Below are 272,203 nucleotides of genomic sequence, written 5' to 3'. Positions count from 1 at the left end.
ATGAGCTTTGCTGGAAGAGTTTTTCCGCGCGGCCGTGTAGTCCTCTCGGACAAGATTTTTTGCTCAAGTCCCAGTTTCCTCCCTTTTCCAAAAATTGTTCGAAGTTTTTCCTTTTTTTCGCGATAGAAATCGAAAAAAAAAACTTTGAAGCTGCAATTGCACTTTGTTTGTCACAAGTCTGTGTTGCTACTGGCCGATTTTTTTTCGAATTAGAGCCAAAAGATTTTAAATTTTCTCTCAATTTTTTTTTTGCCCGACTTTTTTTTTCAAAATTCTCAACATTACGTCTTCTGGATCAAAAAAACTGAATTGCAAGCTAAATTTGAAGACAAAAGGGGGGAAACCCGTAAAACGACAGCTGCTCGCTTTCCTCACCACCACCTCAGTTGAACCTGGATAAAGGGGAACGCGCAGACCGTCCGATCTGGCAAGTTAAGCACGGTTTTTTGTTTTATACAGTACTCGCGTGGAGAATCGCGACAATTCCAGTTCTCAGTTCAGTCGAATCTTGGCTGATCGGGGTACTAAACGAACTAAAACAACAGTAGGCTGCTAGCATATCGGCAACTTCTCCGTACTTGATTTTTTTTGAAAAAGAATAAGAAAATAAGGCAGTAGATTGGTTGGAAATAGAGTGGTTACAAAGAAAATGCTATTGTGTGTCGACCGTTTTATTTCGATGGACCATCTGGTCTCTAATGAGTCAAAAAACCGTGTTTGTCTTGTGTGTCCTCTTCTCTGCCACGTCGTCACCCTTCCACTCTCACCACCTTTTCTACTGCCATCACAGTAGACGTAGACCTATTGGGAATATTGTTTGTCTCGTTACGAGAGTACACACAGGTCTAAGTGCTCATTGATTTTCTTGAATCTCTTTATTGGCAGAATACATATTGTTATGCTCTCTCTCTCATTTAATCCATTCCCTGGCAGAATTTCTCCCAGATTCTAATATTTGCACTTTTCAGAATGCCTCTGAAATTCCTCAACTTCCCATATTTAGTCCAAGAAAAGATTATGGAAAACATGGAGTTTTCCGAGATTTTTCTAGCGTCACTCTGCTCGAAACGGATGAAACAATCTGTAATTCGTGCAAGAGTGGCAATTCCAAAAACGTGGTTTGTTGTAAAAGAAGACTCACGTCTTGTTGGAATCAAACCGGATACCAGTTACCCAGCGAAAATGCTCATTAAAATGGTGGAGAAGCCAAAAATCAAGAAAAGAAAAATGATCAATGTGAAAATTGGAGAGGGTTGTGAAGTGTCGGCAAAGTAAGTTCAAATCCGTTACGTTTTTAAGAAATTTTCATTGTTGTAAATTCCACACGGATGCAACTGTGCTCCACTAGACTCGGCGGTAAAATTGAACTAGAATATTCTCCATTCGCTGCGTCAGCGTGAACTTTCGATACGCAGCTCAATCGATCAATTTGCGAGCCGTTTTATGTCAGTTTTCCCGCATATTTGGTGAGTTTCACAATTGGCGCGATTTTACTTTTAGGAGAGAATGTCTCACTAGGGCGAGAAGAGGCCCGGATAATTGACGCCAAAATTCAAATTTGCTCGAATTTTTGAAGTTTTTTCGCAAAAAAGTCAAATTTTCGACTATGATTCAGAATTAGAAGAATAGGACCGGCCCGGTTTTGACAAGTGTGACAAATAGGGTTTCGATTTGTTGTAAGCGATATTTTAGACGGACGGCACCTCCAACTTACCCAAGGGATTACTGTGCAAATTCTTACTGTAGCTTAAAGGCGCATAGTGATAAAGCTGCCATACAGTATACAATAATTACTCAATCAGCCGTTTTCTACCGAATTGAAGTTTTGGTGTTTTATAACGATTAAATTTTCGAAATTCCCCCTAAACTAAAGTTTATTCTCCGAAAACTTAAATTTTCGGTGAGAACATTTTTATCGTGTTATGAGCACAGGTCGCGCTGACGCATTAAAAATAGATTTTGGAGTGAGAAGACGCCGTGTAGACACACAAATGTGTTCACCGCTTTATAAGCTAAAACAAACTGTTTTTCAGAATCCGAGCAAAATACTCCAATTACGATGAGCACTATTGTCTATTAGAAGTACTTCAAATTGATAAAACATTGACTCAGGCTCTACATGATCATGTCAAAAGTATATTCAAATCAACACAATCTTTTGATCTACAAATGGCGGCAGCCAAGATATCTGACGATTTACCGATATTTGAAAACGTGAAAGATATCTTCATACCTGGAGCTACATCTGTGTTAGAAGTAGAAGTTTTGGAGAGATTCCTGGAGAAATATCCAAAATTACACAGTTTAAATTTGCAACCGATAATAGATGGCCTCTTAACAGACACCTCTAAAATCTTTGAGAATGAACGGGTTTATAGCAGAAATCCCGGACAAATTGGAAAGAATCTTTTGTTGAATTTCAGTGGCAAAAGTCTCGAACTATCAAATGTAATAATTAGTGAGACTGATATCGTTGACATTATCAGAAAATGGGTTACAAACGAGGGATATCAAGATTTGGAGACACTTATTCTAAGAATGGCAAGTGCCATTATCAATACGAATCGTGTTTTTGATGCTCTGCCAGAAACAGAAATGTTCAATCCAGCTATCCGATCACCGAACTTTTATTATGACAACAAGTAAGTTGAGTTGGCTGAGTGCCGAGGGTTTTTACGTTTATTTGCCATATCTTTGAGTATAAACCGCGCATGTTTGTTGTGGACCTTACTCCTTGCTGTGCATGGGTTATTGAAGCTGGGTATAATTTTACTTTAAAAATTTTTACTATAATAATTAATTCTCGAATATTGCTAAAAATCGGGTGAAATTTCATTAAAATACCGTAAAAGCTGTATTATAACGGCATGCCGTTATATTTTCCAACTGACATTCCAGAGAAGTTTAGGGGTTTTTGAGACTCTTTAAAGTTCACTGAATAACGTATCTGATTGTTATTCTAAATGCTATACGCTGATTTTAATCAGAATCATGGCAAATTTCCAGGAGAATGCTCGTGGTGAATTTTGAGCACGTATGGGGTGCCGTTATAATACAGGTACAGTTTTATTACATGCCCCTACTCCTTTTTTTAACTTGATTCTTTATTATGAGTTCAAGTAATGCAAATTCTACATCCATTTAATCCTCATCATTTTTTCAGAATTATCCACACTGCTAGTTTCAATATCGAACTCGATGCTAATAGTGTCTGCCGTGATGTTATTAGACCAATTGACGGAAAGAGAGCTTCAATTCGTATTGAGTGTCATCAATTGGCATTTGTCGTTTGGAATTAATCACTGGCGTATTTTTATTTTCCATTTTTCCTCTATATTTGCACAAATGGGTCTATTCACAAGGTAGAACATTTAAAAACTAGGAAAATTAGTTTTTTTTGCTCTGTTGGTACCGTGTAAATAGACCCATAAAAAATATGATTTTTCAAGAAACGACACCACAGTAATCTTTTTTAATGTGTCACTAAATATAATAATCCTTTATGCATCCTTTAAACTGAAATAATAAATTCTTTGGCTGTGTGCCCATGAAAAGAAAGCACTGTAATTGAAGCACGCAGTTATTATCAGCACACCTGTAATAAAATCACTTTTTTTTATGAGTTGGTTTATTCAGATTTATGTAAATATTATAGACAGTAAATTAGGGACTGTCAAATAGGGGAAAGGAGAAATGGCGATAATGGGAAAAAAGGACAGGACGGGGCCGCTTTTATAGTAGGGACTGAAGGAAGGAAGTTGTCAGCTTGATCACGACGGTTTCTTCTTCAGCACGGATCCTGATTCCACATTCGGTTAATGGGAGACGGTTGTTTGCCAGAATCCTTTTCAGATCCTAATGCACACATGAGCAACGGAAAGCAGATCCCTTAGTGATGCATCTGCAGAGTTGTTCGTCGAAGATACAGTTGAAATCTTGAGCAGGCGAGGAATTGAAGTTCTCCGATGAGTCATCTCGTCGGCGCTCACGCCCATATTCGGCATGGTCATCAGAGTGCTTTGATCTATTTTTTGATAAATGTGACAGCATGCATTGAGGTGGATGGCGTGGGGAATCCAGTTATAACGATTGATATGTTGGTTTCCGGCATCTTGCAGGGAATTCCATGTTCCATGCGATGGCTAGAACGTTCTCCATTGAAGTTGACAGTGATATCTACACTCGTTGTCCATGCTATGCAAGTGAATAGCTCAAGCTTTGTCCGAGAATCGTCGACCTGAAATTGTTTAATTGTGCAGAACAGTGCTTTTCAAATTACTTACCTCAAATAATCTTCAAATTATGCAAAATGCAATACAAGAATTTCAAAAAAATCATTTAATAGTTATTTCGACGACCATACCGGTAGGTTGTCTAAATTGTTTGATGGTAAAGAGAAAACTGAGAAGGGACGGAACGGGGGCCGCTTTTATACTAGGGACGGTAGGAGGGGTGCTAGAGAGATAGTGGGGAAAAGGAGGAGACTTAGGGAAAGCTGAAAACAATCGAGCGGAATGGTGGTTGGTCGCTCAGACCACGAGGTGCCTGAGTCATCTATTCTTCTGCCACACTTGCTGGAATGACTTCTGTTTCCATCGGGAAAAACGCCTTTCATTGGCAATCCGTTTGGTTTTTCTATTCTTAGCCGGAGCTGAACCAGGTTTGACTTCCATAATACGACAAGCTTGTTCCAGCGAAACGTACTCAATCAGGACAATGTCTCCAGCATTTGATTTCCGCGATTTGTTACGTTTTTGTTGATGGTCGAACTAATACCTTTCCTGGAAACTATCAGTGATTGACGAGCTGCGACTCCACTGATCAATAAGCTTTTGACAAAAGCGGTGACAATTAAGACGAGTTGAATCCGTTGCAAAGCGAAGAATACCATCAAAGATCTAAGTTCTTGGGGACTTGATTTGGTATAATATTATGGTAACAATTCAGTGATTCTGTAGAAGAATAAAAGAGTCTGCGGGTTTTTTCTATGAGTGATTTATTCAGAGCTTAAATATTATAGACAAGAATAGTGGGGACTGTCGAGTTGGGGGATCTATGGGGGAAAGAGCAATGAAGGAGCAAAAGGGAAAAAGGGAGCGAAGTAGAGAGAGAAGACAAAATATTGTTGATCAGGAGAAAAACCGAGAAAAAAGACACTTTCAATGTCGAATGACTTGAATTCCTTTGGAAAGATCAACGGACACGTCTCTTGAAGTCTCCAATTTGAGTTCTGATTTCACCACTCATAGCGCCTAGGTCACCATGTAAGAATAGAAAGAGAAAGTTTGCGGGTTCTTATGAGTGGTTTATTTAAAACTTTATAGACAGAAAATAAGGGGACGAGGGGACTGTCGAGTTGGGGGGAACTCAGAGGGGAAAGGTGATGACGGGGCAACAAAAGGGGAAAAGGGAGAGAAATAGAGGGAGAAGGCAAATATTATTATAATGATGGACGATCGAGGGTCCGACTTCCTCGTACTCTTCTCGGGTTATCCATTGAGAATCGAAGGACGTCAGCGAGGAGAAGATCGATCCTCCGCACCAAACTGAGTACTTTCTCTCAGCCGCCGCGATAATTTTCACCTTCGTTGAAGTTGGAGCGATTGGGGATACCTTTTTGGTTTTGGATTTTCTTGAACATTGTGGCATCTTAGTCCGAGAGACACCAGAATCGTCGATCTGAAATTGTTTAACTTTGCAAACAGATCTGCATTGCTGTTCAAATGACTTACCTCAAAAACCTTCCAATTTACATAAAATCCAATACTAGAATTCAAATAAAATCATTTAATAGTTGTGTCGACGACCATACCGGCAGGTTGTCTAAAATGTTTGATGGTAAGGAGAAAACTGAGGAGAAGGGAAGGCATGGGGCCGCTTTTATACTAGGGACGGTAGGAGGGGTGCTAGAGAGATAGTGGAGAAAAGGAGGAGACTTATGGAAAGCTGAAAACAATCTAGGAGAATGGTGTTTGATCGCTTAGACCACGAGGTGTCTGAGTCATCTAAACAATGGAATGCTATTTAGAAGGAACAGGGAAAAATGATAATGTGAGAAAAATATGTACAGATTGTGGGACATTGAACTCTGATGTGTTTGTTGGTACAATTGCAGAAGAGAATAACTTGCATATACTACTTGTCAATTTGGAATTCCATGTAAAATAGCTTGAAAAGGGATAGTAAATTGTGAATAAATATTTTTTTTGGTTAAGCAGGCGCGTCGCGGTTTGCGTCGCGGTTCGCCTTGTGATCTCAAATATCAGAAAGCGGATATCAATAGAGCGCATTTGATACGTGACCCTCCCCCAATAATTTGATCTACTGACCCCGCCCATTTTCTTTTTTTGCCCGAAAAGTTGATTTCCGAATTAAAAATTTCAGTTTTCAAAATAAATTAATTCTAAAGAAAAATTCCATCAAGAGAAAAAGCAACGAAATTAAAAAGAGGAAATGGAATTGTCAACGAAGGGAATCTCAATGAAAGTTCCAAATGAAACAGCAAAAGATGTCGTGATACGAGAAGTGTTACCTGGAGGGGCGGGGCCTCCACCACCCGGAGGATCAAAAGAGACGCCGACGCCACCACCCATCGCCACACCGCCACAAGAGGAAATCAAACCGAAAGAGATTATTGATCTACCACCGACGGTTCAAATGCCTTTGGAGATCAAATCTTGCAAATTCTACCACGGAATCATTCCACGTGTCGACGCCGAGATGACGCTGCGTTTCGTCGGAGACTATCTGCTGAGACGGACGGAACCAAAGGAGGGAATCGGTGGACAGTATCTGGTGATCTCAGTGAAAAGAGAAGGCGGATATGTGCATGTTCCGTTGAGTCAGGAGAAAGAGGGCGGGAAACAATTCTATTTTATGACCACCGTCAAGGAGAACACGGTTTTGGATTTGATTGATGCGCATTTGTAAGTTCTTTTTGTTGGAACTCGCAGTGAATTACTCGCAGCGTACAACTCGCAGCGCATCCTCTACGGAGTGTTACTCGCAACTGACATAATGAAATTGCTAGTTTTTACAGTAGCGACTGCTCACTGCTGCGAATTTTTGACGCTGCGAGTGTTGCTAGTTTGCAGTTTTCAGAAGCGATATGTATTTGACGCTGCGAGTTTTTGAAGATGCTAGTTTCTGAATCTGCTCATCCTCGCAGTAGGACGCTATGAGAACTTGACGTCGTGAGTTTTTGACGCTGCGAGTTGTGAGCTATGAGTTGCGAGTATTTGAGGCTGCGATTTTTGACGTTGCGAGTTTTGACCGCTGTGAGTTGTCACAGTTGCGAGTTTTTAATCTAGCTTGAGTTTCAAGTCGCGTATTTTTGACTCTGCGAGTTTTTGAGCGTGGAGTTGAACTTTCGTATTTTCTGACGCTGCGAGTTTTTCACCCTACGAGATGCGTAACTCCAGCCCCATTTCCAGAGCCCGTGGCCAACCAATCTCTACCACATGGAACGCCTATCTCCGTAAACCCGTCAACCGATCCACGTGGATTATCGCCCATGAAGATGTCATACTATACAAGAAAATTGGCTCAGGAGCGTTCGGTGAAGTATTTCTGGCGCGGATGGTGGACCCAACAAGTGAATACGTGTTGGATTGTGCAGTGAAAAAGTTGAAGTTGGAAGCAACAATGGAGGCGAAATTACGGTTTATGAAGGAGGCGAGAATGATGAGAAAGACGTATAAACACAAGCATGTCGTCATGATTTTCGGAATCGCCACGTTGAATAGCCCACTGTTGATATTGATGGAATTGTGTCCGAGTGAGTTTCAGTGGCGCCGACACCAAGAACCTCTATGCCCTCGCGTGCTCAATCTGGCTTCGTGGCCTAGTGGATAGCGTTCGCTGTCTCCACGCGCAGTATCCCTGGTTCGAGTTTTGCCCCGACCGCTCATTTTTTGTTTTTTTTTGTAATTTATGAATTTTTAAAATTTTCTTGTTCCAGACGGCTCCCTTATCTCCCATCTCCGGAAAAACAAGGGAAGAGTGACCATCCTCGAGAAGTTGAGATTCTCAGCAGAAGCATCTAGTGGACTCGCTTATCTTGAGAAAATGAATTGCATTCATCGAGATGTGGCGGCCAGGAATTGTTTGTTGTCTTCGAAAAATGTGAGTTCTTGTGGAATAGCTCCGCCCCTTTTTTGCAAGTTTGCCGCACATGTCTATATTTTTAATAAAATTTCGAATTGCAGGAAATCAAAATATCGGATTTCGGACTGGCTGATCATAAGGGAATGGCGATTGATCACTCGTTAGATAAGCTCCCGATCAAATGGTTGGCTCCGGAAACGATGCAAGACAAGATTTATTCGTTGAAATCGGATATTTGGGCATTTGGTAAGGATTCACAACTCGTAGTGTCAAAAATTCGTTGCGGTAGAGACTCGCAGCGTTAAAAACTCGCAGCTACGAAAACTCGCAACGCAGACGCAACGCAAAAACACGCAGCTGTGGAAGTTTGAAATTGTAAATACTCGCAACTGTGAAGACTCTCATTGGCGAAAACTTGTCGCAGCGTCAAAAACTCGTAGGTTTGAAATTTTGCAGCTGAAATCTCGCAGCGAAAAACTCGCAGCTGGCACACTTCACAGCTTACAACTCACAGCCTCAAAAACACACAACAGCGATATCTCGGACTTAAGGAAACTTGCAGCAATAAAACCTTACCGCTGTAAAAACTCGCAGCAATGAAAAATCCCAGCTGTAAAAACCGCAGCGTCGAAAACTCGCAACAGCGAAAACTCGCAACGTCAATGTTTCCAGGAATCATGATATGGGAAATCTACTCAGACGGCGAGGAACCCTACCCAGGTCTCAGCAATGTACAGACCCGTGCGAAGATCGTTGTCCACGACTACCGTATGAAATTTCCCGAGGAAACACCGGTTGAAGTAGTGCAAGTGATTGACACGTGTTGGAACAAGAATCCGGATAAACGACTGACAATGGGAGCACACGCAATGGCAATGCAACAAATTTATGAGACGAAAATTCCATTATTGATTAATCAAATGATGACGGCTCCACAGAATCCAGTGGCTGGAACAAATGGATCGATTCCGCCGGAGCAAGTTGCAAACTCTCCGCAACCGGAGCCCCAGGAGCCGTCGGCGTTCTTGCGGTGAAAATCAAATTTTGGAATTGAAAATGAATTTGTTATTGCTTGATTTTTTGTTAATTTGTTTCCAGAAAAAAAGTTTATTCACAATTTACTATCCCTTTTCAACTCAGAATCCGGCACCACCACTACAGTATCCCTCTCATAATCGGGAAGACTCGGTGGTGTTCCCAAAACTTTTTTGAAAAATTTGAAATTATTCTCCCAAACTGTTTCTTGCGATTTGCCATGGAGCGTACATTCTCCACCGAATCCAAGGGAGAGACGGTCAAATTTGTTGTAGGTATGACTTGAGTGAGGGTAGTACGGCACGTAGATCAAATGACCGCCGGGCACGAAATCGATCTGTAATTCGGCAAGCGCGCTCAATTGAAAAAGTTCGATGGAGCACAATTGCTCACCTCCACGTGGTGTCCAGAGTTTATAAGTTGTCGGCGGACGTTTGAGCCATTCACTACTCCATCGAGAATCCAATCGTCAAGGGTGCTCTGAAAATTTCTATTTTATCAATTTTCACTGCTTGCGTCGCGGTTTTACTGATGCGTAGCGGTTTCACTGGTGCGTCGCGGTTTTACTGGTGCGTTGCGGTTCCCTCGAAACTTACAATAATCCGAAACGAAATATTCTTCGAAATATGATTCCATTTGATGCTAGTTTCCGGTTTCAACTTTTCGAAAGCAGCCGTAAAACTTGGACTCTGTTTGATCACTCCATTGAAATTAATCGATAATTTATGATCAAAGTACTCGCATTCCATCAGTTTCCCATTCTCTTTCAAAAGAGCTGTCGGTTTATAAAACGATTCAGGTCCATTCATTGAGCAAACTGCTGAGAGTTCCGGATGTTTTGTAGAGAGAAAATTGACAATTGTTCCGCCGAGAGACATTCCATATAATCCGATTTTGTCGGAGCAGTACGGAAGAGATTGGATGAAATTGATGTGCTTCTGAAAATGTAAATTTTTGAGAGTGTTCAGCGGTCTAACTTTTCTCAATTTACATTTAAATTGTAGATAAAACCTAGAACTTTATTTTCGTAGTTGACAACTTTTTGATATCTATCCACGCTTTCGAGATATGCGCCTTTAAAAATAGCCCTCCGAAAGAAGCGGGAGAGAGTGTGCAATACGAGGAGTGCGTCTAGCTTCTCTGCGTCTCTCCCCTCTCTCGCCTCTTCAGGCTGCAAACTTTGAAGCTTCATATCTCAAGAACGTGAATAGCTATCAAAAAGTTTTCAACTTTAAAAATATAGAGCTAGATTTGATCTACAGGCTCATATACTTTTTGAAAAGCTTGATCCACGTGGTTGCCTGGGACGAAGTGTCAAAGTAGCCTATTCTTCACACATTTCGCACACGTTCTATTTCAGGCAGTTTTCATTCGCCGCTGCACCGAACTAATAAAATATTGACCGGTACAGTAACCTCACACAGTCATTTTCAGTCCATATGAATTTAAATTATTGTCCCGCGAAACCGGAAGTCGTGAAGCGCGTTTGCACACGACTTGGCAGGCTGCCAATTGAGTCGCCACTCCGCCAAAACCGCTTTCTTGCTACTTTCGATTGAACTTCGCACAAAAAAGGGCATCATACAAATTTTGGATAATTTTTTTTTGAATTTTGCGAAAATTTTACTGGAGCGCAGATGCTTCATATGGCATTCCATGACTCTAAACTTAATGACCTGCAAATCCGTCAGCCGCCCTAAATTCTCAAAACTAATACCAGCGCTAAAATCAGCTCGTTGAGAGCTTTCAGAAAAGTATAATCATGACCAGGTTTCGGCGACCTTGGGTCCCGCCACGAAAACCACCATATTTTTAGGTTACTGTAGTTTTCGTGGCGGGACCCAATGTCGCCGGAACCTAGCCATGATTATACTTTTCTGAAAGCTCTCGATGAGCTGATTCTAATGAAATCAATGGTTTTCGGTTCCTAGGTCGCCTGAAAGATTTTTTCTCCCTGCACCACAACTAACCGAAAAAATGCTAACATCCGCGTCTCGACACCGTTTCGGAAGATCCTTATAATCGAAGAATGCCAGCGTGTACACCAGGAATCCCTCCAACGAATAAACCGCTGCGACTCCATTCGATATTTTTCCATTTGCTCCAGGAATGTCGATAATACACGGGAACGGACCGTCGCCAGGTGGTTTGAAAATAGTCCCATATAGACCGTCTTGTGAAACTTCGATTTTAGTGACAAGAGGGTGAAACCAATGTTTTTTGAGATTGATTTCATCGAGAACTTTCTCAGAATCGGATATTAGTCTGAAAGTGGGTGTGGCTTGAATTCCCAATATGAAAAGACAGTTCATGAAAATCCATCAACTAGTCTCAAAACTCAAAACTAATACCAGCACTAGAATCAGCTCGTCGAGAGCTTTCAGAAAAGTATTATCATGGCTAGGTTCTGACAACATTGGGTCTCACCACGAAAACAACAGTATACCAAACATTGGGTTACTGTAGTTTTCGTGGCGGGACCCATTGTCGCCGAAACCTAGCCATGATTATACTTTTCTGAAAGCTCTTGACGAGCTGATTCTAATGGAACCAATGGTTTTGGGTTCCTAGGTCAAACCTCAAAGTATAAAACGATGGTTTAGCCGAGTCATTTCTCAAAGAGCCGCCAAATCTTAGTTCTTGAGATGCTTGAAGTGAAATGAAGAGTCCCATTGGGTCAACATCTGAAAACCCGAAGTACAGTAACCCTACAGTAATGGTACAGTACCATGATAAGTTCCACGTATCGGTTTGTCTTTCGATAAATCGATTTTTCCAAATTCATCAGATCGAATGACACAATATGAATGGAAATGGCCTTGGTGGTAGTGTAATCTGAATTTGTAACTAGAAAGTAATGATTTTTTTCTTAAAAAACTCACTTCAAATAAAACTTGTAACATCGGAAAGGGACCAGGCCTGTACCAGTGATTTTTAGTTTTTCAGTAAGTAAACTATCAACTTTGTCAACATGCAACATACTTAGTTTTGCAAAACGAATTCTTATCAGTGTCAAAGAATCAAGAAAACCTGTTTGTTTCTTCATTTGCAATGATAGCGTTGTAGTCAATGTACTTTTATTGTGCAAAACTTTATTACCAGCGGAGCACATTTACTACTTATTTTCGCCTCGCTCTTTCGAGGAGGCTCCAAAAATTGAATATAATACTCAGAGTTTGCTCCTTTGCACGGAAATCTTTAGTAAAAGGCGAAAGATTTTCACGGTCAAATGCAGAGGAACCAGAGTTGTCGACAACGAGAAGAGGAGGGAGGTCATTCACCGCTGCAGCCGACATCTCGCGGGTTCCGCCGCCCGCTATGTTTTGTGTGCGGTGGGCGGAGTCTGGAGAGGGAGGCGGCCGGATTTTTGTGAATGCATAGTTTGACCGCTTATTTCATCTAGTGAAAGATAGTTTTCAAAGAAAAGTTTTTATACAAAATGTAGCAAATTTCAAGGGCAATCTTTTGGTATGAATTTTAAAAAGCTGAGTTAAGGAGCCATTGAGATATTTTGTCTGAAAGCACTGATTCTTGAAGTGTCAATAACTCACCGAGTTCTGAACCGATTTTCAGTATTTTACTTACCAGAAATAGCCCATGAAATTCTCTACAAAACTACAATTTGTGGCTGACTTTTATGTCATAAGAATTTATTTTTCAATGGGAAAATTTATATTTACAATTTATGTACAAAGGTATTGAAATTGTTAGTGTTTTAAAATTAATTTATTAATGTTGACTGAATCCGCCCATTACCACTTTTCCAAAACGAGCACTCCATAATTCAACGAATCCACTCGAATCGAGCATCTTGGTCTTTCTTGGTACTCTTCCAACAACGCGTTTTTTATCTTCGCCACGTTGTTGGTAGAGTGGAGGCCCCGACCGGTTTCGAAGCGGAATTCTGGAAAAAAAAGACATGGTAAAGAAATCAAAAAATGTTTGGTGTCGGGGGGAATCGAACCAGCGATTGGTAGAACCATAGGCATCTATTTTACCAGTTGAGCTAAATAGGCGAAGAAGCGGCGGATGGGTTCAGGATGTATAAGAAGGCTCGTTTGGCGCAGCTGGGAAAGCTGACAACTATGGTTCAGAGGGTCGCTGGTTCGATTCCCGCAGCCTTCAAATCTTTTTTGTTTTTTTTTTGAAAAATGTTGTTCTTTAACCCCAAACTCACTTCCTGTCTTCCCTGCAACGATCGACTCCACATACCGTTGAGCTCCCAACTTGCTCATTCCATGCAGATCGTAATAGTCTTGTCTATTACTTTGCTCATTCCACCGGATAACTTTCCGGTCGATTTTGGAAAGTTTCCTGCGGAATGCCCTGCCGGAGATGGTGTTTGCCTTGTTCTGTAAAAAAACGGATTGAAAAAAGTTTAAGACGAAAAAAGAAACATACATAAAGCTGGCTGATTTCCAGCATGTGCTGTTTCATAAGCTTGGCTGAAAAGCACTTTTGTCGGAATTGGGACATTAGGACGGTAAGCAGTAGAATAGGGTGAAATGAGTGAAGACACCCTTTACACCAGACGCTGACGCGTATTCCCACGTCATAATGTACTTCCGTTTGATGTCCTGACATCTTCTTCACATTTCCACACTTCCACTGCCGCTGGGATGAATAAAATGTGATTGATCGTCAAATGTCCCAAGATTCCTATTTCCAAAACCACTTAATGGCCTTCGAATCTGTCAGCTGACCTCAAAACTCAAAACTACAATCAGAATCAGAATCAGCTCGTCGAGAGCTTTCAGAAAAGCATAATCATGGCAAGGTTCCGGCGACATTGGGTTCCGCCACGAAAACTACCTTTTTTGGGTTACTGTAGTTTTCGTGGTGAGACCTAACGTGTTGCAAACCTAGCCATGATTATACTTTTCTGAACGCTCTCGACGAGCTGATTCTAATGAAATCATTGGTTTTGAATTCCTAGGCCATCTGATGAATTTCTAGGCCAGGAACTGTTTTTGCCAATTTTCAAGCGTTTTCTCACGACGTATCCGTCAGAGGCTTAACCATCCTCACATTTCCACACTTCAATTGTCACTGGGAGCAATAAAATGTGATGAATCGACAAATGTTCCAAGTTTCCCATTCCCAAATTGAAACCACAGTTCGTAAAATTGTTTCTAAAACCAAGTAATGATCCGCAAATCCGTCAGCTGGCCTCAAAAATCAAAACTAATACCAGCACTAGAACCAGATCGTCGAGAGCTTTCAGAGACCCAACGTGTGGCGAACCTAGCCATGATTTTACTTTTCTGAAAGCTCTCGTCGAATTAATTCTGACCATCAGGGAGAACGCGGTATTGTATTTGATTGGTGTGTTCATTTGTGAGTTTTTTTTGGCAGGTAGGATGAATTCGCAGTGAATTAACAGAATTTCACAGAACCAACTAATATTTGTTGTAGTAGAACGGGGAGCGCAGTAAGTTTTTGAAACATTTTCGAAACTAAATAGTTATCATGTGTTCCATTTTCAACGTACCTGGAAGATACAATGTTGCTGGTGGTTCCAACGGAACACTTCAACTAATAGTTATAATTGCAATTCCCTTCTAAAGTGTAATGTATTATTCTAAATTTATCTTTCTATTATTCTGAAGATTTCAAAAACTGAACTTTTTAACCACAACCGCTGTGAAAAAAAAAGTTTCGACAAGGATTTTCAAAAAAAATTTCGCGGGCTGAAACACGCAAGCGCAGGAAGTTATGGGCGGAGCTCAAACTGCAAGCGGCGCGGTTCTTAATTTGGAAAAAACGACTGGAATTAGAACCGTGCCGCTTATTTAAGCTTGTGTGTTTCACCCCGCGAATTTTTTTGAAAATCCTTGTCGAAACTTTTTTTCACAGTACTACTTGGCAATACTGGTCAACTTTTCGCTATTTATTATGTGAAAACCCTCGTTAGACGACGCGGATTCGTAGTTTTTGTTATTTGAAGTATCATTCTTATATATAAAAGACAATTGGGCGTTGTCTGAGGCGCTGTCCGCAACGGTTTTGGGAAGAGGAGAGAAACTTAGCCAGGAGGCAAAACCGAACTGGCGTGCTTTGGAAAACGACCGCCGCTTTAAACCACTCGGCCATGCGGGCACATTCGAAAGTCAATGACCACGTGAATGAAGAGAGACCAGCCGGCTCAACCGCCGAAGGCGGGGGAGACAGGCTGGTTTTAAATATTAAATTGAGTATTTTTTAATTTCAGACCTATACTACGGTATTCACGGTGTTTGCGTATTTGCTTACCGTACTCAATTGCTCACTCCTAAAAAAAAATGTTTAAATGTATTTTTTCAAAGCATTTAGTCCGATTTTACGTCAACTTGTTGTTTTTTTCAGCTAAATATCTTTACTTTCAAATTGTTTTTTCACATTTCCAGGTCAAACTCTCTCAAAATGTCTTCCAAATCGAAAAAATTTGTTCTAAAGCACACATTTGAGCATGTATCGAGTATAATCGAGAAGAAGCCAGTGTTCAGTGAAGAAGAAGAGCATTTCAATGTTCCCTGGTATGTGAAGCATGTAAAGAACAGGCCATACGCGACGGGCACGGTGATTTCCTTCAAAAATTCGTAGAAAAATGAGTTTTTTTTTGGAGTAAACGAAGCGTATTTGCCCTGAATTGCTTGATTTGAGGGATTTTAACTCTCTCGATGTTAAGTTTCCTATTTTCAGGCGCGTCTACATAGCTCGTAGCGACGGAAATCTCTCGTTTTATCTGGACTGCCAAAAATCGCTCAAAATGGGAAACTGGTCCGTTAAAACCCAAATTCAACTGAAAATCGTGTCTGGAAATAATCGATTTGTGAGTGCTGAGAACACATTTGGCAACACTAACCCGCAAAGTCTGTTAACTTCTTATGGATGGGCTGATTTTATGAATTGGGAGACAATGATGTCGGAGTGTGTTATTGATGACACATTAGAAGTCGAAGCGCATGTTTTGATCAAAAAAATGACTGGATTTTACGGAGAAAATTTGATTCATTTCAATGATGAAGCGTTATCCGATGTTATGATTGCTATCGGTGAAACGAAGTTTTATTTATCGAAACAGGTAAGATTTTCTAAAAATGTTTGTTTATTATAAAAATGTTTGTTTTTTTCAGTTCCTGGCCGCGCAATCCTCATACTTCAAGGATCTCTTCCTTGAGAAACAAAAGAAAGCCAGTAACTTTGCATTCTCATGCATCGATTCGGATGATTTTCAGAAACTTCTCGAACTTCTTCACGGACACCCCGTTATCAATGGTATCTATTCAACCATTCGCCAATTATTCTCAGTTTTCAGAGAAAACCGTCGAAGGAATCGTTCTTCTCGCGAAGCACCTCGATTTTCCGTTAGCCAAACGACAATGCCTGGAGTTTCTTCTGGAAAAATCAAACAAGTCGCTGAAAAAGAAAATGCAAATGGCGGAAAAATATGAACTGGAAACGTTGGCGTTTTCATGCGAGGAATCGATCAATGTACCGGACGAGAGCATTCCTGCGAAGAAGCCGAAGCTGGATAATGTTGAAAATGTGACCGGTAAGCAGTGTGTTCTTTTGAACTAATGAACATTTCTGGTAGTGACTTTAAAGTGGGACTGCGGTATTCCAAAATTCGAGATTTTTTATATGAATCGACTCATAATTTTGTCGAAAAGAGAAAAGTCTCTTGGAGTCAGGTCCGAAAATTAGTCTAAAGCGAGTTATGAGGCCACAAAGTGTCAAGAAAGGGCCACTCGCGTGGAATTTTTTCATCATATTAGCAGCCTACCACTCTTACAATTGCGCTCCGCCGCAAACGAGAGAGTATCGGCGAGAGACGCAGAGTTTTTTCCCGCGCCGACTCAGATTTTCCCAGTTTTTGACCTAGTTTCGTTACTTTTTATAGCATTTTTTGTAAATTGTATGAAAGGTAACGAAAATAGGGTAAAAAACTGTAAAAATCTGTCTTGGCGCGAGAAAAAACTCATCGTCTCTCGCTGATACTCTCTCGTTTGCGGTGGAGCGCAGTTGTAATAAAAATAGTCGGCTAATATTTCAACGTAAAATTCTCTCGCCGTGCAATTTTACGTAGGAAAAAAGACTTTTATCTTTTCTACAAAATTTTGAATCGATTCATATCAAAAAATTTCGAATTTTGGAATACCGCAGTCCTCCTTTAAAGCAAAATGTGTTTTAAATGAGGTCTTCTAATCTCGTTTCAGTCAACTTGCCGCCTCCATCTCCAAAAATTATTAACGAAGTGATGGAATACAAAAGTAATTCCGCACTCATCGACACTTCTTCGACTCTTCTTGATGAAAGTTCCAATAAAGGATTGAATTGGTGAGAAAGAAATTTCGCTTCTTTTGCTACAACAGCAGCCGCCCTGGCGATTTTTCGGGCTTAAGAATGGGTTATTTTAACAGAAAAAACCAGACTTGTCACGGCCGGGCCGGGCCGAAATCAAAAAATTCTCGGCCAGGCCCGTTTTGAAACATTTTTTGAAAAATGTTTGAATTTTTGAACTTTTTCTGGAAGTTTTTTCAAATTTTTTTGAAAAATTTATAGTTACTATAAATTTTCGAAAAATTTGCCGGGCCGGCCCGATTTTTGACAAGTCTGGAAAAGGTCCGGAAGTTCAGTACTGACAAAAATTCAAAAATTTTCCGTTTTTTTTTTCGAAAAAACCTAAAGAAGGTTTTTTGCATGTTTTAAAGGTTTTTGATTAATATGCTTGAGAAAAAATATGGAAAATTTTCAGAATTTTTTTTGCAAAAAAAAATTGTAGTGAAAAAAGTTCAAATTCGGGCCGGGCCGGGCCGTGACGAAAATTTCCAAGGCCCGGCCCGGCTGAAAAATTTGAACTGAAAATTTGAATTTTTCCCAAAAATGTCGAATTTTTGACTATACTTCAGAATTCAATCAAAAGATAGTTATGCGTCAAAAAATTGAAATTTTTAATGTAAAATTTCAAAAAATTTGGTAAAAAATAGGTACCTTTTTTTGAAGCCGGGCCTTGAAAATTCTCTACCGGTCCGATAAATTGAGTAAATATCGGTTTTCAGCGTCTGGAATGGATATATGATCGGCCAAAAAGGACCTATCAGTTTGACATGGAATTTCGATTGGAAAGAATTGAAATCTCAAGGAATTGATGGATTATCAGGAGAAATTCAGTTGAAATCGACTAATAACTCATTCGTTCCTTTCTCGATCTCAGTTGATTTGACGGAATCCACTCAGATGATTGAGCACGTGATTGGAAATGCAGCGAACGATATTCGTGTCGCGTTCGAATATCATTTCATTCCTATATATAACTCATATCAAGATGTTGCCGAGACTTCAACTACAGTGATCATAGAAGAAAGCAGGTATGTGTCCGGGTGGCGTTGAGCGCCTCGCATTTTTCAAAAATTTGAAAATGCGAAGAGAGAGAGAGAGTGTGTGAATTGGAGAGACGCAGACATCATCTCTCCAATTCACACGCTCTCTCTCTCGTCGCATTTTCGCACACTTTGAATTTTTACAGCGCCCAAAGCGCCTCCATACGCACATCCCTGGAAGAAAGTAATCCAGAACTTGAAATCTTCCTCCCATCGAAGAAAAATGACACTGTTTTAGTGGTTGATGCCAAGTTGCTTTATGTCAATAAATCTGTAAGAGAAATTTGTTTTTAAGCATGTCGATTAATTATTTTTTCCAGTTCCTTTCGTACCATTCGGATTATTTCGATGAATTATTCTCATCTGATGTTCATAAAGACAAGGGAAGTGAGAATCAAGACCAATATTCCATTGATGACGTCAAATATGAGGATTTCGAATTACTCATCAGAGCTATTCACATGAATACTGGTTTTCCGGATGGTTAGTACCTAATTCCAGCTGCATACTTGCAAAATATCGGCCCGGCCCGGTCGGCCCGGAGTCAAAAAATGAGCACAATTTTTTCACAAAATTTTTCGAAAATTTTTGAAATTTTCATCAACAATAGTCAAAAATCCTATGTACACTTGAGTTTTATCGATATGTAAAAACATAGTCGAAAATTCGACTTTTTTGCGAAAAAATCAAAAAAATTCAAATTTTCAAAATTTTGTACTGTGACCCGGCCCGGCCCGTTGCAAGTATGCCCAGCTGTTATATGATATAACTTATATCCGCCAGAGCGAGCAAATAGGTTTTTTTTTCAGAAAATCGTATTCCGAAACTTCTGGAAATGGCATCCCACTTCAAGGTGTCATCTGTCATCGGTCAAGTTGAGCATCATCTTCTCAACAACTCGAAATTTGATATCATCACAATGATATGGATGGCTGATAAATATCGAATGCAACGTCTTTTGGACAAGTCTATCAGTCTGGTGGATTCCAAAAAGAAAGCTGAAGACGTTAAGAGTTCTCCAGAATTTCCCAAATTGTCCAGTGATACAAAAGGAAGACTTTTCGAGAGACTCGTCCTTCTTCTCTAGTTTCTCTAACGTTTTATCTACTATTAACCTTGTTAAACCATGTTTTTTCTTGTTGTTTTTTGTTGTCTTTTGTTACAACTGCATTGTTATAAAATTTCAGCAGTTGTTCCCTTCTTCTCGTTTGTTTAATGGTTGTTTTGAAATGTTTTGGGATACTGTAGTTTTCGCGTTTAGTCTTGAGTTTTGAGGCCAGATGACGGATATGCGGGTCATTAAGTGATTTTGGAAATATTTTTACGAACTGTGCTTTCAATTTGGGAATGGGAATCTTGGGACAATTATGAAAAGCCGTCGATTGTTTCCAATACTCAAAACTAATATTCTGATTAGAATCAGCTGGTCGAGAGCTTCCAAAAAAGTATAATCATGGCTAGGTTCCGGCGACATTGGGTCTCGCCACGAAAACTGCCATATTTTTGGGTTACTGTAGTTTTCGTGGTGAGACCCAAAGTTATTGCAACCCTATCATGATTATACTTTTCTGAAAGCTCTCAACGAGCTGATTCTATTGGACTTATTGGTTTTGAGTTTCTAGGCGACCTGACGAATTTTTAGGCCATGTGCTGTTTTTTTCAAACTTTTCCCACTTCGGCATACAGTAACCACAAGCATTTATTCGAGAGAAAGAGAAATGGAAGAGAACGATTGAAGGAACATGTAATACAATAAGAAACAGAGGATTCTACTACAGTTTCAGAGTGTTCTGGACACGGAATAGGTTGTTGAGCTCATCGACCAATGCCTCGTGACGATAACTGACACGAATATCCGGTACATTTGTACGGTGAATGTCGTTTCCGAGAACTCCTTCCTCTTTGTAGTGAGGACCGAGCCAGTGGATTTTTACCTGGAAGAAAAAGTGGATTTTTAATTTGAAACAAAAAGTTTAAAGTTAGCGATAGGGCGTGGTTGCATAGTAGTGAGTATCAGTAGAGCGCACTTACTGCTAAATGTCTGCAGGTTAGATAAACTCTCCTCGTTTTGTGTGCTCTCTAGTCGTTCTTTTTGGTAGTTACAGTTTCATGGCTGATTTAACCCGGTAGAAAAATGAGTTTTGGCAAAAAATTTCATACAAAATGTAGCAAATTTTAAGGGCTATTTTTTGGTGTGAAATTCAAACTTTGTGGCAAAAAATGAATTGAGATATTTAGTATGAAAGTCAAGGCACTCGAAAATTGGCTAAAGATGTTTCAATCAATAATATCTTCCTGAGATCTGAACCGATTTTTAAGATTTTTATACCAATAGATAGCTCTTAAAATTTTCTATAATTTACATATTTCCATATTTTGAACATTTTGACCGTAAGATATTAGGGTCTAAAAGTCAAGGCACTCAAAACTTGGCAAGAAACTTTTAGAACAGTAGTATCTCTACGGCTTATGAACAGATTTTCATGATTTTTATACCAAAAAATAGCTCTTGAAATTTGCTACAATTTGTTTGTAAAATATTTTTGAAACCCGGGAAACGTTTAGCTAAAAACAGGATTATACTGGTAATGCCTGATAGAGAGAGGGAGAGAAGCAGAGCGATAGACAGCGGGATGTAAGCGCGCTCCATTTCAAAAGAATGCTCTCATCTGTTAGAAAAATTTCTACCGCTCGGCCCAGTTGTTACAACTGCGTTCCACCGGAATACCTTTGAAAAATGTCTCTTTTTCTCTGAATCTCTCAATTCCTCACACTATTTTCTTCGGTTTCAGTAGAGCGCGGTTGTAAGAAGCGTGCCTAGTGTTAGGAGACGCAGGCATCCTCATGGAGAGGGTAGAGTTATCCGTAGAGCGCACTTACCTTATCCTCGAAACCACTCTGCATGACACTATTCCTCGCGAGCTCACACATATCACACGAAGACAACTTCCAGACTTGTGCAGCAATCGAGTACTCCTCCATCAACGCCTCTTTCGTATAATGGAATTGAAGAGGGTCGTCAGTGGACAACGAGACATTCAGTCCCTTCTGAAGATATTCTGGGAGGGGATTCCGTTGATAACTGATGAATAACGAGTTGTTCGACAGTGGTGACATTGCAATCCCAATCTGTGTCAAGTAGTAGAGATACTGTAGCACTGGGACTTTTCGGAGCAGAATTCCATGCGAGATACTCTCACTCGTCAAGTAACCAGTCAGCAGATGTGAGACGTGTCCGGCTTCTCCACAATGAGGACGGAGAGCGAACGTGTTGAGTCCACGGGCACGACGGAAGGCATTCAGGGTGCAGATGTTGGCGTACATGTAGAAGAGATAGTAGTTGTATGGAGGGTTCTCCAGGTCACAGTATTGGGGAGGGCACGGCGTGCTACGGTCGAACTGAAATTTGCCAGCTTTTTGATATGATATAAAGCACGGTTAGTGCTTAATTTTTGCAGTTGACAACTTTTTGATAGCTACTGTAGTTTTTGAGATATACGCGTTTGAAGTTAGCCGCCACAGAAATGGCGAGAGAGCGTGCGAAACGAGGAGGGGGTCTAGCTTCTCTGCGTCTCCCCCTCTCTCTCTCGAGCCGTTCTCCTAGCTGCAATCTTTAAAGGTGCATAGCTCAAAGGCGTGAAGAGCAATCAAAAAACGGTCAGCTAAAATATATTTGATCTATACAATGAATATAAATTCGAAACAGTTAAACCCCCAATAAGACTTATGTTCGAGCGTCTATATCTCCAAAACTATAACAGATATCGAAAAATTGTCTACTACAAAAATAATTGGAATGACATTTTACGTATTTTTGTAGTTAAAAACTTTTAAATTACTCAACTATCTAGGGAGATACGTGCTGTCCAAGTTATTGCTTCTATTTGCGCTCTTCCACTAGCTCACTCCTAGCTTGTAGTCATTAAAGGCACATATCTCAAAAACTATAACAGTTATCAAAACGTTATCAACTACAAAAATAATTAGCATACAATTTACTACATTTCACCAGTTGACAACTTTTTAATTCATCATCCCATTAAGGAAATACGCGCTCTTTCAGTTCTTACTTTTTCAGCACACCGTCTTTCAAGGATTTCTTGTTCCAGTGTTTCAGTTTTTCAATATGTTATAAAACAAGTCTCGTACTACATTTTTGTAGTTGCCAACTTTTTGATAGCTATTCTAGATTTTGAGATATGGGCCTTTAAATATAGACACTAGAGTGGCGGACGGTGGAGAGACGCAGAGAAGCGAGACACCCTCCTAGTTTCGCACGCTCTCTCGCTGGCTAACTTTGACCGGCTGTATCTCAAAAGTGTGAAGTGCTATCAAAAAGTTGTCAACTACAAAAATGTAGAGCTAGATTTGATCTACCCAGTAGCGTTCCTAGTCAGTGTAAATAAATGACGAAATCAGTTTAAACTGATAGTCATTTATACTATTCACGTCAACTAGTCGAAAGGAAATGATTATCGATATAGTCATAATCATTTTAGAAATGACGAAAACGATAGTCGATTCAGCTGTTTCGTCAAAACTTTTAAAAAGTAGTCGAAATAGTACAAACGTAAATAGCCGAAACGTGAGTATTCAGAGCAGAAAAAAGGAAGAATGTCAGAAAATTTTTAAAATGAAAACTAATTTTCTCAGTCATTTACGTCGTTTTAATAGTTGTTTTTGTATCGGAATTAATCATTTACGTCGTTTCGATAGTTGTTTTTTCATTTCCGATAGTCAAATTACACTCTGTTTTTCAAATTATGATATTTTGATTATCATTTTACGTCATTAATCGCGTGACGAAAAATGACTAACTAATGATTAGGAACTCTACTACCCAGTGAATGTAAATTTGGAGCAGTGGAAATAGTGAATTGTCTTGTTACGAGTCCCCGCCAAACTCACATGAACAAACTCGTGCTTGCTCTCATCATCAACCGAGTCAATTCCAGAAACTTGTTGAAGGAAAAGGTGAAGTTCCGGATGACTGGAAGGGTCATTGGTGACTTCGAATAACGGGGTGAACAGGTTATCGAGCATGTCATCGAAATTTTTGACCATATTTTTCGAGCGGTAGACGTCGCTGGAGAATGTTCATTTGTTAATGTGAAGTGTATCTTCAGAGTCGCTACGCAGCATGCGCATCGCATTTCTTAATAAGATAGTCATAGACTCCGTATCGTTTGAGTCGCTACGCAGCATGGCCTAGAAATCCAAAAGTGGTGGAAACCTAGGCCATCAACTTGAAACCGTCATAACTAGATCTAAACTCAAAGTTTTCACCATTCTAATCTGCAAGTTGATGAAACGCACCTTGCAGACTATTCGATGGCCTAGAAATCCAAATTTTGAAAAAGTTAGGCCACCAGCTTCAAACCTTCATAACTCCCTTGAAACCTAACATTTCGAAAAATTAAAAACACCATCAAAATCCTCAGAAAATGCTTTTCGCATCGCATTTGTTCATAAGTTAGTCATAGACTCCGTATCGTTTGAGTCGCTACGCAGTCAAATGTTCACGCGATGCATTTTTGATGGCTAGAGACTCCGTATCATCAGAGTCGCTACGCAGTCAAATGTGCGCGCAAGGCATCATTGATAGATAGTGACTCCGTATCATCAGAGTCACTACGCATATACTCCGTAACGTTTGAGTCGCTACGCAGAGTCTCCGTATCGTTCGAATCGCTACGCAGTTAAATATGCACGCAATGCAATTTTTTTTGGCTAAAAACCCCGTATCGTTCGAGTCGCTACGCAGCCAAATGTGCGTGCAATGCATCGTTGATGGCAGGAGACTCTGCATCACCTGAGTCGCTACGCAGCATCACCCCTAAACTCACTAAAGTCTCGGAATCTGAATCAACCATCTCGCATTCGGGCTCCAAACATCATGCGTCAACGCCCACTTCGCCAAGTTATCCCATTCCTTCTTGCTCCGTCCGTAGATCGAGAGTCGCGGCTCAGCGTGTTGATACTTGGAGTCCTCCAAGTCACTCAACACCTCTTTCAACACTTCAGCGAAGTACTTGCCGCCAACAAAATTGTCGGTTTTGATGAAGATCTCTCGAAGATTCGACTCGCCAACCGGATTATATTTCGTATTGAATTTATCGAACCGATGGAAAGTGTTCCTGTCAGCATGCACATCCAACACATCCACTGACAAGTCATACGAATCGATGCCCATTCTCTTGAAGACCTCTTTCATCGTCACTTTCTCTCCGGCAATCTCCAAAACCACCGAATCCGCCTCCTTCTTGATCTTCTTCTTGATGAATCGAAGCAAGTGCTTCTGATTCATCGAAGAGGCCGCGTGAATGTGAGTGTCCACTTTTCGGATGTTGTAGAAATCACGATGGGAGACACCTTTCTGCTCGTGGAGCTCACGCAGCTCATTAAGGAGGACATGGAGTTGGAACTTGTTCTCAAGGTAGGACAGACGGCGGAAGCAGAAGGATTTTCTGGAAAATGAAAAATGAGCGAAGTTTGAGAACCCGTCCTGATCTCTAATGATGATCAGGATTTTCAAATTTATATTCATTTTGTAGATCAAATCTAATTCTCCATTTTTGCAGATGACAACTTTTTGATAGCTCTTCTAGATTTTGAGATACGCGTCTTTAAAGATAGCCTATTTCAGCAGCGTGAGAGAAGGAAGGGGAGGAGGCGCAGAGAAGCGAGACGCCCTCCTCGCTTCGCACACTCTCTCGTCCATCTCGAGGTGCCCATCTTCAAGTCGCATATCTCAAAAACTAGAACATTTATCAAAAAGTGATCAACTACAAAAATGTAGATCAAAACGTGGGCTACAACATATCAAAAGTTCAGATAAATAAAATAAAATTGGAGAGTGTTATATGCTTTTAAAGTTGAGTGTGTTTTGTGTTGTCATATCTCGGTAGCCTTCGATCTTTTGTTGAATTTTATATAGAAATTGCATTTTTCAGTGTGAAAAATGTATGTAAGCAAATTTTCAAAGACGTCCAGCAACAGAAAAGTCATGAAAAGAAAATCGAAATTTCCAATTTTTAGTGGAAAAACGCTTTACTTCGAAGAAGACGCATAACACCAACAAAAATAGTCCATTCAAATTAAATTTTTGATATGTTATAGATCAAATCTAGATCTCCATTTTTGTAGTTGACAACTTTTTCATAGCTCTTTACGCTTTTGAGATATGCGCCTTTAAAGATTGGCGATTCACAGCCAAGAGAGCAGGCGAGGAGAGAGACGCAGAGAAGCTAGACACTCTCCTCGTTTCGCACATACTCTCGCCTCCCAGCTTTGACCGCTCGTATCTCGAAAGCGTGAAGAGCTATCAAACAATTGTTAACTACAAAAATGTAGAGCTAGATTTGATCTACACAATGAATATAAATTCGAAGCAGTGCCAACTCACAACGGTCCATCAACAATCATCGACGTCAACTTCTCGGTATCATTCAAAAACTCTTCTTTCGTCACCGCAATCTTCTGAAATTGTTCATCAATCGTTCCGTCTTCATTCAGAATTTCTGTGACTCCTCGGTGGCGTCTCAACTTGTAATACTTCTCATATTTGGGGAGGGGCGTGTTCTTTCCCCAGTGATCTTTCGGAGGGTCCGGTGGGTTGAACGACGTTTTGCCTGGAATCAGAGAGAGATTGGTAGATCATGACTCGCGTCGCGTGCCGCGTCGCGGCTTCCCTACCCGTATCCGTATTCTTCACGCGGTGCTTCGGAAGGTTGTTCGGATAGTATCCGCTCAAAAACTTTCGCGTCGTTGATGGAAACTGATTTCCAATCCGTTCCATGTATTTTGATCTCAAATGGAGTGCCTCTATCAGATGACCCGATGCCGTTTTCAAGTCTTCCAGTGGGACACCCGACAACTCCTCTCCAGTTATAGCCATTCGTTGGTACGTCACGTTGAGAGCATCTCTGTCAAGGAGTACTGTACTTGGAGAAAAGGGGCGTGGCTTACCGGAAGGTGTGGAGATCCGCAAAGTTGGGGGATTTGCATTTCATGTCAGGTTCGGTTGAAATGGCATCTGGCAAGGAACAGGTGGATAGGGATCCGTCGCTTTGGGGGGTCTCGTGGTTGATTCTGAAAATTGGGACGGAATGAGTGGAAGTGTGGCGAAATACGCTGCGCAGGCATAAAAATACGCTGCGCAGACATCGAAGCTCGCAGCGAATGACGCAGGTGCGTGACGCCACAAGATTTCAACACGTGACGAGCAGTCGCCGAGACATAGTATGCGGTTGGAAAACGTAACGCACTGGTGAACAACGAGACAAAGTTCACGGGTGCATGACGCATGTGCGCGACGCAGGTGCATGACGCCGAGTTAGACAGGCAAGCGCTGCAGCGTTGAACACACTTCAAAAAAGCACCTAACACGCTAGACACTGGTGATCAATGGAAAGAAAACGCCGCAGCGTAATGAAGACATCAAACATTACGCATGGTCAGAAAACACAGGTGCGTCACACAGTTTTGGATACAAGACGCACGGATCAAAGCTCGCAGCGCATGACGCAGGTGCGCGACGTGGCGGTAGTCACACTGGACAAAGTCGAAGTAAGCGACGCACACGTCAGCAGATATCAGATATTCGATTCACGACGTGAAAACGTGACGCAGCTCCAACTCGCAGCGAGCTTGCCTCCCGGGGGGATAAATTTAAAACTGAGCAATGATTTCTCTCTGAAATTACTTAATTACTTATTCCGTTAATTACTTATACACATTTAAAATTGAGAACGAATATATTTTCGAAACTACATACATCTGACAACTCGTTTAAAAACCCGAATTTCAAAGATTAGGGTATCTTTGAAAGATTTCTTCTTTTTCAAAATTTCTTTCTCTTTTCTTCTATTTCAACATTTCGTGTCCTTGTGTTTACTGAGTCACTTGACTAACCCTGTGCCTCGTACTCTCTCTCTCCCCAAAAGAGACCTTGCCTGACTCTTTTTCGTCAGTCTTGCCTTCTAGCTGTCCTACCGGAATGGGCAGCGCAAAATATTGTATATATTTGATTTTTATTGAATACTACTATTTCTAGTTTTTATTATTCGACCACCTACCAGTATGGCGGTCCCTATTTGATTTTTATTGAATTCTCGATGTATTCCAAGGATAAGGAGGATAAAGGTATGTTTCAACATTTGAAACTAGGAATAGTAGTTACCTAAGCATGTCCTTTGCATGAATCAGCTCAACTCAACAATTCTTTTTTCAGAATTCCACAATCGTTTTTTGCAGCGACCAAGATCTTCAATATCACACTGCAAACCTGCCGAACCGCTCCTGGACAGCCGTATTGGAATCTCAGCAATGGAGACATGTACTTCTACCGCCTCAAATGGTTCGGTTATTATGGAAAAGTTGACAAGGAGTTTGAAAAGTTGTTCACACGAGTGCATCTATCTTGAGGAGAAAGTTATGGAAGACCACTAGAAGACAAACGATCCGACGAAACTCAAGCAACAGTGGCATTCCACTCACCAACCCGCCGCCAGCCTCTCCAAATGGAGACTCAGAGGTCCCAGAGGCGGTTCAATTCGAGGAAGTGGAAGCTGAAAACGGACAAGAGGAAGATCCGGCGCCACGGGCTTCCTCACCTCGAGCCTCATCACCACGCGAGTCAACTCCTCGTGCTTCATCGCCTCTAACTTCATCGTCCCAAGCTCCACCGGATCGTCTCCAATCACACGTGGAAGCCGTGGTGGACAAGACCACTTACAAGATGCGGAGACTGGAAAGGAATCCAATGAAGACCACTGTCACGTGTGTCTTCTACAAAGACCATCATTATTCGGATCTATGCCCAAGGGTTCCAGAGACGGAGGACAGAAGGACAATCGCAATGAAGAAGAACCGATGTTTCCAATGCCTGCTCGACGACAAGAAAGGACACCCATGCAAGGAGAAACCATGTCACTGCTGCCACAGAATTGGACACCAGAGTGCTCTGTGCCTAAGAGCAATCAACAAGTGGATGGACAACCGCAAACGCCGACCGGAGGACAAAACGGCTGATAACTATCACCGTCGTCAAAAATAAGTTCATGGTTCCCTTGCCCCCCCCCCCATTCATTATCTAAAGGCGGGAGTGTGCTCGATCTGAGCACCTTCCTTTCATCTCAATCCTTCTCTATTCTTCTAATAGAATTCTTTCAATATATTTCTTCCTTCCCCTCCTACACAATTCATGACTGTAAAGTCTCTCCCATCATATTTCTGTCTCTCCCATAGTATTTCTACACCCAGACTGTATAATCCCTCTTCTCTCTCACCAGGGACCGTTCCGCCCCCTTCTTTCCTCATTCTCAAGCTTCTCGAGCGACCGGACGGTCGACTCTCTTTCTCTGTCACATTTTTCTCTTTTCTTTCCTTTTCTCTTTATAATCTCTTGTTACTATTAATTTTGGTTTAATTACCCGAGTTTGAGATAAAATCGTTTGCGTTATATCCTGGCTTGGTACCACACTACATCTTCTCTCTCCCATCGTTCACTCCGGATTCGGACCTACCCTGCAATTCGGACAATTCGTGACAATCTCTGTCACTTCTCCCCATCTCCAGCTAAACCAGCCCATTGGCTTAGCACCCATCTTCATCACCAGCTGAAAACAGTTGACACTGTCTTCAACACACACCTCCATCTCACAGTCCGTCACAGTTCATAGCCCATTGCCCCGTGCACACCATCGCACTTTCGTCACACTTGTGGCAGACGAATTTTGAGCTGTCGGTTTTGTAGAAGAAGGCTCAGCATTTGTGATAGCGATCACTGCACTGAGAGCTTCCAATAAGGTTGTCCACGAGCGATTCGGCAGGTTGCATCCAATGAGCATGGCCAGTTTGCAATGTGGTAAGGAAGCTCTTAAAGTTTCAGATTTTTTCAACTTGAAAGTTAAAAAATGTTGTTGAAACATACCTTTATGCTCCTTATCCTTGGAATACATTTAGAATTCAATAAAAATCAAAATAAACAGGGACCGCTATACTGGTAGGTGGTCGAATAATTGAAAAATAAATATTAGTATTCAATAAAAATCAAATATATACAATATTTTTGGCGCTGCCCATTCCGGTAGGACAGCTAGAAGGCAAGACTGACGGAAAAGAGTCAAGCAAGGTCCTTGAGGTAGAGAGATTATGAGAGACACAGAGTTAGTCATTTCACAGTAAACACAAGGACACGCCATGTTGAAATAGATGAAAGAAAGAGAGGAGAAAGAAATTGTGAAAAATAAGAAGTATATATCAATGACGCGCGCGCGCAAGAGATACCGTAATCTCTGAAATTTGGGTCTCGACACGATTTTTCAGATATAGTTTCGAAAATATATTCGCTTTTAATATTAAATGTATAAGTAATTAACGGAATAAGTAATTAAGCAATTTCAGAGAAACCATTGCTCAGTCTTAAATTAATCCTCCGGGGAGGCTAGCTCCCTGCGAGTTAGAGGCGTGAGTTGCGTACTTGAAGTTTTTGGGGTCAGTTTTGATGCGTGAGTCACGATTTTTCGCGTAGCATGTTTGACGCTGCGTTGCGTTTTCAAGCCGCGAGTAGAATATCTGGTATCTGCTGAGCGTGTGCGTCGCGCACCTACGTCATCATATTATGCCACTGCGTCGGACGTGCATTTATGGAGTGTATTCAACGCTTGCGCTCGGCTTCATGCACCTGCGTCATGCACCCGTGAGCTTTGTCTCGTTGTTCAGCACTGCGTTACGTTTTCCAACCGCTCACTGTGTCTCGGTGACAGCTCGGCGTCACGCACCCAGATCTGGTGACTAACGATGCGTCACGCACTTAAGTCACGCACCTGCGTCATGCAATCGCTGCGAGTTTTCCCCTGCGTCACGTTCTCGACCTCACCTATGCTTCGGCGCCATTTTCTCCGAATTCTGCGGTGACCAAAAGTCGTCTCCAACGACTGAAGTGGATCCCTTGTTGGCCAATCCCATATCCACATGAGCCACCGTTGTCATCCGTCTATCCTTCTTCTTCTGCTGATCTTTCGTTGTCTTCTTCTTTTCCGGAGACCTCTCTTTAGCCGTCGACGTCGTGGAGCTGACTGTAGATTTATTATTGCTATTGTGGCTCTTCGATGGGCTAGGAGCATGGCGGTTTCTGTCTCTGAAAAATCGAATTTGAAGGCTGGCGTGCCATCGACGCGCTAGCTCACTTCTGCTTCTTCGCCTCATAATAACCATTCGGCGGTTCGCTGTCTTCTGGTGACTTCTGTTTCTTCACTTTTCGTTTTGGACTTGGAGAATCTGCTTGACATGTGTCCACCTTCTCTCTGAAACAAATTGTTCGATAGGGCGCACTTGCAACACAACTTACTTCGAATTATTCAAATCGTTGCCGAGATTCGGCACCGGAGCGAACGAACTCGATATTCCTTGAATCGAGAAGTCCACCTCGGTCATGTTGAACGAGCGAGCCTTCATCGCTTGATTCGGTCCGACGATTGTGTCAGTGGAGCGAATTTTCGAAAGGTTTACATTGAAAAGTGGGGAGCCTTCGGATGGCGAGTGGAAGTTCGATGGTTGGATGTTTGGAGGGTTCTGGTTCTGAAAATTTGGAAAATAAAGGTGAACTTTGGAAGCTTATTGCGGCTTTGGGGATTGTGTGAGCGGGTTTAATTTATATTGGATGTGTAGATCAAACCTAGATCTACATTTTTGTAGTTTACCATTTTTTGATAGCCATTCACTCTTTTGAGCTACGCGCCTCTAAAGATTGCAACCTGAAGAGCGGAACAAGAGAGGAAGGGGGAGAGACGCAGAGAAGCGAGACGCCCTCCTCGTTTCGCACACTCTCTCGCCTCCTGACTTTGAAGCCCCATATCTCAAAAGTGTGAATAGCTATCAAAAAGTTGTCAACTACAAAACTGAAGATCAAGAGTTGATCTACAAGATGAATATAAATTTGGATTATGCGGACAAAGTAGGGTAGAGTTATAAACTCTCAAAGTTGTCCACTTTTCAAGTAAAAAAGAAAAATGAACGTTAATGGAAAATCGGTTATACTTGACTTTAAAATTCTGAGTCTCAAAAACTCCATGTTTGCTATGAAACCATTAGAATCATACGAAAACAAAACTACTTGGAAACTTCAAAAGTCTGTCACGTCATCAAAAATTATCCCACATTCTCCAAATTTTGGTATGTTATAAATCAAATTTAGCTAATCATTTTTGCAGTTGAGAACTTTTTGATAGCTATTCATGCTTTCGAGATATAAAGGGTCAAAGTTCGCCGCCAGAGAAAGGGCGAGAGAGCATGCGAAACGAGGAGGGCGTCTAGTTTCTCTGCGTCTCTCCAGTCTCTTTCCGCGCGCACTCTGGAAGTAGGCTCTCTTCAAAGACGCGTATCTCAAAAGCGTGAATAGCTATCATAGAGTAGTCAACTACAAAAATGGAGATCTAGAGTTGATCTACACAACCATTATAAACATGTCCCTATAAAACAAGATTTTCGTGAGTTACGAGCTCTCAAAGTTGAGTGTCGGTAAAGCACGCATGCATAAACATCATCTAACAATTACTTTTCCATGAAACGGAGCGCTGTCGTTTGCAACAAAATTGACTCTTACCACATCGGTGGTAGCTTGAATTATCTCTTCACTGAGTACCGGATGTGTTGGTTTTTGAGAAGACGGAACTGGTTGTTCACGTTGCTGAAAATGCTGAAATTTTAAGGGAGAATGGTTATGAGTGTTACCTGTTTTTTCTTCAGCGTCGAGTGTTTCGATCCCATTTCTATACTTTTCTGTTTTTTAAACTGAATTTTCTAGTTTATTGAAGAAATGGCAACGTTTTTCTTACGCAGAGGTCAGGTTAGATGTCACACGTGGGAAATTTCTAATCATTTTTACAATTGCGCTCTACTGATAAGGGTTACTGTAGTGATTGACAAAGTGCCAATACTCAACTGTTCGATTCGTTGCGTCGTCATGTGACCCATTTTTGTCAATTTTTGACTTTCGCGGTTGTTTTTGGGGAATAATTAGAATTTCTGTTGATTTGAGTCCAATAGGGCGCGGTTGCTGAGAGGTGTCTTCACAAGATTTGATTTTTTTGTTGCGTGTGCGTCGCGGTTTATGTTGAAAGGTACGACAAATCAACGTAAAATTTAAATTTGGAACTTAGCCAAGTATTTTATTGGCACCGTGGTGCGACGGAGCGCATTTCCACGACCTTGCGCCTCCATATGGAGCTCATACCTTTTGAGCAATCGTGCTCTGTCGGACACACAATCCCTGAAAATTTGGGCGCGAAATTCAAAAATGCAGCTTTCATAACTTCAATAAAGTGTACTGTCTTAGTTCTATTTCAGCTAGAGGCCTCTACTATGAAGCCGCTTATCTCAACACCTAAAAGAGCTATCAAAATCTTATCAAGCAGCTAAAATATCAGTTACAACTTTCATCCGGGGGAATATAACTCAACCTAAAAAACAAGAAAAGTCACCTGGTCTAAAGAGATTTTTCAGCAAAAAAATAGTCAAATTACAGGGAAACGAACAAAAATACCAGTAAAAACCGAAAAAGAAAGAATCTACCAACAAAAAAACAATAAATTAATTATTTCCTCTTGCTCAACGAGTCATAAACCGCCAACGCCTGTGACACCATACTTCCAGGATCACTCAAATTCGCCGGGAGAACGACAGTATTGGATTCCTTTGCCAAATTTCCGAACGCACCGACATACTGCTCAGCGACAGTCAATCCAGCTGCATTGTGTCCTCCGTCTTTCTCGAGAGCCGTCGCGATTCGTTCGATTGCTTTGGCACGGGATTCCGCTTTCAGAAGAATTGCTTCCGCTTCTCCTTTCGCCACGTTGATTCGTTCCATTTGGATGGCTTCGGAGGCAAGGACAGCCGATCGTTTGTCTCCTTCAGCTCTGAAAAATTTCAATTGTGTTGAAAAACGTTTTTCTGCGTTTCAAAAAATCGGGAGTTATAATAGCTCGGCACAGCTTTTACAACTGCGCTCTACCGAAATCCCGTTGAAAAATGTCTCTTTTCCGCTGAGTCTCTCAATTTATCACACTATTTTCTTCAGTTTCGGTAGAGCGCGGATTACTATAATTTGTAGTGTAAAAAATTCGTAATTCAGACTTTTTCTCGATTGAAACCGACAATCTGGCGCGCCTTCGTCGCGAAAGTAAGAAAAATTGTGTTTTTTGAACGATTGGAGGGCCCATAATCCAAGGGTACATCGAAAAAGGGTACATCTATGAAAAATTTGATCATAGGGTACATTTAATCGAAGGGTACAGTGAATCTTAGGGTACATCTAGGACCTATGATCATGGGGTACATCCATAGGGTTATCATAGGGTACATCGAGTCAGAATTTTCATGAAATTTCAGAAGTCTCACAGTTTTCATCAAATTTTGGAAAAAAAACTTTAAATACTTAGTTCGAAGAACATATTACTGATCTTTTGAGAAGGGTGATATACATATAAATTACTCTAATAACCATTTGCAAGATGATCATGTTGGAGTTTCTATAATTGATTCGAGCATTGTCTTAATTGCTAAATCTTATTGTGTCATCCCTCTGAGAACAGCAGTAATATGTTCCTCGAACTAAGTGTGTAAAGTTTTTTTTTCAAAATTTGATGAAAACTCTGAGACTTCTGAAATTTTATGAAAATTCTGACTCGATGTACCTTATGATAACCCTATGGATGTACCCCATGATCATAGCTCCTCGATGTACCCTAAGATTCACTGTACCCTTCGATTAAATGTACCCTATGATCACGATGTACCCTTTTTCGATGTACCCTTGGATTATGGGCCCGATTGGAGTGCTTTGGATGTCAATTTCGGAAAGAAAGAAGTTTTCGCGGCAAAGGCGCGCCAGATAGTTCGAAAATTTGTGAAAAATGAAGACTTCCGCTTTATTCAGCTCCGAAAAATTCCATTTTTGAACAAAACTCAAAAAAAATTCGCGTCGAAGGTGCGCCAGTGACTTCGAAAAATTCCATTTTTATGGAAATCAAACAATTTTCGCGCCGAAGGTGCGCCAGTAACTCTGAAAAATGACAAATTTTCGCGTCCAAGGCGCCCCAGACTGCTGCTTTTAAGGTTTTCAGCGAAAAAATCCTGAAAATTTCAGTGTTTTACCTATTGATCGCTGCTTCACGAACTCCTTCGGACTCCAAAATGGCGGCTCTCTTCTTTCTCTCGGCCTCCACCTGCATTTGCATTGCCTCTTGAATCTTCGCCGGCATATGCATATCCCTAATTTCGTATCGCATACACTGAATTCCCCACGGCGCCGATGCCTTGTTGATGGCGTAGACGATGTTGACGTTGAGTTGTTCTCTCTCTTTGAATACTGTATCCAAATTGATCTTTCCCACTTCACTTCTCATCGTTGTTTGTGCCAGTTGGGTGACGGCGAACTCCGGGTCGTCCACTCCGTAGGACGCCTAGAAATTGGTCGGTTTTTTGTTGGTTTTTTAGAAGATTTTCCTTATAAAAAAACTTAAAATCACGGGGTTTTCACCGTTTTTATGCGTTGAAATGGATTGAAAATGTAAATTTTCCATTTTTTTCGTGTATTAGCTCGGTACAGTTCTTACAACTGCGCTCTACCGAAATCGAAGAAAATAGTGTGCAAAATTGAGAGACTCAGAGAAAAAGAGACATTTTTTAAGGGGATTTCGGTAGAGCGCAGTTGTAAGACGCGTGTCGTGCTAATAGTCTACGGTTTTTTGGGTTTTCGCAAAGATTTTGCTTTGAAAAAACTTAAAATCGTGGGTTTTTTCACCGTTTTGTAGCAGTTTTGTTAGAATCTACTCTTTTTGAGAAAACGATTCAAAAAACTATATAATAATGTTGAAAATAGTCGAAAAAGTCTAATTTTGACCTAAAAATTCACAAAATCGACTTATATTTCGCGGTTTTGACAAAAATTAGGAAAAAATCGGTTCAAAACTTGTCAGAATCGAGAAAATTACGGTTTCTGACCGATTTTCCGTTCCTAGTTGAAAAAATCACCGTTTCTAGCTGATTGAGAGCAAAAGAAAGGCAGAAACTTTCAATTTCTGGCTGTTTTTTGAAAAAATTCGAAAAAATGAGATTTTTGCCTGATTTTCTTCAAAAATTTCAGAAAATTCACAAGAAATTCATCAAAAACTCTAATAGACACTCCCATCCGTTTTTGCTAATTCTAGCTTGAGAAATCTTAAGAAAACCGCGAAAATTCCGAAAAAATCGTTGATTTTTTGAAAAAAAAGTGAGTTTTTTTTTTTAGAAAATCGCCTGCATTTAGAGTAGTTCTCACGATTTTAAGTTCAAAAAATCTATTATTCCCAATATTTTCCGTTGAAAATTCGAAAAATTGAGTAAAAACCGATTTTTCTTCATATTAAGCTGTAAAACTGGATTTTTCTTCTTCTTTTTCTCTATTTTTTGATCTACATGCCTTGTACGGATCAAAGACACGCAAATAGAGAACTCCATCAAGACGGAGTTGCACATTATCGATTGTGATAGCTCCTTGCTCCGGAATCTCAATTGCGATTTCTCGAAGATTCTGCACGAATTTGATCTTGTCTATGACCGGAAGCAAGAAGTTTAGGCCCTGCAAATTCCAATTTTAATGCAAATTTTCAGAAAAAAATTGAGATTTTTCGAAAAATTCCCATACCGGCTCCAAAATTTTGAAGAATTTTCCCATTCTCTCAACAACCCAAGCTTCCTGTTGCGGCACAAAATTAATGATAGTGTTGTGAGCAGCATGGGCTTGACGGGATGATGTAACTGCCAGCGGAAGTGTTGGATTTCTAGAAAAATTGTTTTTTTTAAATTTAATTTTTTGAAAAATCGATTTATTACCTCAACAAAGCAGTAGAATTCAAAAGAAATCGATTGCTCAGAGCCATTTTCTGCAAAATCATGATGTAAAAGTGTTTGTTGGAGGGACGTTAAAATGAGATGGGTGGCGCTTGCGCAACAAAAATTTCATCATGGCCGTGGCCGAGGTGGCGGATCAAAATTCTAGGCCACCGAAATTCCACGACGTCTTTTTGCCCGAAGAACGTCTTCTGAATTCAATGAATTCTGAAGAAATCCTTTAAAATTTTAAGCTTTGGTGTCGATTTACGAGCCGATAAACTAGTAACCGGCGGGATATCGGAGTGTCGTACTGGGAGAAAACTGTAATTTTATTAATTTTTAACCTTTATTTTAATCTGATTTTGCGGAATTTTGTAGTTTGAAATCAATTCATTTCTAGTTTTTCGTCTTAGAATTTGGTAAGCAAATTGTTAGTCATAATTTTTCCATTTTTAGACAAAAAAGTGCATTTTTTGACTGAAAAATGGAAAAAGAATCGAACAAAAGACAGCTCTTTTGTTATTTTGTTTCTTTTTTTCATTGTTTTGTATACATAAAACAAACGATTTCCCCGTTTTCTTCTGATAAAAATCTTATTTTCCCTTTTTTTCGTTCAAAAAATGAAAAAAAATTCAATTTTTTTCAATTTCAGTTCTCCAAAAATGGTGGACAGCCTACTGAGTACAGACATCTATGAGAGCTTCAACTTGTACTCACATCCCGAGAAATTCTTTTTGGAACCCACGGATTTGGGTGGTGGCGCCGCGTCGAAGCATTATTTGGAAATCGATCGGCATACGAATGTGATGCGGATTGTTGGTGGGTTTTGAAGAGATTTTTGAGTCTAAAATTCAGCTTTTCATCAAGACATTATCGAAAAACGCCGAAAATATCACAAATTCCAGGTTTTAGTGAAAAAATCAGTAAAATATGAGTTTTCAGACATTCGAACCAAATTGTGGACCTCAAAATGAGGAAAATAATAAAGATTTTGGAGAGTTTTCAGTGTTAATTGCTTCTTTACATTCAAAAAAGCTCGTCTGACGCTAAAAATACATTTTTCGCTCAGAATTGAACCGAAAAGCCAAGAAAACAGGTTTTTCGTGAAAATTTCGAAGTTTCGTAGTCTAAAAAAGCGTAGTCGAACAATTTTGAATACAAATTTGAGAAAAATTTTCATGTTCACTTAAAACTGCACCTAATGCGCTTAAATTGCTTGTTTCACTTCAAAAATTTGTATTTTTCTAGCAGAAATAGATGCTGTGTTGTTGAAAATACAACATTTTACCCAAAATTTACCCCAAAATTGTACTTTTTCACACAAAAAACCCTCAAAACCGACTTCTACTTTCAACCGAAAAATTATGTCGATTTTCAATCATATTTTCATATTTCATGAATTTGGAGAAAATGTCAGAAAAATATAGGTTCAAAACTGAATTGAGAAAATTACGATTTTTGACCGATTTTCATGAAAATTTCCGTTTTTAGCTGATTGTGAGCAAAAACTGTTGAAAATACTGATTTTCTGAAAGTTTGACCATAAAATTGTAATTTCTAATAAAACATACACTCCACAGAGAAAACGAACCAAAAATCGCAGTTTTTAGCTCAAAACTTCCTGAAAAACGGTTCCGGCTCGTAAACAACCAAAGCCGTTAAAAAAACCCTCTGAATTTACGGTTTTCAGCCTGAAAATGCTTTTTAACACGACATGCGTCTTACAACCGCGCTCTACCGAAACCGATGAAAATTGTGTGCGAAATTGAGAGATTCGGAGAAAAAAGACATTTTTCAAGTGCTTTTCGGTGGAGCGAAGTTGAAAGAACAGTGCCGAGCTATTAGCTATTTCCGACTCAAGGAAAACCACTGAATTTACTATTTTCAGCCTAAAATTGGTCATATTTTCCAAAGAATTCATTTCCAGATTCCCGAAAACAACGTGTCCCAATCGCCGACACCGATATCAAATTCATCTACGGAATCCTTGGAACCATTAAACTAGTCTCCGGTTACGCCCTAATCGTGATCACAAAAGCCTCATTTATCGGTCAAATCAGTAATCAAAACATCTGGACAATCCAGGATACGGAGATCATTCCATATAAGAAGACGACACTTCATTTGACTGAAAAACAGATAAGATACAATCGAATGTTCACTGATATGCTGACTCATGTCCTATCGATCGGCGGATTCTATTACTCGACGACACTCGACATTTCTAGAACTTTCCAATGGCTTCAGGAGAACGCTGTGCCGCTTTTTAAGACTCGTAGCATGATAGATAGAGCCAGTGAGAGATTTGTGTGGAATGGACATTTGTTGTCTCAAATAAGACAGGTTCCTGGGGCGGAGAGATACACACTTCCAGTGATTCATGGATTTATTGGACAGAATCGAGTGAATGTTAATGGAAAAGAGATCAAGTTGACGATTATTTCAAGACGCAGCATTTTTAGGTACGGGGGGAGATTGAGAATTCTGAAAAAGGTTTCCGATTTTAGGTATTAGCGCGGCAGAAAAATAAAGTTTTACAGCTTAATATGAAGAAAAATCGGTTTTTACTCAATTTTTCGAATTTTTATCGAAAATTATTAGAAATAATAGGTTTTTTGAACTTAAAATCGTGAAAACTGCTCTAAATACAGGTGGATTTCCAAGAAAAAACTCACACTTTAAAGTGTCTAAATTCTAAAATTCACACGATTTTTCGCAATTTTCAAGGTTTTCTCAAGTTTTCTCAAGCTAGAATTAGCAAAAATGGACGGGAGTGTCTATTAGAGTTTTTGATGAATTCCTTGTGAATTTTCTGAAATTTTTGAAGAAAATCAGGCAAAAATCTCAATTTTTTTCGAATTGTTTTCCAAAACCAGCCAGAAATTGATAATTTCTGCCTTTCCTCTCACAATCAGCTAGAAACGAAATTTTTCAATTAGAAACGGAAATCTGTCGAAAATCGTAAATTTCTCGATTTTGACCAGTTTTGAACCGATTTATATTAGCACAGCACACTTCTTACAACCGCGCTCTACCGAAATCGAATGAAATTGTGTGCGAAATTGAGAGACGCATAGAAAAGAGACATTTTTCAAGGTGGAGCGCAGTTGTAAAAACAGTGCCGTGCTAATATGACGTTTCAAAATTCGTTTGATAATTTTTTTTTAAGTTTTTGAGAATCTGCGAACAGTTTCAGAATTTTATCTATAAAATACTGGAACCGATGTCTAACTGTAATCCAAAAATTAAAAGAAAAAGAGAAAATTCGCTGTATCAAGCAATTATTCAAGCCTACAGATTTTAAAATTTTTTATATTTTTTGAGTGGTACTTCGAACTTCAGACTTTTGGTATTCAGAAGTGCAGTTTTCGTTGAAAACCGTCGTTTTCATTGGTTTTCAGCGAGTTTTTGGTTTTAAATATTCTAAATCTGTTCTGAAAATCTATTTTTCTTGTAGAAACTTTAAAAAATTCGGGGAAAACTGAACATTTTCGATATCAAGTTAGAAGATTACATAAAAATCTCGTTTTTTGAGCGATCTTAATTTTAAAAAAACTGGAAAAAACTGGAAAAATAGTCCATTTGTTAAAGTTTCGTACCAAAAAAATTGTAACTTTAAAGTTTCGTACCAAAAAAATTGTAACTTCGAAAAAAAAAAACGCATTTTTATTATAAAATGAGCTAGAAAATTAATTTTTTTAATGAAACGAATTTTGAAAATTCCATATCTCAACCCAATCTTTTACTATCTAGAAGCTGGAAACTGATTCAGAATCCTCACGTCTTCAACTTCTACTGCCTACAATCGGTCTTCAATTATCCGAAATTTAATTTTTCAGAGCCGGTGTCCGTTTCTACAAACGAGGAGTCGACGTCGAGGGGCACGCAGCGAATTTCGTGGAAACCGAGCAGATTGTCGAGTACGATTCACCCGAGAAACACGTCACCTCATTCGTTCAAATCCGTGGATCCATTCCACTTCTATGGGCTCAAAAACCGAATCTCCGTTGGCAACCGATGCCAACTCTGAAGCCGACCGACGATCAGTTGGCCGCTTTTGTGAAAACTTTCAGTTGGCACAAACAGCATTACGGTGGAAAGCATGTCATTGTGAATCTGGTGAATCAGAAGGGAAGAGAGAAGAAGGTCGGAGGAGAGTTGGAGAGAATCGCCAGACAGGCCAATATCGATTTTGTGAGGTTAGTTGGAATGAAAATATGAGCCTACAGTAACCTCCCCTAGAGATCCTGGATAGGGTTACGGTAGGAAAAAATATTTTGGAAATTTCAGTGATTTTTAACCAAAAATTGATGGCAATTATAATTTTTGGGTATTTTGCAGCCGGAAAAACTGATTTTTTTAACCAAAAACCGGGTTTTTGACCGGAAATTCAATTTTTCCCTCACTTTTTGCTCCAAATTTGAGATTTTTCTCCAAAAAATCAATTTTTCGACCAAAAACTAGGTTTTTATTGAAAAATTTCATTCTCGGCTATAAAAATCAGTTTTCCAGCCAAAAGTTCAATTTTTTTCGAAGTTTTTGTCACGAAAAAGTCAAGGAAATTCTGAAAAATCAGCCAAAACGCTCACATTTTGGATGAAAAATTTAAAAATTTGGAAAAAATTTGTAATTGGTTCATTTTTTTGAAGCCGGCCGTTCGGGCCTTGACAAGTACGAATTTTTTTTAAAAAATTTTTATCGAAAATGTGAGAATTTTTTTATCATTTTCTAGAATTTCTTCTAATTCTGAATAATTGTCGAAAAATTGACTTTTTCGCAAAAAAAATCAAAAAATTCGCAAAAATTTGAGTTTTGAAGCCAATTGCCCGGGTCTTGAGAAGTATGGAAAACAAGAGTCTGGCGCGCCTTTGGCTCGAAAAGCATTTTTTGCACTAGACTCAGGTTTTTGATTCTCTGGCGCACCTTCGGCGCGAAAACTCGAAAACTACGTTTCCACAGAAATTGACATCTAAAGCACTCCAGTCATTCAAAAAAACGCAATTTTCTTGAACTTTCGCGACGAAGGCGCTCGAAATTGTCGGATTCTCGCCTTTATAAATATGAAAATCCATAAATTTTCGCTAAAAATTGCTGAAAATCATCCCAATTCCAGATACCACCAATTCGACTTCCACAAAGAATGTCACGCGATGCAATGGCACCGTATCGACCTGCTCCGTGAGCAACTGAGTCAAGAGATCTCTCATTTCGGATACTTTTATCTCTCGCCTTCCAGCATTGAGACAAGTCGATTCCAACGTGGATTCTTCCGAACGAACTGTATGGATTGTCTCGATAGAACCAATGTGGTTCAGTCGATGTTGGCGAGAGAGTCTTTGACGGAGCAATTGAGAATGTTGGGCATACTGTATCAGGATCAGAAAGTACAGGATGTTCCCTTGTTGGAGGGACTTTTTAAGCATAGTGAGTGGATTTTGAAGGGAAAATGACGATTTTGAGCATTTTATCTCTGAAAAAGTTGAAAAATCTAGGCTGAAAATGCCTGAAAATGCAATTTTTATAGCTTTCATCGAATTTTCTGCGGTTTTCAGCAATTTTTAAGCATAGTGAGTGGATTTTGAGCATTTTATAATCCAAAAAGGTGAAAATTTTTGATTAAATCGAAAAAAAATGGCTGAAACTGACTGAAAATTCAGTTTTTTATAGCTTTTGATACTATTTTTTGGACAATTTTAGCTGTTTTCAGCTAAACATTTTCGATTGAAATTATCTTTATTTTCCAGCGATTTCCGTACATTTTCAACCATTTTCTTCAAATTCCTGCCGTTCTGACTGAATTTCACAAGTTTCAATCATAATTTTGACCACTCGAAGCACTTTTTCTTGAAAATTTGTGAAATCTATGAAAATGCCTGAAAATGTAGCGATTTTCATGTTTTTTTTTCAGTTTGAGACTCTTTTTTGGACAGTTTCAACTGTTTTCAGCAATTTTTTCATCTTTTTCAGAAGTTTCAGTCAACATTTTCGAACTTTTCCGTATATTTCAGTTTTTTTCTTTTTTTCAGTGGAATTTTGATAAAATTTTATCAATTTTTGACCAAATTCATGATTTTGGCAAAATTGCGAAAAAAATATCAAAAAATCTTACTATTTTTTTCTGATTTACAAAAATCCCCGAATTTCCCGAGTCTGAAACTTGATTGAAATTGCCTGTAAATCGCTCCTTGAAAATACGCGCTTGAGGCGCCCCAGACTCAAAAATCGCATAAAAATAGGCTTAAAAACAACTCAAACTAAATAAATTGAAAAACGCGTCCAAGGCGCCCCAGCCTGTGCCAAAAGTCAAATTCTGGCTATTTAACCGTAAGAGGTTTTCTAGGACTATCTGAAAATGGCTGAAAATACATTTTTGAAACAAAAAATTGACCGTTTTCATATGAAAGTTCATCTGTTATCGAATTTTTTTTGTTATTTTCAAAATTTACAACAAAAAAATTTCAGCGGTTTTTGGTGATTTTCAGGCATTTTCTATCGGAATTCTCCGCATTTTCAGCGATTTCTGTACATTTTACACATTTTTCCTCAATGTCTTGCTGTCTTGATTGAGTTTTTTCGAAAATCCACAAAAAAATGTGTTAAATAAACGTAAAAAATGCAAAAATTCCATAATTTTTTGATTTTTCGTCATTATCTAGCGTTTCTCACAAAACTACTCATAAATTCGGTGAAAATCTTTCTGAAAATTGTGGAAAATGCTTCTTTTTTTGATGAAAAATTGGTAATTTTCATATGAAATCGCATATATTAGCACGACACGCTTCTCACAACCGCGCTCTATCGAAACCGAAGAAAATTGTGTGCGAAATTGAGAGACGCAGAGAAAAAGAGACATTTTTCAAGGGCATTTCGGTGGAGCGAAGTTGTAAGAACTGTGCAGAGCTAATATTTCTCCTAATTTTCCAATATTTTTGTTAATTTTCCAAAAATTTCCAGTGTGGGCCGACAACGGTGATGAATGCAGTCGTCAATACGCGGGCACTGGCGCCCTGAAAGCCGACTTCACTCGACTCGGCAAACGAACATATCTCGGAGCGATGAACGACGGCGTGAACGCAGTCTCCCGATACGTTCGCAACAATTTCGGCGACGGATATCGTCAGGACGCCATCGATCTATTCCTCGGAAACTTCCTCGTCGACTCGTCCGATCTGCCGAATTCTCTGGAAACTTCGATTTTGTCGACTGATCAGAACGGACTGGCGCTGATTGCCGCGTTATTCGCAATGTCGATGACTATTTTGTGTCTTTTGGTTGCAGGTGAGCCTAGTTTTCTGCGAGTTTCCCGAAAATCTGTAATTGCAGACAACGCCACGGCCACCGTCTTCTGGCTGATCATCTTCTTCGTCTGTATGATGTTCATCTTCTTGAATGGCGAGGAGTTTGTGAACACTCCAAAGCTGAAACTCGATTAATTTTTGTCCTATTCCATTGTATTTATTTCCGTCGCCGCCGCCTACTGTAGAAAAGAGAGAGAACTATTTATTGCATCACTAACCCTACCGCCCCCGCTACTATACAAAAGATTTATTTATTATTGAAAATAACTATTTCTCAAGTAAAAAACATAAAATTATAGTATTTGGCACTGTAACACAGTCAAATTGCTTAGCATTTTTGTTTTTTTTGGCGATGCTTGGTGTGAAAACAAAATTTTGAGACCCATTTTCGGCGGGAGAGGGGAACGGAGAGAACGGAGAAGAAAGATGGGTAAGATGCGGGAAATCGGAAGTGATGTGGGGGGAATCATGGGGAATGGTTGACAGAAGTTTTACATCGGGAGGATGGGAAAGAGAGGAGTATAAAACGAGATACATAATTACGCATTGACTTTTTTGATGTCGTATGAAGAAGACACTGGTGGCACCGGATCTTTCGTCACATTCGGCTCCATGACATCCAGTATACTGTCGAGACCGAGCAAGCATCCTTCGTCGGCGCCAGAGTATGCGAGATCCTGGAATAGGGGAAAAATAGAATTTAATTCTCAAAAAACCAATTTTTACCTCGAAGAAACCAGAAAAAGTGGAATGCGCAAAATCGATTATGCAAACTTTGACAGCGTCATCGTTGGAGGAATCAGCGGCTTCGGCGTCGAAAGCGATGAGAATCGATGCGGAGAAAAATCTATATCCTTCGAATTCGGCGAGAAGGGAGCGGAGTTTCGAGAGTCTGAAACAGAAAAATAGCTAGGATGGGGTTTTCAGGTCATATCCCTTTTTTTCCTTTTTTCTACACTTTTTCATAGTTTTTCTAGTTTTCCGTCATCATTTTGCCAGTTAACACCAAAAAGCTTAAAGACGCATTGAATTTGGATATCTCGACGCGGGCATAATCCTTTTGATGTTCACAGCCGAATTGATGACGGAAAACTGTAGAAAACGGGAAAAATGGTAGAAAAATGTGAGAAAGAAAAACACGTTAAAAATACATTTTTACATGACCTGAATAATCCCATAAATCTCTAAAATTAAAGGAGAAAAACAAGAAAAACACACTTCTGCCTGATTCTGGCGGCCCTGGATCTTCCACAACATTTGATAAATCTCTTGACGTATCCTCTGAATCCAGCTGCGTCGATTCTTCGTCCCTCCTGCTTCTCGACATACGTATAACTCTTCGTTTCAGCCTCATACAGTTGCATTCCGACGACTCGAACACCCAATGTCGCCGACGTAGAATGTCTGCACTTCATCAACTGTCTGTGTCTTTTCGATTCACTCGCATCGTCTCCATGCTGTCGTGTCCCAATTTTCAGATCGAGAACGCACGGACGTGTGTAGTGAGCGACGACGTTTTCAAGGAGCAGAAAAGGAGTTGGCTCCGGCTCTTTGAGCATTCTCTCCACTACTTTACACTGACATTCGGCCGCCCATCGATTCCATTGTTTCTCGGTATCCACGGTGACACGACCGTCGGCGGTTTGTCGGAAGCCGGTGGATGATCGCTCATGTTTACTTGATGACTTCTTCTTGTGACATTCGAGTTTTTCGAGTGTTTCGACGACGATTTGACCGGTTGCCGGGTTGACGGACGCTCGCACATCGACTTCTTCTGGAAAAGTGGATTTTTAGATGGGAATCGGGTGTTGGGAGGCAAAAAAAGAGAAACGGATTGAAAAGTGTGATTCCAGACTGAAATTTTCGAGAAATTCATACTTGTCAAACCCAAGCCCGGCCCGAAGGCTCGCGCGAAAGCTAAAATTTCATATTTTTTGAAATTTGTAAACCTTTTTCGCGAAAAAGTCGAATTTTCGATTATCTTATTACATTTCGATGAAACTCAAGCGTACATAGGATTTTTGACTGTTTTTGACAAAAATTTGGAAAACTTGGGCAAAATTTTTGACTCCGGGCCGATATTTTGCAAGTCCGGTGTCTTTCCAGACTGAAAATTCCAAAAAATTCCACAAAATCACTGGAGAAACACTGAAAAATCTCTTGAAAAGTTTGAATTCACGCCTCGTGGGTCCCACCACGATTAGCCGTTTCCAGCGCTCGGGTTACGGTTTCCCCATGCGCCTTTAAATTCCACGTGGCAAGAATCAGTTGAAAGTGGATTTTTAGAGGGGAATCGGGTGTTGGGAGGTCAAAAGAAGAGAAGTGACTTGAATATAGATGAAAAGAAGTGTTTCCAGACCGAAAATATAAAAAATTCCACAAATTCACTGGAGAAACACTGAGAAACCTCTTGAAAAGTTTGAATTCACGTCTCGTGGGTCACGCCACGATTTGCCGTTTAGAGCGCTCGGGTTACGGTTTCCCCATGCGCCTTTAAATTCCACGTGGCAATTCTGACACGAAAAATCATTTGAAAACACCAAAAAATGCTTCAAAAATTGCCATTTTTTCTCCAGAATCTCCAATTCTAGTCTTGGTGTAAAACTCACTGCAAAACGCCGGCGAAAAGTACTTCAACTCCGTGTTCATCACTTTGTAAAATGCCATTTCTCGCAGATTCGATGGTTTTGCGACGTGTCCATTACATGATAGTATTCCAAAATGTCCTCCTACCTGGAATTTTAATAATTTATTTTAAAAACTTTGAAAACTCAGAGAAATAAACTCACTTGATGACGAAAAGCGGTTAATTCCATGATAAATTGCGGCTAAATGAGATCGGTTGAATGAGGTGTTTTCAGAAGATTCTGGAAAAAACAAAAAAAGATAATTTGAGACGAGGGACGGAAAAGGAGAAAAATAACGAGCGACGGAGAAGCAAAAAAATAGAAAAAAAAAGAAGACAACGACGGAAATGATGTCTGCGTCTCTCCGCTTCACGAGCTATTTCCATTTTGCTCTTTCTCGGGAAGAAGGAAGGCGTGGCGGACAATTTTCACATTAATATTAAGCAGAAAAACATGGATGTTTTTTGAGCTTATCACGTAGTAAAAGGGATTCCCTAGACTGAAAATGGGCATCTGAATTCAAGAATTCAAGAAAAACCCGACATATAATTTACACTGACGTTGAAAAATTCGTGTTTTCGGTGGATGGCGCGTATGACGTAGGTTATATTTAATCAAGTGCGTTATATTTTTCAAAAATTATAAAAAACGGGAAGGAGGAGTCTTGGATTGTGACAGAAATAGAAATTTCGGATATGAGAAATGAGGGAAAAGTCTGAAAATTTAGATTATGGAATTCAAAATAAGGAAAAAGTCAAAGTTCGGGATTTTTTTGGTATAAAGAGATAAAATGTCTAAAATGGGAAAATTGATGGATTTTCAGATAGAAAAGCAAGTTTCTTTGAATGCCAAAACTAGCAAAAAATTTATGAAATAAAACGGATTTTGAGTTGGAAAAAAGTAGAATTTCGGTCATTTTATTCGAGCAATGAGACTAAAAATGAGAGTTTCGGTTGACAAAATCAGTAAAAATGACACAAAAAATGATTTTTGTTTCGAAAAATCTAAAATGTTCAACTTTTTCGTACAAAAGAAAATTTTGGTTTTTTTTTTCGTGTGAAAAATCAAATATTCCGGAGAAAAAGAGATTTTCGAACTTTTTAAACCAGAAAAAGTTCGATTTTTTTCTAAAAACAGGATTTTTCGCTTGAAAAAGCAAAAAATTTCTTACAGGTTTTCCAAATGAAATTTAACTGATTTTTCAAATATTTCCACAGAAAAATTCAATTTTTGCACATATTTTTCAAGTTTCAAGGCATTTTTAGTCGAAAAAAATCAAAAAACCTTATTTTTTAAATGAAAATTTCAATTTCTTTAATCTTTGATATTCGCTCGACACAGTTCTTACAACTCCACCGAAATCCGCTTGAAAAATGTCCCTTTTTCTCTGAGTCTCTCGATTTCGCACACAATTTTCTTCGGTTTCGGTAGAGCGAGGTCGTAAGACGCGTCTCGTTCTAATAAATGAGAGTTTCAATTGACAAAACCGGCAAAAAGTGCACAAAACTGCTTTTTGTTCCAAAAATCGAACATTTTCTAACTTTTCGTACAAAAAACATAAGAAAATGTTATTTTTAGTCCAAAAAATTCGAAAAACCTCATTTTTTAAATGAAAACTTCAATTTCTTTCGAAAATCTTTGAAGAAAAGTTGACTCCACTCTAGTCCTCTCTCCCCTCTTCCCTCTGATCTCTGGTTCAGTGTGTGTTATGAAACAAAACTGGCAAAATGAGGCTTATGGGGTCAGAAGCCACACAAAAACGCGAAAAAAAGAAGAATTCTTCTTCGAAGAATACCCCAGAGAGAACACCTGATGACATCGAAAATGGGAGGAAATGACTAATCGTCTGCCATCAAAAAAAAACAAATGTCTGCGTGTCGCACCTCTAATTCTAATTCTTCGCCCATAAAAAATTTCGGGGCGTTCGCCACATCTCTTTGTTAATCCTATTTTTGTCTGCAAAAGGAAAGAATGAAAAGCTCGAAAGATTGACAGATTGCGCAGTGTGCCTAGTTGTTGTGTCTGTGTCGGCGGGCGCGGAGCGGAAAAAGATTCTCTGTTTTTTATTTTTCAGAGAGAAAAGAAGGAAGCACAAACATAGCAAATAGAAGACGTCGATGTGAAAAAATGAAAAAAAAAAGTTGGGAAAATGAGAAAAAAAGAGGTCGAAATTCGATAAGGAAGTGCGTTCCAAGGGCACACTTGTACCCGCTACTCGTGATGCAAAGGATTTTTCGAAAAAATTTCGTGTTTGCTTGCACTTTTTGAGTAAGATGAAGTGTAGGAAATTTTAGAATTTCAAAGAAAAACGCTGATTCATGAAATGAGTGAATTGTACTCAAAAATGTGAACAATTCGAGAGGGAATAACAAAATTTGGGTTACAGACAGACAGTGGTCACATGGTAAGTGACCTTAAGGGTTGATTGTCACGTGACTGAAATAACAGAGATCAGACCATTTGGAGGTTTGGTCTTGACACGAAATCTACAGTAGGCTGATAGTGAGTTCAAAGGCGCAGAGATGAGATGGTCTCGTACGGAAAAGTGGATCATAGTGTGGATTTACGGTAGAGTAGCGTAAATCTACATTACTGTATTTCATGACACTATTAGCACGACACGCGTCTTACAACCGCGCTCTATCGAAACCCAAGAAAATTGTGTGCGAAATTGAGAGATTTCAGAGAAAAACTGACATTTTTCAAGGGGGTTCCGGTGGAGCGCAGTTATAAAAACTGTGCCGAGCTAATACGACCAAATTTAATGAAATTCTCGGGCACAGACACGCAAGACAGAAACTTCGAGAATCTTCTGATTTCAACTTTGAAGTTCGAATTTGCTCTTGGCTTACGGTAGACAATTTTTGGGTTCTACGGTATCTTTTTACTCCTTTTCTGACTAATCACTCCAATTTCACATTAATTAGGTAGATCAAACCCAGATCTCCATTTCTGTAGTTGACAACTTTTTGATAGCTCTTCTAGTTTTTGAGATATGTTGCTTCATAGTCGCGTATCTCAAAACCTAGAAGAGCTATCAAAAAGTTGTCAACTACAAAAATGAACATCTAGGTTTGATCTACTCAGCCAATGCAAAATTGGAGTGATTGATCAGAAAAAAGCAAAAGTATTCCGTACTGCCCAGAAATGGTCTACCGTAAACCGACAGCATCTTCAAAAGTCACATATCTCAAAACCTAGAACAGCTATCAAAAAGTTATCAACTGCAAAAATGAAGATCTAGGTTTGATCTACCCGTCCAATGTAAAATTGAACTGATTGTGCAGCAAATGACGCACTTCTCCGCTCCAGAAGATTCTCCTGAGAAGAAAGTTCAACTGAACTCTAGATAAACGACGACTTGCTACAGAATTTCTGCACAAAGCCAGTGCCTCCCCCTATAAAAAAAACCAATGATCCTATTTAGTCCAACTAGAAACCAAAAGTTGTAAATCGGTTTACGACACGACGAAAACCAGTTCCCAATGGACTCCCGGTGAACCTTTTTTTTCAATCAAAAAGTGACGGGGAAGATCTTCGAAAATCGGTGGGGGAATTGGGTTTGGAACGAGTAAATGTGAACCTAGTGGATGGAGGGGACAACTGACACGAGGGGCTTGATAGGTTGGATCACTGAGAGGGGCAGGCAAGCGATGAAAAATGAAAAATGAGAGCAGGGCGGAAAATTTGGAGAGGGAGGATGTGTGATCTCTCGTAGTTGTGCTGGTTCTAGATGGATCAGGTGAGAATTTTGGAGCTTTTGAAAAAATCACTCCAGTTTTAAAAGGGGCGGAGCTGAGACCTTTTTAGGAGGGAGAGACTGTCACGTGACATAAATAACAGAGATCAGACCATTTGGAGGTTTGGTCTTGACACGAAATCTACAGTAGGCTGACAATGAGTTCAAAGGCGCAGAGATGGTCTCGTACGGAAAAGGATCCGGATCTTGGTGTGGATTTACGAGGGGAGTAGCGTAAATCTACATTAGCTACCTCTACAGGGCATTATGGCCGAGTTTTAGCGGAACCTCGGCCACGGACGTTAGTAAGAAAGAAACTTCGAGACTTTCAGGAATTTTGTTTTTCGATAACTATGCGATACGGCATTGTTTACCCTCTAAAATACTCTAGACTGATATTTCCACTAATTGTCACCTCGGGGGATACATGTCGTCAAGGAAACGAAAAGAAAGAATTTCGAATCTTCGAGAATAGCAAGCTTGAGGTATTGAAGGGGTTGAAAAGATGGGGAGTCAGGAATTTCGGAATTGTGAAATCCGGATTCAGATGAATCAGGACATAATTCAGAATTCATAATTCAAGACTCAGAATTCAAGACTCAGAATTCAGAATTCATAATTCATAATTCAAGATTCAGGATTCAGGATTCAGGATTCAGAATTGAAGATTCAAGATTTGAAATTCAGGATTCAGGATTCAGAATTCAGGATTCAGGCCTCAGGATTCAGGACTAAGGATTCAGGATTCAGAATTCAGAATTCAAGATTCAGGATTCAGGATTCAGGATTCAGGATTCAGGATTCAGAATTCAGGATTCAGAATCCATAATTCAAGATTCAGGATTCAGGATTCAGAATTCAGGATTCAAGATTTAAGAATTCAAGATTCAGAATTCATAATTCAAGATTCAGAATTCAAGATTCAGGATTCAAGATTTGAAATTCAGGATTCAGGATTCAGAATTAAAGATTCAAGATTTGAAATTCAGAATTCAGGATTCAGAATTCAAAACTCAGAAATTCAAAATTTGAAATTCAGGATTTAGATGGATCAGGTTTTTTTCTGGTAAATTCTGGAATTCTGATTCAGAATTATATGATTCTTTCGTTTTCTAGAGAATCCCATACTTGGAACTTTAAAATTCCAGTTTTTTTGAAAGTGAAAAAAAATCTGGAACTCCAAATGTCAGAATTTCCGGAATCAGCAATTTCAAGGTCTGTTGCACGGTCAATAAAGATTTCCAAATATTTCCAGAATATCCTTCCGTTAGAGTTGAGATGGCAATTCTAGCTCAGTATAAGGAAATTTCAGATGCCTAGATATTGGAAAAAGCAGACACGATAGATTTCAAGTATTCAAGAATTCGAGAATCTAAAATTTCAACATTCCAGATTTTTGATATTAGCACGGAACGTTTCTTACAATCGCGCTCTACCGAACCCAAATAAAATTGCGTGCGAAATTGAGAGACCCAGAGAAAAAGAGTCATTTTTCAAGGGCAGTTCGGTGGAGCGCAGTTGTAAGAACTGTGCCGAGGTAATAGCTTTCAAGATTTCAAGAATTCGAGAATCTAAAATTTCGAGATTCCAGAATTCGAATAAATTTCCTTCTTGGAAACCTCCAGAAACAAAAAATGTGGAAATTTGAGAATTTGAGATTTTCTAGGAAATCCAAAATCCAACATTCTAGAAATTTCACAACTTTTCCAAAAAGTCGACAACAAAACTTCTCTCTAACTAGCCATTGAGTGTAACTTTTCTTCCAATTACTAGAAGAAACCAAGCGAAACAAAGCGTCTAGTGTAACCGAGTGTGTTCACAATCTTGGCGGGAAGCCAACGGGAAGGAAGGAGGAATCATAACCGAGGAGGAATATGAATTCGGGGAGAGATAGCGAGTGTCTTGAGACTCAGAGACTCGCCACAGCTATGAGAGACGACGACGGAGTGCGCGATAGTGTCACTCCGTTAAGCAAGAGAGAGAGAGTGTTTCGATTGGAAGAGAGAGAGCTCGAGCTCCGGCTCCTCGGAGAGCACTGAGCAAGAAAGAGTGTGCTTCTTCTCCCACAGAGAAAGAGCAGGCCCCCAAATATTCTATTATTGCCTCCTCCTCCTCTCTCTCTCTCCATCTCTTTTCTCCTACACAAGCGGTTTTTTCGCTTCTGACTGCTTCTGCTTCTTGTGCTACACTACAAACAAAATCTTCTGAGTTTTAATTTGTATTCTTTTAGAAGACTACAACACGTGTCTTTTGTAGTTTTGATCTTCTTTGGATCGGCGTCCGATGGCCGCCGTTCGATCCGGCCTCGTCGACATATTCGTGCAGGGACAATGGCATCGAGTGTTGGCAACACTCGATCCGACTGCGATCACACTGCAGGTAAGGTTTTTTTTAAAAGATAAATTTGACTGAAATTTTAAGTCTGAAAACTAGGTTCCGATGTTGCAAATCGGTCAGTTTCTGTTCGAAAACTGAAATCTTTAGGATTCGGAATCTGTCTGGAATCACCAGAAATGAGAGGCTTTTAGTGTGAAAAAGCACAATCATCCAGATCCGGATTCTCAAAAATTATATTAGCTCGGCCCAGTTCTTACAACTGTGCTCCACCGGAATACCCTTGAAAAATGTCTCATTTTCTTTGAGTCTCTCAATTTCACACATCTTCCGTTTCGGTAGAGCGCGGTTGTAAGAAGCGTGCCGTGCTAAAATTTTTACAAAAATTCATTGAAATTAACTAGTCAATTTGGAGTTACGGTACGTGACCTATATCATTGGAAAGCTGAAAAAACGGCTGATTCCAAATATATATTCAGTTTTTGCCCAGAACTTTGACCTCGTTTTTCTCGAATACCAGACCTCGTAGGCTAAAACTAATTATATATTTGGAATCAGCGTGATTTCAGCTTTCCAATGATATTGGTCACGTCTCACAACTCCAAAGTAACCATCCCAACTAACAAGATTGAAAGATGTTTTGCTTCAAAACCGTCAATTTTTTTACAATTTCATCTTCAAATTTCTAGATTTACCAGATCTTAACTTTCTTCATTACTGTAACTCCTCAAAAATGGTTCTCCATACCAAAAGTGTCATAATAGCTCGGCACATTTCTTACAACTGCGCTCCACCGAAATTCCCTTGAAAAATGTCCCTTTTTCTCTGACTCTCTTAATTTCGCACACAATTTTCTTCAAGTTCGGTAGAGCGCGGTTGTAAAAAGCGTGCCGTGTTAATAACTCGGCTCATTTCGTCGCTATCCAATGATTTCCACTAGATTCAGAGTCCTCATTTCTCTGGCTTCTGAATTCTTCCGATTAAAAAAAACCTACAGTACCCACACAAAAAAGTGTTGATCTATAAACTTTCTGATGTCACCCTTCTTTACGCCATTCTCACATCTTCAAGACGCCCCCATCTAGTGAGAAGAAAGCTCATATTTCATCTTTCACCCACTTTTCTCATTTTTCTATCGAAGAGCCAAGCTAATGAGAAAGAATGAGATGAAGCCACTCTAGACAAGGGAAACAGAAAACGAATGGATGATTTTGTAGTATTAATCTCATGAGGGCTGAAATTCCAAAATATAAGAGATTCCCTTCACCTATTAGCTCGTCACAATTCTTACAACTGCGCTCCATCGAAACCCCCTTGAAAAAATGCATATTTTTCTCTGAGTCTCTCGATTTCGCACACAATTTTCACGCGGTTTCGGTAGAGCGCGGTTGGAAGAAGCGTGTCGTGCTAATAACATGTGCTGTACTCTATTACTTTCCTATCTATGGCATCTCTACTATGACAAGTCAAGTGACACATATTCCGAAGAGAAACGGCGACTCATCAAAAACGAATTCGTCAGTGACATTTTCGAGAAATTTCCGTCTCTCTCTCAATTTCATTTATTCTCGAAATCGGGTCCACAGAGTGATTTATGCGAATGCACACATAAAACCCATGTGGACATAAGTAATGGGTTTAGGTCTAGGGATCAGAGGCCGTGAATCCGGAATCCAATTCAAAAAAATAATAATTTCAGACGATGGAGCAGAATGAGGTGGAAGCGGAGAAGCGGACGGTTCGAGTCGTCAAGTACGATGGAAATGGATTGGGCATTTCGATTAAAGGAGGCAGAGATAACAACATGCCAATTGTAATTAGGTAAGGCCCACTTATAAGGGATACCCTGATACGGGTTTTATGGGTCTAGTGGGGGGATAAGGTGTCGTCATCTTACGTCAGGAAGATCATTGCTATTTAAAGGGATTGTAGAAAGTCGCCGTAGAGCGCACTTCCAGAAACTGAACGACGTTGGTATTAGCACGCACGCTTCTTACAACCGCGCTCTACCGAAACCGAAGAAAATTGTGTGCGAAATTGAGAGACTCAGACAAAAAGAGACATTTTTCAAGGGCATTTCGCTGGAGCGCAGTTATAAGAACTGTTCCGAGCTAATAAGCAAAAATTGTTTTTAAAAAAAGAAGAGATTTTCAGAAAATCAGCATTTTTTCAATTTAAAATTTGTGAAAACGCGAAGATTTTGATGACGAAGGGCATTTTTGAGGTTACTGTAGGTGCTAATCCAGGAATTCCTGGCTTCTGCAGATCTGGAAATGAACATTTTTGAAAAATATCAATTTTTCAGTTTAAAAAACTATTTTTTCACGAATTTAGTTGAAAGTACGTTTACTATTTCAAATTCCTGGAAATCTGGATTCATAATTTACCAAATTTCCTATCTTCGGCGTCCTTTTTTGCCAGGAAACCCGATTTTCGCCCGAAAAACTGAATTCTTCACCAAAAAAATGCGAATAATTTTCAGAAAATCTGGGAAAACTTCGAAATTTATTTGATTCTGGGACGAGAATTAGAGCCGAAATCGAAAAACTCGGGAATTCTGCTATAAATTGCGATTTAAATACGAAGAAATTCGTGAAAAACTGAGAAAAATACCGAATTTTCTCTTTTTTCCAGCAAAATCTTCAAAGGAATGGCAGCGGATCAAACCGGCGAGCTCTTCCTCGATGACGTCATCATTTCAGTCAACGGCGAGAGTCTTCTAGACGCGTCTCACGAGGAAGCAGTTCGCGCGTTGAAACGAGCCGGTCGAGTTGTCGACTTGCAAGTTCAATATCGACGAGAAGACATGATGCACAGAGAGAATATAGTGGAGAACGTGGAATGGGATGACGATATTCGGGAGAGAGTTCGGACGATCGGGTTGAAGCTTGCATACGTGGCAAGAGCTGGGATAGATGCAGACGCCGAGGGAAGGATATTAGAGATGCGGAGTCCGTCAGGCCGATATTCTCTAGCTATGCGATGTTCCAGCAGTGAGGAAGCTGACGGCTGGTTCGAAGCCCTGCACGCCTGTACGACCTGTCTGCTAACTCAGGCACTGGCCCAAGTCAATATAATGCTTGGAAACAATCCACAAGTCAGACATATGGGTTGGGTTGCTGAGCAAGTGTCAGAAAACGGGATTTCCATGTGGAAACCCAAATTCATGACACTTACAAACAGCGAGATCCTATTCTATGAAGCCGTGCCACAACTGAAAGCCGAGTGGGCGGAGCCTCGGCTAGTGCGGCCGCTGGTAGCCACAAGAGTAGTTCAGACGAGCTCGCGAAGTGCTCCAGTCATCAAAGGTCTCACAGATGTGATCTCATTCCGAATGCGTACCGGAACACAACAGGGCGTTCGGACGCACACAATTCGCGTCGAGACTCATGCCGAGTTGGCGAGATGGGTACGAGCGATAGTGATTGGAGGGTACGAGGCGTGTCTTGCCACGTCACAAGTCTCCGCTCCATGTCTATGGAGAGGAGAGTCGTGTGAGCTTATAGTGAACCTAGATAATGGAATCTCATTGTTATCGTCAGCGGGGGAGGTGAGAGGATTTGAAACAGAGAGAAAATTACAATTTAAAAAAATTCAGGTACTGTGGCAACACTCGTTTGAAACGATACGTGCCACTGGTGACGACGGCGGTCGCTTTTTGTGGGTCGATTTTGGGCCACCACATGGTGAACAGGTAATTATTATTCTTTCTTTTTTCTTAAATGATGGATGATAAGAGAAATCAACAACAAAAGAGCAACAATTAACAAAAAAATGTTTCAAGGAATTGGATCTGCTGAATTCGGCGAAACCAGTCGTATTCATTCTACATTCATTTCTCGCCACCAAAGTGTATCGACTGGGATTGTACGCGTGAAGAAAGAAGGTTAGTTCATCGGCGCTCCATAGGCATCCGGCATTCGCTCGATTGAGAATCGGTGATTGACGATGTACATGATGGGGACTCCCGGGATTTTGCGAATGCGACGTTTGAGGTCACGATCGCAAGTGGCCACGATGTAGCATTTGTGCTGAAACGAAACTATTAGCTCGGCACAGTTCTCACAACTGCGCCCCGCCGCAAACGAGAGAGTATCGGCGAGAGATACAGATTCTCACAGTTTTTGACCTATTTTCGCTGTTTTTTTATTGTATTTCTTGTAAATTGTTATGAAATATAGCGAAAATAGGTCAAAAACTGTGAAAGTTAAATACTCTCTCGTTTGCAGTGGGGCGCAGTTGTAATTTCAAATTTTCAGATTCTACATACAAATATTTGTTCAAAATTGCCAAAAACCGCCAAAAAAGACTGCAGCAATACATCACTCATTCCGTTTTTCCCTCCTGCCTCTATAGATTTTTATGCATTTCCCCCCCCCTTTTTTTTTGTTAGATTCTATTGCCAAATAAAGATATTTTTATTTCTATAAAACAAACCTGTGTAACTCTCTGCACCAAACAGTCATCAGCATACGTTCCCTTGTGCTCACACTTCAGTCGTTGCACACGTGGATCTTTCAGCACTTTCAGCGCGATTTTGAACTTGCGGACTTTCTCCAACTCGGCGAGCACACAGTCGGTCGCGTAGACGATGGTTTTAGCGTACAGACAATCCATCAGCCCTTGGAACATGTCGATTCGATTTTTGACGGCGAAATTCACGAAATTCGTATCGACGATGACGTGGAATGGTGGGCCGAGCTGTGTGTTGTACTTCATGAACATTGCCGACGAGATTTTTGGGCTGAAAATCGATAAAATAGAGTGAAAATAAGTGAAATCGGAGGAAAACTCACGCATGAACCAATTTGAGTGCTTGCTCATCTTCTTTCGGTGTTCGAATCACTCGTTGTTCCTCTTTTCTGTAAATTATCGATAATTAATTAATTAATCGATAAAAATCAGATTTTCAAGGCTTACATTCTGTTATCTGTCTTCTTGACAAGCTTGTTGACGGCGCTCTTTCTGGCGTTCGACTTTAAGCGTTTACCCATGTTCTGGAAGAAAACATTGAATTTTATGGGGAAAATTTGAATTTTGTAAGGAAAAAGATGAAGGAGCGGAATAAAACACGATTTTCTACGCTATTTAGCAGAAAGTCTACGTTTTTTGCCTTGACATTCGTGAGAAACAAGCAGTTTTTCTTGAGGAAGAGGATAAAATGCAGAAGAACCGAAAAACCCTGAAATATCATAAATTCGATCACTTTTTCTAGGTTTTTTCTGTTCCCCACATAATTCAGCTGCAAATCTTCATTTTTCGATAGCAAAATTGACAAAAATTAACAAAAATTACGAAAAATAACCAATTTTCCCATTGAAAAACACAAAAATTCGTCTTAACGAAGTCCGCAACATTGCGTAATATCGAGGACTTGGTGTTCGCAACCAAAGATGCATTTTAATTGCCGCGCAAACCACGCGATTCAATTGAAGTGCATATTTAAATTTTAAGATTTTAATTCTAGGATTCGTCTGGAATTTTGAAATAATTTTTGTTAAAATTCTCAATTTTTTGTGATCTCTGCGTATTTTTCTATGTAGAAAACATTCGAAACTCGAATTTTTGTTCGGGAAATTGCTCGGGAAAGCCAGTTCCATAATTTTAAATTTTTTTTTGGGAACTCAGGTTTTTTAAATGTTCTAACATCTTTTTCCACTTTTTTCTCTATTATAATTTCAAATTTTTCGCTATATTCATTAAAAATAAGTTTTAGACTGTCAAGTATGACAAAAGAAAATGAGAAAAAGCCAAAGGAAAAACCGAACACTCGTAAAATTGCATTTCGAAATGAGGCGATCAATGCGTTGATGGATCTCGACGACGTCGCATTAGTCACATTTCAAAAAGCGATGGAAGTAGCGAAACTAGACTGCAAAAAGTGTGTTCTCCACGACACATCTCACAATCCAAAGTAATTTTTTTTTTAAATTTTAATTTAAGCAAAATTTCTCTAATCCGCCGCCAAGAGATTCCAGAACCCACAACTGTCGTGACAACCCGTTCTGTATCAGTCGTTTGGGATTGGAGAAATTCGAAAAGTTGATTGCACTGGAGCAGGAAACGAAAGAAGAGGCGAAAAAAGATCAGAAGCGGCGAGATTTGAACGAGCAGCCGGCTGGACTTGTGAATGGCGGAAATTTCTGTTATGTTAACAGTTTTCTGCAAGTCTGGTTTAATGTTCCAGAGTTTCGGCAGCTAGTTTACGATTTTCGGCCTTCAGATGCCTTCGAGCCGTGAGTTCCGAGTTTCAACTCACCGCTCTTGCAACTGCGCTCCACCGCAAAAACTGCGAAAATCTGTGTCGGCGCGAGAAAAAACTCTGCGTCTCTCTCGCCGATGCTCTCTCGTTTGCGGTGGAGCGCAGTTGCAAGAGCGGTGGGATTCTTACAACCGCGCTCTACCGAAACCGAAGAAATTTCCGTGCGAAATTGAGAGACTTAGAGAAAAAGAGACATTTCTAAATGGGATTTCGGTGGAGCGCAGTTGTATGAACTGTAGAAATTCTGAAAATTAAAAAAATTTTACTTTCAGACCTCCAGCGCCACGAATGGACGTTCAAGCGACTATGATGGCTCTTCAAGACATTTTCTACACTCTTCAGACTACTCCTTTCGTAATTTTCACTTAATTTTTTTCAAATTTAGCAATTTCTTAACCAATTTTTTTAGAACGACGCCGATAAAACCGCCGGGCTCGGAAAACTCCTCCGCCTCAACTCGGAGCAGCAAGACTCCCAGGAGTTCGGTCTGAAATTCTTCAACGCTCTGGAACGGTGTCTTCCAGACCATCCTAACGGGCAGGACACTCTAAACCGGCTGAAAGATTTGTTCACCGGGGAGATTTGCACCCGGATTGTGTGTAAATGTGGGCAAAGATCCGAGAGGGAGGAGACGGCGATCTCGTTGTCATTGAATATTGAGGGTCATTCCACGTTGTTGGACGCGTTGGATTCCTATTTTGGAGAGGAACAGTACGTGCGATTTATTGATTGACTTTTCATTAATAATAGCCGACACAATTTTCAAAGTTTTTAAAAATCTATTTTCGCTATTTTTCATTATAAATTACAAAAAACTTTGGAAAATAGCGAAAATTGGTCAAAAACTGTGAAAATCTGTGTTGGCGCGAGAAAAAAACTGCGTCTTCGGTCCGACACTCTCTCGTTTGCGGTGGGGCGAAGTTGTAAGAGGGGTGCGCTACTAATAACGGAATTCTGAGTAGAAAATCGTGAAAACTGTGAAAATGGGCATTTTTATATGCCAAAAACACGTTTTTTGAGAGATTTTTATACAAAATTGACGATTTTTGACCTAAAATCAGCTTCTGGCCACTTGCAGTCGGTCTATTCCTCACAGTTTTAGATTTTGAGCCATGAAAACTGGTCCAGACTGGGAATCGTGGTTTTCGTGATATTTTCAATGTTTTTGAGATGAAATCTGTTGATTTGTTGATTTTCAGCCAAAAAACTGTAATCTAGCGTTTCAAAAAAAATGTTGTTGAAATTGCTGAAAGCAGTTTTTCTCGTAGAAGTAGCGGTTTTTGCCATTTTCTGAACCTTTACTATTGTTGCTTATACGGCTAGTTCTACAGAGAACAATTTCTTATAGTCCCCTTTATCAAACTTACAAAAAATGTTCTTTATCTGAAAAAGTTATCTGAAAAAGTCAAGTTATCCCGGAAAAAACGGGAAAATTGAGGCTGTGGAGCTCATGGCCGATTTTATTGAAAATCAATGTTTTTTTTTCAATTTCAGCTTGGACGATTACAAATGCCAACGATGCAGCAAAACGGGGAGCACATCGAAACAATCGGACTACGTAAAACTCCCTCCTGTCATTGTGATTCAACTAAATCGATACAAGTACACAGCGAAAGGACGGCAGAAGCTGAAGACTCCGATGGCTTATCCGAGAGAAATTCCAGCGAGAGCTTTCCAGAGAACTGATTTAAAGAATGCGCCGCCCGCGGAATTTTACGATTTGTTCGCTGTGACGATTCATGAGGGTAGCAATGCTGAGTGTGGCCATTATTATGATTTGATCAAAAGTCCGCTGAATCAGAAGTGGTATCGATATAATGATGAGGTATTGTGGGAGTTTGGGATGGTTTTAAGAGGGAAAACTAAGTTTTCGTGTTAAAATTTTCATTTTTTGCTCTGAAATGTCTGAAATTCGTAAAAAAAAATTGGAATTTTCAACTCCAAATCACTTAAAATTGATTGCGGAACGATTGGAAATCGAAATTCACCGAAATGGGCTAAAAATTTTGAACTTTTTGAGAAAATTTTGAGATTTTACGTCAAAATGTGCATTATTGCTCTAAAATCACTAAAAATCAGGTCTTTCAAACCGAAATGTCAAAAAATTGTGATATTCGAATCGGGGGTTTTTCTTTTGTGATTTGAAGCTCTGGAAGATTCGATGGAAATTTGAAGTTTTTACGAGAAAAATGGGATTTTCACGAAACTTTAAAAGATTTGAGGACAAAATGATGGTTTTATCAGGAAAAATTAAGTTTTCGTGTTGAAATTTGCAATTTTTGCTGTGAAATGGCTCAAAATTTTCATTTTTCATCGGCGAATTGGGTTGGGGCTGAAAATCTGGAAGAATCTATGCAAATTTGAAGATTTTAACGAGAAAAATGGGATTTTCACCTCCAAATCATTCTAAATTTACATACATTTTGATTTTCCGACACCAAGAGTGAAAAAGTTTATTAAAAACGCTCGAAATTTGATGAAATTTGTGTTAATTGGACTGAAAATTCTGAACTTTTTGTGAAAATTTAGAAACTCTACTTCAGAATGTGCAATTTCGGTCTCAAAAAGCACATTTTTTCGTAAAATTGAGCAAAACATTCCTAATTTTTGTTCGGGAGATTCCCAACTCTAATCTGGAAGATTCGATGGAAATTTGAAGTTTTTTACGAGAAAAATGGGATTTTCACCATCACCTCCAAAGGGACGTTTCAAAATAGAAATCTACCGAAATTTTTATTTTCCGACTCGAAAAGTGCTCTAAAAGTGCTCTTTGGATGAAATTTGTGTTAATCGGGCTGAAAATTAATTTTGAACTTTTAGAGGTTCAAATGTTCATTTTTGGTCTCAAAAGACACATTTTTCGTAAAATTGAGATAAACATTCTTAATTTCTTACGGAAGAAATCACCTTTTCCAGACCGTCGAATCCATCGCAAAACCACCTGGAACCGACAAGCCAACGACTGGAAAAGTGGAGAAATCGCGTCGAAAAGACAAAGAAAAATATCCAACTGACCAGAAAGCGTGTTATGGTCTCCTCTATCGTCGTCGTGACGCGATTCTCCCACTTCCACACCCTATTCTACCTTCCGAGGAGCTCATCAAGGACTCGAAACATGCGATTGAGGAGCTTTTCGAGGGTTTAACCAAGAAAAAGATTGAGAAAAGCGAGAAAAGGTTGTATGATTTGGAGCGGAGGATTAACAAACTGAAAACTTCGAATACAAAACTGGAAACTCATATTGATAAGTATGAAAAACCGAATGAAATCGCCTTTTTGCCGATTTCATTGCTGACTGACGTGCTTGCGATGGAGTATGAAGTGGCGAAGGGCGAGAAGAAGAAGAAGAAAAAGGAGAAATCGGAGAAGGAGGAGGAGAAGAAGACGACGACTACGGAGGATGAGGATCTCGCGGCGGCGATTGCGGCTTCTGAAGCAGATCAGATGAAACATTTGAATTCAGAAGAAGGTCCGTCGACGTCAGCTTCTGGAGTTGGAGCTGTAGAAGATGGGCAAGACGAAGAGCGTGCTGAAACTGAGACGCCAGAAGCCACGAACACCGACGCTTCTATGGAAGAAATAATCGATAATTCTGAAGGCACCCCTACAAAAGAGATAGATATATTAGCGATTGCAATGGAGGAATCGGCACTTCCCACTGTCGACGTGGCACAGGAACCGGAGCACAAAAAACGGACGCGTCAGAAGAATGGAGATGTGAAATATGTTTTCACGAATACACGGTCCCCCAGGAAATCCGCCGGGAATCAGAATCAGACGCCTCTGACGAGCCCACAGAAGCAACCGGTCTCCACGAGAGTCGCCGCGCTTCTAAGTTCTCATGAAATGTCTGTTTGTGGTCATGGGAAGATGTCGATCGATCCGATTCTCTATGGAGATGTCAAAGCGGTGTCGAGAGCGCCGGCGATGACGTTGCTCAGAGAATACGATTTCAGGGTGAAGGTTGTGTATGATAATGGGGAGAAGGTGTACCCGCAGGCGGATAAGGAGAGAGACCTTTTTGTGTTCACAGCGTAAGTATCGAAAGGTGGAAATTCTGGAGTTATTTTTCTATTTTTGAAGTGAACGTTCGGTTTGAAAACTCTAAATCTCTCGGATTTTCTAATTTTTTCTCAATTTTTCTAAAAAATTCTTGCGAAAATACAAGCTTTTAATGTTGATCGCATGCTTTCCCATTTCTAATGTCAGATTTTTCACGATTTTTTTTTCCATTTTTAGCTGGAAAATCACATTTTCAAGTTCAAGATTTTCGCTGAAAATACGTTTTTTGTGTTCACAGCGTAAGTTTGGATTGAAATTTTAGAGGTTTTAGAGTGAATTTTGAAGTGAAAAATCAGTTTTCCATTAGTAAATTCAAGCTTTTTCTAGCTTTTTGTAGAGAAAATTAGGTGTAAAAACCCTTTTTTAATCTGAAAATCATAATTTTATTCAGGAAAATTTGTGTTTTTGCAAAAAATCTCGGATTTTATCTTTTTTCCCCGATTTTTCTTTTAAAAAAAGCTCTTGCAAAAATCCACGATTTTCTAAATTTTTAGCAGAAAATTCACATTTATCAGATATTTTCAAGTTTTTCTCTGAAAATTACAATTTACACAACACAAAAATACTTTTTGGGAAGGCCCGAAGGCATAGCTTCAAAAATGAAACAATTTTTTGCATTTTTCGATTTTTCATCGAAAATGTGAACATTTTTGACGAAAATTTGAATTCTTCGCAAAAAAAATTCAAAAATTTTGGATTTTGACTGATTTCTTATTCGAATTCATCAATTTTCCCCCATTTTCAGCGAAGACATTTGCATGGAATGTATCCTCGAAATGCGAGAAGAGGGTATCTTCAGCAATCAACTCGAGGAGGACGACAAGATGGTTCGGCGGATTCTGAAGGAGGAACGACAACGATGCTCCGTCAAAAATCCATCGGAACGCCCGGAAGGTCATGTCTACGTGGCGAAATTTGCACTGTCGAATTTCAAGAAATCAGCGATCACAAATCGAGAAAATAAGTTGGCCAAGTTGCATACAAAGAAGGGAACGCTGAGTTTCGATCCAGTCTCCGTGCAGAAAACTGATGCAAACTACCCATCGTTATCGGGTTTGAAGCGTCCACGAGGTCGTCCGTTTGTAAGGAAATCAGAAGTTCCTGAAAAAATGCAAAAACTCGATGAGGAAGGTATGACGGAGTCTGTCATGGAGGAAGACGAGGAGAATTCTATGAATCTGTCGTTGGATCATCAGAATCCAACACGCCCTGTGGACACAATCGATCCGGAAATCTTGAAACCCGTTGAGAATATCGAATTCAACTCGGAACTTCGTTGTGCTCACGGCGGCATCAATTTCAGTCAATTCAGACATTCCGTCTCGCCGGAAGAGTGGTCACGACTGAAAGGTTACTTTGACGAGTGCTACGAAGTCTCATGCTCTCAGCCAGTGTGTGCAGAGTGTCGTCAAATGGAGGTGGACGCTCAGAATGGGACGGATAATATGCGGGTTTTGGTGAAAGAGATGCGGAAACGAATCAACGACACGTTGAAGGCTGTGGAGGCACGCGCCGAGGCGAAGAGTGAGGAAACGGATGTGAAATTTGGGATCTGCAGTGTTTTCATTGAAAAGTTGAAAAAGTTGACGAATCGACAATCGACGAGTCCACCGTCGATCTGTCAGGAATGTCTGATTTGTCAGCATCAGCAGCCGTTTAAGGGATTTCTTACGGAGGTTGGTTGAGAAAAGTCTGCGTCTCTCGCTCTCTCTCTTTTCAATAAATTATCGGATTTTTAACGGATTTGGGGGCATAAAGCAATGATATTTAAAAAAAAATTAACCTGTTGGAAAATGGTGAGATTTACAGTTCTTACAACTGCGCTCCACCGAAATCGCCTTGAGAAATGTCTCTTTTTCTCTGCGTATCTCAATTTCGCACACAATTTTCTTCGGTTTCGGTAGAGCGCGGTTGTAATACGCGTTCCGTGCTAATAGTAAAGCAAACGTCTGGAAATGGTTTTGGGCTTCGTGTACTCCTCGTGGACAAATTGGCGCCAAAGTTCTTTTTCTTTTTTTTCGAATTTTTGAATTTTTATGCAAAAACGTCAAATTTCCGGCTATCATTCATAATTAGAAGAAATTCTGAAGAATCATTATAAATTGTCACTTTTTCGAGGAAAAATTTCCAAAATTGAAAAAAAAATTGAAAAAAAATTTTGGCGCAATTAAACATGAAAAATCAAGAAAAAACCACAAAACTTGACCAAAAATTCGATTTTCCGCTTAGTCCACGAGGAGAGCACGAAGGAATTCTTCAGCTATTTTTGAAGAAAAAAGTGTTTTTGATTGAAATTCAGAATCCTCGCTTAACCGAGAAAACGAGAAAAAAAATTGCTCAAAAATCGATTGAAAATTCGAAAACTCGACAAAATTTCATGATTTTGACTGTTTTTTTCTTTCAGAAAACTAGTTTCTAGTATGATTTTCTCATTAGAAACGCATTTTTACACGGAAAAATAGAAAAAAGATCAAAAATCGAGCTATTTTTGAAGAAAAAAGTGTTTAACCGGGAAAACGAAAAAAAAATGCTCAAAAATAATTTTCAGGACAACCAAAAAGATGCGCACGTCATCGGTCTGACTGAAGACGAGTGGCACACGATCCTCGCCGAAATCCGGAATCTCGAAGAGGCCGGCGACGAGCACGCGATTCTCGTCGATCCCAAACCGATACACATCGAAAACGGCAACATTTTGGACATGTGTGCGCAGTGTTTCGAGCAGCACATAAAGTTCACCGAGGAGCGGAAGTACCTGTTCGATAATGAGAATATCTATGTGAAACTGGTGAATTTGAGTGATGAGGAGGATGTGACGAAGGCGAACGGGAAGTCGCGGAGGGGGCGTGCGAAGAATGTGTACGCGATTAAGATGTCGTCGTCGAATACGTTAATGGAGTTGAAGGTTCAATTATACGACAAGACGCATCAACTACCGAATGATCAGATGCTCTATCGGACTCTTGGTGGCGAGCAGTTTGATAAGAGTATCAATCAGAAGACGTTGTTTGATTTGAGACTTTCGCCAAATAATAATGACAATGTATGTCTAAATTTTACAAAATTTCATTAGGAGACCACTCCTTTTACAACCGCGCCCCACCGCAAACGAGAGAGTATCGGTGAGAGAGACGCAGAGTTTTTAGAGTTTTTTCTGGCGCCGAGATTTACAGATTTTCAGTTTTTGACATATTTTCGCTATTTTTCATGATAATTTACCGAAAAAATTATGGAAAACAGCGAGAATAGGTCAAAACTGTGAAAATCCGTGTCGGCGCGAGAAAAAAAAACTCTGCGATACTCTCTCGTTTGCCGCGGGGCGCGGTTGTAATAAGAGTGCTCGGCTGATAATTAAAATAGAAAACTAAATACCATATTTTCAGCCTCTTATCCTCATTGCTCAACAATTTTCCCCATCTTCACAAACCGATGAAACTGGTGATCGTGCTCCGGAACGCGGCTTCGTCGACACCGCTCTTGCTCATTAATTCCTTAAATTTGCGCCATTCTAGCCGTTTTTAACAATTTTTGTTCTTCTTACCCTGGTTATTCCCACTTTATTATTTTTGTATTCTTTGGATCTCTCAAACCTGACAAATTATCCGTTAACTTATCTATTCTTCCTGGTTTTACTCAGAAGACAAGAATTACATCGGAGAGGTGTAAATCTGAAATTATTTATTTTGTGAATGTCGCCCCTTATTGTTGCTTCTACATTTCGCGAGTATTTCGTGTTGCTAATTTTATTCATATGGAAATGGAAAAAATGAAAAAGTAAGGGAAGATCTTGTAAAATTTCAATCATCGGAGCTCTCTCCTTGCTCCTCAAGATCCGACATCGCTTGATAGTATCCAGTATGATATCCACTCATATACCAGCTCATCAGCATACTACTCAACGCCTCCTGCTTATCGGCAGGCGCCATTGCTAGAATATTCGGAGGGATGGGCGGCGCCATCTTTGGGATTGGTGTGGAGGAGTTAGTGCCTGGAATGTACTAATTTGGGGGTGAAATTATTAGCCGAGCATTTTTATAACAACCGCGCTCCACCGCAAACGAAAGAGTATCGGTGAGAGACGCAGAGTTTTTTCTCGCACCGACACAGATTTTCACAGTTTTTGACCTATTTTCGCTGTTTTTTCAAAAGTTTCTTTGTAAATTTTTATGGAAAACAGCGAAAATAGGTCAAAAACGGTGAAAATCTGTGTCGGCGCGAGAAAAAAGGAAAAAAACGCTGCGTCTCTCGCCGATATTCTCTCGTTTGCGATAGGGCGCAGTTGTAAGAGGAGTTGTCTTCTAATACCTTGCTCGTTTTTCACTTTTTTCCCAACTTTCTGCTGTTTCTTCTCCGACGCGACAGCCTCTGCGATCGCCTCCTCGTTCAGCCACAAATCCTTCATATGGGCGGTCGTCTGGTTTCCATAATACAAAAATGTCACTTGAACTTCGTGATCATCTTTCCCACCGATCGAATCGATCGTCGCCGCGTAGTAGCTCGTCTCGCCGTTCTCCTCGAATGGCGCCATACAGTTTCCGCCGACTTTCCACTGAAAAATTGCAATTTTTTATAATAAATTTTGATGAATTTCAGGGCAAAACCACTCACTAAATACGTTTTTCCATCTTCTCCTGTGTATTTCTTCTCCTTCACTCCACTAACTTGCTGCTGAAATTCAAAAAATCTTAATTTTTAAAAGTTTTTCGCCGAATTTCCCTACATGAACCTCCTGAATTGATTGCTCGTACATTCTGATGAGATCTGTATCGTCCCAGACGTCCTCCACTTCCATTCCGCTCTGAAATTCGATTTTTTATCTCTGAAAATCTTTAAAACATCACAACTTACATCTGCTGACCACACGTTTGTCATAATTGAAGGCTAAAAAATAGTTATTTTCGAAAGACGCTAAAGTGGAGATTGTGTGCGCCAAAATTGCGGAAAGCGGGCGCCCGACTTGCAAATCTAGGCTCCGCCCCCTTGCGCGTTGCAATGCAAACCGCAGAAGAAATATGATTGAATGAGAATCAAAAAGGAAAGGAAAATAATCAAAACTCGAGTAATTTGTGTAGTAAAGGTTATTTTATTTATGTTATTTACAGTAAAAGACAGCAATAAGATGAAATATAGTGAATTGAGATGGAGCGCCGCGAAAAAGTTATAATTTCATTTAGAAGAGTCTAAACTTGAAAGAAGGAATATCTTATTGTCGATTACAAGTTCTTGATTGGGTCATTCTCCTTCTTAATGGAGTAGGCGAGGTAGGCGTAGAAGGCCGTCCAGAGAGCGAATGGGACGAGGAGGAAGCCGGCTTTCTTGTCAATCTGCATTAAATTTTTATAAGATTTTCAGATTTATCGCAACAATACCTTGTAGAAAGCGTAAGCGGCTCCAGTGGCCGTCAAACTAACAACAGTCGTGTTCTTCCACAAGCATCCGAGCTCCTTCTTCTTCACAATTGGAATCGTGGCGACAGCCAAGGCCACACTAGTTCCATATAGCCCGAGAGCCAACTTCGTGTCATTGTAATCGAAGCCACCGCCATTTTTATAGACGAGATAGGAAGCGTATCCGAGTGGGGAAAGCGTGAGCAGGTCTATGGCGGAGTAGACGCGAACATCCTTCGGCGCCCAGTTTGGCTTCTTCAATGCGCTCCACCAATCAGCGACTTGTTGATCTTTGGCGAACGCGACGAATGCTGCGACAGCGGCTCCGGCTGGAATCAGCGAGGAGATAACCGAGTTACGGGTGTCCTGGAAAATCATATTTTTTTTTGAAAAATAAGTGAAAAATCTCACTTGGGTGGTCCAGAATGGCATTGTTTCGTAGGCTGCGAGCTGGCAGTGCTGCTTGTCAACAAACTCTGTAAGCAGGGAAAATCAGTGGTCGAATGGAAAGAGCAAGACAAAAACGAAATGCACACAAAAAGTTTTTCGCGTTATCTCTCGGAATCCACGCAACACAAAAAGAACAGTTGCGACTTGCATCATTCAGTTTATTTTTCTGAATGAGACAGTTGATAAAAAAAGTGACAAAAGAGGAGACAAAAAATTCTTGGTGGTTGATGATTCCCACCGCGCTGCCGCCAAATCGTTGGAATAGAGAGGCGACGAGGAAAATAACAACAAAATGGAGGGCGAGAAATAGTGTGCGAGACGAGGAGAGTGAGCAGAGTAAAGGACATGGGCGAGACGCGGCCACACGAGTAAACATGCTGTTGTGGATCGATTTTGGGACACGGAGGCCAGGCGGGAGAGGGCACCGCGTTTGAAGAATTGGTGGAACTTTGAATCAATAAAAAGTTTTAAAAATCCTGAAACCTGAAGTAACTAAACTAGCCGATCGCATATATTGACAGCTGTTCGATGGTCGCATGTTGAGGCGGCTGACGGTCAGGTGCGGGCGGTCACAACAAGAAGGGATCATAGGGTAAAGTGAGGTTAAAATGAGTGAAAAGAAACACAACTTTATTCGAAAAGACACATGCAGAAACCTTGAAATGCTTCGCGAGCATCTGAGTGTGGAAGTTGGCTCCAATTGCGTTCGAATTCGCCACGATGCGTTGAATTTGACATTTTTTGAGTAGTAAAAAGCCAGTGAGATAGAATTTGTAGAAAAATGAAAGAGAGAGTGAAAAATAAAAACTAAAAGAAGCTTTCTGTAAACAAGAGAAAGGGATGATGATAGAAAAATAGAAGAAAACAGCTGTAATGAACAAAATGAACAAAATAAAACCTGATATTCAGACAAGTTTCGATAAAAATAGAAAAAGGGACCGTATAAAACTATAAAACCAATAAACTTTTATATTATTAATAACACAAAAAAACAAATACGACCAACAACATTGTACATACAAAAAAGCTGACGTTGGGGGCGGCGGCGAAAAATAAAGTATCACAGGATTAATCACTAAAAACAAAGTACATGTAGGGAGAGGAGAGGACAGGATATGATAGGGGAATGGAACAGATGAGAGCATTCACACGAAAACGCAATTTTCAAAAAGAAAAAGAGGGTGCTAAATATAGAAAAAACGGGGGAAAAGGGAAATCATTGTACTAGAATAATACTACATGAAAGAGGAAAGTGAAAGAGGCTATTCAGTGACGGCGGGGGCAATCTTTCGTGGTGTCAACGCCAGCATCACCTTCGGTTGATCGCGGAAACTGCTTCTGTGGTACTGTCTTCCGCCTCGCTTCTCCGGAGTCGTCGAAGGACTCTCGGTGGTCATCGGCGACACCGGGCTGTTCACTCCCGAGTCGTTGACCGAGGAGCCGCCCGCCTTCTCCTGATATGCCGACATCAGCGACATCACCGCGTTGCGAGCTCCTCGGCATTGCTCCTTGTTTTGTGCCATGATCTCGACGGACGTCATCCCAAAGTGCGAATACACTTCGGTGTGTACGGTGATGACGCAGTTGAATTGGCCTTCGATTTGCTTCTTCATCGCCGCACGATTTCCGAGAATCTTGCCGACTTCTGCGGTTGGAATCTGGAAGAAAACGATAAAATATGAAGGTTTTATTCCAGAAAAAGGGCTCTGGGACAATTCCCAACGCGACATTTCGCAACGAGACATTTCGCAACCGGACGTTTCGCAGCCATCGGCTCCACAGTCTCAATTTTCCCGTTTTTTCAGTGATAATATCAATTTTGACGCTTGAAAGTTGATGTAATTCTCAGTTTCCTACATTTTTTGAGCCGGAAAACCGCGTTTCTGTGTCAAAAAAGTCCCGGTTGAGTGAATTTCCGACGAGGAAATCGAATTTTTGACTGTGCGAGTGAGAAAATGGGAATTTTGGGTAATTTTTGGTAATTTTCAGCGAAATTTCAAGTAGAAAAACAGGTTTTTTAACTGGAAATCCGCTTTTTCAGCGTAAAATCCACTTTTGAGCTCAAAAACTACTTTCTCTAACAATAAATTTGACTTTTCTAACCATAAATTATCTGAAAAAGTCAAGTTATCACTGAAAACGGAAAAATTGAGGCTGTGGAACGCATAGCAGCGAAAAATCCGGTTGCGGAACGTCCTGCTGCGAAATGTATCGTTGTGAATAGTCCCGAAGCTAGCCAGAAAAAGTACCCAATGCTTGATTTTCTCCACATTATTGGTCTTCGGTGGTGGCTCGACGACAGGCTGCAGTTGCGGTGGAGGAACCGAGAAGTCAGATGGGAAAAGCAGATGGTTGTCGAATGGCAGGAGAGAACCATCGCGCGCTGGAGCAGATGCAGGTGTCGATGTCAGAATCGCGTTTGGCTCAGAAATCTGGAAAAAATACATTTGAATAAAGTCTTGAATTTCTACCAACCGAGAAGATGTTGTTGAGGAACGGCGGGTGACAGACAGCTGGCAGTTGTGGAGGCGGTACTTCAGGATTGAACGAGTTCTGTGGCATTTCGATAGCATTCGAGTTGTAGCCCATTCTCGCAGTTCGCCGCGTGATGGGTATTTCGATTTCCAGAAGCCCGAAGTGCTCCGTCAGACACTCTATCATCACCTCTCTCGCCGTATTGACAGATTGCTCGGTGCCGAACATTGTGACCTTCCCAGTGAAATGATCGATCTGAATATCACGATAACTAGCGCGGTTTCATACTAACAACTCTCACAATCATATCGTTGCATCGAGACCGTCTCTTGATATCAGAAGAGAAGAAAAAGACGACGGCGCAGTAGGCGCGTGGAAGGATTGTGTGACAAGTATGGGTGCAGGACGCGTTCAGCGCCGCTTCTCGAATCATCCTACAAAACAAAATCAATTTTTCTTCCCTTCACAACCGATAATTTACAATTGAATATCCCGCTTTTGCCACACATCGCGCAGAATGTTCTCGATTTGGCTTAAGTCGGCTTGCATTCCCGGAATGGAACTTTTCACAGAGAGAAAGTCGTTGATCACTGATATGATGCATTGGAATTGTGACTCGAGCGCAGCCACCAGAGCGCTGCCTTGTGGTTCTGAAATTAATTATGTGATGGGGAATTTAGAAATCAGAGTGGTTTTGATACCTGACATGAAGGCTTTCAACTTTTGGGGTATATACACTTCTTGTGGAGCCGAAGAGAGTAGTGTGGCCTCATCCATTTCCTGGAAAATTAATTTTTGCGGCGAAAAATGAAAAATTCACAAAAACACAATTTTTAAAGATTTTTCAGCTTAAAAAGCAACTCGAAGCCGAAAAATACGATTATAAAGCTTTTGCCTTCTGATTTTCAGATTTTCATTCCATTTTTGACAACGAAAACACAATTTATTTCAGAAAAATGTGATGATTTCAGAAAAATCGCGAACAAATTGAATACGCGGCTCATTTGAAAATTGGCTTTCTAGGCCACGGCCGAAATTAACGGAGCGTCGTACTGATAAGAAAGGGGCGGGATTTTGAAATTTGATTATTTTGCAATTTTTTTTCGAATTTTCTCTGAAATTTTTTGAGTTTTCAGCGTTTTTCCCTTATAAACAATGAAATCCTCAAATTTTTATTTTTAGAAAATGCTCTCAGCGAAGGAGAAAGAAGACTTGAAAGAGCAAGCTCGCCTCCTCGAAGAATGGAACAAACGCATGCCACTTCCAATTCAATCGAAAGTTTTCATTTCAAAAGATCTACCATTCGAGCCAGAAGATGATTTCTTCGCATACAATCAAATGCAGTATTCGGAAAGACGAAAAATGATAGCGAAAAACCTGAAAATCGTGACAAGAGACGACAATTCAGCTCATTTAAAGGCCCATCGACTGGTCAAAACCAGTGTGAAAAGAGATTCACAGCTGGCGAAAAATTGGAAATTTCGACTAGTAGATGACCCGGATAGTATTGCGAAGATGTTCCGAGTCTTGGGACAAAGATCGATGATTAGTCAGAACAGAGAGAAAGAGCTGAACAATGATAAAGATCAAGATGAGACTGTTCCAGAGTGAATAATCGATTATTTTTGACAAAAAAGAACTGCAAGAAACGTGAAACCGATTTTTTCACGTTTTAATTCAATTATTTTACTTTTTGCACTGAAAATCCAGTTTTTTGAAGTTTTCAGACGTTGCAATGGATGAAAAAGTGTCCCATTCATCAGAATTGTGTAAAATTAAATTCTCTATCGAATGAGCCAAAAAACGTGAATTTTGGAAACAGATTTTCAGAAAAATGTGTATAACTTTTTTGGCAGAAGACTGTTTCTAACACAAATTGCACATAATTTACTTGAGGAGGCTCTGAAACTGTTTAAATTTTCAGAAAGATATATATTTGCTGAAATTGCTGAAAATCTCATATTTCTGAAAATCGGTTTTTCTGTATCGAAATAGTCAATTTCTAACCAAAATTCACGTTTTTTGGCTCATTCGATAGAGAATTGAATTTTACACAATTCTGATGGACCCTTTTTTCTTTCATTGCGACGTCTGAAAACCTCAAAATACTGCATTTTCAGTGCAAAAACTGAAAAAAATCGGCTTCACGATTCTCGCAGTTCTTCTTCGCAGTGTGGGAAACCGTGCATTTTCCATTATTTCCTCGTTTTCAGAAACATATTGGACTACCTTCCCACCTACCGCTCACCGGAAAAAAGAATCCTGCTAATGAAAAATCTAACATTTAATAAAAGGAATCCGATTCCAGTTTACTGCGATTTGCCGTTCGACTTGAAAAATCTTGAAAATATTCATATTCCGAATGCGCTTGTCTTCGATTACACGGATATTAATTTTATTAATCAATTTACCGAACCCAATCTTACGAGAGCTCTGGATATGTCGAAAGAGGGCGATAATACTGTGATTTTTCATGTTATAATTATAATTAAATTATTGATTTTTTTCAGATCAAATGCACATGCCATGACGAAGGTGGCGAGACTGTTCCATGTTACGATAATGTGTCCTGTAATTGCTATCGGGTCAATCAAGTGATGCGAAGTTTTCAAGAGAAACGAAATAATTGCTCCTATACTGAATTTGTAATATATTTTTCATTTTAATTCCCTGAAAATCCCCCGTGAAAACGATAGAGAAATTGAATTTTGAACTGGAAATTCCAGAATTTTTTTTTGATCGGCGCTCGGAAAATTCTCACCGTATTTCGACGTTTTTTTCCGTAAAATTTTTGAAATTTAAATAGTGAAAAAATCTTGAGTTTTTTTTCTGAAAAATCATCAATATTCGAAGTTTTAAGTCTAGAAATTGGAATTTTTCACTCAAAATTTCGGAAATTGAAGTAGAACTGGAGAAAATCCTCAAATTGTCATTTTTCGGCTAGAAAATTATATATTTTCCAAGTCAAAAAACCCCATAGAATGAAGAAATTCTCATTTTTGGTGAAAATATCTAAAATGTTATGTTTTCGATCAAAAAATTTAATTTATTCAAACCAAAAGCTCGTTTTTGCTGAAAAAATCGGAAAAGAATTCCTCGATTGTCACTGGTTTTTGTTATTTTCTGTCACGAACTTTGATTTTTCTTCAAAAACCACACGAAATATTATTAGCATGGCACACTTGTTACAACCGCGCTCTATCGAAACCGAAGAAAATTGTGTGCGAAAATGAGAGATTCAGAGAAAAGGAGACATTTTAATAGCTCGACACAGTTCTAACAACTGCGCTCCACCGAAATTCCCTTGAAACATGTCTCTTTTTTTTTGAGTCTCTCGATTTCACACACAATTTTCGTGGGTTTCGGTAGAGCGCGATAGTAAGAAGCGTGCCGTTCTAACATTGGTCCAATTTTTCTTTAATTTTCCCAGTTTTCTCCCTTGAAATCCTTCTTTCCTCTATTTTTTCCTCAATTCCCCATTTTCAGTCGTCCTTCAAACCGATTCTCTTCACCGGAACACACAGTCACTTCTATCGCCACGTTGGCTTCGCGTGCTCAGAGTTGTGCGGCTGCAAGGGAAACTGCACGAACAACGCGTTGCTCCTCCCGAATAAACGACTCTTTCCAATAGAAGTTTTCCGAAATAACGAAATCCTCGGCTTCGGTGTCCGAACGTTGAGTATGATTCCAGCCGGCACTCCCGTCATGGAATTCACCGGGGAGATTGTCGGCGACCAACTGACCCCCGGCGCTCATTGGGACAACGGGGATTACGCGTATCAGATCAGTTATCGAGACGACGAACAGCTGAGAAATCTCATCAAAAAATTGAATTTCAAACCCGAATACGAGAAACTTATTGTGAAATTGTCACAGAAAAAGTACTATATCGACCCGAAAGTTCAGGGAAACGTGGGACGCATGGCTTGCCACAGTTGTGCGTCCAATTTGGAGTGGGTTAGAGTGTTTCAGAAGAGTTTGTCGCCGGCGCACGTTCATTTGGTGATGGTATCGATGGTGAATATCACCGCGGGCACACCGGTAAGCGCGCTCTATTGATAATTTTCCATACTTGTCAAGTCCCGGGGGCTTGGCGCCAAAGTTCAAATTTAGAATTTTTTGAAAATAGTTGATATTTTTTCCGAAAAAGTTAAATTTTCGACGGCACGTTTCTTACAACCGCGCTCTACCGAAACCGAAGAAAATTGCGTGTGAAATTGAGAGACGCAGAGAAAAGAGACATTTTTCAAGGGCATTTCGGTGAAGCGCAGTTATGAGCAGTTGTAAGAACTGAAAATCCCAAAACTTTCGCTAAAAATTGCGGAAAATCCTATACTTTTCAATGTCCGGCCCGGGTAAATACTTGGCGCCAAATTTCAAATTTTTTCGAACTAAAAAAAAATTTTCCCGAAAAAATCAAATTTTTGACTATGATTCGAAATTAGAAGGAGTTCTGAAAAATCATCAAAAATGTTCACATTTTCGATGAAAAATTGGAGAAAATTCAAGAAAATTGGTTCATTTATTGAAACCGGACCTTGACAGTTATGGATAATTTTCAAATTTTCAATTCCAGCTAACCATCGACTACGGTGCCACGTATACCAAGCAACGATTCGACAGTGCTTGCATGTGCGGCTCGTTCGCTTGTTTGAATGGACCGGACGCTGCCACGTATTCCAAGGCGATGACTCTAAAAGTGCGGTAGAGCGCAGTTGCCTCAAATTCATTTTTTGAATTTAATTTTAGTTATCAATGTGCCACAAGACACTCTACGACGCCCAAATCAAGGAATGGCGCCAAGTGATCAAACCGGCGCCCATCGAAAGCAACAACGAGGCCAACAACGAGAACAATTTGCCGGAAATCGTCGAAATAACAGAAAAATCCTAACAATTTTAATATTATTTTGTTTTTTTTCTAATTTTCAATTTGTTTCCCATTTCCCCTAACTTCTTATTAAACTACTATACGAACCCAACCCCATTACGAACTTTTTTTGCACATTACTCGAATATTGAAATTGAAAATGAATATATATTCGTTTTTCGTCTGAAAAAGCTGAAAAAAGGTGTCAAACGACTTTTAATCAAGTCCGCTTTCCCGTCTAACGGAGAGCAACGAATCGGCGGGCAGAGGACCGCCCCCTTATCCGGGAGGCTCCGCCCATAATGACTACCAAATTAGGAAGGGGGACTCCCGGCGATGACCACCTCCTTCAATCTGGCAGGGAAATGGATTTTTTTATTCATTTAGATTTTTAAGAATTTCAGTTTGAAAATTCGATTTTAAATTTTTTCAATTGAAATTTTAAAATTCTGAAAAACCGTGATTTTTTGTTTTGGTTTTTCAATTTCTTTCTTGAAAAATTTAACGAACCAGCAAATGCGCTCTACATGGTTGTTATGGTATTTCGGTAGAGCGCGTTTGTTGGATTTTGGTAGCTGTTATAGAGAAAAATCGGGGTTTTTCGAGTTTTTTTGTGGAAATTAGCTGAGAAATGATAGAATTTTGTTTGAAAATCCTGTTTTTATTCGTAAAACTGAGGAAAATTCAAAATTTTCTGATTTTTCACTATATTTTACCTACTTTTTACGAAAAAACATAGAAAAACCCTTATTTTCACGTCAAGGCTGCAACAAACGCGCTCTACCGAAACTCTAAAATAATTGTGTGAGAAAATGAGAGACGCAGACGACAAGCTGGGTTTCGGTAGAGCGCGTCTCAATTTTTTTGGTACCTCGTACTTCAACTGCGCTCTATCGAACCGTTTCGAATAATTGGAGTGGAGCGCATTTGCAACCTGTTCACACCTCCTATACGCACATTTTTCAGTTATCAACCAATCAATAATCTTGTCTAATTAACCTCACGGATGTACGCCAGCAAACGACGTCAGCGAAATTTCAAACGGTAGGTCAAATCTTCTTGAGATTTTTCATCATCACGTTCTCCTTATCCACGCATTCAAACAACTACCGTAATCCGTGTCCCCCCACCACTTGGTCTCCCGAAATTCATTGAAAATTCAATGCGTTTGAAGAGGAGGGAATCTGTCGAAAAAAGATATATATTTGGGGGGCTTCTTGTTGTGTCTATTTTGATGGAGTTGGTAAAAGAAGAGAGCGGGAATCTGGTACATGGTTTTCATGGTGAAAAAAAAATAAATTACTAAAAACAAAAAAGTTAGGAGGTGGAAGGAATCGAACCCCCGACCTCTCGGGCACCGGCTCTCTGTGTTACCGGTTGCGCCACCTGGGCACGAAACAGAAGTAAGTCGTCGGAGCCGTGATAAAGGTGGTGCGTGCTCGCCGCGTGTAAATTCAAAACTACCGTAATCTTGGTTTCGAAAATAGTAAATTTTTGTCATAGAATACTTCTGGAAGTGTCAAATAACACTTTTATTGTGAAATTTGTTTTCGGGAGTCGCAGAAATATGAAGAAATTACGTTGGAAACGGTTGACTAGAAATTGGTGACCTAGTTTTCCAAATTTTGCAGTTTTAGGCCACGTACGATTTCTAGCTTAATAATCTTAAATTAGTGAATTCAACTATTTCAAAATTGAGGGCTTATAAACTAGGGCTTTGTTGGGGGACTTTGGAAAAAAAAATATAATTTTCCAATTCTTCTAAAAAATGTAGAATTTTGACGACCTGCCACGGGTTTAGAAACTGCACAAATTTTTTGAATTTATATTGGTTATAGAGCCAAAATCTTCATCTACAATTTTGTAGTTGACAACTATTTTGAGCAACGTCTCCCTAAAGAGTTATGAGCCGTTGAACCTACCTTGCATTTAGCTTTATTTTAACAATGGGGGTACTTTAACCGCTTTTAACTTCTGAGGGAAGGCTTGTACAAAAACGTATTCAATTACAAAAATATAGATTTAAACATTTTAAATATTTTTGTAATTGACAACTTTTTGCTAACTTTTTTTTTTAATTTTTGAGATACAGCTTGAAGGAAATACGGGTGTTCATTGATAAAGGGCACTTCGAGTTTCACGTGATTGACTTTAAAGGCGCATATCTCAAAAGCGTAAATAGCTACCAAAAAGTTGTCAACTACAAAAATGCAGGTCTAGACTTGTACTATAACAAAATCAAGAAACCAGAAAGCAGAAATAACGATTAGCGCTGTAACGGGGGCCTCCAAGTTGACCAACTTCATCTGAAGACTAGAGGAAGCGTCTATCTAGAAATGGAAGGGAATAACCGATTTTTAGTCAATTATTTAAAAAATGAGACATATTTTTTGTATAAAATGCTAAAAACAAGTAAAATTTTTAATAAACTTCATTTTTTGAGGGAACCGGGCGTTAAGAGGTCTAGTGCTAGCTATAAGCCAAGCCAGTTGTCCGAATCTTCAGCTTCAGGGCTTCATAACTTTTTAGGAAAGTGTCGCACAAAAAAGCTATCAACTACAAAAATGTAGTCCTTGCCTTGTTCCATAACATATTTTAAAATCAAGTCTGTGATGCAACTGGTTTAGGCGTGACATGACTTTAAACTTAGAAGCTCACAGCGCGCTACTGTGGTAGCACTCTACTTCACATGCTAATATCTCAAAATCTAAAGTAACTGTCAAAAAGTAGTCAACTACAAAAAATAGTAAAAGACTTGGTGAACATTTTTGTAGTTGACAACTTTTTAGTACAACATCTCCTTCGAAAGTTATGACATAGGCAATCAGAAAGCTGGGAAAAGGCGCGGGTAAACCCAAACTAGAAAATATTTTCGGCACCAGGGTAACGGATATTTAAGCGTCCTAGACCATGGAAACCCAAAAACTTAACGAAAATAGACAAAAGACGAGAACCTTGGACACGATCATGGCATCCAGACTGACATCTTCTGCCTTCCCAACGCCTTCTTCTATCCGCTTCCATCACGATGTTCGTGCCATGCGCTCAGATGTGCGTGTGACACGGAAACTGTGCGTGAGGTAGAGACTCTCTCTCTTCTTCATCATGCTCAATTCAGAAGACACTGTCTGTGTGTCATCGAATCATCAACTCTCTCTCTCCGTTTTCCATCGACTCGCCATATCGTGACAATGAAAGACTTCTTCTTCTTTGGGGCGGATGATGACTTCGACACGCAAAACTACCAAAACGCACGCCAGTTTATAGAAAAGAAACCCAATTTTTTTATTCTAACTCTCATTTGTTGGCGCCTTTTTTGAGCAATTTTTGTTACATAGGTTTCACTTTTTGCATGGCGCCTCGGAGAATCTGGTGTAGTTTGAGAGCCCGTCACGGCTCCGTGTGTCTTCCCACATAATTGATTTTTTGGTATGTTATAGAAAAAATCTTGATCTCTACTTTTGTAGTTGACAACTTTTTTGTAAGACATCACACTAGAGAGTTATGGCCCTTGCAACTCCTCTAGTGTATTTGGTTCCCAAGGTTCCCAAGGAGTCTACCTCCACGAGGCCGTATCTCTACAGGGAAACGTTGCACAAAAAAGTGGTTAACTGTAAAAATGTTAAGCAAGTTTTGATCTACATTTCTGTAGTTGATCTTTTTTTTGTAAAACCAAATCCTTGGGAGATGAAAAGCAATGAAGTTTACCTAGGTCGTCGCTCATAGCTAAATGCAATGAAACTTCAACAAACTATAGCTCTTCAGGGAGACGCCGTACAAAAAAGTTGTTAATTATAAAAATGTAGATCAAGATTCGGGCTATACAACCAATATACATTTTATTAAATTTGTGTGATTTCTAAAACCGTGGCCGGCTGTTGAACTTCCTCATTTTTCAGAAGAATTGGAAAATTGAATGTTTCTTCCAAAGACCGTAAGCCCCCAGTTTGCCATAGTTGTTAATTCACCAATGGAAGGTTAAAAAGTTGAACGACCTAAAACTTCAAAATTTGGAAAACTAGGCCACCAATTTCCAGTTCACCCTTTTAAGCTTTGTAACATGATTTCTTCATATTTCTTCTTGGAACAAATTTCACAATAAAAGTGTTATTTGACACTTCCAGAAGTGTTCTATGACAAAAATGTCCTATTTTCGAAACCAAGGTTACGATAGTTTTGACTTTACCAGCGGCGAGTACACTCCATCGGCTTCCACCTTTATCGCGGCCCCGACGACATAATCTTGATTTGTGCCAAAGTGGCGCAACCGGTAGCACAGAGAACCGGCGCCAGAAGGGTCGGGGGTTCGATTCCTTCTACCTATAAACTTTTTTTGTTTTCAGTAATTTCCTTTTTTTTTACCATGTAAACCATGTCCTCAATCATCTGTTGCTCATCGCTCTTCCTCCTTCCTCCACCATATGGTGCACAATTACCGGGGGAAGGCGATAAACATACAAAATTGTTGCGTGAAGAAGATCCTCAGCAAAACCATACGAATCGAGAATTAATTGCTCCTCCTCCTCCTCCTCATCTTTTCACCAGAATTTTTGAGTGTTTTGCATGTCAGAATAGCCTGGAGAGAGGAGAGCCAGGTGTGCGATTAGGAGAGTCATCCAGAGAGAGAAGGGGACCCGGGGGGACGACTAATGATATGTGTTTACGTGGGAGACACCTGGAGATGTTGGATGAAGAAAAAAAGATAGTAATTATTATGTTTCAGGGTTCGAGATCCGCCAAAACAGTTGACCAACACAAATCCTTCGAAGCGGCATAGGGAGAGGTAAGGGGTACTGAAACTGAAGGACTTTCGAGAAACCGTCACGGCTAAACGAATTGTGTCAGATACTTCATTTTAACATATCTTATAGAACAAACCCAGGGCTACATTTTTGCAGTTGACAACTTTTTTGGAAAACGCATCCCTGAAGAGATATAGAGCGTTGGCCGTGGTTTCCTAGGAATTTCCATTTTTTAGATTTTCAAACTCAGTAAGCTACAACATTTTTGGAAATTGTTGTAATAACAAGTTGTAAATCACAATAATGTTTATCAAGTCTTGATCTACAATTTTGTAGTTGACAACTTTTTGATAGCTCTTTTAGTTTTTGAGATATAAACTGGTTAAATAAGGATATGTCACTTACGGGAGCTCCTAAGTTTAAAGTTTGGTCACGGCTAAACGAGTTCCATCAATTACTTGATTTTTAGACATCTTGTAGAAAAAGACAAGGGCTACATTTTTGTAGTTGACAACTTTTTCATAGCTCTTTTAGTTTTTGAGATATAAACAGGTTAAATAAGGATATGTCACTTACGGGAGCTCCTAAGTTTAAAGTCATGTCACGGCTAAACGAGTTGCATCAATTACTTGATTTTTAAACATCTTGTAGAAAAAGACAAGGGCTACATTTTTGTAGTTGACAACTTTTTCATAGCTCCGCCCACTTTTGAGATATGCGTCTAGAAAGATGGGCGCCGCAGAGCTGGAAGGAGGAGAGACGCAGAGAACCTAGACTCTGACCGCTCCTATCTCGAAAGCGTGAAGAGCTATCAAAAAGTTGTCAACTACAAAAATAAAAATCCAGGTTTGATCTACCATCTGAGCTCGTGACATGTGCTCAACGGTGGAAAGTTTTCACTAAATCTTGCTATTTTCGAAAAAAAATTCCAGACTAAATGGTGAACTCGAGACCGTTGCCATGCTTCTCCCATACGACGGGTCTACCATCAGCCGTCTCGACAAGCTCTCCGTTCTTCGGCTCGCCGTCAGTTTCCTTCAATGCAAAGCTCACTTTCAAGGTATCCCCCGCGTCACAATAGATTGCCTGATTATGTCACAAAGAATCACCGTGTACCGTATCCTTAGAAGTCTCCCCTTACGCAATATTGACAGTCTTCATCGCGGGGGTGAGAAAGGTGCCAATTACACAAGCTGTCACATTCCATGCCTAAACACTTGATGATCGTATCCTTGACATTCTCTGCGTCTCCTCGTTTTGTATAGTGTCTAGGCATGTTTATATAGAGGTGTATCTTGACATCTTCTTGATACTTGATATGTTCAATATGGTCATTAGATTATGAGTGGGGAGTTCGAAAGAGTAAATTTACGGGGAGAGGGGACAACTTATCATAACCCTGGCGACCACTACTTCATGGTGGACGCGTGGCGCAGGCAGCAACGTTTTGGGCCGGCGCCCAAAGAGTCGCTGGTTCGACTCCCACCCGCATCGAAACCTTTTTTGCAAGTTTTCCTTTGACCCAAATCTGTTCAAAACCATCAAAACGAATCGTTTAGTATACTATGTCATCCCATCCCCATATATTATTCACGTCGTTCTTTTTGGGGCCGCGGCGTCTGCCAACAGATGCAACAAGCGCTGAGAGACAACTAAGAAAATGGAGTGCGCGTCAGAGAAGGAATACGGTAGCGTGCCAGTAGACGGCGGCAATTAGATGAAGATGCTCTGCTTGCGTCGTATGTATGTTATGTCTCTCAAGTGATAAATTGGACATCTCTCGATTGAATGCGTGATGATGGGGGGAAGGAGGGGACCAATAGATGAAGTAGTGGTCTTGGAGAGATGCTAAGAAAGTGAAAAGTGAGGGGTTTGAAAGAAAAGTGTGTCGAAACTCTATGAAAAAGTAATGTATTCTGGAAATGAAGGTATAAAGTATACTCAGAAAAGAATGCAAATATGAATAACGGGGAGAAGGAATTGAACCCCGGTCGAATTTTTGGTGGACAGACTTGTTACCGGTTGCGCTACAGGGTGTGAAGAAAGGACGCCGCATTTGGAGCTGTGATAAAGCTTCTCGCCACCGCCGCCGCTTCCACTACCGATCCTACAATAGTAGCTCAGTTGGTAACACTTATGACTAGGAATCTCACATCCAGGGTTCAAACCCTCGACCCCCCAAACCGTTTTTGTTTTCTTTTTAAAGTACATTGACAACACTCAGTACCCCTAGAACTCTCTGGAACTGTTTCAGCCTGTCTCCACAACTCGCAATTCCTATCCGCTGGATTCCCGATGTCAACGCACTCCTATTCCTACCAACCACACCCTCCAATGCCGTTCTCTAACAAGGTTCCAACGATCTACGATCCCCGTATCGGTACTCCAATGCTCGATCCAGAAGAAGCGAATTTCGAGGAGATCGCGCTGAAATCTTTGGGAGGCTTTCTTTTGGTTCTGAATGACAATGGAGAAATCTATTATGCATCTGAAAATGTTGAAGGATATTTGGGATTTCATCAATCGGATATTCTACATCAACCGGTTTATGACTTGATTCATTCCGAGGATCGAGATGATATAAGACAGCAGTTGGATTCTAATTTTCATATTCCGACGTCGACGTCTTCAACCTCATTTGATATTTTTTCACCGCGTACGTTGGTCAAAAACACACCAAAAAGATAAATACCATTTAATTCCAGAAAACTCCAAATACCTCGACCGTAATGTCAACGCTAGATTCCGATGCTTGTTGGATAACACTTGCGGGTTCTTGGTAGATTTTATACAAAAAAAACATTTTAGTAGATCAAATTATCCGGATTTTCAGCGAATCGACATGCGTGGAAAACTAATGTCTCTCCATGGCCTTCCGTCGTCTTATGTGATGGGGAGAACCGCGTCGGGTCCGGTTTTAGGGATGGTTTGTGTTTGCACGTGAGTTTTTTTTTGAAAATGTGATCTCTCACAGTAGAGCGCGTTCCAGGCCGTTCGTTCCACCATCAACATCAGATTTAGCTTCAGAAGACATGATTCTGAAGACGAAGCACCAGTTGGATGGGGCACTGGTTTCAATGGATCAGAAGTAGGTGGTTATTCAGGAAAATGTTTCTGACAAAGAGCGAATTTCTGCAGTGAGCTTACCGTAATACCGGAAAAAAGATAGATTTTGAGAATCTGTCACGGTTTCGAATGCTGCCCCTTTTTGATTTGGTTATAGAGCACAGATAAGACTATATTTTTGTAGTTGAAAGTTTTTTTGAATACAGAACCGTCTTGAGAATATATGAGATGTTCAGCGATAGTTTTCCCAGAAATGACCAGTTTTTCATTTATTTTGTACTTCAATGCATCTTATCTTCCCTAGCATACATTGGAAAAGTAGTTGTTCACTACAAAAATATTTAACAGATTTTGATCTTTCTTTTCATAGTTGATAACTTTTTGATAGCTCTGCATGCTTTTGAGTTACTCTATTTTGAGTTGTGGAATAGTAACCGTCAACTTTGCATTCTCTACAATTTTTCACCAGTTTTTCAAAACTGGCAATATTTTCATGTGTCACATCCCTAATTTCAGTCTAGTCTCGAGTTAACAACTTTTTAAGAGACTCCCTTATAGCGCGGAGATATACCTCCGTGTTCATCCCCCTCTAACTGTCTAGAGGAAAGCCGTACCAAAACTGGACAAACGCAAAAATGACGATGGGACTAAAACATACACTTGGAACCGGACCAAGACGGGCCTCCGCGTAACTTACTTAAAATTTAATAATATGAGCTGAAAAATATATACCAAAATGTAGATCTCAGCAAAATCGATGTATGTGGCCTACTACGGATAGTCGTTAACATGTCGCAGGCCGGGAAAAGGTGAAAAAAAAACGCAAAAATTAAAAAGCCGTTCTGCCCGGCTCGCGGGACATTACCGGTCCGCCACCCGGCCTAAGTCACGATCGATATCTACATTTTGGTATATTTTTCAGCTCATAATGTTGAGTTTTCAGCGAGTTACGGCTTGTGTCGGCCAGGTTTGCAAGTATGATACAACTTATCTGAAAATCAGATCATGGAGCCGATGGACTAAACTGAACAATTTAATTGACAGTTTGTCCAAACTCCTTATCTTATTTTAGTTGGTCACCGATCAGTGTTCAATTCTTCGTCGCAAAAACCCATCCCCCATTTCCAGAGTCTACGAAATGTTAGAAATCGACGAGTCCGACCTCCCAATGAATCTCTATAATCTAGTCCACGTGGAAGATGCCGTTTGTATGGCAGAAGCACACAAAGAAGCCATCAAAAACGGGTCATCCGGTCTTCTAGTCTACCGTCTAGTCAGCCTAAAATCTCAACGGACGTATTTCGTTCAAAGTTCGTGTCGACTGTTCTACAAGAATAGTAAGCCGGAGTCTATCGGGTTGACACATCGATTGTTGAAGTGAGTTTTTTTTTGAAGTCCGGTGGAGCGCGGTTTTCATAGTTGAAAATATTTTAGCGAAGTGGAGGGAACAATGCTTCTGGAAAAGAGGAGCTCACTGAAAGCCAAGCTATTGTCATTTGACGACTCCTTCCTTCAATCACCCAGAAACTTGCAATCCACTGCAGCACTACCACTCCCACCAGCGTTGAAAGAGGATCAGGAGGGGTAGGCCAAATTTTTTGAAATGAAAATGCGCTCTAATGATAATGAAAGATTAACCGAGCTTCATAGTTCAGCGAGACCTCCGGGGTTTTCCGCAACACCTCAAACATCTATTTATTTGCCGACAAAGCATACTGTAGCTGTTATAACATTCTTTTTTCTCTAATTACTTGACTAATTGTACATAAAGCTGAGCAACTATGGGCCGCCTTTGTTTGTGTATGTGTATACAACAGTAGTAGTTATCGCCGCTTTTTTCTGCAAAAGCGGACACAAATAAGTACAAATAAATGTCATCTGACCGAGGTGTGACTAGTGGAAAACTAGAAAATATAATTTAATAATAAACACTAAAAATTATCAGATAAAAAACGAAAAATGATTTTTCTAAAGTTTACTACTGTAGAAGCCTAAATTGTGCAAACACCGCCACGTCAAAATGCAGACTTTAAAAAACTTTTCTTCAGTTTTTCTCGAGTTTTCTGCAAATTTTCAAAAGTTCAAGCATTTTTGAATACGTTTTTGTTTTATTCGTTCTTTTTGAATTTTTAATAATTTTTCATTGGAAATGGTCGAATTTCAGGCTCCGCGACAATTCGCAACTACGACATTTCGCAACTGCGACAATTCGCAACTCACGTAGGTTTCGCAACTGCGACACTTCGCAACTGCGACATTTCGCAACTAGTCATTTCGCAACTGCGACGTTTCGCAACTACGACATTTCGCAACCACGACGTTTCGCAACCACTGGGCATTTGCATATTTGGGTCAGCTAAAAATGTTGAGTGTACCAAAGTGCTTGGGAACATATTTGAAAATAATTAAATAGAAGAAAAAGTTATCTGACCCACTTTTAGACAAAACTAGGTTAAACTATTGCTAGTTTAATGGTTGCGAAACGTCGTGGTTGCGAAATGTCCTAGTTGCGAAACGTCGCAGTTGCGAAATAACTAGTTGCGAAATGTCGCAGTTGCGAAGTGTCGCAGTTGCGAAACCTACGTTAGTTGCGGAATGTCGCAGTTGCGAAATGTCGCAGTTGTGAATTGTCGCGGAGCCGAATTTCAACGAAAATCAGGAGAAATCGCTCATGAATAATTTTGGTAATCGCAAAACGCCGGACTATGTAAGAAGTGTCGAGAAGCTTTTGCCCAAACAATTTCCTGAACGTTTCGCTAATTTAACACCGATTTTTCTTACTAAGTACTCGAAATTTTTAACTGAATTCACCGAAAATCGCATTCACCTGAATGCATTTGGACTGGGCTAGTATTTCGATAATGTTTAACATAAAACTAATCTCTCCATGAGGTAATTACTCGAGTTGACTTCTTTCCACAAAAATCGGTTCCAACAATTCAAAAAAGAAAGCAAAAACAAACACGATTCATTCGAACTAGAGTTCCATTTTCTTCAGTTTTTTTACCGAGCTCTATTATCGGAATAAAAAAGTTCCGACATTTTTTACCGACGCGAAAGGTTCGCGCCACTGATCTACGGAAACGCCCGTTCATCATTAACACTTTTTTGAAACTTGTCCTCAAACTTCCATAGTAAAAATGAAATTTCAAGGAAAATAGATCAAATTTGATGAAAATGTGGTATTTTTAAACAAACTTTTACCCGCAAAATCAATGAAACCGTGCCCTGATCTTGCAGAAGAAATGTTAATGATGAGTGGGCGTTTCCTTAGATCAGTGGCGCGAACCTTGCGCGTCGGTAAAAAATGTCGGAACTTTTTTATTCCGATAATTAAAGCGAATAACCCCGTTCAACGTCAATAAAACTTTTCAGCCAAAATCTAAATACGCAAAAACTTTGTCTTACCGTAAGAAACATTCTCAGTCTGCTGCCGGAGGGTGCGTCTAATTTATTGGAGATTTCGCGGAATGGTCTCGTAGTTGAAAAAGTTCAAATGCCGCATTTTCGAACTTTGCAGGTCTGAAAAAAACTGCATGTTTTCCGCTTCGAGACCATATCGAACAAACCAGATGCGTCTTTAACACCCTCCGGCAGCAGACCGTGAATTAATGATTTTCTGTCGAGCTCTGAGCGGAGCTTTTTAAACAAGCTCTCCAATTGTTTTGTGTTCTCAGGCTACTGAACGTTTAGTTTGACATTATCCTGATAACTTTAGAAGAGTACCGTTCAATAACAGACAATCCAAGAAACTTTTTTTTGACAGACCTGCAAAATACCATTTTTTTTGCCCGGAGCCAAAAAATGTGCACGATTTTTACACAAAACGTTTCGAAATTTTTTAAAAATTTTCATCAAAAATAGTCAAAAATGCTATGTAAACTTGTATTTTATCGAAATGTAAAAACATAGTCGAAAAATCGACTATGTTTTCTGAGACCATGCCCGTTGCAAGTCTGAATTTTGTGCCCAACTCAGAACATTCTATTTTCCAGACTGGAACCATCCACCTCAACTACTCTTTTCCCAACTATTTCTATCCCTCCAACACCTACAAAACCATCTCGTCGACGAAAAGAAACCGCAGAAATGGTCCCTGTCCCAGCGACAATTCAACCCGCAATCCAGCCACCAAATGCTCCTCATTTCGAAATGCAAATGTTCGATCCGTCATGGAATAATGGAGTCTCATGGTCTCATGATTTATATCATCAGTATCCACCTACCTATCCACCTCCACCAGTGGCTCCGATTGTCGGGTATCCAGAAGTTCCGATTCCAAATATTGATTATACGGCGGTGTGGCAGCAGAATGGTAAACGAATTGATGCGGAAGAAATCTTAAAATGTCTGAAACATTTCAGATCTCCACATGCAAATGTCAGCCTTGCCACATAGTTTTGTACAGGATGTTCAGAAGGTGAGAGTTCGGAAGATCAGAAAAACAATTTGCAGGTTTCAGATTCTTGAATTATCTGTTAGTGCTGGATATACTCTTTTGAGTCTGTAATTATATTTATATATTTGTACTGTGTATCTGGAAAGCTACTTAGTTGTCTATGGTTATGTTTTTATTTATTTTCAACGCACAATATTTGTGGAATTTTAACATGTATATTACTAAAACGGTAAGTTTCATTAGATAATGCACACGGGGTCTGGGAGTGAGTACTAAAATCAACCGCGCTCCGCTGAAATCAGTGAAAATTTTAGGGCGAAATTCAAAATAAATGTTTTATTTATAAATTTTAATAATTTTTTGTAGAATTGATCTCAAAAAGACATGCAACAGTCAAAAAACTGTCCAAAATGCGGGAAAACCGACACAAATCGGTACCAAAAAGTGGTCGATTTAGCTGTGTATCAAAATGCCACAGCGAAACAGCGAAATTTAATAAAACTATACAGAACTTTCAAAAAAATTTCATTCAACTGATCCCGCGTTATCGCTTTTGGGGTTATAGCCTACCAAACGTTTTTTTTGTTTTTCAATATTCTTCATGCTCTCATCTTCCTTTATTTTCAGATAGTCCCCCACCAACCAATGAATCACTTCATCGACTACTCAATCCCTACGACACACCATCACCTTCACCACCACCTCCACCATCCATTAAAACAAGAGAATTTCCATTTAATCTCAGAAGTCACCAATCTTCTGGGCACCTGAATCAAATAGAGTAATAAAGAGTGTGTTTACAACCCCTTAATCGAGATAATCGTCTGACTGTTTCGAAACATGTGTCTTTTTGGGTGGTAGATAGTAGAAGGTAGTCGGAATGTTTTATGACTCTCTGTCTTACTGTATTAGGAAGCGATTTATGTTGCGAAGGTTGTCCGGATTTGGTTAAGACGGTTGGGAAATAGTGTGTCATTGACTAAAGTTTTCAAATAGGAAGATTGGTCAGCTAGTGCGCTCTAGTGGACTTAGTACTTGACATTTATTGTAAGAGCGCTCCAGTTAGGCTTCATAATAGACACTGTCGTTTTTAAAAGGGGGACTGCGCTATTCAAGTTCAAAATTTCCTATAACTTTGACACAACTTTCTTGAATCAAATTTCCGGACCTACCTTCAAGAGAACTTTATCGTCAACCCCTAAATCTGCGTCGATTCATGTAAACATTTTTAAATTCGAATAGCGCAGTCCCCCTTTAATGTTTTTAAGAGCATCAAGTTGAGCAACTGATGTTAGATACGTCATGACTACGCTGTTAGCGTCACTAACCGTAACCGAAAGAGTTCGCAAAAACAGACGCAAAAACAGACAAGTCAACATTTATTCCCCATTCAAAATCATCATTAACAATAAACCTTACACCCAGCTTCCCTCAAATCAACCATATTTGGGTACATCTTTGAATACGATGAATCAAGATCCACGGCTTCTACCAAGGCTACACAAGCCTTCCCAGCTGATCCAAGATTTCCGCATCCGATTTTCAGTAATTTTTGAACTGTAGCCCAATCAGTTGGAATACTGATAGCCGGGGAGCAGAACTTGCAGAATGGATTAGAAGAAGCAAAAGTTGTCTGGAAATAAAATTGCGAAGGAGTCGTTGAGTTTGTAGAATCTTACCAAGACTACAAAAGTGAGAAGAGTAAAAATCTGAAAGACTTTCATGGTTCCGGATGATATGATCTAGTGCAGACAAAAGAGTTTTTAACAGTTTTCAAAACCACCACAGATATTCATGGGAAAGGAGTTCGGTTCCCATCTTTGATCAGGAAAAAGCAATGGGAAGCCGAAGAAGCATTGGGAACTGACGCGTCAAGCGAAGTTATTGACAGTACTTTCTAAAAGGGTACCCAGGCTGAAATATTAGGTTGGCAAGAAAGTTTTTGACCATAACTCAAGTCATTCCTACTCGGACAGAAAACATGCCCGATAGCATACGTAGTGACTATATTGGTACACAACAATCTGCTGTTTATTGGGTACGTTCCGGATATCCTCCTGCCAAAACTCCGGTTGTTTCATGCTAAAATAAGCTTGGACCCATTTCTCGACTTGACTTCAAGTTTCGAATTCCTGTCCAGCTGTAGCACGCTGTATTACCCCGAATATATGATATTTTGTTAGAGGAAGGTTACAGCTGTAATTTGTGTAAGCAAAACGTATTTTGCAAAAGTAGGTGAGAATGTACGTCGTCGATTATGTAACATGCGGATGCGCAACATCATGGAGGCGGTGGAGTTTCTGACCGCGTGAAACTGAGGACTTGCGTAGAGCTTTAATTTTTTGCACAGTGAAAAAGCAGTAGTGTAAGATTATGGTTTTGCACTTGTCTAGAAGATTCCAGTTATATACGTTGTGTAGGGAGGGCATGACTTTCATTTGGAATCGTTCTCGTTCGACGATGTCTGCTGGCGTTCTATCAACGCCAAGTCACTTGACTTTTCTGTAATAATTACTGTCCAAGACCACCGCCCTGTTAAAACTAAGAAACGGTTCAATCAATTAAAATTTGGAGGAGAAGAGAGGAATTGAAGTCGTAGGACTACCCTTCGCTAAAAGTTAAAATCGACTAAAAGATGTCGAACACATGTCTCAATTTTTATTCTTGCCAACACGTTTCAAAAAGTTTTTAACTGTGGTAGTAAACAGTGTGAACTGTCATTGATAATTCACAAAAATACTTGGATGGATACTCTTCCTCTATAACTCACAGCATGTACAAATCCTGTTCATATGGTCTTTTAGTACGTGATACTTTGATCATTAAAAATGACATTTCTCAACGTTGTGATCTAAATTACTTTTAGTGTGTCGATAGAAGATTTCACCCTTGCTAAGTTCTCCTATCGGTTGAGCTATTATAGTAATTTTAATATAACATGTAATGGGAAATCGAAAATATTGCTGTAAGAATTGTTGGTCAAGAAAGAAAATAGGCAGGGCTCTCCCAGAAGGGAAGCGTCGGAGGGAAATGCTGTATACTATCAGAATTCCATAGAGTTTATCTAACATAGACCATGCATAGTTGGTTTTGATTCTCGTCATTTGTCTGACAGCATTCAAAACAAATCATGGTCAAAAACTTTCTTGCCAACCTAATAATTCTGAAATCTTTAAAAAAAAAGTAATGTCGTTTGTTATTAAGTCCGAAGAATAAGTTTTACAAGAGTTTTAAGTTAGAGAGAAAGTTTCACAATAAAATAAATATGGTTTGTGAAAACATTACACATTGTTATGACAGCGGCTAACAGAGAGCTATTGCGCTCTACCGCAATAACGTTATGCTCCCTTGAACTGGGCTCACAGATTCCCGAAGAGAGGCTCACTTATTGTCAGTTTTGGAAAATCTTTGTGGGTTTTCATTGAGAATACCAATTTATCCAAATTTCAGACAAGAAAATCAATTGGGATCTTTTAGACTAGTAGAAATTTACTAAACCCGTTCATCCTCGACCATGACAGATTTTTTTTCCGAAAATTCCTCTAACAGAGCTTTTTTAAACCATAAAAATTTTTAGTTTTACTAGGAAACTGTTCATTGCAAATGTGGACCGTATATAGAACTGCTTGATATATAACTGGTTCGAATTATAACTGCTCCCGGATAAGAACCGGTACAAGCCAGAAGCGTCAAACCTAGATCTAACAACTTTGATATAAGATTTGGTTATTTTTTTATCGGTTTAAATCAATTTGGGCGCAATTGTGATTAACTGTAATTTCCGTTAGTGAGACTCCTTAAAATCTGTAGTTTTAAACTGTTGGATTCAAAACTTGTTTTTTTTAAATTGAGTTTTCAAATGTTATAAACGATTTATTCCAAAATATTGAGGTTAGATGTGGTATTCAAAATACAAAAATTCTGTTTAGTACTGTATTACTCTGGAATTATAGTTAATTCGTGTTCTCCATCTACTTCTGCGGTTGGTGATGCTTGTCACGAAGCGACTCCGTCCAGTTTTTTGTCAGTTCCTCTTGCTGAAAATATTTTTTTTTAAATACAAAAAAGGATGCATTTTTGTTTCCGAAAATTCCCACACCGTTCTTTTTCCTCCTTTTATGGGCGCTACATTATGCATAATTCAATTTTTTTGTTTCTCCCCCGCCTATGTAAACACTATAAATTCACGGGTGGCTTCTCGAGATTTTCAGATTTTCATATTTTTCGTAGAACTACAACTATGAGATTCTCGATTCTTCTCCTCCTCTTTATTTTCAATTTTCTGGTGAGTTTTTGGGCAGGATTCCTAGGCCACTTAAAACAATTTCAGACCCCCGCCCTCGCTGATACCAAAACGATCTGCCTTGTCTGCAATGGAATAATCAATATTCCAAGTACTGATAGTGAGGCTCAAATCGCGTTCAAGTTCGCCTGTGACTCTATTGAGAACTCGTTCTTGGCAGGAGCATGCAGGACATTGGCGTCAGTTATCCATAAGAGTTACACGTGGGGAATCTTCAAATGGGTCATTCAAGGACTCAAATGGCCCACTTGTGCGTTGTTGTGCTAACTTACTTGGTCTTGTGGTGTTTTTAAATAAAGTGAATCGATTTTTAATTGTTCTAAAAAAGGCCACGTGGCTCAGTCAAGGGTTAGTGCGCTCTACTGATAAATTGCGACTATACGCTATCACAGCATCGTGTGGCATTATGTCTAGAAGTGTGAAGGAAAACTTGGCTCACTGCCAAATAGGCATTTTAACAGATCTGAAAAAAGACGGCCACGTGGCTTAGCTACGGCCTGCCGAGCTTGTGCGCTCCATTAATAAGCACGACAGTTAGAGTTACGTGACAAGCTATCAATGTTATAAATTTACAGTCTGCTGCCGAAGGGTGTTAAAGACGCATTTGCTTTATTGGGAATTTCACGGAATAGTCACGTAGTTGAAAAAGTTCAATTATTTCTAAAATAACACGTGGGTCAGTCACGAGATACGCGGAAGTTTTTGTAGAAAACGCGACGCGCCCACACAGAGTCCCTAACCGGGCTACCCTGACACGCCAGCGTAAATAATGGCGCGAAATTCCAAATCGATTTTCAAGTAGGAAAACTGACACACAACGGCTTTAAAAGTGGGCGCCACGATGACGCAGCGATTTGAAAACTCAAATTTGTTAGTGAATTGCGGCCGATTCTTAGAATTCCTCCAGGTCCCGATTATTGGTATATTTTCCATTTTCTCAACGAATTATAAGGCAACGAATACCAATTTTTCTAGAAATCGTTTTCTTATGAATATCCTCAACATATTTAGTCCCTCATAAGTATATACTGCACCATAATAAATATCTCAATCTAGTGTGTATACTAAACCCAATACAATGAAGATTAGCTCCACAGGTGTCACACTTTCTCGCTACCAAAACACATCGATCACCGATTACATCTCCATGTGTCTATTAGGAAGAGGGCGATGAACTTTATGAGGGTATTTTAGAGATTACCATCTGGGGAGAGATTCTATCTTGGTGTTTGTAGAAAAAAACCAATAAAAAAAGATGGTGGTGATGAGCTTTGAAATTAGTTGTAAAGCGCGCTCTAATGAACTTTTTACAAAACTTAAATTATTGATTTTTGTCCTGCACAAATGAGATGCTGGGAAGTAAAATTTTCTTATCCGGAAGTCGTAAGTGAAAAAACCCGGAATTCGGAATTACCAACAACACTGCTGCACAATACCATTTTTAATTGAACGCGATGCGCCTTTAAACATGACCGACAGAATTTAGCTTTTTTACGCGGAGATTGGCAGTAGAGCGCACATACACAAAAGTTTTATAGCTAGAATTTTCAATATCTGGCTAAATGTGACGCGTGGCAGTCGCGTCGCGTGTGTTCAATTCTCAAAATATAATGAGTGATTCTCGGTGTTTGGAAACTTTGAGTCTCAACTTGAATTTTAAGCTCCGCCCCCTAAACAAAACGGAAATAGTCAAGTACAAGTACTTGTAAAAACAGTTTGAGAAGTCTATGTGTCCCGGTTCCTGTTTTGGGGGCGGAACTTAAAGTTTGTAGAAAGAAAAAAGTTAAGTCCCACAGCAGTGGGAGGCGTAATGTCCGCAATGAAAAATTTGAATTTTTCATCTTTTTTGGCACCGTGCCAACCGTTGTGCAACGGAGCGCCTTTCCGCGACGCACTGCGGTGGGTCTGGCGCTGAAAAAGTGTCCCGGCTTCTGTTTTAGGGGCGGAGTCTAAAGTTTATATAAAAATTTAAGTACCCAAACACCGAGTATTCTCGTCTCGCATGTAATCCCTGATAAAGATTCAAAATTTCATTGTTATCAATAGAGCACGCTTGCCCTCCTCTTACCTGTCTATCATTAGTCTTCGGCATTCCACCTCCCCTCTTTCTAAACTTTCCGTGTTCATCCACATCCTCATATCCCTCGATATAAGTGTCTGAAAGTCAGAAACTATTTTTTTACGTCGGATTAAAAATTCTTACCATTATTCCATGGCGGACGGTTGTCGATTGTCGAGCGAGTTGGAGGCGCCTTCCTGCTTCGAGACCTTTTTCGCTCTTTTTCAGATTCTCCTTTGTTCATGTCCTGTAGAAAATATAGGTAAATGAAACACCAGATATTGAAAAAAAAACTTACATAACGATCAACGTGCGACATTTTCCGTATAGTAGTCGAAAGAAGAAACCTTTTTTTCTAAAAACGGGAAAAGTGAATGGCTATGGCGATTCGTCAGTCGGGAGGAGGATACGATGTTTCCATAGTGACCATTCACTTTTCGGACACGAGCACTCTTCAAGTTGTATAGTCATGAATTATGAAAGATGTGCATCTTTCGAGAGAAAAGAGAACATCAAGGAGCGGGGAGAGTGGTCATAACCTTTGAGTCTAGAAACAATTGATATTTTTCAAAAACAAGAAGTTTGGCAGAAAGTTTGTTTGGAATTGGGTGCAAAATATTAATATTACCCATCCGCCGGTGGCTGACCGGTCGCCCAATGTTCGGCCCGAGGACACGGAGTGGGTCTCACTTTAGCCAATAAAAAGTGTTTTACTACGGCAGGGTCGCAACGGGACCCACTCCACGTCCCCGGGCCGAACTTGGAGCGAGCGGTCAGCCACCGGCGGATGGGTAATAGAGGGTGACATACTTTGTACAAAAATAGTTGATATGACAGAACAATAAGTAAAACTGGCATGTAGGCTCAGTTTTTACAGTTTCAGATATCGAAATTTTTGAGACAAAAAATATAGGACTTTTCTAAAATTTTATTTTTTTAAATAAACTTAAGATGTTGATGTGTCATGTGAACATAGTGTGGTAAAAAGGTATAACCTACTTCTTTTATCACAGTTTTTCTCAAAATTTTAGAAATAGCGGACTAGTTTGGTATTCTGGGTCAAAAAAAAACTACACTAACGTTATTCATTGCAATCCAAAAATAACAGATCGAAAAATAGGATCAAAAAAATTTTACAGTACTACCATAACCTAGGTTACTGATGACCTCTGGTATCTATTTTTATGAAAATCTCGCCCTAACTGTAAGGCACACGTTGCTCGAGTCTTACAGAGAACGCGTTATATGTTGCCTTTTTTCAGTTGAAAATGGTCAACTTTGAGAGCGTGTTATGGTAAAACTTACGATCCCACAAAGTAAGTTTTTTATGGATCATGCAGATCCAAAGTAGAACTTTATTTTTGTAGTTGACAACTTTTTTGTACGGACATTCCCTAGAGAGTTATGGTCATTTTAAAGGGGGACTGAAGTATTCCAAAAATCGAGATTTTTTTATATGAATCGACTCAGAATTTTATAGAAAAGAGAAAAGTCTCTTGGAGCCAGGTCTGAAAATCAGTCTGAAGCGAGTTATGAGGCCTCAAAGTGTCAAAAAAGGGTCTCTCGCATGGAATTTTTTCATTATATTTCAACGTAAAATTCTCTCGCCGTGCAGAGGAAAAATGTGAAAATTGAGAGAATATTGCCGTGAACTCTTTTATATCAACTTTCCCTCATGTTCAATTGAGGAAGTGCCTCCATGATTATGAAGTTATTGGTTGGAATTGACCTTGATAACTCAACAGAACGACTGTGACGTAGGAAAACAACAATTTTTATGAAAAAAAAAGAAAAAAAAAACTAATGATAACATTCAGGGATTAGACTGTGCATACATCTCTCTTTCTGCTTCAGCTCTTGCATCTAGTTCAGATTGTTCAGTGTCCGTTATCTGAACGTATTCCGACGCGACTTTCTCCTTTGCCATTTGAAGAATGGTGAATCTCCACTCATTCTTTGGCGCAGTTTTTCGTGATCTCCAAACAATTGACTTTTTGGTCTTACAAAAGTAAGACACTTTTGCTTGCAGGTCTAACTGACGAGTTTACCAGCTGATAATATCTCTTCTCGGAAAGGAACGGAACCTCTAAGACTTTGCAGAACGCATCGATTTTCTGAAACCTGACTCATTGTGATTCTTTCAAGCAATATTTTATCCTGAAACCGTTCCCCGTGGTCATAACTGCAACACAGGCTCGCAAGTTCAGTTCCTCTTGTTTTGGCCCCGTTTTTCCCGGAATATCTAAACACGGAGATGAACACCAGTTCCAAGTATGATCGCACTTTGAACACTTGAGGTTGACCTGCAATTTCTGGATTTTTGATTTCGAAATGCCTTTTTTACATGAACTGCCAATCCTTTTTTTGTCACTTCAGATTTTGCAAATGTATCCACTTGGTTTTTCAAACATGACCAGCATTTAGAAATACTTGGTAGCAAATGGTTCCAACTGCATAAGAGGTTTTGAAATGTGGAATTTTCATCTGTTATTTCGGCTGTTCCAAATTCAACATCTTCTAGAGTGAAATCCTCATCTTCAGAGTCATTCGAACTCTCCTCATTATCAGAATCCGAAATTTCCATATCCTCACAAGGTACTCTGTGCTGCGGAGTACCATTCTATGATATGATTGTTTATAATTACTAAAGAAATTTTCTGGAATACCTTGTATGGTGCAATCTTTTTTCACACTTTTCAATCACCTTTCAATTTTCACACCTCTCAATTTTCACATTTTTCCTCTGCACGGCGAGAGAATTTTACGTTGAAATATAATGAAAAAATTCCATGCGAGAGACCCTTTTTTGACACTTTGAGGCCTCATAACTCGCTTCAGACTGATTTTCGGACCTGGCTTCAAGAGACTTTTCTCTTTTCTATAAAATTCTGAGTCGATTCATATAAAAAAATCTCGATTTTTGGAATACTTCAGTCCCCCTTTAAAGGGACACCTTAAAGATCGCACTACTTTGCACTGAAATTGGTCGTTATGAGAGAGAAATTACTTCGACGATATGTAACTTCCTAGGGAGCGTCCGTACAAAAAAGTTGTCAACTACAAAAATGAAGCTCTACTTGTGTTCTGTTGGAACCCATAAAAAGTTTTTTATGGGACAGTTAGTTTTACTATGACACACTCTCAAAGTTGGGCATTTTCAATTGAAAAAGGGAAAGTATCATAGTTGTCACCGGGCCGGCCCGGGCCTTGGGCGGGCCCCCGAGATAACTCGCTTCAAAATGGCAATTAGGAGCCGATCAACCTGTCAAATTGTAGGTCTCGGTGAGCTCTACTCGCGTCTATTTTCATTTTCACTATGAGTTTAGTGAGAGCCGCTACACAATCTATTTAGTGGCCGTGTCTTGATTCAAGGCCCGGACACTTAACAGATTTTACACTAAACTCACAGTAAAAATGAAAATAGACTCGAGTAGAGCTCACCGAGACCTACAATTCGACAGGTTGATCTTCCTAATTGCCATTTTGAAGCGAGTTATCTCAAGGTCTCAAGGCCCGGGCCGGCCCGGTGACAACTATGCAAAATATGATGTCCTTTTGGCCGGTACTGGTGATCAGATTTTCTTTAGAATATCCAACAGGTTTCCTATTTTTTCAGAATCCCTCTATCCAACTATTTTCAACATCCATTTCAATTTCTTCCCAAAAACATTAGCCTCGATGCCTAATCGCCAACAAACCAAACTCTTTCAATCAGTTCTCATTTAATTTAACACATTTTCTCTTCTTCTTCTTCTTCTTCTGAAACCGGAAGCCCTTCGTGTGAAGGCGTCAAGAAACGTGTAGAGAAGCAGTGTTTGTTTAGGAGAAGAGTCTCATTTTCAATTAGGCGTTTACATGGGTTAGACGAGAAGAAGAAGCAGAAGATTGTGCATGTATTTCCCCCCTTGTTTTCGAAAAAAAGACAGATATTGTGGTGTAATGAATGAAGATTCGTTGTCCGTCGTCGTGTTTTTTTGTTGCTTTTCGCCTACGTTTAGATTTCACAATTTGACAAGAACAGAGAATAGCTCTGTGTGTGTGTTGAGTGGAACAAAAAATTGAAATGCGTTCTCAAAATAAATATGCCTAATTTTGGTGCTGACCCGAATCAGAATCGCGCCTAAAATAGAACCGCCCGAATCAGAACTGTCCGTTTCAAAACTGCCCAAATTATTACCTAAGTCGAACGGGTTATACGGCCATGAAGAATGCCGACACTTGCAGTTTTTAGTTGAAAATGGTCAACCTTTTGAGTGTGAGACGGCCTCCCTGATAGTATCACAATATTGATTCTTTATGGAGTGTATAGATGAAAAGCAGAGCTTCATTTTTGTAGTTGACAACTTTTTTGTACGGGCACATCCTAAGAAGTTACAGGCAGTCAATGTAAACAGCTCCCAAAAATCTCATTTTGAAGCACTGAAAAAGGGCAAACATTGCGTAAAATTACTTTGACGATAGATAACTTCTTAGGATGTGTCCGTACAAAAAAGTTGTCAACTACAAAAATAAAGCTCTACTTGTGTTCTGTATAATCCATAAACTATAAATATTGTGAAACTATCATTGAGGCTTTGCCACACTCACAAAGTTGACCACTCCTGATTCTCAGTATACAGAATACAAAAAACCCCTGCCACCAAATAAATGCAGTTGTCTTGTATCTTGTTTTCTCACACTTTTACAACCCCCCCCCCCCATTTCCCTCATTACAAAAACTAATATTGTCTCAAATCCCCTCCCGTCAATCGTGCAACTATTTGACACTCTGAGGACTCATAAGGATTATCGTAATTACAGTTGAGAACACGCATGAGACAGGTGTCACGTTGTACCGTAACAAATCTAACAGGCATACATCACGTATTTGTGTGTAGAGGGTCGTGAACTTGTACTCGGTTGTCAGAGGGGATATGGGCTCTGGGAAGAAGTAATAATAAGTGATTTTATCTATTTCGACCATCCTTATTTTAGCAAAACAAAGAACTGTATGTATGAATTGATGATCTGTAACTTCACAGTGCGGTCTCGTACAAAAAATTGCTAAAAATAAAGTTGTTCATAGTAATCAGGCTTGTTCTCCGGAAAATTCGGATAATTTCGGAAAATGACAAAAACGACATTCGGGCCTGAAATCAAGGAATATAATTGAAATATCAATGATATTATCGAGAGTAAGTAAGAAAAACAACATATTAATTGTCAGGCCCGCTATTCTGATAGTCAAAACGCATCAACCGATTGTTTTTTTCAGTACCTCAAAAAATCAAATTTTCGGAAATAGTCGGAAAATTTTCCATTAAAAGTCGGAAAATCGGAAAAATCGGAAATTCCGATTTCCGGTTTTGAACAAGCCTGATAGTAATCGAAACTGATAGTTTTTAGAGTAAAAAAGTGCGTTATTCTGTTCAAAAGATCTAAATTTTTAAACTAACTTATTCAACTCAAGTTCCATATTGAAAGTTTCGTAGATGTAAGAGATGTAAATAAGCGTTTCTCAATGAACAGGTACGTCCAGCTTTACATGTACTTGAAGTGTCCTCTTTCAAACTACTCAAGAATTTTGCCCTTGATACTTTCAAGTCCGTAAATTCCGAATCTGATATAAATCTCTGCTGATTCCTTCTGTGAGCCGAGTTAAAGTACTGTGCAAAATGATGTGAACTTTGGCCTTTTTCAGTTGAAATTGTCCAACTTTGAGAGTGTGTCATAGTAATTCTGATCGTCCAACCAAGTATCATTTAGATCAAAGTAGAACTCCATTTTTGTAGTCGACAACTTTTTGTACAGGCAATCCCTTGAGAGTTATGGTCATTTTAAGACGACAGCTCTAAAATGACACTATTTTTCACTGAAATTGGTCGATTGACGATACGTAACTTGCTAGGGATTGTCCCAACAAAAAAGTTGTCAACTACAAAAATGAAGCTCTACTTTTTATCTGTATGATTCAATAAAAACCTACTAGGTTTGGCAATGAGAATTACCGTAACCCACTCTAAAAGTGGGACAATTTCATCTGAAAATGGCCAAAGTTCGTATCTTTTTGCCCAGTACTGTATGACGTCGAATGGTTGTGAGTTCATTACTCTTGCAGTGTAAAATTTTATATACTTTGTATTGCATTTATTGTGACATTATATATCTGGTCACAGTTATTTCAGAATCTGAATCCACGGACGCGAAAGTAAAAGGGGCCAAATTCTTGAGTCGTTTGACAGGGAAGATTTTGAGGACTTTCATTGTTAGAGGCCTAAAATTTTCTGCACGAACATTCTAGTCGTTACCCAGGTTTTACCTGAATTGACATTTTCAGCAAACTCAGAATTCCCCGACCTTTTCCACGGTACATTCCCACGTTCTCTGAATCCAATTCAGCATTTTCCAGTTCTCATATTCCCACTCCCTCTGCCAATTATACGCGTTCAAATATTAAAACTTTTTCATTTTTCTAAATTGTATCTGTTTGCAAAAAGAAAACTGTGAAATGAGATGAGAGAGAAAAAAGAGAGATTTCAAAGCAATAGAAACAGAAAATGCAATTCTAAAGTACTTCCAATTATTGGCGGGAAAAGAGAAAAGTGAACGACCGTTCTTCAGAAGAAATAAGCTCAAAAACTAGATGAATCCTGTGAAAATTGGAAAGGAAAAATGGGGGGAAAAAGAACGTCATGGAAATTTATAAAACTTTGAGACGGAAAAGAAAAAGAGCCTAATAAACTACAGTAACCGAATGGAATTCTGATGGGATAAGAGGGAGCGACAATACTGTACATCTTATGAGAGAGTGAAGAACGAGAGAGACCAAAATAAATCAAGAAAAAAAGAAAAAAAAATGAAATACGAAGACCCGTCTACATATCATAATTAAACGTCCATCAGCAAACCGGAGTCTCTACTCTTGGTGGGATCGAGGAGAAGACGTTGGTGAGGAGACTGGTGATGGTGTCGATTCCGCTTGGGAGTTCAGACCTGGAAATGACAAAAATTTAGAATTTAAGATGGAGAAAATAGTGATTTTTTGAGTTTTGATTAGAGCAACTACAGTGACCAAAAGCGTCAGTGACACTGACAAAAGGAAAATCGGATCATTTCGAAAATGTTCGATTTCTGACTACTACAGTAACCCTAATAGCCGTGTGAGCGCACTATCCTATAGCATACTCTGTGAAAATGCCTTTAGTTCGAAAATTCCGTATTTTTCGAAACTCATAGTACCGCGTATCCCTGACACTGACCATGTTGGTCACTGACACTGACAATAATGTAAATCGAAAAATTTCGAAAAATTTCACTTTTTCCGAATTATGGGATATTTCCAAATCAATAGAGCGCACTAGCCTAAAGGTTTTCCAGCATACTCTGTGAAACTGCTTTTTTCTCCATTTTTCGAAATTCACAGTACCGCGCATCCCTGACACTGACCATATGGGTCACTGACACTGACCATAATGAAAATCAAAAATTTTCGAAAATGTTCATTTTTCGGAAATATTGGATATTTCCAATTTAATAGAGCGCACTAGCTTCCAAATTTTCAAAATTTCTAAAATTTCTTGCCCGTACCATATTTCATAACTAGGCACCATGTTCCGCGCGTGTTCTTCGTCTCCGAGTTTCCCATCAACTATACGAACGGATCAAATCGCCCATATATCATTGTGTGGAAGAAGGAGCTGGCGCCCCTCATTTGAAAGGAGTCAAAACCAAAAAAAGAACATGAAGGCACACTAATCCGTGGGGTCAATGACTTTAAGCCCCCAACCGACGCGCTTCTCGAAGACGACGTTTCGAACAAAGTTATTACATTGGTTCACTTTTTTGTTTGAACTAGAAGAGGTTTTCAGTTGCAAATACACAGATGCAACTTTGCCCTTTTCGCGGGGCGAATTATGATGGAATGAAGCGTTTTCGAATCAATCGGATAACAACTTTGAGAAAAATTAAGCGGATTACGTTTACATGTACAAGCGCGCACGGTGTTCAGCGGGCTGTCAATCACTTTGGTGATAAGGGAGAGACAAGACATTTCGTTCGATACAGGGTATTAATGTACCTGCTCACCTTCACCTGCTCACCTGCTTCGTTGGGCGGAGTCGATTGGGGTGCCAGTAGCGAGATTTGTTGGGTTTGGGCGGCTTGTTGGGCGAATATTTGGGCGAACATGAATGGGTTCATTCTCGCAATCATTTCCATTTGTTTCTTCATCATAGCCGAGTGGAATAGCAGACTTCCGGTTGATACGTCCTCGTCTGATGATGGCGGGGAGTGCTGAAAAAATTTTTGTGACGTGGCGAGCAATTTGGTGGAAGGCGCACTTTTATCACCACCCTGGCGTCACTCCACAATTTGACGCCGCGTGGCGCAGGCGGTAACGCGGTGGTCCCTGCGCAAGCAATGCTGGTTCGACTCTCGCTATTTTACAAACCTTTTTTGCTTTTTTTGCAAAACTCTATTTTATCACTCTTATTGTACTTCATATGTATAAAAGTTGTATGTGTGTTTGTTGTTAAACGCGAGGTCCTGTGTCGGCTTCACCTCAAAAGTTTGCTCTCTGTCTGCCTGTGAATGATTCATACTAGTTTAACATCTCTATAAAATATGTGCACTACATGGGGAGGAAGAAGAATAAGGTTTATTTGCTCCCCTCTCACTAAACATATAGTTTTTAAGTCCATTTCGTAAAAGTTTTAGAAACTCGTAAAATCTATACAATTCTGGGTCTCAATGCATACCTTCTTCGATGAATCGTCATCTGAAGTCGTCACGTCTTCAATCGACCACATTTTGGGTTTCCGTTTCGGCGAGTCCAAATCATTTGTGGGCATTGGAGAGATCGGCTCCTTCTTTGGTGTCGTCAAGTCATCTGAACCTCCAGATTCTCCTGAAGGCGTTGGGGAGGCTAGATGGGGTTTCCCAAAGAGGGATTCCCCTTTTCTTTCAGAATTAATTGAGGTGGAGCTCGATGGGCGGTTCATGTCATCGTCAAAGTCGTCGTCATCGTCGTCGCATCCGTCGCCTCGTCGATTCTGTGGTGACCACGTCATCTTGTTCTCCTTCTTCAGACGTCGGCGAGCATTCGCGAACCATGTCGAGACCTAGAATTTATTTTTTGGAAAATTTTTTCAAAAAAATTTTTTTCGTCAAATTTGACATCAAAAGACAGCAAATTTTTCGCTAATTCTAATGGTAGTATTTTTGTGCTCTGAAACTTTCAAATAAGGATTTCCGAGTCATTTGAAGCTACCGGTGCGGCCCCCAACTAAAAAATATTTTTAATTCGAAAATCGAAAATCAAAAAATGCTTCGCGACATCAACATTTTGCGGCATAAAACTAATACCGTTAGAATCAGAAAAAAATTCCGCATTTTTTGAAATAGGTCTCAAGAAATTTGGACGAAATTTTGAAATTTTCGAAATTCGAAACTTTTGCTTTTTTTTTTTTGGCGAATTTAGCCGATTTTAAGCGCTTTCAAGCAGTTTTATATAAATTTCGGCCTAATTACCTCTAATTAACGCTCAGGCATTAACTCTAATTAACGCTCAGGCATTTCCGTAAGGCATGCGCAGACCCCAAATTCAAAAAATTCAAAACTTTTTGGCGCCAAGGTTGTTGGTTTTTAGGCAATACTAGTAATTCTTTGGTTTGAAACACACATTTCTCGTATTGTCTCTCTTGAAACACATTAATTAAGCGGGGTGTGAGTATATACGAGAGGTGTCATCATTGTCGCTTATCTACCAACGACATCTTTTCCCTTTTTTTGTCGTGTCTCTGGTCAAAATTGGAAAGAATGTTACAATAACACTGCGGGAGAGAATTCGAAAGTGATGAATCAATTTGAGAATGGATAATAGAATGAGCAAATATTGGGGAGTACTGTAGTAGGCTATAGAGCATACCTGTGTCAGTGTCATCCCGGTTGTCACTGCCAACATCAACTTGTCATTTTTCGACGGATACGGATTCTTGCGATGCGTGTGAAGCCAATCTTTGAGTGGTGCCGTCGCTTCGCGTGTCGCATTTCTCTTCTTCATTCCATCCATTGCGTACGGATGATACAGTCGATGAGGGTCTCCGAACATGAACGGTATCGGTCCGGGACCGCCGGCACCCATCAACATTTCTGGCTTAAAATCAGCGGGAAGACCCGGTGTGAACATGGGAACTCCGGGAAATACTAGGTTGGGTTGTTGAGCGGCGGCGGCTTGAGCCTGGAGGAATTGAGTCATGGTGTTTGGATGGATCTGGAATTGACCGAGAAGATTTGGTGGGAGCATTCCGCGTAGAACGTCGGATGAGGGAGCAGCTGGTGTCGCGACTTCTTCCGACTTTTCCATTTTTATCTGGAAGAAATTAGGATGAGATTTTAGGGTGACCAGACAAAACTTAAGGAAACGGACAAAAAACTCCAAAGAAAAAAGGAAAACATGGAGTTACTAGGAATGTTAGGAAGATCAAGACGTGAGGATTCGGTTTCTAGGAAAACGTTGAAAAAAGATACTGAATTCTCAATTTTTTAACTACAAAACTTATACGTCTGGAAAGCTGAAAACCTAAGGATTCAGAATCTGTTCTCAAAAATTTTACAGGATCAAAACTCACCGAGTTACAACGTTTTGAAGACTCCGCTTACTTCAAAGCTTTGTAACTTGGCTCAATTTTGTCCGATATAAAAAATATAAACAGATTTTGAATCCTCATGATTTCAGCTTTCTTACCATACAAAAATCTTTCTAAAAAACACTCACAAAAGAGAAAACACGGTAGATCAAAGAAAGACAAAAAAGTTAGTGTACATCAAAAACGTCAAAAACGGACCTGATGGGCGTAATGCATCATTTTGAAGATAATTTATATATGTGATCTGAACACAATAAATAAGAATAAGAACTTCTGTTATCAGTGAGTTTTCCAGCTTTTTTTCTCGTCAAAACGACGACGAAACGGAGCACAAAGGAGGCAGTAAGCGATAAGGAGTGTGGTTGAGGAGTGAAACGAGAAATGAAAAAAAACGAAAAGTTTTTGATTGATAATTCGAGAAGATGAAGAAGAAGAAGACAAGGGGGGACCTTATGTTCAACAACTTGTTGAGCAATCTTCTGCAGATCGCCCCGGCGGGCCGGCGGTGTGTCTCTCTTCCTCCGATTAGGCTCCGCCCATCCGCCAATAGACACGCCGTGAGGTGGGGACGGGGGGCGGAGCTTCGTGGAAGGGAAGCCTAGGAGTGTAGAACAAGTGAAAATTGAAGTAATACTAAATAGGAACACGCGTAGATTTGAATTTGGAGATAAAAATGATTTAGTGGAAATTACGAGAATTTAGGGGAGCGGGGGAACGGAAGAGAAGAGAAAAAAATTGATGAAGGGTGGAAAAATGGAGAAGATAGTATCGGGGAGAAGAGAAGAAAAAAAATAAAAAATCGTTCCAGGTAATCAAGAAAGTGAAAGTTAAACGCAAATTTGATAATGCAAAAAACAAAAAAACCACAAAGCCGCAGCAAAACACGAACCAATAACCCCAAATAGTGTAGTGTGACAAACGGGCGCACACCCACCTGAGCCACGCGGCCAGCGAAAAGGTTTACGTGGAAGGGGATACAGGTGCCGGCAGGAAATGATAAGCTGGCTACGGTAGACAGGATAGGAATTGACCACTAGATTCAAGACAAGATTCTACAAGAAATGGTAAAACTGACCCGAAAACAAAGACAGTGTCGAATCAGAAGACAAAGGAAGCTGCGCGAACCTTTTCGTCAAGAATGATACATTTTAAGAATAGAAAGTAAGAAGCAATTAGGTAATGGTCAGAACGGTTAGAGGGACACCGAGAGAAAAGAAGTTTAAACAGGAGAATGGCATGTCTCGTTGTTGTCCGAAGTGTTGTAAAGAAGTGGCCAAAAAGAGGAGAGAAGACGATGATGATGATGATGATGAAAGGGGGTAGGCGAAGAAGAAGACAAAAAATGAAGACACCACAGCAGGTAAGCAAGAAAAAAAACGGTACTACACACGGTGTAATGCATTTACTTACTATTGTGTGTCACTTTTTGTGTTAACATGTCTCTTTTACGGGTCATCATTCCCGCCTTTATTTAGTTATTACAACACTCCCGGGGGGTCACAACAACACATAATAATATGTAGTTGTTGTGTTGTTGCAACAAACTAACAAAAACAGTGAAGAGCCTGTGTAGAATTGATGTCAAAACGATGGATGATTGAGAGGAAGGAAGCATACCGAACGTGTAGGGGAAGGCGGAGTCTCCGAGAATTGTGGGCGGAGCTTAGGCGAAGGGAGAGCGGTGGGGGGAAAGAGGGGTATGTAGACATGAGGTGTCGGAACAATTTATGAGGAGCAGAAAAGTGGGGAAATGGGTTTCTGGAGCGGTGGCGGTGGTACCCTCTCTTTTTTCAGAAAAAGGAGAGTTGGGTTCAACAAAAGGAATTACATCGACTACGGTAGTAGAAGTAATTAAACGGAAGACGTGTTCCTTTCTGACGGACCAGAAAAAAAAGTTCTTGCAAAAATTCTCAAAAAATGTTTTTAATTCAATTTTTCAGGAGCTTCTCACAGAGCTAACGGCGTCCCCTTTCTTGTATTCCTTGAACCTTAGTCTTCAGCGGCGCTGGGATGGCGCAGTGGCTTGTGTTCTACATTGTCACCCAAACGGTTTGGGGTTCGGGTTTTGGTGGTGGCAACATTTTTTGTTTCTTTTTTTCCCACTCCATATACCGTACCCCACTAAACCTCATCTATATTAATCTCGATTTTCTACTATATGACACCTTTGTGACACTCAAAACATATCCATCACGTTAATTCATCAACACGTGTCCACTAAAAAGGTCGTGAACTCCTCGTTCTTCGCCACAGGTGTTGTTTGTATATATACTATTCCAGAAGATTGAGATCTCGAGGTACTTAGAAACGATTTATGACTTGTATTGGATAGGGGGATGAGGTAATGACAGAACTGTTAACATCTTCCCTTCCTGTAATGGGGATTGATGGGCAGATAACGAGTGATACGCGATGATAATCCGAGAGGGACCCATAAAACTTGGCATGTACAGTGAACACTATGATTGTCGAAAATATCATAGGGAAAAAGTGGATGGCGAGAAAAAGAAAAAGAGCCTTAGTTTGTGTGTTTTGTGTATGTTTCCTGTAAGCTTGTGAGAGGAGTGAGTGAAATGTTCAAACACTTGACAATCCGTGTTAACGATATGTTTGTCTCAGATTATCGACGCTTAACACAGTGTTTGGTGAGAGGCGAACGAGGCGAGCGTTGGCACCGGCGAAGATGATCAAACTACAGTAATAACTTTGGCAAGAATACCAATCCAAATTGGGATTCGAAGAAAAAAAAAAACGATTCAGATCTCCGCTTATCAATTGATGTCACGACGACATACACCGGAAAAGTCAAAAATGATTGTCATGGCCGTTTGACGCAGTTGTCATGAAACGTTGCACTTGCAAAAAATGCGTGTTTCCGGTTGATATTCCAGTGTATATTGGGGAAGTGAGTAAAGCAGGTAATTGAGTATTACTTCCGAAACAGATAACACTTTATTTCGGGTTTTGCATCAATCTCGTCATTTTAATATTTGGGAAATTCCATATTTATTTGGGGATTTTTCAAAAATTTCGGATATTATAATTGAAAACCGTAAGAAAAAGGTTTAAATTTAAAGGCGCATCCCGAAAATTGTTATTGGGTCTCGCAGCGAAAATGCAAAATTTGTAAAAATGATGATTTTTATGATTTTTTGTTGCGAAAACCTGCAAATTAAATTCAAAAATCTATTTTTATTGTTTTTTGCTTCGAAATTTGCGAAAAACTAGTAGTTTTTGATTTTTTCCGGAAAATGTTTCGAAAAATATTTTTTAGACCTTTACCGTAATCTTTAAAGGCGCATTCTCTAAAACTTTTTCGGGTTTCGCCACGAAGAAGATTTACGAGACATTTTCTTAAATTTAAATTTATTTTTTAATCATTTTTCTCAAAAAAAACGCTAATTATAACTAAAATTTTTGAATTTTCAGCACAAAAAAACGAATTTCTACCGAATTCTCCACAAATCCATCGGAATTTCCATCGAAAATCATTGTAAGTGGGAGGGGGGTGCGAATTTCAAAAGGGGCTAAATAAAGCAGATTGAAGTGTCACACCACCGGGCCCGAGCATGTCCACCATGTTGAACATGATGCCAAAATGCAAATGAGAACACATTAATTTGAGAAAACATATGCCCTAAAAGCAAAGGAAATTGCTTCAAAATGCGCCGGCGGTGGCCCGCAAATATTTCCCCCACGGCTACTAGTGCCTGGAAGGAATTGGCTCGATTACAAGTGGGTTTCAAAGGAATAAAAGGAGTGAAGAAAAAGAAGTAATTGATCATTTACCCTCCGATTATTTATCTACTTTCTCGCTCTCTTTTTGCGGCGGGGCTCAACTGATATATTGTACCGCCCGTCCTCCTAATATTTGTATTCATTCCATTCGAATGCTTCAAAATGTGGGTGCGTTGTATATCATACGGGTCAACACCTGTCTGTAATCGAGACTGTATTACCTCTCTCTGTACACACAAAATCTGCTTAATTAGCAGGCGGCACCTGTAGTCGAGGAGGAGGAGGAAATATCTCTATGTAGGCACCGATTGACAGTTATAATTATGCGATTAGACCGGACATCCAGGGGTGTCTTATACTCACTGGTCCGATCCGTTACAAGTGTTCATCATATTCAAATCTTCCTTGGAGAGGTCAGGGTTGAGGACGTGGATAAGCCGTGATACCTGACTACCTAATTAAGAAGAAGAAGATGTGACACGACTTCTCTTATCTTTCATTTCGATCTTATTCTAATTGCCTCCTAAGGGGTGTGAAGTTGTTTGATGCTTATCTTATGGCGATATTTTGGACGTCAGGGAGGTCGAAACTGGGATTGAGCTATAGCTACCGGAAGGATGAGTTTCAGCTCAACCGGAAGCGGTTAGTAATGGTTTTCTTGAAGCGGGAAAGGGATAGAGATAAGGGGACAAAATTGGGGTTTTTCAACAAAAAAAACTAAAAAATTTCAACAAAAATGCTAGAAAATTCTCTAGAAAATCAGATTTTGCAAAAGTTTTGAAGATTTTAGCTGTTTTAAACCGAAATTTCAGAAATTTCATAGTGAAGTGCTTTTAAAATCAAAAATTGAGTAAAAACTAGCATTTATAACCGAAATAAATCGGTACTTTTCGAAAAAAATTATTAAAAATTTTTTTTTTTTGAAAATTCAGAATTTCAGCAATTTGGTTGTAAGCTCGAAGCTTGAAAATTTTAGCTGTTTTAAACCGAAATTTCAGAAATTTCATAGTGAAGTGGCTTTAAAATTGAAAATTGAGCTCAAAATGAGTTGTTTTAGCCGAAAAAACAGAATTTTTCGAATTTTTTTTTTAGAAAATTGAGAATTTCAACAATTTTTTGTAAAAAACGTTGAATATTCTAAAATTACTGCAAAAAGTATCATTTTTTTCGAAAAATCTGATTTTTCGATTTTTTCTCAATTATCAAAATTTGCAGAAAAAATGCAGAAATCTTGTCATTTCTCTCAAATATCGCATTTTGGTTTAAATATTATGCTGACAGTCCGAAAATGCTGAAATTTTGATAAAATTTCAATAGAAAAATCAGATTTTTTTCGAGAAAAATGCTATTTTTGGTGCTAAATTTCAAACATTCAAAGTTATAGAACAGCAAATACAATAAAATTGGTAAAATTCTGAATTTTCAAAAAAATCTTTTTGGAAAAATTCTGATTTTTCGGCTTAAAACAACTCATTTTAAGCGCAATTTTCAATGTTAGAGCCGCTCATTTTCATAACAATGAAAATTGGAAAATCTCGAAAATTTAGTAATTTTCAAAAAAATCCAAATTTCTCTCTATCCTATCCCTGAAATCCGTTCATTGCTCATTTCCGGCCAAAAAACACATAAAGTACCGGCAGAATTCCCCAAGACCACCCCCTATAAATGTCATAGTTGTTTTTGTGGCTAATCAGCGGGGAACACATAAAGAATTGAGTGTTGAGTGGACTCAGAAGTGAGAAGTGATAATCACAGGCTCTCGAGGTGTCAGGTGTCCACACCGGCGATGAAACAACATGGTCTGAATCGGGGGGTGAAAAGCGATGTACGACAAGGGGCGCCTGTCCCCTTCCCGCCTCCTCCGACGCCAACCGAAACGACGTGTCGCAATTGATAAATTGCAGGTCGTTTTCATGTTAGTGTTAGTGTTGGGGACCCCTCGGAGATTGTTTATAATCCGAGACGAGAGAAATGTTTATTTCTGACATTGTACACCGTGGAAATCGAGTCATCAGTAGTTTCAATCTCTCGCTCCAATTACCCACTAACCACAACAGAGAAAGGTCAGAAAGGAAGGGAATAGGGGAGATCCGAAACACGCGTAGTGTTTCGTAATCTTGTCCCGATCATCTGCCAAGATCTGCTGTAAGCCCGTTTTGATAGGCCCAGACTTGCGCAACACTTTTTGATTGACCCCTAGACTCGTTGACATCTTCTTCTTCTTCTCTTCAGAAGGCAAGAGGGGAATGAAGAAAAACACTTCATTATCCAGTTAAGCGATGTCAACAAAAGGCGTGTGAACACAGTGTATGTCTCTACACCTGCTAAGCTATCTATTACGAGAGATGAGGACCCCGTTGTTTAAATGAGAGACAAACAAAAGGCCACACAAATGCGTGGATTAAATGGGAAAATATCGCTTCGCTACACACATCATCAAATACGCAATTTATTGCATTACGCAACTTTTGGAACTGTGTTGTGGAACTATGTGACTGTTTATTGAAGAGCTCGTAAATCCCCCTTCGGAGGTCATGTGTCAGGATAATCGAGACGAGAAGTGCTCTATACAGTTTTGTTATGACACCTGGAATATTAAGTGTGTTGAATAACATTGTTCTAACACAACGCAATCGGATTAATCGTCGAAAATAGAGAGAAGAGTCTATTAGGATAGATGACTAGAAAGTCAGGTTCTGGACCGATTATCAGATTTTGAAAAATGTCTGAAATAGCGGAATTTGGAACATTCTAGATAATGAGATTCTGAAAAATCTCATTTTTAGAAATTTCCAGTTTAGAAGAATCAGAATCCTCACGTATTCTAGTCTCAGAAGTGACACTGATAGATCTGATACCACTATACCACTAGAATCCCTGAAACTTGTGGATTCTGAAGGTTCTTTGTCTGGAAGTGCTGGAAAAAGAGATTCTGAAAAATCTCAGTTTCAGACATTTCAAGACATGGAAATCAGCTAATTGCAAGATCTAGAGCTGAAAATCTTCGGCTTCCAGATTTAGCTAAAAGACCGATTTTCAAGAGTTCGTCTGAAAATTTGGCGAAAAAGGATACTTTCTAGACGAAAAGACCGATATCTCACAAGTCAGCTCAAATGGTTTCTAAGCCAATACTTATTAACAGACTTGCAAGATTCCGGGCCGGCCCGGCCCGGTTTTGGCCCGGCCCGGCCCGGCCCGATCGGGCCGGGCCGGGCCGGGCCGAGAAAGCTCCGGCCCGGCCCGGCCCGGTCGGCCCGGATTTGAATTTTTGAACTTTTTTCACTACAATTTTTGTCCAAAAATTTATTTTCTGAAAATTTTTCATATTTTTCCTCAAGTATATTTTTCAAAAACCTTCGAAACCTACAAAAAATTGTTTTTAAGAAATATTTTTCAAAAAAAATCGGGAAATTTTCGAAAAAAAAATTTGAATTTTTTTCAGTACTGAACTTCCGGGCCGACCGGGCCGGGCCGGGCCGGGCCGGGCCGGGCCACGGGCCGGGCCGGGCCGGGCCGGGCCCTGGAAATTTTCATTCCGGCCCGGCCCGGCCCGGCCCGGCCCGGCCCGTTGCAAGTCTGCTTATTAAATATTCGAAATCCGATAAAACCAATTGTCATACAAAACGATATCCTAATTGACACTGACAGCTTTCTCGAGATCACTGTCACAACACAACCTTCTCCTGATGCTCTCTCCTTAAACCGACACCGACCATATGTCTCTATCTCAGTGGTAATTTACAGCTTATGGTCGATTATTGGAACATGTGGGCAGTTTATACCACCAACACACAAAAAAATGTGTTCCCCCTAGATCCACAGATTTATAATTTATATCCTGTGAGAGAAATTGTGTCAAATCGGTTGGAGAGGGGAAGGATCGATGATTTGTCTTCCGGTGCCCCTCCTAGTAATACTACTAGTAGTACCTGAGAAGATGAGAAAGATTGATATACGATCGAAAGGTGGCAGAAATCACAGCTGCTCGTGTGGACACGTGTTGCTGGTATTATTAATGAGTAAAGAGAACAAGAAGAGAAGCCAAAGTCAAAAAGTCAACTTTTTTGGCTGTAATAACGTGAGAAACCTTGAAAGGTCTTGTGGAAAAGAGGGAAAAAGAGGGGAAAAGTGTGGGAGATGTCACTCCACATTTCAAAACTAATGTTCTCATATTATATATTATAACTATAATAATAATATGAGGGCTTAATGCATCTCTTCTACAAAATGCAATAAAAATGGATTGACAGGAAGGAAAAACGTGGAATCATGAGTTTGCGCGCGCCGAGACGGTCGAATGCGGATGGTTTGTCGGAGAATGTGCTCAAAGCGATATTGGAGCCGAAGGCATCGATGAACATGGTACAGATCCATGTAGAGTCCCGACTAACCTATGCAGATGCGCTCTATTGCCATGGGGGTTACACATTGTCGTAGTGGTGAACGTTAAAACTTTCTGTGCATATCGTGGTGAACATTAGAATTAATTATTTTTCAACGTCGAATAAATTCTAATGTTCACCACGGTATGCACAGAAAGTTCTAAAGTTCACCGCTACGACAATGTGTAACCCCCGTTGGCAATAGAGCGCATCTGCAAAGGTTAGTCGGGACTCGACGTGCATGCTATAATCAAAGAAAAAATTTTTTAGACACTGAAAATGGAGGAAGAGGAGACTGACAAGAACATGGAGAATCGTGAGTGCGACAAAAAATGATAGGCTTTGAAGGGAATGCGAGAAAACCAAAAGCATAAAAAATATAATTTCACTGGGAACATGCATTTTTATTGGTTTTAGGAGGACACAACACATCCTCAACCACCACGACGACGACAACGATCCCACGTGGAAGTGTCGGAAGTCTTTTGGATACCACGTCGGTTTCCACGTGTAGTAAGGTAATAGGGGGAAAATAGCGAAAATAGAAATTTTAAGGTGAAAGTTAAAGTTTTCAAAAAATTGGATTTTTACTGTAAAAATGAGAATTTTTTGAGGAAAAAAGCAATTAGGAGTCGAAAAAATCGGAAAATTCAGTTTTAAGCTGAAAATTCCAATTTAGAAACCTTATTTCGAACGGAAAAATAGCAAAAATTCAAATTTTTAGCTGAAAAATGAAAATTTCGAATTTTAGAGATTTCGATTTTTTACTGTAAAAATATGAAATTTTTGAGAAAAAAAGCAATTAGGAGTCAGAAAAATACTAAAAATTTAGTTTTAAGCTGAAAATTCGATTTTCTGAAAATCTGTTTTTATTTCTCGAAATTTTGTTGTTTTCAAAAAAAATAGAGATTTTTCACTAGTTTTCAAAGAAAAGCCTATTTTTGACTGAAAATCGTTAAAATTCAGTTTTAAGGTGAATATTCAAATTCTAAAACCTTTCTAAAATTTGCTCTGAAAATCTGATTTTTTTTTTCTTCGAAATTTTGTGGTTTTCAATCAAAAAGAGAGATTTTCACCAACTTTCAGAGAAAATATCTATTTTTTTTCGCTCGAAAATTCGATTTTTAAGGGAAAAACTGCATTTCTCTGAATTTTCAACAGAAAATTCAATTTTTGACGGAAGATCGTCAAAAACTCGGCTTTTAAGTGAAAGCAACTTAATTTCTCTGAATTTTCAGCGAAACTTCAATTTTTGTAATCTAAAATCCCAAAAAATAGGTTTTTTTCGTAAAAAATACGATAAATTCGTTTAGATTTAGAAAAAGAGGGACCCCAACTACCCCTATTACAAGATCACCCTCCAAATTCCAGCACCTAAAAGTCAAAGATCTCTCTATTCCCTCCTTCTCCTTTTCACGAACCCTGTTATGTGTTACAGTAATCCCAGAAATTGGACACCAACAAAAACCAGCCGAGAACATGTGTCTAGCAGAAAGAGATGTGATAGTCGAGAGAGACTCCTTCAGGGTGTCATATCATGTCAGTAGTATCTATGCTTTTTCTCTGAAACCGGACACCTTCGCGCCTTTCGAATTGAGTCGAGAGGAGCGATGATAATCTTCTTCTTCTGCTCCAGAGGGGGGTGCGAATAATCACACTTTTCGTGTCATTTTCCGTGTCTCGGTGTTGGTCGAACACAAGCTAGAAGGGAGAAGAGGGAGAGAGGGAGAAGCTAGGCGGGTACACGAGATTAATGATAATGGCAAATGAGAAAAGGAGTCGAGAAATGGTGGTGAGGCGAAGGGCACCAAGAGCACCTCGTAAATCTTGTTAATAGCTAGGTCGGGATCGAATTTGTGGAGGAGGAGGGAGTTGGACATTGGTTATCATTTGTTTTGGGAAGAGATATGGGTTTTCGCGTCCACTGGAGAGAAGAGCACCTGGTGGACAATGGTGATGATTTTGAGACTTTTGGTCTCCAGACAAAGTTTTGGAGTCAGGATTTGGTCTAGGGTTGGGTCTTGACACGATCTAGGCTTATATGGGATCGGAAGTACGGTAGTATAAAGTAGCCTTGAGATGAGATGGGTCTTGACACGATCTAGATTAATAAAGTAAAAAGACTACTGTAGCCTAAAATGGGTCAGAGTTCGAGTAGGCGGAAGCGTGCTCTATGGAGATGAGATGGGTCTTGGCACGATCTAGACTGCTAAGAAGACTACGGTAGCCTAAAATAGGTCAGAGTTCGAAAGCGTGCTCTATTGAGGTGACATGGCTCTTGGCACGATTTCGACTTCAAAACGAGTGAAATCATGCTCAATTTAGAAGAACTGGGTCTCGTCGCGATCTCAAGAATAGGTCAAAGAGAAAACGTGATGTGATGGGTCTCGCCACGATCACTTTCAAGTCTTACGGTAGCAAAAAATTCTGATTTTCAAATAACGAAAACGGAGACATGAAGCTCTGATGGGTCTCGCCACGATGTCAAGTCGTTCGGTACAGAAATAAGTGATTTTGCTCCAGAATTTCCAAAAAATCCTACGAAATTTCTTATTGTTTCATCATCTACATCAATCTAAAATCCGCAACTCAAAAACATGAATCTCCTAGAAATGCGTCCCAAATGTTGCCGTTTTCCTCCTCTCATCAGACATGTGTTTTCGAGCAAAAACATTCTCGGTTTTATATGCTCCGTTTTGTTAGAATAGAGAAGGAAAGATTGCTTTTTGAATCTCTTACCAAAAGGATTCCATTATCGGTCTCGGATCAAGTTACCGAATGAAATAGATAGAAACAGACTCCAACGACGAGGAGCAAGATGAGCAAAAATATGCTTAATTCTTTCCTCGATGAGGTCTCTCCCTGCTGACGGCGTGTGAAACACAAGAAGACGCGAGTTGAATAAACAAGGTATACGGTAGATGAAGTAGTTTTGTGAAGAAATGAATTCACTCTTTTCAATTCGGGGGCCTTCTGGAGACATACCCACACATTTGTAATGCGCACATGTCTAGTCATCGTCCAACTAGTTTTTGCAGTGGACAAGGGGGGCGGGGGGTACTGTAGAAGAGTACTACCTTACTAATCGTTGTTCTAATACTTATAATAAGAAACGACTTTTTCATATAAATTGAAGAAGGAGGAGAGATCATCCATTGCATATGTATCTCTTGATAATTAACTGAAACATAATTACATCGGACGACACTCCGCCCGTTGGGAATTCCAGAGAGAGCACACACATTGACATTTAACAAGACAGGATATTGTATAAATTAGGTCCTCATGTCATGGAGAGCTTAAAGATGAAGAGTATCGAGGAGTGGAATCGCCTCTGGGCAAGAAATGTTCCAAAATTCTGAAGTGTTTAGTGAATATGAGTGTGGAGTGGGGTTTTTCGAAAGAAGGGAGAGGGAGAGGGCGAGTAGTTCGAGTATTATGACCACCTCATCTGGTGTTGGAACATTATTGACAGCCGGGTATAGTGACTACTGACTTGAAATGGTTAGGGGAGAGTGGAGAAGGCGGCTGGTAATAAGACTCAGCTAGTGTGCCCTACTGCAACAAGGCGTTCGGATCGTGCTCTATTGACAAGAGATGGCGACAAGAGACTATGCTTTACAGTAACCCGAAGCCTAAAAGCATGTTTCAAGACTAAGTCTTATATTCAGCAGTAGAGCGCATTTGCAGCTTGCCTGAAATGTCGATTCTGGACTAGAGCTGAAACGGGTCTCCCAACGATTCTGGCTACTGTAACGAAGGCTCTCTCAATAGAGCGCACTTTAAAAAGCAATTTCTCTTGCTGAAAACTCCAAACCTATCTGGTCGGTACCAGTCGGTTCCAAACTGTTAAGCGTGCGACAACCCATTGTCGGCAATCACTGAACGCAGTTCACCGTGAGACCTTTAACGTGAGACACCGCCTTACTGTATTCCGAGTTTTTCACCAAGTTTACGACTCTTTTATCAATCGCCTACTCTCGATTCCAATATATTGTCGAGGTGGTGTGGCGAGAAGATGATTGATGTGTACAATGATGCGGGAGAATGTGTGGCACACTGCACACACATACCGACACCTCTTTGCTGCCTCCTCTTCTCGAGACTCACAGCACATCTTGCAACTAATCTATCCGGTGTGTGAGTGGAGCAGAAGAAGCCTCCTTCATCTCGTATTAAATCGATGCCGAGTTTTTTTTCTCGATAGGTGTCTCTTCTCCTCATTTCTGTGTTCTCACAACCACATGTTCGTGTTTTTCTATCGGTAAAGCACACTTGGCCTGATTGATCGTCGTCGCGAGGTGTCGGTGGGGAGAGAGAGCTCACAGTTTTCTTTTCCGCGTCATCAACACAGACAAATGACACCAATTGACGAAGTTGATAATGGGAGAGAGAGCCACGTGGATTTTCTAGGGATCTCTAGAACAATCAGATCCATCGGAATGTGTTAAAATGAGAAGCATAGTATCAGTATGTCAATCATTTCGGCTGACCTGTCGGGTAATAGCGTGTCGAATTGCATGTGCGACTCGATTTTCTCTCTGCCAGAGGACAGATGTAAACATAAACAACTGCCACCGCCAACACGACTACAGTACCCCTCTCAACTTCGTTCCCTGACTGCATGGGCGATGATTTGTTGTGATGTATATATCCAAGGTGGCGATATGAGTGACAACGAACACATGACGCTTGGATATGAATTGATCTTGTTGAGAATCGTCGCAGCTAATTGACTTCATTCATTCACACAGTATCTCTATACCTCGGAGCTCCCTAGGAGTCAAGTGGTGTTGTGGTTATAAGCCGGAGTCATCATCATCCTAATAATATAATGTGCTCGTAGAGAGAAAAGGGGGGCTAAAGTGTTGATGTGTGTGTGTGGAGGGGTGTTTGTATTGGTTTTGTCATTAACCGAGCCATATGGTTACAATGTGCGAATAAGTGGAGCAGCTTAGAAAAAAGAAATGAGAATGGGGGATCGAATTTTGATAAATGTGGCAAGAAGATGAGGTCTTTATTATTCAACCTACCTGCACTCACGATGAGGAGGACGCAATTAGAAGTATTGGGTTTTTTGATTTATGACTTGACCACATTGATGCACTATGAGATGGACACACATGAATCCGGGTATATACACATATAGATATATAATATATATATATATCCAAACCAATTATAGAATAATATTATGGAAAACGATTACCGTACTAGTGTGTTCGGAAATGTGTGTGTTTTTTTTGGTTGTGCGGAACGCGGAGGTCTGAAGAATAGTAAATGACCAGATGTCGGTGTGTCTTTTGACCGGTTGCGCCTATTATTAAGAAATTTGGAAGAGGGGAGATGCGCCTTGAAAAATGAGTGTGAATCCGAGTGGCGTCCTTGTCGAGCGGTTTTTTGTTTAAACGGGACGATTTACTGTCCGTTGCTGCGGCGGCGAGCATATGAAGAGTTATAGACCGAGGTCGAATGGAGAAGACGATTTAGGGAGATGAATAAGAAATTAGGGATTTGAAGTATCCTGGGGGATCTACAGTAATCTAGATCCAGTACTGGAAATCTTGTCTACAGTAACCTGGATCCTGGATTCAGGATCTACAGTAATCTGAATCCTGAGTACAATCTACAGTACCCTGGATCCTAAAACAGATGTACAGTATCCCGGATCCTATAGCAGATCCACGGTATATCGGATCCTGGAACAGATCTACGGTAGCCTGGATCCTATAACATATATTCAGTATTTCGGATTTAGAAACCTACTGTTACTTACATCCTGAATCATGGATACACCTACAGTAACCCGGATCCTGGATTCAGGATCTACAGTACCCTGGATCCTATAATAGATCTACAGTATTCCGTCTTTCTAAACCTACATTTAGAAACTTACGCCATCGAATCCTGCAACAGATCTACAGTAACCCAAATCCAAATATCTCATAACTAGGCTAAGATTCTTGTTTTGTTTCTATATGATCCTGGTTTCAAGACAAGAAGACTAATCTCCAGAATCCTCAATTCTACAAATTCGCCAGATTCTCTTTTCCCCAAAAAGTGGAAGAAGTTGTTGTCTTTCTCGACCAATACGGGGATGATCCTATTGAAATGAGTTCTGGCCCCCCCTCCATCCTACTTCATCTCAAGAGTGACTAGTATAGATTGCGAAGAAGTCTTCTTCTTCTTCCTTCTTAAATATGTAAATCTTCCCACGATCCTTCACAACTCGTGTCGACATAGAAAGAGAGAAACGGGATATCGTCTTCTTCTTTGGATTTCTATTATTCCTTTTTCTTTGCCTATTTGGAAGATTTTCTCCTGTGTGTGTGTGACCAGATTAAATGAGGAGTCACAACAGGGGGTCCCGTTTTGATTCACTCACTGAGAAAGATGTAATCGAGCGGGGGACTCGAAAACGCGGTATCGTGTTTTGAGGTGTCACAACAGATTAGATGATTTCCTTCATTGGAAAATGGAGCAGATTGAGACGGACGGTTTTAATTGTTGTGCCCGCCGGCGCTTCCGATACATGAAAGGGTGTGCTTTGAGCAGGAAACCGTATAAGCGGATCGTTCAGACCTAATTTAGACCCAATCGAGGGATTGGAAGATGTTGTCAATGTTATGAGAGATTAATGACATCATAAAACATGACAAACAGTCTAATCTAAAGTTCCCAAATTGCGTAATAAATAAGGTCTCCTTAGTCTCTTCCTCTCAATCTTGATCTACGTTGTCCTCTCGATTACCTCAACTCTATACTACAGTACTCCAAAAGTATCTTATAGTGTCTGTCGGCTGCTGCTCAACACAGAAGCTTCACCAATATTGACATTTGATATAAAAGTCATTTAGGTGCGTAGTGACTGTGTGATAAGTGTTAAGGAGATGCCCAATCACAAGTGTGAGGTAGAGCAAATAAATGTTTGTTCAACCGAATGAGAGAGGGAGAAAGAGAATTAAAAGTGAGCGGGAGCATGTTTGTGATTAGGAGTCTTGATATCAGCAAGCGTGTCGGAAGATCGAGTTACAGTACACATTCCCATAGGGAGGGGTACTGTAGCGAGTGGAAAAAAGTTGTGTCGAACAAGATGCGCGTTGGTTTTTCGCGCGCGCGCGCGCCTCTCGCCGTGTCGAATCGCAATATGACAAGTGCGCGTAACACGCCGCCGGGAGTATACGGTATCCGATGGGAAAGTGGGGAAAATGTTGGACATGATGAAAGAGGAGTTGACAGAGTGAGTGTATGTGTGTATGATCTGGTTTTTGAGGTGAATTACAGCTGTTGAAATTAAGGTGAACATCATCCGAGGGGGAGAGCGAGGTGGTCGGGGATTCGATAATAGAGGGTAAAAAGGACTAATGGTTGGGTTGGCAGAGTAGGAGGGTATATTGATTTATAGAGTGTAGATCAAGTTTAGAGAAGAAGGGAGTTTTGGGAGATTCAATAGGGGTTTAGGCACCAGAGGTATTAGAATTTGACGAAAAACTAGTAGAATCAAGCTGAATTTTTTGAAAGGAAAGCCCACTGAGGACGGTTTTCAATAAATCTCAAAAATCACATTTTGAAGTGAAAATTCGAGATTTTTAGCGATTTTGCTGGAAAAAGGGGTTTTTTGTCCCTTACCGTCTTAAATCATCGAAAATCTCGAAATTTCGATTTCAAAATGCTCCAAAATATGAGTTTCGAATTTGTGAAAACATGATTTTCTGTTAGATTTGAAGCTAAACTTTTGAAAAAAGAAAGCTCGCTGAGGCTGGATAAAAACGGTTCCCAGTGAATCATAATTCCTTGAAAGTCTCGAAAATCACATTTTGATAGGAAAATTCGAGATTTTTAGCGATTTCGCTAGAAAAAAAAGAGGATTTTATGGTTTTTTTTAGTCCCTTGCTGTCCAAAATCATCGAATATCTCGAAATTTCGCTTTCAAAATGATCCAAAAGAAAAAAAAATCATCCTTGAAAGTCTCGAAAATCACATATTGAAGGGAAAATTCGATATTTTTAGCGATTTTTCTGGAAAAAAGAGGGTTTTGTAGGTTTCTTAGGCTCTGGACCCGGTTTTACCCTTCAAAATCTTTGAAAATCTCGAAATTTCGCTTTCAAAATGATCCAAAATCATTTTTATTGCGAAAATATGAGTTTTGAATGTGTGAAAATTCGTTCTGACCATTTTTAAGCAATTTTCAATTTCCAGAGAAGCCTCCACTCATCCCGTCAAACGCTCTCCGACTCGAAGGAGTTCTACAAATCAGCCGGCTGTCGTTGGCTTCGTGCCGTCCGTCTCGGTGATGCGACGACGGTAAAGAAGATGTTGGAGGACAAGGTTAGTTAATTTGCTCCCTTCTAATTGAAAGATAATTAATTCAGCCAGAACTGGCAAACTACGCTCCAAACTACGGTCCTCTGGCTCTTCACATGGCTACCGTTCGCTCCGATCGATCAATCATTGTGTTGTTGGTGTCGAAAGGTGTGGACGTGGATGCAAGGGATCCGGTGAGCTCTTCGAATGATACCTAAACGAATATCGGAATCTTCAGGCAGGTTACACGAGCCTTCAGCTGGCAATTCGACGCGGCGACCCATCGTTGGCCCACTTTCTGATCTCGCACGGTGAGCACATAGAGGGAGAGAGAGAAATAGAAAAAGAGCATCTGTTTTCAATGCCATTCCGATATGAGTTAGTATAGGTGGGTGTTGGAGCAGAGGGTTACGGTAGCATTGGCTCTCTCTCTCTGCTGAACAATTCGATGTTTATCATAGCACTTAACAAGTGCGAAAATCGGTCGATTTCTTCTTCTTCTTTTCATCTCAAGTGACTTCGCTTCCGAGTTACGGTAGTTTTTATCGAGAGTGAATTGGTGTGAATCGTATTGAAGAAGGGAGCACACACATAGAGAGAGAGAGCGACTTGATTACACAGATTAACAGAAAGGAAGAGCACTGTATTATTTCGTTGAGCACCACACCGCCCGAAGAAGATGCGGCGGCTCTTAGAGAGTTATTTGTCTGATTAATTGGCGAATCAAGTGCTGATTATCGCCTCTCCGTATCGAGTGAATGATGATGCACTTGAGAAGTTGTATATGTGAGGTGTGGAAACCACCGCGCGACGAGAGAGAATGGAAATGATACGATTTTTGAGAGCACAGGAAATGAAATGAGCAAGAAATTTCGAACGGAGGGAGAGAGAATGCAGGATACGAGGGACCGATTTAAGAGGGGTTACTGTAGAGTCTTTCAATTCGCAATTCTTGGAGAAATCTTGGGAAAAAAGGCTTTCCAGAGAAGCTTAAGCGAAAATCTGATATTTTTGGCTGTAAAAATAAGATATTCGGAGATTTTCCTCTTTTGTTTGTAGAGGACCGATTTTAAGCTGGGTTACTGTAGAAGGGGCGTAGACTTGATTTCAGCCAAAAGTCTTTTCGATGGAAATTCTTGGAGAAATCTAAGGGAAAATGGTTTTCCAGAAGGTTAAATCAAAGAAATTACTGATTTTGACTATGAAAAATGAAATTTCCGGTGATTTTCTTCCGGTTTGTACAGTAATTTCCTGATGAAAATACCCCAAGGACTGAGGTTTAGAGACCTTTAAAAAAAGGGCACCTATGGCTGGAAAAACCGTGTCAAAACGGGAATTACGAGAAGTTAGAGCTTTTTGAGTGAAAAATGGGACTTTAAAGCTTTTGAGCTCCAAATTTTGAGCTAAAACGTAGATGTGTTTCACGAGATGTCTCTAATATAAGGGTACCCGGAACATGACAACAGAAACTTACATTTTATCAATTTTCACGAAAAAATGTCAATTTTTCTACGAAAAAAAAGGGCAATTTCCGTGTTAGAACTTAGAATACATAGTTGCGCACTTCTAGGTCCAAATATCGGATTGAAGACAACGATAGAATCAAAAAAGTTCTAAAAGTAGACTCAAATAACACCTAAAAGCTTCCCCAAAAAAGTGCTCAATTCCTTCCTGAGCACTTTCTCAAAGTAACTATCATCCCATTTTCAAGGGAAAAGTGAAAATTGAAAATCTCGCGCCCCGCCGAAAAGCCGGATGAAGTGAAAAAGCATCCACCGGGTGAGGGGAAGGGCGGTCCGCAAAGGTTCCACACACTCTTTTTTTTAATACATCGGCGGTGGCGTCAATCTAGACAACCATGCCGATAGATTATGTGTGAAATGGCTTGTGGAGGAGGAGAGGGGGGGGGGATTGAAGAGCGACGTGCGCCATCTCTCCCATTCCATTCCACACCTATCCATCTCCAGGAAGTACATTATAAATGGTTAAGGCACGCTCCGATGCTGTCTTACAATGCGAATCGTCACCTTTTTTCCCATCCGCTACCGTTGCTGCGGCCGGGGCACACACACACACTGTAATCGACTAATTGGACCTAAAAGGAAGGAAACATATACACAACATATTGTATACGCCGTTGTCCTCTTCTCATTTCCCCTTTTTTCAAATGTGTCAATCCCGGATGAGAGGGGGGCGAGAAGAAGCACACAACATAAAAGGAGAAAACGAGCATCTGTCGCGTTGTGTTGGGTAACAATACGGGCGGTCCACACACACACCTCATCCATCACATTTTTCTCTCCTCGAGAGATGATCGTTGCGTTTTTTGATGACTCTGCTCATTAACGCCTTCTTGGTAATATGTATACGGAAAGGAGAGAATTGGAGGGACTTTTGGAGTCGGGATAGCTTCAAAAGCCTGAAAGTCCCGCTTTGACAAATCTGAAAATCTGGAAATCTGGAAGTGGTGAAGATCCATCAGAAAGAGCTTCCGGTCGAATTTTAAAGATTTTTGAGAGTGTTTGATTGGAAAGCTGATGACGTGATGATTCTGAATCTGGAATCCAGATTCTGGATTCAATTTCTTCATAACGACGAAATGAGCCGCAAGTTATTCAAAGATTTGTCAGATTAAAGTCTTTATTTAAAGGGCTTGTATCTTTGTTCAACGGCGCTCTAGAAGAAATTTTGAAAACAGATTCAGAATCTTGATGACGTCAGCTTTCCAATCATTAAGGTGACTTTGATGAAAATATAGAGCATAACTGATTAATCTGACAAATCTTTGAATTGCGAGTATGCCCGACTAAATATCTTCTAACTTGGCTCATTTTGTCGTTAGGAAGAATTTGAATATCCGGATTCAGAATCATCATGTATTCAGCTTTCGAGAAGCCTGGAAACTCGGTTCATATCGATTTTTGACGGAATCTGAAACCACATTCAGAATTTTCACGTCTTCAGCTATTTGGACATAAATTTTTTGTCTCCATTTTGAGTCATCGGAATTACTGAAAGACTGAAGAAATGCATACTTGCAAACCGGGCCGAAACGGGCCGGCGCGTAACTCGCTTCAAACTGAGTCTTATGAGCTGAAAAATATATCAAAATTTAGATCTCGGCGAGTTCTATGTTCGTGACCTACTACGGGCCGGGCTTGAATGGCTTTTTTGGTCATTTTCGCGTTTTTTCATGACACTTTAGGTCACGAACATAGAACTCGCCGAGATCTACATTTTGATATATTTTTCAGCTCATAACACTGAGTTTGAAGCGAATTACGAGCCAGCCCGTGTCGGCCCGTTTTGCAAGTATGAATAAATGTATGTCTAGATCTCCTTATTGTGCTCTTTCCTATTTTTAACAACTTGAGTCTACAACAAGACCATTACAATCTGAACCAACCGATTATGATATCACTGTCTTCTCCCCTTATTACCTCTCGTTATCCAATTATTACCAACACCTCAACTATAATACTCCCGTCACAATGACAGTTGTCTTCTCCGGCGACGTTTCTTCCCCACATTGTAATAATAACAGCCCCTGCCTGTCTGCCTCTGTCATACGTTAAACGATATACCAGTTATTGTAACTGATTACGCAACCTAGTCTCCTCGCACACATATCATTTACAACGTCTCTGATTTCCAGGAGCGAACTTGGAGCTAACCGATCCGGACGGTCGTCACATCACCGATTACGATGAGTGGAGTGAGGAGGATCAGATGGCGGCGGAGAAGTTGGTTTATGGTAAGTTTCGAGATGATCTATTTCTGTGTATTTACTTTTCCGTTTTTTATTTCAACAAGTTAAAATAATACAAATACAGTATATCAGACAGCTGTCAAAAGAGTGGAAAAAGAGTTGAGGAGGGGAAAAGAACGAGTTGGCAGCTTTCTCTCCATCACCCCCGTAGATTTACATTTTAAACACACGTTAAATGTTTGTGCTGGTGTGCGATGTCAAATCGAGATTTTGATCGGAACTTATCAGGCGCTCCTGCTGTTTGGGGGGTGTCTGTGTGTGAATTCGAATGTATACACAGGCGTTGACAGGTGTATGGGTGCCTCTCGGGGAGGGATATACGTGTTTGTTGGGTACTCGAGATTTACCCGAATTTATTTTTGATAGGGGGACCAAATTTTCAGAGACGGGGTTCTGGAAGAGAATGGGAATTGATGGCCGAGGTTTTGCTGAAATTTTAGTGTGGATTTACGGGTGAACATTGCCGTAAATCGACACCAATTACAGCTCTTCCAGTTGAGAGTGGCTGGAACTCGGCCACGTTGCTATTATACGAAAAAAAAAACTAATTTAGTGTGGATTTACGAGCTAAAAATCACCGTAAATCGACATTAAGTACGGTTCTTCCGGTCTATGGCTGAAGTTTTGCTGAAACTAGGCCACATGACTTCGAGAACAGAAAACGCATTCTTTAGTGTGGATTTACGGATCGAAGAATTCGTAAATCGACACGAAACTCGTCTATTGCAGACGAGACCATTAAAATTACAGTTTTTGGATATTTTCACATTGAACTTATCGTTTTCAAGAAAGACGCGTTTTCGAAATATTTGAACTTTTTAAGGCCTGGCTCAAAAAACGAACCAATTTTTTCAATTTTTCATCGAAAATGTGAATATTTTAAATAATTTTTTATAATCTCTTCTAATTCTGAATAACAGTCGAAAATATGACTTTTTCGCGAAAAAATTGAAATTTGAACTTTGGTGTCTAGTACCCAGGCCTTGACAAATATGGAAATTTTAAATCTCTGAAAATTATTCTTAGAACATCCAATCCTTCCCTTCATATTTTCAGGAAAACCACTGCTCCGTCCGAAAGCGCACTCGTTCGTCGGCTCCCCATCATCAGCTTCCATCAAAAGTTCCAACTCAATCCGTCCGCCACGACCGTCTTCAACTCCTGACAACTCGATGTTATGTGAAAGTGAGCACAGGATGAAACGAGACAAAAAACGGAGCTCCTGGAAGTCGTTTTTCGAGAAGACGCCGATAGTGAAGAAGTTTGGATCCATTTCGAAGGCATAATTGATCCAATATTGTGTATTATTAATATGATTTGATTTGAGACTGTCTATATATGTATAACAGGTGTCAACATATACACTGACACAAAAGGTGCATTATGTGTGTATCATTAGCGGTGTGGCTTGTTTTGATTGGAGAGAGAGAGCGCGCGCGAGATTCTTCTCATCGGATGAAGTGACCCGTAAGCGACTGAAAGCAATGCCGACACTCTTTTGGGTGGCAAGAAGTCACCGAGACAGGTAATCGCTCATCTCTCTCTCTCTCTCTTTGAAGCAATCAAATCGATCCTCTCTCGTGTAAACACACCGGATGCACTCATTCGAATCACACAATGATTACTGTCTCACTCCGTGTTTGATGCTCTTTGTTTTGTCGGTGATGGGAAAAGGGGGGCGAATAGTATTTGTGTATGCGGATTAGAGGAATTTAGGGGAAGGAGGGGGAAGGGAAGGGACCAACTTGCGGGAAAAGTGCCACGTGGAGTTTGGGAATCCCAGAAAATTGAAAAAAAATTGAAAAATTCGTAATGCAAGAGCGCTCTGGTGCACTTTTCAAGATTAAGATGATATTACGGGTTCCAGAAGATTTTTGGAGTTTCTGAAAACCTATTAGCTCGGGGCACTTTTTACAAGCGCGCTCCACCGAAATGCCTTTGAAAAATGTCTCTTTTTCTCTGAGGTTCTCAATTTCACACGCAATTTTCTTCGGTTTCGGTAGAGCGCAGTTGTAAGAAGCGTGGCCTGCTAATAGGCATTTCTGAAAAGCTAGACGTGCAAATGCGCTCTGGTGTACTTTGCGAAAGTTCAGAATATTTGGTCCGGTCGGCACGGGTCTGTACAGAAATTTGAAAATTTTCTGATTTTTTGCAAAAAAACTATTTTTCTCTATATTTTCAACTATCGATAAAAACTCAAGCATACTTAGGATTTTTGACTATTTTTTTATAAAAATTTCGAAAATGCTCGAAAAATTTTTTTTGAAAAATTCTGTACATTTTTGAATCCGGGCCGACCGAGATTTTGCAGGTCTGAAAAAAAGTCAAGTTTTTGAATGCAAATGCGCTCTGGTGCACTTTTAAAGAATACATAGGTTTTCTGTTGAGATTTCGAATTCAAGAAGATTTTTGGAGTTTCTGAAAAACCTAGACGTGCAACTGCGCTCTGGTGTACTTTCCTGAATTTCAGATTTTTTCGAATTCACTGAGTAGCGACTCATCGTGGTAAATGACGATATTTTGAGGGGCTTTTTAGAGGTTTTTTTTCCAGATTTTGAAAATTTTAATCATATGAATGCCCGATTGACCATAATTCCCTGGGTTCGTTTAAAAAAATTTCCGGTTTTTGGTATTTTTTAGTTCTCACACGATTCGAGATTTTGTCAAGAAGAAAAAACGAATCTTTGAAAATTTCTTATTTTTTATTTAAGTTTTAATCATTTCCTATTAGCACGGCACTTTTCTTACAACCGCGCTCTACCGAAATCGAAGAAAATTGCATGTGAAATTGAGAGACTCGGAGGAAAAGAGACTTCTCAAAGGCATTTCGGTGGAGCGCAGTTGTAAGAACTGTGCCGTGATAATAGTAGAATTGATCTCGAAAAGTCGAAAACCTGACATAAATCGGCTCAAAAAGAGCCCAGATTGCACGATTTTGCTCTCAGCTTGTTCCTCGTACTTGATTACGCCGTGACAACAATTTCCAGAAAAATCCGTCCAATTTTCACCGATTTACCAATAAAGTGTTCCAAAATCTATTTAAAAAATTAACAAAGTTTTACGATTTTTTCTGCAAAAATTACCTAAACTTTCACTAAAACCGCAAAAAATCCGTTTTCTTCGCTGTCCCATCCCAAAAAAGCGCATAAATCACTGGGAACACACCAACGGTGTCCCATTTTTCGGTCTCCCCAACTTGATGAATGTTTTCCGTCGAATTTCAATTTCCTCCTCTCGTTTTTCGATTAAAATTTCGAAATTTCGCATCATTTCGAAAAATGAAACCTTTTTTGAGCTACCGAATGTCTCCGTTTTTAATTCTTCTTATTCACAGGGGACTCTAGCTACCGTAGTCCTCGGAGCCAGATGCCAGAGAAGAGAAGGGGGGACGATGAGTGTAAACTGGCGTGTTTACATCGGTCGTTTACATTCGAAACGGCGGGCGCCCGTGCGAGAAACAGTTGTTCGGGGAGCCTTATCAGTGGATACCATCTCGGCTATGAGTTGCCGGCTGCTGCTCGTTTTTGAGCCAACACGACATGATGATCACGACAAGATGGGAGTTTTTGATTAGGGGAATGAGAAAGGTGTTGTACGAATTGGTTGACACGAGGGGGAATGAGGGGACGAGGTGGGATGATGGAGGTCAAGAAGAAAAGAGGGACTTGGAAAATTTTGAAGGATTTCAGAGTCTCATGAGATAGAAGAAGTTCTGGAATCTGTTAAACTTAGCTTCCAGTTTTGCGACGTCTTCTGACTACGAGGTGTGGAGAATCTGAACTAGATTAATCCTGTCACAGCTTGAGGTAGTAGGTTCACATGTCATTCCGCCAACCAGATGAACCTTATGTGGCTATTCACGTCCGAAAAGCGGAAAAAACGGCGAAAAACTGGAAAGAAACTGTTTTTTCCGGTAAATGAATAGGCCGCTTACCAAACTCCTACTGTTTTGAATTTCAGACATGCTACATATAAATCATTTTGCATATCTTTTAGATTTTGGTGATCATTATTCTAACAACTTTAGTGAAAATGTCCAACTTTAAGATTGTGTTACGGTATCACTGATGGTCCCACCAAGTAAATTTTTTTTGGATCGCACAGATCAAAAGTAGAGCTTCATTTTTTAGTTGTTCCGTATCGTCAAAGTAATTTCTCTCGAAGGGAAAAGTGAGGGACTTTCTAGGAACAATTGAGTAGGGTACTGTAGTTGAGTAGATTATCCGAATATCCAGATGTCCAAGATAATTTTGTGTATTTTGAATTCAGGACATGATTTTGAGGAACTTGACTAGGATTTCAGGTTGGGAACGTGAGTGAAGGTTGCAAATGTGCTCAAAAACGTATTTTTGAGCATTCGACGTACAGTACTCTACGGTTAAAAATACTCATTTAGTTTTAAAGGAACTCAAAGAGGAATTCAGGTTAGGAATGTTAGAAACGCGCTCTATGGAAAATTTTGAGCTTTTCAGAGAAGGTGGTCATAAAGATTGTTACACTTACTTAAAAATGAGCAACTTTGAGCATATGCCATAATATCCCTGATTGTCATGCAACTTCAATTGTTAATTAAGCTTGTAGATCATTCCTAGGGTTCTATTTTTGTAGTTGACAACTTTTTTATACGGACACTCCCTGAAGAGTTATGGTCATTTCAAAGGGACAACTCAAAACACGCACTATTTTGCACTGAAATTACTTTGCCAATCTATAACTCGCAAGGGAGTGTCCGTACAAAAAAAAATTGTCAACTACAGAAATGGAGTCCTACTTTTGATCTATATGATCCAATGAAAGTTTTACTTGTTGGGACAGTGAGTGATACCGTAGTACGTATTCGAAGTTGGACATTTTCGACTGAAAAAGACCAAAATTGCAAGAATTATGGTCATTACTGTATCTCAATATATAAAAGATCTGATAGCATGTCTAAAATTCAAAACAGGAGGATTCGAAGGTCTGACGATTTTACAATTTCCACTTTTCTACAAACTGAATATTTGTGATCTCTGACATCATCCTTCTCAATCTATTAATCACTTTACAACACTTGCTAACAACCATCCCCAGATTATCCTTATATTGACCCAGTATCACACCTAAAATCACAAAATAAAACGTTGTTAGTTCATTGGATTAACCAAAGTTTCCGGATTGATTGATGAATATACTTTTGCCTATCGGAAAGTTCAAAGAGAAAACTATTTCTTTTTTTCGATTTCCATTCATCTAGTTTTTGTAAGAAGTGTCACACGTCACACATTATTCGTTACTCTGTTCTCTTTTCCACATATGTGATCGTCGTCGCGCAAGATGTTGGAAAGAGACAAAACAATCGATCTTCGTTAAGTTAACAGAGGGACAGAGAGAGAACAGTCATTTGACATGAATCAGGGGGGGATCGGTTAGCTGATAGACATCTCTCTTCACAACTGGCTGACATTATATGTTTATGCATAAATATTTTATGTGTGCCTGATTGTTATCTATCGTGTTGGCGTAACAGGTACATGACAGATGGGGGCGCCAAAATGGTTGGGGTTTATAGGTAGGTATGACCTTCAGGGGGGCGACAATAGAATTTTGGGTTTTTTGGAACAATTTTTGGGGATCTTGATTGAAAATTCGCATTTCTGATATCAGGAGGAATGTACAGTTGAAAATGTACAACTTTGATCCACCAAGAAAGTTTTTAATGGATCATACAGATCAAAAGTAGAGCTCCGTTTTTGTAGTTGACAACTTTTTTGTACGGACACTTCCTGGAGAGCTACTGTAGTTTTAACAAGGGAAGTTCATGACGAGGTGAGTTGAACTTTTTCTAAAAATTGGACCGCTGGTACTTTCGACCCTGCTGATTTTGAAAATGCAAGAAAAAGCAGCGAAATGCTCACGTGAACCGAGTTATCACCCGTCAAACTTGCAATTCTATAGCACAAGTTTCGATATACTATTCGGTGAGTTGAAAGTTCACGTGAAAAAACTCAACCACATGATAAAATTCAAAAGTTTGACGGCTCATAACTCGGTTCACGTAAGCATTTCGCTGATTTTTCTTGCATTTTTGGAATCAGCAGAGTCGATAGTATCAGAGAACCAATTTTTAGAAAGAGTTCAACCCGCCTCGTCATGAACTTCCCTTGTGAGACAAAGTCGCACTGAAATTAAGCGATTTGAGAGAAATGACTTTGTCAATACGTAACTCTCTAAGGAGTGTTCGTACAATAAAGTTGTTAACTACAAAAATAAAGTTCTAGTTTTGATCTATATGAGTCATTAAAATTTTTACTTGATAGGTCATTCAGTGATACCGTAACACACTCTCAAATTTGGACATTTTCAACCTAAAAACGGCCGAAGTTGTTAGAACCATTACTGTACAGAACCGCTTAGTTTTTGACTTTCAGTTGACATAATTTGAAGATTTTTGGGAAAATCTTGAGTTGATCTCAGATAACTGGATTTCTGGTTAGGAACGTTGCGAATGCGCTCCAAAATAAAACAATTCTAGAGTTTGAAGCTTATAAAACTTATAGAATCAAATTATTTTTGAAGATTTGCACTTTTCAGTGTCTAGTACGTTTTATCATACTTGCGACGGCTCGACCAAGGTTTCAGTACAAAAATTGAAAAAAAATTGTGCACATTGTTTCAACCCTGAAATCTTTTCATTTTTACAATATTTTTCAGATTCCCCAAGAAATGTCGGTAATTTAAAGCCCAATTTGAGAGTTGTATTATTTCAAAGAAAAGAGTAACGGTTTGCCAAGCATCAGCGAGATTTTCAGGATTCCAGAACATTTATGCAAACGCGCTCCTTTGATGTTCCTTTAAAAAAAGTTAAACTCCAACTATTATCAGTGGAGCGCACTTGCTCATCTTTTTTCAGATTTATGGAGCCTAAACTACGAATTTATAACTTTTTTCCCTCGGAAAACTACATTTTTACATACATCCCAGTATCTGGTTTCCACCGCTTAAAAACCATAACAGGTGTCTGTGCAAATGTGCTCCATTGATAATCTTACAAGAAAATGCGATAGAGCGCATTTACTCACTCTCAACATGTTTACAGCCACTTGTTTCACGGGAATGTCTAACCCTGAAACTTACACGATTTTCGCAATACATCGCTCCATCAAAACAGTTGCAATGGAGCGCACTTGCATCCATCTCATGTTGACCATAGAAATAAATGTTTACATTCTCTCCTCGGCTATCGGCTCTTTTGGTCTCTCTCTACACATAACTATGGGATAATCCATGATTTGGCACGTGTAACTCGATCCGTTTCTCCTTATTTGTCGCATTATGCAATACACGGGCGGCTCTCGATTCAAGTCAAGCTCTTTTTGTGTCTCACCACAGTTACTTATATTCTCTTTTTGTTTGAACAATCAGACAGAGACACCACCTACATTTGGAAAATAAGTAGTCACTGGGGGGACTGATTTATGGTTTTTTTGGGAAATGGAGGGAAACGAACATAAATCTGAAAAAGTGTAACCAGTGATTATCTTGAGAGTGGGGTATTACATGGAAATGGAAGGTCGATTAGGGAAAGTGGGAAAGGGAAAAGTTATTTGGGAAAGTGGAGGGACTTTCAAGTGGGTAGGGTACGGTAGTTGAAGTTTCCGGATGTCTTGAAGATAACTTTTAGAATTTTTACACGATTTTGAGGAACTTGAATAGGAATTCAGGTTGGGAGCTGGAGTGAACGTTGCAAAAGTGCTCAAAAACGGATTTTTGAGCGTTCGACGTACAGTACTCTACGGTTAAAGGAGCTTAAAGAGGAATTCAGGTTGGGAATGTTGGAAACGCGCTCTATGGAAAATTTTGAGCGTTTTAGAGAAAGTACAGTTCTGGTAATATATAAACGAGCAATTTTGAGCATAGGTTTTTTATTTTATAGGAGGGGGTAGATCAGAAATAGAGCTTAATTTTGTAGTTGACAACTTTTTTGTAAAACGCTGCCCAGGGAGATACAACTGAAAGAAGAAAAGCTTCGAGTTACCGTAGTCCTACAGTACCCTACGCTACAGTAATCTTGCCATATTGAAACCATCAGGGAGGCTCGCATTAGAAATCCGGCTCGTTGGAGATTGTATATCTTAAAAAATGGCAGTAAGACACTTGTAGAAAAAACTGAGAATACTCGACTCACTATAAACCATCAATTTTCAACAACATAATGGTTATAATTCGAACAACTTTAGTAGAAAATGTACAACTTTGAGAGGGTGTCATGGCATCCCTGATTCACCGACAAAGTAAAATTTTTAATGGATCATACAGATCAAATCCAGATCTCCATTTTTGTAGTTGACAACTTTTTGATAGCTCCTCATCCTTTTGAGATATACACCTTTAAGATTGCAGTCTAGAGAGATAGAGAGAGAGAGGAAAGAGACGCAGAGAAGCTAGACGCACTCCTCGTTTCACACACTCTCTCGCCCCCCTTCGAAGTGCTAATCTTTGAATGCGCATATCTCAAAAGGGTGAATAGCTATCAAAAAGCTGTCAACTACAAAAATGTAGCCCTAGATTTGATCTACACAACCAATATAACTTCAAGTAGATCCAACAACAAATAAACTTTCTACACTTTTTCAAAGTTGGCCATTTTCAACAGAAAAGCATTTCTACCGTAACCTGTCTCTACCATGTCATTCATTTCGAACAGTTGTTACACCACCCAGATACAACTATATGTCCGGAAATGACACCTTTATCAATCAAAAAACTTTGATTTTTACACATAGAATATTTACAATGTGCTTACGCAACTTATTGAATGACTTCTCCACCAGAAGCAGCAGCAGACTCCAGAAGACAGGTGTCTTCTGAAGTCGTTCTCCAGATGACGTAACGTGGGGCAGACGGCTGGGTCCTCCAGAGGGAAAAGGTTATGTTTATTCAACTTATGATACTTGCAATGTTATTAGAAGGGGGGGGGACTACTGTAATTGGTTGATCAAACTTTAATTGCGTCACTTAGATTATGACCACTTAATTTACTGTCGCTCTTTGTTGTGTCGGTGTGTGTTTGTTGCCACTTCTTTTTCCCTTAAACGGTATTGCGTAAACGACGATCAGTGAGTCGGAAGGAAAGTGATATAAGGAGACAATCGGCAGGATAAAAGAGTGACGTAATGGGAATAAGAGAGAGAGAGTCGATGGATTCATATCAACACACACACAATTTAACAGATGGAATATGGTCAGATGAATAATAATTATGACAGATGTTAATAACTGATCCGAATGAGGAGAAGAAGGTGTTTTGATTGATGACCGGGGACTTACGAGGTGTTGGTGGGAACGTTTAGAAGAAGACATTTTTTGGATTGGGCAGAGGGACTAGCTAACAAATTCTAGGGAAAAATAAGGGAAATGACCATTTTGATTGTTTTGGTGTCGCTTACTGGTTCTAATCATTGTTTTTTTTTCGCATCCCAAAAGGGTGATGACCTGACAGCAGTCATACTGTACCACTCAAAAGTATATTTAGTTTTGGTTTTTTCAGTTGAAAAGGTCCAACTTTGAGAGTGTGTCATGGTAATACTGATTGTCACACCCAGTAGGTTTTTTAGGCCAACGGTCATAACCTATTGACCGGTTTTGTATATAATTAGTTGTATTGAAGATATAACTATCCTCCAAGCATAAAATTCCCAACGTTTTACATATTTTCTACAAGTGGGCCTGAAAAAAGTCTCCACTTCTGACTTCCGACTTCCATATGCCGAATTCAGATGCTTTTTCATGTCCACTGGTACCAGATAAGTAAAATGTTGCGATTTTTTGTCTGGGTCGATAGGGCCGAGGACCGATTTTTGACAAGTCTGTAAGTGAGAACGTGACACTTTCTGAAAATTGTGCGTTTTCAACTGACTGTGTCGCACTCTTCATGGTCAGTACTGTAGTTGAAGTTTTTCTTAGAAATTTTCGAATTTCTTATATAATAGACCAGAAAATTGAGTTGGAAAACAAAACAGTGGTTTTCGAAACAGATAAAACATAATTCTAGCCTGGTGAAGGCGGTTGATTACTGAAACTCTGTCACGGTGTCATGAGTTCACATTTATTTCAAATTTTTGGAAATGTTTCAGATTTTAAGACTGAGCCATACACTTTTGTAGTTGACAACGTTTTTCATACGACGGACTCATCCTGAGGAGGTATGACTCTGTAAAGTGATGCCTACAGTTGTTCAATCCAATGTAGTGCAAATCTCAAGATTTATTAGGAAGTACGTTCCAAACAGAACCTAACCAAAAAAGTCGCCAGTAACGGAAATTGGAGATATAAGATTTTTCCAACATAACAATCTGGAATTGAACAAATTTAACTGAAGTTTAAAACATAGTTTTATCAACCATCTCGAAACCTTTCACTTCTTAAAGTACTGAAACCCATTTAAATTGCCTGAAAAATATAACAAAATGTAGATCTCGGCGACTTCTATACTTGTGGCCTACTACAATTCGTTAATGTATTGCGGGAAAAGTGCCACAACACGAAAAACTGATCAAAAAACCATTATAGCCCTGCCCGCTGCACGTTAACAAATAGTCATCTGGTTATTATTACATTAAAGACATAGAACTCGTCGATATCTACATTTTGGTATATTTTTCAGCTCATAACACTGAGTTTGAATTGAGTTACGCGCCGGCCCGGTTTGCAATTATGATTTTTAGAACATAATTACTTCATTTCAACGATCCTCACTTCCCATCGGTCTCACCCTAAATCCGGACAACCTTCGCAACATAAATCGCTTCCTAATACAGTAAGACAGAGAGTCATAAAACATTCCGAATACCCTCTACTCAACAATCTACCACCCAAAAAGACACATGTTTCGAAACAGTCAGACGATTATCTCGATTAGAAGAAGACTACTCTGGTTGTAGGGATTGTAAACACACTCTTTATTACTCTATTTGATTCAGGTGCCCAGAAGATTGGTGACTTCTGATATTAAATGGAAATTCTCTTGTTTTAAGGTGATTGGGGGACTATCTGAAAATGAGGAAAGCGCCGCAGGCTGAAATTTATTTTTGATCATTCGACAACAAGAATGAATTTACCTGTAGCAACACCCGCGTTATTAACAAGAATGTCAACTTTTTTAATATCTCTCAACACCATTTGTGCAACCTCAGAGATTCGTCTTGGGTCACAGAGATTGACTTCGTAGGAGTGAGCCTGAAAATGTGTTTGAAGTTGGCGGAAATCATGAATTTAGATAAGATGATTTCAGAATTTCCATTGGAAACAAAATTAACCGAGTTAAAGAGCGTGTAGCCTTCAAGTACTGGATCTAAATAGGTCTTGGTTCATTTTCTTCACATGTAAATGCTAAAAGCAGATTTCGAAACTTGAAAATTTCTAATCTATGTAAGAGCACAGATTAGAAATTTTAAGTGTCTAGTCTCAGATTTCAGTTAGACGACTTTCGATGTCTCTGACGCCTCCTTTTTGAAAAATTGTCTTCCGAGTTTGCTTCCTCATACCGTTTTTACAAGGATCAGCTATTGTCATACTTGCAAACCGGGCTAAGTAACTCGCATGAAACTGAGTTTTATGAGCTGAAAAATATACCAAAATGTAGATCTCCACGAGATCTATGCCTGCCATTTTCGCGTTTTTCGGAGTTTTTCCTGGTTCACGGCACATTAAGACGATCCGCAGACTTGCAACGGGCCGACGGGCCGTACAAAAAATTCGAAACTTGACTCAATTTTTTGAATAATTGAATGTTCCATTATTTATTAATCAGTCAGATACATGCATAATTAGTATCCGCAATTAGCATTCGGACAACTGACATGCACGGCAAGCGATCAGCTTGTAGCCGCTTGGACTCTGAGCGTTCTGAAATCAGATACCGTAAAAACTGTAATAGAAGCGCATGCGCCTCTATTGTTCAACCCTCGTTCGCAGATGCGCCTCTATTACAGGGGCGCTTCTAATAGAGGGTGCGCCTCTATTTTTCAACCTGTTTGATGGCCTATTTTTTTTTCAACTTTCAAGTGATCAATTTCCAAACAAACTTCCATTTTATCGGACAAAATTACACGAAAACCATTAATTTGCAGACTTTGAACAAAAAATTGGGGTTTTATTATTGCTTTTTCACGAACTTTGGAAAAGAATGATTGAAAACCAGTAAAAATATTTTAACCGTATTAAGGGGGCGCCTCTATTAGAGGGTGCGCCACTATTATTCAAACCGCTTTTTAAGGTGCGCCTCTACAGTGCGTCCAATAATCTTAAGACACCCCCCTAAAACGATGATTCCGAGAGAATAGGATATGATCTGAAAAAACTGTGAATGCAGTTCGATTCAGAATCTTAGAAAACCCCTACAGACAAATTTCTAGAAATAATAACCTGTTTCTGAGCGCGTGACCTCAAAAAAAACACTTTTTTGGCCGTCCAAAAATGATAAGACACCCTCCATTTTTTCGATTTTTCACGCATTCGACTAGTATGAAAGAGCTTTAAAACATTAATTATTATTCAAAAACACAAAAAAACAAAGCGCAATTCAATAATTGGTCTCTCCTCCATTGTTCTGAACAACTTCAGGCATCCTATTTTTCTTGCTTCCAACGACACTTGCAGTTTTTAGTTGAAAATGGTCAACTTTGTGACTGTGACACGGCCTACCTGATAGTTTCACAATATTGACTGTTAGTGGATTATACAGATCACAAGTAGAGCTTCATTTTTGTAGTTGACAACTTTTTTGTATGGGCACATCCAAAGAAGTTATCAATCGTCAAAGTAATTGCTCACAATTGTTGCCTTTTTCAGTGCTAAAAAGAAAACTTTTTGAGCTGTTCACATAAACTGCCTGTAACTTCTTAGGATGTGCCCGTACAAAAAAGTTGTCAACTACAAAAATGAAGCTGTATCTTTGTTCTATATAGTCCACTAACAATTAATATTGTGAGACTATCAGGGAGGCCGTGTCATAGTTACAAAGTTGACCATTTTCAACGGAAAACTGCAATTCTCGTTGGAAGCATGAAAAATAGGATGACTGAAGTTCTTCAGAACAATGGAGGAGAGACCAGTTATTAAATTGTGCATTGTTTTTTCGTGTTTTTGAATGATAAATAATGTTTTGGAGCTCTTTCTTACCAGTCATATGCGTGAAAAATCGAAAAAATCGAGGGTGTCTTATCATTTCTGAACGGCCAAAAAAGTGTTTTTTTGAGGTCACGTGCTCAGAAATAGGTATTTTTTCCTGAAAATTTGTCTGTAGGGGTTTTCAAAGATTCTGAATCGAACTGCATTGACAGTTTTTTCAGATCATATCTTATTCTCTTGGAATCATCATTTTAGGGGGGTGTCTTAAGATTATTGGACGCACTGTATTAGAGGGGCGCCTCTAATAGAGGGGCGCTTCTATTACAGTTTTTACGGTACCTTAGTTAGCCAAAGACTTCTGCTGTCTACTCTTACCTTCTCCCAGCTAAAATAGAACTTGATATCAGTTCCTTCCAAATTTCCGGTAGCGACGAGATGTCTGTCTCCGATGATATTACTCGCAGACATAACATATCCAGTATTTCCAGTAGCGTACAACTTGATGATAGGTTGCGCCTCTGAAAACTTAAACTTGTATTTATAAAATATGTGTGAAAATGGTTTTCAACTCACGAATAACATCATAGGCAAGTGTCTTGAACAACTCGATATCCTTCATGTTGAGTGCGTGTATGAGATATTGTAACTGATACTCGGCTTGTTGCCTCGCATCTTTAACTGGATGCTTCCAGTAGATGGTGGCAGTGGCCATGACAGCAAGAATCAGCAAGAGAATTGGAAGACGCATTGGTTTCACAATGATGGAGAATTCTGGGAGAGAGAGCACCGAGCTTTATAGTGGTGTTTTAATTGAATTAGGACGGTTTCCCATGGGGAAGTTTTATGGGCATGAGAGCCCATGGTGATAAAATATGGAATATGGAGAGGAGGTAAAAAGTCTGAAAACAGAACGTTTCAGACGCTTAAAAAGCAGAAATGCTGAAACTGATACATTTAGTAATAATGACATTTCAAAAAGGAGCAATCTTGGAAACGATTTTCTGTAAAATTCTTTGGTTTTTATCTAAAAATCTACGTAAAGTTTGCACTTTCCAATTTTACCAAATATTGTATTTTAAAATTTAAAATTCAACAATTCAGAATCATTTCATTATTCATGAGGGATTTAACCTGTATTTTGTTGAAATTCGGTTATTTCCAATTAAAAATCTCGAAAAATTTTGAATGAGTGAAAAAAATCACAAAAAAATATTCAAAGCCGCTCGAACTTTCAAAAATTTGCAGATAATTCGAAGAAAAACTGAAGAAAACGAACTTTTTCAAATTCCGTAAAACTTTGACAGTGTGTTTCGATGTCATCTGATTGTCCGATTAATTTTATTTTGTGTGGCGTGGGCAGAGCAAAAATAGCAAATAATTTTTGTAGTTGTGCATTTTTTGGTAGTTACTCTTTCTTGAAAGTTGCAGGCCATTAAAGACGTTTTTAACCGACTATGAAAATTTAGGAGCTTTTCACTTTGGCAACCTGTAACTTTCAAGATAGTGTCCCTACAAAAACGTTGTCAACTACAAAAATGAAGCTCTACTTTTGATCTGTATAATTTATTAAAAATCTACTTGATGGGACAATCAATATTACCATGACACACTCTCAAAGTTGAACAATTTTAACTGAAAACAGAAAAAGTTGATAACCTTTTGACCTGCAGTTTTTAGTTGAAAATGACCAACTTTGAGAGTGTGTCATGGTAATATTGATTGTTCCACAAAGTAGATTTTTACATACTTTTCAAATGACGGGCTGGGCCTGAAAAGCTTCGGCCCGGGCTCGGCCCGTCAGGCCCGTCTTGTCAGGGATATGGGATTTTTGAAAAAATTTTCAATTTTTTTTTCAATTTTCAATTTTTCATGCGGAAAAATTGACAAAAAGACACTCATATTATTCTATGAGAAAAGTCTGAATTCATCTTAGTACACCTTAATCAAATTTGAAAAAAAAATTGAAAAAAAATTCCCTCCAAAAAGACGGGCCGGGCCGGGCCTGACGTTTTGAAAAAAAAGCCCGGCCCTTGACAAGTATGGATTTTTAATGAACTATACAGAGCAAAGGTAGATCTTCATTTTTGTAGTTGACAACTTTTTTGTACGGACACTCCCTAGAGAGTTATAGTCATTTTAAGACGACATCTCAAAAATCGCACTATTTTTGCACTGAAATGGGACGATTTGAGGGAGAAATTACTTTGTCGATACGTAACTTGCTAGGGAGTGCTCGTACAAAAACGTTGTCAACTACAAAAATGAAGCTCTACTTTTGATCTGTATAATTTATTGAAAATCTACATCTCCATCTGCTTGCCATATTCTCATGTCACTTTTTTGTTACACCTCCATGCTCAAAGACATTTTTGTTTAATGCCGTCAATTTAGTGACAGAAGGGTTTTGATTTACAATCTGTTGGCTGAATGTAGCACGTCCTCGTTCCAACCTGTGCTCAACTTTTCTCCTGGGGTATAGTCTATTCTAACAAACCGTAATATTTGTTCGCCCCGCCCTATTCTGCTGCTGAATCTTATTGAAAGTCTTTATGTAAAGATTCACTGTAGGATCATGGAGTATTGCTTTGACCTGTACAATTTATATTTTAAGTCCGATCATCTTAACACCAATTCACTTGTAGTTAATCAGACACTTCCTGCTCTTTCTGAGGATGACGTGAAAAGTGTGCTCGATGAGATTCCAGCATTCCCGGACGATCAACCTCAACCTAAATTGCTGTCAGTGCAAAACCCTGGATTTGAAAAGTAACTTTCACATACTTGCAAATTTTCGGCCCGGCAAGGACCGGAGCCCCGAAAAAAAGGTACAGGCCAAAAATATATCATATTTTGTCCTTTTCAGTTGAAAACTCCAAACTTTGAGAGTGTTTCATGGTAATACTGATTGTCCCATCAAGAAGATTTTTAAATGGATCATATAGATCAAAAGTAGAGCTTTACTTTTTTAGTTACCAAGTTTTCTGTACGGATACTCCCTAAAGAGTTATGGTCATTTTAAGGGGACAGCTCAAAAATCGCACCATTTTTCACTGAAATGGTTCGATTTTAGGGAGAAATTACTTTGACGGTATGTAACTCTCTATGGAGTGTCCATACGAAAAAGTTGTCAGCTACAAAAATGGAGCTCTACTTTTGATCTGTTCGATCCAAAAAATGTTATTTTGTGGGATAGTTTGTTTTACTATGCCAGACTCTCAATGTTGACCATTTTCAACTAAAAACTGCAGTTTTCGCATTCTTTATGGCCCAGTACTGTATACTCACTTTATTGTTATAGGTTTATTCGAAATATTTCAGCCTACACACGACTTCATTTGTAGTTCCTACCAATGTTATGACAATTGTGGGCAACATAGGCGCTCCAAAGAGAATGAAACAATTTTTGAAGAAGGTTTCAGATTCCCAACAATTAGGACCACAAGAACCACAACCAAATCGGGAAACGCCACATCTCAGAGCACAATGCTATCCATACAGCTCTCCTGCACACTATCAAGTTGCTTCTGAAATCTACAAACCGCTTTTGTCAAGTCATTCTGGTGGAGAATTGCAATTCCGACGTCCGAATCCGAATCAATCTGTTTTGCCAGAGCCACAGCAATATCAAAAACAAGCTTATCATTGGCCGGAGACCATAATTTCAGAATTTCAGCCAGCGGCTGGAGCTTATGATTATCAATCTTACATGACTTCTGCACTGGCCAATTATTCTCAATATACGATTAAACCGAGACGAAAACGAACAAAATTCACTGAAACTCAATTATCTGTGTTGGAAGCAAAATTCCAGGAAAACAACTATATTTCGATGAAGGAGAGAAATGACCTAGCTGAAGAACTGAAATTGAATCCTATGACTGTTAAGAATTGGTTCAAAAACCGAAAAGTTTTACAAAAAAAGAGAAGAACTTTGTCCGGGAATTGTTGGCAACCATCTTCGCGCAATGATGAATGATGAAAACCAGTCGGTTCACGTCGCCTACCGGCGACTAAACCTCCTTTTCTACACCACCCTTCTACTTGTTACAATGTTTCCCACGCTTTTAAGAAATGAAGTCATTTGCAGAATGAAAAAGTTCTATAAATAATTTTCCCCGTGAACTCCTATTTCCCTATTTCGGAAATGAAAGCCACTGCTAGGCTTGAAAACCACGTTTTTTGACATAGTGACCTAGTAGAGACCTATTCTAACTAAAAAAAATAGACGGGCATCAAGTGGTGAAAATTTCTGATATTTTGGTCCAAGTTCGAAGAAAAACGGTTCAGTAGGAAGGGCGGTAGGATCGGCGACAGACAGACAAACATACAGCCGTTTGCGTTTGTTAATAGTAAAGATATTGTGAATTTTTTCAAACTTTCTCTGTATATGTATTTTTCTTTTCAGTAATAAACTTTTCCTTTTTTCAAACTGTGGAATATGCATTTTCAAGTTCAACAAATTTTAAATGACTATCCGGGTGTCAATTTGAATTTCTGGAACGTTTTGGTAAATTTTTACCGAAAATATTTACCGAAACACACATTTACCGGTAAACTACCGGTAAATATGAAATTTTCTCTTGCACACGAAACCAGACTTTTCAAAACTGGACATTTTGAAACCTGCGAGATGCCAGGTACCGTGACCAAAACCAAAATTCATATTTACCGGTAAATTTACCGGTTTTACCGAATTTACCGGCAAATTTCAGCCAGATATATCGATAGTTTATCGGTTAATTTTCGGTAAAATTTTATCGGTAAATAAGAGGAAAGTAATTATCGGGAAGCACACACTGCCGGACGCAACGCCGCTCAAACACATCAACCCGAAATCAGATAATTTTCCTTTTGACAATTATCATTTCTACGTATTCTAATTCTTCTCAAACCCTATTGTGTACCTACTGTTTGTAATCCATCACTGCTTTCACCTGTCAGTAATCTTCAAAATGGAGCTGACAAGTTCTCCTGGGAATCCTCTCACCCTTCAAATAGCATTTTCTCTCACCTACCACCTGCTCAGTATTCTCAGATACAGTCACTCACAATTACCAACAAAAAAATTTTGCGCAGCCTTGATTAGTCAGACAGAAAAAAAAATGCAAGGAAATTGTGAAAACTGCGTATCAAATGCATTCAACGTCGCAGCGAATTGATTTCAACAAAAAATAGTTTCCCGCCAAGGCTAGTAGAGCACAATTGCATCATTCGAGAACATTCTAAAACTACAGTTAGGCCCATAGAAATATTTATTTACTTTACAATAAAAAAGAGAGAGATCTGGTCAATAATGCGAGTTCGGTGCCATTTTTCGTTTTTTTTCTTCTTCTTTTCAGCTCATTTTCTCCAAATGAGGAAGCTGGAGGCAAGCTGAAAAAAGATAGGAATAGAGTTTGAGTGTCTCTCGGTAGAGCGCATTTGCAAAACCTATTAGCTCGGCACAGTTCTTACAATTGCGCTCCACCGAACCTCTCAATTTCGCATTCAAGGTTTCGATAGAGCGCGGTTGTAAGACGCGTGTCGTTCTAATAGTAACAAGTGCGCTGAACGGAATTCTGGTAGAGCGCATTTACTCCTAAGCCATCCGATCTTCGGTAGAGCGCGTTTGCAAGTGCGCTCTACCGAACTGACCTTCCAAAAAACTCACTTTTTTAAGCACGTTCTCGCCATTATTCTCTCTTTGAACCTCGTGTTGATCCATGTCGACCACAAACATCTCCCCATCGTGTCCACCGTCTTTTCTACTCGATTTCCTCGATTTTCCAGACTTTGCGTCGCCCTTCTGACCTCCGTGATCCTCCTGATTCTCATCGGCGTTTCTCGGCTCATCCACATTCTCCTTCGACGTCTTCTTCTTCATCGATTTGCCCGACTTGTGCGAGGATTTCGTGGATTTCGCCGATTTTCTCGACGATTTCGTCGACTTTTTCGAGCGGACACTCTTGAAACTCTTGGCCAGTGACTCCGCCTCGCTCAGTGCTCCCACCTTTTTACAGTGTTTTTCCGATTTTTGAGTCTTATCTGCCGGCTTCTCTTCGCCGTCTTTCGTGATGATTGTACGAGCTTCGTACACTGGATGATTACATGGCTTTTCTTCTGGAAAAATTGAAAAATTTAAAGTAGTGTGGCCTAGGATCCGACTGGGGAAGTTAGGCCACCAAACTGTTTTTGTCGTTGACGACTTTCCTCTATCTCTTCACCCTTCCGAGTGAAACCCCAAAAACTGTCGGTGGCCTAGGATCCGACAAATTTGGGAAGTTAGGCCACCCGGGCAATATGGGTATCAAAACTTTGGAAATTTCACGGAAAATCAGAATTTTTAAGTTTCAAAGCTCCTGGAGTCGTCTGCTTCAAGTTATAGCTAAAATTTTCCTTTGAAAAATTAAAAAAGAAAGAAAGATATTTTTCAGCAATCGCGCCCCACCACAACATAAATTTTGACTAGCATATTCAAATTCAGCTCGCTGAGAGCTTTCAGAAAAGTACCCACAAGCCATGGTTTGAAGCAAGTTGGGTCTCGACACGATTTGCAGGGTTACTGTAGTTTTCGCGTCGAGACCCAACTTGCTTCGAATCATAGCTTGTGAGTACTTTTCTGAAAGCTCTCAGCGAGCTGAACACGATTGTGACATTTTCGACAGAAACAGAAACGAGAACGATCTAAAATTCTAGACTTTGAAAATCTGAGCTTTTGAAAAAAAATTCGCGCGAAATTCAAAATACACATAAATTTGACAAATTTTAGTTGAAACGAACTCTAAAATCCAAAAACTGCGTATCCCCTTTCTACGGTTACTCAGCCAATGTAATTGTTCCACTAAGTCTAGCAGAGCGCGGTTGCTGCAATCCCGAAAATTTCAGCAATTTTAGACCCCGCCCCCAAAACAGGGGTCGGTTCCATCCCAGGGAAAAAGCTATTTCAGCTCTGTTTTGGGAACTGTGCGACGGAGCGCATTTGCATCATTTCGCCCCGTAAAACCTACTTCTCAATCTTGCCATTGCACAGAAAAACCAAACCGCACAACTGATTGTACAGAATGTGAAACCAACTGCAATCACGACCCAGAACCACTGAAATATTCTTTATTTTCACAAAATTTTTGAGTTACCGCCAAACCATAGGATAATAAACGAAGCTGTATAGTGTAATCTCGACATCTTCTCCAATATGAAGAGTTCTTGTCACTGGTGATGCAGTCGTCGGATTCGGCATTTCGATTCCGAACTTTTTTTCGTTTCGAAATGTCAGAAAATGAATTCTTCAGAGGGGAACTGATTAGATGACGTGGGAGAACTTTTTTTGGCGGAAAATTAGAATTCTGGAAGGTCACGCGGTAAAATCAATCAAAAACTGAAATATTTCGATGCGCCCAAATTGTAATTTTAGAATGTTCTCGAATGATGCAATCGTGCTCTACTAGAATTGGCAGGAAACTTGAATTTTTGTTGAATTCAATTCGCTGCGTCGTCGAATCCATTTGATACACAGTTTTCAGCATTTTCATGCGCGGACATTAGAATTGTGATACGTGTCCCGTTTCTGTCAGCGCCGCTACGATTCCGATCCCTGCATCTATGGCGCAACTGGTCGGGAGTCAAAACTTTGAATACTACTTTACTCCTCACAAAATGCAAAAGAGAATAGCGATGACTTGGAATCAAACCTTGGATGTCAGATTAGTGGTCATCTGTGTAACCACTTGCGCCATAAATGAAGAAAGTCCACGCGGCGGCGAGGGTTATCATAACAGTTCTGGTGGAGGCAATGGTGGCAACCGCCGCCCACCACCTTCTTGGTATCCCTCACCACACGCCCGCGCCTTCTCCCGTGTACACAGGTGAACCGCTGGGAATCCTATATGTGAAGGTGCCAGAATAGCGCCCTATGTGTGTCCATAAATGAAAAGTGGATCGCGCGTGTGCCGCATATGTGCGGTCGTCTTTTCTGTGTACTGGCAGCGCGTGCACCCATATAGCTCCCATATGTATGGTCCATATTTGAGGGTGGCGGCCGGCCGCCGCAACGACACTCCGGAATTACACGTGGGCGTGTTGTTTACCGTAAACACGTACATTCAGCCTTAACCTATGCAAACGCGCTCTGTTGAGAAAAATCGCTTACCTAAACTTTTTTGTTTAAACTGAAAAACTTTGTCAAGAAATAGTTTTAAGGAGAAATATAATCGAAAAAGGCCAATTTTTTGACAAAACAAAAAATATCAAAAAATTGAAATTTAGGCGTCAAATAATATTACCAAAATGTAGTCTCAACAAAGCGCGTTTGCATAGGTTAAGGCTGAATGTACGTGCGTAAATCGACGCGACATTTTTTTCTATAAGTCCGGGCCCATTTTCTCCGTTTCTCGAAGTTTTTCACCTATTTTCTTCATTCTTTTTGCACAAAACAGATAATGGCAAACTTCAAAAATAAAAAGAAATCTATTCAAACTTGCGGAAACTTATTTTTTCAATACAAAAATTGTTATTTTCTCAAGAAACTAGAATTTTAAGTTTTTGTTGAGAAGTTCGGGTCTGATGTTCCGCTTCACTTCGGTATGATAAGAAATCATATTTTTCAGGTGGATTTAAAGGTAAGAAGGTAAGTATTTGTCATACCGAAGTAAAGTCAAAATGCCGGACTTCGAATTTCTTCGACGGGTATCATTTTCTTTCAGAGTTCAAAGAAAAGCTTGAGAATCAATGATTGTGTTATAACCACCAAGCTAACATAAGATTTTTATAGGAAATCGTGTGTGATTTTCAATTTTTTTAAAGTATTGCCATTATCTGTTTAAAAAAGGAAAGAACTTCGAGAAAAGAGGAGAAAATATACAAGTCCGAGAAATGGGAAGTGAACAAGTTGGAAAAAGAAAAGTGAAACAACATGATAACATTACATACCAATCACAACAATGAATTTGGCCTTTCTAGTGTTTCATACAGAATAATCAACCAAATGCGATTGGTAGAATTAATGCTGATTATGCTATCCATATACGTTCCATATGCGCTCCACGTTCTCGGCCGACCGCGCGGTGATCCACATAGACACATATAGGGCCCAACCCTCATTCTTTTTAGCCGCACATACGCCACCGCGCGGTTACATATGTGTTCCCCAGCGGTTCACCTGTGTAGCTTATCCGGTAAGGAGTCTGACCACCAATCATTCATCCCGGGTTCGATTCTTTCCCCTTGCCATTAATTTTTGTTTTTTGTCACGATTACAGTGGTATACCAATTTCCGGTTCTAACCCAATTTTTTGCATGGTTTTCGTCTTATTTACCAACAATCAAATGTCTTATCACTGTTTTTTTCTCTTCTTCTTCTCCCGCATATATTCTCTCCTCCCTAACCGACCTTGACAGAAAACATATCCCCACTTGTCCCCCACAGCCCCCTCCCAGTTTGTACATGTGTATAGTAAAATGTGATGCATCGAAAAATAAGAAATGTTTGTACAAGTACAAGTCATAAAGTTCTTGAATGGACGCCTGGAATAAAAAGAGTTTTCCCTTCTTCCAGATAAGGTGTGGTCAGTGAGTGAGTGAAGAGACGCAGAGTGATTATCGATAGGAAGAATCGTCTCGTCTTTTTCTCTTTTTTCTATATTGGGTGTGGTCTTCTTCTCTCCTTTTTCTCCTTCTTCTATTCTTCTTTTTCGTATTGACCACCTTTTCTTATTCTATCGCAGCTTTTTACCTTTTTGTTTGTACTACTTGTCTGAAATTGACCAATGTGTCATGTTGCCTAGAACTTCTACAACTTTTTAGAAAAATTCACTGTTTTTACGGTATACACTTTCAAAAATCAACAAAAAAAAGTTTCAAACTTCACAGTTTTAGAAAATAGCAAGATTTGAAAGCCCATCACGGTACTACTTCTTATCTCAGTATTTCAAAAATTTAGTATGTTATAGAGCAAGTCAAGGGCTACATTTTTGCAGTTGATCACTTTTTGAGAACTCTTCTAGATTTTGAGATATATCAGTTTTTCTCTACGGGAATGTTACTAACTTTGAAAGAGCGTTGAAAACTTAAACCCATTCGAAACTATATTGGTTGTGTAGATCAAATCTAGGGCTACATTTTTGCAGTTGACAATTTTTTGATAGCTATTCACGTTTTCGAGATATGCACCTTCAAAGTTAGGGGGCGAGAGAGCACGCGAAACGAGGAGGGTGTCGAGCTTCTCTGCGTCTCCCCCTCTCTCGCCTCTTCGAGCTGCAATCTTTAAAGGCGCATATCTCGAAAACGTGAGTAGCTATCAAAAAGCTGTCAACTGTTAAAATGTAGATCAAGATTTGATCTACACAATGCATGTAATTTGAAATATTTGAAATGTAGGTAATATTTTTATATATAAATGTTTTGTTCTAGTGTTGTTTTTTGTCGATTTCTCAAATTGTTTCTATTGATTCATACTTTCTTTCATTAAATTTCTTATTTTGATTCACGATTCAATTCAGAGATTGATTGAAATCTTGTAATAGCCACACCCAATTTATGGGTGTGTATGTGACGGGCAGTTTCCTTCTCAATTCGATTTTACAAGGTGTTTTCTTTTTTCTTCTTACGAATTTTCTTGAGAATAACTTTGAAAATTTGGGCTTACAAAAATGGTAGGTAATTCTGAATTTCGAAGTCATTTTCAGTTGAAAATCTGATCTCCAACTTTGACAATATGCCACTCTGTAATGATTCTTCTGACTTGCCCAATTTTTGAGTATTTTATAGACCAAGTCTTGATCTTTATTTTTGTGACATGGTAGAGACAGGTTACGGTAGAAATGCTTTTCTGTTGAAAATGGCCAACTTTGAAAAAGTGTAGAAAGTTTATTTGTTGTTGGATCTACTTGAAGTTATATTGGTTATGTAGATCAAATCTAGGGCTACATTTTTGTAGTTGACAGCTTTTTGATAGCTATTTACGCTTTCGAGATATAAAGCTTCAAAAGTTAGCCGCCACTGGATAGCCGAGAGAGCACGCGAAACGAGGAGGTTGTCTAACTTCTCTGGGTCTCTCCCACTTTTCTCTCTCGAGGCGTTCCAGGTTGCAATCTTTAAAAGCGCATATCTCGAAAGCGTGAATAGCTATCAAAAAGTTGTCAACAGCAAAACATAGTCCTATATTTGATCTACACAACCAATGTAAATGTATTTAAAATAAGCTAAAAGATAAATAGTTACAGACTGTTAAAGTTGGTCAATTTTTCAACTTGAAAATTCAACTTGAAAATTAAAGATAATGTTTTTTAAATAGGTTTTCTTTGATTTTTACTTTTTTAAAGTTTAAATTTTGCTTTTTTAGAGTTTATTGTTAGTTTAACGTAACAAAAATATAAAATCGAAAATTAGACAAACTTCTCTTCAAGCTGCAATCTTCAATGGCGCATATCTCAAAATCTAAAGTCCCTATCAAAAATTTGTAAACTACACAAATGTAGCTCTACATTTGCTCTATAACATATCCCAAACACAAAGCTGTGGAATGAAAACTTTCACCGTGACGAATTCTCTAAAAGCATTCTCAGTTTTTCATGTCTTCAAGCCCCAAACCTGAAGTCTAGATGTGCTATTTCCCACCATAAACATATTAATATCTTTATACATTCCCTTTTCCTCTAAATCACCTCCTTCCCGCCCATTGATAATCGACCATCCATGAAATGACTTTCTCTTCACACCCTCATCTCTCATTCCCTTCTTTTTCTCCTTTATTCAAAAAGTGTATCCATTTTTTTTTTCAGAAAAATGGAACGTCGGGAGGTGTACACAACACAACAACCTGATGGCACCTATGTTACCACTACTACAAGGTAAGTCTGTCGAAATCTGAGAGTCCAATAGAGCGCAGTTGCCAAAATCCGAATTTCAGAGAACAAACGAAATACAAGGAGCAAAGTGTTTGGTCGTGTGGACACGGTCCGACTGACAAGAACTACTGTATGGGACCGTTGGGTCTGTTGAGGATTGCGCAGATTGTGAGTGGGGGGATGCAATTGCGCTCTAACGAAGAATCCGGATTGTCAGTAGAGCGCGGTTACATTGCATTTTTTGTAACGTTACACTGGGGTTTCCTGATAAACTCTAAAAAAGCAAAAGTTTATGTTAAAAAATGTAGAAAAACCACTATTTTTCATTTTCCAGTTGAAAATTAGCCAACTTTAACAGTCTGTAACTTTTTACAATTTAGCTTATTTTAAATAAATTTACATTGGTTGTGTAGATCAAATCTAGTTCTCCATTTTTGTAGTTGACAACTTTTTGATAGCTACTCACGCTTTTGAGATATGCGCCTTTAAAGATTGCAGCTTGAAAAGGTGAGAGAGGGGAGACGCAGAGAAGCTCGACACCCTCCTCGTTTCGTGTGCTCTCTTGCCCTCCCTCGAAGCGATAACTTTGAAGGCGCATATCTCAGAGGGGTAAAAAGCTATCAAAAAGTTTTCAACTGCAAAAATGTAGCCCTAGCTTTGATCTACAGAACCAATATAGTTTCGAATGGGTCCAAACTTTCAACGCTTTTTCAAAGATAGTAACATTCCCGTAGAAGAAAACTGATACATCTCAAAATCTAGAAGAGTTCTCAAAAAGTGACCAACTGCAAAAATGTAGCCCTATACTTGCTCTATAACATATTTCAAAATCTAACAGGTCAGATTAAATTTCAGCTTGCAACACCCGGTCAAAGTTGACCAATTTTCACCTAAAAATTGAAATTTTCACAAATTTATTTTCTGTTTTTCAGTTTCTCTGCGTGGTGATCGTGTGTCTAATCACCTCAGTCTTCGGTCCAGGCCCATTCAAAGGAGTCCTCTTCGGCCAGACGATCCTTCTGACAGCTGCCAGCGTGGCAATGCTTCTCACCTTCATCTTCCTCATCGCCTACTTCTTCACTCTCCATTTGAATCATCTCGATTTCTTCTGTTGGCGAGAGGCTGATCTCACTTTCAATCTAGTTTGTGCATGTATGTTCGTCGTTTTGTCAATTGTCGAGGCGTACTACTCAACTGGAAGTTGGTCGAATAATTGTAACGATATTGGATCCGATGGTATCATTCATAATGGTTGTAGAATCATTTATGAGTGGGCTTTCGCATCGGTGAGTCTTTTCTTAGCTGAGTATCAAATGTTATGAGTCGCTACTCTGCGAATTGGAGTTTCAGAATTAGGAAAGTTTATTTAAGAAGTTTTTAACTTTCGGGCGAGTTCCTTGAGCCAAAAACGTTTGTCAGTGCAAATGCGCTCTATTGCGTTTTATCCATAACTTTACAACATAATTTTGAACTAATTTTGAAAATCTCGTATTTCCAGACGGTTTGAGGAGAACGTTTTTTTGCATACTTGTCAACCGGGCCGAAACGGGCCGACACGGGCCGGCTCGTAACTCGCGTCAAAATGAATATTATGAGCTGAAAAATATACCAAAATGTAGATCTCAGCGAGTTCTATGTCCGTGACTTACTACGGGCCGGATGGCTATTCGTTAATGTGCCGCGGGCCGGGAAAAAGTGCCAAAAAACGCGAAAATGGCCAAAAAAGGCATTCTAGCCCGGCCCGCGGCATATTAACGAATAGCCATCCGGCCCGTAGTAGGTCACGGGCATAGAACTCGTAGAGATCTACATTTTTATATATTTTTCAGTTCATAATATTCATTTTGACGCCAGTTCCGAGCCGGTTGACAAGTATGTTTTTTTGTGATTTTTCCAGAAAAATCACAAATTTCAAATCTCCTCCGTAACCTCAAAGCTAGCCCCCCTCCCTCTCTCAAATTTTTGATATGTTGTAGTTTCAGACCTACATTTTTATTGTTGACTATTTTTTGCCAACTACGATCATTCCCTGAAAAGTTATAGCCCTGCAAACTTTGCTTAACTTCAACGGCCTATATCTAGCTAGTAAACAGTCCTACATCAAAGTTGTCAACTACCAAAATATTACTTTATTTTAGCTCTATAACATATGAACAAATCAATAAAGTAGATCAAAATTGGTACTCACTTTCAAAGTGTGTAACTCACTTATTTTTTATCCATTTTTCCCAAAACTATATTCGCTGTATAGAGCTAAATTAGTTCTCTATTTTTGTAGTTGACAACTTTTTGATAGCTATTCACGCTTTTGAGATATGCGCCTTTAAAGTTAGGCCCCTGTAAAACGTCTCAAAGGAGAGGGGAAGAGACGCAGAGAAGTTAGACGCCCTCCTCGTTTCGCGTGCTCTCTCGCTCCTTAACTTTGAAGGCGCATATCTCGAAAGCGTGAAGAGCTATCAAAAAGTTATCAACTACAAAAATAAAGTATTTTATGTGATCTATAATATACCAAAAATTCAAAAATGTATCTCAAAGTTTGACACTATTACAATATGTCAAAGTTGACGAATTTCAGTGTATTGCAAATTTTTTCAAAGCCTTATATCTCAAAATCTATGAATGCTATTGAAAAGTGGTCAACTACAAAAATGTAGCTCTAGACTGTTTCTGCAACATGAACTAAACAAATTTTCAGTTCCTCACGTTCGCCCTTGCCATTCTCTACGCTCTCTCCGCCTGGCTCTCCCATCAAAACCGTCACACCCTTCACGTCAGATCCCAACAAGATCTCTATTAGAGGCCAAGATTTTTTAAATGATTTTTCTGAAAATTTTTGCATAATTTTTCACAGATTCTCTATTTTTTACTGCCTCCTATTCTAATAAACCATTCTTTCTTAATCCGGCTTCTCTCCATACAATGACTACAGTAACCAAGGAAGAGGATGACGTCATTCTAGTACCGTCCAATATGGGGACATATATCATTGAAAAGCTGAAATCACGCTGATTCCAAATATATATTCAGTTTTTGCTCTTGAGTCCTGGTATTCGAGAAAAACGGGTTTAAAGTTTGGACCAGATTACTTGGAAGTGAAAATTTCTTATCCGGAACTCGGAAGTTGGAAGTCGGAAGTGAAAAACCGCCCGAAAGTCGAAAGTCGGAAGTCGGAAGTCGGAAGTCGGAATTAGATTTTTTTCGCAAATATTCAAAAACTCCAATAGAAAAGATCATAAAATTGGCGAAAATCAGTGGAAAATTAGGTTTTGGATGAAGAAAAGCCAATTTTCTCGCCTTTTAGACCATTTTTCCAAGTATTTCTGCGAAATTTACTTTTCCGAAATTCCACCGTTATGGAATGACGGAAGTCGGAAGTCGGAAGTCGGAATTCCATGCAACTCTGGTTTGGACCACTGGTTTTTTTTTCGAAAAAATAATTATCAAAGTTTTTTGTTGTTTTTTTTGGGCGTGAACTTTTTCCATTTTCCAAAAACCAAATCTAAAAACAACTAACCCCGTGCCCCACATATTTTTTCTTGCCGAAGAAAAAGAATCCACAATTCGATATTCCCGATTCTCTCTGTAGATCACAAAATTAAACAAAAAATCGAAGATTACTTTTTCGTTTTTCAAAAGTCATGGGAGGTCGAGATAAGCAGAGGATGGGGAAAAAACGTAAGTTTAGAAAATCACAACGCGTTCCGTCGCACAACGGTTGGCACGGTGCCAAAAAAGACTTGGCTGAGCGCTAAATTCAAAAATATAAACCGCGACGCGCACGCAACGCGACTCGGAGAAAAAAATTCAAATCTGTTCGTTGCGTATCTTAAGCCTCGCACCCCAGCGTACTTTTCCAAAATCTCGAATGTTCTTTCAGAAATACGGAATCCATCGAATGAGACCTCTAAAGAGACGACTCACACGACGACGACGACGACGACTGAAGCCGCGAGTACTGGAGGGTCGAATATGTTGGGGGTTACTGGTGGGGGGCTGGATGGATCGACCGGAAATGATCATTCTGAGGTGAGCGCATGATTATCACAGTCTTGCGGGGTTTCGGGCGGTAGGCGACGTGTTGCAGGTTCGATCCTCCTTTGGGCACTTTTTTTTGCAATTTTCACAATCGATTTTTCAGAAACATAGTAATTCCACGTCGAGTTCAGCCTCTACAGGAGCCTCTACAGGAGGCTCTACAGGAGAAGCATCCACAAAAGGAACCGAAAAGAAAAAAGTGCGAAATGAAGCGGATGCGATGAACAAAGAGATGATGGAGTTGGCAGCGAATTGTGAGAAGAATGCGCCGAATGCGGACAAATTTATGTTGGAAAAGAAGAATTTTGAAGTGACGTCACTTATCAGAGGAACGAAGAAAGATGGAGCCTATTTTATTCATGATGATAATAACAATGTGAGTTGCCGGGTTTAATGAAAAACCATGCAAAAATGGGGTTAAAACCGGAAATACTTATACCACTGTAATCGTTACAAAAAGCAAAAAAGAATTGCGTGGGAAAATAATCGAACCCGGGATGCAAGATTGGTGGTCAGACTCCTTACCGGATAAGCTACACGGGAGAATGCGCTGGCGTTGTGGTGAGGGATACCAAGAAGGTGGCGGGCGGCGGTTGCCAGCATTGCCACCACAAGAACTGTTATAATAACCCTCGCCGCCGCGCCGGCTTTCTCTATTCATGGCGCAAGTGGTTACACAGATGACCACTAATCTGACATCCATGGTTCGATTCCAAGTCATCGCTATTCTCTTTTGCATTTTGTGAGGAGTACAGTAGTACAGAACGTTTTGGATATTACTCGCGAATTCTGGCGAAACACCATTTTTTCAGAAGTACCTTCTTCGTATAGAACCGGCGAAAAGTGGCCGGCTCCGGTTTGCTCATGAAATTATCGTTGAAATGGAGAAGTTGTTTCCAAAAAAGGATGACATTCCAGTTCTTCGAGCCATTGCATTCGGTTCGGTGCCAAAGTTTGGGAATTCCAAGGTTTCTCAGTTTATAGAAAATTTTCTTCCAACTTCACTTTTTTCAGTGTCTCGTATTATCACCATACGCATTGACACTCTACGAAATTCTGAAATTCTTGAAAACGTTCACCACGGGATGCGCCTACAATGTCGGCTTGCAGACTCTTGATGTGAGTTTACTAAGCATTCTTCTCCGCCCCTTGCCACGCCTAGATGAGACGACCCGCATGCACAGGTGAACCGCTGGGGAACACATATGGAACCGCGCGGTGGCGTATGTGCGGCTAAAAAGAATGAGGGTTGGACCCTATATGTGTCTACGTGGATCACCGCGCGGTCGGCCGAAAACGTGGGGAGCATATGGAACGCATATGGATAGCATAATCAGTATTAATTCTACCAATCACATTTGGTTGATTATTCTGTATGAAACACTAGAAAGGCCTAATTCATTGTTGTGATTGTTATATAATGCTATCATGTTGTTTCACTTTTCTTTTTTCCAACTTGTTCACTTCCCATTTCTCGGACTTGTATATTTTTTTCCATTTTTCTCGAAGTTCTTTCCTTTTTTAAACAGATAATGGCAATACTTTAAAAAAATTGAAAATCACACACGATTTCCTATAAAAATCATATGTTAGCTTGGTGATTATAACACAATCATTGATTCTCAAGCTTTTCTTTGAACTCTGAAAGAAAATGATACCCGTCGAAGAAATTCGAAGTCCGGCATTTTGACTTTACTTCGGTATGACAAATAATTACCTTCTTACCTTTAAATCCACCTGAAAAATATGATTTCTTATCATACCGAAGTGAAGCGGAACATCAGACCCGAACTTCTCAACAAAAACTTAAAATTCTAGTTTCTTGAGAAAATAACAAGTTTTGTATTGAAAAAATAAGTTTCCGCAAGTTTGAATAGATTTCTTTTTATTTTTGAAGTTTGCCATTATCTGTTTTGTGCAAAAAGAATGAAGAAAATAGGTGAAAAACTTCGAGAAACGGAGAAAATGGGCCCGGACTTATAGAAAAAAATGTCGCGTCGATTTACGGTAAACAACACGCCCACGTGTAATTCCGGAGTGTCGTTGCGGCGGCCGGCCGCCACCCTCAAATATGGACCATACATGGAACGTATATGGGAGCATTATGGGTGCACGCGCTGCCAGTACACAGAAAAGACGACCGCACATATGCGGCACACGCGCGATCCACTTTTCATTTATGGACACATATAGGGCGCTATTCTGGCACCTTCACATATAGGATTCCCAGCGGTTCACCTGTGTGGCCGAGTGGTGTACATGTTTGTCCGGTAGACTAACGGCGCGTGTTCGACTTTTCCCCTAGATCAACAATTTTTTGCAACCTTTTCCAGGCTATCAAATACCTCCATCAAGCTGGTTACATCCTCAGAAACGTTCGTCCCGACAGTTTCAGTGTTGATGCAGAAAGCGAGCGCAAGATCTATCTGACCGGTTTCCGTTTCGCTCGTTCTCACTTCGCGGGCGGTACCAAGAATAAGAAAGTGCGTGCCGCTCGTTCGAATGTCAAGTTCGGCGTGACTCCAAGATACGGTAGTTTGGCTGGTATGAAAGAGAAGGATCAGGGGCGGAAAGATGATTTGGAGTCGTGGATTTACATGTTCTACGAGATGTTGGATCGGAAAAATGCGTTGCCTTGGGCCAATAAGGAGAAATCGAAGGCGATGATTGAGCAGAAGGAGCAGTTTATGGAGAATAAAATTCGTTAGTTTCAGTGGTACAAACGCGCTCCACCGAAGAAAGTTCGCTGGAGCGCGTTTCTATCGCCCTATGAGCCTTTTACAGCCGAAGTCTACAAAATCGTGCCCTCTGAGTTCAAGGAGATTGTCGATATGGTTCGTAAGATGAAATACGAGAGTGCGCCCGATTATCAGTAAGCTCCGCCCCTTTTGGAAAAATTATCGATTTTCTGGTTTTTTTAGAGCAATCAAATCGATAGTTGAGATGGTGGGAATTGCGAAAAAAATTGATATGACTGTGTGTGATTGGATGGGAAAATTCGACGATCCGGCGATTCGTCAAATGGTGATTGACAAAGGGGCTGAAAAGACGGTTGACAACGTTTTCACGGGAAAGGACGACTTTGAGTAAGTGGTGTTTGAAAGTGTGCTCTGTTGAGGATGGCGGCGTAGCAGTTGGTCAGTGTAAAGAGTTACAGTGACAAAAATAGGAACTTCCTCTCAGGATACTGTAGCGTGAGTCTCAGTTTTGTAAAGTGCGCCCTATCGAACACAGTTTACACAGTGAGGAACGTTCCTTACGGCATAAAATTTTTTTCAAAAAAAAAGCTTTTTGAATTTTTTGACTTTTTTTTCCGAAAATTCGAAAAATGTTGAAATTTGAATTTTGGCGCCATTTATCCCCGGGTCTTCCTTGACAAGAATTGGATTACGATGTGCTCATTTCGGAGGTTACAGTGTTTACAGTGACAAAAAGTTACACTGACCAAGACTTACAGTGACAAAAAAATTAAACTGACAAAAACTTACACTGACCAAAAAGTTACAGTGACAAAAATGTTTATAACTAACGGTATTTCTATTTTAACCACTGAAAGCAAGTGCGCTCTAACGCTGACAAGCAGTTGCGGTGAGGAACGTTATCCAACAGCAATCAATTCTCAAAGTCCTCGTTGGGATCGGTAGGGCGCACTTGTGTTCACAAAACGGAGATGAATACCGTAACGCTACAGTATCCCGAGAGGAATTTCCGAAGCGCGAACAATTACTTGGTCACTGTAACTTGATAGCCTCTACCAAACTCTAGGTCACAGTTGTTACAGAGACCAAGTGTTACACTGACCAAAACTTACAGTGACAAAAAGTTACAATGACAAATTTGTTCAGAGTCACCACGAAGCTAGGGCGTAAAATATTGAATAAAGACGATCAGCTCAAAAGTGAGAAAACGACGTGGAAAGTGGTTTGTATACTGGGAAGTGGAGGATTCGGTGACGTCTACAAAGTGGTGAATGACAAGAAGACACCGTACGCCCTGAAGACGGAATGCGACTCTGGACCCGACATACGGATGCTTCGTCTGAAAGTGGAACTTCAAGTGTTGGAGGCGATCGAAGAGGCGAGAAAGGCGCCGAATCAAATGGATATTCCCGGAAGAAGTGACGTCTATCAGCACTTTGTGGAATTGGTCGATCGTGGGAGAAACAAGGCGTTGAAGTGTAAATTTATTGTGATGAGTTTGTTGGGACCGTCTTTGGAGGATCTGATGAAAAAGTACGATGTCAATTTGAGTGAGAAACAGAATCCATACATGATTGCTATTCAAACTTGTAATGTAAGTGGCCGAGTTTTTTTGCAAAAGTTAGGCCATCTATTATTCCAGGCCATCCAAGATCTTCACAACATTGGATTTCTTCATCGAGACATGAAACCTGCCAACTTCGCCATCGGTCTCGGTCGAGCTGAGGGCACCATTTTTATGCTGGATTTTGGGATTGGAAAAGGGTATATCGATCCGAATACTGGAAAACCGAAAGTGAGTTGTCCAGTGAAGCCATGTCAAGTTTTAAGCTTTTAAATTTTCTATGACTCGGTAGATCAAATCTAGGGCTACATTTTTGTAGTTGACAACTTTTTCGTAGCTATTCACGTTTTCGAGATACACGCGTTCAAAGTTAGCGGGCGAGAGAGTGTGCGAAACGAGGAGGGCGTCCTCTCTCTCTATCTCGAGCTGTTCTGCAGCTTGCAATCTTTAAAGGCGCGTATCTCGGAAACGTGAAGAGCTACAAAAAAGTTGTCAACTACAAAAATAGAGAACTATGTTAGCTCTATACAGCGAATATAGTTTTGAAAAAAATGGATAACAAATAAGTGAGTTACACACTTTGAAAGTGAGACTACTTTTTTAAAATGAAATACGATGTACCAGTTTTGATCTACTTTATTGATTTGTTGATATGTTATAGAGCTAAATTAGAACTATATTTTTGTAGTTAGCGGGTGAGAGAGCATGCGAACCGAGGAGGGCGTCTCGCTTCTCTGCGTCTCTCCTCCTTTCTCCCTCTCTCTATCTCGAGCTACTCTCCAGTTGCCTATCTTTAAAGGCGCGTATCTCGAAAACGTGAAGAGATACGAAAAAGTTGTCAACTACAAAAATGTAGATTAAGATTTGATCTACTCGAAAAGTATAAATTTAAGCCTATGCCCGTTATTCTTCTTACTCTGACACCTTAAACTTTGCCATTTTTTGAAGTTTCTTCAAAAGTGCAATGTTTGAGTGCTTGTATCTCAAAAACGTGCATTCCTATCAACGAATTGTCAACTACAAAAATGCAGATCTAGATTTGATCTATCCAAAAATCATAATCTCATGTTTCCTAACACTTCTTGAAATATCGTAATCTCTAGGCTCCTCGCGCACGTGTGAGATTCTTCGGAACCAGAAAATACGCTTCGATGGCTTCTATGGTTTTTCGCGAACAAGGACGTCGTGATGATCTCGAAACGTGGCTCTACGTGATTTACGACATCTTTGATCCGGAAAATGGATTGTCGTGGAAGCACGAGGTCAATGTAGATAAAATGCTTCTCGAGAGGACTCGTTTTTTCGCTGGAACAGGCAAGTTTCAGATATATGTCTGTCAGCAGAGCTACGCAATTGTTACAAGTGCGCTCCACCGAAATTCTCTGCGTCTCTCTATTTTTCATGCTATTTTCTTCAGCTTCGAAATTTCGGAATTTCTCGACTCATTCTGAACCAAAATTTACAGTTTTTGGTGCAAAAGATAGCACTTGAAATTCTCTATAAAACTATATTTAAGTTTTTCAAAAATGAATTTGTTTTCCGGCGAAAAATTGCTTGCAAACTTTGCAATCTGAAAATCCACGACGAGAGAGTGTGCAGCGCGAGGAGACTTTCTCTGACAGGCAGACAAGCGCACGCATTTCAAATTTCTGTTCAATTTTCGCAGAAAGTCATGAAGTTTTTCTGATAATTTTCATATCATCTTCTAGAGAATTTCAAGGGCTATCTTTCGATATAAAATTCACAAAATCTGGTTAAGCATGAGTGAAAAAAATCGAGTTTGAAAAGTGAATCCTTTTTATTGAAGATTTCTGAGCTGATACTGAACCTTTTTTTCTAAACTTTATACGAAAACATAGCCAATAAAATTCTCTACAAAACGGTATTAAAACTTTTCGAAAAATGTAAAGTTTTTTGGCAAAAAACCGCCCACCAAAAAATCGTAGACGAGAAAGTGTGCGGCGCGAGGAGACTTTCTCTAGCTGGTAGACAAGCGCGCGCATTTCAACTTTATGCTTAAATTTCAGCGCAAACATCTGTTGTTTCTTGCACGATTTTTATACCGTTTTGTCGAGAATTTCACGGCCTATCTTTTGGTATAAAACTCGAAAAATTTGGTTCAGTATCGATGGAGAAAATCGAGTTTGAAAATTCAAAAAATCAACAGTTTCTTGTTTTTTACAACTGACGATTTCTCGACTCATTCTGAACCAAAATTTACAGTTTTTGGTGTAAAAGATAGCCCTTGAAATTCTCTATTAAACGATATTCAAATTTTTCAAAAATGAATTAATTTTCCGGAGAAAAGTTGCTTGCAAACTCCGCGCTCCAAAAAATCGCCCCGGCGAGAGAGTGTGGAGACGCCAGAGACACTAAATTCATTTTTTGTTTCAGCCGTAAAAGATCCGAAGAAGAAGTATCGTACTCCGGATGGAATGCGTATGATTGTGAACTACATTAGAGGATTGCAATTGGATACAACTCCTCGCTACCAATTCATCACCGAATCCATTCGAAACGTGGCATTTTTGAATGGTCTGAGCACTCAAGACTTGAGTAAACCGTTCACTTGGGTTGGCAATCTGAAGCTGACGGATACAAAGAAAAAGGGAACGAAGAAGGTCGAACACTTCTCCGATTCGAAATCCAACAAGTTGACTGGAGGATCCGCGGAAGCTTGAGTATTATGAATATCGGCGATTTATTATTATTGTAGAAAAGGAAATGTATTGAATAAAGTGTTTGAGGAAAAATAGAGTCAATTTGGAGCAAAAGAAACGAAGAAAAACTCGTAAAGGAATTGATTGAAAATTACATGAAAAAGATTACATAAATTACTAAAAATATGATTAAATTACAGACTGGGGGGGATACATTAGAGAGAAAGTGCGCTCTATCGAAACTATTCGGTGGAGCGCAACAGCAAAACAGAAGATACAGTAGTAATACACGACTAGAAGGGAACCAGGGTGAGAGACTAGAAACGGGGAGAAATGGGCGGGGCTTCGATATTTTGAGAAAATGATGGAAAAGTGGGCGGAGTCAGACTATCGTGACGAGCATTTGCTTCGGATTTGGTGTCACACTTTTTTCGGTGTTCATTTCGCCATTGCTTCGTCCCTGCAATGATGGAAAATTGAAAGTTTTGAGGAGGGAATAAGTCAGCTGGGGCGCCTGGGACGCGTTTTAAACAGGACTTTTTGGTTTTGATATATAACATTTTCCATTTTTAGATTATTTCTATGCAAAAATCATCCTCGAATTGTTCAAACCGCGTCCAAGACACCCTAGGCGCCAGTTTTTTGAACTGTCAGGGGCGCCAGAGACGCGTTTTGAGCGCTTCGAACTCGGTTTTGAACACGAATTTATCGGTTTTCAGCTTTTTAAGAGTCTCAAAACTGGGACGTTTCAAAACCGAGACATCTCGGAACCAGGAAAAAAGACGTCTTGATTTCAAAATTTCGTGGTTTCAAAATGTCCCGGTTTTGAAATGTCTCATAACCAAGGTATGTTAAAAAGTGGGACGTTTTGAAACCAGAAAATTTTTAAACTATAGAATATTGATTTAAAGACGTTTTGGAACTAAGAAATCTCCAAACCTGAATTTTCTGGTTCCGAGATGTCTTGGATCAGGTTCGAAACGTCCCGATTTCGAAACGTCTTTCAGATTTTAAAATTAAGTGGTTTCAAAACGTCCGCCGGGTTTTGAAACGTCTTCATTTCAAAACGGTTCAGAAATGAGACATTTCATAGCGGATGTCAATATTGGGACGTTCTGAAACTATAAAAATTCGAATTAAAGACGTTTCGGAACCGGGACATCTGGGAACCGAGAAATCTCCAAACCGGGATTATCTAGTTCCGAAATGATCGTGGATCAGTTTTGAAACGTCCTGGTTTGGACATATCTCCGTTTTTACGGGTTCAAAACGTCCCGGTTTCGAAACGTCTTGATGTTTCGTTTCGGCATCTCAAAACCTAGATTTTCTGGTTCCGAGATGTCTTGGATCAGTTTTGAAACGACCTGGTTTCAAAACGTCCCCAGTTTTGAAATGTCCTTTTCACATACCGTAAACGGTGGTTTCTGATAGTTATACGGTGTAACGATGGCAGATTTCGTGGCTGTCTGCTGCGGCGGGGGTGTCGACTGAATTAACGACGTCGTTTCCAATTTCATCTGATTCTGTTTGAGTGCATTCATATAAATCCGATGCTCTTGTTCTGCCTCCACAATCGGCGCATTCACGTATATCGTGTCTTCTCTCGTCTGATTTTCGATCGAATCCTCTTCTTCTTCTTCTGCTGGGTAATGTTTCTCTTTTAGAAGTGTTGGTTTCGGTGGGAGACGGGGTCGACTCGCATCGATCACTGGTTTTCGCATCTGGAAATATATGAATAGCAGAGTTGCGCGGAAGTGATTTTTTCTAAAACGGAAGTCGGAAGTAAAATTTTGAAAACGGAAGTCGGAAGTCGGAAGTCGATTTTGTCGCAAAGATTCAAAAACTTTTAGAAAAAGTTCATAAAATTCACGAAAATCAGTGGAAAACTAGTATTTGGCTGTAGAAAAGCCTATTTTCTGTCCTTTTAAACCATTTTTCCCTGAATTTCTGCAAAATATACTTTTCGGAAATTCTACAATTATGGAATGACGGAAGTCGGAAGTAAAATTTTCAAAACGGAAGTCGGAAGTGAAAAACAGCCCGGAAGTCGGAAGTCGGAATTCTCTGATGAATAGTAATTGAGAAATTGAAATATGTGCATATTGATGTGCAAGAGTCAAGAAATTTGGTGAATTTGGTAATTGGCTATCCGAAAAATTCAGAATTCAGAATTCCATACTTGCAACGGGCCCAGATTTTTTGAATTTTTCCGAAAATGTCGAATTTTTGACTATACTTCTGATTTCAATTTTTATATATAAAAAATTTCTAAACTATTAATAAAAATAATAAAAAATTTGGTTTGAAAAAATAGGCATATTTTCTTGAAGCCGGGCCTTCGGGCCTTGCCGGGTCGAAGATTTGCAAGTATTTTTTTTTGAAAATGGGTTTTTTTTTTGAAATTCTGAACTGAATGAAATCAGATTCTAGAGAATTTCAGTTCTCAGAAAAACAGAAAATTCTGAAAATTCGGTCTAGAACTGTAATTTTCGAAATTCCTGAAGTTGAATAACCAAAATTCGAAAAATCATTATTCTGTATTCTGTCAGAATTCTGTATTCTGAAAACTCCAAAAACCGACTGACTTAGATCGCCTTAAGACAATTTTCGAGCGTTTTTAACCGATTTTAAGTCAACTTTGGCAGATTTTGGACAATTTTGAGTCAATTTTTGCCGATTTTAAGACAATTTTGACAGATTTTAAGCGAGTGTTCGCCAATTTTAACCACTTTCGAGCGATTTAACCTATTTCAAGCAAATTTTCGCCGATTTTAAGCCTAATTTCGCCGATTTTGACCGATTTTATGCCAATTTTCGCCGATTTTATCCTCTTTCAAGCGATTCTTGAGAAATTTAGATTGATATTCAGATAAGTTCACAAATTTTTTACCTTCTCCACCAACGACCCATTCGTCTTGGGCACCGGCAATCGTGTCTTCCCATTCGTTGCCACTCGTTTCGCCCGTCGAACTCCCGGAATCGATGAGGCCGATCCCTTGGGTGTCGACGTAGCCAACGCTCCAGATGCCTCATTTTTCGGCGGAATCGATGATCCAGATCCTCCAGATCCACTAGAAATCATAGAGCAATCAATAGTCAATTGTGGATCGATTCCTTCGTCGAATTGTGTTGCATCTGGATCCTCATCCTGATCTTCATAATCAAAATCATCAAAATGATCATCCGTATAATCATAATCCTCATCATCTACACAACAATCCATCGGTAGTGATGCGTCAATGACGTCATCGTCCTCCTGAATTCTCATCGTATTCCCAATATTCCCAACGTCATCTCCATTCAATCCAAAACTATCATCCTCACTGGAGGCGTGACTCTCCAATGACTCCATTCTCTGCATTTGTGAGCCACCTCTTCCAATCTCAAAGCCCTGATCGCTGGACTCATGCGATGCGGTGTACGCGTCGCGGCGATCGGCTTCCCCGTTTTTTGAATTGGCTCGCGGAGCACCATGTGGTAGAGCGCCAGGCATTTCAGACATGATAGATTCCATGAGAAGACGATCCGCGTCTGATGGATGATCTCTTCTGAGTTGAGAAGAGGGCTTCAGAATCGGCGACGTCTGAGACCGCGATGTGGGCGAGAAGAATCCGGCGAGTCGTGGGGATACCTTCATTTTGGGCGTCGATGAAGACGTCGGCATCTCGGATTGAATGGATCTAGTGAGCAACTCATCGTCAGTCTTCTGCGCGGCGCCACCAATGATCGCGTAGTCGCCGTCATCGGGATCTTCGAGCGCGGGACCCGGAAGTACGTCGTCTGGACTGTCAAGGTCTTCTGGAGGATTCACCGTAGCGTACGTCGGTGTGATTATGTTATCCATCGGGATCGTCGTGGCACCATCACTTCTTGTCATCGTGTTCGCCGACCCATTGCTATAATGAGTGGTATTTGGATTCTGATTCTGTGACGTCTGTGACGTCGTCATCGGATTCTGATCCATTGGATTCTGAATCCCCAAATTGAAAACCTGTGCGCACATCGTCGGGGACGCTGGAATATCGCTAAAAGACACTGGGGAAAGAGCTCTGGAGCTATTGGCCGCCGTGTCCAATGTGGAATTCCATCCGCCCGTTGTCATCGCGCTTCCCGGATTCATTGATCCCAGACTTCGATCACTATTACTGCGTGTTCCCATTACTGTAGACGTGGGAATGTCGAGATCATCGTCGCCGCTTGAGGGTGGGACTGGAGGGGGCGGAGCTTCTTGTTGTTGTTGGAGTTGATGGAATTGCTGTTGTTGTTGTTGTTGGAGATACAGCATCTGCTGGTGATGTTCCTGCATTTGCTTTTGTTGCTGGTCGTCGGTTTGGATCTGAAATTTTGAGATTTTTTATGGAAATAGATTGGGAAATCGGTACTTTGAGGACAACAAAGTCTGGATAATATAGATTCCCATACTTCTCAACAGGTATGTGCCCGGGTGGCGTTGAGCGCCTCGCATTTTCGGCCGAAATTTGAAAATGCGACGAGAAAGAGTGTGCGAAATGGAGAGACGCAGATACACTCTCTCGATTTTACACACTCTCTCTCGTCGCATTTTCGCCCACTTTGAAATCTTTCAGCGCCCAAAGCGCCTCCATAGGCACATCCCATACTTCTCAAGGCGGCTTCAAAAAATTAACCAATTTTTTTCGGCATTTTTTCAATTTTTTGTTGAAAACTTGAAAATTTTTTATGCTTTTTCAGAATTTATTCTAATTCTGAATAATAGTCAAAAAGTTGACTTGTTTTTCAAAAAATTTCGAAGAAATTTGAAATTTGAACCGATTTTGTGAAATTATCTGAGAATCCGTCAGAATCCCTCAATATTCTGGAATTATGAAAACCAAAAAATTTCAATATTTTGATAATTTTTAGGTTATAAAATTCTGAAAGTTTTCAAGCAAAACCATCGACTTTACCGAAATTTCAAAAAAAAAATCTGCTATTTTCAGTTTTTGATCAGAAAAATATCGAGAAATTTGGTAACTTCTACAGAAAAATTCAGGAGAATCAGATTTTCGCTTTTGGAATTCTATTTTTCTGCTCCAGATAGTCCAAAATCGCTGAAGAATTACAGAAAATATTGAAAAAAAAGTCCCAAAAAGTTTAATTGGTTCTTACAACAGCGCTCTACCGAAACCGAAGTAAATTGTGTGTGAAATTGAGAGACGCAGAGAAAAAGAGACATTTTTCAAGAGGATTACGGTAGAGCGCAGCTGCACCTTTAAAAATTCACATTTTTCGATTTGACTTTTAGATATTTTGGATCCAGGATCCTCACTTTGAACTGTGAATTCTGGATTCTGTATTCTGAATTCTCGATGCAGAATTCTAATCGATTGGAATTTATGATATTTTGGACATTTTATGATGAAATGTTCCAAAATTACCTTTTTTTAAATTTTGGCAAAAATATGCTTGCTCTAAAAACCAGAAATTTTAGTTCAGAATGAAAATTTTTCATAAATATCACCTCAAGACGGTTTTTACCCCCGCGCTCTACCGACACTGAATGGAAATAAGGTTTTTTCTAGAGGATTTCGGTAGAGCGCAGTTGCAAAAACTGTACAGGGCTAATAAAAATAGAAGAAATTCTCAAAAATTCAAATTTTTCGATTCAAATTTTTCAAATTTCAAAATTTCCTTTCAAAACTTCCAAGGATTACGGTAGAGCGCAGTTGCAATAGTAAATATTTTAGATATTTTGGACGGAATTTTTTCAAAATTTCCTCTCTTTTTTCCTCTAAAAACCCACCATAATCTGCTGTTGATGATGCATTTGATACGCCATTTGCTGAGTCTCCATCTGTTGATTATACGATTGAGCCATCATGAATCCATTCCTTTGAATCGCAAAATGACGTGGCAGACTGCTCGACCGTTGATCGACCGCCACTTGCATTTGTTGTGGATGAATATATTTTCCAGGTGACGCCCGTGTCGCTCTCAACGATAAAAGTCGTGGCGACGCCGTTCCATGGTAAGCATGATGTGACGTCTGCATCTGTAGTTGAGGCTCAGACGAGAGCATCTGAATCCCCGAGGCTCCGCCCCCCACCGAATGAGACATATCACCGCCGTATCGATGGCTGCTACACGGTTGATTTAGAGTGTTGAGCACTTCTTTCACCGCTTTTCGAATATCGTCTCGATTCGAATTTCGAAGAACATTTAGTTGTTGAACGGCGGCAACGTCTTGACGAATCAATTGTTGCATATGGGGATCCTTGGCGATTAGATGGGCAATGGCGCCGAGTGTATTCGTGACACACGTGAATGAGGCACTCTTTAGGAGGGTTAGCATTCGGGAAATGAGCAAACTTCGCAGCTGAAACTGTGAAAAGGTGAGAAAAATAAAAATTTTCAGACGAAAATGAGATTTTTCAGATGGAAATGAGCTTTTTTCAGACAAAAATGAGATTTTTCAGATGAAAATGAGATTTTTGAGCATTTTGGCAGGAGGAAAATCAAATTTTCAGACAAAAAGTCGATTTTTCAGACAAAAATGAGATTTTTCAGACAAAAATTACATTTTTTGAGCATTTTAACAGGAAGAAAACCGGATTTTCAGACAAAAAGTCGATTTTTCAGACAAAAATGAGATTTTTCAGACAAAAATTACATTTTTTGAGCATTTTAACAGGAAGAAAACCGGATTTTCAGACAAAAATCCGATTTTTTTAGACAAAAATGAGATTGTTTAAGCATTTTAACAGGAGGAAAACCGGATTTTCATTCAGGACGATTTTTGATTAAAATGGGTTTTGTCAATTCAAATTTGCCGTTAAAAAACTGATTTTTTTCAGTCGAAAAATGAGTTTTCTCGTTTTTTAACGTAAAACTTGATTGTTAGCAATAATTGTTAGAATAAAGCCATTTTTCTAGAGTTTTTAATTGAAAATTGTGAATTTTCGACTGATTTTTACTGAAATTTCGAAAATTTATTTCCAGCAGGAAATGATTAGTTTTGAAGCTTTTTATTGTAAAATCTTGAGAATTTCAATGATTTTTCGACGTAAAATCAGGATTTTTATAAAAATACTGGTTTTGCAACATTTTCTGCCTAAATTCTGGGAGTTTTCTTGTCAAAAACTTGAAATATTCAATATTTTCCGACAAAAACCGCTGTTTTTTTAAAAAGAGAATTTTGACGTTTCTACTACGAAAAAGTGCAATTTTGGCCTGGAAACTCTATATTTTCGTCTGAAAATAGTACATTTTTGAATGAAGTGTAAAAATGCTCAGATTTTCAGTCAAAAATCGGGATTTTCAGATCGGAAAGGCGTCTTTTCAATTAAAAACTCAAGAAATAACTAAATTTTAGCATTAAAACTTTCAAAAACGAAGCCTGAAAACCATATTTTATGTCTGAAAATGAGAAATTTTCACATCGGAAAAGCGTATTTTCATTCAAAAACTCAAGTTAAAACTGGATTTTGCCATTAAAATTTAAAAAAATTCATAATTTTTCGTCTCTAGAGCAAAATCCTTACCTCCAAATGCGTCGAGTTCGTTGCCAAATACTGGGAAACATATTTCAAAATGCCAGTAGCCGAGTCGACAAGCGACGTAAACTTGGCGTCAGGCGACAATAAACTCGCCAAAACTTTCAAACAATTCGGCGTATCACAAATCGTTCGCTTATTCTCAACAGAGTGTCCCGCAAGATTCCATAGTGCCGATAGGATCGCAGTGACATCGAATCGATGAGTGTGCGCGTAGACAGCCGCAATTGACAACGCGTTTACAGTCGGTTGAAGGGCTTCACTCATTCCAGAATCAGCATTCCACGAGAGATTTCGAATGAGACCAGCGTAGACTTGAGTGATATTTGGGGATTCGATGATGATTCGAACGACGCATCGAATGAATCCATCGTACGAACACAGTCTCCGTTTTGATAGAATCTGTCCGTAGGTCAAATTCGTTAGAGCATTCGCTATCAATTTCCGAATATTTCGATGCTCTCCAGCATTCGATTCAGGGATTCCGAAGGTGTGAACTTCTAGGATTAAGACTTCCGCTAGCGCTTCGACGAGTCCCAAAACGGTGGCAACTTTTCGATATTCTTCTCCGAATGACTCTTTTACTATTGTGTGAAGTGCGGCGTTGAGACGGTGATAGTAGGTGGGAGGAGGTGTTGACGGCTTCCGACGAAGGTAATATACTTGTTCACGGACGCAATTCGAGGCGCCCAACGCTTTGTTTAGGCGACGTCTTCTGAAAAAAATTGGAAAGTTGAAGACGTGAGGATTCTGAATTCAGAATTTGACGTCGTCTAAATGTGGATGAAAATGAAATATAGCGTTTTTGATTGAAGTAAAATCCGGAATTTTCAATGAATTTTCGACGTAAAAATACCAGATTTGCAACATTTTTGGCCTAAATTCTCGCTTTTCATATTTAATTTCAGCATAAAAACTCGATTTTCAAGTGAGGATTCTGAATTTGACGTCGAAATGTTTCCAGGAACGAGTATATACTGTTTTTGATTGAATTTTCATTGAGAATGAATTAATTTTTACAAAAATCGAAGAAATTGTTATGTATTTGAAGATGGAATGTGAAAATTTTGAATTTTTTTATTCGAAATCTGTAAATTTCACTAAAATTCAAGAATTTGTAGAAATTTTCCAATTTTTGAACAGAATTTATATGACTGCGAAGCTGAAGACGTGAGGATTCTGAATCTGACGTCGAAATTTGCGAAAATCCATCAAAAACCAGAATTTTGGAAGAAATTGAATTTTCTGCTATTCAAAAGTCCAAAAAATGTCAGTTTTCCAATAAAATCCACGTTTTTTGACCGAAAAGCCGGCTTTTCAATCATTTTTTCAGCTTTTCCACCGTTTTTTTCTTGCTTTTAAGGGAAAAATGACAGAAAATCGCATTTTATGGGTGAAAAAAGCTCGAAAATTACATTTTTTAATCGAAAAAAAAGGGAGATTCTCCCCCACAAAAACCCCAATTTTCTATAATTTTCAGTATTCTAAAATCTCAAATATTTCCCCAACTAACCTATGACCATCAGGCTCATTCGTTATCAATGAGCATATTTTCTCGTGTAATTTTCGTAGTTTATCGTCATCTTCATCAGTTGGAACAATATCTCGTTTCTGTTCGAAATGGAGTGAGGCGAGAAGTGCCGTGATACGGTCGTCCACTTCCATGTTCTGGAAATTTTATCGAGTTTGAGGAGAAGGAGGAAAATATTGGAATTTTTTGGTGCTACTTCGCAGAAGAACTGCGCGAATAAGAACTGTACCGTTTAAGAACTCGTTTAGCAATGGAGCGCGTTCGCATTGACAACTGAAATTTGAAATTTCAGCAGGTTTTCAGTTGTTTTTCGACGTTAAAATTCGAATTTTCACGACAAATGCGCTCTATTGCGAACAGAGTTCTTAAACGGTACAGTTCTTATGCAACACAGTTTTTATTCGTGCATATCTGCGAAGTAGCACCTATTTTTTCATACTTGTCAAGGGCCGGGCCGGGCCGGGCTTTTTTTTCCAAAACTTCAGGCCCGGCCCGTCTTTTGGAAGGATTTTTTTTTCAATTTTTTTTTCGAATTTGAGTAAAGGCTGAAAAATTCAGTCAATCTTTCGAAAAATATACTAAATCATCATGAAAAAAGTAAAAAAACGAGTGAATTGGTAAATTTTTCCCCTTGAAAAATTGAATTTTTGGGTCTAAAATTGAAATTTTTCTGTTTTTATCAATTTTCACAGAAGTCAAACCAATTTTCATAGCTTTCCGGAGGTCTGGGATTAGGTTTTTGTACTGATTTTTGCTTTAGATAGATTTTGCAAAATATCACTAAAAACAAATTTTATCGAAAATTTTCATTTTTTAAAAAAGTTTTTTTTCTGTTTTCTGATTTCCGACTTGAAAATTGTTTTTAAAAAAGAGTGAAAAATTCTGATCCCAGAATTCCAAAAAAGAGTTTTCACAGATTGACTTTTTAGACCAAAACGAGCAGTTTTTTTTGTCAATTTTTGCTTTAAAAAACCGAAGGAGAATATAATATTCTGTATAAAGCAGTCCACCCCTTCTTACAACTGCGCCCGACCGCAAACGAGAGATTATCGACGAGAGACGCAGAGTTTTTTCTCGCGCCGACACAGATTTTCACAGTTTTTGACATATTCTCGCTATTTTGCATAGGAAAAACAGCGAAAACATGTCAAAAACTGTGAAAATCTGTGTCGGCGCGAGAAAAAAAGAAAAAAAACTCTGCGTCTCTCGCCGATACTCTCTCGTCTGCAATGGGGCGCGGTTGTAATAAAAATGCTCGGCTAATAGTAAAAAAACACTTTTTCAGCGTAAAATTCACGGCATTCATGAAACCTTCCAGTGCTTTATACAGAAAATTATGTTTTCCTTCAGTTTTTTTTAGAAAAAATCGATAAAAATGCATGACTTTTTTGACTGAAACGAGCAGTTTTTGTCAATTTTAGCTTTAAAAACCGACGGAATAACTATTTTCTTTATAATTTTTCAAATTTCCGCAGAGATTTTTGACTTTCTCCGTGATCTCATTTCTAGGATCTCACCACATCCTTCCTAAACGTCGTATAGGGCTGCTCATCGTCCTCGTCGGCATCACTAACATCATGCCTCACACTTGACGATCGTTTCGACGATCCGGCTTTCGGTTGTGTATAGATTCCCGAACGGCGGTGTATCGTCGTCTCGTTCTCATCACTACTGCTAGAGCTCATCTGGAAACAGATGATCTCGGGGGTTTTTGTGCGGAAGTGTTTTATATCTAAGAACGGAAGTCGGAAAAAGAAAATCAGCATACTTGCAAACCGGGCCGGCTCGTAACTCGCGTCAAACGCAATATTGTGAGCTGAAAAATATACCAAAATGTAGATTTCGACGAGTTCTATGTCGCTGAAATAATACTGGCCGGATCGCTATTTGTTAATGTGCCGCGGGCCGGGCTAGAATGGTTTTTTTGGCCGTTTTCGCGTTTTTTTGGCACTATTTCCCGGCCCGCGACATAATAACGAATAGCCATCCGGCCCGTATAATATCAGTGACATAGCACTCGTCGAGATCTACATTTTAGTATATTTTTCAGCTCATAATATTGAGTTTGAAGCGAGTTACGAGCCGGCCCGTGTCGGCCCGGTTTGCAAGTATGAAAATTAGTTTTTGGCTGAAGAAAAGCCCATTTTTTTGTCGTTTTAGACACCAATTTTCCATCTGCGAAATGGATTCTTCCTGAATTCCACAGTTATGGAATGACGGAAGTCGGAATTCCGCACAACTCTGTTGTGGTGGTGTCATTGTTCTTCGGTTTATACATTTCTTCTTCGTTTTTCAACGACAGTGTAACGGAAGGAGAACAGAGAACAGATGTTGACGGTATATAGGTACGTTCAAGGCCAAAAAACAAAGAGACTAACTATGCGGTGTGCTACCTCCACATACGTGGAAAGTACCCACCACCAAGTCAATCGGTTTGACCTTCACAGAGAAGAATACCTCCAATGTAAATATGTATAACTATGCGGGGGGCGCCCAGAAACCGGCGCCCTCGCGCCATGGGTTTGCAGATCGTCGCAAAGACGAGAGAAAAGGAAGAAAATGACGACGGAACGCGGGAGGGGAGGCGGTTTGAACGGTATGGGGAAAAGAGAGAAGTTCATTTCATTGCCGTGTGATGGCAACAACTACTTCGTCTTCAAGTCCTTCCACGTCTTCTTCACGTATCGACGAAGGTGAGCTGGAGCAGAAGCTGTTCCAAGTCTACAATCGGGAAGTGAAGATTTGTGATGATAATGGACAGAGCACTCAGCATATTGGTGAGTTTTGGGGGGAATCGGGGTGTTCGGGAGCCTTCAGAATCACCAATGCAGCCGCGCTCTATTGACAAGTATGGTACATTTTTTGCGTGACGGTGAACATTCGAACTTATGTGCATACCATATCGGTTATATAAATTCTAATGTTCACCGTGACGCAAAAAATGTACCATGCTTGTCAATAGAGCACGGATGCACATTGGTAGTCCCTGGCCCCATCTTGCAGGGGTGAGAAACGGATGTAACGATTCGTTTGGTGTTAATGTATACTGTATAAATATGAGAATTTGGAGGTGATGAAAACGAGTTTTTGCAAACATTTTGAACGGAGAAAGTTTTTGATAAGAAAGAGAGGGGGGGGGGGCTACTTTCGATTGAATATGTGTGAAAAACGGCTAGAAATTCGAATTTTCGGAATGGATGACGGTTTTTGCAGTTTTTTTTTCGAAAAAAGATTACCGTAAAGACTATTGTAACAGTATGCCGTTAAATCTCAGGGTTTTACGGTATTTCAGCCTTTTTGATCGAAAATCGAATTTTCAACGTAAAATAACTGAAAATTGTGATTTTTGGGTATTTGAGATTTCCGGTGCAAAAATGAGTGGAAAACGTGATTTTTAAGTGTTTTTAAACCTATTTTCGGGTATTTTCTCCGGAAAAAGTGAGCTTTTGAATTGAAACTGTTTTTATACTGGATCCAGTATGATATTCTGATTTTTCCACTCGTCAGCAAAATAGGGTTTTGAGAAGCAGAAATCTGAAAATCAGCCGAGTTCGGGCTGCTCAAAAGCTGAAATTCTTGATCATGAGGTTTGAAAGTATCAAGGCACCAACTTTCAGTGGAATCGAACTGATTTTAACTCAAAAAGCCGAAATACCGTAAAAACTGTTATATCACAGTATTTCAGTTTTTTTTCACTTAAAGGATCTAGATGTCAAAAAGTCTAAACGTGTGATTTCAAAATTACAGTAGGAAAAGTACGAAATCGGAATATTGGAATTTTTGGAGGTTTTCTTGAAATGGGGTTTTCCAACCTAACATGGATCAGAATTAGCTGAAAATTGGCCAAGATCATGAATATCAACTTTTCAGCCACTAGAACTTATCTGGAACTCAGATTTTCGACGAAATTATAACTTTTAGTTCGAAAAAAGCACTTTTGAGTCAAAAATTTCGACAAGTTTTCAGTTTTCTGTCGGGAAGTTTCACATCGAAAAATCTGAAAATCCAACAGAATCTAGTTTGATAACTTGGACCAAAAGAGTTCAAAAGTACCAACTCTCACCTATTTCAAACCGATTTCAAGTCAGAAAATGTCTGAAACTCCCCAAAAATGTGTATTTTGGCGCTTTTTTCGTGTTCAGATCCTTTATTTTCCCACATTTCTTCTGCTAAACAGGTGATCATGGGAAAAAAACAGAGTTGAACAACAAAAAATGCATCAAAAAACACATTTAAAGCGGTTCAAACCTAACAAGTGTCAGTTCCGGAAAAAATCGAATTTTAGCTTTTTCATTGAAAAATTGCTTAAAATCGATAAAAATCAAAACTTATGTCGTCAACACCTGTCGCATTCAAATTTCGCGGTCAAAAACACGCCGTAAAGACCTTTGGCAAGAAAGGATAGAGTGAGTGAGTGAGTGAGACGGTTAGAGACCGTCACCCCCTACTGTTTTTCCTCCAATTTGGTTGCCTTAGGGGAAGACAACGATTGCGTCGTCGGTAGAGTGAGTCCCCACACACTTGTCAAGGATATATTGTGTGGGGGGGGGGGGTGTCTGCCTGTTGACAGTCAGTCAGTCAGCACAAACACAAAATGGTCCAACACAAAGGTGCTTGAGACTTAGGGCCAATTAACGAGGTGTGAAATCACAAATCTATAGAAATCACAACCGATATTTGCTCTCTTAGGAGATGAATGGATGAGGCGTGAGATTCGACGGATTTGTGCGTTCGACGTGTCTGATCGATGGATTAAGATGTTTCGAAGGAAGCATGGAATACGGTTAGTGATTCCTGACGATGTGACCTACATTCATTCCGTCTCACTTTTTATAGATACTTCAGTGGACGCCGCCACGCCGACAACAACAAGGTGAACAAGTTGATACCGTTGGCGGCGTTGGACACGACAAAGGTGAAGACGTCCAACTTTTTGAAGGGTTAGTTAATTAGAAACTGTGGCGGAGGGCGGAGGGGGTGATTGATATCTGGATGTCGAAATGTGAGAAGGAGACCGGAATTTTGGAGATGTGGAGGAAGATTCAGAAATCTGACAAATTTGGAGACGGATTCAGAATCCTTCAAATTCAATAAAGCTTATATGACTGTGAAGCTGAAGACGTGGGGATTCAGAATCCGCTCTGAAATTTGAGTCTGAAAGCCTCGACTCGCCTACAGACGAGTTTTCTAAAGGATTCTGAATTCTCAGAATCTCATCGTCATTTCCAGACAATATCTATATGACTGTGAGGCTGAAGCCGTGGGGATTCTGAATCTGACGTCGAATTCAGTCTAGAAAGAAAATTAGTCGATTTGGAAGGTTTTTTTGAGCTAGAATTCATTAAAATGCCTAATTTTCTTGGAAAATCACTCTAACCCCATCCATTTCCGTTCGAATCTAGATGAAACCGTGAAGATTCTGAATCCGAGCCAGTATCAGTCTGGGATGAAAATGACGGGATTTACAAGGTTTTTCGAGCGAAAATTCATCAAAAACCCAGTACTTTTGGACAAAAAATCTCGTATTTCTCTTTTCGTTTCCAGACAATATCTATATGACTGTGAGGCTGAAGACGTGACGATTCAGAATCTGACGTCGAATTTCATCTAGGATGAAAATTAGTCGATTTGCAAGGTTTTTTGGCCGAAATTCATCAAAATGACTAATTTCCTATGAAAAAGACTCTTATCAGTATTACTCAAAAGCTGAAGACGTGAAGATTCTGAATCTGACGTCAATTGGTGCTGAAATGAATCGAGATATGAGATTTGTTGCTTAAAAACCACATGTTTTGACGCATTTGGGTTTTTTTTGGAATTTTTGAGACGGATTCAGGATCCATGAACAAATTTGAAATCTGAAAAAGATTCTGACTGAACTAAAATCGTCCAAATCTCATCTGAAAATTCCAGAACGACGAGTCCTTCGAACAAGTCGAAAAGAGTACGTCGACGTGGACAAACGAGTCAACGACGAGATAAACCGTCGTCAATCTCAAGGAGAGCGTCTAACGAATCCTTGGATCAGAGAGTACGCACAGGCTATTGGCAAGGAATTGCATCCACTCGTTGCGGATATCGAACAATTTTTCGACGCCAACTGGCTATATCGATTCAAGCGGAGGTATAGTGTTGAGTTGAAGGTAAGAGCCTTTCTTACCAATTTTCTGGTAAATTTCAGAAGAAAAAAACCATAATTGCAAACCGTGATCACTTAAAACCATAGTTGTCAAGGCCCGGCCCGGGCCGGGCCGGGCCTTGTCAGCAAAATCAGGGCCCGGCCCGGCCCGGGCAAATTGGCGCGAAAGTCAAATGTTCAAATTTTTTGAATTTTTTCGCGAAAAAGTCAAATTTTCGACTATCAGTCAGAATTAGAAGAAATTCTGAAAAATAGTCAAAAATGGTCACATTTCCGATGAAAAATTCAAAAAATTTCGAAAAAAAAATTGGAAAAAAAGGGTCATTTTTTGAAGCCGGGCCTTGACAACTATGCTTAAAATTCAATATTATGAGCTGAAAAATATACCAAAATGTAGATCTCAGCGAGCTCTACGTCCGTGATCTACTACGGGCCCGGCTAGAATGGCATTTTTCTGGCAATTTCCGCGGTTTGTGACATTTTTCACGGCCCAACGATTCGCCATTCTGCCCGTAGTAGGTCACGGGCAGAGAACTCGCTGAGATCTACATTTTGGTACATTTTTCAGCTCATAGTATTGCGTTTTAAGTGAGCTACGCACGTAGAGTTCCGACTAACCTATGCAGATGCGCTCTATTGCCAATGGGGTTACACATTGTTGTAGCGGTGAATTTTAGAACTTTCTGTGCATACCGTGGTGAACATTAGAATTTATTCGACGTTGAAAAATAAATATTTCTAATGTTCACCACGATATGCACAGAAAGTTCTAAAGTTCACCGCTACGACAAGTTGTAAGCCCTTTGACAATAGAGCGCATCTGCATAGGTTAGTCGGGACTCTACGTGGCTACGCGTTTTTTGGTAAATTTCAGAAAAAACTGATTTTCAGCCTCGAAACCTACGAGAACTCTCACCACCACCGCTTAGACTAGACGAATTCAAACTAGAACCATCAAGCGCTTCGGAAGACAACTACTACAAAATGCTCCAAATTCATCACTACCTCCATTTGCTCAACGGAAATGGGAGCGGTGTTTCGAAAGAGGAGCCAATGGCAAATTAGAAAAACCGAGAGAAAGAACAAAGAAGTATGACGAAACCTTAACTCAGTCAGTGACTCATTCATTTTCTCTATTCTTATTCCCTATTCGACCAAATAAAACTGTGCCAATTAAATACCCCAAAATTCCCAAGAAATCCTCTATTTTGTCGTCTATTTCTCCAGAAGTCTTCTCTCCAGAAGTCGGCGGCGGGGTGAAAAAAGACGGAGAAGCGAGCGAAATAGAGACATATAAATTGTTGTGGATGTGTGCGCGTGGTGCGCGGCGGCGGCGGGGCCGGCTAACACAAGGGGAGGGGTCGCACATCAAAATGACATTAGTTAGGCGAAGGGATAGCTGACGCTGACTGGTGGAATTATGTAAATCAGTAATTCCACCAGGGAGGGGAGAAGAAATTGGAGCTCATCTTTCGAAAATTCCGAACAGGAAAGACTTTTTAGTGTCGATTTACGGGTGTAAATTCACACAAGAGCGGTTTTGAGAGATTTTCGCAAGAATCTTCAAAAATTGAATTCATGTGTATATTTACGCCCGTAAATCGACGAAAAGCCAAATTTTGCTGTTTTTGAGAAGGATTTCGGCAATTTGAGAATACAGTTCAAAGTTTGTAGAAAATTGAGAGCAAAATTGTTCCCTGACAGTGAGCTCAAGTTTTGGTGTAGATTTACGGGCGTAAATTTACACCAAATCTCATTTACAGTACTCACCACAGTAAAACACGAGTTTCGAGAAGCTGGAGACCGAAATTTCAGATTGGTGTCGATTTACGAGCGTAAATCTACAAAAAGTCGAAAAAATTCAGATCTTCCGTCTCAAAACTTGTTTCGGTAGCATCTTTCAAGCAGAGTGTCGATTTACGGCCGTAAATCTACATAAAAACTGTAAAATCGTCTTTTAGTACCGACTTTTACAGTTTTCAAACGTCTACAAGAGGCCAGAAAAGGCAGATGAACCAAAAATCATGTTTGGTGTCGATTTACGAGCGTAAATCTACAAAAAAGTAGAAAATTCAGATGTTCCGTCTCAAAACTGGTTTTCGATAGCTTCTTTCATGAAAAGTGTGGATTTACGGTTGTAAATCTACAAAGAAACTGTAAAATCGTCTTTTAGTACTGATATTTACAGTTTTCAAACATCTAAAAGACCAATTGAGCGGCCAGAAAGATAAGATGAGCCAAAAATCATGTTTGGTGTCGATTTACGGCCGTAAATCCACACGGTTCCCAACTTTAAAATTCTCGAGTCTACGAGCCACCACACATGTTTTTGGAGCCAGGCTCCACAACGCTTGCTCAAGTATTAATTGTAGCAAGGGGAGGCGTGTGCGTTTTATGGAGAGAGAGAGCCACACGATTTTATGACAAAGATGTGCAACAGCCCAATTCGACTACACTGAGTCAAAAAACCACCACCATTGGGGGGGCTATTCGGGTAAAAAGAGATGAATGTTGTGGTGAGAGAAGGGGGAGGCAGCTCTCGAGAGCCAAGAGATGAGTCCCATTGAGAGAAAGAGAGACGAGAGGGAAAAGGACCCACTTCATCATCAAAAGACGAACCCGCTGGTGGGCAGTAGTGGGCAGTGGAGCACAGAGAGCACCCAGAGAGGAGGAGGACAACATTTCGTCCCGCTACTTTTCGGGTATAATCTCGTTTTTGCATCTATCATTGATGTTTTTGGGGAATTGGGGAATTCGGATGGGAATATTTTGGAAAAAACTTGTAGAAATTGGTTGTAAACAAGAAAACTACAAAAACTACAGTAGTACCATCGAATGCGTTCAATGTGTGTCGATTTACGCTCGTAAATCGACACCGAAATCGAAACTTTAGACTACAGCCACTCAAAACTAGCGATTTACAGTTCTGACACCGCCTAGATTGAGTTTCCGTGAAGAGTACTGTAAATAAAGTTCATTGTGAATTTACGCCCGTAAATCGACACAAGAAGCACTTGGTTATGTACGATTAAAGCAATTTTGAGCCTTGTTTTTTTGTAATGACAAAGAGTATGGTTTTCAGAGAAATTTTGCAATTTTTTCCAGAAAAATCGGAAATTTTCTTGAAAAATCATATTTTTCATTAAAACAAGACGTTGCCTTAATCCAAGTGTCGATTTACGGGCGTAAATTCACACTAAACTATATCTACAGTATCCATCGCGGAAACTCAATCTAGGCGGTGTGAAAACTGTAAATCGCTAGTTTTGAGTGGCTGCAGTCTAAAGTTTCGATTTCGGTGTCGATTTACGAGCGTAAATCTACACAAAACCGGAAAAATTCAGACCTTTCGTCTCAAAACTAGTTTTCGGTAGCTTTAACTTTGATAGATCGGAGGAAAACGCCAAAATTTCAAGCAGTGTCAATTTACGGTCGTAAATCTACACAGAAATTGTAAAATCGATTTACGGTGGTAAATCTACAAAAAAAAACCGGGAAAAATAAGTTTTTTGTTGTCTAAAAGAGGTTTTTACAGTCTGAGCCAAAAATCATTCTTAGTGTCGATTTACGCGCGTAAATCTATACCAAATGGAAAATTTTGTTGAAAAATCCACGGAAAAATGCGATTTTAAAAACCGATTTGAGAGCGAAAAAAAAAACGAAAAATCGGATATCCGTTGCCACAAACAAGTAGCCAAATAAGGTCTTAGAGGGCGGCTCAGAGATCATATCGTTCCGCCCGTCTAATCCAAACATGACACCGTCCGTGTAGACGGTGGAAGATGACGACCGGAAAGAAACAGACCAAACACAGCGAGAAAAGGACCATCGAGAGAGGCGGAATGCTCAAGATGAATGACCCGGGTTGCATCGTCTGTGTGTGTGTGTCACTGTTTATTTGTGTGTGCACTGTCTCTCTGTGCCGACAAGACATCAAAAGAGAGGAACGGACTGTACATTTCTCTTTTGGCAGTGTCTGCGTCTCCTCTTGCCATTTCGCAAATGGCGTCTCTGTGTTTTGAGATTGGCTGGAATTAATGTGCGCACACACAGATATGGGTAATTAAATGAAACTGATAAAATTGGAATCAAAAGATGAATATTTGAGTAGTCTTGAGCATATTTTTGGACGGTTTTTAAAAAATGGGGAAAAGTATTAGCACGGCGCGCTTTTTACAACCGCGCTCCACTGAAATGCCCTCCAAAATGGCTCTTTTTCTCTGAGTCTCTCAATTTCGCACACAATTTTCTTTGGTTTCGGTAGAGCGCGGTTGCAAGAAGCGAGCCCTGAAGTTAGGTAGCTCTAATGCCAATTCACTGTAAAAATCACGATGCCAATAAAATTTGATGGGATAAAAGGGGCGGAGCTTAGCATATTAAACTCAAAATATGCGAAAAAATCCCAGTTTTTTTTTAGAGAAAGTGTCTTTTTTTCAATCGAAAACTCAAAAATACAAATTTAAAAAAATATTTTTCAGATTCTCACGATTTTGGCACAGTGCCAAGAACTCAAAATATGCATATTTGTCAAGACCCGGCCCGGCCCGAAGGTCCGTAAAAAAAGGTCCAATTAAGCTAAAATAGGATTATCTGGCGCACCTTTGGCGCGTTTTCGAATAAGAAAATCAAATCGAAAATAGGACATTTTTCCCTACTTAGAGTAAATCCAGTGGAGAACACGTATTCGAAAAAATGTTAAATTTGAACTTTTTCTTAGCTAGATTCCAAGGAATTTCAGATGAGCTGTAAGGGGGCGGAGCTTACCATATAAGGAATCTCAAAAACAGAAAATTTTCAGATTTTTCAAAGCTTTCACTGAAAAATCGTAAAATTTGCTAGATTTCCAAGCTGAAATTTCAGCTGGAACGTCATTTTCTCGATTCCAAGCTTTTTGGATCCAAAAATCAAGAATTTCAGTGATTTTCATGCGATTTTTAGTCGAAAAACCCATTGAAAACCACCCAAAGGTGATTTTAAAGAACTTGAAAGTTCAAGAAGTCTGTGAAAATTCGTATTATTAAATCGATATTTTCAGAATTGAGTCAATTTCTGACCGTCTAGCGCTAAAAATCCACTTTTTAACCCTAAAAATCCGCGTTTTATCACTAAAAACTTACTTTTTAATACTAAAAATCCTATTTTTAACCCTAAAAATCCACTTTTTATCACTAAAAATCATATTTTAACCCTAAAAATCCACTTTTAACTCTAAAAATCCTTTTTCTTAAAAATTCCGCTCAAAAACTCACAAATCTCCAGCACTTTTATTACAACTACTGGAGATTACCGAAGATAATCTCCCCCTTTTGATCTCTTCGCCCGACTTATCTCTCCCATTTTCCCGCCAAATAAACATGATTGAGCACCCAATACATTCAAATGAATAGTGACAGTAGTCCACAGCTGGCTGATTCAAATCTATTGGATACCTATCCATCTCCTTCCCTCCCAAAAAAGGTTATAAATAATTGATGGAAAAAAGAGCCATGAATAATAAATAGCAATGGAAGAATCTATTGTTTATTGTGCAAGACGATAGGGTCAATTCGAACGAAAAATGGATGGGAAAAGGGAAACAAAAGAGACACGCAATAGCCACCCCGAGAAGTGTCTGCGTCGTCTACTATTCTTTGTAACTAATTTCTAATTTCGGCGGCTTTTGAAGTTTTTTTACTAGGAAAAATAGAAAATTAGATTTGAAACTATGTTGTAGACCCTAAAAACAATATTATGAGCTGAAAAATATACCAAAATGTAGATCTGGGCGAGGCCTATGTCACTGAACTACTCCTGACAGGATAGCTAATTGCTAATGTACCGCGAGAACGGTTTTCTTGGGAATATCTCTTTTTGGTAGAGTTGCCGGGTTTCACTAGGACGGAACCATACTTGCGAGATCTCAGCAAAAAAAATGTGGACAATTTTTATTAAAATTTTTGTCAAAAATAGTGAGAAATCCTATGCACATTCGACGTTTAGCCGAAAATTCTACTTTGTTGCAAAGAATTGCAATTTTTTCAGAATTCAATGTTTTCAATTTTCTATTGACTATGGAAGGTCATGGAGTCAGTTTGAAGTCATGAGACGTGATTTATACCATTGGAAAGCTGAAATCGCGCTGATTCCAAATATATATTTTGTTTTTGCCCTCGAGGCCTGGTATTCGAGAAAAATGAGGTCAAAGTTCGGAAAAATGTCAAATTGTTACATTTCTGGCACTCGAAAACTTCTTTGCAATTTTCGCGTGTCGGTTTTGACATTTTTCAGAAGTTTTAACCTCTTTTTCTCGTATACCAGGCCTCGAGGGCAAAAACAAAATATATATTTGGAATCAGCGCGATTTCAGCTTTCCAATGGTATAAATCACGTCTCATGACTTCAAACTGACTCCATGACCTTCCATAGTCAGTACAAAATTGAAAATTTTGAATTTTTTAAAAACTTCAATTTTTTGCAACATAGTAGAATAAGCAGTTTTTCTTCAACTTTCGCATATATATCTGAAAAATGGGCGGAGCTATAGAAAAATTGTCAAATACAAAAATGTAGCCATGTTTTTGATCTACACATCTCTATTATATTCAAACTCTCCGACAAAATTTGAGACCACGACGGGTCCAGAACGCGGTAACCGTAAAAATTACAAGCCGGGTCGAAACTTTTTTTTCGAAAATTGTTCGATTTTTTGGAAAAATTTTCTGTAAAGACTGTTTTTTTGAACATTTCAAAGGTTTTTCAGAGATACACTTGAGAAAAAATATGGAAAATTTTCAGAGAAAAAATTTTTTTCCGAAAAATTAAAATCCGGTCCGACCAGGAATATTGCAACTCTGGCACATTCTCTATCTTCAGAGACCAATTCTTAGATAATAAGTCAAATAAAATGGTGTGAACGGTGTGCAGATGTCACCAAATCTCTGCTCCGTTCACCACCTGTCATCACCATTTACGGGCGGGCGAGAAGAGAAAAAACGGGCGGTGCACACTATTTCCACGTAATTAGATACCATCTTCTCTCCAAATGTTACTCCCTTTTTTATTCCACTTCCCTGGCGAAAAGATTTTTTGATCTATCAAGATAGAGATGGAGGGGCGGTGATCGATTGTCACGGTTTTATTTTTATTTGTCGGCGTTTTTTCTATTAGAAAAAGGGCGATTAAATTAGTGATCAGATCTGAGGGGTTTTTGATGAATTGGACTGGTTTTATAACTAGAAACACAAAGAAAAACTCATTAATTTGGTTTCAAACTGCAAAAATAGGAAAAAATAGGAAAATTTAGTGCTAAAATGAATAGAAATCGGCCACGGGTGGTTTCTAGGTCAAGCGGAAGGTGAAAGTTATCAGTAAAAATTGATTAAACAGCGAAAATTTGGCTGAAAAGGGGGAAAATGAAGCGAAAAATTATTATTTTGAAAAAGAAATTGAAGACCGTTGCGAGACCCGAAAAGAAAATTGGCTGTGCGCCTTTAAAAGATTACGGTATTTTTTTTCAAAGGAAAAAATGGATTTTTAGTTAAAATTGTTTTAAAAATAGCAGATTTTCGGTCTTTTTTTGAGTAAAATTATGTTTTTATTTTTTAAAAAATATCAAAATCGCTTATTTTTTCTGTCGAAATTCAGAGAAAAGAGCGAAGAAAACAGAAAAAATCGTTCGCAACTATTTTTAATGGGTCAAGGGACACTTCGTACCGGTCAATATTTATATTTATCGATAAAAACCCGAAAACTCGTAAATAATTATATTCTATCAACAAGAAAAAAGGAAGAGCTATAAAAATAGTTTTGCATGATTTGGATCGTTGCAAGACCCGCGTAGTAAATTCGCTATGCGCCTTTAAAGATTACTGTATTTTAGTTTTTTATGCAAATTTCAGACGATTTGAGTTGTTTTTCGGAGTATTTAAAAATTAAAATTTTCATAAACTTGAAAACGGAGAAAATTGAGAATAAAAGACATAAATGATAACCAGTTTACATTCGAAACATCATCAAAACTTAGTGAGCTTGCCTCTCCGTGTGCATTATTACATCTAAACCGGTTACTTGTCAGTTGCACTCGGCCATCGAGAAATAGTGTGTGATATGGAGAGAGTGACGAGAGAAAAGTAAGAAATTGGAGAGCCACTCTCCGGCAGATTATGTTGTAACATGTAGACGATCAATGATGCGCAAGACGGGAGAAAATATTTAATTTATTTCAAGGATAACATCGAACTACAACAGTTTTTGAGTCAGAAATGTAATTGAATAATTTTCGACATGCCAATAAAAACATACAAATCACAGCGGTACCGCACACGAATGTTGTCCCGATAATACACATTCTGAAATAAAATTTTTACTGATTTCTATCTGAAAATTCGTAAATTTCATTGATAATTCTCAAAAACTCCCGGACAATTCCCGAAAACACGAATTTTCAGTCATAAAATGCTGAAAAAGAGGTCAGTGATGGCCGAACTTTTTCCATTGGGTTTCTAGGCCAGCGGAAAGTTCGTAATTTTAGAACTTTTGTATCAAATATTCTTAAAAACTCAAAAAAAAACGATTTTCAGTGTTAAAAATGAGAAAAACAGTGATGGCCGGACTTTTCCATCATTGTTTCTTTCATTTATCAGACTGAAAGTCGTTTTTTTTTTGAGTTTTCGAAGGATTCTTGATACAAAAGTTCGCAAATTACGAACTTTCCGCTGGCCTAGAAACCCAATGGAAAAAGTTCGGCACTCACTGACCTCTTTTTCAGCATTTTATGACTGAAAATTTGCGTTTTTTGAGTGTTTTCAGAGAAAATGTCTAATTTTTAAGTTTTCAAATATATTTACACTCAAAGCGCAAGAGGGTCTCAGAACGAAACACAGTAACTTTTCGTGTCGAGACCTATGAATTTTCAGAAAAAGGTATTACCACGAAAGACAGTAATCTTGGTTTTTCTGTAAGATTTCGAAAAATGGGTCTCGCCACGAAAAACCGCAATCAAAAGTACTGGGTAGCACTGAGAATTGACTGAATAATGTATTTTTGACCTTTTTTTTCTTCCTCAGATTTTCGAAATCCGGGGAAGAAAAAGGTTTCCCGGATTTTCCAAAATTCAAAGAAGAAGAAGAAGAAGAGGAGATTCTGAACTAGGAATTCTAGATTCTAGTTCAGTTTAGCTATAAAAATAGGAATCGACTCAAAAATGTCTTTTTTCTTCTTCTTTTTTCTTCTCCGGATTTAGGAATTTGGGTAAAAAGAAGGATTTTCGGATTTTGAAAATCCGGGGAAGAAAAAAGAATCTAAACAGGAAAATTGCGACTTCTTGTTTAGTTCAATTAGATGAGTTGGCATTGAATCGGAATTTTTTTTTCTTCCTCAGATTTTCAAAATCCGGGAAAGAAAAGGTTTCCCGGAATTTCAAAATTTGGAGAAGAAGAAGAGATTCTGAATCAGAAATTCTAGATTCTAGTTCTGTTTAGCTTTAAAAATAGGAATTGACTCAAAAATGTCTTTTTTGTCCTTCTTTTTTCTTCTCAGGATTTTTAAAATCTGGGGAAGAAAAAGGTTTCCCGGATTTTCAAAATTCAGAGAAGAAGAAAAAGAAGAGATTCTGAATCAGAAACTCTAGATTCTAGATAAATGCGAAAAATTACTTCAAAATAATCTCCAATTTCTGCTGAGTCTTTCCATCCGACAGCAAATCATGCCGAAATCGATCCCACCAGTCGAAATTATGTCCGGATTCTGAGTAACCTTTTTCCATCGCAATCGCCACCGAATACAGTAATCCAATAGTCGACGAGTGACGAATACAGTAATGGAGAAGGCTCATAGAGGGGGGAAGGGGAAAAATAGAAAATAGAGAAAATGCCTAGATCAAATCCGGCCAGAAATCCTGCCGGCGGCTGCACACCGAATCATATGCGAGTGTCAAAAAGAGGAATTGAATTGGATTAGATCGAATTGGAGAGAGAGAACTATTTGAAATGTTCGATTCGATACGAACAAACATCGGCGGAGAGAGCCAAACAAGAGAGAGCGAGAGGTTAACCAGAGGGAAACAAGGGGATCGGTTACACATAAAGAAACAAGAAAAGTCGAGTTTCTACTTGCTAAAAAAAGAAATAGAGAGGTGACAAGTTGATTACTCGTCTAGTGGAGTATTTTTGGTTGAAATCTTTAGAGAAATGAGATTTTTTCAGAAATTCCCTTTCAAATTTTACTCAAAAATGTCTTTTTTGTTCTCCGGATTTTCAAAATCCGGAGAAGAAGAAGAAGAAGAAGAGATTCTAAATCATGAATTCTAGATTCTAGTTCTGTTCAGCCATAAAAATTTTCTTTTTCTTCTCCGGATTTTAGGAGGGGATCGGTTACACATAAAGAAACAAGAAAAGTCTTGTTGAACTTGCGAAAAAAGAAGTAGAGAGAGAGGTGACAAGTTGATTACTTGTCAGGTGGAATTGAAATTTTTCAGAAATTCAATTACGAAATTCAAACTTTTCGAGAAAATTGTAGTCAAAATCGCATTTCTGTAAGTCAAAAATCTGATTTTCTGGGTAAAATTTGAAGGAAAAAAGACTCATTTATGGTGAAAACTGTGGAAAATGTCTTTTTTGTCCTTCTTTTTTCTTCTCCAAATTTTCAAAATCCGGGAAAAAAAAAGGTTTTTCGGATTTTCAAAAAAACCTAGCAATATTTTATGGAAAAAATACTGATTTATGCTGAAAACTGTGGAATGTAATTTTTCGGATTTTTTCTACAAGAAAAACTTTTTTTTATAATTGCGAAATTTTCAGAAATTCTTCTTTTTCAATAGAAAATCAACACAAAAGAATGGAAGATCAGGTGAGAATTGACTCAAAATGTCTTTTTTGTCCTTCTTTTTTCTTCTCCGGTTTTTCAAAATCCGGGGAAGAAAAAGGTTTCCCGGATTTTCAAAGTTTAGAGAAGAAGAAGAAGAGATTCTGAATCAGAAATTCTAGTTTCTAGTTCTGTTTAGTTTTAAAAATAGTAATTGACTTTAAAATGTCTTTTTTGTTCTTTTTTTTTCTTCTCCGGATATTCAAAATCCGGGGAAAAAAAGGTTTCCCGGATTTTCAAAATCAGGAGAAGAAGAAGAAGAAAAGATTCTAAATCATGAATTCTAGATTTCTTTTTTCTTCTCCGGATTTTAGGAGGGGATCGGTTACACATAAAGAAACAAGAAAAGTCTTGTTGAACTTGCGAAAAAAGAAGTAGAGAGAGAGAGAGGTGACAATTTGATTACTTGTCAAGTGGGGAAAAACGAGGTAATGATCTTCCGATCTGTGAAGAGAGAATGAGCAAATAATACATATATATTTACCATCTTAATAAATACAAGCTGCCGTAACATTGATAATATCACATAATAACCAAGAAAATATTCAAAAAAATTTGTAGAGTTACGGACGTAAATCTAATTTGAGAACTTTTGAATTTAAAAAAAAACTCAAAAAAGCAATTTCCGGTCCGAAAAATGAGAAAAAAGGGTACTGAATTCAAGTGTATAATTACGCCCGTAAATCGACACCAAACCAAATTTTTGGTGTTTTTGAGAACAATATCGCTTAATTTTTTTTCTAATTCTGAATGATAGTCGGAAACTTGACTTTTTCGCGAAAAAATTTGAGTTTTCGGGCCAATTTTCCAGGCCTTGGCAAGTATGCCAAAACATTTTTGTATAAATTTACGGGCATACACACATGAATTCAAAACCGGGTTTTCTCATTTCTCGGACCGAAAATCGTTTTTTTTTGAGTTTTTGAACGATTTTTGGTACAAAAATTATAAAATTACCAGATTGCAATTATTTTACGGCCGTAAATCCACATAAATATCACAAATTACAACAAAATGAGCAGAAAAATCACAATAAATTAGTACATAAATATTTAAAATTGAAGTAATTTAAGAAATTCTTCTTCTTTTTTACATCTTCACACTTCTCATCTGGGTGACGACGCCCGACAGAAGATCCCGATGACGTGAGCGAACTTCTGTTTGACGACGTGCGAGAGCCGTCTTGAAGTGTTGCATTAATGGTGGGAAGTCGATACGACACGGGGGCACTTTCGGCGCGTATTGGGAGTTGCTGAAAATAGGGAAAATTTTTAGAAAAAATGACAATTTTAAAATATTTTACCCTAAAAACCGAAAAATTCGAAAAAATTGGATGGTAAAATTCTGAATTTGTATGAAAACTGTAAGTATTTCAAATTTTCATGTTTCTGAACACAAAATTAGAAAAAAATTTAGGAAAACGATCAAAAAAAGTCGAAAATTTGAACATTTTAAGTCGAAAACTATGAAAATTCAATATTTTCAGCCAGTACTCACTCAATAGAAACCAACGCGGGCACTGCTTGTAGTCGTTTGTGAAGTGTGACGAATGCTTCGGATTGTGGGAGGAGCATCAGGAGGGCGGAGAGTACTGTACACAAGGGTGGACGGTGGACGGACGAGAGAAGATCCATTCGGACGTCTGGGAATAATGAAGAGGATATTGGAGAGAAAAGTATAAGTTTTTAATAATTGAAATTTCAGTTTAAAAAAAGGATTTTTCGCTGTTATTTAGTGAAAATTTACACAAAATTCATATATTTTCCGAAATCTGGAAAAAACTGATAATTTCGATTTTCTGGATTCTTTTTTAGTAGAGTAACGTGTCGATCGCTATGATCATCGATAGAGTCGACGATAATCGGGAAAATCATGTCGATTTGATCAAACTTTAGTTTAGTCGATGACCAAAAAATGAGTCGAGACTCGACGATAATCAAAAAGTCATGATTATCATCTCTAAATTATCGATGACTATCGACGATCATGATCACTCATGATTATCGATAGTCGGTCGACGATTATCGATAATCGTCGATCGTCGCGGCGATCGGCGATTATCGACGATTATCGACGATTATCGACGATAATGAGCAAAAATAAAAGACTCCGGAAACGGTTTTAAATGGCTCAAACTGGTCAAAAATAGTGTTTTGATAGTCTTGTAAGAGTCCTCTATTGATTCCATCAAAAAAAAATTTAAAAATGAAAGAAAAATTTTTTTTCAAATTTTTCAAAAAAAAAAGAAAAAAATAATTTTGTTTAAAAACGTATTTCTTGGTGTAAATTGATAGAGTAGCTTCAGAAATCTATCAAAACACCATTTTTGACCAGTTTGAGCCATTTAAAACCGTTTCCGGAGTCTTTTATTTTTGCTCATTATCGTCGATAATCGTCGATAATCGTCGACCGACTATCGATAATCGCCGGTCGAAAAATTATCGATAATCACCAGTGATCATGATCGTCGATAGTCATCGATAATTTTGAGGCGATAATCATGACTTTTTGTTTATCGTCGAGTCGCGATTCATTTTCTAGTCATCGACTCGACCACCTATCGACTGTGATCTATCAATTTTCGATTCAAAAATCATCGAAAATTTGGTCGACACGTTACTCTATTTTTTAGTGGTTTTTCGATAAAATCATTGTAAAACCCCAATTTTTCCACAAATATATTTACGCCTGTAAATCGACACAAAACCCAATTTTTGACGTTTTTGAGAAGGACCTCGGTAATTTGAGAATTCGTTTCAAAATTTGTGGAAAAGTTGAAATTTTACAATTATTTTACCGAAAAACCACTGAAAACCAGAAAATCGGAGCGTTTCGAAACCGAGACATTTTTGACCGAAAAAACCGGAAAATTCGAAAAAAAAATTAAAGAAGTCTGTCTGAAAAATTAAGTTTTTTGGAGGGAAAAATGTTAAACTTGTATGAAAACTGTAAGTATTGCAAGGACGGACCACCGGAAACATGTTTTTGACTACAAAATTTGAAAAAAATTCGGGAAAAATTGAAAATCACTATTTTTGTTACCTATTTTATGTTATTTTTGGAAATTTCAGCCGAAATTACCAAATAAAATTTCAAAAAATTGGGTTTCTAGGCTAGCTAGCCATACTTGTCAAGCCTCGGAACGTGCCGGGCCAGTTCTAAAAAGAAAATAACTTTTTTTCTAAAAATAGTTTGACATTTTTCCAATTTTTAATGGAAAATGTGAACATTTTTGATGATTTTTCAGAATTTATTCTCATTTTGAATGATAGTCGAAAATTTGACTTTTTCGCGAAAAATGTTAATTTTTTTAAATTCGAGAAAATTTGAGTTTTGGCGCCAATTATCCGGGCCAGGACATTACAGTTTTCACGGTAACCATATCACAGGTATGTGCCCGGGTGGCGTTGAGCGCCTCGCATTTTCAGCCCAAATTTGAAAATGCGACGAGAAAGAGTGTGCGAAATGGAGAGACGCAGACACACTCTCTCGATTTTACACACTCTCTCTCGTCGCATTTTCGCCCACTTTGAAATCTTTCAGCGCCCAAAGCGCCTCCATAGGCACATCCCTGCCATATCAACCGCGCTCTACCGAAACGGAAGAAAATTCTATGAAAAATTGAGAGACTCAGAGAAAAGAGACATTTTTCAAGGGAATTTCGGTAGAGCGCAGTTGTCAGAATCGTGCCGAGCTAATAGAACACCCTCCCAGATCTCCATGATTCCAAACTCACAGGCCAAAACGGGGCTCTCAATCAAGTTGACCAATTTATCAATCTCGAGGAGAACATCCACAGTAATATCGACTTGTGACAACAAGAGTGCCACATCAGCCGCCTGTTGGTAGTGTTGTGACAGGAGACACAATCCGAGAAGAGCAATCGGCCGATTCGACCATACTCTGAAGATACATTCGAACAGAGATCGAGAGGATTCACTGGCGAGAGCACGGAGCTCATCACGGAGAATGAAGAGTTCAGTGGCAGTGAGAAGAACTCCGTGAAGGGTTGAAACCATTTCTTGAGCGAATGAATGTTTCGATTCTCTCTCCAAAAGGACACAAATGACACGGTAGATTTGAGCGGGTTCCAGAAGAAGACACAACTGACGGATAATCAAAACTCCGCGTTCTCTGAGAAGAGATGGCTCAGTTCTGAACATTTCTAGAAGGCTCAACGCGAATTTTATGAGGAATGGAGAGATATGAGATAACTGTTTGAGAGCTTCTTCATCCAATCCGAACGTTGAAATGTCTACTTGATCGGGAGCGGATTCTGATTGACAGATATTGGAAATTAGGAATAAATCCAGAAGAAGAACCTCGTCAGAAGTGTCGGAGAGAGTATTCAGAAGGACTGGGAAGATTCGATGCATATGGACGAATAGCTGGCCGGGCATTGAGCTATGAAGGTGACGGATCCAGTTGAGAACGGTGACTCGTGTCTCGACGATGTCGTATTTTATGTATTTTAGCAGGACTTCTGGAAAAATAATTGATGTTTTTTGGTTGGAATCTTTTGGGAATTGAAATTTTTCGAGAAAATTATAGTCAACATTGCATCAGGAAGCCGATTTTCTAGGCGATTTTTTCATATTTTTCAAAAAAAAAGCTGATTTATGCTGAAAACCGTGAAAAATTACTTTTTTGTTCTTCTTTTTCCTTCTCCGAATTTTCAAAATCCGGGAAGAAAAAGGTTTCCCGGATTTTCAAAATTCAGAGAAGAAGAAGAGATTCTGAATCAGAAATTCTAGATTCTAATTCAGTTCAGCCATAAAAATAGGAATTGACTCGAAAATGTCTTTTTTGTCCTTCTCCGAATTTTTATAATCCGGGGAAGAATAAGCTTTCCCGGATTTCCAAAACTCAGAGAAGAAGAAGAAGAGATTCTGAATCAGGGATTCTAGATTCTAGTTCAGTTCAGCTATAAAAATAGGAATTGATTAAAACATTAATTTTTTGTTCTCCGGATTTTCAAAATTTGGGTTAAAAAATAAGGAATTTGAACAGGGGAAATTTTCTGCGAATTCTTGTTTAGTTCAATTAGATGAGTTGGTATTGAAGCGGATTTGTTTTCCTTTTTTCTTCTCCGGATTTTCAAAATTTGAGTAAAAATTTATTTTTTTGGAATTTGAAAATCCGAGGAAGAAAAAAAGAATCTGAACAGGGAACTTTTTTTCTGAGTTCTTGTTTAGCTCAATTAGATGAGTTGGCATTGAATCGGAAATTTCTCTTTTTTTCTTTTTTCTTCCTCAGATTTTCAAAATCCGGGGGAGAAAAAGGTTTCCCGGATTTTCAAAATTTAGAGAAGAAGAAGAAGAATAAGAGATTCTGAATCAGAAATTCTAGATTCTAGTTCAGCTCAACTATAAAAATAGGAATTGACTCGAAAATGTATTTTTTTTTCCTTCTTTTTTCTTCTCCGGATTTTCAAAATCCGGGGAAGAAAAAGGTTTCCCGGATTTTCAAAATTCAGAGAAGAAGAAGAGATTCTGAATCAGAAATTTAAAATTCTAGTTCAGTTCAGCTATAAAAGTAGGAATCGACTCAAAAATGTATTTTTTGTCCTTCTTTTTTCTTCTCCGGATTTTAGGAATTTGGGTTAAAAAAAGGATTTTCAAATTTCCCCCCAAAACCCACCAATAGTCTTATCGAGTATATCCTGTTCCAACTTATTCTCCCCAACCAGTGTCATCATCAGCCGATTCACCGCATCCGCCCTCAATTCATGCTCCACAATCGACGGCAGAATTCCCACCAAACACGTGGACAACATCACCAGAAGCTCTTCTTTGTACAGTTTCACAAACTCTTCCAGCCAAATCAACGACAGCTTTCTGGCTAAAAACGGCTCATTCTCATGGGTATGAACAACCAAAACATTGATCATCTGGATCTTATCCTCATGGGAAAGGGCGTCAGGTCTCAACTTGATTCCAGATAGAAAATTCCCTAGAACCGTTTCACAGAGGTCCCTGACAGCCGGCGCCTGCTCCCCCAACATCTTGAATAACCCATCGGAAATCTCAGAGATATAATTACAAACTGAGAAGAACGGTGTAGTTGTGATGGTATTCAACCATTCTAGAATAAATCTTCGGTTTGACGACGTCTGAGTGTAGATTCTATCCCGGATAAGGGCCATCAGAATCGCTATATCAAAATCTTCTTTGGATAAAACAGTCTCCACAATTAATCGATTCAACAACTCGGCTCCGCCCCTCACATTAGTGTCAGCGTCGGCAGTAACCCTCCACAACACATCGAAAATGTCTCCAAAGTGATCCAGAACTTGAGTCTTGCAAATTTTTGCGATATTATACAGCGATTCACAAGCGTAATAACGAATCTGAAGGTCAGCGTCGAGGAAACATGGAATAATCGGTTCGACGAGTTTCGCAGTGTACGGAGGACCGTTTTTGTTGCCGAGAGCTATTGCTGAAGCGGCCATTCCGATCAATCCGCCCTTTCTTTGGTTGGAATTTCCGGAATTGATTAATTCGGCGAGCACTGCGAGGCATCGCTCTAGCTGGGAGAGTTGGTTGTTGTTATAGAGGTCTCGGACAAGTCTGGAAGCGAAAATGTTTTTAAAAATTGATGGCACACTTCTTACAACCGCGCTCTACTGAAATCGAAAAAAAAATTGTGCAAAATTGAGAGACTCAGAGAAAAAGAGACAAGGGGATCTCGGTGGAGCGAAGTGGTGAAAACTATAACGAGCTATTATTTTTTGTAGAAATCTTTTGAGAATTTTTAAAATTTATATTTTTTGAGAAAATTATTGTCAAAATTGCATTTCTGAAGATCAAAAGCTCGATTTTTTTGGCGATTTTTTCATGGAAAAAGCTGATTTATGCTGAAAACCGTGGAAAATGTATTTTTTGTTCTTCTTTTTTCTTCTCCGAATTTTCAAAATCCGGGGAAGGAAAAGGTTTCCCGGATTTTCAAAAAATTCAGATTTTTTCTACAAGAAATTGTTTCAGTGCAGACTTGTCACGGGCCGGGCCGGGCCAAACTCAGGAAAAATCTCGGCCCGGCCCGGCCCGGCTCTTTTGAAACATTTTGAGTTTTTGATTTTTTTTTGGAAATTTTAGGAAAAATGTGAATATGTATGATAATTTAAGCATTTTTACTCTTATTTTCCGAAAAATTTTAAATAAAATTTGGTTAAAACGGGTTCCCATTTTTTGAAATCAAGAAAAATTTCGGCCCGGCCCGGCCCGGCCCGCCCGGGCCGAACTCAAGAAAAATCTCGGCCCGGCCCGGCCCGATTTTTGACAAGTCTGTTTCAGTGGGGTTTAGAGAGAAATTGTGACTTTTTTAGCTGGATTTTTTAATTGTGATTTTTTCACAAATTTCGATATGAAAAAGTTGAATTTTATCTGAAATTTGCACTAGAATGGGTCAGATTTATCAGAATCAACGTATGTAATTTTTTTCTGAGATTTTCAAAGTTTTTACAGAAAAAATAAAAGAAAAGGGGAAAATTGCACTTGAAACTTGTCCGAAAATTTCGTTTTCAAAACCTATTTTTAATTAAAATTTCTACTTTTTCAATTGAAAATCAGCCAAATGCGGCGGTGCACAAAATACATTTCAGTGGAGCGCAGTTGTATGAACTATGCAGAGCGAATAAACAAGAAAAAATGATCAAAATATACTTTTCCACGTCGAGCGCCGCTGCTTTTCTTCTCTCGTACGATTTATCGGTGATCGATCGGATTATACCGGCAGAAATTGGTCCATATTGCCCGTCTGACATTCTGAAATGCAGAAAATGAAATGTTTAATTAAAATTAGCTAGAAAAACCCAAGAATTCTTGCAAAAATCAGAATAAAAATTTTTGATAAAGAAAAATTAATGCAAACGCGCTCTACGGCTACGCGTTAGAGAGGAGAGACGGCAGAGATTATCTATGATTTTCTTGCGAAAAATTTAGTTTTTAGACTCAATTCTGAACATTTCGTAATATTTCAAGCTTAAAAAAGTAATAAAAATTCCCCATTTTATCAATAAACCATCTGAAATCGATAATCTTGTATTCGAATTCCTCAAATGTCTCAAAAACCAGGAAGATCTGAAACGAAAAGGAAAATCCGATGAAAAGGTAGTTTTTTGATAGTAAAATGTCACTTTTAAAACAATTTTTTGTGTTCAGAACTTCCAAAACCGACGGATCGTTTGCGGCGCGCATGAAACGTTGAAAAAATTGGAGAGAGGGAAAATTAAACTGATTTTCTACGCCAAAAATCTAAATGTGGAGGAAAACAATGTGAGAGGTGAGTTTTTCCATGAAAAACCTTGAATTTGTAGCAAATTTTTTCAAATTTTCAGCTGCTTCCAACTTTCACTCGCTTCAAAAGTTGTGTCCGATCGAGAAAATTCCGTTGGTGGAGGCGTTGACTCGGAAGGAAATGTCGCGGATAATGAATAAATTTCCCTATGTTGGAGTCGTCGGTGTCATGGATTTCCAGAATTTTGAGGTGAGATTAGTTATTAGAAGTCCACTACTCTTACAACCGCGTACCACCGCACACTTGGCGAGAGACGCAGAGTTTTTTTTTCTCTCGCGCCGACACAGATTTTCACAGTTTTTTAAAACATATCTCCGCTATTTTTCTACCAAATTTTTCGAAAAAATTCTAGAAAATAGCGAAAATAGATCAAACACTGTGAAAATCTGAGTCGGCGCGAGAAAACAGGAACAAAACTCTGCGTCTCATGCCGATACTCTCTCGTTTGCGGTGGGGCGCGGTTGTAATAAAATGTCTTCTTTTTTTCAGAAAGAAGCGGAAAAAATCGTGGAAAATTGGCGGCGAAGCGATTCTTTCAAGCTGTTTCACACCGATCAGTCGTCGCTTTTGCCCTGATTGAATAATAAAATTTTCATTTATTTTTATTAATTTTACTGTATTTTACTGTTCCCATCGGTTTCAAATCCCATTTATCTCTATTTTCCTTGAAATTATTCGAAAATTTCAAAAAAAAAACTGAAAAAGTCAGATCGCCAGTAGCTGGATGTTCCGCAGCGTGTCTAGAAGCGCCATTTCCACTAGCCGTTGCGTCTTTTTATCAGGTTTCGTCCCGTTTTTCTTCCCGTGTAACTAACCCAAGTCCTTTACTTCTTCATGTTGTTTTGCTGAATTGCAAAATTTTTGAGTTGCAGGTGTATTTTCAGACAATTTACACCTGCGAACGAACGGGCGGTCCGGGTGGAAATGTCATCAAACGGAAAAAGTGACATTTCTTTGTTTTTTTTTGGGAAAAATGTGAAATTTGATGGAAAAATCTTGAAATTTTTAATTTTCTTCGCCGAAAATAACATTTTTCAGGGAAATCATGAAAATTTTCGATTTCAGAAAGTTTTCTTTTCTATTTTGGTCGGAAGTTTCAGACTGATAATGCATTTTCCTTGAATTTCTATTTTTGAAACGTTCAAAGTATGAAACCGTTAATTTTTAGTAAAAATTTGGAACTTTTTCAGTCTAAAATCATTTTTTTACCCTGTTTTCCAAATTTCCTTTGAAAAATTGCTATAAAAATTGAACATTTCACTAGTTTTCGATCTAAATCTTTAGTTTTTAATGCGGAATGCATTAAATTTTTTAATTTTCAGACGGGTTTTGGTGATGTTTGTCATAAATAAAACTTAAAAATAGGAATTTTCATCAAAATTGCAGAAATTTTAGGCTAAAAATGACATTTTTCCACTGAAAATGCGATCGAAACTCCGTTTTACAGTGAAGTCGATTTTCACTGATTTCAGCGAATTTCAGTCGATTTTAGCCAATTTTCCATCGATTATTGTCAATTTTTAACCGATTTCAGCCGATTTGAACTGATTTCAGTCGATATTCCGCTGATTTAAGCCTATTTTGAATCGATTTCAGCCGATTTTAATCGATTTCTGTCGATTTTAGTCAATTTTCAACCGATTTCAGACAATTTTTCATTAATTTCAGTCGATTTTTGACCGATTTTTCCCGATTTCAGACAATTTTTCAGTCGATTTAGCCAATTTTAGCTTATTTTGAATCGATTTCAATAAGTACGAAGCCCCGCCTCCCAACTCTCATCGATTTCTTCCAATTTTTTTTTCAAAATTAACCCAATCTTCTTCGTCTTCTCCATAACCATCGTATCGTTTCGTGTCCCTTCTCTTTCCCCCACTAACATCAACTAACCTTTTTGTTTTTCGTCACCAATCCTTCTCCCTATCTATACAAATATGTCTCTCTCCTCCCATTCAAAATTAGCCTAATCTGGTCCATTTCTATTCATTCCTTCTCCATTTCCCGCCCATTTCCAGGTCTCTTCTCGCGAGTTCTTCTCTCGTCGTCTGCCGTCTCGAGTGTAGATCACAACGGTTCTTCGTTCTCATCGACACAAAGAACATTTCTAGCTTCGAAAATAGGTTTGTGTGTGTGTGTCCCGATGTCTTCTATTAACACGGCACGCTCCTTACAACTGCGCTCTACCGAAATCTTGAGTGCGAAATTAAGAGACGCAGAGAAAAGAGACATTTTTCAAAGGCTCGGTATCCCACACTCTGAAAAAGAACTTCAAGAAACGTGAAGCCGATTTTTTAACTTTTTTATTCAATTATTTAACTTTTTATATTTTGAAAATGCAGTATTTTTCAGACGTCGATACTCCGCTGATTTAATTTCTGCCGATTTGAACTGATTTCAGTCGATTTTTGACAGATTTTAGCCAATTTTGAATTGATTTCAATCGATTTCAGCCGATTTTAATCGATTTCAGTCAATTTTTAACCGATTTCCGACAATTTTAGGCGTTTTCAGACGTCGCAATGGATGAGAAAAGTGTCCCATCCATCAGAATTGTGTAAAATTAAATTCTCTATCGAATGATCCAAAAAACGTGAATTTTGGTAAGAAATTGACTTTTTTGATGCAGAAAAACCGATTTTCAGAAAAATGTGTATAACTTTTTTGGCAGAAGACTGTTTCGAACGAAAATTGCACATGATGCACTTGAGGAAGCTCTGAAACTGTTTAACTTTTCAGAAAATGGCTTAAATTCCTGAAAATCGGTTTTTCTGTATCAAAAAAGTCAATTTCTTCCCAAAATTCACGTTTTTTGGCTCATTCGATAGAGAATTGGATTTTACACAATTCTGATGGATGGGACACTTTTCTCATCCATTGCGACGTCTGGAAACCTGAAAATACTGCATTTTCAGTGCAAAAACTGAAAGAATTGAATTAAAACGTGTAAAAATCGGCGTCACGTTTCTTGCAGTTCTTTTTCGCAGTGTGGGAGAGTTTCGGTGGAGCGCAGTTGCAAAAACTGTGCCGTGCTAATAATTTGTGTTACTAACTGCGCGGTTTGTGTGTGAAGAACTCTATTCATTTTCTGGTTTTTTTCTTTATTTTTGGATCTTTTATCCATATCATCAAAAATGAATGAATCCTCTCTCTCTCTCCAGGGTCATCACTCTCATCCCGTCTTCTCTGCTCACTTGGAGGACCGCCGTCTGACGAAGAAGATTCCGAAAGAATGTCTGCTATCGCTCAAGGAACACCGGCTGTTGTGAACGCTCGTGGTCAGCACAAAGGAACGTTGATCTTCCTTCACGGACTCGGCGATCAGGGTCACGGATGGGCGGATGCGTTTGGGTCGGAGGCGAGACATGAGAATATTAAGGCGATTTGTCCGCATAGGTAGGTGTTGAGGGGGAGAAACCTCCTGATAATAAGCCACGCCCCTTTTTAGCTATGTTGGAAACTGTAAAAAGATTTTATCATACTTGCAAAATATCGGCCCGGCCCGGCCCGGTCGGACCGGAGTCAAAAAATGAGCACAATTTTTCACAAAATTTTTCGAAATTTTTTGAAATTTTCATCAAAAATAGTCAAAAATCCTATGTACACTTGAGTTTTATCGATATGTAAAACATAGTCGAAAATTCGACTTTTTTGCGAAAAAATCAAAAAAATCTTCAAAAAATTCAAATTTTCAAATTTTTGTACTCTGACCCGGGCCGACCGGGCCGGTGAAAATTCTCAAATCGGCCCGGCCCGTTGCAAGTATGGATTTTATCAATAGAGCGTCCTTGCAAAGTTATTGCTGGACATATTCAATGCAGATGCGCTCTATTGACAGTAGCTTCGTGTAATCCTTGAAATTGGTTCCCGAGGACCGTTGTCAATAGAGCGCAATTTACATGTTTCTTGTTTTTGACTAGCGAAAAATGAAGATTTTTATCCAAAAACACGGAAAACGGCAACTACACGAGGCTATTAACATTAGAGCGCGTTTATTTCATTCCCGACTAACAGGAGTGCAGGAAGTGCGCTCTAATGAGAATTAGCATGTTTCTAGTTTCTACAGTACGACAGAGATTTGGAAGATGCGCTCCAATGATAATAACGTCGTGTAGTTCACGTGGACAAGAAGCGAGAGTCCAATTTGAGCAGTTTTGTGGGATTTTGTCAGTTTTCTAGGGGTTTTTGGTCAAAAATCATTTATTTGTGCATTAAAAAAAAATTTAAAGAAAAAACGCTCAAAACAGGTGAAAATTGACCAGGAACGGCAACTACACGAGGCTATTAACATTAGAGCGCGTTTATTTCACTCCCGACTAACAAAAGTGCAGGAAGTGCGCTCTAATGAGAACAGAGTCCGTGTAATCTTTGTGGACGATACACTTGACGAATCTGAAAGACGGGATGATGAGTTTTTGCAAAATTCTTGTATTTTCGCTGTTTTTAATAAATGTTATGGACACTTTTAAAGAAAAGCTGATTTTTGTTCAACTTACAACTAAAAACAAGCAAAAAACATGAAATATGGGGATTTTTGACCGAAAAACCCCCGAAAAACGACAAAATTCAATGAAATCTGGAGTAAAATGCTACGATTCTGTTGAATTTATTTTCCTTTTGTCCACGTGGACTTCACGAGACGTTTCTCATTAGAGCGCATTTTCCAAATCTCTCTCAGACTGTAGACAAAAAAAAGCGAACATGGTGATTTCTGCTTGCGTCCACTTGAACTACTGCAGGAATTTGCAAAAGTGGGCGGAACCTGCGCTTTGAGGCATCAGAACTCTCAAATCTAGGTCTAATGGCTTTGACCATCTTTAAGATGTGTCTGATTATAAGCTCGGCACGCTTCTTACAAGTGCGCTCCACCGAAATCCCCTTGAAAAATGTCTCTTTTTCTCTGAGTCTCACAATTTCGCACACAATTTTCTTTGGTTTCGGTAGAGCGCGGTTGTAAGAAGCGTGCCGTGCTAATATATGAGCTGAAGATTCAGTGATTCAGTAAAATTTTGGAATTTATTGAATTTCCCAGTTTTTAAGCGATTTTCATGAGAAAAACTACAAAAAACCGCTTAAACATCGAAAAATTTATTAAAATTCAAAAAAAAATTTCCCCTCAACATATTACGGTAGCATTCGTTTCCAGCTGTGTCGAATGCCATCATTTTTGTGATTACTTACGCTTTGATGGCCTAAAAACCCGAACAGAAAAAGTTCTGTCATGCTCACAATTTTGAGTTTTTCCAGACTGAAAAAACCGCGTTTTTCGAAAAAAATCAAAAATTTTGAAGGTTTTTTTATTAGCTCGGCACAGTTCTTACAACTGCGCTCCACCGAAATCGCCTTAAAAAGTGTCTCTTTTTCTCTGAGTCTCTCAATTTCGCATGCCATTTTCTTTGGTTTTGGTAGAGCGCGGTTGTAAGAAGCTTGTCGTGCTAATAATCCGTTCTAGTTATATTTCGCGATTCTCTGATGAGAAACATCACCAAACTTACAGCCAAAATCTCTTTCAAATCATCCATTTCCCTCCCATTTTCAGTGCCGAACGTGCGGTCACCCTGAATATGGGAATGCGTATGCCCGCATGGTATGATCTCCTCGGTCTCGACGCGAATGCCCCTGAAGACGAAACTGGAATCCAGGCGGCCGCTCGATACGTTCATCAACTCATCGATGCCGAAGTCGCTGCAGGAATTCCTGCCAATCGAATCGCTGTCGGCGGATTCTCGATGGGCGGAGCTTTGGCCATTTACGCCGGATTGACGTACCCTCAAAAGTTGGGAGCAATCGTTGGACTCAGCTCGTTCTTCTTGCAGAGAACTAAGTTCCCCGGGGTAGGTTTCTGAGGACTTTTTGAAAAAACAGGGATTTTTTGAAATTTTATAACAAAAATTTGCGAAAAGATACCGTAAAATAAATAAAATCTTTAAATGTTTTAAACAAAAATTAGTGGAAAAAGGTAAAATGGATAAAATCCAATTAAATTGTTTGAAAAATCGATTTCCGTCATAGGCCACGCCTCCAAAGGGGGCGGAGCTTTTCTCATTCAAACTGATCTCCTTTTTTCGAATTTTCAAGTTTTTTTTCGAAAATTCCCATAAAACTAGTTAAGAATGAGCTAAAACACTGAAATTTATGAAAAACGAGCTGCTTGAAATTAAGCCACGCCCACTTAGTTTGTGGGCGGGGCTTACATTTCAGATTTTCAGAAATTTTCACAGTTCAAACTCGAAAAATGTCAAAAATCATTCTGACATGATGACTTGAAAACTGGTTAGAGCTAATTAGGCCACGCCCTCGTTTTTTTGCGGGCGGAGCCTTAAATTTCAGCCAATTTTTAAACTTTCTAGCAGGAAACTCCAACAAAACCGCTAAAAATTATCAATTTTTTTTTGGAATTTTTGATTTTTTTCAAAAAATTTCAATAAAGCTGGATAAAAATGAATACAATCGATAAAAATCAAGCTGGAAATTTGGACACGCCTACTTACAAGTCGCAGTTAGTGGGCGGAGCTTACATTTCAGATTTTCAGAAATTTGCACAATTAAAACCCAAAAAATGTCAAAAATCCTTGTGTCATGATCCCTAGATCCCTTTAGTGGATGAGCTGGTCGCATTTTGTAGGCGGAGCTTAAATTTCTAAATGTCGGCCAATTTTCAAATTTTCTAGCTTTCCGCCGCTGAAAATTCCCCAATTTATCCAGAATTTTCAAGTTTTTTCCTCAAAAAAACTTTCCATAAAACTGGAAAAAATGAGTTAAAACACTGAAATTGATGAAAAACAAGCTGGAAATTAGGCCACGCCCACTTACTAATCGCTGTTTGCGGGCGGAGCTTAAATTTTAGAATTTCAGCCAATTTTCAAACTTCTTAGCGCTAAAAACTCCCATTTTTTGTAATTTTTCCAGAATTTCACCGCGAACAACGCGACGCCCATCTTCCTTGGGCACGGTAGCAGTGACTTCTTGGTTCCTCTTCAAGTCGGACAACTGTCGGAGCAATTGATCAAACAATTCAATCCAAATGTCGAAATGCACATCTACAGAGGTCTGCAGCATTCCAGTTCGACGGAGGTAAGGCGATTTACGAGGGTTAGGTTTGGATTTACGGCGTAAATCTGCACAAACGAGGTTTCGTGGCCTAGTTTTTGTGATTAGAAAGCTAGGCCATCGAGTTTTTAAATTCTGGATTTACGGGGTTTGGCTGAAAATTGCCTTTTTTAGAACTAAAATTGACCTAAAATCCGCTGAGATCGGCTGAAGTCGCCATCCATCTCTAGGGTACTGTAGATTGGGTCACTGTAGGTCCTTTTTTGGTTGAAAATGGCTATAAAAGGACTAAAATTTGAATTTTTAGAGCTAAAACTGGCCTAAAATTGGCAAAAATCACTCTCAAATCCTATTCAGGAGTACTGTAGATTTGGTGTAGATTGGGTTACTGTAGGCTCTTGGAATTATTCAAATTTTGTAGTTTAGAGGATTTTTTAACTAAAAATGGCTGAAAATAGCCTAAAATTTACTTTTTTGAAACTAAAATTGGTTTTAAATCGTCAGACGTTTCGGAACCATGCAATTTCGAAACTAAACCTGGGGCACGTATACTGAAAAATAAGGAATTCCTTTCGTTTTTAGTGACGAAATGTATCGGTTTTTTGGGTGGAAAATTGCCACTTTTCAATGAAAAAACAGTTTTTTGCAAGTGCGCTCTACCGAAACTTTCAAAAAACAGTATTACAGTGGAGCGCACTTGCCGAAATCGTGATGCGCTGCTGCATTTTTCAGAAAAAATCAGACTTGCAAGATTCCGGGCCGGCCCGGATTTGAATTTTTTGAACTTTCGAAAAATTTTCATATTTTTCCTCAAGTATATTTTTCAAAAACCTTCGAAACCTACAAAAAATTGTTCTTAAGAAATATTTTTCAAAAAAAAATCGGGAAATTTTCGAAAAAAATTTTTGAATTTTTTTCAGTACTGAACTTCCGGGCCCTAGAAATTTTAATTCCGGCCCGGTCCGGCCCGTTGCAAGTCTGGAAAAAATTTGGATATCTTTTGGCTGAAAACCTCAACATTTCGAAAATTTTTTGCCTAAAAACCTCAAAATTTCGATATTTTAAGTAGCTACATGCCGTAAATCGACACCAAAACCGGCTTCCAGCGCTCCCAAATTGCAGTGATAATAGGCTTTTGAGCAAACAAATGCGCTCTATTCTCAAGGTGCACTGAACTGCCTGTTGAGCTAGTGCGCTCTACTGACAAATGGGACTATCAGGGTTACGGTAGGGGTTAGAGAGTTTTCTCCTCCCACTTCGGCAACATTGCGGCAGGGTTGTCAATTAAAACCGGCTCCCAACGCTTCCAAATTTGTTCAAAATCAGTTAAATTTTCTTTTTCAGGAAATGCGTGATCTGAAAACATTCCTCGGCAACCACATCGCCAAATAGACGTCTCTCTCCACTCCCGAAATTCCCCAATTAAATCATTTTATTTTCTCAATTTTCTTTTCCCGCCTCCGTTCTCTCTCTCAATAAGCCCGCGAATTCTGTGTCTGTGTCGTCTCGAATCTTGTCGTGTAATCCTTCTCCGGCATACGCACCTCCAGTTCATATAGCGTATCGTCCGTCTCATTTCGATGCGCCATCATATACGCACGTCTGGAAATTATTGTTTTCAGCTTTTTTCAGTTGTTTATTTACATAGTTGTCAAAGCTTGGAAATTTGTTTTGAAATTTTTGAATTTTTTTCTCGAAAATTTGACCATTTCTGATGATTTTTCAGAATTTCTTCTAATTCTGAATGATAGTCGAAAATTTGACTTTTTCGCGAAAAAAATTGAAAAAATTTGAATTTTGGCGTCTAAATTTTCAAATATGCTGCCGAGTACACTAGAGCGCGATTGCGCTTCATCGAAATTGCAAACTTTGAAATCTTCAGTATTTCAGTAATTTTTTTGCGCAAAAAACTGTGCAATTTCAAAATTTTCTAAAATATTTGAAATTTCCGCCAATTACAGTGGAGCACGTCTGCAATCAAAAGCTTCAAATTGAGATTTTTCATCGAAAAAGTGGCAAATTTCTTCTAATTCTGAATGATAGTCGAAAATTTGACTTTTTCGGGAAAAAAAAATCAAAAAATTTGAAATTTGAACTTTGGCGCCAAAACAGCAGGGCCGGGCATTGACAACTATGATTATTTATGTTTAGAGTGTACTTTATTGTGTCCCCCCAATTATAAATTATTTGCAATTAACTAGGATAATTACCTCTCATTTCTCTGCTGAACCGATCGTCTGATATACTCCAAATCGTCGGGAGTCAATTGAGGACGATAGTTTGGTCCTGCAAAAAATGGATGGAAACCAATCATTTTTTATTCTTTTTTTCCTAAAAAAATTGCATTTTTCTTACCTCCAATCATTGCTGATTTCTCTCGTGTCTTCTCCTCTTTTTTCTTCTTTTTCTCCTCATTTCCAGCCATTGTCTTCATTACTTGTTTCTTTTTTTCCGGTGATTTCTGCTTCTCACCGACTATCGGCATCGGATAGTACGTGGAGGCGGCGTACTGTTTTTGTGTCGGTGGGACCGCCGTGTGCTGCACTGATTCCACCGGCTCAATGGGCGTTTCGGAGGTGTGGCTGGAAAAAAGTGCCGGAATTTTCGAGGTTTTTAGGCAAAAAATATAGAAATTTTGAGGTTTTTTGACAACAATTATCGAAATTTCGCTGAAAAATGCATCAGCGCATCACGATTTCCGTAAGTGTGCTCCACCGTAATATCGATTTTTAGATTTCGGTAGAGCGCACTTGCAAAAACTTTTTTTTTTGAAAATGCCAATTTTTCCCTATTTTCCATTCAAATATCGAATTTTTAAAGAATTTTTAGACAAAAAATATCGAAATTTTGAGGTTTTCAGGCAAAAAAAAAAATTTTCGCAAGTGCGCTCCACTGTAATATCGCTTTTCCATGTTTCGGTAGAGCGCACTTGCCAAAAAAACGTTTTTTCTTTGAAAAATTCCTATTTTCCCACCCAAAAACACGAAATTTTTCATAGTTGTCAAGGCCCGGGCCGGGCCGGGCCGGGCCGGTAGAAAATTTTCAAGGCCCGGCCCGGCCTGAAGGCCAGGCTTCAAAAAATGACCCTTTTTTTCCTAATTTTTTTATCAAAATTTTTTCAATTTTTTATCGAAAATGTGACCATTTTTGACTGTTTTTCAGATTTTCTTCTAATTCTGAATCATAGTCGAAAATTTGACTTTTTCGCAAAAAAATTCAAAAAATTCGAAAAAATTTGAAAAAATTTGAAAATTTCACTTTCGCGCCAATTTGCCCGGGCCTTGATTTCGCCGACAAGGCCCGGCCCGGCCCGGGCCGGGCCTTGACAACTATGAAATTTTTCAGGCTTTTTAGCGAAAATTCGAAATATTTAGGCGAAAAATATAGACATTTTGCTGAAAAATGCATCTTCCTAGAAAAATGTGAATTTTCACCCCATTCCCCTCCAAAAACTCGAAAATTTTCAGGTTTTTTGCGAGAATTCGAAACAATTCGGCAAAAAATCACGATTTCCGCAAGTGCGCTCCACTGTAATATCGATTTTTCCGAAGTTTCGGTAGAGCGCACTTGACAAAAAGTACATGTTTTCCTATTTTCCTCTCAAAAATCAAAAAAAAAACCCACGGTTTATTTTGAGTAGAATTCTGAGGTGGCAAGTTGTGTTGATCTGTGCTTGCACCGGTTGTTTGGTGGGATTTGGCATCTGAAAATTTTCAGAGTTTTCTCCCGAAAAATTGAGTTTTCTTTGAGAAAAATCAGATTTTTAAACAATTTATGAGTTTTTCTATCTGAAAATTTGGCTATTTCCAATATTTTCGAGATTTTTTAGTTTAAAATTTCAGAATTTCTCAGTTTTTCCTTGAAAAGTTGAATTTTCTGTTCAAAAATATAGGAAAAAACGAAAAATTTCCAGTTTTGAATTCGATTTCCCCACCGAAATCAAGATTTTTTTAAATTCTGAAATTATTGCAGCTCTTACAACTGCGCTCCGTCGGAATCACCTCTTTCTCTCTGCGTCTCTCTATCTCCCACACTATTTTTCTTAAGTTCGGTAGAGCGCGGTTGAGAAAACACAACAATCACAATTTTATTTGAATATTAGGCTCCGCCCCCAAAAGACTCCTTTTTTGTTCTGTTTTGGGGGCGGAGCCTGAATTCAAACAAATACTAGCCGAGCATACTTATTACAACTGCGCCCCACCGCAAACGAGAGAGTATCACCGAGAGAGACGCAGAGTTTTTCATTTTTCTCACGGCCACTCAGGTGTTCACAGTTTTTGACCTATTTCCGATATTTTTCAAAAGTTTTTTTGTATATTATTATGAAAAATAGCGGAAATAGGTTAAAAACTGTGAAAATCTGAGTCGGCGCGAGAAAAATGAAAAACTCTGCGTCTCTCTTGCCGATACTCTCTCGTTTGCGATGGGGCGCAGTCGCAAGAGCGGTGGGCTGCTAATAAGCCCCGCCCACTTACCCGTCACTTTTTTGGCACTTTTATCCGGAACAACCGCCGTCGACTCTCTGGTTTCATTGAGAAGCGACTTTGAAAACTGATTCTTTTGTGGCGCAACGTCTTCAGATTCCTGACTTGTCGACTCAGTTGTGGCGCGGCTGAAAATTTGAAAAAAGTTTACTATTAGCAACTGCGCTCCACCGAAATGCTCGAACTCGCATATACAATTTCTTTCAGTTCCAATAGAGCGCGTTTGCACGGCTAATATTGCCTCAGCACAGTTCCTATAACTGCGCTCCTCCGAAATTTCTTTGAAAAATGTCTCTTTTTCTCTGATTCTCTCAATTTCGCACACAATTTTCTATCGTTGCGGTAGAGCGCGGTTGTGAGAACTGTGCCAAGCTAATAGCGAATATTCGAAATTTCGCAAAAAAATGCATCTGCGCTCCACTGTAATATCGATTTTTAACAGTTTCGGTAGAGCGCGATTGCCTAAAAAACCATTTTTCTCTGAAAAATGCTAATTTCCGATCCGAAAAATCAAAAAATCCAAAAAAAAAAGCTCCTTACGATTCATCAAAATGAGCGATTCGACTGCCGTGAAGTGTCCGTTCCAACGGTTGCTCACTCTTCGCCACCGCCGATTTCGATTTTGAGTTTTTGCTATGAGTACAGCCCATTTTAGTGGTTTTTTTGAGGGCTTTATTCCGTTTTTAATTGGAAGAAGAGCGTTCTTTTTGAGTAATTTCAGAAATGAAGCGGCGTGAGTTTCGAGAGATAATGGGAATAATTAGAACTGTTTTGCGCGAGGGAAATGAAGTTAGCAGGGTACGGGGCGTCACGGGCGAATTTTATTTAGAAAATTCGAGAAAAGTTGATTTTTGAGTATTATCATGAAACAGCTCTCACAACCGCGCTCTACCGAAACCGCGAGAAAATTGTGCGCGAAATTGAGAGACTCAGAGAAAAAGAGACATTTTTCAAATGGATTTCGGTGGAGCGCAGTTGGAAGAGGCGTGCCGTACTAAGAGCAAGTGCGCTCTATTCACAAGGTTCACTGAAAGGCTGTTGAGCTAGTGCGACCTACTGAAAAATGCTTCTATCAGGGTTACGGTAGTTTTTTTTATTCTTTTCGATTCTTAGAATTACCTGAAATCTGAAAGAAAATTAAAAGTTATTTCATAGAAAAAAAAAAAAAAACGAATCTGAAAATTCGAAATTTTAGTCGAACATCCAAAAAAATCAGATTTTTATAGAATTTTGGCATCCTCGGAAGTGAGAAATTCACGTTTTCCACTAAAAAATTAGACAAATTTAACTGAAAATTCAATTTTTCCGTTAAAAAAAGGGAGTTTTGAAATTTTTTATTGAAAATTCAAAAAATCGAACAAAAAACGATGAAATTACCCCAAAACTTTGATTTTTCGAATTAAAAAACTCCGAAAATCACAATTTCAAACAGAACTTCTTGGTGAAACTCAGAAATTTCCAAAAATCCAACTGAAAGTTCAATTTTTTCGTCCAAAAAAGGAAATATTTGAATCGAAATTCAAAAAATCCAACAATAGGAACATCCATACTTTTTGACACATTTTGAGAATTATTTCCACATTACTGTAATCCACAATTTTATTATTAGCTCAACACAGCTCTTACAACTACGCTCCACCGAAATCCCCATGAGAAATGTATCTTTTTCTCTGCGTCTCTCAATTTCGCACGCAATTTTCTCGCGGTTTCGGTAGAGCGCGGTTGTAAGAAGCGTGCCGTGCTTATATCGTTTCAAACAATTTTCTTCTGTCTTCCATCTCTTCCTTCACTTCATCTCCTCCAAAAAACCCTTTCAAAAATCTCCTTGATTTCCAGAAATGTCTAGCGCCAAAAAGAAGTCAATTCTCGTGACATGTCCCCAGTGTGACGCCGTCCTCCTCACAAAAGACTCCAATCGACATCAGGATTTTTGTGGAAAATCGGCAGAGGAATCGGAGATTTCTTGTGCTCGAAACGGTGTACTTCGTGGATTCAACGTGGCAATCGATAAGGCGGAGAGCTTTTTGCCGCCGGATGCTGTCGGATGGGAGAAGGTATTAGCGGCCCACCCCCCTTACAACTGCGCGCCACCGCAAACGAGAGAGTATCGGTGAGAGACGCAGAATTTTTTCTCGCGCGAACAAATATTTTTACCATTTTTGACCTATTTTCGCTGTTTTTAAGAACACATTACATAAAAACTTTCGAAAAATAGTGAAAATAGGTCAAAAACTGTGAAAATAATTGTTGGCGCGAGAAAAAAATCTGCGTCTCTCGCCGATACTCTCTCGTTTGCGGCGGGGCGCAGTTGTAACAAATTTGCTCGGCTAATAAGTGGGCGGAGTCTCTGCGTAAATTTACACTCAGCTTGTGTAGATTTACGTGGATATCTGATTTTCAGAGCTATCGACCTAGGTGACCACAAATTGAAAAACTCGAGCGATAACCAGTTTTTTTACGTACGCGCTCCACTGTACTCGGCCGGAAATTCAAATATTTTAGAAATTTTGAATTTGCAACGTTTTTTGCAGTTTTCTGCAAATTTGAAAAAAAGCAATCGTGCTCTAGTTTACTCGGAGGTAAATTCAAAAATTTAGAAAAATCTGTTCTCAAAAAAGTGAACATAACTTTGAATTTCGCGCGAGTCCGATGGGGCGCAGTTGCTCTTTTCTGAAAAATAGCTATTAGCACGGCACGCAACTGCGCTCTACTGAAACCGAAGAGAATAGTGTGCAAAATTGAGAGACTCAGAGAAAAAGAGACATTTTTAAGGGAATTTCGGTGGAGCGCAGTTGTAAGAAGCGGTCAGATAGTGAGCTAATAGAAAATCAGTTTTCAAAAAAATGAAATGTTTTAAATTTCGCGTGAATCTGGTGGGGCGCGGTTGTTCTTTTTCTGAAAAATAGCTGAAATCAACCCTATTTTCCATAGTTGTCAAGGCCCGGCCTCAAAAAATGACCCTTTTTTCCAATTTTTTTTCGAAATTTTTTCTATTTTTGACTATTTTTCAGAATTTCTTCTAATTCTGAGTGTTAGTCGAAAATTTGACCTTCTCGCGAAAAAATTTCAAAAAATTTGAAAAAGTTGAAAATTTGACTTTCGCCCCAATTTGCCCGGGCTTTCGGGCTGGGCCTTGACAACTATGCTATTTTTGAAAAAAAAAAACCATTTTTCGTTCCAGGAACACTCGATCCTAATCAACCAACAAACAATGGAAACCCTCGGTCTGCTCGCCCGTCAACCCGTCCGAATCCGTTATTCTGACGACGTGTTCATCGGAATCGTGTGGCCGTGTAAAGAAGTGGCACTTCTCAAAATCTCAATTCTCTCCACAAGAATCCCTCGGGAACGAATGATTACAATGGAGACTCTCAACTCAATTGACACCGTGACGTCACTCGGGATTACTGTAGAATCTACGTTGCGAGTTACTGTAGCGTTGAAAGGGTTTCTGGAAGCCTATTTGAGTCATTCTTATCTGGAATATGGGCTTCCGGTAGTGCTGAAATATTTGGGTCAAATTGTGAAAGTCATTCCGGAGGAGCCGATTGAGCAGAGGATCGGAAGGATGGGTCTCGACGCGAAGAGCCGACCTACAGTAATCTCCACCAGTGTGGATTTTAGGATTCAGATTCTGAATTCTGGAACCAGTTCTGAAACCACGTCATCTGAATCCCCTAAACCCCAAATAACGGATTTATCCAACATCGGGGGCGCCTTCGGCGCGAAACGCATCCTCACCGATTACGTCATCACGCCCGTCCTCCACCGCCACGAACCACCATGCTCCGTGCTCATTTGGGGACTCCCTGGAAGTGGAAAGACCCTTTTACTCCAGGAATTATCACGAGTACTTTCTGGAAATGTTACGTATATTGGGAGTTGTGATGAGCTCGTTGAGTTGGGTGGAGACGTCACTGGGCAGGTGGTGATTGTCGATTTGAATGAGGTGGAGAAGGAGAATTCGAAAGTGAATCACGCGTTGGGGAAGTTGTTGGCTGAGGAGAAGGTAAGGAGGAAGTGCGCTCTAGTGAGAATGAGCATTCGTGTAGTCCTCGTGGACAAAAATCTGAAAAAACGAGCGAAAAATGAAGTTTTTAATCCAAATGCACGGAAAACGGCATATTAACATTAGAGCGCGTTTATTTCATTCCCGACTAACAAGAGTGCAGGAAGTGCGCTCTAGTGAGAATGAGATGAGTGTAGCCCTCGTGGACAAAGAGCGAGAGTCCAATTTGATAAATTTTGGGGAATTTTGTCGTTTTTTCAGGGGGTTTTTCGATCAAAAATCACTTATTTGTTCATTTTGATGAAATTTTTTTTTAAACGCTTGAAAACGGTGAAAATTTCCAAGAATCACGTAAGTTGACAAGAAAAACGACAAAACTGCTCAAATTGGACTCTATCTTCTTTTCCACGTGAACTACACGACGTTATTATCATTAGAGCGCATTTTCCAAATCCAAGGAGGAAGTGCGCTCTAGTGAGAATGAGGATTAGTGTAGTCCTCGTGGACAAGATTTCAAATTATCCATTCTTGTAAAAGGCTTTTTTCATCGAAAATGGGGACAATTTTAATGATTTTTCGGAATTTCTTCTAAAAAGTCAAAAATGTAACTTTTTCGCGAAAAAAATCGAAAATTTTGAATTTTCGCGCCAAAATGCGCTCCAATGATAATAACATCGTGTAGTCCTCGTGGAGAAAAAGCGAGAGTCCAATTTGATAAATTTTGGGGAATTTTGATTGAAAAAACGCCATATTTTTCTCCGCTGTCAGTAGAGCGCGTTTGCATTGAACATGCTCATCATGCAAAAATGCTCTATTGATAAAATAACGCGTGTAGTCCTCGTGGACAAGATTGGTTCAAAATTTCGAAATTCTCAGCAATTTTTATCTTTTTGAGCTTTTTTCTACCAAAAATTTCATTAAAATGCGCAGAGGAGAAGGTAAGGATTAGTTTAGACGTTGTAAGTGCGCTCTACTGATAATGAGAGTCGTGTAGTCTTCGTGGGCAAAAAATTTGAAAAAACGAAAAATAAAAAAGAGAAGATTTTTAACCTAAAAGTACGGGAAACGACCACTTATTAACATTAGAGCGCGTTCATATCATTCCCGACACTTACACGAGTGCAGGAAGTGCGCTCTAATGAGAATTAGCATGTTTCTAGTTTCTACAATACGACAGAGTTTTGGAAAATGCGCTCCAGTGATAATGAGATTCGTGTAGTTCACGAGGACAAAAAGCGAGAGTCCAATTTGAGCAGTTTTGTGGGATTTTGTCAGTTTTCTAGGTGTTTTTAGTCAAAAATCACTGATTTTTCTGGAATTTTTGAAGAAAAAACGCTCAAAAAAGGTCGAAATTGACAAGAAACGGCAACTACACGAGGCTATTAACATTAGAGCGCGTTTATTTCATTCCCGACTAACAGGAGAGCAGGAAGTGCGCTCTAATGATGAACTTCATTTTCCTCTTGTCCACGTGAACTACACGACGTTATTATCATTGGAGCGCATTTTCCAAATCTCTGTTGTACTGTAGAAACTATAAAGATGTCAACTGCGCTCTATTGATAACGGTTTTGTGTAGTTCACGTGGAAAATCTGATCAATTTTCCTGAAATTTCGGTTTTTTGGAAAAAAGTCATACCGATCGTCCACGAGAAGTACACGGATCGCATTTTCTCATGCATTTTTCAAAGTTTTGAAAAATCTGCCCTAGTTGTCCACAAGAACTACACGAGCATTTTTTCAGTAGAGCGCATTTTCACAATTTTTCGAAAATTCCAAAAAATTGCTCAATTTTTGTTTCGAAAATTCCAAAAATCTGGTTGTCCACGAGAAGTAAACAGAATGATTTTCAATAGAGCGCATTCTCACAATTTTTCAAATAAATTTCAAAAACCTGCTCATGTTGTCCACGAGGACTACACGAAAATATTATCAGTTGAGCGCATTTTCAAAAAAAAACAATTTTTTTCAAATTTTTTTTCAAAAATTTAACTTTTTCCCATTTCCAGACGTGCGTGATTCTCTGCGTCCGCTCATCTGAATCCCTGGACCTCGGATTCCGTGTCCGTTTCCCCGTCGAAGCGGAAATCACGGTTCCAACTCAAGAAGAACGTCTCGAAATTCTCTCAAAAATCTCTGCAAATTTCAACAATTTTCCTCCCGAAAATCATCTAGAAATCGCTCGTCACACGCATGGATTCACGGGTGGAGACCTCTGTTCGCTTCTGAAGGCGTCACGATTCGCTCGGGGAGACACGCCGTTGGATCGGGTGAATGACGCGAAAAAAAGGATTCGACCGACTGGAATTCGTCAATTTATTCTGGAAGTTCCGAATGTTTCGTGGCAAGATATCGGAGGGAACGAGGAATTGAAACTGGAAATTCAACAGGCTGTAATCTGGCCACAGAAGCATCCAGAAGCATTCGAAAGGTTCGGAATTGACCCGCCCGCCGGAATTCTACTATACGGACCGCCCGGTTGTTCGAAGACTTTGATTGCGAGGGCGCTGGCGAACGAGGCGAAAATGAATTTTCTGGCGGTGAAAGGGCCTGAATTATTCAGTAAATGGGTTGGAGACTCGGAAAAAGCGATTAGAGATTTGTTCTCGAGAGCCCGTCAAGTTGCTCCGACAATCGTGTTTTTTGATGAAATTGATGCGGTTGGAAGTTCAAGAGGATCTGAGAAAAGTTCGGGGGTTTCTGATAGAGTTTTGGCACAGTTGTTGACTGAATTGGATGGATTGGAGAAGTCGAGTCGAGTGGTTTTGTTGGCGGCGACGAATCGACCTGATCAGTTGGATAGTGCGCTCTTGAGACCTGGTAGGAGACAGTGTGTTGAATATGGAGAAAATTGTAGAAAAATCGATTTTTATTATTAGCGGCCCATGCCTTCTTACAACTGCGCCCAACCGCAAACGAGAGAGTATCGGCGAGAGACGCAGAGTTTTTTTCTAGCGCGAAACAGATTTTCACAATTTTTGATCTATTTTGCATAATTTTTTCTTGGAAATTGGCAAATTTTGTATTAAGACTTGTGGAAATAGATCAAAAATGGTGAAAATCTGTTTCGCGCCAGAAAAAAACTCTGCGTCTCTCGGCGATACTCTCTCGTTTGCGGTGGGGCGCAGTTGTAACGAAATTGCTCCGCTAATATGAAAAAACCAAAAATTTGAAACTGAAATACTGAAAAGCCATCAAAACTATTAGCACGGCACACTTTTTACAATCGCGCTCTACCGAACTTGAAGAAAATTGTGTGCGAAATTGAGAGACTCAGAGAAAAAGAGACATTTTTCAAGGGCATTTCGGTGGATCACAGTTGTAAGTTGCCCCGAGTTAATATATATGGAATATGTTTGACCAAAAATTGAAATTCTAGCTGTATTTTTGGAATTTTTAAGAGAAAAAACTAACTTTTGGTGGAAAATCTGGATTTATCGCTTTTGAGGATTCCAAAATTCTATAAAAATCAAATTTTTTAAAGATTTTTGTCTAAAATTTCGACTTTCTGACGATATTTTAGAATTTCTTCTAATTCAAATTCAAAAAATATTTGAATTTTGAACTTTGGCGCCAATTTCCCGGCCCGGCCGGTTTTTTACTATAAAAAAGAGCCTGAAATGCGCCAAACCCAAAAAAAAATTAACATAAAATCAGAGAAAACCCGAACATTTTCAGCTATTTTCAGAAAAATTCAAATTTTCAAATTATGCAAACGCGCTCCAATGCGAATTTGCTTCAAAACGTTATTTTTGAGGTTTTTGAAGTGGAAAACGCTGAAAATTTCAAATTTCGTGCTTAAAATTGGTCAAAATCAACAAAACACTGAGATTCTCCCCGATTTTCACAAAAAAAACACCGATTTTACGGGAATCTGAAAAATTCCCAAAATGAGAATTTTAAGTCAGTGGTCGAACTTTTTCGGTTTGGGTTTCTAGGCCGGTCTCATGTGGCCTAGGAACCCAAATCGGAAGTGCATTTTTCGGACAATTTAGTCTCAAAAATCCAACTAAATATTCAATTTTTTTCAAAAAAAAAAATACATATTCCGAAATTTTTTTAAAACCGTGAAAAGCCGCAGAAAATTCGTCAAAAAATAAAAATTCCGTTGTAATCTCTAAATTTTCGAATAAAAAACTCCAAAAATCACAATTTCCAACTCAAAATCCCACAAAACCTCAAATTTCCAGGCCGCCTGGACCGTGCAATCTACGTGGGTCTCCCCTGTGAAGTGACTCGAAGAGCAATCCTCGAAATGCGAACCCGAAAAATGAAATTCGAAGATCCGACGTCGACAATTCAGAAGCTCGTCGAGAAGACGTCCGGATATTCTGGAGCCGAATTGGTGGCCGTCTGTCGGACCGCCGCAATGTTTGCAATGAGAGAAAGTATCGAAGCGAGTGTCGTCCAGTGGAAACATTTCGAGGAGGCGTTGGTCGCTGTCGTCTCTCGAACCGAAGCGTATCTTCTGGAGATTTATGAGGATTTCAAGGCGGGAAGGACTTCTAATGCATGATTTTTTTCTCTCAAAATTTATTGTTGATTGTTGCTAATTTTGTTGTTTCAAAAGTTAAATTTCTTAAATTTTTTCGAGGACATTGTGAGAAAGAGGGGAAGGAAGGGACAAACGTTTTGATTCGTTGGTCGGTGAAGAAAGAGGACATATTACAGATTGAGGTTTCTTGAAGAAGATGAAAATGGTGAGCGTGAGGGGTTTGTAGCGATAAAGGCGAGGAATTTTAAGAAAAATTATGCAAAAAACAACAAAAAAAAACAGTCTTAAAATAAGAAAACAGTCCCGTTGATATCGGAAGAAAAAGGGTATTGCAGGTTGATTTTCAGAAATTTCAGACAAAAAGAGTGAGGATATGTGTTACACGTACAAAACACGCGATTTGGTAGTGGGGTGGAGTTTTGGTTTAAAGTCAAAAAGTAGGAAAATAAGAAGAAGAAAAAAAACGTTATACGAGGATCGTTAGCCGGGATCAGGATCAGTATCAAAAATCAAATTTTCAAAAATCAAAAAAAAACTGGGAAAATAACGAAAATTATGGCTAAAATTTACAGAAACTTGAGGGGGAAATTAGTAATTGACTATGCTGACGCGGTGCCATTGTTAGTAGTGACGGCGGTGGTCGTCGTTGCAGCGGTGATTGGAGCTGTCACTCGGATCGCCGACGCCTCCAAATCGATGAAACTCCGAAGGCGTTCCAGATATGCTGCGTGTAGTTCCACATCGTTGTGACCGGCTCCTGGAAATTGGGAGAAATTGTTTCTACTAGTTTTCACAACTGCGCTCCATCGCAAACGAAGGATGTAGAGAGTTGACGTGTACTCCTCTCGGACAAGATGAAAATTAAATATTTAGATTACACGAGCGCAGTTCTTTTTTCTCAGATTCTCAATCAAAAATCTTCAAAAAATTTCAGATTTCAGGTAATTTTTAAATCTAAAAGAAAAAATATATAAATTTCGGGAAAAATTGAACCAATTTTCCACGTGAACTTCACAAAACCGTTATCAATAGAGCGCAATTAACGTGTTTCTAGTTTCTAAAGTACGACAGAGATATGGAAAATACGCTCTAATGAAAAACGTCTCGTGAAGTTCACGTGGACAAGAAGCAAATAAATTTCAACTGAATTGTAGCATTTTACTCCGGATTTCATTGAATTTTGTTGTTTTTCTGGGGTTTTTCGGTCAAAGTCATCAAATTTCAGGCGATTTGTCTATTTTCGGACACCTCCACAGCGTGTAGTGACGATATTGAGAACTTATTTTTTATTCATAGTTTTTGTATAATTTTTTCATAGTTTTCTGTATTCAAACCACATTTTTCACTACTTTCGACGTGAATTTATGCGAAAAATGTGGTTAAACATGATAAACTACAAAAAATTATATAAAAAGACGAAAAAGCGAAAGGAGGGACTAAATTTCTCCACCTCGGCCACTAAATATCTCGTCGAATTGTTGTCTTTTCTTTGATTTTTTCCCGATTTTCTTCGGGTTTTCAAAGTTTTTATTGAAAAATCGTGCAGTTTGCTACTTTTTCTTCATTAAAATCAATTAAACTAAAAGTTTTCTCATTGAAAAGAGGACGATTTGAATCACGCCCACAACTTGTCCGGGAGGAGTACACGGAAGTTAGTTCACTGCGTCTCTCGCCAATATTCTCTAGATATTTTTGTGGTGTAAAAACCACAATTTTTGTATCTTTTTGACTATAAATCCCTCTAAAAACGCTACAAATCTCTCGATTTACCTGGAACCCATAGCGGCTCGACAGACGTCGGACACCTCTCATAAATAGAGACTCCGTGTGAAAAATCAATAACTTCGTCGTCTGTTCCATGAATTACGAGAGTTGGACACTTGACACGTGGCACCTTCTCGATGGATGGAAACGCGTCACAACACCAAGTCGTCGTGGTTCCCGGGAAGGCGACACGCATTCCGGACATAAGTGGAGAGTGGAGAATGAGAGCGGCGAGATCCTCACGACTCGCCAAATCGACACTCGGAACCGTTCCGATCGATTGACCGTAGAGGATGATCTTCTCTTTTGGAACGCCTGGAAAAATGATGGGGTATTCTTGATAATCAAGATTTTCGAGATTTTGCAAAACGTCAACAGAAAACCGTTAAAATTCTTCATTTTCTGACCTTTAAACCAAATTTTTCCTGTTTCTCTACCTATACATGGGACTGAAATAGCTATAATTATGATTTTTTCAGTTTTTTAAACAGTGTGGATGAAATATCAGTTTGATTGTTTTATTAGTTGATTTTGAGTTAATAATCATGATTTCCCGCCTAAATTCATCATGAATCTTGATTTAGTGAAGCGGGAAATCATGATGTTTAACTCGAAATCATTTAATAAAATAGCCATTCTGATAGTAAAAGTTTTAAAATCTCTCAAAGAAGAGATTTTGATCAAAACTGAGATCTTCAAAAGTTAAATTTTGAAAATTTTAATAAAAAAGTCGACAGAAAAGCGTAAAAATTCCACATTTTCTGACCTTTAAACCGAGTTCTTTCCTGTTTTTCTACTTATAGATAGAGCTGAAATTTCCATAATAATGAATTTTTCAGTTTTACTGTAAAGTTGTAAAATTCTTTATTATAGCAATTTAAGGCTCATTAATAGATAGAAAACATGAAAAATTCGGTTTAAGGGTCAGAAAATGGGAAATTTCGGTGGTTTTTTCTCGGCTTTTGATAAAATATTGAAAATTTTATTCAAAAGCCTTTTTTAATCAAAAATGACAGTTTACATGAGTTTTTTCGGAGAAATGACATTCTTTATGAGATTATGAGAGGCAATTGTCTGAAAAAATTCACAAAAATCTGAACTTTCACTATTTTCATTAAAAAGCTGAACGAAAATTAGTTATACTTACTGGAAATTTTTTAAAAAAACACCTATGAGCGCAGAACAGATGCGCTCCACCGAACTTGCATATTCAATTTCCTTTAGTTCCAATAGAGCGCATTTGCACGACTAATATTACCTCAGCACAGTTCTTACAACTGCGCTTCACTGAAATCCTAGAGAAATGCATATTTTTCTCTGTGTCTCTCAATTTCGCACACAATTTTCTTCGGTTTCGGTAGAGCGCGGTTGTAAGAAGCGTGCAGTGCTAATCATACATTGCTCTATCAAAACAGTAGAAAATAGTGTGAGAAATGGAGAGACTCAGAGAAAAAGGAGTTCGGTGGAGCGCGGTTGCCGATTGTATGCCTCGTTCTTGGTAATTTTAGAAGATCTTTCCCAAAAACTGCACTTTTTAGTTTCTGGAAGATTCAGTTACATTTTCTTCAAAAAAACATAATTTTCCGACAACTTTTCGCTGAAAAATGTCAGAAATTCATGCAAAACCCTAAAAAAATTTGTCCAAACTGTCCAGAATGGGTCTCACACCGACATTACATTCTACCGTAATCCATCTCCAAACTCACCAAATTCAGTCTTCAACAATTCAAACGCTGCCGTAATATCCGCATACAAATTCTTCTCCGACGGTTTGCCCGTCGAGCATCCATATCCCGAATAGTCATAACTGAACACATTACACTGCAAATGATACCCAAGTCCGTACAAGAAAGAGGACATTTGTCCCAAGTCAACAGCATTTCCGTGTGAGAATAAAAGAGTGAAATGAGCGTCTGGGATCGCTCGAATCATTGTACACGCGACACGATTACGTCGTCGAGTCCTCGCAACGCGCATCTCGACGCACGTCTCCAGAAAGATGTTCTCGTGTGGCCACGCTGCTCGGCCTTCAATCAACACTAATTTATTGTCTTCGGAGATTGTGTAACTCGGTTCTGGTGGCATAAATGCCAATTTTGAGACGATTGACGAGGGGAATGGTGGGCAACAGAAGAGACAACATAGATCTCTGAAACTTCAAACAGATTGTATTGAATATATGGATTTTAGATGTCTAAAACTACCTGAAAAGTCTGAAAACCCCTTGAAAATAGCCATTTTTCTTAAAAATCGGCCACGGGAAGTTTCGAAACTCAGACATTTCGACACTAAACACGAAAAATATCTAAATTTTCAGTGATTTTTTAGACGTTGAGTGTCAAAATGTCTCAGTTTTCAAACGTCTGGTTTCGAAACGTCGTTACTGTCAAAAAATGAAGTTTTGACAAGAATTTTCAAAAAAAAAATTCGCAGGCTGAAACGCAAGTGCGGCAGGGAGTTGTGGGCGGAGCTTAAACTGCAAGCAGCGCGGATGCAAACGATGTTTTCAACGTTTTTTGTTATATAATCAAAAAAAATACGATTTCATCTAGAAATTCGATTTTTTCATCAAAAAAATCAGCTGGAATGTTATCCGCTAGCAGTTTAAGCTCCGCCCACTATTCCCTGCCGCAACTTGCGTTTCAGCCTGCGAAATTTTAATGAAAATCCTTGTCAAAACTATATATTTTTACAGTAATGCCTGAAACTGTAGTGAAAATTCACAAAAACCGCTTAAAAAGAATGAAAAACACAATTTTCAGCAAGGAAATTGAGAAAAGTATAGAAAAAACTACTGGCCGAACTTTTCGGTGTTGGGTTTCTAGGCCGCGTGCTGATTGTTCTTCCTTATTCCGATTCGGAGATTTTCCAGTGTTTTTATTCGATTCATATCAATGATTCATACGAAAAATTGTAACTTTTATACAATTTTTCGTATGAACCAACAGTGATATAAATCGAATAACACCACTGGAAAAGTTCCGAAGGAAGAACAATCAACTCGCAGCCTAGAAACCCAACATAGAAAAGTTCGGCCAGTAATTTTTTCTACACTTTTCCCTATTTTCGGGCTAGAAATTGTGTTTTCTGCTGGATTTGAGCGGTTATTGAGTATTACCACTAGCATTTTTAGTTTTCTACACATTTTTAGGCCGATTTAGCCAATTTTAGACGATTTTCAGCCGATTTTTAACATGAACTTTTATAATTTTCAGAGTTTTCTACACATATAATCGTATTCTACAGCTATTTTTCGGGACTTTCAGCATTTCAGACTTTTCAGACCGTCCTATTCTAAAAACTAACTTAAACGAAACACTATTCGGTCCGCCAGCACGTGGTGGCGGTGATCCGGGCGTACTTGACATTGATGAGCCCGACGGTGCTCCTGACGACATCTGAGTGGCTCAAATGGCCAATCTAGAAATCGAATATATTTTCTTTTGTTGGTTGGGAGGGGGCGAGAGCTAACCACGAGGGGTGTGGGAAAATACGGGATTGAGTGAGAGCAAAGAGAGGAAGATATTAAGTCAAAAAGAAGAAGAAGAAGACGGAAGGAATAAGAAGAAATGTAGTTGGGGGCGGGTGGTTACTAAGGGAAATGTGACGATGAGATCAGAAATTTTTGGGTTTTTGACAAGAAGAAGACTGCTAATGAGGTGCAAAATCTAAGATTTAAAAATGTGTAGATAAACATAAAGATTCTTATGATGAAACTCAAAAACTCTACCAAAACGCAAATTTTCAGTTTGGAAAATGCTCAAACGTGATCAGTCAGATCATGGCCGAACTTTTCCTATTTTGGGTTTTTAGGCCGCAAGTGTGCCAAGTGGGAAGTTCTTTCTAGTCAGTTTCAGTATAACTATCAAATGAAACTGATGTGGATATCTTTCAGTTCTCTAAAAAAACACTGGCCTAGAAACACAAACTGAAAAAGTTCGGCGAGTTTGGAATTTTGAGGGATTGCAAGCTCGCAATATGGGAAGCTTTCCGAGGTTTTTGAATATCATTATAGGGATTTGCTTGTTCAAAGTTTCAGCTAGAGACATAGGTTACGTTCAGGCTGGAAATTCAGAAATTTTTAGGTCGACATCTTTTTTAACCCGAATTTTCAGACTTTTGAATCATGTGTGGCTAGAGAATGAGTCATTGTGTACAGAACAACTGGAAGTTAACGATATTTACTACGTTTTCACAAATTTCTCGAAATTCACGGAATTCGAATTCGTAAAGAAAATTTCAAAACCTTCAAAACAGAAAAAAAAAACTATTGAGTTTCGGCCATTTGAGGTCGTTAAAAGCATTTTCAGTAATTTTTTTTTTCAGTAAACATTTTCATAACTTTTGGAGTTCTGATAAAATTAAAATAACAACGCTCCATAATCTTTGAGATCACGATATAAATCAAAATAACGAACGACAACGAACGAATTCTGGAAGATTTCATGAGCTCTGAGAGACCAATTAGGTCTCACTTCTTACAACCGCGCTCTACCGAAACCCGAGAAAGTTGTGTGCGAAATTGAGAGACTCAGAGAAAAATAGACATTTTTCAGGGGGATTTCGGTGGAGCGCAGTTGTAAGAATTGTGCCGAAAATTCTTTGAAACTGAAGAGATTTGAAAAACTGAATTTTCCATTTTAGCTAAAAAAAAACCGACACATTGGAAAGTTTCATCTTTTAAAATTAAGCAACCGATAACGTTCGAAACCACTATTACACTATCAAATCACTGAATCAGAGATTCTTGTAAAATTACAACGAAACCCGTCGCTTCAAATTAAGAAGGCGTGATCCAACGCCGTACAGCGGAGGAGAAAAGAAGTCTTCTTTTGGAAAAAAAGAAGGACAACGACCTTTATCTCATAGGAGAAAAGGAGAGCTCAATGTTTAATTTCGTAGATGCACATACATAAAACGACGTGTCTTTTCTTCTTTTCTACTAGAATGGAAGAGAAGAAATGAGGGCGAAGGAGGAGGGAAATTGGATGCTGGAATGCATCCGTCACTCACTCACCGATCCCTTGCCCAATTTTCATTTTCTTCCTTCGTCTTTCCCCTTTTTTCGACAAAAAAGAAGAAATGAATTGGGAAAGATAGAAAGAGAGAAGGGAGCATATAACCATGGTGAATCACCGAATGTTTTGTTTCCGCGGAGGAGAGACCTTATTATACATATTTGTCCGATTTCTTATCATTGTTCGGCGACGAATGGGGAAAGAGAAGAAAAGTGCGCGAGAAGCTACTAATAGGGCGGAGTCTTTATTAGAGAAAACCGTTGAAAACGAAGCCAATTACTCGGGAAAATGAGCTAAATCAAGGTTAGTCATACTCTGCAGAGAGTCAAGATTTTTGAACAGAAGAGCCGATTCTCGAGGAAACAACATTCGCTGCGTAGCGGCTCAGGTTTCCTGACGATACGGAGTTTCGACGACAAAATCGGAACGTCTCGAAATTTCAAATAGGTCATATATTGGCAGTCCACCTCTCTTCCAACTGCGCCCCACCGCAAACGAGAGAGTACCGGCGAGAGACACAGAGTTTTTTTCTTGCGCCGACACAGATTTTCACCATTTTTTGATCTATTCTCGCTGTTTTCATAATAATTTAGAGAAAACATTATAGAAAATAGCGAGAATAGGTCAAAAACGGTGAGAATCCGTGTAGGTGCGAAAAAAAAACTCTGCGTCTATCGCCGATACCCTCTCGTTTGCGGTGGGGCGCAGTTGTAAGAGGGGTTGGTGGCTAATAGTTGATCTTATCGGCGAATTTAGCAAGATTCAGAAGACCAATGACGTCTTGAGAATGCTCCAGACTTTTCCGAAGCTTTCTGACGTCTCTACGCCTCCAAAAAGCTTAAACACCTTCTAGAGGTTCCAGAATCTTTCTAACGTCTCCAGATCGCGTAAGCCGCTACAGAACCTTTTAGAAGCGTCTAAACACGTTTTCAGAGCTCCAGAATGCTCCAGAACGCTCCAAAACTTGTTTTTCACATTCTAGAGCCTCCAGAATCCGTCAAATGCCCTCAAAACCTCCAGAACCTTATAGATTGCTGTAGAACCGACGAGATGCATTTTCAAAGCTTCAGTTCGCTGCGTAGCGACTCACAATTCCGACGATACGGATTTACGACGAAAAAATCGGAACGACTCGAAATTTCAAGACAATTTTGGGCGGGGTACTGTAGATTAGAACTTTCCTAACCAAATAACTCAATTTGATGTGGATTTACGAGCGTAAATCTACACAAGACTATATCGTAACTGAATCTCCATTTTAAGCCTAAATTTTCAGCCTAAACAACAGTATCTTATTTCGAAATTCTTATTTTTCCTGGAAGCTATTTTGCAAGCTTCTCAATCAATTTGTAATGAAGCCTTCTCTCTCGAACCAAAATTGGATTCTCCTTGCTCTCAAACTGGGAAAGTACGGGCAGTCTTAAGACAAATTGGCTTCTGTTTTTTTGTGGTTCAAGAGAAGGGAGTGTGATGCACTTGAGAGGTAGAAAAATAACGAAAAATGAGCTGAAAAATTGAAAATTGTTTGGAAAAGTGGGTAATGGAACACACCAATTTCCAAATTGAGGCCGTTTTAAGACAAAAATCTCAAATTTTCAGTATTTACAGTGCCGGCCATAATCTTATTCCGATTTGGTTTTTCGACCATAACTTTTTTCAAATTTGTCGGATTGACCTGAAACTTTGGGAAAACATTTATTGTAGAGTTTTCGTTGTATTTAAATGACATTTCGGGTGAAAAATCATGTTTCATAGATTTTATGTAAAATTTTCAAAAATCACGAAAATTCGAGAAATCGCTTATTTTTATTTCCATGACTGGTGTAACAAAAATAGACTGTATAATTAGTGTTTATGAAAGTTTTCTAATGATAATAGTATTGATGTTTATTTTTTGACTACCGGACCACTACTCTTGACTTGTTACCCATATCTGCCGAGCTGTTAAAGTTCGGCAGTACTAACAAATGCAGTTTTGAACTTCAAACATCTGTAAAAGTCGTGTTTTCGCAGAAAATTGTATCAAAGTTTGCAAAAATTATGGAAAAACTGTGGAAAACAATTTAGTAACACTCCTATCTTGATGGTAGTTCTAAACTACAGTACCGGTCAAAAGATTGTAAACTGTGGAAGTTTTCAGTTGACACTGACTAACTTTGAGAGTGTATCCTGGTGATACCAATTGTTCCATCAAGTAGATTTTTAATTAATTATACAGATCAAGAATAGAGCTTCATCTTTGTAGTTAATAACTTTTTTGTACGGACACTCCCTAGAGAGTTACGGTCATTTTAAGACGACATCTCAAAAATGGCACTATTTACACTAAAATTGGTCGATTTGAGGGAGAAATTACTTTGTCAAAATGTAACTCTCTAGGGAGTGTTGGTACAAAAAAGTTATTAACTACAAAGATGAAGCTCTATTCTTGATCTGTATAATTAATTAAAAATCTACTTGATGGAACAATTGGTATCACCAGGATACACTCTCAAAGTTAGTCAGTGTCAACTGAAAACTTCCACAGTTTACAATCTTTTGACCGGTACTGTAGTTTAGAACTACCATCAAGATAGGAGTGTTACTAAATTGTTTTCCACAGTTTTTCCATAATTTTTGCAAACTTTGATACAATTTTCTGCGAAAACACGACTTTTACAGATGTTTGAAGTTCAAAACTGCATTTGTTAGTACTGCCGAACTTTAACAGCTCGGCAGATATGGGTAACAAGTCAAGAGTAGTGGTCCGGTAGTCAAAAAATAAACATCAATACTATTATCATTAGAAAACTTTCATAAACACTAATTATACAGTCTATTTTTGTTACACCAGTCATGGAAATAAAAATAAGCGATTTCTCGAATTTTCGTGATTTTTGAAAATTTTACATAAAATCTATGAAACATGATTTTTCACCCGGAATGTCATTTAAATACAACGAAAACTCTACAATAAATGTTTTCCCAAAGTTTCAGGTCAATCCGACGAATTTGAAAAAAGTTATGGTCGAAAAACCAAATCGGAATAAGATTATGGCCGGCACTGTATGAAAATTTCTACATAGAACATTCCAGAATGAACGAATTTTTATAGACAAAAAAGAGAAAAATGCACTTTTCCAGCTATCAATCCCAAAAATAATCGCGGAAATTATGTGATCAAGAAAAAGGAAAACGGAAAATAGATAAGGAAAACATCAAAACTGTTTCCGCATTGACTGTGAGAAGGGAGAGAAACAAAAACCAAATAAAAAAGGGGCTTCGTCATCATGTTTTTGTTAGCTTTTTGTATTTTTTTTTTCAAAAAAGATAAAACATGAAAATTTTCCATTGGAAAATACGGTTTTCTAAAAGGAAAGGAGGGAAGATGGGCTGAAAAATAGTGTTTTTGGAAGGAAAGTGAGAAAATTTTGTTCTGAATGTCGAAGAGAGTACAGTAATGTTCATTGAAATTTTAGGCTCCGCCCCCAAAACAGGAGTATTCACACTTTTTTGGGCCGTAATCGTCTCCGGGACGCTTTGAAATTGAGACGAAATGAGAAGTCGCGGTTTCTAAACCTCCCGGAGACTATCTATAAGGGTATGGCTCAAAAAAGTGTGAATACTCCTGTTTTGGGGGCGGAGACTGAAATTTCAATGAACATTTCTGCACTCTGTTTGACAAGATTCAGATTCTGGGGCACATTTTGTCGTTTTTCTTTCAAAACCTGTATTTTTTCAGCCCATCTTTACATCTTTCCTTTTACAGATACAAGTAATTGAATCGGGCGGAAAGTTGAAATTTCAGCACCGTTTTTGGGGCTAAAATTCCAACAAAAGCTGAAACTGTCTATATACAGAAAATCACACATTTTAGCTAAAATATGCACTTTTCGGTGAATTTTTCACAAAAATGACAGAAGATTTCTATCCAAAAGCTTCTGAAAAACGCATCAAAATGAGCTAATTCGAGTAAATTGCACCCAGAATGACCCGAATGGCGTGTCAGGAAGTGTGAATCGAGCGCAAAGTTGCAATTTTAACAGTGTTTTAGGGGCGGGGCCTAAAATTCTAGTAAGGACAGAAAATCACAATTTTTCAGCTAAAAATAGGCAATTTCCGGAGAAAAATGAAAAGAAATCCAGAAAAACGCCACAAAATCACCTAAATTACTTCGATTTGCACCCAAATTGACCCGAATAGCGTGTCTGGAAGTGATTATACACCAGACCTGAAATTGTTTCCATTTCCAGCTGATTACTTTTTCACCTATAGACGAAATAAATAAGAAAAGAACGGGAATCGATGTGGTAGAGTTCAGAATGAGCGTGTGTGTGTGTGCTGTTATGCGCGGTCGAAGGAGGACGAGGACCGGGGGGCAAAGCGGATGGAGCAACGGACAGCGGAGAGCACAGACGACACGGCCGACCCGAGGGCAATTCGTTGGCGATATGGCTCCGGAGCAGAGAGAAAAGAACTCGGAGCACTACTACTACTACTGAGAGAGAGCTCCGCCCTTTCTTTTAAAACCACCCAACTTTTCTCGCTTTTTTCTTCACTTCTTTGCACAAAAGACCCGATTTTTCCGTTTTTTTTTCGTTTTTGGAGGTGGAGAAAGGACGCATAACGAAGCTGATTGTTAGGCAATAATCCTCACTCGAAAAATCGTAGTCACGCAGAAAAATACGACGTCATTATGCACGGATTTGTGTCAGGGCACCAAGAGAGGGATTTGGTTGAGAGAAGAGGCGAAAATAGGATAGGAAATTATATGGATTCGCTTGTGAAATATGTGAAAGTTCTGGAAAAAAACGTTTTTTTTTGGAAATAAAATTGGCTGGAAATCGCTGATTTTTCCGTCTAAATACTTAAAATCTGAAAATATTTGAGTAGTATTTTGAGAAAATACAACGTAAATTTTGAGAAAATACAACTTTTCTGTGTGAAAAACATTGGTTTTATGCGATTTTTACAGAAAAATCTGGAAAATGCGTTTTTTACTGAAAAAAAAAAGAAAAATTGACTTTTTCACTGAATATTTCAAATTAAAAATGCTTTTTCTGGGTAAAAACCGCCTAGAATTGAGATTTTTCGACACAATAAAAAAAATTCTGAAAAACTGCAATTTCTCGCTCAAATTTGTCAACATTTTACTGCGAAACATTTCTTTACGTCAAAACCCGACAAAAACGACACTTTGCATGAGAATTATTCATCAGAAAAGCTCAGTCACGATTCCGTGTGAAATTATTAATCGAGGAGCACAAAATCATGCATTTTTGGGGTCAAAATGTTTCCCATAAAGTCCTGATTACTAATTTAATAACTTTTCCCAACAAAAATCACTTTAAACGTCCAAAAATTGGATTTAAAATCCGAAAAATAAATAATTAAGAACTCTGTTCCATCCCCGTAAATCGCCCCCAACCTCCAAGGGAGAATCGTTGCGAGACCCATCCCTCGTTTCCCGAGATGCGCCTTTAATTTTTATTTCATTTTCTTTGACATTTCGCAACTATTTTCAACTGTAAAGCATGTTTTATGAATGGGAAATTGCGAAATAATTGTTGTTTTATCGAATTTAAATATCGCGATTTCATAATATATAATTTCCGTCGAGACTCCGCGACCGTTCTCATTTTAAAACTCACTAACAACAATTTTCAGGAACATCCAATCTTCCTCACAAAACAAATCAACTATCAGCATGGCTGACGATTTGGTAAGGGTTAAAATATATTCAAAATAGTGGAAATATAATAAAAATTGAAAATTTTAGGCTCTCGACCTCGGAAAGAAGAAGAAGACCAAGAAGACCATCAAGCTCGATGACGACGAAGGCGCGCCAGCACCAGAGACCGGCGTTGATGCTCTCGGTGATGGAGTAGGTTGGTAACAATCAGGGAATTAAGAAAAATCGATATTAATTTGAAAAAATTACAGAAGAATTGAATCTTGGAACGAAAAAGAAGAAGAGAGCACCAAAAACAACGGAAGAAATTGTTGAGGATAAGGTTCCGACTCTTGGTTTGTCGAATTTTTAAATTTTTGCTGTAAAACCTGAAAATTTTCCTTACAGACATCGGAATCGGCGCTCAAAACCTGATCGACGCAAAAGGACTCTGGCCTGACTACACATACGAGGAGGCGCTCACTCTCGTTTTCCAAGTTATGAAAGACAAGAATCCAGACTTTGCCGGCGACAAGAAGAAGTTCGCCATCAAGCTTCCAGAAGTCGGAAGAGCCGGTTCGAAGAAGACCGCCTTCTCGAACTTCCTCGAAATCTGTCGTCTTATGAAGAGACAGGACAAACACGTGCTGCAATTCTTGTTGGCCGAGTTGGGAACGACTGGATCGATTGACGGAAGCAACTGTTTGATTGTGAAGGGAAGATGGCAGCAGAAGCATTTCGAGAGTGTGCTCAGAAAATATATCAGTGAGTAAATGAAGTTTTCAGGTCAAAATAGGCTATTTCTCGCAGATTTTTTGCATTTTCCGTCAAAAATGAGTGCCCTAAAGTCGCTATTAGGTGGAAACTAGGCTAAAGATTTGCAGTTTTACGTTTTTGACCCATTTTTGATCTGGAAATTGTATATTAACAGTCCACCACTTTTACAACTGCGCCCCATCGTAAACGAGAGAGTATCGACGAGAGACGCAGAGTTTTTTCTCGCACCGCTCTAGATTTTCACAGTTTTTGACCTGTTTTCGCTGTTTTTATAACAATTTTCAAAACGAAAATAGGTCAAAAACGCGAGAAAAAACTTTGCGTCTCTCTCTCACCGATACTCTCTCGTTTGCGGTGGGGCGCAGTTGTAAGAGTGGTGGACTGCTAATATCTGAAAAGTTGGAAAAATGCACGGTAAGAACCGTTTTTGACCCATTTTTGAGCAAAATTTTTCAATTTTTTTCATTTCTACCGATCTTTTGACTCCTGATCCCCAAAAATCCCCCAATCCTTCCCATTTTCCAGAGGAATACGTAATGTGTCACACGTGCAAATCGCCTGAAACCCAACTCACCAAGGACACCCGCCTCTTCTTCCTCCAATGCAACACCTGCGGATCGAGATGCTCCGTAACGGCAATCAAGAGTGGATTCAAGGCCGTCGTCGGAAAACGTGCGGCTATCCGTCGTGCCACCGAAGCGACCGCCGGAAAATAAACACTTTTTAAAGTATTTGTACTCGGTTGTTATGGGTTGGCACTTCTTTTTCTCCTCTTTCCGTTTCCCTTTCCCCCCTTTTCCACCTGTTTCTTTCGCTCGTTTTTTTCTTGTTCGTATTTATTATCCAAATATTCTTCTGATGCTATTTCTCTACTCGTTTCCGTTTCCGTTTCCCTATAAATTCGGCATAGTAAAAATTAAAATTCCAGGAGCTGAAGCATCGGTTTTTGTCCCTTCTTTTCTGTTTTTTTAATATAATTTTTTCCACAATCTCTCCCATTTCCAGCCCCCAAAAATGTTTCGTTTATTCTCAAGAATCTCTAACGCGTTAGACTCAAAAATCATTGAAAACCTGCATCTGGCGATCTCAGATCTCGACTCGGATGGCTTCGACGCTGAGAAATGTGTGCCCGCTTTTGCGGCATTTCTCCGTGAATTCATCACATGGGATCTCACGAAATCTCCAGAAAGATCACAAAATATCCTTTATTGCTTCATGAATTATCTTAAAAATCCACAAATTTTGAAAGAAATTTGTGTGGAAATTCTGAAAACTCAGAAGGCGGTGGCGGTGAAAGTGGCGGTGGAGAGAATGATCGAGTACGTGGATTTTCAGAAGTTTTACTGAAAAAACTTGCAAAATTTCAGAGAAAACTGGACGCTGTCGCACGAGGAATGTCGAGAAGTCTGGAAGAAGATAAAAGATTCGAAAATCGATAAAAATTCTGAAAATTCCACAGAAAACTCGAAAATTCTGAGAGTTTCTGGAACTCCTAATCGATTTTTGCGCACTTTGCTGTTGGATTCCATGGGAAATTCGACGAAATTTGGAGCTGATTTCTTGAATGAATTGGCGGTGGTGGCACCATTTCATCCGTTAATTAGTAAGGGTTTTGGAGTAAAAAAAGCGAAGAAACAGCAGAAAAATTGAAACAATTGGTCGAAAAATTTCATTTTTAGTTGAAAAATTGTAGATTTCTGTTGATTTTTTGCCAGTTTTCCCCAGAAAACACAGATTTTCATTCGCTTTTCCAAAGATTTTCGCTGGAAATTGAGAAAATTTTTGGATTTGAAATGCCAATTTTAAGGTTTTTGAAAAACCGTTTTTCAGTCAGAATTTTGCAGAAAATTTAAAAATTTGTTTTTTTTTCTCCGAAAATAGGAAATCTGACATTCGAAGTTTCTCGGCGAATATTGACTTTTTTCGCTTTTCTTGCATTAAAAATCGTACATTTATTAGCACGACACGCTTCTTACAACCGCGCTCTATCGAAATCTAAGAAAATAGTGTGCGAAATCGAGAGACTCAGAGAAAAAGAGACATTTTTCAAGGGAATTTCGGTGGAGCGCAGTTGTAACAACTGTGACGAGCTAATAGGTCGAAAAACTGAAAAATGTGTCCAAATTCTAACTTTTTTTGTATAATTATAAGAAAAATCTAGTTTTTTTCATCCAAAATTCTCGAATTTCTCTCAAATATAACTATTTTTTGCGGAATTTTCGATGATTTCGACCGTTTTTTTTGAAATTTTAGAAAAAAAGCAGGTTCTAAATAGTTTAAATTGAAAGCTGTTAAAATCTGGAAAAAATTAGTCGAATTCTCATTTTTCAACTTGAAAACTTCAAAAATTCGACTTTTTAGATGAAATTTTCAACGAAAAATGCAATTTTCTCGAATTCAGATTCCTAAAATCTGGGAAAAATGTTATTTTCCTATCTGATTTTCAAATTTTCTTCCTAAAAACCAGATTTAAAACCTAAAAATTCAATTTTCAGCTGCGGAAACCTCCGGAACTTCCTTCCTCACCCCTCATGTCTTCTCCGATGAGTACCGTTTCCGTCTAGAAATCGAAGAATTCATTCAATTCCTCCATCCCTCATCTCCATACCAAAAAGAGCAAGCCCGTGTGATGCTCCACGTTTTCCAAGGAATCTGTGAGAGAATGATGAGAATCAAGGCGCTTCGAAGTGAAGATATCGAGCCAATGGTGGACTTTTGGCTCGCCGCGATTCGAATTTTCGATGGATTTGGAATCGGAATGAGTGATATCCAAGAGGCAGCGAAGATGATAGAGAAGACGTCGGAAAGATTCGAGATTCAGCGACGGCCACTGTTTTTAAAAAGGTTTTTGCGGAAAATTTGTGAAGTGAAAGACTCAAATTGCGGAATGGAGCCACAAATCGTCGCAACGATAATCACCACGTTCCAGCGAGGTGCTTTCAGTCTCCGCTCTTCAGAATTCTACGAAGAACTCGGTGAATTCTGGACGCTTTGCTTAAAAGTGAAGTATGACGATGTCTACTACTCTACTGTCTTCTACTCGGCGGTTTTCGCGTTGGCGCAGGCGCAAGCTGTGTTCAAAGTGAAACGAGAGTTGTGTCGAGCTGTTTATAAGGAGATTTTGCAACCGATGCACCGACAAATTGTCGATTTTAAGAAGCTGAAAGAGGTGGAGATGAATAAAGCGAGGAGCGATGAGGAGGTCATGGTTTTGGAGGAGAAGAATCTGGGAGCAAGCTATTTTTCGATTTTGACGTGTACTTATAGAAATGCCGAGGAACGAATTCTTGAGTTTATTAAATAATTCTCTTTTTCTGTTCAATAAAATAATGCGTTTTTATCCTTTTTTTTTTCAGATTTTCCGCTTTGAAAATGTTTTTAAAAATCTATCAATGTTGAGCTTTTTTGCCAGTTTTCCCGAGAAAACACACATTTTCAGTTACTTTTTCAAAGATTTTTTTCGAAAAAATAGCAATTTCGGATTTGAAATGTCAAAAATCGAGGTTTTTCAGCCTGAATTCTGGAGAAATATCGAAAAATTGTGTTTTTCTCATAAAATCGTCAAAATCTGACATTCTTTGTCTAAAAAATGACACAAATCGCCAATTTCTTGACAAAAAACCTTGAAAACTAACATTTCTGTCAAATTTCTGTGATTTAGACGGAAAAAAACACGCATTCTCCAAAAAGATGAAAATTCGGCTCAAAAATACCTATTTTCAACGGAGAAACAGTGAAAATAACTATTTTCCCGTTAAAAATCTATGTATTTGAGCCGAATTTCCAACGTTTTGAAGCAAAATTGCGTATTTTCCGGTCAAAATATCAAAAATTTCGAAAAAAAAGTAAGTTTTCAAGGTTTTTTTTGTCAATAAATTTACGGTTTATGAATAAAAATACCCGATTTTAGTAAAATCTGAGAATTTACTCCTTTTTTCAGATTTTTCGCTTTGAAAAATCAATCAATTCTGAGCTTGTTAAATTCAGCTCCCTCCGAGAAGGTGAAGAGAGAGTGTACATTAACAAGAGACGCAGACATTCACAAGAAATGCGCCAGCACAAAGTTGACGCGTTTCCTGATGACCGTGCTGTACAAGATTTCAGTATACTCGATTTTTACCCCAGTTTTCGAGGGATTTCAATTATTTTTTTGGTAAAAATTAATAAAGAATGAGTTATTTATTAACTGAGCAATTTTTAGAATCGATTTTTTAATTGGTTCACTCCTAAAAATCGCGTAAAACTTTCCAATTTAGGAATTCACTTTTTTGCACTTTTTCACCTATTAATCTCAAATTATAAGCGATTTCTTTGATTAATTAAACTAATTTTCAGGTAATCGGCGAGGTGCGTAATGCAGCGTGCCGTAGTTCAAGGTTCTAAAGTGAGTTTTTTTTAGAAATTAAGTTTTTATAGCTTTTTTCAATAAAATACCAATTTCAGCGCGGTTTGGCGGTTCTCGCCGGAGTCACCGCCGCTTCCGGCATGGGACTCGTCTACGCCTTGGAGAACTCGGTCCACGCCAGCGGAGACAACGTGCATCCGTACGCTTTGCCATGGGCACACAGTGGACCATTCTCTTCATTCGATATCGCTTCGTAAGTAGAATTTCGAGTTTAAGCAAGGAAATTTATGGGTTTTCAGAGTCCGACGTGGTTACGAGGTGTATAAGCAAGTTTGCGCCGCTTGCCACTCGATGAAATTCTTGCATTACCGTCATTTCGTCGACACGATCATGACTGAGGTGAGATATTGTCCCAGAACACCCAAAAAACGGAATTTTTAGCCAATTTTTCCAAAAAACAATTTGTTTATTTCAGGAGGAAGCTAAAGCCGAAGCCGCCGACGCTCTCATCAACGACGTCGACGATAAGGGAGCCGCCATTCAGCGCCCAGGAATTCTCACCGACAAGTTGCCAAACCCATATCCAAACAAGAAGGCCGCCGCCGCCGCCAACAACGGAGCCGCTCCACCAGATTTGTCGCTGATGGCTCTCGCTAGACACGGAGGTGACGACTACGTCTTCTCTCTGCTCACCGGTTATCTTGAGGCTCCAGCTGGAGTTAAGGTAAGGATTGGAGCGCAGGCCTTGAGATAACTCGCTTCAAAATGACAATTAGGAGCCGATGTCAAATAGTAGATCTCGGTGAGCTCTACACAAGTTTACGTTCATTTTCACTATCAGTTTAGGGAGAACCGCTGTAAAATCTATTTATCTGGAAGTCAGTTTGAAGTTTTGGGACGTAACCTATATCATTAGAAAGCTGAGAAAACGCTGATTTCAAATAAATTTTCAGCTTTTGCCCTTAAGGCCTGGTATTCGAGAAAAATGAGGTCAAAAATCTGAAAATGACACATTTTTACCTTTCTGACACGCGAAACACTATTTTTTGCAATTTTCGCGTGTCAGAAAGGAAAAAATTGTCATTTTTATAACTTTGAGCTCATTTTTCTCGAATACCAGTCCTCGAGGGCAAAAACTGGGTATATATTTGGAATCAGCGGTTTCTCAGCTTTCTAATGATATATGTTACGTCCCATAACTCCAAACTGATTTCATGACTATCCCTGGTAAATAGGTTTTACAGCAGTTCTCCCTAAACTCATAGTGAAAATGAAAACAGACTTGTGTAGAGCTCACCGAGATCTTCAATTTGACAGGTTGATCGACTCCTAATTGTCATTTTGAAGCGAGTTATCTCATGGCCCTATGAATCCCTGTGATATTTGTAACAATTTAAAAATTTAAGGTTGACGACGGAAAGGCCTACAATCCATACTTCCCAGGAGGTATCATCTCTATGCCACAACAATTGTTCGACGAAGGAATCGAATACAAGGACGGAACACCAGCGACCATGTCTCAACAAGCCAAGGACGTGTCCGCATTCATGCACTGGGCCGCCGAGCCATTCCACGATACCCGAAAGAAATGGGCACTCAAGATCGCCGCCCTGATTCCATTCGTCGCTGTTGTATTGATCTATGGAAAGAGAAATATCTGGTCGTTCACGAAATCGCAGAAATTCTTGTTCAAGACTGTCAAGGGAAGAGAACCACCAAAGAAGAGCCAATAATTTCTGATTTTCCGCAACAATTCTCCTTTTTATTCGTCGCTCGCACCACTTTTCATCATCTGCGAACACGTGCTCGCAATTTCATCGAATATTGTGAGATAATATGTGAAATTTAATGAAATTGCGAGTATTTGTGCTTTTCACATCCATCTCTCTCCTTTAGTTCATCCAACCTTTTTCCCCCAAAAAAAAAACGACCCCATCCGTCGTTTAGTATAATTTAGTTTGCTGTTTGTTAATTGTGAGAATAAAATGGAGAGTTTTAGTAGTGCCACCATCTCGAATAGTGAAACTTTTTACACTAGAAAAAGTTGAATCCTATTTCGAAGAATTTCTTTTTTTTTCTAATTTTTTGTAGGAATTGTCTTCTTTTAAAAAAATTCTATTCTTTCTGTATTCCCAATAAATTAAATAATGGTATCTAGTAGTTCCCCTTGTAGTCTTGTAGTCGAATAGGTTCATTTCCCGACACGTTACTTTCTATTAGCTCGGCACTGTTCCTACAACTGCGCTCCACCGAAATGCCCCTCTCTTTCGGTAGAGCGCGGTTGTAAGAAAGGTGCCGAAATTCTACTTGAGCGAAAAAGAAAAGAAACCGGTAAAAGTCACAAAAATGGCCGAGAAATCACAATTTAAAAATCCTAAAAAAAGTAATTATTTCTTCTCCTTCTGCTGCTGTCTCCGAAGCAGCTCATTGATTCGTCTTCTCCAGAGATCATGTTTCAATAGGTACGCAGTCACATGTCCGAATCCCTCCATCATTTCCACAGTGCAATTTGGCCATAGCTGCTCGTAGCTCGGCGTTCCCTGATTTCTCAACACATATTGATCTTGATCCGCCAGGAATACGTGGCACAGTGAGGTGTCTAGGGGCGTCGGGTAGTTCTCGAGACTCGTGAAATCGTCCATCAGAATCCGCATCATATTCTTCGCTTCGGAATCGCCGTTTCTCGCCGTCATCTCGTGCATTTTATCGAGCCAATTCTGATTGGGAATTCTCTTTAATTTCTCAACATAATGCGGATCTTCCAGCTGTTTCTGCAGTAGCTTATAGTTGACAGCCGGCGCGATCGCTCCTTCCGTATAAGCCGGCCCCGCAGTGGTCCACGCGAGAATCGGAATAATCGATATGGGTCGTTGCGAGTTAGAACCGGCGAGTTGCGCCATGAAACCGCCCATCGATACTCCGGAAATGGCAAACGGTCCGTAGCCGAGAGTCTCCGCCCAGTTGAATAGATGATTGCATTCGGCGATGAGCGAGGCGCCCATCACGAATAGATCCGTCACGTTTTCCAGGGAGGATCGGAATTGATTCGGTGGTTTTCGGTCGCCGTAGAACGGGTTTTGCACCAAGATGGAGCCGACACCATCTTTGAGCATATCTTCTACGAGGAGGTATTGGCGTCTGCAAGAATCATAAGGTTTAATAGAGAAAATCTGCTGAAAACGCCAAAACAAAAGAAAAAAAGGGTTTTGCCACCGGGCGGACTCGAACTCTGGTCGGTCTACTACCGATGTCTACCTCTTCGGTCACAGTAAACCGACCAGGGTTCGAGTCCGCCCGGTGGCAAAAACCTTTTTTTTTCTTTTGTGAGCCCGCTTTTGGGAATGCCCCGGTTTCAAGGAAAGAGCCAGTGCTGGCCGAATTTACCAGTTTTGGGTTTCTAGGCCGTCGACCGCAAAACTCAGTTTCAATCAAATTTTCTAGTTTTCATTCGATTTATATCAATTTCATGTCACCGAATTACTGCCGGCCATGTTTAAAGGCGCATATCGTTTTTTCATGGTCTCACAACGAAAATCTGTGTTTACAGTAGTTACAGTAACATGTTTTCGCTGCGAGACCATTTCGACCTTTAAATTCGACTGTCCGAGGCGAAGGTCGCGAAAACGCGCTCCGTCGCACAACGGTTGGCATCGTGCCAAATTCAAATTTTACGTTACCGCGACGCGCACGCAACGCGACTCGGAAAAAATTCAAATCTTTTTGTTGCGGCTTGCGGTCGGCGGCCTGAAAAAGTTAGGCCATCACTGGCTTCTTTTTCATTTTCCGGGCTAAAACCGGGCTTGAAGTGAAATCTGAGCACCCGATGAAAATGCGCTCTTTCGTACTTTCCCCCACGAAGTCCAATAGAGCGCACTTACCTAAAATACGAGTGATCTCCCGTGCCTGCCAAATGAATGCACACTGGACTCGGTCGCTCGGGAAGCCACGCCCTAAAGTGAGCCCGTCCAACATTACCGGGCATATGATCGGGAAATAGGGTGGCGTGAGGACTTGTGAAGAATCCCTCGTACGCGGTGACACCGTTTTTTGTCGATTTACGGACGAGATCGATTTTCGGGTTGAGCTCTTTCACGTACTCCATCACGAGCCGCTTCGACATCACGTCTCGACGGTATTTCGCCATTCTGGAATTTGATTTTTTTTTTTGGTCTGAAAATGGAAAATTTAGCAACTGCGCTCCACTGAAATCTTCTCTGTTCTCTCAGCGTCTCCATGCTGTTTTCTTCGATTTCGATAGAGCGTCGTTGTTAGAAACGTGCCGTGGTGATACAACTGCGCCCCACCGCAAACGAGAGAGTATCGACGAGAGACGCAGAGTTTTTTATCGCGCCGGCTCAGATTTTCCCAGTTTTGTCCTATTTTCGCTATTAATAGGTCAAAAACTGTGAAAATTTGAATAATTTACAAAAAACTTCTGAAAAACCGCGAAAATAGGTCAAAAACTGTGAAAATGTGTGCCAACTCGAGGAAAAACTCTGCGTCTCTCGTCGATACTCTCTCGTTTGCGGTGGAGCGCGGCTGGACTGCTAATACAACCGCGCTCTACCGAATCTGAGAGACACAGAGGAAAAAGACAATTGAAAGGTGGATTTCGGTGGAGCGCGGTTGCAAAAAACTGTGTATTAACTCCGCACAGTTCTTACAACTGCGCTCCACCGAAATACCCTTTAAAAATGTCTCTTTTTCTCTGCGTCTCTCAATTTCGCACACAATTTTCATAGGTAATACATCGCTGAAATATAGAAAAATCACGATTTTTCAACAAAAAAAAACTCATTTTTACCATTTCTGCACGAAAATCTATGTTTTTCAGAGATTTTCGCGTTTTTTTTTTCAATTTTCGAGCGAAAAATCCGGGAAATTTCCAAAAAAAGAAGCCTCATTTTTTCCGCAACTCACTGCTTAATAACATCGGGATGTCCCCAACTCTTTGTGAACAACTGACTCAACAACAACGCGGATCGAAATTTCAGATCGACGTGTCGCGCGACGGACGGAAGATTCGGAATGAAGGAGGCCATTGTCGTGTTGGCAAGTCAGTCGCCGAATCGATTGAAGCTCTTACAGCAGATTGTGAGATTTGATCTACAATGTTAAAAAATCAATAAAATCGATAATTAAAGGGTTTGAAAAATGTGATTGTAAAAGTGTCGAATTTCGAGGAGAATCTGCCGAAAACCCTTCCCGTTAAGCAGTTTGTAATTGAGACTGCAAAAGGGAAACTGGCGACGATTGTCGAGGAAATGAGCAAAAATCAGGTAACAGTTCTTACAACTGCGCTCCACCGAAATCCTCTTGTCTCTCTTTTTCTCTGCGTCTCTCAATTTCGGTTTATCGATTTCGGTAGAGCGCGGTTGTAAAAAGCGCGCCGTGCTAATAAAAATCTAAAATGTGGAAAAAATCCCAAAAATCGATATTTCTCTAGGAGCCGTACTCTGTAATCATCGCCTGCGACACCGTCATCGAATTCAATGGAGAAATCATTGGAAAACCGACGGATGCGAACGATGCAATCGAGACGCTGAAGAGGTTTCTGAACTGTTTTTGGGAATTTTGGTGAAAAAAGGATCAGAGAGAAGAAGAGAGTGGCTGGGGGTCGCGGAAATGAGAAAGTTAGGTCATTTAGAGAACAAAAACGTTATCCTTGAAAGTGCGCTCCATTGAAACCTTGAAACTTTGCGAATTACGATATTAGCACGACACGCTTCTTACAACCGCGCTCTACCGAAACCGAATAAAATTGTGTGAAAAATTGAGAGACTCAGAGAAAAAGAGACATTTTTCAAGCGGATTTCGGTGGAGCGCAGTTGTAAGAACTGTGCCAACACATTTTCTGAAACAGTTCTGTGGAGCGCGGTTGCACGAGTTTTTAAGTGAAAAACGTCGAGGCTCGAAAAGCCCGGCTTCAAAAAATGAACCATTTTTTTTTACATTTTTTCAGTTTTTCAGCGAAAATGTGAACATTTCTGATGATTTTTCAGAATTTCTTCTCATTCTATTTAAATGATAGTCGAAAATTCTACTCTTTCGCGAAACAAATTCAAAAAAAATGCGAAAAAATATTAAATTTCAATTTTGGCGCCAAATTACCCGCGCCTTGACCAGGATTTCGGTGGAGCGCACTTTCCTATCCCATTTCCCAATTCCTACAGACTCCGAAACAATACCCATAATGTGTACACCGGAATGGCTCTTCACTATCACGATGCCGATGAATACGAGGAGATAATCGAGAAAACTGTCGTTCATTTCGGAGATATCAAGGATAGAGTCATCGAGGAATACGTCAAAAGTGGAGTGCCGCTGTGAGTAAAAAATTTGAAAATTTCAGAATTTTGACGTCATAACGATATTTTGACGTCACAACGATAAAAATTGTTATCTGTTAAATACGTTATAAAATTTGACGATGCCTCCAAAAAGTTGAAAAGAAGTGCCGAAAGTATTGCCAACGCGCTCTATCGGAGAAGAAAATTGTAGTTCAGGGGAGCGAGATTGCATCATTTAAGCCTCGCCTAAAAAACTAAGCAATTGCGCTCTACAGAAAATGGAGAAAATCATTAAGAATGGAGCGAGATTGCATATCAACTTATGGGCGGAACCTATTTTTAAGCTGAAATTTCAGTTTTTGGTCCAAAGTTCAGTAGGGCGAGTTTGCATTGTTTCGCAAACGCGCTCTGCCAAAGTTCTGGAGAAAACTATTCGGAATAGAGCGCGATTGCTTCAGTTTGGGGGTGGAGCCTATTTTTACATTTTTAGCGCGGAATTTTAATTTTGGTAGTAAAAAGTCTCAAAAATACGTTGTTTTTTTTCAAAAATTCAGAAAAAATGGAATTTTTGTGAGAAAATGCTAAAAATAGTGCTCAAATCGCAGTAGTTGGTAGGCGGGGCCTAATTTCGAGCTGAAAATTTCAACTTTGACGAGATACTGCAATTTTGAGCCAAAAAGTTCTAAAACTGTACATTTTTTTCCAAACCCGATTTTTTTTTCTCAAAATTGAAAAATAAAGTTTTTCGTCACAATTTTTTTTAGAATTTCTGAAAAAAAAGTAAAAAAATGACGATTTTTCCGTTGAAAATACCAAAAACTCTGCGTTTTTTCTAAAAACAGAGCATTTTTGGTGATTTTTCCTTCTTTTTTAGATGAAAAATAACTTTTTTCGTTAAATAACGCAGATTTTGAGTGAAAAATCATCTAATTTTGATAATTCAGTCAACCGCGTTCTACCGAAACCGAAGAAAATAGTGTGCGAAATTGAGAGACGCAGAGAAAAAGAGACATTTTTCAAGAGCATTTCGATGGAGCGTAGTTGTAACGACTGTGCTGAGCTGATAAGAAAATGTGAAAGTGAAGAAAATAAACTTTTTTATGTAAAAATTCGGTAGAGCGCGGTTGCGAAGACCGCCGTGAAAAGAGCGCCCGTGAAAATACCAGATTTGAAGTGAAAAACGTCGAGATTTCAGTAAAAACAGCATTTTCCAGCTGAAAAAGTAATTTTAAAAAAAATTGTTTTTACATTCAAAAATGAAAGATTTTCAGCAAAATTTACGAGATTTTCACTATTTTTTTCTAAAAATTACGTACAAGGTTCGGCCCGGCAAGGCTCGAAAGCCTGGCTTCAAAAAATGAACCATTTCTGAAAAAACATTTCTCTTAAATACAAACCTAGTAGATTCTGATAAATAAATTTGCAGAAACAAGGCCGGATCGTACGGAATCGGTGAGTTCGCCGCCGTTTTCGTCAGGGGAATCGAAGGATGTATGCCGAATGTGGTCGGTCTTCCACTTCACCGTCTTCACCAGGCTCTTATCGCCAAAAATATTCTCTAAATAATCGATTTTTCTGTTGATTTTTTTCGTTTCATTCCATTTGTTACACGTTTTAATATCTTTTCGTATCGATATTTTGATTGGGAAAACCGATTTCCAACCGATTTTTTCGTTTTTAGGGATGAAAAATATAATAATTTCATTTTTTGATTGAATTTTTAGAAATTGAAAAAAAATCGAAATTGGCAAGCCAACAGAGGAGAAAATTGAGAAAATTGACAGAGAAATCGAAAAAAAAAATGTCGTGATTACATGGATAGGGGGATATGTGTTGTCTAACAATTCGGATGATATATGTACATTTTTTGACAAAAATATTGACAATTTAGAATGAAATGCACGAATCACAACGGGAGGGAGAGTGACTAGAAATGCGTCATAAAATCTACATTTTTAATTTTTTTTCTAAAAAAAATTACTTTTTTTTCTATAAACTCGGTCTCCCACACTGCGAAAAAGAACTGCAAGAAACGTGAAGCCGATTTTTTCACGTTTTAATTCAATTTTTCAGTTTTTGCACTGAAAATCCTGTATTTTGAGGTTTTCAGATGTTGCAGTGGATGAAAAAAGTGTCCCCATCCATCAGAATTGTGTAAAATCCAATTCTCTATCGAATGAGCCAAAAAACGTGAATTTTGGTAAGAAATTGACTTTTTTGATACCCAAAAACCGATTTTCAGAAAAATGAGATTTTCTAAAAATTTAAACAGTTTCAGAGCCTCCTTAAGCACATTATGTGCAATTTTCGTTAGAAACAGTTTTCTGCCAAAAAAGTTATACACATTTTTCTGAAAATCACTTTTTTTGTATCAAAATAGTCAAGTTTTTTACCAAAATTCACGTTTTTTGGATCATTCGATAGAGAATTTAATTTTACACAATTCAGATGGATGAGACACTTTTTTTCATCCATTTCGGCGTCTAAAAACCTCAAAAAGCGGGATTTTCAGTGCAAAAACTGAAAAAATCGGCTCCACATTTCTTGCAGTTCTTTTTCACTGTGTGGAAAGCCGTGTAAAAAATAAAAAATTAAGCAAAACACAGTACAGCTACTTGTCGACCAACCACTATATAGGAGAATGCCACTTGTGTCAGGTGACGGGATGGGCGGAGAGGAGAGAGAAATGAGAGAAAAAGAGAAAAAAAGGGGGGAAATCACAACGCAAATAATGAGAGAAACAGATAGAAGAAGACACACAGAAAATCAAGAAGAATCGGAGCCGCGAGTCTCACGGATTGTTCCAGAATTCGGCTCGCGATAGTTCATCATTCCAAGATTATTCGGACGCGACGTTGATGACGTCATCTCCATTTCTTGCTCTTCTGGCAGACATTCGAATTGGGTCACGCGGGAACTGGAAAATTGAGATTCTTCATCGAAAAATGAGAGAAAATTGAGTTTTTGAGCCATTTTAAGTGAAAAAACCACGGAAAATTGTATAAAAATCTCCAAAAATGAAATTTGAAAATTGCTCGTCAAATAACGCACATTGTTCGCAAACACTGGGGATTTCTCAAATTAGCGGGAATTTGAAAATAAAGAGTTTTTCTAATCAAAATTGGGTGAAAAATTGAGTTTTTTGAGCCAATTTAAGTCAAAAACCACGAAAAATCGTAGAAAAATATCCAAAAATGAAATTTAAAAATTGCTCGTCAAATATCAGCGGCCCACCCCCTCTTACAACTGCGCCCCACCGCAAACGAGAGAGTATCGGTCTAGACGCAGAATTTTTTCTCGCGCGAACAAATATTTTTACTATTTTTGACCTATTTTCGCTGTTTTTAAGAAAAAATTACATAAAAACTTTTGAAAAATAGTGAAAATAGGTCAAAAACTGTGAAAATAATTGTTGGCGCGAGAAAAAAATCTGCGTCTCTCGCAGATACTCTCTTGTTTGCGGCGGGGCGCAGTTGTAACGAATTTGCTCGGCTAATAACACACATTGTCCGCAAACACTGGGGATTTCTTGAATTAGCGGGAATTTGAAAATGAAGAGTTTTTAACATCAAAAATAGGGGAAAATGTAGTTTTTATGTCATTTTAAATCAAAAAATCACTTAAATTCCTATAAAATTTTAAAAAATATGATTAGATAAAATTGCTCGTCAAATGGAGCGCATTGTCCGCAATCACCGGCTTTCTCGCAGGAGTTCAAATTCATTTTGAAAAATTCATTAGAAATGGAAATAAATTGTGTTTTTCTGAAATTTTTAGCTTTTTAAAATTTTTTTTCGAATTTTAGACACATTTCAGTTAGAAAATCACCAAAGATTTTTAAGACCTTTTAAGAATAATTTTTGTCACAAACCTCTTGGTGTTTCCCGTATCCTTGTCGCCCGACTGACGTTTGATTCCTCTCCGTTTCATCAACGGAGCAGCTGCCACGTCAAGAAGATGGAATCCATCACGATTGGCATGGAGGAAGGCGCGAAGTGTCTCGTTGAATGTCTCATCTGAAAAACCGTTGTGTTGCAAACACGCTCTACCGAACAAATCCCGAATTCTCATTAGAGCGCACTTACCAGCAGAAGACGGAAGAATGCTCGGAGTTTGAAGGGGAGTATCCATTGAAGCAGACGATTTCAGCCACATATGGGCGGTCAATTCTTGCATTGAAAGACGTTTTTTCGGGTCGACAGTGAGAAGTCCAGTGATTAGATTCTTTGCGTCGGCGGAGACGTTCGTCCAGGCGTCTCCTTCGAACGAGAACTCGGCTCGACAGATTCTTTGCATTATTTCAGTTGCAGACTCTTGACGGGACCGGGCGTGGAAGGGTACTTGACCGGAGAGCATTGTGAACTGGAAGATTGAAAAAAGTTTCAGTTTGCGTCACGGATTCTGGAGTAGACCAGTTTTCAGTGGTCCAGTTTTTGATATGTTATAGAACAAACCCAGCTCTATATTTTTATAGTTGACAACCTTTCGATAACTATTCCCGCTTTTGAGATACAAAGGTTCAAAGTTAATCCGCAGAAGAAAATATGGTCAAGGTTCAAGCCCGCGGAGAACTGAGAAAAAGTTGTTCCACATTCTCAATTTTTTGGTATGTTATAGAGCAAGTCTTGATCTCCATTTTTGCTGTTGACAACTTTTTGATAGCTCTGCAGGTTTTCGAGATATGCGCCTTCAAAGATAGCCGCCACAGGAAGGGCGAGAGAGCGTGCGAAACGAGGAGGGCGTCGAGCTTCTCTGCGTCTCTCCCTCTTCCTCTCTCGAGCCGCTATTTCGGTACCTATCTTTAAAGACGCCTATCTCGAAAGCGTGAATAGCTATTAAAAAGTTGTCAACTGCAAAAATGGAGGCCTTTGTTCGGTCTACAAGAAAAATATAAAATTGAAAAACCTGGGACAAAAGCTGACACCAAGCGGACATGTCAAAGTTGACCAATTTTCACTGATGCTTTTTCTCGAATGCAATTTTTAAAGACGCTTATCTCAAAAGTGGGCGGAGCAATAAAAAAGTTGTCAACTACAAAAATGAAGATCTAGGTTTGATCTATCCAACCAACTCAAATTTAACTCACCAATACAACTCCCAACGACCACAAATCGCATTGCTCATTATACTCTGGTTGCGAGTCTCCAACATCCAAAACTTCTGGCGCAGCATACTGTAGTGTGAAACAAGGGGTCCTGTAACGAGGATTACGGTAGAATAACAATGTCAATTAAGTTGACAAAAAGATAGAGAGAAGAGCGAGAGAAGTTGTGACAGAATGACAGACAGAAGGGGGTTGGAGATAGTAAAAATGATAGAAAAAGAAATAAAAAAGAAGAAAAATTCTTCGAACAAGAATGCACGAAACATCACACACCACCGTCTTCCTCTCTACCGTATGAAAATTTGTACGAAATTACGAAAAAAAAAATCGATAATCACATGACATGCGATTTACCCGAGTTAATATCTAGGCAAGTACGCTCTACTGAGAATCTCAATAGAGCGCACTTACTCGCTGTCCCGATTGATACAAAAAATAACGGAAAATATAGAAAATAGAGACAAAACACAATAACGTTTTGACTATTGATCTATGGTTACTGTATCGGAAGGGGGGAGGCGGGGCGTGTTGGTGTAACCGTACATCTTGCGAAGAACTTGAACAGACTTGAGTTGTTGCTCCATTGGATTCGGTAGAAGACGTGCGAAGCCGAAATCGACGAGACGCAGACGAGCGGTGGAGTCGTCGTTTTCGAAGAGGATGTTCTAAAATAGGTCAACTTTGAGAGGTTATAACTTTCTCAGTTTTTGTCCAATTTTAACCAAATAATAAAGTTTGTTGTGTAGACAAAGTCTAGATCTACATTTTTGTAGTTGACAACTTTTTGATAGCTATTCACGCTTTTGAGATACGCGCCTTTTAAGATAGGCACCGGTAGTGCGGATCAAGGAAGAGAGGTGGGGAGACGCAGAGAAGCGAGACGGCCTCCTCGTTTCGCACGCACTCTCGTCATTCCTTGGGTGCCTGACTTTAAAGGCGCATATCTCAAAAGCGTGAATAGCTATCAAAAAGTTGTCAACTACAAAAATGTAGCTCTAGATTTGTTCTACAACATACCAAAAAATTGAATATGTGGAACAATTTTTTCTTAGTTTGCCGCGGGGTTGAACTTTGACCATATTTTTTCTTATAATTGAAAGCGCTTAACTTTGAGTCTTGGTATCTCAAAAACGTGAATAGCTATGAAAAAGCTGTCAACTACTAAAATATTGCCCACATTTTGATCTACAAGACAACATTTGTCCAACTTACCTCTGGTTTCAAATCACGATGAACGATTCTCTTATCATGAAGATACTTCACAGCAGACACCAGTTGTCTCATAATGTCTGCGGCTTCGCTCTAAAAAAAACTCAAATGCAAATGTGCTCCACGGACAACTACTGTACCTCAGTGAACCGTTCGAGCTTCCTGATTCTCTCCAACAACTCATTGCCCGTCAACAACTCCATAACAAGATAAAAATGAAGTGGATCCGTGTGAACATCAATCAATTGCACAATATTCGGATGCCCTTGAACCATTTCCAGAATTCTCGCCTCTCGTTGAGTCTGACTCGCGAATCGTTGAGACACGATTTTCACGGCGAATTGAGCACCGTCGGCGGCTCTCTCGCACCGTCTCACCACGGAGAACGCTCCTTTTCCTAGCAATCCAGTCTCGGATTTGTCTAATTTGTACTTGGCAAAGAATGAGGAACTGGCAAGAAGAGCATTGACGTCTTCTGCCATCAACTCCTCACCGATTACGTTATCATTGGCAAAGATAACTGATGGGGACACGTAAGAGTAGCCCTGAAAAGTTGGAAATTTATGAATTATCAACTGCAAAGCAAAATCTTGATATGACACCTTGCTCTTTACAAAAAACAAAAACTAATGGCAAGGAGAAAAAATCGAACCCTGGTTGCTATTTTACTGGCCTATGTTGTTACCGGTTGCGCCATGGCGGACAAAGCTGTGGCGAGATGGCGGAGGCAGAGATAAAAGTGCGAAACCCACCACTCGTCTACGTGGGTTTTATCAAGACCTTGTGGGGCGCGCCACCGCTTCCGCACCTTTGGCGCAGCCGGGAACAACTCTGGCCGGTAAAATAGCGACCGGGGTTCGATTCCTTTTCTCTGCTATTCTTTTTTGCTTTTTGTAAGGAGCATGGTGGTGCATTTATTTTAAGATTAGAGGGGGTTTAAAGGGGTTTTCGTATTTTTGATCTACAAAACTCACTCTAAAAAGGCAATTAGCATTCAACGGTGATTCTGCAGGTGAGTAAAGTGGAGGTTGTGAAGTGAACTCAGCGGAAAAGAACTGAGTATCCAAATCATGTCCAATTCTTGGCACAATCACTGGCTTCAACTCGCGCTTCTCGGCAGCCGACCAATCGATACTCGCCATGAATTTGTGAGTTTTGATCTCGTCGACGCCACCGTAACCCAACCGTTTTTCTAATTTCTTCTCTAGCAAATTTCCAATGAAATCACGGGCGTCGGCATCCATTGTTTTGGGGAACGGAACTTTTTTGGTCAGAATTCGCCTAAATTTTTAAAATTTTTAGGTTTTTTTTTGTTGAGAAATCGATAAATAGCTCACTTTGCAATATCTTTGCTAGAATTTTGACCTCCATCAACTGTAAATGGGGAGCATCCAGTGAGAAGTTCGAATGAGATCACACCAAGGGACCACCAGTCGACGACATCACTGTAACCGCCTTCCGGACGGTTTATCACTTCAGGTGACCTGAAATTTGAAGGGGGCAGTTGAGGCAAAGACGCTCTGTTGAGAAATCATGAAAATTACAAAAATCTAAGTTTGGGAATAACTTTGTATCAAAATATTCGCAATGTTCACCTGATTCTAACGGTGGTATTTTCATCGTCTAAAACTGTCCCCGAACCCTTTTACGGCCCTGTTTTTGTTTTGGCGGCCGTGGCCTAGAAAACTCTCTGCCACCGCGAGCTGATTATTGGCAGAGTAAAACTGCTGTAAAGCTTTTCAAAATGACTTTTAGACAACGAGAGTACCACCGTTCAAATCAGGAGAAGACGGCGGATTTTTCTACGTAATTTTGAGAAAAACGCAAAAAATTAAATTTTCGAAAAAAAGTGTTCAAGATTTCCCAAACCTATACCAAAAAATTTATAATAATAATTTATTCAATTTCTGTTGTGCGAGATGAAATCAAAAAAGAACCGGGCAAAAGTTAAAATAAAATGATATGCAACAGGAAAGGGGTGAATAAATATGTAAGATGACCTATAGGACCCGCAAAGAGTCCAGTGATCAAATTTTAGGAAAGATTGTTTGTAATGGCAGTTGGCGGAGTCGAGACGCGAAAGTTAGTTCAGCTACGGTTTTGGGGAAGAAGGGTACGATTTTATCCCAGGTCGAAAAGTGTTTGTGGAGGAATGAATTGTTTTTTGTACCGCAAAGTACTATTCTATAAGGGAACCGGGGGGAAAGCGCGGGTTTTACATATAAGGCAAGATTTGGGAAATGGCACTGGTGGGTTACAATTTTAAAGTAGGTTTTTAGAATTAAAATGATGCGTCTATGGTACATGGACATTTGGGAAGAGATTGTTAAGCGCCGCTCATAAGGGGAGAGGTGAGAATTAGAAGAGGTAGGTTGGAAAGATATATTACATCTGTGGAAGACTTTACGAGAAAAGAAACGGAGGGGAGATTCTAGTTGGATTGTATTGAGAGAGTTTGAAGGGTGGAATAGTTCGCAAGCGTACTCGAGTGTAGGACGGATGTATGAATTGAACAGCTTGAAGTAGAACTTCGGATTGTTCGATCGGAAGCTATTCAAGATTCTTCTACATTTGAATTTGGCATTATTGACTATTTTTGCAATGTGGGCATCAAATTTCAAACCACAATCGACAAGAAGACCCAGATCTCTGGCAATATTGGCAGACGCTAGTTTAGCGTTACCAATAAAGTAGTCTGTGTGTGGATTGCATACACCAAGATGCAAGACTACAGTTTTGTTTTCAGCTAGTTGCAATTTCCACTTATCGCACCAGTCAGAAATAACGTTGAGCGTTTTTTGGAGACTGGCGGGGTTTTCACTGTAGATCTTGAGATCGTCAGCAAAGGCAATGGAATAAACATCTGAAGGAAGGGACTGGATCAGGTCATTGATATATACCAAGAACAGAAATGGACCTGTAACAGTACCCTGCAAAACACCTGAGACGTTATTAAAACTATTCTCTGATACGTAGTCATCGATTTTGATTTTGGATTCTCGGTTGGACAGAAACGATTTGAACCACTCGCAAAGAGCCGAGTCGAGTCCAAAGTTCATCAATTTGAACAGAAGCAAATCGTGAGGAACCGAATCAAAGGCCTTGCGGAAATCGATTAGAATTACGTCCATGTATGCTTTAGGTTTCGAAAGGGTTAAGTGGTACTGGGAAGTAGCATCGATGAGGGCCAGTGGGCATGATCTATTGGATAGGAATCCGTATTGTTTTTTGGATAGCAGAGTAGCGAGTTCTGATTTAATTGGTTTCAGGATTAATCTCTCAAATAATCTGGCTAGAGGATGTGTAAGAGAGATGGGTCTGAAGTTAGAAGGATCTAGAATGCTGCCCTTCTTGTGCAGCGGAATGACCGTTGCAGTTTTCCAGCAATCTGGAAACCTCCTGGCAGACAGTGATTCGGTGAAAATAAGCGAAAGTGGGACGGAGATTGAATTTGCGCATTTCTTAATAATATAAAAGTTGATCCTATCAGTTGAGTATCCTATTTTGGGCTGTAATTTAGAAATGGCAAGGAACACACTAAAGGGGGAGACGTCCACGAATATGTTTTTAGGCTTTGGATGAGGGAGGGCAGGATGCGGTGAGGACGGAATTGTGAAACTCTCTGCAAACGTTTTGATGAATTGGTCAGCAATATCCGAAGGCCTGGTGATCAGGCTACCGTTAACAAGAAGCTTTGTAATGGAGGAAGAAGACGTGAGCCTTCTTTTAACGAAGCTAAAGAGTCTTCTAGGATTAGCTGATCCAATTATTTCGTTTTCAGATTTCCTTATCCTTTTTCGTATGTTCTTCAAACGTAATTTGACCTTTGATTTGAGCTTGGTGGGATTTAAGGTTTTATTCCGACGCTTTAAGAGTTTGTAGGTATACTGCCGACTTAGTACCGCAGATCTAGAGTTTATTTTCATAAGAGGGGTAAACATATCTATACTCTCATTGAAGATATTGCCGTGTTTTTCTGATTCTAATAATGGTATTTTCGTAGCCTAAAACTCTCCCCAAACAGTTTTACAACCATTTTTCTGTTTGGGCGGCCGCGGCCTAGAAAACCACTCGGCCACCGCGCGCTGCTTAGAAAAACGTATGTAAAACCGCTCAGAGCGCGTTTTAAACGATGAAAACAACACCGCTAGATTCAGAAGAAAAAGGCGGATTTTTCTATGTATATGAATTATTCTTTTTCAAAACAAAAAAAAACTCACATGTACTCAATAGTACCACAATAGGAATTAGCTCTATCCAACTCTCCAGGCAAGAACAGTTTGCTCAATCCAAAATCAGTCAGCTTAACGTGACCCTCCTCGTCCAAAAGAATATTCTCGAGTTTCAAATCTCGGTAGATCACTTTTCTCTGATGAAGACTATCGATGGCGACGACTAGCTCGGCGATCACAAAACGGGCGGCCTCCAAATCGAAGTGACCTCTCGAGCACAAATGAGTGAATAGCTCTCCTCCACGGACGTATTCCATGACTATATGTAGTTTGGTCTCGGTTTGAAACGCGTAGAATAGATTGACAAGAAATGGGGTGCCACGGAGACGTTCCAACACTTGACGCTCTGCCATTGTGTGTTCCAGAGTCTTTTGTTTTGTCATTACCTGGAAGGAAAATTAGGTAAATTAGAAAATGTGTTAAAATTTAGGCTTTTATTTCAGTTAAAATTTGAGCCCCGCACCAAAAGAAAACGTTCTAAAAATTTGAAAAAATTGTCCAACTTTGAGAACTTATAACTGTGAGGTTTAGTTCAATCCTAACCAAATAACATTGGTTGTGTAGACAAAGTCTAGACTCCGTTCAAAACAACTACTGAAATCTTTCAAATCCAACTCTCCCCAATTTTATATCTTCCTATTCAAAACTTATGTACTCCCTCTAGTTGAATACTGCTCCGTCGTTTATTCGCCTCCCCCATCATCTAAACTAGCCCACAAGCTCGAAACTCCTCTCAGATTCTTTTCGCGGAAAATTCTTCAACGCTGTAACACACCTTATTGTTCCTACTCGGATCGCCTCTCCCAACTTGACCTCTTTTCTATGCGCCACCGTAGGCTCAAAGCGCAACTACTTCTCTTATACAATCTTATAATCGGCGCCTCATATTTTCCTAGTCTTGAGACCCATGTCAGGTTAAGTTCCTCCTCCCGTCGCCCAATGTCTCTTATCTGTATAAATCCTAATTGCTCTAATTTTTTCTCAACGGTAGTACCTATTTGGAATGCCTTAACTATTAATGTTCCCCATTTCCTTTGCCCATCGGAATTCAACTCTCTTCTTGTAAATAATATTGCACGATTCTGATTTTTTTTTCTTTCTTTATTCTCCCTCCCCCTTGCCCAACACCTATTTTATAATTCCTTATTCCCGGTTTCCTTTCTCAGGTTTAGTCTCGTGAGGGACTGTACCTGACCTCCAGTGACATTTTCTGTATATTTAAATAGTTAAATAAAATATCAAATATCAAATAGATCTATATTTTTGTAGTTGACAACTTTTTGATAGCTATTCACGCTTTGGAGATATGCGTCTTTAAAGATAGGCGGTCCAGCGCCGAGGGAGGAGGTGAGAAGAGAGACGCAGAGAAGCGAGGCGCCCTCCTCGTTTCGCACGCTCTCTCCACCCTCCCGAGCCTCTACACAGGCACCTGACTTTGAAGGCGCATATCTCAAAAGCGTGAAGAGCTATCAAAAAGTTGTCAACTGCAAAAATGGAGATCTAGAGTTGTTCTACAAGAAAAACATAAAATTGAAAAACCTGGAACAAAAAATAACACCAAGGTGGCATGTCAAAGTTGATCAATTTTTCACTGGTGCTTCTCGGATGCTATCTTTAAAGGTGCATGTCTCAAAAGCGTGAGGAGCTATCAAAAAGTTGTCAACTACAAAGATGTAGAGCTAGATTTGTTCTATAACATATCAAAAAATTAAAAAAGTGGAACAATTTTTTATCAGTTTACCGCGGGCTTGAACCTTGGTCAAATTTTCTCTTAGCGCATAACTTTGAACGGTTGTATCTCAAAAACGTGATCAGCTATAGAAAATTTGTCAACTACAAAAATGTAGAGCTAGTTTTGTTCTATAACATATTAAAAGCTCAATTGTTTGAAACAATATTTCGTGCCACGTAACTTGTTTTAGATTTCTCCAGAGGGTAAGAGGGCGCAGAGCTATTATTTGAGACTCCACCCCTATATCAAGCTCAGTCACTTTTTTAAAAAGATTTTTGTTTTTCAGATGTGATAGAGCAAGCCTTGATCACCATTTTTGTAGTGGACAACTTTTGGATAACTCTCATAGCTTTTGAGATTTGTGTCTTTGAAGAGAGATAAACCAACAATTGTGCCCAAATCCAATTATCTCCGTGATTTCCGTACCAAATTTATTGAATTTACTACGCAAAAATAGGTCTTGAAGTACTCTACAACGTTGATGTTGAGTTTTTTACTTGAATATTTAATTATAGTGCTAAAAATTGTATCTAAACATTGAGTAGTTTAGAGTACCCGTAGTCTTGAAGTCGGAGACAACTTTATGACTTTTTAAACTCAAATTCGCTGAGTATCGACTCAACATTTTTGTTTTTACTTGTTTTGGGGGCAGGGCCTAAAACTTCAAAATAAATTACACTGACCAAATCTTGCAGTGAAAAAAAAAGATGTATTCATATAAGAAATTTGGAGATCTGGCTTCCGACGATATGAATACATCTCTACGATACGCACAAGGATTCCAACCTTTATGAAAAAAAGATTTTTAAAAATACGCGGGAATTCAAAAATGTTTTCAAATATACTTTTTTTTCCTAACTTTTAAGCAATCTTCCTCACAATCAGTCACCCAACGAAAATTTGAAAATGTTTGGTTTTTGTAGTCCTCGTGGACCAGTGAATTATTGAAATTCGCAATTCTCCGTTTTTGAGCTTTAAACGCTATTTTTAGCAAAAAAATAGCGAAATCTCAAACTTTCGAAAAACTTGTCCCGTGTAGTCCTCGTGGAATAGAGGATTTACAAAATTTGAATTTTTGAGGAATTTCGTTTTTTGACAATTCACTGACCAAATCTTACAATGACCAAAACTTGCAGTGACAAAAAATATTTTTTAACACGCGGGAATTCAAAAAAGATTTTTTTTGCAAAAAAAAACTCACTCTAGTCTTTCTCAAAACCTTCATCGCATATATCGTATTATGGTCCTTTCCGCCGACTTTTCGTACCAAAAACACCTTTCCGTAGGCGCCTTTTCCGAGAACTCGAAGGAGTGCAAAGTTCTCCATCGACACTTTTTCCCCTTCTGGCATCATTAAATCCTCCATTTTTTCAAAAATATATGGGAATACACTTCTTCTTGTTTATTTTCCGTAGTTCGGGTCTAATCACCTGGAAATTTAAAAAAATTAAAAAAAAAATTTTTTTCGAAAAATGAAAAAAAAAAGACAACACGGAGAAAGGGTACTATTCGAACATACTCTCTCAGAGTACTTTCAGAATTTTTTTTCGAAAAATAACCAAAAAAATTGAAAAAAAAAGTGAATTCTCATAAGAAAAGTACAGAATCCGGGGAAAAATTTCCAGAAAAAAGAATTTTCTGGAATGAAGCCAAGAAAAGAGAAAAAGAGGTGGGAGGTACTTAAAAACTTAAAAATCTTAAAAATAGGACTTTTTTAAATGAGATTTTAGAAAAAAGTCAGATTTTTAGTTTTTAGCTGAAAATGAAAATAACTAACTTTGACATCTCGTCAGTGTCTCATTTCTTGTTCCATTTTTTTGAAACTATAGTATGTCATAGAACAACTCTAGATCTTCATTTTTGTTGTTGACAACGTTTTGATAGCTCCGCCCACTTTTGAGATATGCGCCTTTAAAGATGGTACTAGAGGAGAGAGTCTTAAAAAAGAATCATGCAAAAGTTGTTTATATCTCAAAAACTGAAAACGCTACAAAAAACTTGTCAATTGCAAAAATATTGCTGGAGACTTGATCTACGTTATATCAAAAAATTGAGTTTTTGGGTTACTAAGGGATACAGTGAGAAAATGTCAAAGTTGGCTCAGAAAAATGTTGAAGAGTGAGAAAATTTCTAGAAACCCTTATATCTCAAAAACGTGGGAAGCTATCACAAAGTTGTCAACTACAAAAATGGAGCTCTAGATTTGATCTACACAACCAATATACTTTCAAAGCTGAGGGACGATAAATAACGCTGTGAGATTATATCAAAGTTAGTCCTTTTTCCAGCCTGGAAAAAAGACTGACCTCTTACTCCAGGGAGTGGAAAATCGAAAAGCCAAAATTTTCTAAAATTTTTCATACATCTATTCTATCAAAACAATTCAAAATGACTCTGACTCACTTCAGTGTTGCTTCTTTTTCTTTCTCTTTTTTTCTCCTAGGAATAAAAATAACAAAAAAAGATCCGAATGATGACAAAACAAAGAGATTTCACAACATAAACTAGTCATCATCATGATCACAAGTGGACCACAAGAAGGTTCAAGAATCAATTCTAACAAATTAACAAAAAAGAAAAAAAGAAAAAAAAAGTTCACCACTGGGTAGGAGTCGAACCCGGGACCTTTGGTGCGGCGCGCCAAAACGCAACCAGGTGCGCCATGGGTACACACACCAAAGAGGTGGCAGGAGGTGGTGATAAGTAGAAGGGAAAGTGGTAGGGAGCTGGAGAGTCTAAATTTCGAAAATCTCGATTCAGAATCTTCTTTTTTTTTTCTTTTTCGTTTTTTTTCTCCAAAAAAGAAAGGAAATGGAGAAAACGAGGGGAAATGAAAAAAAAATCCATTACCGCTGCTTGCTTCCCTCTCCAAAAGACAAGAAACAAAAACAGAAAAAAAAACAAAACGGCTCCTTTTTTGTCTTGTTTCAGAATACATATATGTATTCTGAAAAAAAGAATTTCGAGCTCTCAGAGAAAAAGAGCACAAGAGCACAAGTGGTGTGTTGGTGTCATGAGCCATAAGCAAAAGAGAGATAGTATGAAGAGAGAGACGCAGAGAAGACAGAGAAAAAAAGAGAAAAAGAGAAGAAGAAGAAGAAGATGCCGCATGCTGTTTTTCCGCGTTTTTGTTGTCTTCCTGTTGTGTTGCATTGCAAAGGGGGCGGGGCTTGGTGAGAGCTGAGCAGGAGGAACGGATGGAGCAAGAAAGCGAACACACAAGTTAGGTGGAGAGAAGGAGGAAGTGGAAAAAAAAGAAGTGAGAAGTTAGACCAAAGGAAATAACAAGAAGTCAGCTTTTGGCAGAAGTAGTAGGTGATACATAAGCTAATCATATTGGGGAAAAACAAAAAAAAAAAAGACATTTTTTTGGAGTGAGAAAAAAATTGTCAGTGTAACTTTGATGGTCATTGTAAATTTTAGTCAGTGTAAAAATCGCAGTTATTGTCCCTTACGCTACTGTGAGAGATAGCATACTTATCAAGGCCCGAATGCCCGGCTTTAAAAAAAGAACCAAAAAAACTATTTTTTGAAATTTTTTCAATTTTTCATCGAAAATCCGGCCATTTCTGAGGATTTTTCTGAATTTCCTCTAATTATGATTCATAGTCGAAAAATTGACCTTTTCGCGAAAAAAATTTCAAAATTTCGAAAAATTCGAAAAAATTTGAATTTTGGCGCCAAGAAGGTCCCCAACGAATAGATTTGATTTTTTCGAGTCGCGTTGCGTGCGCGTCGCGGTTTCTATTGACGAAGAATAGTAAAATTAAAATTTGCCACTCAGCCAAGTCTTTCTTGGCACCGTGCCAACCGTTGTGCGACGGAGCGCGTTTTTGCGGTTTTCGGATTTTTTGAAGAAATTTATTTTTGAATATTGCCTGACAAGGAAAATACGAGAAAATTGGGTAAAAATTTAAAAAAAAACAAGAAGGCATTCAAAAACGAGATGACATCTTGTCCACGAGAACTACACGGCGGCTTTTTTGGTTTTTTGTGTTTCTAATTGGTTTTTCATCGTTTTTCGCGTAGTTTCAAATCAAAAAACACCAGAATTTTGGGAAAATCTAAGAAAAACAGAGAAAAACATCATTTTAGGCTAGTTTTCTGGGTTTTTGTTGAATTTTTTGAATTTCAAGAATATTTTTACTATTCAGACATTTCTGTTTACTGAAATTACAAAAAAAAACTCAAAAATGCAATCGAAAACAAGCAAAACGACGGACGAGCGTTTAAAAAGTCCAGCTAGACTTGTCCACGAGGAGTACACGACGAATTTTTTGTTTTTCATGGTTTTCATGGTTTTGAGAGGTGCTTTGCACCAAAAATGCGGCAGTGTTAAAAAAAATTCTCTGCGGCATGGTCACATCAAGCTCCGCCCACTGAGGAAATGTCATTGTTAATTGGGTCTGTGTAGGTTTTGGTCACTGTAAAAAAAAATTTTCAAAAATTTAGCGTGATTCAAGTACAGGGCAGAGTTGCATGAAATTCCGACTTCCGACTTCCGAGTTCCGGATAAGGAATTTTACTTCCGACTTCTGTCATTACATAACGGTGAAATTTCGGAAAAGTAAATTTCGCAGAAATACATTGAAAAATGGTCTAAAAAGAAAGGAAATAGGCTTTTCTTCAGCCAAAAACTAATTTTCCACTGATTTCCGCCAATTTTAAGAACTTTTCTCTTGGAGTTTTCGAAAATTTGCGAAAAATTTAATTCCGACTTCCGACTTCCGGGCGTTTTTTCACTTTCGACTTCCGACTTCCGAGTTCCGGATAGGGAAAATCGCTTCCGACTTCCGGATATGAAAATGTCATTCCGACTTCCGGATAAGAAAATTCCATTCCGACTTCCGACTTCCGACTTCCGGATAAGAAATTTTCACTTCCATCAACTCTGGTACAGGGACCTGCATGGGCCGTTCACTGTGAATTCACTCACTTCAAGAGCCCGTGATGAGATTCCGGAAAAAGAGATCACGAAAGTTTGCAAAAAACGTTTTTTTTTCACTTGAAAAATGCTATGGCCGAAAATTTTCAAATTGGGGTTCTATGCCACCTGAAAACTCTTCCACGTCAAATTCACGTAGACTTCTGTCTAAGAAAGGTTACCCTTTTTCAGCTGACCACAAATGAGCTCATATCCATTGGTCATATCCAATTCGAAAATTTGACGTCATTCGGTGTCTAGAATTAGTCATGAGCTTATGGAAATTCTTGAAACCATGATAATAAAGAATGCAGACAGGAGTCTAGAGATTATTATTATGACGTTCAGGAGTCCCAGAGGACCTTGGCACGGTGCCAACACCTACAGAGCACACTTTCACAACCGTGTACAGACCAGAGTTGCATGGAAGTGAAATTTTCTTATCCGGAAGTCGGAAGTCGGAAGTGAATTTCCTTATCCGGAAGTCGGAAGTCGGAAGTCGGATGTGAAAAAACGCCCGGAAGTCGGAAGGTGGAAGTCGGAAGTCGGAAGTCGGAATTAGATATTTTTCTCAAACTTTCAAAAACTCCAAGAGAAAAATCATGAAATTCGCGAAAATCAGTGGAAAACTAGTTTTTGGTTGAAAAACAGGCTATTTTCTGTCCTTTTAGACCATTTTTCCATGCATTTTTGCGAAATGCATTTTTCGAAAATTCCACAGTTATGGAATGACGGAAGTCGGAAGTAAAATTCCTTATCCGGAAGTCGTAAGTCGGAAGTCGGAAGTGATTTTTGTTATCCGGAAGTCGGAAGTCGGAAGTCGGAATGGAAAAAATGCCCGGAAGTCGGAAGTCGGAATTCCATGGAACTCAAGTTTAGCGTGTGTTTGTCGTATCTTTCAATGAAAAACGCGACGCACACGCGACGCGACTCAGCCGGTAAATTCAAAACGTTTCATTGCGGACCTTACGTCTCGCACCCATGTGTACAGACTTTTCTCTTTTTTTGTATGTTTATCAAGAAAAAAAACAAACTAGAATCTTCATAAAAGAAAAAGAAGATAATCTTTCGGATAAGTAGATCATCAACTATATCATTTTTGCATCAGATTAACATTTTTTCTGGGACGTTTCAAAACTGGTCTATCTATGATTCTGCTAAATTGATGAGATCACGAAATGCTTTGCAAAGTTTTTAGTTTTTGATCTACTAAAGAATGTGAATAATTTGGTAGAAATGATCAAAGATTATTTCAGGAATTTGCAAAAAAAATCAAGTTTGTCGTATTTTCAACAACAAAATATGCCCACTTTGAGATGCTCTCACAGCGTTATTCGTTGCCAGAGAGCGTTGAAAATATAATGATTGTGTAGATCAAACCTAGATCTCCATTTTTGTAGTTGACAGCTTTTTGATAGCTATTCACGCTTTTGAGATATGAGGCTTCAAAGTTTGCAGCTTTGAGATGGCGAGAGAGTGTGCGAAACGAGGAGGGCGTTTAGCTTCTCTGCGTCTCTCTCCCTCTTCTCTCAAGCTGCACTCCGGGTTGCAATCTTTAAAGGCGAGTATCTCGAAAACGTGAATGGCTACGAAAAAGTTGTCAACAGCAAAAAAGTAGCTCTAGATTTGATCTACACAACCATTATAATTTTGAGTAGCTGGAGCTATAAATGGCTCCAGTATGCAACTTCAAAGTTGGGTGTTTTTTCACAAAAAAATCGAAAATTTTTAATTTTTTCAAAAAAAAAATTCTAGTTCCAAGTGAACACAAACTACAAATCACGCATTTCCCATTAAATAATTCTCATCATTCTCTTTTTGTGCCCTCCTTTTGATCACTAATGCAAATAGTGTCTGAATGTGACAGGAAGGCGCTCACAAACCCTATAAAGACCAAAGTGGAGAAGGTCAAAAAGTGGAATTGGAGCGCGTATTAGAAAATTCGGCAAACTTCGATAGAGTAGATTTGCTTAAAGTTAGAAAAATATTGAACAAACAAAATTTGTTTGAAAAAACAAGAATTTTTGCTATAATTCAACTCAGAATTTGGAAAAATTGACATCCTGACAAATGAACACACTGATAGACTAAAAGTTCGCCTACACACTCTCCAATATATCTTATCTGATCAGTAAAGGAACACATCTTAGATCCAAAATGTTTTATTTCGCCTAAAGCCTCATAGATCAAAAAGACAACAACACATTCCCCGTTAAACAACTTGTTTGTTCCAAAGATCAACTCACCAGAATAACGAAAATTATCATTTTCGAAAAATAAAAAAGTTGAGACGAAGGGCAAAACCGAACTTGGATACTTTGGGGTGACACTCGGCGCCACAGACCACTCAACCACGCGAACGCATTCGAAAACATATTGGGGGTGCGTATAAGTTCGCGGTGGTTTCGGGCTCTCGGCGGCCAGCTGGGGCAGCCAGAAGGATTAGTAAGAAGTGGTAAGATGACCTCGATTGAGACGTCTCAAGTTTACATTTGCATAAAACATGTATACCAAGTTGCATACAAAGTTTCAGACATTAATAGGATTTGCACAAAGTCTGTGCAAATGCGCTCTAATGCGAATTTGCACAAATTTGTGAAAAAGAAAATGTTTTAATGTATGTTTCAAAAAAGGGGGCAACGACGAAAGATACTAATAACTTTTTTTGATATAGCCATGAAAATGTGTTTGCGTGTGTCGTCGTCGTCGTCGTTTTTCGATGGCAGGCGGAGGGGGGAAACGGAGAGAAACGAGAGAGAAATGGGTGAGAGAGAGAGTGACTGGAGAGACGCAGAATGAAGGAATAAAATAGTGAAGGAATTGAAAAGAAAACGGGGAGCAGAAGTAATTACGATTGTGCAAAAAAGAGAAGGGGTTTATTTGGAAGAGAGAGAGAGAGGAAAAGGGTTCGGGAGCGGTGGGAACTTGTTGGGGTGTGGGAAAATTGAGAGTTTTGGTGTGAAAATGATTCGGGGTGATGGAAAACATGATGGAGATCAAAAGAATATGCAAAATAAAGAAAACAAAAAAGATTTCGGGATAGTGGGAATCGAACCCGGGACCTTTCTAGCGTGGGCTCAAAATGGTGCCGACTGCGCCACTTCGCCGCTAAAGAAGAATGAATACAGGGTGGTGATAAAGGGGGAGCTGCGGGCGGTGGAATACAGACAATGTAGGGAAAAATTGAAATTTTGAATTTTGAGATTTTTTGCATTTTTCCGTTCCGGAAACTTTGTATTAGTAAGAATTTATCTAGAAATATTCTAAAATTCTGGTTTTTTACATTGAAAAATATTCGAAGCTTTGAAATAAAAACGCTACACATTTTCTAGTTTTTCTCTCAAAAAATATATTTCTTGACTTCAAATATCATTTATAATCCAAAATTGAAAGATCATCAGCCAAAAAAAAAAGAAATGGGGAAACAAAAACAAAACGAGGAAATATGTATTCAGAATTCTTATCCTCATTCCATTTTCTTTCTCATTTCCATCAACAAACAAGGGAGAGAGGGATATGATTCATAAGTGAAAGTATCCGAAAAATGAGTCAGTTTTCGAGATTTATTCGGGGAAAACGAAAAAGAAAAATGAGAAAAGTGGCCAAATTGAACTTTCGGCGAACTCTTCGAGAGAGGTGAGAAGGGTGAAATTCTCGGAAATCGGCACCCTTATCACCGCCCTCACCATCAATTTGAAGTGAGCGCGCGTGGCGCAGTGGGTTGCATTTTGGCGTTCCACCCCGAGGGTCGGGGGTTCGATTCCCCCGCGTGGTCCAACTTTTTTTCTTTTTTTGCGTTCACTGGGAAGGTCGGAAATGAAGAAAAAAACTCGGAAACATAAAACCAAGACCAAATAGCAGTGAACTTTTGTCAAGGTTAGATAGGTCAGCTGGTGAGAGAGAAGTCACAAGAATAGAAGGGATGGAGTAGTCTTATCAAGGGGTTTGTAGTTTGTTTTGGGAGCAGAACAGTTACAAAAAAAACAATTTTGATGAGAAAACATATGGTGTGGGAATATTCCATATCTGTGAGAAAATGGGATCTGTTGCAGAAAATCAGAGAATTTCAATGGAGCGCGTTTGCATTCCGTGCTCCACTGAAACTTGCCATAAAAATTTTTGTTTCAAAAAAAGTTTTCTTTTTTAAACAATGTTTGATCATTGGTAGTAAATAGTAAATACAGCTGTACAAACTAGAGAATCCCGAAAAGTCTGGCTGGGTGGCCGAGAAAATGAGAAAGTTAGGCCAGCGATTTATTTGAAGGATTTTGGTTTATTTTAGCGATTTTCAGTGAATGTTTCAACCAAAAATTGGATTTTCAAAATTTTTCGGTTTTTGCTGTAGAGCGCATTTGAATCATATAGGTTTTCTTTGTAAAAGTCATGAAAAATTATAAATTTAAGGAAAAACTGTGTGTGTGTGTGTGTGGGCGTGGACTAAAGCTGTTAGAAAATTAGGTAACTTGTTTGATGGCCTAACTATCATAAAACCGAAAAATCGGCCACCAAAAAAAGTGCAGAAAAATCCGATGGGCCTCAAACAAAACTTAGGCCGCAAGTTTTCGACAAATTTCGACAATGTGAAGAAATTCTGAAAAATCATCAAATATGTTCATATTTTTGATGAACAATTGAAAAATATGCCAAAAAATTGATTTTGCACCATGTGAAAATTGTGTTTCTTAAAAATACGAGAAAAAAAAACCGATTCAAGGAAAAAATGTGAGTTTTTCATAGTTTTCGAGGCCTGGCTTAAAAAAAAAGCAATTTTTTGGCATATTTTTCAATTGTTCATCAAAAATATGAACATTTCCGATGATTTTTCAGAATTTCTTCTCATAGTCGAAAATTGTCAAAAACTTGACTTTTCCGCAATAAAATTCGAAAAATTCATATTTGCAACGGGTTGGGCCGTGCTTTTTTCCCAAAAATGTCGAATTTTTGACTATACTTCAGAATTCAATCAAACGATAGTTATGCATCAAAAAATTGAAATTTTTAATGTAAAATTTCAAAAAAATTCAAAAAATTTGGTAAAAAATAGGTACCTTTTTTTGAAGCCGGGCCTTCGGGCCGGGCCTTGAAAATTCTCTACCGGGCCGTATATTTGCAAGTATGGAAAAATTTAACCAGATACACCATAATTCTGTCTATAACCAAAATTACACTTTCAAGTACTAATAACACTTTGAAAAAACACTTAATTCTCCTAGAATCCAATTGAGAGAACAATAAAAAAGTGTCGAAAATTCCGAAAAAATAGTTGTTGCCACAGGGGTCGTCATCATTTGTCTCTTTCACTCCCCCCAACACGCCTTTTCCTTCTCCCCAACCAACAGGTTTCATTTCTCTCTTTCTCTCTCATACAGTTCGATTCGGAAAGAAGAAAAATGAGAAAAATGAGAGAGATGTCATTTGACAAACAAAGTTTCTCCCCCTCTTCTCTCGTCTACTCGGGGCAACACGCTAGAAATAAAACTAAACGGAAACCAAGGTGTTTAACAACAAAGAGCACTGGCATAGGCTCCGCCCACTTTTCGGCAATAGTGGCGCATGGTTACTAACTAGGGAACGACTTACACATGGAGAAACACAACATGATATATATCATCGGAAAGCTGACGTTTCCCTGATTCAGAATCTATATTCAGGTTTTCGCAGTTGCCCTCCTCGGCCCCGTTTGCAAGTATGAAAAAAACAAGTACTTTTTGTCTCTAAATTTATTCATATTCCTGGACATGCGTAGTTTCATCTGAACTTGGCAACCGTGAAGTTGCGTTTGGAAAAATGTCAGTGTAAGTTTGGTCAGTGTAACGCATTGGTCATTGTAACTATGATCACTGTCATATTTCTCATATAGCACCCCCAAAATAATTTTCAAGTGGTTTTTAGCTTTTCCATGTGAACTTACTAGGGAACGACTTACACATGGAGAAACACAACATGATATATATCATCGGAAAGCTGACGTTTCCCTGATTCCGAATCTATATTCAGTTTTCGCAGTGGCCCTCCCAGTTTTCAGAAATTTTTCAGAAAGGCTTCTGTTTCGTGACTATCTTCGACTGTTGTGTGCGTGTGGTCTAGCTAGGAGGATCCGCCCACTTTTGGCAATAAAGCCGCAAGGTGGTGTTTCCGAAGCTCCTGAACATCAAGACCATGCGCACAGCTGAAAATAGAGAGACGTGCGGCAAATCTGCAAAAAGTGGGTGGAGCCTACTCTCTCAGGTTTTCAAACTTTCAACCTTGTCTGGCACGCCGTTGACGCGCTTCAAAAAACTTTTTGCGTCGTTTTGGACAAATCTTTAATCTTTCGGGTTACGGTACCTCCGCCAACACCAACAAGACAAAATGCAGACAACCCTTAAGACTACTTTTACACGAAAAAAATGTTAGACTGTGAACTTGAAAGAATGTTGGGTAACAAGGTGGAGAGGGGGGGACACGCTTATCAACTGGTGATAACGATTATATAAAAAGGAAGAGAATGTGAATGTACACATGTTTACTCCCTCCCCCCGATAGATGCAAAACTTTTTTTTCGAGGTCAATTGTGGGAGAAGAGAATGAAAATTATTATAGGGAACGAGTATGAGGAATTGAAAGAATTTAAATCTCGGGTACTGTACCTACCAACGTTTTGAAACTAGACCTTTGAAAAGCTTGGCATTGGTATTGAAACGTCCTAGTGTCTTCGTGGGTTACTGTAGTTTAGAGTGGATTACTGTATGAACCTATGAACACGCTGGGTTTCGGTCAGAGTTGAGCGGAATGCGGCTTTTGAAATGGGGTTTTTGAAATGGCGGAATTTCGCTCAATCCCGGTCACGGTAGGTTTTGTACAATATTACTGTATTGTGATATACATCATGACTGACCACAACAAAACGCCTTTTATTATTTTTTAGTAGAATTGATCTCAAAAAGACGCGCGAAAAAAAAGTGGTCGATTAAGCTGCGTATCAAAATGCCACAGTAAAAGGTCACAATTAAATTAACATTAAAAGAAAAAGACTTTCCCTGCAAGTCTAGTGAAGCGCGTTTACCTTCACTACCTACCGGAGTTACATGGAATTCCGACTTCCGACTTCCGACTTCCAACTTCCGGTTAAGGAAATTCACTTCCGACTTCCGACTTCCAACTTCCGACTTCCGGGCGGTTTTTCACTTCCGACTTCCGGATAAGAAATTTTCACTTCCATGCAACTCTGCTACCTACCCCCAGACCCCATGGAAATTTTTTTTTCGGACGGAAAAAAAGTTCCGAAAAATGACGGAAACTTCGGAATATCTGAATTCCGTTCCGAAACGTCATGGGAAATGAAAAATGGAAATTCCGCGTGACCGTATACCTGTTGTATATTTTTCAAGTTTTCTTTTTTCCTCATTCATTCATTCCCTTATAACTAATCTCTCTCTTGAAAAAACAAAATGGCATCGAATGACACGTTGCGAAATGATGTAGATGAAGAAAAAGGAACGACGGCAGATGGTACAGCTGCCAAACCACCGCCACCGCCTACGCTGTATAAAATAATCAATCGGAAGAATGAGGCGCCGTTCGAATTGAAGCTTATCCCCGACATTCTCATTTTCAAGTATTATATGGTTCCCGCCTATGCCACGTTCACTATTCACAACACGAAGACGGAGAAGCACGCGTTTAAGGTGAGTGCGGTGGGGCGCGTTTGCTATTAGCACGGCACGTGTCTTCCAAACGCGTTCTACCGAAACCGAAGAAAATTGTGTGCGAAATTGAGAGACTCAGAGAAAAAGAGACATTTTTCAAGGGGATTTCGGTGGAGCGCAGTTGTAAGAACTGAGGCAAGCTAATAGTTGGCGGGATTTTTAAAATTTTGGACAATTTAATTTAATTTGTAGGTCAAATCAAGTGACAACAACGTGTACCAGGCGAAACCAAGCGTCGGATTCATAAAAGTGAGTTTTTCGCGCTCTACCGTGTACTCATCTCGAACAAGTGTTATCAATTTTCGAAAAATTGATAAAATTTGTCCGAGAGGAGTACACGGCGGAAAAAATTTGAACCCCGATTTTTAAGCTCCACCACCATAACACTATATGGACTTTAAATGTTTGCAAAGATTTAAAAGTGTGCGGCAATCTTGCAAAATAGACTCCGCCCACACCGAGACGTTTCGAAACCGAGACATTTAGAAACCAGAAAATTTTATGGAAATCGCGAAAATAGCCTCGTTTTTCATTGATTTTTTGTACAGGGACCGTGAAATTTTTTTTACCGTAAAAACTGTAATAGAAGCGCCCCTTTATTAGAGGCGCCCCTTAATAGTTTCGAAATATTTTTTCTGGATTTCAATAATTATTTTTCGAAGTTCGTGAAAAAAAAACAAAATAAACCTTTTTTTTCGTTCGAAGTACTGCAAAGTTTGGGGTTTTTGTGTAATTTTGTCAGAGAAACTGTTAGTTTTGTTGAAAATTGATGAATTAAAAGTTTAAAAAATAGCCAAACGAACAGGTTCAAAAATAGAGTTTTTACGGTATTTGAAAAATGTCAGTGTAAGGTTTTGGTCACCGTAACTATGGTCAGTGTAACTATGGTCACTGTACTTAAAACTCAATTTTTTTGAATTTTTTTGCAAAAGGTCAAAATTTCGACTATCATCCAGAATTAGAAGAAATTTGGAAAAATCATCAAAAATGTTCACATTTTCGATGAAAAATTGAAAAAAATGTCAAAAAATTGGTTAACTTTTTGAAGCCGGACCGTGACAAGTATGCCGTACAGGTCCTTGTACATGGGCGGGGTCTAAATTCGAAATTCGAATAAAAAATCAATACATTAATATTGTACAGTACGTACAATTTGTACTAAGACTACTGTAACTAGGGTTTGGTTTTTTCTGGAAAAATGTCAGTGTAAGGTTTTGGTCACTGTACTTTAGGGTACTGTAGGTAAGCCGCATACTCACTAGGGAAAGCCTCCAGGTGACCGTGGAGTTACGGGGCGTGATCTATATCATTGGAAAGCTGAGAAAACGCTGATTCCAAATATATATTCAGTTTTTGCCCTCGAGGTCTGGTATTCGAGAAAAACGAAATCAAAGTTTGGACCCCTGACAAGTCATTACCTTGACCTCACTTTTCTCAAATACCAGACCTCGAGGGCAAAAACTGAATATATATTTGGAATCAGCGTTTTGTCAGCTTTCCAATGATATAGGTCACGTCCCGTTACTCCACGGTCGAGATAGATTTAGGGTATAGATTTAGTCATTGTACTTTAGGTTATTGTCCCGAAGCCTTATTTTATTACTCTCGAAAAAATGAATCAATGTATTTTGCAGCCGGGTGAGAAAGTCCATATCCGAGTGATGTACCAAAATCCAGCCCAGACGGGACCGGCTGACTGTGACTCGAAAAAACACGTGGCAGTGTATCACGTGACTGCTGGAAACGCGAAAACTTATAAGGAAGCGTTCGCGAAGAAAGAGAAGCGAGAAGGTGTCTATCACTACTACTGTAACCATCAGGCAGAGGTTCAGCAAGTGGCGGATGGTGATGAGGAGAAAAAAGATGAGAATCAAGAGGAGAAGAAAAAAGATGAGAATCAAGAGGAGAAGAAATAATAAACTCTCGAGAGGAGATTATACTAGTTTGCGTTCTGATGTCCGTTTACGATGATAAATGGGTTTTGAGCGCGAAATTTTGTTTTAAGATTGTAGATCAAAACCAGATCTTCATTTTTGTAGTTGACAACTTTTTGATAGCTATTCACGCTTTCGAGATATGAAGGGTCAAAGTTTTGCAGGGCGAGAGAGTGTGCGAAACGAGGAGGGCGTCTAGCTTCTCTGCGTCTCTACCCCCCTCTCCCTCTCGTTGCTTCTAGGTTGCAATCTTCAAAGGCGCATATCTCGAAAGCGAGAAGAGCTATCAAAAAGTTGTCAACTGAAAAAATGTAGAAAAAGATGTGATCTACACAGACAATATAAATGTGAAGATGTTGAATCAAAGAGGACGCTGGAATAAGATGTCATATTTCGCCTATTTTTCAACTTAAAAGTCAACTTAAAACAGAAAAAAAGTGTTTTTTCATGAAAACATTTATTATTAGACTGGAGCGCCTTCGGCGCAAAAACTGCAAAAAAAATCCTGTGTTCACCAACGTTAGGCTTTTGTCTCGGTGTCTTACCTTAGCCTAATTTCAAAAATGTTGGATTCTGGTTGTAGATCAAATTTTGGTCTCCATTTTTGTAGTTGACAACTTTTTGATTCCTCTTCACGTTTTTGAGATATGAAGCTTCAAAGTTTGTAACCATGGAACCAGAGAAGGAAGAGGGGTGAGAGACGCAGAGAAGCGAGACGCCCTCCTCGTTTCGCACACTCTCTCGCTCTTCCTTCGGCGGCTAACTTTGAGACGTCATATCTCAAAAGCGTGAATAGCTAGCAAAAAGTTGTCAACTACAAAAATGGAGGTCTAGGTTTGATCTACACAAAAATAAATTTTTGAAGTTATTGAATCTTTGGGGACGATGGCATGAGATGCCAAAATTCACCCATTTTTCAACTTAAAGTTGTGGCGTGAGATGAAGAATCAAACTTGGCCATAAAGCGAATCTGTGGCTAACGCGCTCTACCGAAACTGCAGAATTCCAGCTGGCCCATAGTTTTTTTCTATTCTTGTCCCTAAAGCCCGTCCCTCAAGCGATATTCGAAATGTTTCGAAATTTATAATACAACCTTGATCTTTGATCACCAACAAACATCATAACACCCTGCTTCTCTCTATTCCAAATTTCTAATGACCTTTTTGCGATATTTATACATTTTGTTATTTACTCCTCTCTGCTGTTTCCATTTCTCCCCTTTCTCATTAGAGTCCCCCCTTCATCTTGTTACCCATAGATACACAAACATGTTTAGTTTTTACATTTTACATTTTTGAAAATGAAGCGTGTCAAGGGTATTGGTTTTATACAAAGCACACAAGGTTGCGAGGCGTAAGGTCCGCAACGAACGGATTTGATTTTTTTTCCGAGTTGCGTTGCGTGCGCGTCGCGGTTTATACTGAAAGATGCAACGAATAAACGTAAAATTTGAATTTGGCACTCAGCCAAGTCTTTTCTGACAACGTGCCAACCGCTGTATCGTGGTCTAGCGATACATAGCTCAATCATCGCCCTGAAAAGCATGGAAGTGGGAGGAGCTTCAAGAAAACGCACCGCAGAGAAAATTATTGTATTCGATTTGCTACTCCGACATTGATTTTCGATACACAGGATTGCAAAAATACTCCTCGCCGTGTTTCCTTTGAGCTCCGTCCATTTCTTGCGGCAGTGCTGAGAAACTCAACGTAGTCCTTTAATTTATCAGTTTTCGAAATAGGGTAAACTTTGACACACTTTCCCGACCTACCTTTCTTACCCGGATATTGAATGTTTGTATGTTTTTTGTAGATCAAACCTAGATCTCCATTTTTGTAGTTGACAACGTTTTGATAGCTACTCACGCTTTCGAGATATGCGCCTTTAAAGATTGCATCCGAGAAGTAGCGTCAGTGAAAATTGGTCAACTTTGACATGTCCCCTTGGTATCACTTTTTGTCCCAGGTTTTCCAATTTTATATTTTTCTTGTATATCAAATCCAGAACTTCATTTTTGTTGTTGACAACTTTTTGATAGCTATTCACGCTTTCGAGATATGCGTCTTTAAAGATAGGCACCGAGTAGCTCGAGGGAGAGAGAAAGGGAGACGCAGAGAAGCGAGACGCCCTCCTCGTTTCGCACACTCTCTCGCCCAGTGAACTTTGACCGCTCGTATCTCAAAAGCGTGAATAGCTATCAAAAAGTTGTCAACTAGAAAAATGTAGAAAAAGATTTGATCTACACAGCCAATATAAATTTGAACATGTTGAATCAAAGAGAACGCTGGAAGGAGATGTCAAATTTTGCCTATTTTTTAACTTAAAAATTGAAAAAATGTGTTATTTTGAACAGTTTTAGCATAAGTTCTTTGTTTTTCTGCTCTCTGAACCAATTTTCAAGCATTTTTTTGTTGGAAAGTCAGTAAAAAAACGTACAGTCACAAAGATAGGAAAAGACAGAAATTGGCTCCAATCAACTGGTTTCAGACATCTCTATGCTATTTTCACATATTCATACAAGTGGCGAAAATCTTTATTGAAATTTTACACTGTATACAATTGCGCTCTATCGCAACTGACAAAAATCTCATCGGAGTCTTTTTTGGACCCGAATGTTAGGGTATACTGTAACATGGTGTCTATAACTGCACTCTACCAAAACTGAAAAAAAATCATTGGAGCGCAGTTACATAACCAGAACAGTGTCAATGCAAAAGTTTTGATTTACTGTCAGTCAGATGGCTATACTGTAGCTACCGTATCAATCTATCTGATATACCAAATTTTTCTATGCTTAGTTAAACCACGCCCCCAAAAAAGTCAATTCTTTTTGTACCCCTTCTCGTGCCCTCAATCCTCCCTTAGCAACCAATCAAAAAATGTAGTACAAATCTCAAGAGTCTCGATTTGAGAGAATGAAACAGACCGACACATTTCATTTTCGTCATCCCCCCTCTCCGAGTACTCTTTTCTAGACGAAAAGGGTTTTCCATTTTTATAAATTTAAAATAGACAGAAAATTAAAAAGGCATGTGACAAGACAACATAAGTTATATGTTCTTCTTTAAAAAAAAGCTAGTCTGGAGTGCAAAAACTATATCTAATTTTTCACCAACTTTGAGCTTTCGTCTCGGTGTCTTACCGTACCCTAATTTAACAAATTTTGTATTAAGGTTGTAGATCAAACCGAGATCTACATTTTTGTAGTTGTCAGTTTTTTGATAGCTATTCACGCTTTCGAGATACGTGCCTTTAAAGATAGGCACCAAGCAGCTCGAGGGAGAGAGAAAGGAAGACGTAGAGAAGCTAGACACCCTCCTCGTTTCGCACACTCTCTCGCCCAGTAAACTTTGACCGCTTGTATCTCGAAAGCGTGAAGAGCTATCAAAAAGTTGTCAACTAAAAAAATGTAGATCTAGTTTTGATCTACACAACTGATATAAATTCAAACCTGTAGAACAGTAGCTGACGTAACGGCACTAGCTGAAACAGAACTGATCAAAAAACATAAGTTTCAAAACTGGTTTCTGTAGAGTGTTGGTCATTTTTCTTGTTTCTTGTCTTTGATTTCTCTTTCCAATATATATATATATATCATTTCTAAAAAAATGTTGAACACCGTCGTCATCTCTCCTTACATTTTCACTAATCTCTGTTTGTCTAACGAATATTTTATATTTTCTCGATTTTTCCGTTTTTCTTACTTGTTGACAATAATTTCATGCTTACACATATTTGGGAATTTTGAAAGAAGAAATTGTTGTTAAAATTTTCAAAAAATTCAAAATTTCAACGTTTTCCAGTGGAGTAGTCAGTTCAAAACTATATTAGTTGTGTAGATCAAATTCAGAGCTTCATTTTTGTAGTTGACAGTTTTTTGATAGCTACTCACGCTTTTGAGATATGAAGGGTCAAAGTTTGCGGGGCGAGAGAGTGTGCGAAGCGAGGAGGGCTTCTAGCTTCTCTGCGTCTCTCCCCTCCTCTCCTTCTCGTTGCTTTTAGGGTGCAATCTTTGAAGGCGCATATTTCGAAAGCGAGAAGAGCTATCAAAAAGTTGTCAACTGGAAAAATAGAGACCAAAATTTAATCTACAACCTTGATACAAAGTTTTTGAAATTAGGGTGAGGTAAGACACCGAGACAAAAGGTCAAAGTTGGTGAAAATGGGAGTTTTTTTTCAGTTTTTGCGCCGAAGGCGCTCCAGTCTAGGGATCTATTGAAAATATGTGGCATAATAAATTTTTCTAATGAAATAACACATTTTTTCAGTTTTAAGTTGACTTTTAAGTTGAAAAATAGGCGAAATTTGACATCTTATTCCATCGTCCTGTTTAATTCAACACCTTTACATTTATATTGGCTGTGTAGATCAAACCTAGTTCTTCATTTTTGTAGTTGACAACTTTTTGATAGCTATTCACGCTTTCGAGATACGAGCGGTCAAAGTTTACTGGACGAGAGAGTGTGCGAAGCGAGGAGGGCGTCTAGCTTCTCTGCGTCTCTCCCCTCCTCTCCCTCTCGTTGCTTTTAGGTTGCAATCTTCAAAGACGCATATCTCGAAAGCGAGAAGAGCTATCAAAAAGTTGTCAACTACAAAAATGCAGAAAAAGATTTGATCTACACAGCCAATATAAATTTGAAGATTTTGAACTAAACGGGACGCTGGAATAAGATGTCAAATTTCGCCTATTTTTCAACTTAAAAATTGAAAAAATGTGTTAATTTGAACAGTTTTAGCATAATTTATTTGTTTTTTTTGCTTTCTGAACCAATTTACAAAAATTTTTTAGTTGATCAGAGAGTGTGGCCTAGCTTTTCCAGCTTTTTCCTAGGCCACCCCAAAAATTCAAACTATCCTGAAAGTATATGTGTGCAAATGGCTCTCTGCATGAGATAAAAATTAATCCGAGGAATGAAATCCACGCAGGATTAAACCTGCACTTCTGCCAATGGGGGCTCTTTGATGTCACTTTTTCTATTTTTGAGCCGTTGAGAGGGCTGGTAGCCAAGCTGGAGCATGTTGCCACTTGGCAACGGTGCCAAGTTTTTCGATTTTCACATTAAAAACATTTTACTTTTTCAATTTTTGGGGAAAGTTTGCCACACTACGTCTTGGAGCTCCGCCCCCTTTTATAGCACACAGGGTTGCGAGGGGTAAGAACAGATTTGAACTTTTTCTGAGTCCCGTTGCGTGCGCGTCGCGGTTTTTATTGAAAAATACGACAAATACACGTAAAATTTGAATTTGGCACTCAGCCAAGTCTGTTTTTGGCATAATATACAGTTTCAATTTTTAGGATTTTGGAGATACAGAATCCGGGAAACCGCTTTTCGGATAAATTTTTGCGAGAAAATCTCGAAAATTTTCCTTCAAATTTAAATTTTTTTTTTCAATTTTCGGCGGTTTTTGGTCATTTAGAATCTGAAAAAAAACTTCGCTTTCTAGTAGTTTTTCCAAAAAAAATCGTTAATTCCATGAAAATTGATCGAAAAAGCTCCATCCACCACCACCCTCATCACCACCCTTAGCGGCGCCGCGCGCCCGACGCGCGTGTGGTGTAGGCGGTAAGGAGTCTGGCTGGTGAAAAATTGGTCGGAGGTTCAATTCCGACCACGTCCTATCATTTTTTGTTTTTTGTAACGATCACAATGATATATTTTTCATATGATTTGGAGCGGTGGAAAGTGGTTTTTGAAGTTTTTGAAGATAATTTTTAACTAATTTTTTTCCCAACAGAGCGCAAATACCTCACTAGTTATTTTGTGCCAAGGTTGTGAGGGTCCAAAGGGTAACATGAATTGCAGAAAGTGCGCTCTACTGAAATTGCTTCTTGAAAAGTGAAAAATCAGATTCAGAGTTTAGGAAGTGCGCTCTACAGAACGTTTACTAGTTACAACGAACAGGTGGACATTTTTGAAAATGAGGAATTCTTGCTGGGTCACATTTAATTAAGCGTCTTCTTCATTTTTCCGTTTTCCACCTAAAATAGAAAGAAATAAATCTGAGAAGACGTGCCGTGCTCTCCGCCATAGTGCACA

General features: G+C 39.2%; 43 protein-coding genes and 1 pseudogene across 44 annotated transcripts; 23 read left to right on the top strand and 21 right to left on the bottom strand.

The window, feature by feature from the left end:
* Positions 1-969: 969 nt before the first annotated feature.
* On the top strand, positions 970-3,299 carry GCK72_000477 (uncharacterized protein; the record flags this gene model as incomplete). The annotated part of the gene is made up of 3 exons (XM_003099275.2): positions 970-1,271; positions 2,034-2,642; positions 3,164-3,299. 3 exons carry the CDS (start codon positions 970-972, stop codon positions 3,297-3,299), a joined length of 1,047 nt encoding a protein of 348 aa, XP_003099323.2.
* Positions 3,300-4,024: 725 nt separating this feature from the next.
* GCK72_000476 (uncharacterized protein) lies at positions 4,025-7,718 on the bottom strand (the record flags this gene model as incomplete). The annotated part of the gene is made up of 3 exons (XM_053722514.1): positions 4,025-4,237; positions 5,470-5,679; positions 7,500-7,718. The coding sequence occupies 3 exons, from the start codon at positions 7,716-7,718 to the stop codon at positions 4,025-4,027; spliced, it is 642 nt and encodes a 213-aa protein (XP_053591159.1).
* Positions 6,481-9,140, top strand: GCK72_000475 (uncharacterized protein; the record flags this gene model as incomplete). Its single annotated transcript, XM_003099262.2, has 5 exons — positions 6,481-6,926; positions 7,434-7,777; positions 7,961-8,124; positions 8,208-8,352; positions 8,779-9,140. 5 exons carry the CDS (start codon positions 6,481-6,483, stop codon positions 9,138-9,140), a joined length of 1,461 nt encoding a protein of 486 aa, XP_003099310.2.
* A 77-nt stretch (positions 9,141-9,217) lies between these two features.
* On the bottom strand, positions 9,218-12,121 carry GCK72_000474 (uncharacterized protein; the record flags this gene model as incomplete). Its single annotated transcript, XM_003099263.2, has 7 exons — positions 9,218-9,478; positions 9,535-9,621; positions 9,738-10,079; positions 11,112-11,406; positions 11,720-11,825; positions 11,870-11,976; positions 12,024-12,121. 7 exons carry the CDS (start codon positions 12,119-12,121, stop codon positions 9,218-9,220), a joined length of 1,296 nt encoding a protein of 431 aa, XP_003099311.2.
* Positions 12,122-12,893: 772 nt separating this feature from the next.
* GCK72_000473 (uncharacterized protein) lies at positions 12,894-13,617 on the bottom strand (the record flags this gene model as incomplete). Its single annotated transcript, XM_003099231.2, has 3 exons — positions 12,894-13,045; positions 13,319-13,493; positions 13,543-13,617. The coding sequence occupies 3 exons, from the start codon at positions 13,615-13,617 to the stop codon at positions 12,894-12,896; spliced, it is 402 nt and encodes a 133-aa protein (XP_003099279.2).
* A 2,272-nt stretch (positions 13,618-15,889) lies between these two features.
* On the top strand, positions 15,890-18,991 carry GCK72_000472 (uncharacterized protein; the record flags this gene model as incomplete). Its single annotated transcript, XM_053722513.1, has 7 exons — positions 15,890-16,204; positions 16,257-16,317; positions 16,439-16,675; positions 17,340-17,460; positions 18,183-18,491; positions 18,650-18,776; positions 18,824-18,991. The coding sequence occupies 7 exons, from the start codon at positions 15,890-15,892 to the stop codon at positions 18,989-18,991; spliced, it is 1,338 nt and encodes a 445-aa protein (XP_053591158.1).
* A 347-nt stretch (positions 18,992-19,338) lies between these two features.
* GCK72_000471 (uncharacterized protein) lies at positions 19,339-19,590 on the top strand (the record flags this gene model as incomplete). The annotated part of the gene is made up of 1 exon (XM_053722512.1): positions 19,339-19,590. The coding sequence occupies one exon, from the start codon at positions 19,339-19,341 to the stop codon at positions 19,588-19,590; it is 252 nt and encodes an 83-aa protein (XP_053591157.1).
* A 685-nt stretch (positions 19,591-20,275) lies between these two features.
* Positions 20,276-28,417, bottom strand: GCK72_000470 (annotated as a pseudogene). Its single transcript has 10 exons — positions 28,303-28,417; positions 28,118-28,251; positions 28,002-28,072; positions 26,472-26,594; positions 26,199-26,428; positions 25,909-26,134; positions 24,350-24,970; positions 23,412-23,589; positions 21,384-21,902; positions 20,276-20,437 (listed from the first exon to the last, which is right to left on the bottom strand). Coding segments are annotated over exons 1-10 (2,379 nt in total).
* A 762-nt stretch (positions 28,418-29,179) lies between these two features.
* GCK72_000469 (uncharacterized protein) lies at positions 29,180-32,273 on the bottom strand (the record flags this gene model as incomplete). The annotated part of the gene is made up of 6 exons (XM_053722511.1): positions 29,180-29,381; positions 30,385-30,645; positions 30,695-30,811; positions 30,856-31,085; positions 32,110-32,193; positions 32,238-32,273. 6 exons carry the CDS (start codon positions 32,271-32,273, stop codon positions 29,180-29,182), a joined length of 930 nt encoding a protein of 309 aa, XP_053591156.1.
* Positions 32,274-33,099: 826 nt separating this feature from the next.
* On the bottom strand, positions 33,100-36,424 carry GCK72_000468 (uncharacterized protein; the record flags this gene model as incomplete). Its single annotated transcript, XM_003099252.2, has 5 exons — positions 33,100-33,421; positions 34,659-34,966; positions 35,965-36,123; positions 36,190-36,325; positions 36,378-36,424. 5 exons carry the CDS (start codon positions 36,422-36,424, stop codon positions 33,100-33,102), a joined length of 972 nt encoding a protein of 323 aa, XP_003099300.1.
* Positions 36,425-37,039: 615 nt separating this feature from the next.
* On the top strand, positions 37,040-43,810 carry GCK72_000467 (uncharacterized protein; the record flags this gene model as incomplete). Its single annotated transcript, XM_053722510.1, has 6 exons — positions 37,040-37,196; positions 38,305-38,839; positions 40,217-40,576; positions 41,491-41,801; positions 43,332-43,655; positions 43,701-43,810. 6 exons carry the CDS (start codon positions 37,040-37,042, stop codon positions 43,808-43,810), a joined length of 1,797 nt encoding a protein of 598 aa, XP_053591155.1.
* Positions 43,811-44,214: 404 nt separating this feature from the next.
* On the bottom strand, positions 44,215-46,491 carry GCK72_000466 (uncharacterized protein; the record flags this gene model as incomplete). Its single annotated transcript, XM_003099277.2, has 5 exons — positions 44,215-44,352; positions 44,402-44,567; positions 44,894-45,449; positions 46,285-46,408; positions 46,465-46,491. 5 exons carry the CDS (start codon positions 46,489-46,491, stop codon positions 44,215-44,217), a joined length of 1,011 nt encoding a protein of 336 aa, XP_003099325.2.
* A 5,833-nt stretch (positions 46,492-52,324) lies between these two features.
* On the top strand, positions 52,325-56,252 carry GCK72_000465 (uncharacterized protein; the record flags this gene model as incomplete). The annotated part of the gene is made up of 5 exons (XM_053722509.1): positions 52,325-52,420; positions 54,075-54,196; positions 55,010-55,925; positions 55,974-56,069; positions 56,160-56,252. 5 exons carry the CDS (start codon positions 52,325-52,327, stop codon positions 56,250-56,252), a joined length of 1,323 nt encoding a protein of 440 aa, XP_053591154.1.
* A 10-nt stretch (positions 56,253-56,262) lies between these two features.
* GCK72_000464 (uncharacterized protein) lies at positions 56,263-57,369 on the bottom strand (the record flags this gene model as incomplete). Its single annotated transcript, XM_003099268.2, has 4 exons — positions 56,263-56,406; positions 56,813-57,119; positions 57,172-57,237; positions 57,296-57,369. 4 exons carry the CDS (start codon positions 57,367-57,369, stop codon positions 56,263-56,265), a joined length of 591 nt encoding a protein of 196 aa, XP_003099316.2.
* Positions 57,370-58,101: 732 nt separating this feature from the next.
* On the top strand, positions 58,102-66,187 carry GCK72_000463 (uncharacterized protein; the record flags this gene model as incomplete). Its single annotated transcript, XM_053722508.1, has 9 exons — positions 58,102-58,289; positions 58,354-58,611; positions 58,910-58,991; positions 59,047-59,348; positions 60,132-60,462; positions 61,554-62,671; positions 63,445-64,375; positions 65,248-65,742; positions 66,083-66,187. 9 exons carry the CDS (start codon positions 58,102-58,104, stop codon positions 66,185-66,187), a joined length of 3,810 nt encoding a protein of 1,269 aa, XP_053591153.1.
* A 309-nt stretch (positions 66,188-66,496) lies between these two features.
* Positions 66,497-67,571, bottom strand: GCK72_000462 (uncharacterized protein; the record flags this gene model as incomplete). The annotated part of the gene is made up of 5 exons (XM_053722507.1): positions 66,497-66,687; positions 67,005-67,248; positions 67,308-67,367; positions 67,420-67,497; positions 67,548-67,571. The coding sequence occupies 5 exons, from the start codon at positions 67,569-67,571 to the stop codon at positions 66,497-66,499; spliced, it is 597 nt and encodes a 198-aa protein (XP_053591152.1).
* Positions 67,572-67,912: 341 nt separating this feature from the next.
* Positions 67,913-69,274, bottom strand: GCK72_000461 (uncharacterized protein; the record flags this gene model as incomplete). The annotated part of the gene is made up of 4 exons (XM_003099248.2): positions 67,913-68,023; positions 68,069-68,452; positions 68,498-68,562; positions 69,193-69,274. 4 exons carry the CDS (start codon positions 69,272-69,274, stop codon positions 67,913-67,915), a joined length of 642 nt encoding a protein of 213 aa, XP_003099296.2.
* A 524-nt stretch (positions 69,275-69,798) lies between these two features.
* On the bottom strand, positions 69,799-71,788 carry GCK72_000460 (uncharacterized protein; the record flags this gene model as incomplete). Its single annotated transcript, XM_003099292.2, has 6 exons — positions 69,799-70,194; positions 70,786-70,968; positions 71,012-71,266; positions 71,313-71,445; positions 71,493-71,661; positions 71,713-71,788. 6 exons carry the CDS (start codon positions 71,786-71,788, stop codon positions 69,799-69,801), a joined length of 1,212 nt encoding a protein of 403 aa, XP_003099340.2.
* A 408-nt stretch (positions 71,789-72,196) lies between these two features.
* Positions 72,197-75,904, top strand: GCK72_000459 (uncharacterized protein; the record flags this gene model as incomplete). The annotated part of the gene is made up of 6 exons (XM_003099294.2): positions 72,197-72,618; positions 73,225-73,474; positions 73,522-73,656; positions 74,498-75,052; positions 75,588-75,710; positions 75,761-75,904. 6 exons carry the CDS (start codon positions 72,197-72,199, stop codon positions 75,902-75,904), a joined length of 1,629 nt encoding a protein of 542 aa, XP_003099342.2.
* A 2,943-nt stretch (positions 75,905-78,847) lies between these two features.
* On the top strand, positions 78,848-88,198 carry GCK72_000458 (uncharacterized protein; the record flags this gene model as incomplete). Its single annotated transcript, XM_053722506.1, has 12 exons — positions 78,848-78,960; positions 80,604-80,663; positions 81,555-81,682; positions 82,877-83,278; positions 83,328-83,401; positions 83,456-83,562; positions 83,612-83,710; positions 84,817-85,065; positions 85,123-85,272; positions 87,684-88,003; positions 88,053-88,108; positions 88,151-88,198. 12 exons carry the CDS (start codon positions 78,848-78,850, stop codon positions 88,196-88,198), a joined length of 1,806 nt encoding a protein of 601 aa, XP_053591151.1.
* Positions 88,199-89,489: 1,291 nt separating this feature from the next.
* On the bottom strand, positions 89,490-89,811 carry GCK72_000457 (uncharacterized protein; the record flags this gene model as incomplete). Its single annotated transcript, XM_003099288.2, has 2 exons — positions 89,490-89,720; positions 89,767-89,811. 2 exons carry the CDS (start codon positions 89,809-89,811, stop codon positions 89,490-89,492), a joined length of 276 nt encoding a protein of 91 aa, XP_003099336.2.
* A 2,247-nt stretch (positions 89,812-92,058) lies between these two features.
* Positions 92,059-94,768, bottom strand: GCK72_000455 (uncharacterized protein; the record flags this gene model as incomplete). Its single annotated transcript, XM_003099237.2, has 4 exons — positions 92,059-92,124; positions 94,459-94,547; positions 94,594-94,696; positions 94,748-94,768. 4 exons carry the CDS (start codon positions 94,766-94,768, stop codon positions 92,059-92,061), a joined length of 279 nt encoding a protein of 92 aa, XP_003099285.2.
* On the top strand, positions 92,328-92,657 carry GCK72_000456 (uncharacterized protein; the record flags this gene model as incomplete). The annotated part of the gene is made up of 2 exons (XM_053722505.1): positions 92,328-92,372; positions 92,418-92,657. The coding sequence occupies 2 exons, from the start codon at positions 92,328-92,330 to the stop codon at positions 92,655-92,657; spliced, it is 285 nt and encodes a 94-aa protein (XP_053591150.1).
* A 1,923-nt stretch (positions 94,769-96,691) lies between the features above and the next one.
* On the bottom strand, positions 96,692-97,033 carry GCK72_000454 (uncharacterized protein; the record flags this gene model as incomplete). Its single annotated transcript, XM_053722504.1, has 1 exon — positions 96,692-97,033. The coding sequence occupies one exon, from the start codon at positions 97,031-97,033 to the stop codon at positions 96,692-96,694; it is 342 nt and encodes a 113-aa protein (XP_053591149.1).
* Positions 97,034-113,081: 16,048 nt separating this feature from the next.
* Positions 113,082-115,206, top strand: GCK72_000453 (uncharacterized protein; the record flags this gene model as incomplete). Its single annotated transcript, XM_053722503.1, has 4 exons — positions 113,082-113,174; positions 113,465-113,510; positions 113,612-113,712; positions 115,036-115,206. 4 exons carry the CDS (start codon positions 113,082-113,084, stop codon positions 115,204-115,206), a joined length of 411 nt encoding a protein of 136 aa, XP_053591148.1.
* A 5,135-nt stretch (positions 115,207-120,341) lies between these two features.
* On the top strand, positions 120,342-126,553 carry GCK72_000452 (uncharacterized protein; the record flags this gene model as incomplete). Its single annotated transcript, XM_053722502.1, has 6 exons — positions 120,342-120,434; positions 121,394-121,522; positions 121,567-121,692; positions 121,737-121,809; positions 125,154-125,252; positions 126,324-126,553. 6 exons carry the CDS (start codon positions 120,342-120,344, stop codon positions 126,551-126,553), a joined length of 750 nt encoding a protein of 249 aa, XP_053591147.1.
* A 12,151-nt stretch (positions 126,554-138,704) lies between these two features.
* Positions 138,705-139,122, bottom strand: GCK72_000451 (uncharacterized protein; the record flags this gene model as incomplete). Its single annotated transcript, XM_003099238.2, has 2 exons — positions 138,705-138,892; positions 138,948-139,122. The coding sequence occupies 2 exons, from the start codon at positions 139,120-139,122 to the stop codon at positions 138,705-138,707; spliced, it is 363 nt and encodes a 120-aa protein (XP_003099286.2).
* Positions 139,123-140,946: 1,824 nt separating this feature from the next.
* On the top strand, positions 140,947-142,350 carry GCK72_000450 (uncharacterized protein; the record flags this gene model as incomplete). Its single annotated transcript, XM_003099227.2, has 2 exons — positions 140,947-141,140; positions 141,693-142,350. 2 exons carry the CDS (start codon positions 140,947-140,949, stop codon positions 142,348-142,350), a joined length of 852 nt encoding a protein of 283 aa, XP_003099275.2.
* A 1,602-nt stretch (positions 142,351-143,952) lies between these two features.
* GCK72_000449 (uncharacterized protein) lies at positions 143,953-145,590 on the bottom strand (the record flags this gene model as incomplete). Its single annotated transcript, XM_003099233.2, has 3 exons — positions 143,953-144,473; positions 145,361-145,448; positions 145,495-145,590. 3 exons carry the CDS (start codon positions 145,588-145,590, stop codon positions 143,953-143,955), a joined length of 705 nt encoding a protein of 234 aa, XP_003099281.2.
* A 4,541-nt stretch (positions 145,591-150,131) lies between these two features.
* On the top strand, positions 150,132-152,990 carry GCK72_000448 (uncharacterized protein; the record flags this gene model as incomplete). Its single annotated transcript, XM_053722501.1, has 4 exons — positions 150,132-150,196; positions 150,256-150,361; positions 151,126-151,479; positions 152,889-152,990. 4 exons carry the CDS (start codon positions 150,132-150,134, stop codon positions 152,988-152,990), a joined length of 627 nt encoding a protein of 208 aa, XP_053591146.1.
* Positions 152,991-153,831: 841 nt separating this feature from the next.
* GCK72_000447 (uncharacterized protein) lies at positions 153,832-161,172 on the top strand (the record flags this gene model as incomplete). Its single annotated transcript, XM_053722500.1, has 12 exons — positions 153,832-153,868; positions 154,071-154,219; positions 154,332-154,604; positions 155,041-155,196; positions 155,243-155,347; positions 156,562-156,931; positions 157,013-157,100; positions 157,150-157,314; positions 158,074-158,521; positions 158,570-158,722; positions 159,595-159,853; positions 160,886-161,172. The coding sequence occupies 12 exons, from the start codon at positions 153,832-153,834 to the stop codon at positions 161,170-161,172; spliced, it is 2,490 nt and encodes an 829-aa protein (XP_053591145.1).
* A 361-nt stretch (positions 161,173-161,533) lies between these two features.
* GCK72_000446 (uncharacterized protein) lies at positions 161,534-171,878 on the bottom strand (the record flags this gene model as incomplete). The annotated part of the gene is made up of 7 exons (XM_053722499.1): positions 161,534-161,611; positions 162,561-162,872; positions 164,042-165,487; positions 166,913-167,485; positions 168,651-169,377; positions 170,176-170,330; positions 171,711-171,878. The coding sequence occupies 7 exons, from the start codon at positions 171,876-171,878 to the stop codon at positions 161,534-161,536; spliced, it is 3,459 nt and encodes a 1,152-aa protein (XP_053591144.1).
* Positions 171,879-172,828: 950 nt separating this feature from the next.
* On the top strand, positions 172,829-177,397 carry GCK72_000445 (uncharacterized protein; the record flags this gene model as incomplete). Its single annotated transcript, XM_053722498.1, has 5 exons — positions 172,829-172,970; positions 174,883-174,976; positions 175,030-175,133; positions 176,107-176,336; positions 177,224-177,397. The coding sequence occupies 5 exons, from the start codon at positions 172,829-172,831 to the stop codon at positions 177,395-177,397; spliced, it is 744 nt and encodes a 247-aa protein (XP_053591143.1).
* Positions 177,398-188,260: 10,863 nt separating this feature from the next.
* GCK72_000444 (uncharacterized protein) lies at positions 188,261-194,933 on the bottom strand (the record flags this gene model as incomplete). The annotated part of the gene is made up of 5 exons (XM_053722497.1): positions 188,261-188,423; positions 188,669-188,813; positions 190,908-191,654; positions 192,812-193,740; positions 194,833-194,933. The coding sequence occupies 5 exons, from the start codon at positions 194,931-194,933 to the stop codon at positions 188,261-188,263; spliced, it is 2,085 nt and encodes a 694-aa protein (XP_053591142.1).
* Positions 194,934-198,695: 3,762 nt separating this feature from the next.
* On the top strand, positions 198,696-202,579 carry GCK72_000443 (uncharacterized protein; the record flags this gene model as incomplete). The annotated part of the gene is made up of 3 exons (XM_003099279.2): positions 198,696-198,859; positions 201,003-201,297; positions 202,373-202,579. 3 exons carry the CDS (start codon positions 198,696-198,698, stop codon positions 202,577-202,579), a joined length of 666 nt encoding a protein of 221 aa, XP_003099327.2.
* A 2,140-nt stretch (positions 202,580-204,719) lies between these two features.
* GCK72_000442 (uncharacterized protein) lies at positions 204,720-207,647 on the bottom strand (the record flags this gene model as incomplete). Its single annotated transcript, XM_003099258.2, has 5 exons — positions 204,720-204,799; positions 204,869-205,095; positions 206,138-206,216; positions 206,989-207,125; positions 207,538-207,647. The coding sequence occupies 5 exons, from the start codon at positions 207,645-207,647 to the stop codon at positions 204,720-204,722; spliced, it is 633 nt and encodes a 210-aa protein (XP_003099306.2).
* Positions 207,648-208,835: 1,188 nt separating this feature from the next.
* On the top strand, positions 208,836-215,522 carry GCK72_000441 (uncharacterized protein; the record flags this gene model as incomplete). Its single annotated transcript, XM_003099240.2, has 4 exons — positions 208,836-209,051; positions 210,179-211,006; positions 213,016-213,826; positions 215,197-215,522. 4 exons carry the CDS (start codon positions 208,836-208,838, stop codon positions 215,520-215,522), a joined length of 2,181 nt encoding a protein of 726 aa, XP_003099288.2.
* Positions 215,523-216,100: 578 nt separating this feature from the next.
* On the bottom strand, positions 216,101-220,663 carry GCK72_000440 (uncharacterized protein; the record flags this gene model as incomplete). The annotated part of the gene is made up of 4 exons (XM_053722496.1): positions 216,101-216,258; positions 217,272-217,580; positions 218,972-219,414; positions 220,572-220,663. 4 exons carry the CDS (start codon positions 220,661-220,663, stop codon positions 216,101-216,103), a joined length of 1,002 nt encoding a protein of 333 aa, XP_053591141.1.
* Positions 220,664-227,969: 7,306 nt separating this feature from the next.
* On the top strand, positions 227,970-229,426 carry GCK72_000439 (uncharacterized protein; the record flags this gene model as incomplete). Its single annotated transcript, XM_003099255.2, has 5 exons — positions 227,970-227,984; positions 228,042-228,150; positions 228,206-228,289; positions 228,342-228,698; positions 229,236-229,426. The coding sequence occupies 5 exons, from the start codon at positions 227,970-227,972 to the stop codon at positions 229,424-229,426; spliced, it is 756 nt and encodes a 251-aa protein (XP_003099303.2).
* Positions 229,427-229,724: 298 nt separating this feature from the next.
* Positions 229,725-232,014, top strand: GCK72_000438 (uncharacterized protein; the record flags this gene model as incomplete). The annotated part of the gene is made up of 3 exons (XM_003099285.2): positions 229,725-230,029; positions 230,078-230,313; positions 231,206-232,014. The coding sequence occupies 3 exons, from the start codon at positions 229,725-229,727 to the stop codon at positions 232,012-232,014; spliced, it is 1,350 nt and encodes a 449-aa protein (XP_003099333.2).
* A 1,050-nt stretch (positions 232,015-233,064) lies between these two features.
* GCK72_000437 (uncharacterized protein) lies at positions 233,065-234,788 on the top strand (the record flags this gene model as incomplete). The annotated part of the gene is made up of 5 exons (XM_053722495.1): positions 233,065-233,094; positions 233,154-233,308; positions 233,355-233,454; positions 233,531-233,779; positions 234,462-234,788. The coding sequence occupies 5 exons, from the start codon at positions 233,065-233,067 to the stop codon at positions 234,786-234,788; spliced, it is 861 nt and encodes a 286-aa protein (XP_053591140.1).
* Positions 234,789-235,442: 654 nt separating this feature from the next.
* GCK72_000436 (uncharacterized protein) lies at positions 235,443-238,097 on the bottom strand (the record flags this gene model as incomplete). The annotated part of the gene is made up of 3 exons (XM_003099256.2): positions 235,443-236,193; positions 236,934-237,200; positions 237,976-238,097. The coding sequence occupies 3 exons, from the start codon at positions 238,095-238,097 to the stop codon at positions 235,443-235,445; spliced, it is 1,140 nt and encodes a 379-aa protein (XP_003099304.2).
* On the top strand, positions 236,970-240,907 carry GCK72_000435 (uncharacterized protein; the record flags this gene model as incomplete). Its single annotated transcript, XM_003099276.2, has 6 exons — positions 236,970-237,010; positions 238,050-238,149; positions 238,200-238,334; positions 238,502-238,605; positions 239,229-239,381; positions 240,772-240,907. The coding sequence occupies 6 exons, from the start codon at positions 236,970-236,972 to the stop codon at positions 240,905-240,907; spliced, it is 669 nt and encodes a 222-aa protein (XP_003099324.2).
* A 23,069-nt stretch (positions 240,908-263,976) lies between these two features.
* GCK72_000434 (uncharacterized protein) lies at positions 263,977-266,150 on the top strand (the record flags this gene model as incomplete). The annotated part of the gene is made up of 3 exons (XM_053722494.1): positions 263,977-264,213; positions 264,427-264,483; positions 265,869-266,150. 3 exons carry the CDS (start codon positions 263,977-263,979, stop codon positions 266,148-266,150), a joined length of 576 nt encoding a protein of 191 aa, XP_053591139.1.
* Positions 266,151-272,203: the final 6,053 nt, after the last annotated feature.

The sequence above is a fragment of the Caenorhabditis remanei genome, chromosome I, assembly GCF_010183535.1.
Source record: "Caenorhabditis remanei strain PX506 chromosome I, whole genome shotgun sequence".
NCBI classification, from domain to species: Eukaryota; Metazoa; Nematoda; class Chromadorea; order Rhabditida; family Rhabditidae; genus Caenorhabditis; species Caenorhabditis remanei.
Note: the sequence above shows the minus strand (reverse complement) of the source record. Positions and strands in the feature narration are given on the sequence as shown.